The following is a 272,948-nucleotide window of genomic DNA, read 5'->3' as shown; positions in this document are numbered from 1 at the left end:
AACATTTTGAGTGTTCCGAAATACTTGTTCGCAAATCTGGATTATCTCCAATTATAGGAAAATAATATGAAAAATAACTTTTTTCCATATTATTTTCTGACATATATCGCTCACTCCTTTCAAGAACGTCATAAATCAAAAAACTTGATTTTTCAGGAAAACGTTTTTAACGTTTAAAAATATAACACAATGTTTTAAAAATAAATATCAAGCCACTTATTGAACTTTTTACTGTGCAACAGATCTTTTTAGGTAAAACCTGAAGGTTTTTTCTCCATTTTAAAAATAGTTAATACATAAAAATAAAAATAAATTAACAATACCTTTCTGTCCTGTGGCTGGTAAATATTAAGTTAAAAATATGCCTCTTTTGCTGGGACATTTTCTGGGCATTCCGAAAACATGCACAACTGAAAATTGTCGATTTTTGATTTATGATGTTCTTGAAAGGAGTGAGCGATATATGAACCAATTTCGAAACGTTGTTCTTGAATCATTCGAATTTCACTAGAGACATCTATTGGTGAGATGAAAAGAAGCTTTTTATTGAGCAGAAACTCTTTTATTAGTACGTGAGGTCCGAATCCTGGATTATAATCACGCACATGAGAAACGCCAGAAAGAATGTTAATTTCATAATCCTTGTAGATATACAATATTTTAGCAGTTGTTAAGAAGTACGCTGTCGTCCATGAGAGATTTAAAGTATTGTGTGTCTTCCTGTTACGTTAAATAGATGGCGCTGCCATTATGGTAAAAAACTGTTCAGAAAAAAAGCTAATTTTTACTCCTAAGCGCGTATTTTCTGCACAACGTTCTGTCAAAGTTTCAAAGCAATCGGCGAATTACTTTAGGAGATTTACGATTAAGAACAAACTTACTTTTTTTTATATAAAGATATCATCGACTTCCTCGAAGTGAGTACTTCAAATATCAATTAGAGCCGTGATTAATGTTTGTAATAATTCGTGATTGTAGTATGAAATACCAAAATAATAAATTAATATAATTTCATTGTCCATCGTGTCACGACTTTGCTACAGGATAAGTTTATAGCCGCACAAACTGATTAATAAAAATGAAATAATGACTTCATTAGCTCGATTCTAAATGATGGTATTGTCGTGTCGCTAGACGGATTGTCTAACGACTCGAAGGTACCGGGTTCAATGTCAGTAATGCCTGGTAGCGAGTGACGTGACTCAAAGTTGGTCTGATTATGATCACGAATCGATGATATTTTCATTACGATGTTATATGAAACTTTGTATTTTATATTACTATTAGTAATTGAGGTTTATTATTATAATTAGATCAAGATCAGATTAGACAATTGGGCATCATTAGAACGTACTCTCAAATTTTCAACAAACAACCAAAAAAACTAATTTGATATTTAGAATGGAGTACACAATGGCACCCAATTGTCCATCCTCGTGGTGTAATGGTTAGCATGTTTAGCTACCAGGGAGGGGGGCGGGGCAATAAATATAAGTGATTTTTTCACTCTGATATTTATTCAATACTACCCTGGACTGATACTTGAAGCTGAGAGCTGAAAAAAAATCACTTGTATTTATTTGAACCCCCCTCGGGGAATCGAGCCCGGGACCTCCAGCACGGTAGCCGAGCTTGCTGACCATTACACTACGAAAGCGGACATAATGCGGTCATACAATAAAGGATGATGTGGTCAAATGACTCGATCTTTTTCTATCTCTTATAATTTTTTTAACAGTTTTTTTTTTTATGATTTATAAATGGTTTATTTATTTAATTATTGTATGGATAATAATAGTAGGTTATAGAGCTTTATTGCGAAATATTCAAAGTTCTTTTAACAAAATGTGGTATACCTTAGTCATAATTCAATTCATTCCGCGTGAATTGGCATTTAAAATACTAAAATTTCCTAATCGAAATCAAAGGATTTGTGTGATGTATTTCTGACAGTTAATTATTATTATCGAAATGCTTTCCGTAATTTGGAAGCAAAACTGGTTATGTGCCCATATTTATACATTTATATATGTAACATATATGTACCTTCACAGTTGGCGCCACTTCCATATTACTATTATAATATAATACCCCTAATAGTCTGCCACAGAGCTGTAGCGAGGTATTTCGACGCCCCTAGCCCCTAGAATGAGACAAAACTCATTTTGTGAATGTGATGAGACGTCATTACAAGATGTCCATCATTTAGTGTGGATGTGTCCAATTTTGAAAAGGAAAGATTTAAATTAGAAACAGAATGTGGAAAAGAAGGTTTCAGTTGATAAAAATTGATGAGGCAATAGGACATAAAGATCCATTAGATTTAGTGGTGACTTATTTAGAAAATATGGCAAGACGAATCAGACAAATAAATGAGCTATGTGACAGATCTTGATTGAGTGATATAATATATTGATTCCATTGTGTCTATTGTACTGTTTTTAGAGATCAATCTTAATTATTTATTATTTAATATACACATTCATTATCATTTTTAAGATATATAAACTAAATATGCTATAAATCCTTGTGCATACATACAAAATTCTTGGCAATCGAATTCCCTTAGACATCTAATAATAATAAATTAAAAGCTCCTAGAATACATTCCAAGGAACCATCCCTTCATGGTCATGAAAAAGCATTGGCTACTGTAATCTGTATTTAAGTTTTGTACTGACATTTCTTGGTGAAACTACATTTTCTATGTACTATACCATCAATTATGGAGCCTTTGGCAGCGCATCCGAAACTCAACAAACGAGACCATTGGAGTCACAGCAGGATAGATGCAGTCCCCGATCTACACCTAGTGGACGGGATCATTAAGACCCCTTGACTTGATATTATTGTTCATATTTATTATTATTACTTACATTTTTTTAATTATAATTTATAAAATGTAGTGTATAAACCATTTAAACTTTAGAGACTTGTAACAATAATAGATTTCTATTAAAAAACGAAAAGTCAATAAGTTTCGGTCAGTTTTTCAAAGTTGCCGTAAAAAACCGGAAGTAAACTGGATAAAACTTCAAACATAATGTTTTCGTCTCAGAAGAGGACATTGTGTTTGAAGTTTTTCTGAATGTTTTTGTTTTTCTTTATTTCTTGAGAAGTGACTGCGTTTGCCCCCTCCTCGTGCCGACCCTGGTCTGGCAGAGGTAGGTACTCGGCACTAGGTAGACAGTTTCCTGCTAACAGAATATTTATTGGCCGGCTTATTTAATAAATCATCCCTCCTTTGTGAGTAATATCGTGTAATACAAGTCGGTTCGGAGCGGGTCTCGGGTCCTATTCGCCGAGTCATCTCGGTGTAATCAGCGCTGCCAAAACTCCATTAGCCAAAGTTCCGACACAAGCCGAATTATTTTCACCGACTGACAAAATGGCCGCGGAATAATTGTGTAATATCGGCGAATCGCCACTTTTCCCACTCAACCATAAATCAAACTTCGACACTGACGCCACGACGCCTACGAGATATTAAAAAGCAAACATAATTAACTTGATAATGAGACGGGTGACGTGTGCAATACTCGGAAACCTATCATCTCTCGTGTGATGAAGAAACGGAAAACAATTAGCTTTTTTTCTAGTTACAATCCCATATTAGCTATTCGGGTTAATAGCTATTCTCCAGTTTCCATTGTGTTGCCCACAAACGCAGTCTGCGCGCAATAAAGTAGATTCAATCAACGCGGTAATTTTAGATGAATGTCCTACGTCTTACTCGCTCGCTAAATAAATCGATGTTTCCAGTTAGGAATACTTGTTAAATTTTATATTCATTAAAAAACTAGATCATTAAACAAATGTAATGGCTTTTAACTAGCCTAATATATTTCATTTACACGTCAGTAAATAATCCCGAGTATATTTCAAACTCGAATCACGAACTCGGGACCGGCGTACGATGCAAACGTAGTCCGTGTAGTGTTCTCTAACTCTGTTATTATTTATATACATTTTTACTTTACTTAAATCGAGTAATTGGTGGTCATAATTCAGCGAATAAATTTTATTAATTGAATCACAGAGCGGCCATTCAAAGGAGCCGCCATATTTCCTCGGGGAAAATTTATTCGTTTAAATTTTCGAACGATTAATCAATACAGCCAATTAGAAGCCGGCTGGCGGTGTTGTCATGCGCGCCGCTGGGAAATGCCGGCAAAATAAACAACGCTCGGACTAAGAACTCCATCGGAAAACGAAATGAGAGCGAGCCGTTTTAACGTCGGTTTTGCATGCTACGAGTATTTGGGAATTATGCCGCCGACACGGCATCATTTACCGATATTACATCCTGACAGGTCGAGTGTAGGATCTGTTCTTAATTCGTTTTTAGATTGCACTCTCCTCTAGTTGTCTTGTCGCGTTACAAACCGCGATATGAAAAATAAAGATACGTTACATGACGTGACGATAATTTATACATTGTTTACGAAAATATACATGCATTTGAATTTGCGGAAACGTTTTAAATATGTATCTCATAAATTAAAAACAAAGGCATGACACGGTAGGTACTAACGAAATTACATATTTATTTTAATGAACAAATTAAATATTATTGAACATATTTATGCCTAAAATAATAAGTATTGGTAAACAGTCTTTACCGCACGCTCAAAGCAGTGCTTAGCTCAGTCGGTAGAGCAGGGACTAGCCCAACTAAATATCACAGGATCACGTTCGGAAATAAGAAACCTATTTTTTCCTGCAATACAATGACATTAGAATCCCTCTAATCCGTCAAATTTATAATTACCAGTATATTTTCGTATTTATCAAAACGTTTTGTTTTTTTTTTGTTATTTGAGTAATTGTTTCATTCAATTTCAACTTATTTTCGTATCAAATACCCCCTTGTATGATCCCAACCACTAAAAACATGATAAAATCGCGTCAATTTACAAGCGTAAGCAGGAAAATAATCATCGTTATAAACATTTAGATTTTTGTTAATTTTTTAAGGAAGTTTTTAAAAATACCTTCGAAAAACATTGGTCTGCTATTTATGTAATATTTAGTCAAAAATACAATTTTCTTAAGACGAAAATGTTACTGAAATAATCAATTTAATAAATAATTGTGGAATGTTTATCTAATTATCAAGAATGTATTGTTTTATTATAATTATCAAGCTTCGTTGTTGGAAATTTAATGTTGACGGTTATCTATCGAATACTTTTACGAGGCGCCTAGCCATTACATAAAGAGCGGGAATGCAATTAACTACAAGTTCTTCATTTAAAAAAAATAAACATCATTTACATTGTCTCGTGTTGCCACTACTAAAAATATAAACAAATAAGGTAAATCATTCGCCAGACATTTAAATATGGCTACACAACTAATTACATAACTAACCCATTCAGAGAACAAACGAGAATTAAGTAACCCAATTGATCCCGAGAATACGTAAGTAGGTTTTAAAATTTACATAAGAAATTAAAACCCACCTACTCTTAAACCTTTTCTTTCTTCAGAGCCATCCCGAACTATTTGGTTACACTCATTATCCTAATTTTAGAAACACAAAAGCAATAAACATAGAACTTCGGTGTTTAACATAAATTCCAAATATTTCAATCGAACCGATTCATTAAGATAAAGGACGAATCAATTAGTCCGAAAACATTCCGAAATTAAAATTTCCCGCGTGCCAGAGAATGCAAATGAGATGGCAACCCTCGGCCGGCTCAAAACAAAATGGCGGACGTTCTTTGATTAGAATTTATGGCTTTCGTCGTTAGTTTATACGAAATAATTATGTGATGCTTATAATTTGATTGGAGGATACAAAAATACACCTTTTCATATATCGCATGGCCACGAAAAAGCATTAATTTCATTATCCACCACCCTCAAAGTACGTATAATAAATACAAACCTAAATGGGGCAATTCTAAAACACTGAACATTATTTTTTCCATAAATTATAAAAAAAGGTTTATCAGGTTTAACACATTTTGAATGTGTCCAAATACTTCTAAAAATTAAATCTCCAATTATAGGAGTTATTTTTCATATTATTTTTTGACATCTCATCAAAGATGAAGAAGAATATGGAAGTCGGCCTATGACGGTCGTCAGCCCCGTAAATGCCTAGACTTCCATATTCTTCTTCATCTTTGATGAGATGTCAAAAAATAATACATCAGGTTTGTTTGTTTTATCACAATAGTTTTTTTTACCAATTTTCGTATTGCATTAACCCTTACACTCTTCTTCTGACCATCATCCGCACCTAATGGTGCATAGAGTACCTTCTCTGCATTTTCTGCGCTTCAGGTGCCAGCCCTGGGTAGTATTGAATAAATAATGGAGTACTTAAATAAACCTAATAGTAAAAGCTAAATTGGCAGTACACAAAAGAGCCCTGATACCAACCCTAATGTATGAAAGTGAAGCATGAGTTGGTGAAAGGATGAAAGTAGACTGAATGCAGTCGAAATGCGATCTCTCAGACGAATATGTAGCAAAATGATGTATGATAGATGTCCGAATGGTGAAATAAGGAAATAATGCAAGACTGAGATAAACATAATCGAAAAAATTAAAAAAAGGTGCGTTGAAATGGTTTGAGAATGTGGAACGAATGAGTGAAGAAAGAACAGTCAAACAAATTTATGAGACGAATGTAGTATACTTGGGTGTAGTTGGGTCAGGATTCGGAATAATCGGTAACTACGTATGATAAGATGCATGAATGTGGAAGAGGCGAAGAACTTTTGCAAACATATTGACGTTCTATTCTCTGCCTACCGCTGAGGGGAAGCGGCGTGACGGTTAGTAACTAAATATATTTTAAATTTATACAGATTCATACCAGCTTGTTAGTCAAATAAACAAGGGATAAATTATTTAAAATATTGTAGATGAATAAAGAAGTTTGGGCATTTACAGGGCTTACGACCGTCATAGTCTGGTTTAAGTGTTCACTAAAATAATGTAAAAAATAACTCCTAATTGGAGATAATCCAAATTATATATATATATACATATATATATATATATATATATATATATATATATATATATATATATATATATATATATATATATATATATAATATATATATATATATATATATATATATATATATATATATATATATATATATATATATATATATATATATATATATATATATAATATATATATATATATATATATATATATATATATATATATATATATATATATATATATATATATATATATATATATATATAAATATATATAAATATATATATATATATATATATATATATATATATATATATATATATATATATATATATATATATATATATATATATATAAATATATATATATATATATATATATATATATATATATATATATATATATATATATATATATATATATATATATATATATATATATATATATATATATATATATATATATATATATTTGGACACACTAAAAATGTTTTATCAAAAATGGTGTTAAAATCACTTTTTAAACACTATAATATTTAAACTTCCGACATATTGATCAATTGATAAATACTGGAAAAACTTAATGTAACATTTTATTTTTTCATGTATATATTATGACTCAGAAATTCATTCTTCAAAAATGAACCAAGATTTAATTCAAGGGTGGCCAACCCGCGGCCCGCGGGCCGCACGCGGCTCGCCGTGTGGCTACTTGCGGCCCGCGGAGCGTTTCACATATTTTTTCTTTAAGTGTACATAAAACCACCAAAATAACATTTCAACGTGCGTAGTTCGTATCATATCCCATATATGGAAGTATTTCACCATCGTGACAATTTCAAGACCCATATAATGGCGTCAAGTAGTAAAGACGTTGGACCAAAGAAGAGAAGAGTAACAGAAGAACTGAGAAGTTTTCTGATTATTTTTTGTATTGCCTAACTCTAATTTAATAAATTTGTTTGATTCTTATTTTCATTGTATCTTAAAAAAAAAAATAATAATATATATATATATATATATATATACACCGCAGGACAAAAAAAATTACGAGTTTACTTGCTACCGCACGCCTTGACTTTACTGAACTCTTTTTCTAAGAAATCCTTTATCGATACCTCTTTCTTTTGTTCAATAAATTAAAGACACTTTGCGTCACCTTTCTACAATATTTACATTTTAAAATGTCTCAACAATTTTGTTTAACCCGCGTTTGAGGGAACATAACACAACAATCATGGAAAGTGCAAAGCAAATGTCGATAGCGATAAAATCCAAAATAATCACACTGTCGCAACAAAACATATCTAATTGTAAAATATCTCGTCGAGTTGGGTATTCAGAAGGTGCAGTGAGGTTTTTATTTAAAAAATTCCAACAAACTGAATCCATAGAACGGAAAAAAGGAAGCGGATGGGGGCGCGCGACATCTGCCCGAGATGATCGCTTGATAAAAAAAATTGTTATGCGCGATCGATTTTTAACGGCACTTAAAATACACGCAGAGATGCAGTCTACTAGCTAATCAACATTTTCAGTAAAAACAGTGTTCAGGCGGCAGTTGGAGCATGGTTTCCAAGCACGAAGTCCCGCAAAGAAACCATTACTGACGAACAAAATGCAGAAGGCTAGACTGGATTGGGCGAAGGAGCACCAGAATTGGACCTTGGAGGATTGGCAAAATGTAATTTTCTCCGATGAATTAAAATTCAACCTTTTTGGTCCAGACGGCATAAAGATAGTTCGACGAAAACTTGGGGAAAAATACCATCCGTCGTGCGTCCCTCGAACCGTTAAACATTCACCCTACGTCATGATTTGGAGGTGCATGACAGCGTACGGTTTGGGACCTCTAAATTTTATACAGGGTACGATGAATGCCATCCAGTACAAAAAAGTGCTGAAAAACCATCTTATTCCAACAATCGAGGACATTACGCAGTATACCGCGGACCCGATTTTTCAGGACGATTTGGTGCCGTGCCATAGAGCCCGCACTGTGAGTACAAATATTTATTTTTTAATGCACTTTGTAGACCACTTGATAAATAATTTATTGTTTTTCTTACAGATCATTGAATACAAGGATAAAATTGGCTTAAAATCGTTGACGTGGCCCGGGAATAGTCCTGATTTGAACCCGATAGAAAATTTATGGGCGATTATGAAAAAAAAAGTTGGGAAAAAAAATAAAAAAACATTGAGGAATTAAAAAAAAACTTGATTCAAGTTTAAGAAGAAGAAATAACATCAGAAATTTAAGATTCGCTTTACGCTTCGTAAAATAATAGAATTTTACATGTTATAAAAAATAAAGGTGAATTCACTAAGTATTAAATATTTTTAAATGTTATAAATATGTTTAAATGTAAAATACCTTAATTTAAAATAAAGCGATTAGAACCTTCTTCTTAAATATGAATAAAAAAATTACATGTCTTTTATTACTCCATCACAAACACTTGACCATAAATGAACCGTTATGGGTCTCTAAGGTTCGGATAATCTGATACCTGGTATATAATGGCAATTTCTAAGTACAATTCATGAGTAAGATCTTTCATTTTAACCTTGAAGTAACGAGTAGTCATCACATATGTTAAACAATACAAAAAAAACTAATTAAATATCAAGAATAATTCATTATGTGTCAATTTTAGTTTTTTTGAGGACTCGTAAATTTTTTTGTCCAGGGGTGTATATATATATATATATATATATATATATATATATGTATATATGTATGTTTGCTTTGAATAATAGACGAAATTTTGTTTTACGGCCCGGTGTAAAATGTCATTTCTAAAATCTGGCCCGGCTGCTGAAAAGGTTGGCCATTCATGTTTAAATAATAATAAAGAGAAATATTTATGTTTTTATTATTTACACAAATATTTCAATTTCATACTATTTCTGTGAGCCTAAGCGGCTCATTATTAGAAATAGGTATCTAATTGTGGTACAATCGATTCGAACCGAGAAACTTAAGAGTCCACGACACTAACCACGGGACCACAACCCGACAATTATCTAACTAACTAACTAACTAACCATCACGCCGCTTCTCCGCAGGGATAGGCAGAGAGAATAGAACGCCACACCACTCTGTCTTTGCAAACATTCTTCGCCTCCTCCACGTTCATGCATCTCCTCATACATACCCGCCGATTGTTTCGACTCTTAACCTGACTGCTTTCAAGTATTTGGCATACCTGATCGTGCCAAGTTTTTCTCGGTCTTCCTCTGCTCCTTTTTCCAATTACATTCGCCTCATTAATTTGTTTTTGTAACCGGCAATTTTGTTCTGCCGACAATAATCTATATTATAAATAAATAAAACTCCAATAAAAATATTGTTTGTATCTAGATTTAATTCACAAAATAAGAGGCATTTACAGAAATAGACACCCAAATAAGTGATATAATATTCCATCTCAACTTAAAAATAATAATTATAACATACTGGATATACAGACTAGTTTAATTCATTTCCATAATGTCCTTAATTATAGTTCTACTCTCTGTAAGTCATGTCATACATAGTATTTATATAGAAAAGGGTGGGAGTGTTAACTTATCATATAAGAGTCATGTTATAAAAAGTGGGAAATAAACATTGAATACCTTTTCAAATAAAAAGGGTTAAAACAAATAAAAATTAAATTTGATTAATATTATCTACAACGTCTAAAAGCCAGATGAATATTTGGCTGGAAGATGAAATGTAAGTTAATTAAGTACATAATATGTGATTACAAATTGAAACGAGAGTGAAATTTACAAATTCAAAATAATTTCAACAATAATACATATTTTGGTTATTTTTTTTCGATGTTTCGAAAATCATTAAAATTTTAATATTTGTATAACTACAAAATGCGACCCAGATATGCACATATCGCTCACTTCTTTCAAGAACGTCATAAATCAAAATACTAGATTTTTCAGGAGAACGTTTTTAAAGTTTAAAAATAGAATACAATTTATTAAAAATAAATATCAAGCCACTTGTTAAACTTTTACTGTGCAACAGATCTTTTTAGGTAAAACCTGAAGGTTTTTTCTCCATTTAAAAATATTTGGTATATTTAAAAAAATAATTAAACAATACCTTTTCTTCAAAATGTAAAAACAACACTTTCTGCCCTGTAGCGGGTAATTATTAAGTTTAAAATGTGCCTCTTTTGCTGGGATATAGTACATTTTCTGGGCATTCCGAAAATATGCACAACTGAAAATTGACGAATTTTGATTTATGACGTTCTTGAAGGAGTGAGCGATATGTAAATAACATAGTTTCACAAGTCAGAATATGCATATTTAGAAGAGTTACTAATGGGTAACTGTTACTTTTTCAGTTACCTGTTTGGGATGGTATTCGTTACTTTTTCTTTTACCTGATTGGGTGGTATTTATTACTTTCTCGGTTACCTAATTGGGAGGTATTCATTACTTTTTCAGTTACCCGATAAGGTGGTATTCCTCATATTAAGGTTTACCTGATTGGTTGGTATTCTTTACTTTTTTGGTTACCCGATTGGGAAGGTATTTGGTACTTTTCCTCGCTTTATATATCTTTCCAGCTGAAGTTTTTGACAGCAAATTGTCAGATATATTAGGAGCTAGAAATACACAACACCCAACCAAATTTGTGCATTGATTGCCATGATTACATTTAAATGATGGACTCCTAAAACCAAGTTAAGTACACAAGTTTTTTTTTGTATATGGGATTAAAGCTATTTTACACTTAGAAATTAAGGATGATATATATTTCATGAATTTTTTCTTTAAAGTGATTTTAACTCCCATCCTTATTTCTAGTGCGAATATTTTCAATTTGCATAAATGGTTTGTTCAAAAGTTGGGTGCCATATTTTCGACTTGTGACATTTTTTAATAAATCAAATTTCATCTGTTTATAAAGAAAATATTGCTTATGTACAAAAGAATTAGAAATAATATATTACCTATTTCATTAATGTAGTTGTAAATATTATTTACATAAAGGATAAATACAATACATTTCTGTATTTTTTTACATGAAGAAAGGCATAGTTCGTTACTGTTTTATATTATTTTTAAGGAGTACCTACTTACCTAAAATGCCTTTTTATACATGTGACTAGAGTACCTTTATTCTATACCTGAGTGTAAAATGTGTTATGTCCATTTTTCTCTGTATATTTTTTTCGTTGTATAAAAATATTTTAACTTTAATTACAACCTTTATGCTTCTAACAATTAACCTGTGTATGGTCTATATTTTCGCCATATAACCCATGTACTAAAAAAAAAATTTATGTAAAAACAAATATTTTCATGAAACGTAAAAAATACAAATGTAAATACATATAATTTAATTGAGGGCTTCAAATCCGAAGCACTGCACTCTGTGAAGGTCATTTATTTATGATTTAACTGATTATAAATAAATGACACATTATTTTGTATTTTATCAATGTAATAAATAAAAGTGCAATTTTTGGACATAACACGATTTACCTCTGAGGTGCAGATATTTCACTAAATGCGCTATGAGGTACCTTAAACAAATTTATCTCGATAATGTTTTTTTACAAATCATCTAGTCAGATAGAAATATGTATAAAAATTCTAATACTAGGTATTATAAATACATACAAAGTTATACTTAAATTTAGGTGATATTCACATACATCACTACAGATGTACATACACATAATAAACTCTAAATCAAGCTATTCTTGACCCTTCTTTAAGATTATAACATCTGTTAAAAATAACAGTTGTCAAAAGTTTTTAAACAATATGTAACTGAAAGCATAGCGTGATAATGACTACTACTACTACTACTACTACCATCACGCCGTTTCCCCGCAGGGGTAGGCAGAGAGGATGGAACGCCACACTCTTCTGTCCTGACATACACTCCTAGCCTCCTTCACATCCATACATCTAGTCATACATGGATGTGAAGGAGGCTAGGAGTGTATGTCAGGACAGAAGAGTGTGGCGTTCCATCCTCTCTGCCTACCCCTGCGGGGAAACGGCGTGATGGTAGTAGTAGTAGTAGTAGTCATTATCACGCTATGCTTGATAGCTTGATAGCGTGATAATGACAATTGAAACAAATCTAAGCTACAGTAAAATTATTACATTTTGAAATTAAAAAATCAAGTGTATATCATCACCTCAATAAAAAATATTTTTCATTTATATTTTACTTCGATCACTTATTGTTTATTTTTTTATATTGAAAATGTCATAGTTAGCAATTTGTACTAAAATAATGAGCAATATTTTTAGGTTGTCTGAAATTCATTTTTAGGCTTTGTGTATTTTCATCAGTGGTCGGCAAACACATAACAATGATAAAAAAATTATTGAAAGCCGAATCGGTATGTAATTCTTAAACACTTATTGTAATTTTAGCCTTATAGCACATTAAAAAAACATATTTGATATTAGCCATTTAACCAAAATATTTTCAAATTTAAATTTAACTTTTTTGAAGTTGACTCGGTAAATATCATTAATTGATTCGGCAGTCACATTGTGGTGAAATCTATCCGTTTTTAATTTAAGTTTTACCTACTAAATACCACTATTTATTCAAATATATTGTGACACGTGTTTCAATGCATTTTGCATCATTTTCATAAGCCGTATTTGAAAACGATGTATTTCATAAGTATACGGTGTTTGAAAATTATGCGGAATGCATCGAAACATGTGTCACAATAGATTTCAAGAAATAGTGGTACTTACTTAGTAAAACTTAAATTAAAAATTAGTAAACGTTATTAATAATCAATGATATTTAGCAAGTTAAGTTTGAAATTAAAAATGAGTACACAAAGTCACAATTGATGACCAAATTTTCTGACAACCTAATAGCATTTGAAATGCATACTACGTACATACTAGCATTTATATGTAAAAGTTAAATGTATCGCATTATAACCCGTAAAAAATACAATAAGGGTAATTTAATATGTCATTCAGAAAATAAAGTTTATTTTAACATCAACAAAGAAAAAAATCGATGTCTTTTTTAAAATTCAAATGCACAAATCCATCGCATGATTGAAAAGAAATAATAAAAATGGCACTATCGGAGATTAAAATTACTAAAAGGTAATATTGGAAGGTATAGGAAGCAAATGTTGCAGTCTTCAAAATGAATTGTAAAAAAAACTAAATATGAAAACTAAATTGAGCTTTACAAACAAAGTTCTTCTGTGTAGTGATGATTTACTAAGAGAAAGTTAGTATTCTCACACTTATTCCTTTTACCATCCACTCTTTTGCTGAATCATGAATGATATATTTATAAAAATCTTTTTTATGTACCTATTTTGTAAAATGTACCTATTTTTGACATGTAACTTAGTTATTGGTATTTTTACATCATATTGTTAATTAGTATGTAAATGAAATTTAATTCATTGCAATTATATGATTCATAAAGATAAAAAATTATAAATACATCATTATAAAGTAAAGAGTTTATGGTAAAATAAATATGTATTTATAATTTCTTTGGAGGTCCCTGTTTAGTATTTTGTTGATACAAAATGTTCACATATCATATATCGGTAGTTTAAAGGCAAAGGGGTATATCTGTCTCGGACCAAATTTTACAGGAGAGCAAAAACAAAGTTGTGAAATTAAATAACTCATTTGTTTTATGTATTTTTATATGTGCATATCTTAAAAAAATAAATAAGTATTTCTGCTACAGCTATATCCTTTTGCCAGATTATGAAATACACTATTTTATGAAATACACTATTTTATACACTATTTTATTATGAAATACACATTTTGTGGAACAAACTTAGAAAATGGAAAATTTGACAGATATAGCCCTTTGCCTTTACACTACCGATATATTGATGTTAAAATAATAATTTACACATGTCGTTTTAAATGTTGATATCACTGTAAATCGAAATAGCGCCCTGATGTGATTTTTCAAAAAAAATTCACTATACAAATTATTGATATCACTATTAAAGAAACCATTTATATTATAATAACGGTTTAAATTGACGATACAAAAACATAATAAGATTTTTTTCTACCAGTGATTTCATAAGTACAAAGCAAAATAGCTTTCACTAAATTCATACCACACTTATATCTTCGACATATTATTTCAAATTTGGTGGTTTTCAACTAAAGATACCATCAACCCTGATACAATGAGTAACCAGGAGTTCAGACAGCATGTAAGAATAAAAAATATATATCGTAAAGGATTTTCTAATATGTGTAAAGTATTATAAAATCACAATTATGTTGTAATCTATTTTCTTAGGGTATATGGATTTTTTACTATTTTGGCACATTGAAACAAATACTGGAGTTATTTAGACATTCTAAAAATGATCTGGGTTTTTTAGTTATCTGCTTGATATATAACTAAAAAAGATTTACGAGAAAGATATAATTAAAAGAAATACAGGGACTGAAATAATACATATCGCCCACTCCTTTCAAGAACGTCATAAATCAAAAAACTTGATTTTTCAGGAGGACGTTTTTAAAGTTTAAAAATATAATACAATGTATTAAAAATAAATATCAAGCTACTTATTGATCTTTTTACTGTGCATCAGATCTTTTTAGGTAAAACCTAAAGGTTTTTTCTCCATTTGAAAAATATTTAGTATTTTTAAAAAAATAATTAAACAATACATTTTCTTCAAAATTCAAAAACAACACTTTATGCCCTGTAGCAGGTAAAAGTTAAGTAAAAAATATGCCACTTTTGCTGGGATATAGTACATTTTCTGGGCATTTCGAAAACATGCACAGCTGAAAATTGACGATTTTTTATTTATGACGTTCTTGAAAGGAGTGAGCGATATGTGTAAAATATAATAGCAATATAAAACATCACAATATTGCACCAAAAGATTTATTTATACATTATAAGTACCAATATTTTCATAAACTACTGTGCCATTTCAATTTTGGATTAAATATTCTTGGATGCATAAAATTAATGTGTGTTTATTAGATACAGTAAACTCCCCATTCTGGTTACTTCAAAGTCTAATAATACAAGGCAAAGTCGATAGTAATCCTAGTGTAGGAAGAGGGTGGTTCCACTATAGAATCCAGTCGCTGTTAAGACCGGCTTTAGACAAAGTAAAAATTGTCACAATGACTGCCATCCTTCAGCGTGGAGTGGCACAATTACGAAAAATGGAGACTACAGATTTTTTTAAATTTTCAAATTGTATTTTGACATGATTTTGCAATTTATATTAGAATAGTTTAAGAAGTTACTGGATTACTGATAATACTGGACGCGATTGAAATGAGAAATTTTCTATGGGCATACTTGTTTCGCGTATTTGCTCCATTTGTTCAAAAGCAAACATCGAAATATGTCAAGTTGTTTCATTTATCTGTAGTACAAATACACAACTATAATATAAATTTTATTGAGAAAAAAAATTTAATATGATTATAAAATATTGTCTCCGTACTCATTTAAACACTCTCTTTCGATCTATGTAGTATTGCTTAAGATTAATGTTGAATTTCAAAAAATTCAGAAAGAATAGTCACTAAAAGAACCCCACAATCACAATATTATATTTTCTATTACAAATAGACAATGAAAGTGAATTAGGCTTAGTATATATGTTAGTAGAGACTTTGGTCCATTCTGCAAATGGCACGTGTCAATAAGATAACGTAATTATTTTACTAAAAACTAAGATATCGTTCGCACACTATCACATTTTTATTATACTTTGGCTATGTACGGGAATTATACAATAGAATACATACAAAAGACTAACTTCTGTTAAACTAAACCTAACTTAAGGTTACTTCAATACCATTAGTTCAATATTAGAAGTAGATTGCGGACAGCATGTAAAATATTTTTACTTTACATAATTAGCGAAAGGCCCGTTTAAATTCTTGTCAATACATATCGCTCACTCCTTTCAAGAACGTCATAAATAAAAAAAATAGATTTTTCAGGAGAACGTTTTTAAAGTTTAAAAATATAATACAATGTATTAAAAATTACTATGCAACAGATCTTTTTAGGTAAAACCTGAAGGTTTTTTCTCCATTTGAAAAATATTTAGTGCATTTAAAAATTTTATTAAACAATACCTTTTCTTCAAAATGCAAAAACAACACTTTCTGCCCTTTAGCGGGTAAATATTAAGTTAAAAATATGCATCTTTTGCTGGGAACATAAAAGTACATGTTCATATGGCATTCCAAAAACATGCGCAACTGAAAAATGACGATTTTTGATTTGACGTTCTTGAAAGGAGTGTTTGATAATGTTTATAAAAACACGATTATTATAACATATTTTATAGGAAGGCATTAATTTTACACAATATTTACTATTATGTTCTAATAATTATAAAAGAAAGAATATTTTTGGGCAGTGGAAATTTCATTTCTATAACTTATTAATTAACCTAAAAAAAGTAAGGCTAAAACATCATAATATAATGAAAAATTTAACAAAACATTATGAAGTTTGGAGATTTATTCAAAATATAAAAAGGTGAAAATTAATAATTACGAAAACTTATTTACGAAGTTATGGCCGTTGCCAATCTCAAATGATGTGCAAACTTTGATACTGGCAATATTTTATGCAACTATAAATTTGGTACAATTTTGGTAAATTATTACTACATATTTATTATATACACACCTAAATTAAAATAATTATATGCCATACTTAAAAAAAGTAAAATAATATATTTGAATATAATTTCCCAGCTTAAAACTGAAATTACGTCAGCATACTGTTTGCAAAAAGTCATAAGTAAAATTATACGAGAAGCAAACATATCTGACGGCCTATTAAACACGTTCAATTTGTATAAAATAATCTTAAAATTCAAGAATTTTTGAAAACCTATAACTTTGTTCAAATTCTACTTTCTATTTAAACGTCAAAAAAATATACCATTGTGTTTTTAAAACACATAAAACCGGCTACGAATCCTTATCTTTATTCAACACGACTTCTGTCAACGTGTTGCTGCAACATTTGTATGGACGCAGGAGCCGTGTTCAACGCAAGAATGAGTTAAAGAAGTCACGTTATTTCGGAAGATGTTTTATAATGTTGTTAAAAGTAATGAAAATTGTAAGTATGTATTCAGTTAGAAAAAATGTCTCTGCATCTATATACATTCAATTAATTCAATTCATAATTCATACACAGAATAATAATCAATTAGAAACAGAATTCCAATATTTTTTATTCCTTTGAAGTTTAATTATGTTTTGGTTTATCTTGTCATTAGATGACATTTTTTTGTCCGCCTCCGTAGTGTAATGGTCAGCACGCTCGGCTACCATTCTGGAGGTCCCGGGTTCGATTCCCAAGGGGGGTAAAATAAATATAAGTGATTTATTCACTGTAATATTCATTCAATACTACCGTGGACTGGTACCTGAAGCGGAGGCCTGATCACCTTTCCTTCATGTGTAAACGATCAAGATAACACTGCGTTTATGACACAGTGCCCTATGCATCATTGGGGTGCAGATAAGGGTTTTATATGTCATTAGATGAAGTACAAAGTACTTATTTCTGGTGAACTGTTTTTTCTTTTATTATAGTCTTTTGAATGATAAACAATGTATACAGCAATATAATTTACGTTCAATGCACTTTTCTACTAGTTTTGACATATCTCTTGGGTTCGATATGGCACTTTAAATTATCACTACAAAATATACTACTCATATGAGTTTATAAACAATATTTTATGTCAAAGTAAAAAAGTTTTGAAAATGGTTTTCATATTTCCAATCCTAAAACAAATATGAATATCTGGTCAAACAATAATACAATGCACAATATTTTGATTGCGTACAAATGTTTGTTCCCAAATCTGGGTTTATCCACTTTAGAGATAATTTATATATGACATCTCAACATAGATGAAGAAGAATACGGAAGTCTGGAATATGTAAAATAATTCGGGAAGAATCCTACATACATATCATGAAAGTCTCTGATAAATAAATAAAAATCTCAACTCAACTACAGATGGTGCTGAGAACTCATATGTGAAACAAGGTGTCAATTAAAGGATATATATACAGCTCCCGAAATTTGAATAGCGTGGTTGTTAATCATGTGTATAATGGTCATTATTACACGTGGATATAGTGATCATTTAAACCAGCCTAAAACGGGTTGTAAGCCATATTTCAACCCAGACTTCCATTTTCTTCTTCATCTATGTTGACATGTCAAAATAAAGCAATATTTTCCAGTCTGTTCTGTTAGGGGGTACATTTGATTTTTTTCATCAAAAAACTGCTTTAAAAAGAGGTAGGTGTTATATTTAATGCCATTCTTTTTCCACTAAAAATATAACAAACCCCTTTTCAACATTTCTAGGAAAGTTGAAATATTTAAAAAAAAAACATTATATTATGATGATGGAAACCATATTTCAACCATTGATTGTAAATAATAAGACAGTCTGTATAGGCGGGAACAGCCCATGAGTTTTGGCAAACAGGATATTCACGGGGATTCTTGGGAGTGACTTAAATGTAATATAGCTTCAATTACGTTGTAGATATCGCTAGACAGTATAATATTTGGCCAAAGGCACAAGTTATTAGTGTTTATTATATTGTGTAATTAATTGTCAAGTTTCATTAAATTAAATACATATTTATTACAATTAATTGACACTAATCTTCACTACAATTGATGTAAGTATTGAATGAATAACCTATTTTAATACTTTAAAGAATGGTTCAACGACTTTGTGGTTTCATTTGCCTTTTAACGATTTACTCAAACTATGGAATATTCATCTAGAACACCTTATAACAATATGGCCTATCAGAGCAATTGCCAAACGAGCAATGAAATGCACATTGGTTCATAGTGAAATCTCTTCAAAATTATTAGAAAGAGACTTAAAACTGAAAAATATATGACTTTCACCGCCCTATGAGCATTACAATAAAGATGATTTTTTTTAACTTAATTAATTTTCGTCCGCCTCCGTATTGTAATGGTCAGCACGCTCGGCTACCGTTCTGGAGGTCCCGGGTTCGATTCCCAAACGGGGTAAAATAAATATAAGTGATTTTTTCACTGTCATATTTATTCAATATTACCCTGGACTGGTACCTGAAGCGGAGGGCTGATCACCTTTCCTTCATGTGTAAACAATCAAGATAACACTGCGTTTATATGACGCAGTGCCCTATGCACCACTGGGGTGCGGACAAGGGTTTTATTATATTATTATTATTAGTTCTCAGTTCTAAAGCCATTTCTGTTGAAATAACAAACCATATTTTTACATTAGCACACAGGTTTCTTAGAACATATAGACTTTTCCGGGCAGAACATGGGGAGAGTATATTAAATAAAGAAGTATTATTTTATATGGCATATCAAGTTGTGGGAGATATATTTAATTCAAATAAAAAACGTACTTAGTTCTATTGTCTACATTACGAAGAATGTTTGAAAAAAATTGCCCCTTATGACTCTCTCTTGAAATTGGGAGTTATGATATTCTGTCAGGAAGGCTTCTATACATTCCGCTTAGCCGCTAACTCAAATATTTGACTAGATAATATAATTTATCATAAGTGGATAATCCCGATATTGATGTGTTGACTGAAATATGTAAAATTACATAAAAAAAAATTTATGCATGAAAATTTGATCATTTCATGATGGGGATCCGAGAAATAATGTTTGTTACCTGAAATAGGATAATGTCAGACTATTTCGATGGCATACATTGTATGACATTAATGTTTGTCGTCAAAATAGTCTGAAATAATTTCATACTATTTTTACGGCAAACATTGTATGAAATTAATGTTCGCCGTCAAAATAGTATGACTGTTTTGACGGCAAACATTGTAATTGTGATATCACAGGGCCATGTCGCAGTCTCCCTTGATGGCCATCGCAGCGGGCTAGGGGAGGCCCGGGGGCTGGGCCCTGCGGTGGGCGGGGCTGGTCCCGACGGCTTGCCTGCTGTGCAGTTCCGTGACCGTGATCGCCACCTGGACTGTGCCCTTACCCTCCAACACGTCCGCGGCGCAGCACATCAGTTTCTGAAAAGGTACAGATATTTATTTCAACACATCTGTGTCTGGATACACAACACATTTTTCAGCCAAATCTAGAAAAAACACAAATTTAGATTCTTTCAAAATCAGGTTTGGTGTAAAATAGCTGTATCTTTTGAACTAAAGGTTATATTCAAATGATAATGGTGTTAGCAAAATTAATTTATCATGTAATAATTATTTTGTTGCTTTTTAGCTTACAAAATTTACATATGTGGGTAAAATACAGAAAATTATTGAGAAAATCTCATGTAAAAAATGCATTTTTATAAAGTTTATCGCAATTCAGGCAAATATATTTTACTAAATCATAAAGGAAATCAATATTTAGTTACAAATCCATAGTTGACTCGAATAGTTAATAGAAATTCGACCAATGAATAGAAATGTGTTGTTGATAATATTTTTATCAACAACACATTTGCTGTAATGGTAGATATGACATTCTCTCGGTTAGAACCGAGAGAATGTAATAGATTTCTTACTTATTCTTTGGAAATATTTGACACGGTATAAATATGAACAATTGACAGTGATCTTACAATCGTCTATTGACTGACGATATTGTTAGCCATATACTCTCGGGTCCATAGTAGAATCGTTCTCTCCCCTCGTATGGTGACTGGGACTGACCGGAGCATTTCGTCGTAACATTGCTCGCGGTGACCATCAGCAAGCAACTGAAACTATGGATGGAGCGCTCAGCTCGCTGTACTGACTATACGAATGCTCGCATCGTAACGTGTTACATCACGACGAAATGGCTCCGGTCAGTCCCCACTATTACACTAATAATACACACACATATCCATCTCATGTCACTCTGCTCAAGTAAATAAAAGAAGATTGTATATTCATAAATAGTCCTTTATTTGCTATGAATATAAATAACTTAGCAGCAAGTACACAATGTATGTTATAAAGGAGACATCCTCAAGCAATACAAACTGCAAAACAATAATGGCTCCTAAATCAATCTGCAATAAATGTGTCCTATATTATATATTTTCATTTTGGCAACAAAAGTTCATAAGGCAGTTTATGAATAACAAAACACTTCGTAATAATTAGAATGTATTATTTATAATGGATATAATTTGGGTCTTTGGCGTGTGAAAAAGTGAAATCAAACATCGTAAATCATTCTCAGTATCGTGTCTAAACAATTTATATTATCCACTGACACTTCGTGATGGAATTGCATTTTTAATTTATTATTTGATTAAAACCAATATTTTTAGCTTTTCCACTTTTTTATTTGACCAGCGACCGGGTTTCGTCGTTACCGACATCATCAGACTGGACATCATCCAGTCTGATGATGTCGGTAACGACGAAACCCGGTCGCTGGTCAAATAAAAAAGTGGAAAAGCTAAAAATATTGGTTTTAATCAAATAATAAAAAAATAAAAAAAAGTGTCTAAACAAGTCTATAAATGTTGTGAATGATAAATACATGTCTTTTTTTATTTATCATATATCAAAAAACAAAAGCGAACGGCATATACACTTTTAAAAGTATGGTACGAATTTTATTTTTACAAAAATGGCACACCAATGTATTTTTTAATCCGGATTATACATTTAACTTAATATGCGTAATATTTAATATGTAATAATTTTAATGTAAATATTATAAATGTCAATAATTTCCAAAAATACTGGTCAGGCATTATTATAAAAATCTAACGTAATCCCAATTATTTTTTATATAAGTACATTAACCCAGGCACCGAAATTTAAGTTTTTTTTTCTTTTTTTGTAGGAATATTCTTTTTTAGTATTAAAGTACAAAATTCACATATGTAATTGGTCCATGAATAAACATAATAAAACATCACGTTAATTTTTGTGAAAGGTTAGAAAACATTATATGTATTATGTGTTCAGAAAAGGATGAGAAAAATAATCATTAAAGAGACCACTACAAGCGTGGAGTTATGTCTACCGTTTACTAATTATTGACGTAAGAAATAATACAAAAAACAACCATATTTTAATCTCAACTTAGGAAATATAAATTGAAAAAGTAAAAACTAAATTAATACTGAAGGTAATAAAATAAAATTTGTACTATGTAACCACAACAAAGAAAATAAATGAAAATAAAATTGATTTGATCAACCATAAATTCATTTCATAAAATAGTTGTTTTTGAATAGTGTAAAAATGAATTAAAATTGTAGTACAAAATCATCAAGTTTACAAAAAAAATATATATATATTTTTGTATACTATTGCACTCATGGCATAATAAATTTTAATGTTTTAATCAATATTTAATGATCGAATAAAAAAAAAATACTATGTGTAATATAAAATATATTGTTTTTGTAAATTTCATATGAATTAAACACAACACTAACTTTTTCTTGTTATTTTGAAATGTAATAAACTGTCATAAAAACAGTCATTTATATGATTTCAGTCTAAATGACTCATTTCAAACTAAATTTGTAATTACGCTGGTAAATAAGCCACGGAATATTCAGTAAATTTAATCAAATGTAAACTTACCCCAGTCTTGATTGCACAGAATAAATTACCCAACATTAAACTAATTTTGCTGCTTTAAACAGGGAATCAATAACACCGGACAATACAAAAAAGATTTTTGAATGAAACTAGCTTATCTTCACCAAATTCGAGATGCTCATACGATAATGTCAATAACACTATTTAAAGGAGACAAACAGATACGGCATATCAAAACAGTGTTGCAAACAATTATAAATGCACTGTTAACACTTTCGTGTCAGGTACAAATTGTATTAAAATTACTACTGTGATGGGACAATTTTACACATTTGCCAAAAAATATATTGTTTTTGAAAAATGGGTATAAATTTAACTGGAAGGAATTTTAAAACAAAAATTTCAGAGATATTTCTTTACAACAAGAAGTTTTCATATAATATTTTTTGGAGGTTCTCGATCTGTGTTCCGTATATTCAGGGCCAAATGTTATTTTTTTCTGGTTAATAATATACTTCTGATAGCATCTGTGGGCAAAATCTAAAAGTAATATTGCTCTGACCAATCTTTTGTACGTTCAAAATATGACGTACGCAAAGACAAGTCATCCGTAGCGAATTTGTTAATTAGCAATTATTAACAATATTTTAGCAATTTTTTAAACAAAAAAGTAAATCTATTATATGACCTCCCATGCTTTTCATACAGTGTATCATATGATAAACTATTGCAAATGTATTAGAAAATGTAGTCAATCTTTCATTTTCATTCATATTCAAATTTAAATACTATAGAAATAGTTATGCACGCAAATCATAAAAATGTGGTGTCCAGTGTAATCGATAAGATAACATAGAAAAATATAGGTTAAAAGTAGTACATAAATAATATAATATGTAAAAGTATTTGTGCACATGAAAAAAAAACAGGTATCGGAGATGGAAAATTTAACTGTCGGAGCAAAATTTTACAAATTGCAGCAGTCTATAATGTACCTAGATATACCAAGATACATTATAGACTATGTCTATAGACCACTCCGGTTCCGCCTTTCTCGCAAATCGGATATTTATTTGCAAGGATTTTAGTAAATGAAGCAGTAGTTGGATTTGCTCCATCCATTCCGATGCCTGAAGGTCTTATATCAATATATTGACTAGTAAGGTTTAGAAATGAATAAACTTACTTTTTAAATTATTTAAACTTAAGACTAAACAAGAATATCTAACTTTCTGGTTCAAGATTCTAAAAGCAGATGGCTGAAAGTTTACTACTGCTTAGTAGCAGCAATGACAAACGATGGACTCTCACATTTGCGAATGAATTATGCGATTTCTATACCAACGAGAAATTCCTTGCAGAACTGACCCGACAGACAAGTAGACCCATACTATGAACCAATGATACTATAAATCAGGCATGACAAACTCGCGGCCCGGCAGAGTATTTTTTTGCAGCCAGTGGTATAATTTATTTTGATTCTTCATTGAAATCATTTCTCTGTACGGGAACATATGATATTCTTATACAAAACCATTAAGTTGGATCTACTGTACCTCGTGTGACTGTCTTTGATAATAAATTATTCACTTAAAATTAGATAAAAATGAAAATGCGATTTTTGAGGTTTTTTGATGTGGCTCGCTGGCGTACCCAAAATACCTTATGCAGCCCTTGGTGCCTTTTGAGTTTGACACCTCTGCTATAAACCATGGATTACTACTTTTTATAATAAAAGGGCCAAATATTTGATGTGGGGATTAGTGCGGGCCGCACTAAGACCACATGTTATTACGGTATACCTACAATATGTACATATTTAGCTATTTTAATATCTAGCTGCCAAATTAATATTCAATTCGCCACTGTGAGACCCGATAAGCCAATTTTTAATGAACCAAAAGGAGATAATTCTGCGTATATAAAGGAATAATAAAGTTGCAGATCAAAGATTTTAATAAAAGCTGTTAATATTAATACACATCCTAAAACTACTACAAAAATCTTACTACTCGTTATTATAATACACAGGATAATAGTTGAATACGATAAAAGTTGTATATAAATATATATATTTTGTAAGTATACAATGTATAAAAATCCATAGGCACATGTCAAAAGCAACACTACTGATACTAGAAATCTAGATAATTTTACCTTATACGTACGTATAAATGCGATAGGAATAATACTTTAAAATTCATTTGCAAATAAAATCAATTGATCTCTTAACCTGTCCGGGAGTGAGTTTATGCGGACAAAACTGTATCTGAAAATCCATAATTTATTTCATTATTTCAAACCCTTATCCGCACCCTAATGGTGCATAGGGCACTGCATTATAAAAACGCAGTGTAATCTTGATCGATGACACACGAAGGAGAGGTGATCAGCCCTCCGCTTCAGGTACTAGTCCAGGTTAAAATTGAATAAATATTAGAGTGAAAAATTCACTTATATTTATTTGACACCCCCTGGGAATCGAACCCGGGACTTTCGGGACGGTAGCTGAGCGTGCTGACCATTACACTCCGGAGGCGGACATATACCTGTATGTATATAATATTCTGTATACAAAAAATATTATTTTTTTTAGGTTTTATTTTTGATTAAAAAATCACGGCCTGCTGGGTACGGCCATATTAATACCTTCCGGATTGAAAGGGTTAAGGAAAGTTTTGTTTGGACGACCATGTACAACCATACTCCCGGACATGTTAACATATTATCATATGCAGCTACCACCTATATATTTTTTTTTTTCCTTTTTATCATACTTCATATTTTGTTTCCACCGCTAAAAGTAATAAATCTTTGAAAATTTTAGAAATTTGGATTGAAGATGTTAGTCCAAAAAAGCTACGTTACTATTTTCCGTGCAAAACGCAAAACGAAAATCACCGCTTATCTAAAATCTGGCTAAATCAATCTAATCCTCCCATTATTAATCTCAAAACCTAGTGTGTACTAGTAACCATGTGGCAGTCGACACCTTAATGGGAACAAAAATGTAGATGTAAAAATCTTATTCGAATGTTCAGTTTTAAGTCCATAAAATTTTGTACTCCGTAAAAACTCGAGAGCAATTTAATACTTTAAATTTGGAATAGTTCATATAAAAGTCTTCAAAATAGGAATGCATAAATTGCAAGATTTAAAAAAAAATATGATGAGTATTTTTAATCTTTGTTTTTATGAAAGGATAGTTGTATGAAATTTTTCTAAACCTAGGCCATTTCTTCAGGCGTAAATTAGGATCTACTGTTAACTAATATAATTGTCGAGTCAATTATTAGTTCAGGGAATAGGAAACCAAAGAACAAGATATATATTCTAATTGTGCATTAAATGTGTACAAATAAAACAGCGTTCAACATCAGAAATCAATCAACAAATTATTTTTTGTTGTTATTGCACCACTCTGCCATACTAAACCAAAATACGGTAAATGTGAATTTTTATAGAAATAATTTTGTCACCATTTCCAATATGGATTAATGTAGGGTAAACGAGGTAGATACCTTTTTTTTATTTAAGTTCTACTTGGTAAATACTACTATTTCTTAAAATCCATTGTGACATGTGTTTTGATGCATTCTGGGTCATTTTCAAACACTTACAGTGTTTAAAAATGATGCAGAATGCATTGAAACACATGTCATAATGGATTATAAAAAATAGTGGTTTTTAACAAGTAAAATTGAAATTAAAATTGAATAGATATTACCAAAAAGTGACTGCCGAATCAATCAATGAAAATATATATATTATAATTAAATTTTCGAGAAAATACAGCATAGGATACAGTAACCCATGGTCACGGCTGTAAAAGACAATAAAGTCGGCTAGGCCATGAACTTGGAATGCCTCCCGAGAGCTGCCATCAAGCTGCCTCTTTTATGAGGCATCAGATTCCTGCCGCTCAGTACGTCCACTGCTGACAATCCATCAGCAGTTGTTTTCGGGACTTCAGGATGTCAATCTGACTTGGGAGCTGGCAGCCGACAGAAAAGCCTGGAGGCAGTTTGAGGACTTCGTAAGCTCCACATAGGAAGCGGATATAGATGAATGAAATTTAGATTAATCAAATAATATACTTTGAGGTGATCCGAGAATTTAATATTTATTTTGAATAGATTTACCGAAATAAAATGATATACATCAAACTAATGAAATATGAGGATATTATTTGATCCAAGTTTGCCAAATTTATACCACAATTTGAAATTTGGCTTAGTAGGGGCAGTGGTTTTCTTGACAGAGTTGCTAATACATATCCCTCACTCCTTTCAACAATGACATATATCAAAAATTGACAATTTTCAGTTGTGCATGTTTTCGGAATGCCCAGAAAATGTACTATATCCCGGCAAAAGTGGCATATTTTTAACTTAATATTTACCCCCTGTAGGGTAGAAAGTGTTGTTTTTGCATTTTGAAGAAAAGGTATTGTTCAATTATTTTTTTTAATATACTAAATATTTTTTAAATAGAGAAAAAACATTCAGGTTTTACCTAAAAAGATCTGTTGCACAGTAAAAAGTTCAATAAGTGGCTTGATTTATTTTTAAAACATTTCATTATATTCTTAAACTTTAAAAACGATCTCCTGAAAAATTTTGTTTTTTTTATATATCGTGTTGTTGAAAGCAGTGAGCGATATATTATCTGTGCTCAATCTTACGCAATAGTTACAAATCTATTTCCATATATGTAGCAATACCCCACTCATCCGTCAGCCGCACCAAAACTTCACATTATATTCCATTTCAACTATTCCACATACCTAACACATCTCGCACCTTCAGCGATCACCACTCAATCTAAAACAGTCTGATTTTGTATCAATTTTTATGTTTATATACCTACAAGGCAACATCATTCATAGCACGTTATTTTCATATGTAAAATAGTAAATTATCTTCCAAAATTCTAGCAAATCTAAGAGTGCTGTCTATTTTCGAATACACAACGATTTTGAGATCTTAACAGACAACGATATCTTGTACCAAATATATTTTTGATTTCTAAGAATACGACTCTTGCGCCAAACACACACCTTCCACATTGACCATCCTTTTTCCTAATGAAATTTCCAGGAAATGGTCAGCAAAATTACGAATGACTCATCGATTATTACAGAAGCGACTGAACCGTTCTACATTTGCAATTTCTCATTGACGGAATATGATGCAAATTTTCATTGAAGCGCAATCTTTCTCATATTTTGTCTATCGTGGCAAAGTACTACTCCAAGTGCAGAAAAAATAGTAGTTTTATTTTTATAATACCACTCTATGCGCCATATAATAATCTCTTTATAATTACAAATGGTGTAATTTGAACAAATAATGCCAAGCTAAAAGCGGTTCACCGATAGTCTGAATTTCGCATCGAAAGTTAACCTAAAAAGGCCATCACGGATTCAAACCGCTAAGTCAATCACTCACTTTACAAACATTCAATAATTTAGAGAGAATAGAACGCCAGATTCGCCTCTTTCACATTCATGCATACCCGCCGATTATTCTGACGGCGCCCAAACATTTGAAATACTTGATCGTATCGAGTTTTCCTCGGTCTAATTTATAAAATACATACAAATGCGAATGTAGAGAGCAAAATACAGAAATATTAGTTTTTAAGTACGTAATATTATAAATAAATATTAAAATTAATAACGTGAATAAAATTAACTTAAATCTACCTAAGTAGGAATTAAAAAATATTAAATGCCTCATGTGCTTAAATAAATAGTCATTTCAAATGTTTTTTAAAATACATTTTTTTACTGTGAAAACACAAGTAAATCAAACATTCACACTTCTCCTTCTTAACCTTATATGTACGCACCCAATCATATTGATGACACTGCATCATATTGATGCAGTGTCATCTTGATCATTACTCCCATGTTAATATTGAATAAATATTAGAGTGAAAAGCCACTAACATTTATTTGTACCCTCCAGGAAACCAAACCCGGAACCTCCAGCACGGTAGCTAAACGGGCTAACCATTACACTATAGAGGGATATAATTGATCACCCTACATATTAAAAAAAAAACACAGAATTCAAAATGAATGGTCCATTTAAAATAATAGGAATAAATATTATGTAAGCAATATTTTTGAAAAGCAGAAGCATATAAATAAGTACATAGAGTATAATGTACTTAGTCATCTTTGGAATAAAATTCATTTGTAATGCTAGCCATATGATATAGATATAATCGTGATATGTAAGAAAATAACCATTAACATGTATTTAATGGAATTATGTAAATAAAAATCAATCTTATTCAATATTTTATGCAAATATTCTTAGTACGGACTTCATAGAAATAATATTTTAAAATCTGTTAAAGTAAATTGTACTTTAAATAAAAAAATATATTAAGGTCGTAAACGAGAGATAAAATTTTAATTTGGCAAAGGAAAAATATAAAGTAAAACAAGCGTCGAGAAGAATATACCGATACAGAAGAAAGAAATGATCTTATCGCGCTCAGAAACTGCTACGCTTTCCGTCTGCATAGTGTTCAGATTGTTTTTTATATCCAAGTTCAAGCTAGTACGTTTATCATTGAAAAATCTGACTCGTTTAGTGATTATCGAAGAATGAGAATCATTATCATCAAATGTTTTAGACAAATCATCAGGAGATGTGTTCATCTTCTTGGGTGATGATGGTTTGCTGTTTCCGTTCATCAACGGAACCACAAAATTGATTTTGTTTTTCTCAATATTACTGTACGAAAAGGGCATCCTTTTGACTGAATTGACGCTACCTTCGGAAATATTATTAGCATCTGCGTTTAAATTGGTGTTGTTGTTTTGGAAGTGAATATTTTCGACTCTGTTGACTACAAAGTTGCAATCGCCTTGCGCGAAATCGTTAGAATTATTTTCATCGACAATGGCGTTGAAATTACTGATACAACGATCTTCGGCGTAGCGATTACGATACACGGGCTTACTTTGAAAGAAATTAAGATTATTCTGAAATTTTGTAGGAACGTTATTGTAAGAATCGTCGGTTTCTTCAGAAATATCTCCGGGTTGGGTGTCATGGATGTTTGAATCCGGTTTGAGGTTCGGTTGTCGTTCCTCGTGTTGGTGAGTGTGGTCGTGTGAGTTGGGGTGATTGTCGGTGGCGTGTGAGGGGTTGCGGAGACTCAGCAGGCTGGAAACGGTGGCGAGGATGGCTCGCAGCCGCGGGAGCGAGGGTTGGGCTTCCGGCTCCTGCGGCAGGATGTCTTGTGCCTGACACACTGCGCCCTGCAACCACAACACACGCCACCGTCAGTCACTGACTCCATTTTGTTATATCTACATACACCTAATAGCCAAAACCTCTGAAACAACATAAAAGCCAAATCCAGTTGCTCTACTATCCGCCGTACACATATTGATATACGTATCACCCAAAATAGTCAACATAAAATATCTTAAAATTATCTTATATTAAACATACATATCTCAAGATAGTTAGAAATAGCCATAAATCCAAAACATCAAATATTCTCGAGACAAATAAATGATTCCTTTATTTTCGTGTTTTAGAAAGTAAACATAAAATTAAGAAATTTATTAATATTAGTTGTAATTACATATACAAGCTTTATGATAATCATAAGAATGAATGTTTTATTCATAAAATTGATGTTGTAAAAAAAAGACACTAGACAGATATTGTATGTATGTATATAACATACACATGACCGTTGTATTAGATGCCAATTTTTTTTCAAAGCTACAGATCATTGCCAACATTTCAAATGTACAGTCATTTATCAAGCTATTTCTAATTTTAAACTTTGTTTGAATAAACAACTGTTATACCAGTTATTATTTATAGGTGGTAAATACTACATAATTTACAAAAATATAAAATATATATATATAAAAACAGAGAAATCTACAACTAATGATTTTCACTTGAAAATCTGATGCCTAAAAGTCAAATACGATAACAAAATGTCTTGTACAGAATTCCTACATTTATTTTTATTTTAAAAATACAAATACACTTTTACTTAAACTCAAAGCAGGCATAAAGCAAGTAATATTATAGGTGAGACCGCATGCAAACAGATGCAAAAAGGTCTGGAAGTCTACATCACCGTCTCTTGCAATTCTATCAAAACGATCAGAAACTATCAAAATCTGAAAAATTTCAAATATTAATTGATCTGAACGGTTCTTGTGGATTCGAAGACAGAATCTTATTAATTTATGTGCGAGAAATACTTTTACCGATAAAAAAAAGAGTAAATACGGAAATTAAAAAAAAAAAACAGCAGACACCACATTCAATAGAAAAATATTAAAGAAATAAAAACTTATAAGAGAATTTTAATGGAAAATAATACAGGGTCATTAATTTTGCGGTTTCAAGTTGAATGCGCTGGCATTTGACGCCTGTCAAACTCAGCTGTCATCTGAAGTGTCATAATATTAGTTAAATGTTTGCCATTTACGATAATGCATCGAAAAATGAATGAGTTGAAATTTTTAAAATTCACTACAAAAGTGGTGATTCAAACGTAGCGCGGTCTTTCGCACATTACACGCATTATATGGTCATTTTAATCGACCAACTACGCAAACAATCAGTAAAGTTGTGAAGATATTTGAAGTGAAGTGGAATTGTTAGTGATGTCATAAGGTTTTCGTAATGTTGTTACTAATGTTTGGTATGCTCTATGGTCAAAAGGTGTCACTGGCCCAAATTTCTTCGAAGATGCCAATGGGCAGACGGTTATAGTAAATTCGGAGCAATATGGTTGAATGATAACCGATTTTTTTGGCCAGTGATTGAAGATCATGACATGGACGATATGTGGTTCCAACAAAACGGGGCAACAAGCCACACAACACGACCAATTATGGCTTTATTGCGTGAAAAGTTTCCTGGTCGCGTAATTTCACGTTTTGGCGACATCAATTAGCTACCGAGATCATGTGATTTGACACCGTTTTAATTTTTTCTGTGAGACTACGCAAAATACCGTGTTTATGCGAATAATCTCCGAGCTCTAGACGCATTCAAAACCAATATTACTCAAGTTATGGCCGAGAAACCGCCCAAAATGTGCCAAAAAGTGGTTAAAAATTGCCTCAAAAGAATCGCATGCATCGAATCTTCCCAAGGTGCCATTTGAATGATATTGTTTTTCACACTTTAAGGTAAAGTCCAAACTTTATAATGAAATAAAATTTTCATAAAAAATGTATCGCTGTGTGTGTTTTATTTAGCTTTTCTTTCGAAACTAAAAAATGAATGACCCTGTACTATTCATTTCATAAAATGAATGAAAAACCCTATTTTGTGTCTGGTGATGCTCAGTCACCATTCTGATTGCAAATTACTTGAAAACATCACTATCGATCATACACGGAGATGCTCACACGGGTAATAATATATTTAATTAATAATAATATATTTAAGACATAGGCAGTGGCATAGTTACGAAGACACTCGACTGTGAAACTGGCGTCGCGGGTACGATTCCCGCCAATGATGCAATGTGAATCCAAGAAATATTAATACTCAATGGGTCTGGGTGTTTGTGATGTATTTTTCACATTTTCCTTCTCTTTCCTTACTATCCTACCTGCAGACAAGCCTAAAATAGAGGCTTTGCAGGTTATTTGTTAATAAAAATTTAAAAAAATTATAATAATATAAATATTATAATATAAATATTGTGCAATAGTATTTTTCCACTGATAAGCAATAAATTTATTTTTAATAACATATAAAATGACGGCTTTTTAAAGAAGTCGTTACTTAATTATGTATTTGGATTCAATGACGATAACCACGCCAATCAGAACAGAAATTTTATTGCGCGTTGCATTTTTGTAACCTATGATATATTTGACAATTTGACATAAAAAACTCAAGCCGGAAAGAAATATAAACCGAGAAAAAGTGACAAATACTATCTAAATCCGGTAACCGAAAAAGTAACAGTCATCCATGAGTCAAATCTCTATCATCTTTCCTTATCTATACCCGACAGTGCATAGAGGACTCTTGATGAATTGATTGTAGTGTTATCTTGATCATTACTTACATAAACGCAAAGAGGATGCTCCAGATCCATGGTAACATATTAAATTATAACTGAAAATGCGATAGACATGATTTTGATTTTATTGGAAATTAAACTTGGAACGTCATGCATGGCAGCTGCAACTATTCTACAGTATCTACTGTTGATTGAGTTTGTTCACAGTGATAAACTGTCATGCGGCAATGTTTCGCTTTAAGCCCTGACATTGCGTCTTGTTTCTATCTAAAAGTAATAATTTATGAAGTTTTTATTTACCTCCTCGACTCCGATTTTCCGGCATGCTTCCAGGAAGTTGTCGACGTTTCTTCGGCAGCGAGCCATCGTGAGTTTCGGCTGAAATATCCAAAATGAAATGTTATATTGCTACATCAATCCTACATATATAAAACACCAACTAATTATTTGATAGAAGTCATCAATGGCATCTATTGAATATAATAGCAACAATTGCAAAAACTTAACATCGCTCATGGCGAACAGCATGTTTCTTAACACTTGCTAAAATATTGTATACCCACAAGCATTGTGAAATTAAACACATCAGAAATGTGTGCCATCTCTTTTTTATCATTCAACTTAACCAGACTTAGTCACAACAAAGCGTGGCTAGGTATGATTGTAAATAAAAAGCAGATTACAAAGTTTTCTTAATTTTGGAATAAAAAATCAACAAGCACATTCCGTTTAATAAAGTCAAAAGAAATGAATTTACCTGGGTAGCCGAAGGAACATGAACAGAAGCCACTGCTCGCGGTCGCACATGGTTAGCAAGATGACACAGCACCACACCGTCTGACAGCACCGGGGCCAGATCCCGAGGGAGGGACATCTTCAGACGATTCTCAATTATCTGCAAATGATTAAGATGTGAGTTTCCACAGCCCGCCTCAAAGTCAATAGGAAATATGCGCTTACAAAGTGGTGACAAATTCACTCTTGTCTAAAAAAATCAAAAATTTTTTCATAAATTTTTTTCATGTATTTTTTTAAAATGGGTTGCTTCATATACTATAGATAACCAACACTTATGTGTATTCAACGGCGATACTTAGTATAAAGATGCAATTTTTGACACCTATTCTGCTGTACAGTGCGTAAAGTACAGTAAAGCATATACTAAATAGTAATGCCATAATGGCAGGATACAAAAACCCAAGAATTAATGTCCATATCATTGCTATACAATACTTTTTGTAAACCACTTTACAATCTTCTCCCAAACAAATAGTATATTCTCTTACTGTACTTTAAGCTGTGTAACCAGTGCAGTAATGAAATGAGCACGCTGTTAACATAGTGAGAATAAAACCATGGACTTCAAAATCGGTACTCTGCGACGTTACCCGGAGACTCAGATATTTAACTCTTGAAATTCATATTTTCAAATGATTGATTTTACCACAAAGTGACTGCCGAATCAATTAATGAAATTCTATGAGATGATGTATTTATTATTCACTCACTCATAACCCTTATCCGCACCCAAATAGTGCATAGGGCACTGCATCGAATTGACGCAGTGTTATCTTGATCATTACTTACATGAAGGCAAGGTGATCACTCTTGCGCTTCAGGAACCAGTCCAGGGTAATATTATATAAATATTACAGCGTAAAATCACTAATATTTGTTTTCACCCCCCCTGGGAATCGAACCCGGGACCTCCAGCATAGTAGCTACACGCTGATCATTACACCACGGAGGCGGGCGGATTTATTATTACATATTTTAAACTAAAATGTGTTTTAAAATTAATGAAAAGGTTGTACGAAAACACAATCAAAATTATGTCGAAATTTTAATTATCATTATTTTTTTAAAAATCCTGTATCCATACATTTCCTAAAATATATCGCGATACTTACACTTCTCAATTGCTGGATGAGTTCCGATTCTTCTTTCGCCCTATCGAACTCTCTCTTCATTGTAAAGCTGAGCTTATCTGGCGGCAGATCTTTATTCCAATTAATCCTCAGCGGATTCCCGGCTCCCGGCAGGGTGTTGGACACATAGCTCAGGGAGGTCGTCAACGTCTTTCCGTTTGTATCTGTTCCATTCGTGTGTCCCGGAGATTCCAGGCTCGTTCTACCGAGAGAGTTGGATTTGTTCATCGGGACATTGTTGTGGGACATGTACGTGCTGGCGCCTTTGATCGGAGATACGGGTTTGATATACCCGCCTTCCGGAGGGGATCTATCCGGATTCAAGCGGGACATGGTGTAATCCGCATTCCCGTTTACGGGTGAAATGGAACTGTTGCTATTAGAGATGGGAATGCCGGTTGGCGAGTATGACTTAGTGGCGCTTCGCGAAGGCACAACCTTTTGCACGGGGCGTTTGTTGGTCGCCAGCTCATCGGGGTTTGTGGCCAGCCTCGTTTCGATGTGGTTAGGAAGGCCGTTGGTTTGTGAGAGTACACCGATAGGAGTGGAGGCATGGAACCTCTTCTGGGTGTTTATGGGCGAGGAAGGGTTGTTGTTTGCCGACAGATTGGGGGAAATGAGGGAAGGACTGGACGAGCCGATGGGGCGATGGTGGTACCCGTTGGCGACGGGAGAGTGGGGGGTTGAATGGGACTGCGACGAGGGAGACGGGGTGGCGGAAGAAGGCGATATTTGCTCCCCGCGAGGTCTGTATACATCCTGTTGTCTCTGCTGACGTAGAGCTTCTTTGTACTGTCTGAAATGAGAAAATCGTACAGTGAATTTCGTCTTACATTCAAATAATTTAAGTTAAATTCACAATATAAATAAAACATTTCTTATAAGTAATTTTTTATCACAAGTAAATAAATTAAAATTTAATCAATTGACATAAATAATTTGAATTCAAGTATGGTGAGTAATTTTTTCAGGCTTAAATTAATGAAAATGGAATCCATTTTAATGTAGAAAACATATAAATCGATAATATCTGTGAGTGAATTAAATATTTAATAATTTAATACAAATGTAAAACCGTTAAGTATTCATACCTGTAAGTTTGTTGTTGGTTAATCAATTTAGACTTGTCATCTCCATTGGTAAAGTTACTGCCGTCTGGTGACACACGACAACTGGAAGAAAATATAACGGATTACCAAATGCCACATTTCACTTTTCACCTCAAAAGAATCTTGCTAGATGTCTCTTCAAACTTTTACGCAAATATGCATTGAAATTGAATATTCGCAACTTCAAAAAAAGAACGAGAGGTGTGGATGTTCAAAAACATTTAGAGAATTGAGAACATGACTCTTGTATGGAAAGTGATCACTTAACCACTCCGTGCGTACCGCCCCAACCATAAGGTCATAAAATACCAGGTCAGATAGAGTGTGGCCCCACATTTGTGGGGTGTAGTGATTATTTCTCAAATATTTCCAAATTATATCGGGATTTGGACTACCAACAACTAAATCATTCACACAAATAAATAAATCATTTATTGGCTAGTTACATGTTTTACCAACTGTATCGGACGTCTTTTGGAAGTGTTAGTGTTAAAAATAGATTTAATTAACCTTATCGAACTAGCTAGTCGGACCAGGATCGCTAGAAAGTCTTTTTCAAGACTGTTAAGGTGAACGATAATTTCGAACCGAAATTTGGCTCGAGCTGATTTCGTCTCCTCTTGTTGCATCAGCGAGTCGGACCAGGACTGCTGAAAGGCCCCTTTCAGGGCTAGCAAGGGAGCGAACGAAGCACGAGCGGGCTGTCCCTCCCTCTTACAAAGGGTAGGAGACTGGGGCTGAGAGTGGGTGACGACCGGCAGTTATTTAATTATATATTTAAATTGTGCGCAACACCAACTGTTTTAAAATGGTATTAATATCTCATTGCTCGAGAGGTTAAATACATCTTTTAATTTCTTATTTTACTCTTATTGTATTCTGCTATTTCTTTTAGTAATTTTTTCATTGTACAGTAGACGCTCTCTTAACTGGCGCCGCTTTAACCAGCCTCTTCTAGGAATGCCTAGCGCCCAAAATATATCGCAGACAAGTAGCAACTTGAATTTTGTACAGTTTTTGAAATGTTATTTTTTTTAATGTGTGAGTATCTAATACAGAATAAAAGTTCTGTTTTCTTAATGTTTTGAATAATTGTGTTTTTTTTTCTTCCTCGCAAGTGTTTTTTTAAATGTGTTTTTCACTATCTTCTCTTTAACCTTTTAACCGCGTTCACTTTGTTCCTGAGAGACGCCCGTGCGCGGCGGTATTTAGCCGTTTTTTAAATGATTACTTTTATCATGTATTTAGTTAAGAAACTATTTATTTTCCTAAGCAAAAACGTTCAATGGGATTCATTGTGACTTTTTGGTACTCTATAATACACTCTGTCACATTATTCTTGAAATATATCGTAATATAAACAAATAAGATCGTAACATAAATAAATCAAAGCACCCATCCTGTGTCACTCTTACCCACTGGCGATGCGTAGCGTCGAGAGTGAGACAGATATAGGGCATGATTATGGCGCAAGAAAAATGAGGGATCTGTTCTTTTATTTATCCTTGTGATGTTACAAATTATTAGTCAGATATTTCAACAGATGTCATAAGGCCAAGGATTGACGTATTATTTTATCCAAAGTTCCACACCATGAAAATATCCCTCCAAGTCGAACTGAGGTTCGAAACTTGGAGTAAAGTAAAAACACAAACGGTTATGTCAGCCGCGTACGGGGAATGTTTTGTGAAAACACATACGGTTATGCGAGCCGCGTGGATCCGGTTAACCGGCTTTTTTTTTATTCGGCCCTGGCTTAGTCCCGTCAAGGCCGGTTAAGAGAGTGTATTTTATATGATGTATGTCATATGAACCTTAGAGACAAATAAATGATTTTTCAATAAATGATAAGACAAACAAATCAGCCAGCGACAGGTAGTAATTGCCTTAAAGCTTCCATATACCCTTTCTATGATTTTTTTGTCTCTTTAAAACAAAACATTTTGTAACATTTAAGTTGGCATCTAGAGTTGGTGCCCTTACCCGAGGTTAGGTGTCACTGGCGGCGTCTCTCCAGAGAGGCTGGGTCCCCGAGAGCTGTGATTGGATGGCGGTGCGGGGGAGGGGGACAGGGTGGAGGGGGTGGAGGGTGTAGAGCGCCCACTGCCCACGCCGCCACCCTCATCCACACCAACTGAAACGCAAGACAATCACGTTAGCATGATGAAGAGAAAAATAACTAAGCATTTTTTATAAATACAGCTACAAAAAATATTACAATTTAACCGATTTACTAGACATTTCTACTTATAAAATATATTATAGAAGTTATGCTGTGCCTTTACAAAAAAGAGTCTAAGCTCTTGTGCTTGGAGAGTGACTTACACTCAATGTTTACGTCTATATTTAGTTAACGATATAATAGTATTTTTTCATTGTATTTTTTTGTGTGTTTTATAATCATGTAATTTATTTTGAAGGATTTTTATAACTTATATGTGTAATATAATCACACTAAAAGTGTTTTTCTTCGTGATAGAGAATAAGACATTAACCGGATCCACGCGGCTCGCATAACCGTTTGTGTTTTTACAAGACATGCCCCATACGCGGCTGACATAAGCGTTTGTGTTTTCACTTTGCTCCAAGTTTCGAACCTCAGTTCAACTTGGAGGGATTTTTTCATGGTGTGGAACTTTGGATAAAATAATACGTCAATCCTCGGCCTTATGACATCTGTTGAAATATCTGAGTAATAATTTGTAATATCACAAGGATAAATAAAACAACAGATCCCTGATTTTTCTTGCGGTCGGTAATTAGTCCGCGCCATAATCATGCCCTATATCTGTCTCACTCTCGACGCTACGCATCGCCAGTGGGTAAGAGTGACACACGATGCGTGCTTTGATTTATTTATGTTACGATCTAATTTGTTTATATTACGATATATTTCAAGAATAATGTGACACACGTGTATTATAGAGTACCAAAAAGGCACAAAGAATCCCATTGAACGTTTTTGTTTAGGAAAATAAATCATTTCACAACTAAATACATGATAAAAGTAATAATTTAAAAAACGGCGAAATACAGCCGCGCACGAGCGTCTCTTAGGAACAAAGTTAACGCGTTTAAAAGGTTAATATTTATCATTACAATCCTAACTGTCCATCAAACCTCCTACCTTAGTTTTTCCTTCTAACCTCCTCCCTTAGTTTTTCCCTCTACCTCCTTCCCTAAACTCCCTTTTTCCTTTGCCTTCCTTATTATCATCAATTGGTTAATTATGTTTTTTTTAAATGTTATCTACCCTCTGATTAGTACTATCTACCCTCTGATTGCAAACAGCTATATATGGTATCAAACGTTTTGATTAATATCACTAGTCTGTTTTTTAATGGTAAGAAGATATTGCTTTTTAGCAACAAGCCCACCAATGTACTTGTTTATTTTTCATACATGAAGTTTAAATAAATAAATAAATAAATAGGGGAAAGTTTCAGAAAGTAGGCACTCACCAATCCCGTCTGAGGACCACCTCTTTTCGCCCCCGTCGCTGGTGCTGTAGCCGCTGTCCACGTTGTAGCGCGCCTTGTGGCGCAGGCCCTCCACGGCAGAGGGGACTGGGGGGACGGGGGCGCACGGCCCCACGCCCGGCGGGGGCCGCAGCCCCCGGCGCTGGGACTCCTCGGGCACGCCCGCCACCCGCCGCTGAAGAGTGTCCTTCATGGCCTGGTTCTCCAGGTACTTGAATATGTGGATACGCCCGCGTACACATATCTGCCAAGGACAAAACATATGTTTAATTGATATTTAATTTGACCGTTATACTAGTTCATTAAGTGTAGCAGTTATGCTAGTTTCATAAAATGAAGAGTAGCACCTGCAAACTAGGTTATTCTGAGATAACTGACAAAACGTTCATGATTAATATTTCAATGCTTCGAGTTACGAGATACCCTATCCACTATTTCAAAACTAACAACAACAAAAAATAGTCATCAATACAATGTAATAGTAATGTAAATGTAAGTTTGTTCAAAATCTTGAATGTGCGTAAGTTGTTCACCGATTATTTGCTATTACAGTGTCCCTTTTAAAACATTTTAAGGTCAAAAATGAGTATGAGAGTCAAAAAAGCAAAATATTAAAACAAAAAAAATGTTGAGGATTGTGTCCATATTGGCAAAAACTAATAATCTTATGATATTTTAAAATAAAAATACGAAAATAATAAAATTTTCAATATTAAAACTGAGACAAATAAAAAAAAAGTTTGAATACTTACAGTGGCAGGAGGTGATACTAAAGGATTGTGTTCCAGATTTAATACAACCAGGCTGGTCATGTGGCGTAGTTCCAGAGGAAGGGAGGATATGCAGTTGCAGCTAACGTCCAGCATCTCTAACTGCAGGTATGTTATCTCTGGAAAATAAAACAACAACAAAACTGTCAACTTTTCATATACAGATGTCGTGAAATCTAGCTATACGGCTTATGTTTATCACGTTCCTACTTACGCTCCGACTAAATAAATTTTAAAGCCTATATCTACTTGAAAGTGGGTTTACTCATTATGATTCAAGTTACTGTAATTTCATGTAATTCTTTTACTTCATGTAATAATGAACAAAAAATTCAAAAACACTCGCAATGACGGGATCTCAGGAAAATATGGCAATCCTATACAAAGATTCAAATGTTGAATCCCATGAACCACTATGATGTTCTGCTGTCCCATATAAGCATTTGGAAACTATTGCAAATATACTTTAACAAACCGTGTTGATGTCTGTAAATTTTTGTCCACCTCTGTAGTGTGATGATTAGCACATTTGGCTACCATACTGGAGATCCCGAGTTCGATTCCCGGGGGAGGTCAAAATAAAAAAGAGTTTTTTTACTACAACATTAATTTAATATTAGACTGGTACCTGAAGCACAGGAAAGATCATCTTGCCTTCATTGTAATAAACAATTGAATAAACAACGCATCAATTTGATGCAGTGCCCTATGCACCATTGGGTGCAGGATAAGGATCAGTTCGCAACTGCTAATATAATCAACAGTCGATTTCTTCCTATATTTTAATGATGATTTTAAAAAGAGGTCTCGTATACTTAAATTATGATTCTAAAAAGAGGTCATATCTGGTGATGAGGTAAATGGTGAGTGACATTCCACGTTAGCTACCGCGCTGGAGGTCCCGGGTTCAATTCCCAGGGGGGTGAAAATAAATATTAGTGATTTTACACTGTGATATTTACTTAATATTACCCTGGACTCGTTCCTGAAGCGCAAGAGTGATCACCTTGCCTTCATGTAAGTAATGATCGAGATAACACTGCGTCAATTCGATGCAGTGCCCTATGCACCATTGAATGCGGATAAGGGTTATAAGTAAGTAAGACGTTCCACGTCATCAAAATAATAAAAAGTCAAAGGATCCAGACTTATTAATACAATACTAATGCTAGCTGAAAGAAATTCTTTCATATTTACAAGGATTTTGTAGACCATTTTTCTTTATAAAAATCATCTATATTCATTAACATTTTTATTCATTGCAATATGAATAGTATTTTATGATCCGAACAAAAGTCTATCAAAAGTGTTCAGGCTCCCCTAACCTAAATTCAGAGGGGAGTCTGTTTAATCAATATCGCACATGTGTTCAGTTTAAGGGGGGAAATATTGATCTGGCAAAATTACTTCCTCTCCCTATTCATCCATCTGACCTTGAGAGTTACTATTCAAAACTAAAATAGGGAATGATGAGTCACCTACCATTAGAGAAAGAGCCAAAAATTATCTAACCTCAAGAGATATCGCTCACGCCTTTCACCAACGTCATATATCAAAAAACTTGATTTTTCAGGATTTTCAAGTTTAAAAATATAATAAATAATAATAAAACCCTTTTCCGCACCCCAATGGTGCATAGGGCAGTGTGTCATATAAATGCAGTGTTATCTTGATTGTTTACACATGAAGGAAGGGTGATCAGCCCGCCGCTTCAGGTACCAGTCCATGGTAATATTGAATAAATATTACAGTGAAAAAATCACTTATATTTATTTTACCCCCCTTGGGGATCGAGCCCGGGACCTCCAGAAAGGTAGCCGAGCGTGCTGACCATTACACTACGGAGGTGGACAAATATAATGAAATATAATATAATAAATATAATAAAAATATAATGAAATGTATTAAAATGATTAAAGAAAACACTTGTTTTTTACCACTTGAGTTTTATTATAGACTACATGTTTCAGAAGTTAAACTTCCATCATACTTTCCCCTCTCCTTATTTATAGAACTATTTTATATTTTAGTTATTATACAGAGCTGAATGATGGAAGTTTAACTTCTGAAACATGTAGTCCATAATAAAACTCGTAAAAGTGGTAAAAAACAAGTATTTTCTTTAATCATTGTAACATGTCTTATCACAAAGTCAATGCCGAAACAATAAATAAAATAAATGTATTAAAAATAAATATCAAGCCACTTATTGAACTTTTCACTGTGTAACGGATCTTTTTAGGTAAAACCTGAATGTTTTTTTTCCATTTGAAAAATATTTAGTACACTTAAAAAAATAATTAAACTATACCTTTTCTTCAAATTGAAAATCAACACTTTCTGCCCTGTAGCGGGTAAATATTAAGTTAAAAATATGCCGCTTTTGCTGGGATATAGAACATTTTTTGGTCATTCCGGAAACATGCACAACTGAAAATTGACTATTTTTTATATATGACGTTGTTGAAAGGAGTGAGTGATATTAACGTACCTTTAAAAAACGATATTTAAGTATTTTTAATGACTGTTTTTCTTAGTAAATACCACTATTTCTTAAAATCTACTGTGACATGTGTTTCGATGCATTCATGTTTGAAAATAATGCGGAACGCATCGAAGCACGTGTCACAGTAGATTTTAAGAAATAGTGGTATTTACTATGTAAAACATTAATTAAAAATGGATAGATTTTACCTCAAAGTGACTTCCGAATCAATTAATGAGATATTTAAGTACTTAAAAAATGTAAAATGATTTGAAAGTAAAATGGGGAGACTGCAAATTGTCAGCCAATGGGTCACACTTCTACAAGCATAAATTATAAGCTAAAAAAAATGAAAATGACGTTTTCCAGCGTTTTTCAAGTATGTGAATATAATCCAGGATTCTGACCTCACATACAAAATGAAAGAGTCTCTGCTTTAAAAAAAGCTTTCCTCATCCCACCATAGATGCCTCTAGTGAACTCTCGCATACTGTGTCACAAGTTTGATCAATATATCTACAAGTTTCAAGAATTTGAGTAGTGCGGTTGTTAATCATGGGTAGAATTAGTGAATGTTACACGTGTGTAAAACTTTCCTTATCCCACCATAGATGCCTCAAGTGAACTCCCGCATACTGTGTTATGAGTTTAATCAATATATCTAGAAGTTTCAAGTATTTGAGTAGTGTGGTTGTCAATCATGGGTAGAACTGGTGAATGTTACACGTGTGTAAAGTGATCACTTAAACCAGCCTATGACGGTCGTAAGCCCTGTAAATGCCCAGACTGTCATATTCTTCTTCATCTACGTTGAGATGTCAAAAAATAAATTTAAATAATGTATGTATGTTGGAAATATTTTAATAGATTGTGGTAGGTACTTGACCACATCCTGGCAGCACCAGTGCAAAGTGCAATAAATCGCCAGCAGATGTCTCACGCTCGAGTTTATTATTATACCTCTAACCACCTATTTCCTTCCCCTTCCTTTCCTTCCATTCTTCACGAGGACTGATCGTTAAAAAGTGTGATTTGCTCCGCGGGCCGCGGGTTGGCCACCCTTGATCTAATCCATAACATGGAATTTTGCATTATTTCGTCAAGATATTGGAAGATATTGACAAGTGTGGATGGTGTGATGGCAAGTTATACTGACGCAGCGGCAGCAGGCCGAGGCGGTTGGAGCGCAGGTTGAGCGCGCGCAGGCCGCGCAGGTCGCCGACGCCGATGGGCAGCTGCGCGATGAGGTTGCCGGCCGCGTCCAGCTCGGCCAGCGCGCTCATGCGGCCCACCTCCTTGGGCAGGCTCGTCAGCCGGTTGTGCGACAGCAGCAGCACCTGCAGCGGCAGCAGGCAGATCTCGCGCGGCACCTCCGACAGCTGGTTGCGACTGCAACCCCAAAACAAGATATTCAACAAATTATCATCAAACCATATTCGCTGTCCAACAATACCCCACCTTCCCCTATATATATTTATGTGTATGCATATCGCTCACTCCTTTCAACAACGTCATGTATCTAAAATCGTCAATTTTCACTTGTGCATGTTTTTCGGAATGCCTAGAAAATGTACTATATCCCAGCAAAAGCGGCATATTTTTAACTTAATATTTACCCGCTACAGGGCAGAAAGTATTGTTTTTGCATTTTGAAGAAAAGGTATTTTTTAATTGTTTTTTTAAACATACTAAATATTTTTCAAATGGAGAAAAACTCTTCAGGTTTTATCTAAAAAGTTCTGTTGCACAGTAAAAAAGTTTAGTAAGTGGCTTGATACTTATTTTTAAAACATTTTATTATATTCTTAAACTTTAAAAACGATCTCCTGAAAAATCTAGTTTTTTTTATTTATTTTATTTTGATTTATGACGTTGTTGAAAGGAGTGAGCGATATGATCCTAATTTCATAGTTACATTTCACGTAACAATAATTTTTACCGTCCACATTTAAATAATAATTTTAGACCTAATACTTTATTTAAAATTTTTATTTTATTTTATTTTATTTTTTATTTTTATTTATTCGGGAATTGTACAGCTTACAATAGCATTAGCAATAGTTAAATTAACAATAATAGACATTACATTACATTGAGAAAAAATAGTTACGTTAAAAAAAAGCCAATTAAACAATTCCACATTTATCTTATAAAACTATTAAAAAACAATCAGATATTAAAAAAAGGGTATTATATAAAATAATAGATTTAGCAGGAAGGAGAAGGAAATGAGAGGAATTGATGAGGGTGGTTAAAGGATTTTTTTTTCTAGGTAAGAAGTTTAAAAAAAATATTTATAAATATACATACATACATATACATACGCATACATACACATATACATACATATATATTTGTACATACATATACACATATACATACATATACATATACATTACATATACAGAGAGAAATTAAAATAAGATTTTCCTATAAGGCTGAGATCTCGAGCTTCTCGAGACATTGCCCACAAATTCTCCCTCAGCCAGTATTGCCCACCAAGATTCCTTCATCGCCCACAAGTAGGCGATATGGCCCAGTTTGGGAACCTATGTTATAATAAGCAAAAATAAGTTTTATCCACTCCACCCCAAACGACGCAAAATTGTTTTTCGATGATTGGTCTTGAAATCGAACTTAAAACAACAGCGAAAAATTGTGAGGGTGAGAATTTTAGGGGACTACCCTACTGAGAGAACGAGTGACCAACATGGCGTGATGTAGAACACTTTCGGGGGTATGTTTTAGATTTTGGGGTGATCTTTAGGTGGTGGTTTATTTTCGGAGGGTGGGCTAGAATCGATAAACAAAAATAAACCTAGCAATTTCAGCTGCCGCTTTCATTTAAAAATTATTTCTTCTTCTTCTTCAAACCTTTATCCGCACCCTAATGGTGCATAAGACATTGCATCATATAAACACAGTGTGATCTTGATCGTTAACACATGATGGAAAGGTGATCAGCCCTCCGCTTCAGGTACCAGTCCAGGGGAATATTGAATAAATATTAGAGTGAAAAAATCACTTTTTATTTCAACCCCCCCCCCCCTGGGAATCGAACCCGGGACCTCCAGAACGGTAGCAGAGCGTGCTGACCATTACACTACGGAGGCGGACATTATTATTTATCCTATAATAAAAAATAAAAAAACTTGTCACCAAATTTCAAGAAGCCAGCCGCTTTGATTGCGCGGTGTACTTGATAATTACCTATCGTAAAATATATTTTATAATTAGTATAATAACTGATAAAGACGGTCATTTCCTGTGCTGGTATAGCATTGAACCTGATGACGCATAAGTCAGTTTTTCACATGTCGAATGGAATAAAGATATCTGGTGTAGAACGAGTGCCTACCTACAAACTCCCTCCATTCATAATATGCGTAATATACCATCCGGTTACAATGAGGAACCATTTATTTTAAACACACGAGTACATAAAAACATTAACATGTATAAAAAGGAATAATAAAATCAATAAATCAGACTAAAATTGACTCAAATGATACACAACGCGATAATATTGGTTTTTAACATAGAGAATGCAAGGCTGAGATAAGCATTATCATAGGTCCCCGGATCGTTTCCTAGGCGGGTCACACATATTATAAACATACGACCTGACATATTATTTATTCTATCAGACACTAGATTATTTCCCAACAGGTACTGATGGCGCCACATCAGCAAAACTTTAAAATCTGAGGAAAATCCTACCCACATGTGAAAGGGATCCAAGACCGTTTCATGTACATACATATGCAAATTCCAAAAATTAATGCAATATGGATGCTCAATAATGGGCAGAATGGTGTACGTTACACAAGTGTGTAAAGTGATCGCGTAAGCCAGCCAAATGCCGGGTCTAAGCCCGGGGATACTCAGACTTCCATCTTCTTTCATGTAAAAACGATAGATGTTTTATCTCAAGTTGAGAGACCTATAATATCGACATATCCGTAGGGTAATTAATCCAGTGTCTTATTTCTTCACATCTCATCAAAGATGAAGAAGAATATGGAAGTCTGGGCATTTACGGGACGGACGACCGTCATAGGTTGGTTTAAGTGATCGCTTTACACACGTGTAACATTCACCAATTCTACCCATTATTGACAACCACACTACTCAAATTGTTGGAAGTTCTATATATATATGAACCAATTTTGAAACATTGTTCTTGAATCACTAGAACTTCACTAGAGACATCTATTGGTGAGATGAAAAGAAGCATTTTATTGAGCAGAAACTCTTTTATTAGTATGTGAGGTCCGAATCCTGGATTATAATCACACACATGAGAAACGCCAGAAAATATCATTTTCATTTTTATCATTTTAAGCTTACAATTTGACCAGATAATAAATTATACTCTTCTTCATCTTTGATGAGATGTCAAAAAATAATATGAAAAAAACTCCTATAATTGGAGATAATCCAGATTTGAGAAACAAGTATTTGAACACACTCAAAATGTTGTAAATCCAGTGTCTGATAGAATAAATAATATATTTTAAATTATAAATAAAGCGATTTAACAACTTCATATTAACGTTGACAGGCGCCGTGGTGTAGTTGGGTAGACGCTCGACTGCGACACTGGTGTCGCGGGTTCGATTCCCGCCAAGTGCAAATAAATTCAAGAAAGATTTATTTTCAATTGGTGAGTATTTGTAATGTATTTTTCACATAAGCTGTCCTTATCCTTACCATCCTACCTTTGGCTTTGTAATGTATTTGTAATGTATTTTTCACATAAGCTGTCCTTATCCTTACCATCCTACCTTTGGCTTTGTAATGTATTTGTAATGTATTTTTCACATAAGCTGTCCTTATCCTTACCATCCTACCTTTGGCTTTGTAATGTATTTGTAATGTATTTTTCACATAAGCTGTCCTTATCCTTACCATCCTACCTTTGGCTTTGCGGGTTATTCCTTTAAAATAAAATAAAAACGTATATACGTCATCCGTCCTGCACGGTATGACGCGACTACACGTTTTTTTTTTTTTTTAGATGGGAATTGCATTTATTATTTACCTTGCTTATTATGTACAAGGTTTATAGATCATTTAGTGGATTTTTGTTTCTTCTAGCTAATTAAATATGTTTTTATTTGAATCTGTGTTGGGAACAGGAGGGATCATCTAGTGTGGGTCAAATAGGAACTTCTCTGCATTTGCTCATTGCTGGGAGGAAACCACGTAAAACTCCTCAGGAGAAGGCGGACTGTTGACTGTCATCAGCAGACCTTCCGTTCCACTAGAAGAGGGTTCGGCATTTTGTGTCCTACTTTGGTTTATGTTACCAATGTCCTTCACTATTTTTATCATGTATGATACTACCTCTCGTGACAATTCCTTATGAACTATCACGGATTCGATGTTGGATAGATCCTCACCCAGGCTCCTGCAACGCGCCTCCAGCTGTTGTCTTTCAAAGCTGAAAAGGGGGCAAAGCATCAACAGGTGAGGGACATCTTGAGGTGTCTCACGCGACTACACGTTGGCAATCTGTCGTAGGAGCGGCGATGCATGACACAAGACCTAAGGGGGTAACTAACTATACACAGCTTATAACTTGTATGTAGTAGACTACAAATAACGTTAAAAACAAACACAGACACCTGTCAGCATTGTAGTGGCCGAAGAAAGCACGGAGGTACGTTAGCGAAGCGTTGCTGCTCGCGACAGGAAAGGGCGTGGACTCGGTGACGCCGGAAGGGTCTTTCTAGGTTTCTTGCAACGAGACACAGAGGGGAAATGAGATAAAATCGTGTAAGAATACACACAATAACGACAGTGAACAGTCAAGACTTCCTTCCATATTACCTTTCCATATATTGCTTCGTTTTTATGACACATTTATATTATAAATATCTTGAAAAAATGTGCTTGAAGGTTTTAATGCTGAGATTTTTTCTTATGTGTGATAAAATTTTTGAAGACTTGTGCGAAAATAGTCGTTTTTGTTAGGTGTATACAAAATCAACAATATGTTTAATTTATGTATTAATTTTAAATCAAACACAGATTTTTTGAGTCTACTAAGTTGTATTTTATTAACAAAAAACACATTCGTTTATATTTCGAACGACATTCGTTTGATAATGCCCTAACAAGGCGAAACAATTGTCACAATATAATTTTTTATGTGTTTTTTGTTAATAAAATACAACTTAGTAGACTCAAAAAATCTGTGTTTGATTTAAAATTAATACATAAATTAAAATGGAGTTCTACAAATTAAACGCCAAGTCAATAAATCAACAATATGTTTTTCAATTACTGACTGATTTTAATATTTCTTTGTGGTGCGGGTGAAGAACATGTCAAATTACTCAAATAAAACAGTATTTTGTAATAAACGTATCTATTTATGAATTAAAAAATAAATGCAATTTGAGAAGATTTTTTTTTTCATTCCCAAGAATGTGTCAAGATTGAGTGAAATTGGCTCGTCCTCGGAGTTTTCAACATAGATGAACATCTTTCAATTGGTAAACATTTCCAATTTCATCGTTACTATCACTACTTTGAGTATAACAAACAGTTTCGTGCGTTTTCAACATCACTATTGGACGAATCCGACATTGTGATGGCGAAAACAATAGGTTTTTAGAAGAAAAAAAATGTATTTCTACTCGTATTCTTCACTCAAAATCAGTTTGACCGCCAAAATACACTGGCGTCATCGTCCGTATATTGAGGGGCTGTACTTTTGGCCAATTCAGCCCTCTAACGGTTAAATTACATAATTCCTGTTTAGTTCAAACTATGGATTTCCATCATAAAGTTTTTGTGTGAAACAGTAGCCAACTTTTTTGAAAAAAGGGCCGAATTCATTTATTTTTAACCTGGGGTGACGATGAATAAAATAATCTTAATCCCGAATACCGACTTTTTTTACATCGAGTCCAATATCTACTACCTAATCAAATTCAAAACAAAATTATATAAAATTAAAATATCCTATACGAAGTATTTATAGTATAAATTACCTATGATAAATAGCCTTTCTATCTTCGTATTTAGTAGAGAAGGGTTTTAGTGCAGTAATGCATATATTTAAAAAAAAATCGCGAAATCGATTACAAATAACCCAGAGGAGATTTAAGAATGTTTTTAACTAAACTTGAACCAAATTTAACGAAATCGGCGCAATCTCATGAGGCTCAAGGATCTCATTCACTTTTTTTAATAAAAAAAATTAACTGAGTATATTACATTTTTTTAAAGTTAATAAGGTGTTTTATTTTTTAGTTCGCAATATTTTTTATTTGGAGTAGGAAATCCATTACATAAAATACATATAGGTAGGTAGTGGGTATGTAATATAAATACATACATAGAGAAAAGCGTACATTTTAAATTTCGTTTGTTGTTGGGGGGGGGGGGGGGCGTTTGATAATTTTACTGTGGAAAAGGGGGCGATTCTTTCAATAGGGTTAAGAAACACTGATTTATACGCAGAAATCGGGAATTTTTTAAAGGTTTAAAATTAAAAACTACTGTCGTGTCGGATGTTACCGTGACCACTGATATAAAAAGCAATTTACTGGGAATCCGAGAGATGTATTAATCCATTTTATATGATTCGGATTGCGAACAATCTGCGTTACAGTTTTACCGAGCAAATTAAGTTCGTAAACCGAGGTTCCACCGAAATATTTGTAGTTGTTTTTTTCCAAGACGTTTGATATGATCAAACAAAGATAACTAAATAGGACAAGTTAGGTAAGTATTGCATATTCCTCGAATTTGTGTATTTACGAGTGGATAACACTGTTTGTATTGTGATTCCACGCCCGGCGGCCGATAACATGTTGCTATCAATTCCCTGATAAAAATATAAACAAATAGTGTAATGTAAACATCTTTTATACGTTATTTTGCTCATTTCCAATAAAATGCGTGGGGATGGACCACCGCCTACAAAACTTTGGGCAAAACAGAGCTTTACTGCTTTAGTGAGTATTTTATTTATTGACTTGGCATTAACTTCGGTAAATACCACGGTGATTTATATACAAAATAAAACACTACAGTTTATATTTTCAATGAGAACATCTGTAGTTCTCGAAACTAGTCGTGTTTACATTAATAAACTCAAAAGTGATCTTATACAAGTGTTGTATTTTTGAAAATATTTAAGCCAGTAATTTTTTTTACAACATTTTGAGTGTATCCAAATACTTGTTCACAAATCTGGATTATCTCCAATTAGTAATTCTTCTCCAGTAATTTTAAGTTAAAATTTAAACGTAGGTATTCGAAATAACGTAGTGAACGAGAATATATATATATATATATATATATATATATATATATATATATATATATATATATATATATATATATATATATATATATATATATATATATATATATATATATATATATGCGTGTGTGTGCGTATATATATAATTATGTACGATCAGATCAATCAGAACCTAAAATCTGGTGGTGTCAAAAGTTTGCGTAATCGGAGAGCATGTATGACTAGATGTATGGATGTGAAGGAGGCGAGAGTGTATGTCAGGACAGAAGAGTGTGGCGTTCCATCCTTTCTGCCTACCCCTGCGGGGAAACGGCGTGATGGTAGTAGTAGTAGTAGTATTAGTTTTTAAGTCTAATTAATATGAAGTAAAAAATATTATATTCCTCGAAGTGTTACGTCGACCCTTATGGAAAATGAACCCAGGACATCATACACGGTACCTAACGCGAAAATATGCCATGGCATTGCGTAATCAATTCAACGGTCCAGAGTTTTGGAGTGACAGGTGTAAATATTGAAATATCATAAAAAGATCATCAACCACATTGCGCAAGTAAGTTGCGTACCGCAAACAGGAAACCACTACTAGTATTGTAAAATACATATAATATGTGTACCCACTGAGGATAGAGTGATAACATCACACGCAGGAGAGCTCAACTCCTTCGTTTTATACGTCCGTATAAGTTGCACACTGCTATATATGAATATTTTATCAATATACAAATAAAATATCCAGAAAATAACCAAACATCACGCCGCTTATCCACAAGAGCATGCAGAGAGAATAGAACGTCACACCACTATGTCTTCGCAAACATTATTCGCCTGATCCACGTTCACGCATCTCCTCATATTTCGATTATTCAGCCTCCTAACCTAACTTAACTTATAATTAAAATAAAACTTTATTTTAAAATCACTATAAATATTTTATAATAACTTAATTATAATGTCTACCGGTTTCGAAGCTAACCGCTTCTTTATCGAGACTGATTAATACTAAAACACTATCTACTAAACAAAATTCAAAATATTTTGACGGTTATGCAAAGGAGTTTGTAGTATTAATCAGTCTTGATAAAGAAGCGGTTAGCTTCGAAACCGGTAGACATTATAATTAAATTATAATAGAATATTAATAGTGATTTAAAACAATGTTTAAAATGGAAAATCACAAAGTTAGTGCTTCAAATATAAATTATACTAACTTAACTTAATTTAAAATTATAGAAATTGCCGTTTACATAAATTCTTTAAATTATGAAAATTACGAAATTCACAGATTTTTCTATACAAAGCAGAGTGTGAAAATTAAAGTAATTTTTATGATTCGTAATGTTTATTGCTATCGAACGATGGTGTTTTAGTCCTGTACATTATTTTGATTCGTGTAACACCATATCTTGCTTTCTGGCCATTTACTGTCATCGAGGCTTCTGTCACCATCTTTTTTTTGGAGTTGGAATTTGGAGGTGTTTGTTTTACAGTTCAACCTGTTGGCCATACCTGCATCCCAGCACTGCGACCCACACACGCCTCGAGTCGCAGTGCCCGCAGACGGCAGGCATTCCGCGGCGGTATCTCGCCCGACCACGGTGCAAACACGACCTTATCATAAATGCATGGACGCATTCTGAGAATATACAGTGTGGAGTACCAATATATTGATATTGCATACAATTCCCTTTTATAAAAAAAAAATCCTTCAAAACATAAAAACACAAAATTGATTACTGTGGACTGAATGTAAAGTTGCGGTAACAGCAAATTCCAATTTTCAACAGTTTTTTTATAGAACTTGGCATTTATTGAAATAAATATCTTAGTGATATTCTATATTTTAGTCAAGATAACCGAATAATTGATATTAATATTAATAATTTAATCGTACAGTGAAATATTTCCGAGATATTTTTAATTATTGTCAAAAAACCCAATAATTTATATAAATATTATTAGTAATATTAAAAGCATTTACTCGTACTTTGTAGTTAGTCTTTTTTTTTACAAAAAAGTTAATTTATAACCACTCATCGAGATTTTTGTCTACCGGTTTCGAGACGTACCTACTCATCTCTTCGTCAGGGCAATCACTACATTAGCATACAAACAATACTACCCGTCACTACCGAGTGGTTATATACTAAGATATATATATATATATATATATATATATATATATATATATATATATATATATATATATATATATATATATATATATATATATATATATAAATTAATTTTATTGTGAAATTTCAGTGATATTCTATATTTTTGTCAACATATTTGAATTTAATTGTGCATTAGTTCTCTCCATAAAGAAAAATAGATTTTTAAATCCGACCCATTTTCCCCCTAACAACTTTCTGTATTCTGGGACCAGGAACTAAACGAAGGTTGTAAAAGTCATCGCTTAACGACGCAATGAAAAAATACCCATACAACATTATTGATTCCGACTATCTTGTCTACGTCACAGCAGAACTACTCGGCTAAATTGGACTGATTACGAGTTGATACGCATTTATATCTATTTGTGAAATCTGCGATACGCGGTATCTATTTTGGAGCTAAAAAGCGACGAGACTGAAGCAATATGAGTAAAATATTTATAAGGTTTTGGTCGGATGATTTTTCTGCATCGAATGCACTAGGTTTTCGGTGATTCTAGTGGCTGTTTCAAGTTTGGAATGACTGAAGGGTCATATCATATCATATCATATCATGAAACTGTTTAGATATCGGAAAAGGGTACCAAAGTGACATATTGAACTTTCATTATTTCCTACCATGAAACTGTTTGGATATCGGTACAGGGTAAATGACACATTTGAATTTTGATTATTTCCTAGCTTGAAACTGTTAAGATATCATAAACTGACACATTTGCATTGTATTATTTCCTTACTTGAAACTATTTGGATATCGGAATACGGTAGATGACACGTTTGAATTTTGATTATTTCCTAGCTTGAAACTGTTTAGATATCATAAACTGACACATTTGAATTGTATTATTTCCTTACTTGAAACTGTTTGGATATCGGAATAGGGTAGATGACACATTTGCTTTGGCATTATTTCCTAATTTGAAACTTTTTGGATGTCATAAACTGACACATTTGAATTGTATTTCCTTACTTGAAACTGTTGGGATATTAAACGTAAACTAACATATTTGAATTTCCTTACTTGAAACTGTTAAGGTATCGGAATCGAGTGAATTTTCATTACATTATTTCCACCCAACATGACGCCGCTTCCGCGCAGGTATACGGAGAGAATAGAACGCCACACCAATCTGTCTTTGCAAACAATTTTCGGCTCTTTCACGCTCACGCATCTCCTCATGTAACACATACCCGCCGATTATTTCGACTCCTGACCTGTCCACTAGAGCTAGTAAATAATATAATTATTTGCCGTTTTGTAAACAATCAATATATGGTATTCCGCCCCGGGAATCAGTATATACAAAGTCCGGATCGATCCGACAACATCCGCCGTGTCCCGCTACGTAATGAGTTATGAATGTGCACGTACTTCGCATAAATAATAGTATTAGATATATATGTACATATATTAGATCAGTGCACGTAGCCGAGTAATTGTGTAGCGCCGGAAGGTGTCCATACTCCAAGCAGCCCATACGGGGAGAGTCGCCCTCCGCTCTATCGTAACAAGGCGATAGCTGGATATGAACAGGGACAGTTATGAAATAAAAAAAATTCAATTCATCGACAACAAAAAATCTAGACCACGTTTCCCCCGGCATGCTTTTATTTTAGCATCAGCGAGTAAAATTTCTGTGTTCCTACATTATATATGTAGAAAGTAGTAATAAAAAAATTGGCTTTTTTCGCGCATAGTTTAAAAAGCAGGCTTATTGAAGTAATTTTTCTTCTTCTTATTTTCCAAAATATTCTGCTCAAATTACTTGGTAGCAAAAATGGACGAATTTGAAACAAACGACATTTTGAGTAAGTCCAAAATACTTGTTCACGAATCTGTGTTTTCTCCAGTTAAATTTGGTTTAAGTGACCAGTTAAACCAGTCTATGACAGGCCATAAGCCATGTAAATACACAGACTCCGATATACTTTTTCATCTATGTTGAGATGTCAAAATATAAAAAATTGAAATTGATTTTTTTTTCTCATACAATATTATAATGTATGCATTACACATGATGATCGGTGCTCAACGGAAAAATTAGAAAGTATGTCCTTTATAGGTACCTACCTATTTACTTTACAATATTTTGAGTGTGTCCAAATACTTGTTCTCAAATCTGGATCATCTCCAATTATGGGAGTTATTTTTCATATTATTTTTTGACATCTCATCAAAGATGAAGATCTCTTCATCTTTGATGAGATGTCAAAAAATAGTACCTACTTACTGTTTCTTGCCTTGATTGAAATACGTAAGGCAGTAAAAAAAAAATATAACTTTAAAAAATATCTACGTTATTATTTTGTCTTACCTTTTTATGAACGCTGGTACTCAACGAAAAACCTTTTAAAAAATGTTGTTTTATTTTAACATAATTTATACACGAGGGTAAATGGCAGATAACGCAATTTTGAATGCATTTATCATATTTTTGCATCTCTAATTAAGTATATATGTTAATTCTTAACGGACAGTTAAAATTAATATCAGCAACACTGGCTATAAAGTATAAATTCCATACCAAAACTGTATATTTTTTTTTTACAAAACGATTTTTAAATGTAAGAATTTTTCGTAGCATATGGCACACTTAATCTTTAGAAGAAAAAAAACTAAATACGCATTTCGCTCACTCCTTTCAACAACGTCATATATCAAAAAACATGATTTTCCAGGAGATCGTTTTTAATATTTAAAAATATAATAAAATGTATTAAAAATAAATTTCAAACCACTTTTTGATCTTCCTACTGTGCATCAGATCTTTTTAGGTAAAACCTGAATATTTTTTTTCCATTTGAAAAATATTAAGTATATTAAAAAAATAATTAAACAATACCTTTTCTTCAAAATGCAAAAACAACACTTTCTGCCCTGTAGCGGGTAAATATTAAGTTTAAAATATGCCGCTTTTGCTGGGATATAGTACATTTTCTGGGCATTCCGAAAACATACAAACAACTGAAAATTGACGTTTTTTGATATAATATATGACGTTGTTGAAAGGAGTGAGCGATTTGTTTGCTAAATCATTTCCACCATCTTCCTTTCCTCAATTAAATCACGGTGAAGCGCCCTTGAGGTAGTATTTTACGAAAACGTCGCTATATAAATTATCCTAAATTATTATTACACTTGATTATGGATATACCATATCGCTCACTCCTTTCAAGAACGTTATAAATCAAAAAACTTGATTTTTCAGGAGAACGTTTTTAAAGTTCAAACATAAAATACAATGTATTAAAAATAAATATCAAGCCACTTATTTAACTTTTTACTGTGTAATAGATCTTTTTAGGTAAAACCTGAATATTTTTTCTCCATTTGAAAAATATTTAGTATATTTAAAAAAATAATTGAACAATACCTTTTCTTCAAAATGCAAAAATAACACTTTCTGCCCTGTAGCAGGTAAATATTAAGTTAAAAATATGCCGCTTTTGCTGGGATATAGTACATTTTCTGGGCATTATGAAAACATGCACAACTCAAAATTGACGATTTTTGATTTATGACGTTCTTGAAAGGAGTGAGCGATATGTCGTCTGTAGACATAAGCGGAACGCTAAAAAATATATGAAATTTTTACGGCGTATATTACATGAAGTAAATATTGCATATCAAGTTATTGCTTAGATGCAATACAGCGAAAAAAATATTCTCCATTTAGAACTATGCACGTGATTGTGAAATAGATTAAGGAAATATTCCCCTAACATTCTTAGCACCCTCCGACACGAATTACGACGAAATTGTTCATTATTCTTACAAGTTCCGTGGGCGGAGGCGCCGTAAGAACTGGCATGGCCATGAAATATTAGGAGAACAACCTTTACGGGCGAGAGGGTGAGAAAACGAACGCGCCAAGAGTAATTAATAAATGGGGTGTAGCTGATGAAAGTATCAAATATTCAGTACAATACCTGGAACGGAGCCGGCTCAACGATTCCCTGGGGCGAGATTCGGTACATTCCTGACCTATCGGATATTAATTAGTCCTACACGGTTCATTAGCAGCGGACTGATTGACCAGTGGACGGGAATATTAATTATAATATAAATAGCACAGTTACGTTGCCCCATATTCGAAAAAATTGACGACCGAGGTGTTGGGCAGATGGACGGTCTATAGGTGGAATTCTCACGAAGCGGCTGACATACGATGCTCCAAGTGCCTTTAACAATGAGTTTCTACTGGCCTTACGGTCGCCGCAGATAACTAAACGAGCTGTGGAAATGGTTTATATGAGTCGTCCACTTGCAATACAGTTTTTTTTTTAATTAGTTGAGAAAACTGATAAAAATATTCATCCTTATAGTTAAGATATAAAGGCGCATTCATTTGCGTATTACATAAGACTGGAATCATATCAAATTCATTTATGTTAAGAAATGAAATCACTGTTTTTCAATAACCATTTCATTTGCATTTTAAAATTAAACACTTTTGCAGAAGTACTTTAAACATAGATTATAATAATAATAAATTTGGATAACTTATATAGCGCCATTTTCGTAAAAAAATACCTCAAGGGCGCTTCACTGTGAATGAATTGGGGAAAATATTATGGTGGAAATGATTTAGCAAACAAATGTGTTTTTAGTCTTTTTCTAAAGATCATCTCACTCTCACTATTTCTAACCATTGGTGGAAGAGCATTCCACGCCGTCGGTCCTGCAACAGCAAAGGCACGCTCGCCAAATTTAGTGCGTTGGTTGCGAGCTGGTAAGATCACTTTGCCCATTGCAGATGTTGTAGCCGAATGAAGCGTGAGACGTCTATCAACCAATTCATCTGGAATACACAGCTCCTTAAGATACTCTGGAGCCATATTGTGTATTGATTTATACATGAGTAGGCAGAGTTTATACTCAACCCTTTCGGGAAAGCGTAACCAGTGGAGTTTGTGAAGTAGTGGGGTGATGTGACTGAATTTAGAAATTCCAAAAATTAGTCTCGCTGCTGCGTTTAACACTGATTGCAGTCGAGTCATTTTATCGTTTGGTAGACCCGTGTATATACCATTACAATTTAGATTGTTTTGCAATTGCAATGCAATATAACTGTATTCAATCAACATAGGCAGTTTTGAAACGGCATATTTAAACTTTCATCCTATCTACTCTTAAGAAATTACAATTTTGATCTGTTACTACACTCTTATGTACATTTCTTCATTAAAGTTCCTTTACTATCAATTTCTTCTACAGCATTTTCATTTTGTTCTTCTTAAAAAAAAAAACTTTTAGAGGCATTAAATTTAGAGTGCCAATATCCAGGTGAGTTTAGTATTGACGCTCGATTTGCACGAGTTTGCTTGAGTCACTACGCAACTTAGCAAGTTTGCAGTAACTTAGAGATTTTTGAAAGTGAACTGTCGATCGGCATAGCGAATTTTGCAACAGTATTGATTTTTCCATTCCATTTTATTCCCAATTTGATGAATTTTGGCAGATTGTGTTAAACATAGACGTTAATATTTTAAATCTACCGATTGCCGCCATTAGCTAAAACTTCTTTTTTTTTAACATAACGCAGTTTGCAAGTGGACTACTCATATTCCAAAGTTTTGAGGAAGCCCAAATACTTGTTCACAAATCTGGATTATCTACAATTATAGGAGTTTTTTTCATATTAATTTTTGATATCTCATCAAAGATGAAGAAGAATATGGAAGTCTGGGCATTTCAATAATGGGTAGAATTGGTGAATGTTACACGTGTGTAAAGTGATCACTTAAACCAGCCTATGACGGTCGTCAGCCCCGTAAATGCCCAGACTTCCATATTCTTCTTCATCTTTGATGAGATGTCAAAAAATAATATACTCATATTCCATTTTGCAGCGGCAGCAAACGACGCTTCTTGCAAATCCTGTCTTCCCGACTCAGATTCAGTTACGGTTCGCGGAATAGCCACCATTACACTAAAAGCATTATAATTAAGAGTGAAAGGTACAAAACAAAACGTATCTTTACGAAGCGTCAGCTAATTTTGCATACGCTGTACGATTACCGTGCGAAATATATGATTGATGTCACGTTGTCTGTTGGCTCTACATTCTGTACCCCTCTGCTCCATATTGCGGGGCCGCTAATAAAATTAATTACGCTCTCCCACTCTGCGTGTTGGGATACGAAATATTTTCGCGAATAACAACTTTATTAATGACTTTGAACTAGACCAGTGGTCGGAAAACTGCGGCTCGCGAGCCTCATGCCGTCTTTGGCCCCTTGAATTCGGCAGTCACAAATGTACGCGACCGACATCCTGACGGTCGGTCGTTCCAGTTAGATAAATTATACATAACAAAGATTATTAAAGAAATAGTGTAACTACTTGTACAGTTTAAAATTTAAGAAATGTGAGATTATATGAGTGGTCCACTTGCAAACCACGTTATGTTAAAAAATCAGTTTTTTTAGAAAATGACTGAAATCGGTAGAAAATTAAAAATATTTACGTCCATATTTATCATAATCTGCCAAAACTTGTAAAGTTAGGAATAAAATGAAATAGAAAAATAAATAATATGCCGATCCACAGTTCTCTTTCTAAAATCTCTCAACAAAGCTCAAATCGGTAGATGATCTGATATTCTACCTAAACTTAAGTTAGTTTGGGCTGCAATCGGTAGAAAATTAAAAATATTAACGTCCATATATATCATAATCTGCCAAAACTCGTTAAGTTAGAGGAATAAAATGGAATGAAAAAATCCATACTCTACAAAAAGCAGAATCCTGAGTTCTCTTTCTAAAATCTCTCGAAAAAGCTCAAATCGGCAGAAGATTTGATATTCTACCGGCAGCCGTCACTGGCAAAAAACTTAGTTTTTTAACGTAACGTGGTTTGCAAGTGGACTACTCATTTATTTGGCTCTGTTGACTAATAGGTTTGCCGACCACTGAACTAGCCAAATGTGACTGACGTTTAGCGTGAATTTAAGTACATATCTCCATTAGGAGAACTAGGAACAGAAACCAAGTCAATAAAATTTTATGACATTTTTTTCCTACCTACTTGTTTTACTTAAATTCGTATGAATGTCGATTTATGTCGATGAAGAAGTAGAGGAGAAACATCATAATTTAAATATAAATATTAAAATTATTATTTCCTAAAGATGACATCTCATATTTATTAATGTGTTCATTTACACTTTTCACATTCCAATAGCGTAATGTCGACTGCAATTATGACACATTGTGTGTAGATTTTGGAGAGCGATGTAAAATGTTATTTACATCACATTTATTAATAAAAATTTAGTGACTATTAATATCGCTTGTTAAATGCCAAAGGGCCACAACGCAAAAAACACCCTTTATTCCAAAAACGGTATCTAAATCGTCAACATTTTTATATTGTCCTTTGCTATGTCCATTTCTAACGCTAGAACCATGGATGACTTTTTCGAATGTGCAAATGTCGAATGTCCATTTCTAACGCTAGAACCATGGATGACTTTTTCGAATGTGCAAATGTCGAATGTCCATTTCTAACGCTAGAACCATGGATGACTTTTTCGAATGTGCAAATGTCGAATGTCCATTTCTAACGCTAGAACCATGGATGACTTTTTCGAATGTGCAAATGTCGAATGTCCATTTCTAACGCTAGAACCATGGATGACTTTTTCGAATGTGCAAATGTCGAATGTCCATTTCTAACGCTAGAACCATGGATGACTTTTTCGAATGTGCAAATGTCGACCATTTAGATACCATTTTTGATATAAAGATTTTTTGCATTGTGGACCTTTGGCATTTGACCAGCGATATGTAAAGATCAGAGTTGACGTGGACATATCGCTCACTCCTTTCAAGAACGTCATAAATCAAAAAACTTGATTTTTCAGGAGAACGTTTTCAAAGTTTAAAAATATAATACAATATATGAAAAATAAATATCAAGCCGCTTATTAAACTTTTTACTTTGCAACAGATCATTTTAGGTAAAACCTGAAGGTTTTTTCTCCATTTGAAAAATATTTAGTATATTTAAAAAAATAATGAAACAATACCTTTTCTTCAAAATGCAAAAACAACACTTTCTGCCCTGTAGCGGGTAAATATTAAGTTTAAAATATGCCTCTTTTGCTGGGATATAGTACATTTTCTGGGCATTCCGAAAACATACACAACTGAAAATTTACGATTTTTGATTTATGACGTTCTTGAAAGGAGTGAGCGATATTATTAATACAAACGCTATGCCTATTTACGGATTGTAAAACTTGCGACATGTTTAATGTCACCCTTTAGGCTTCAATCATGGAAATATATATATAAAATATAACACTGGACCTGAGTATGTGTTTGTTAGATCACTCTGACGGAAACGACTGTACATGTTTGAAATAAGCACTATTACTACTATTTTACGAGTCGTTAATCTTTAATAGATTGAAAAAACGTTAGTTTTTGGGTCACGAACCTTAATAAGTTGGTCTTGAAAGAATTTGTCACATTAAATTTTTGTTTTATTGGTTTCCTTCTTCATCAGTTGATAGTAATAATCATATTTATCTAATCATCTGGATCATTGCAAGTTTTGTGGCGATCTGACATTATTCGTTAGACGTGTCGATCTGTTTAAATGGTCTAATATTCATAGACATGATAAAAATAATAAATCACACAAATCGGCTGCCTGAAAAGAACCCGTAAGCAAAACGCAAATGCAATAAATTCAATCATCAAAGAGATATTAAAAATGGATATAATTTTGGCACAGATTTAGTTTTGACATTCCAAAACTATTTAGTTAAGTATTAAAATAATTTCTGAAACGAATATTGATATTGTATTAAACCTTGTATAACCTAAACGAATTGATTTTAACATACCCAAATTTATAGAATTAATAAATATTAGACGCAAAACACATCAAATCCAGGAAAAAATATTGAATATGAAAACTAACTATCACGCCGCTTCCACCGGTTTAGGCAGAGATAATAGAAAGCCACATCACTCTGTCTTTGCAAACTATTTTCGCCTCCTCCGCATTTATGAATCTCCTCATACTCTTACATACCCGCCAATTATTCTGACTCCTAACCAGACCACTTTCAAGTATTTGACATACCAAGTTTTCCTCGATCCTCCTATTTTCAACAACATTCGCTTCATATTAAATATAAAACTGTTGAAATATTTAATATTAATGGTATCCTCGCATCAGAGAATCCAATCCTGGACTTCGTAGCATGGTAGTCAAACATTCTAACCACTACACTAAGGAGGAGACGACCTTTCCACGCAGATACAGACAAAACAAACACGAGGATTTCTGCAGACAGCCCACTAGAAATTCTGGCTCGAAATAGAAGTCTCCCCTTCGGGCGTGTGCAGGGGTGCGTACAGAAACACGACTGGGGGTAATAAAACGTCCAATAAATTAGCTTTTCCCGGGTGAAAAGGCCCGTACAAATATATATCTGTCTGACAATGGGTCCCTGATTGAGCCTTCCCCTTTTGGCGCGGGGGCGGGAGAGAGAAGAAATTTCTCGCAGCTGAAAGGCCATAAAAACACGTCTGTACATAAAAATAGCGAGGCTCCAACTGATGTTGCCGGATCTTTGAATATTTTAGTAAAAAAACTGAATTATACGTACATTATCATTACTAAAATTTTTGTCTCTGCTGTGTAGTGGTTAGCTCGATTGGCTAGCATGCATAAGGATTTGGTACTATTTCCGATTGCGTTATATTATTTTCGCTATAACTGTATATTACTCTGAATTTGATTGATATCTCAGCACAAGGACGTACGTGTAACTAACAATATAACACTGCATCGATTAAATATAGTGTCCTATACATCATTGAGTACGGATCTAAAAGAAAAACGGGAAGAAAGGAGGAAAAAAAAACATAACCAAAGATTTCTCAATTTAGCGTTTTAATACCTATTTATATTTCAGCTTTCTTTTGTTACCCTATACACACCCCAATGATGCACAGGGAACTTCGACACTATATTAAACAATTTTACGAATCAGATGCTATTTAAAGATAACTTTTATACACGTAAAAAACTAAGCGTAGGCAATATTTCGCAATACTTTATTATATTTTGCTCTATCGACGGTTAAAAAAAATCATTGATTTTTACATGAAAAGAGGAGGTATGTCCCCACTTTTCTTCGAGATTACATGCATGCTTTCAAAAGCTCCCTTATGTACTCGTATACCACTGAATAACTATGTGCGTCTCGGTTCACCCCATCCCCCGCAGTCTGGGTGTAAAACATAGATTGGTTAAGTCGGGAAAGCTATAATACGGAATTGATTGCATTGCGCTATTGTGCCTATTTTCGGGGGTGTAGCAATTATATTAGACCAATTTATGGAAGAGGGGATGAAATATTCGAATAAAATTGATGAACAGGGTGAAAAAAGTGACCGCGATAAAAGGGGGCTAAAATAAGCGAAGGGTCATGTGTCAACCAATAAAACATTTAATAACAGCTGTAAAAATGAAATACTGGAAGTACAAACTATCAACAATCTTTTAACGTGAATTTTATATCGAAAGTATAATCAATAAATGGGCGATATTTATACATGTTACATATAAATATTATATATCGCTCACTCCTTTCAAGAACGTCATAAATCAAAACTTGACTTTTCAGGAGAACGTTTTTAAAGTTTAAAAATATAATACAATGTATTAAAAATAAATATCAAGCCTCTTATTGAACTTTTCACCGTGCAACAGATCTTTTTAGGTAAAACCTGAAGGTTTTTTCTCCATTTGAAAAATATTTAGTATGTTTAAAAAATAATTAAACAATACCTTTTTTTCAAAATGCAAAAATAACACTTTCTGCCCTGTAGCGGGTAAATATTAAGTTAAAAATATGCCTATTTTGCTGGGATATAGTATATTTTCTGGGCACTCCGAAAACATGCACAACTCAAAATTGACGATTTTTTATTTATGACGTTCTTGAAAGGAGTGAGCGATATGTACAGTTGAAACTCGAGTAACCATGAATTCGTACTACGAATAAAAAATAGAATAGGAATCACCTTCTTCGGGGACTGAAATCCTGGAGAGATTACCGCGGAAAAACTGGAAAAGCTTCAAAATTGAGTACTAACAACTTTGATAGATAAAATAAGACACTCTTACATACATATATAGATAAAGAAATGGAGAATACTTCTAGTTACTATTTATCTGCCCATAATCATTAAAAAATCCCGAAATATGCATAATCTTATAAAATCCTGAAATATGATCAGTTTTAAGCATCTGATGTTTATATGGAAGAGGAGACCTCTTTCAAACAATAATAATTTTGCCTTTTTATATTGAAATATTATGTTTTCTGCGTGTTCATATATAAAATATTTTCCGTTTTACTTATACTAAAAAAAACACTGTTTTATTTATGATTTCCGTCACCAAATATTGTAATGAAGAGTAATTTTCTTGGACCCGAAATGGATTGATCCATTGATTCTTATGGATGTGTTTCGAACTACGAATAGTTTCACAATACGAATCAAGTTCGTAACCCAAGTTTGTATAGTAAAATTTAAATATGCCAAACTATGCTTAAGGGAAACGTAAATATTATGAATTCAAATGGAAAACTTCCTTTATATATCAACCTATGACGCAGTCTCATTATAAAGAACTTAAAATAAAATGAAAACCGCATATCAATCTAGCAATTGGGTATTTAGATATATGCTCGTATAAATAAATAAATACTGGATTATATGTGTTTGTATAAGGCATATTTCTTACGTTACCGATGACATTATACCACAAATAAAACAAACAGGTAATACTCGTAAGTATGAGAAATACGATAACTCAATAGTATAACATTACATAGAACTCCAGTCAGAACGATATTTTCTCATTGTGCAAGAATTATAATCGCATTAACGCATGGCAAGATATAAAATTATATCACATTACAAATCGATTCGCCATTATTTGCCGTAAAAGGTGACTCATGCGTGACATTTTTTATTAATTTATTTTTGTATAGACACGTTCACGTGTAATGCTCGTTTCCAGACTCATTAAAATGGCATTTGGAAATGGTAGGGGTGGCGATATTCTTACACAGAAATTAACCGAGTGACAACTTTTGGGGGTTAAATATCGAATCCCTTTTGAAAGGACGGAAATATTTTTCCACCGAAATTCGTCACTTGGTACACTCCTGTGCCTGGATGAATATAGCCCAACTCCACTTTGCTCTAGGACAGTGGTTGGCAAACCGTGGTTCGCGGGCCGCATGCCTCTTTTTGGCCCCTCGAGTGCGGCTCAGCCACAAATGTGCGCGACTGACAACAACAAAAATGGTATCTAAATCGTCAAAATTTTTATATTCGTAAGACACCCATGATTCTCTAGCGTTAGAAATGGATATTTCTAACGCTAGAATGGATAAATACATGGGATAGATACCATTTTTGGAATAAAGAGTTTTTTGCGTTGTGGCCCTTTGGCTTTTAACCAGCGATATGATAAAAAGGCTTTAGTCACGATGTTGGATTTTTGGCTAGTAAATTAATATAAAAAATCACAAGACTATCGACAACAATCTTATTAAAATCTGTAGAGAAATAAGGGATCTATTAAATTTTAAACTTTAGATATTTGAATAAAACGAAAAACGTGTGTTCGCATACGTCATCAAATTTCCTTCATCGAACGTTATATGACGTCATATGGTTTATTGTATATGGTTTATAGAGGGTGGTAGGGTGGACCAACATTAAAATAACTCCATCGTTTCTGTGACGTCATTCATTGCCAACTTACAAAAATTACGTTTTTTCGAAGGCGAATTTTGCAAAAGAAAATTATGAATGAAAATATTAATTACATCGGCTGTAATAAACACAAAACGAGTATAATACAATCATTTATTGAGTATGTTAAACAGATATTCCTCCCGCCTGACAAAGATCCATTGAAAAAGACTAGCGCTTGCTGTTCTTTCCCTTTTCCGTTCTACACATTCAGCGAACAATCTTTATCGAGCATGAACATGATTGATATAAAATACTCAATCCATTGTATCAATTTTACTGTAGCAATTGTGTTGTATCTGTTGTAAGAATCAATCCTCATTAATTTATTATTTACTGGGAACAGAGGGAACAGAGTGAATGGTGCACTAAAATCAGTTTTAGCAAATAAAAATCTATCAGCGGAAGCTAAACTGGCAGTACACAATGGAGTTCTGGTTCCAACCCTTATGTATGGAAGTGAAGCATGGAGTTGGCAAAAGAAGGATGAAAGCAGACTGAATGCAGTCGAAATGCGATCCCTCAGACGAATGTGTGGCAAAACGATGTTTGATAGATGTTCGAATGATGAAATAAGGAAAGAATGTAAGGCTGAGATAAGCATTATCGATAAAATTAAGAAAGGTGTGTTGAGATGGTTTGGACATGTGGAGCGTATTAGTGAAGAAAGAACAGTTAAACAAATTTATGGGGCGAATGTAGTTGGAAAAAGAAGCAGAGGACGACCGAGGAAAACTTGGCACAAGCAGGTATGTCAAATACTTGAAAGCGGCTGGGTCAGGAGTCGTAATAATCGTCGGGTATGTATGAGGAGATGCATGAATGTAGAAGAGGCAAAGAATGTTTGCAAAGACAGAGTGGTGTGGCGTTCGATTCTCTCTGCCTACCCCTGCGGGGAAGCGGCGTGATGGTTAGTTAGTTACTATACAGATTCACAATTATGTTTAAGATATATAAACAGAATATGCTATAAATCTTTGTACACAACAGGCAGGGATAATTTTTTGACTAATAATTTACTTATTTTTAAATCGAATTGACCCACAACTGATTTTTGTAAACCTCAAGTAGATAAGTCGGGGAGTAGGAGAAGAATCTCACGTATGTTAGTCGCACGAACGGATAATTACAACACACATCTTTGGAGAAGACCATCAACAGATTGACGTTCATTTATATGACACACATGTAAATTTTTGCATAACATGCCTCGTTCATGCCAACAGAGGTACGACTATAATATGTTGCATTCACAACCGAGCAAGCCGGGAATCGAATCCGGGATAATTTAACGATAATGATAGTCAAACATCCTAACCTGCAAACTGCGAAGGAAGGCCAACAATATTACTGGTGGCTTACGATACTAGCGAATAGCCAAATTATTACTTAGTATTTATAGTGACTAATATTCTCAGCGCTTTTTCTCGGAATTTTTTCAAGATGTGTCTTAGAACACATTCCTGAGCTAAGTTTCTCTAGGAATGCGATGACAAATAAAATATATACTTCCAAAATTTTGGTATTAATTATTTATATATAATAATATATATGTAAATTCCGAAATTTAAGTACCTATTGTGTTGTCAATTTGGACATGTAGAACGAATGAGAGAAAGAATGATAAAACAAATTTATGAGGCGAATGTAATTGGAAAAAGGAGCAGAGGAAGACCGAGAAAAACTTGGCATGATCAGGTATGCCAAATACTTGAAAGCGGTCAGGTTAGGAGTCGAAACATTCGGCGGGTATGTATGAGGAGATGCATGAACGTGGAAGAGGCGAAGAATGTTTGCAAAGACAGAGTGGTGTGGCGTTTTATTCTCTCTGCCTACCCCTGCGGAGAAGCGGCGTGATGTTTAGTTAGTTAGTTAGTTTTGGTTGTCAATCATGGGTAAAATGATAAATGTTACGTGTATAAAGATGACTTAAACCAGCATATGACAGATCGTAATTACGTCAGCGTACGACTTTCTCACTCTTCTTCATCTACGTTGATATATAAATATAAATAACGCTCCAGTTGCGACAAACCCAGACCTTGCGAACAAAGATTTAGACACACTCCGAACATTGTATATAAGTACTTAAAAATTATATTTATGAATTTATTAATAAAAATATAATTAAACAAAGTTTCATCAGTATTTAAGTATTCAAATTTATATATATATATATATATATATATATATATATATATATATATATATATATATATATATATATATATATATATATATATATATATATATGTATATGTATATATATGTATATATATATATATATATATATATATATATATATATATATATATATATATATATATATATATATATATATATATATATATATATATATATATACATATATATATTTATAAAACAAGACAAATCAAGGTCCGTCAGTCCATTTAATCTTCACATTCGTTTGTAAATGCCATAACAAAGCGAAATAATTGTCACAATATTAATTTTTAAGTGTTTTCTTTTAATAAAATACTAGTAAGTAGACTCAAAAAATGTGATTTAACAATTAATACATAAACAAGACAAATCATATGAAATTTAAATTTAAATTCAACAGAACTATCGCAATAATTGACGAAACGGTTTTATGTCTCACATGGAATGCAGGATCAGTGACCCTAACAGCCTACACCTGTATCACATACCATTAATAAAACCTATTATGAAGTGTCATCACATCACAGGCCGAAAAGGGTATGGATAAAAATATAATCAATCGTACTGCACACCTAATTCAATCATTTACACGCGATATTTACGAACAAAAATCTGTTTCAAAACGAATGAAATTTAACGAAAATCAATGTAGTGCGTCTAAACTAACTCCGAAGGGGTAGGCAGAAGAAATAGATCGCCTCACCAATCTGTCTTTGCACCCAATCTTCGACTGTTCCACATTCAATTTCAACAAAATTTCAATTATTTAGGAATTAAATACTTCAATAAACTCCCTAAAAAAATAGAAGATATCAAAATTCACAAGAATTTTTTTATGCCTATAACATGTAAATCTTAAAAAATATATATACTTATAAAAGAAAAGAAAAATACTATTATACCATTTATCAAATAAAACAATAAACCTTGAGTGTAAGTCCCTCTCCAAGCACAAGAGCTCAGTCTCTTTTTTGGAGAGCACAGCGAAAGTAAAATTATAAGATTGTATCAAATTATATTTAAAAAAATGTAACTACATAAGTATATTAAATTTAAAAATAATAATAAAACATCTTCTCATACATACACGCGATTATTCCGACTCCTGACCCGACCACTTTCAAGAATTTGGCATACTTTATCATGCCAAGTTTCCTCGGTCTTCTCCTGCTTCGAATACCAACCACATTCGCCTCATAAATTTGTTTAACTATCCTTTCTTCACTCATCCGATTCACATGCACAAACCATATCAACACACCTTTCTTAATTTTCTTTCAAATGTGTCTAAAACAATTATAAAAAGTATTTACACACGTGGTGTTCATGCATATGGTCTACAGCAGTGGCGTGCACAGAGTTTTTATCAGGGTAAGCAGTAAGATTGGGTAAGGATATTGAAAGCTGTACCACCGCATTCCCAGATCTGATACAGAAGCATCTAGGCTTCCTGACAGACCTACTCTTGCAAAGCAATTTTTTATTTCAAGTTAAGCTTAGACTATGATGTTCTCTACGTTAATCTAACCATGATGTTTGTGTGAAAGCGCTAAGATAAAGCATTGGGTAAGGATATGGAATAGTAGGCACTGGTCGTGTTTCTATATGAAAAGCGAGTAATCCGGGGTAGGCACTGCTTTTATGCCTATAAAGAATGCACGCCTCTGGTCTACAGTGAACATGTGCGTCACTGAATGCATTACCAACACATAAAGCCATTGCACAATCACATTCCCTTAACATTCCTTTGAAACAAAAGCAAAACTTCTTGTCGCGTGTCGCCTGACGGATATAATGATAATAAATAATAAAGTTGTGTATGCATTCTCATTAGCGTGTGCAGTAATTAATCTACGCGTCAGAACAACGAGGCAAATGGTAATGAAGGAAGTAGGTACCATTTGCTGCATATGGAGAGACATTACGACGAAAAGTTATGCATTTGGAATATATAATAAAATAAATCAAAAATACTTTGATTGTGTCCAAATCCTTGTTCACAAATCTGGGTTTGTCCATTTATTATTATTAGTATTATTATTACAATAAAAATAACTCCTAAAATATTATTTTTTGACATCTCATCAAAGATGAAGAAGAATATAATATATTATCTGGTCAAATTGTAAGCTTTAAATGATAAAAATGAAAATGATATTTTCTGGCGTTTCTCATGTGTGTGATTATAATCCAGGATTCGGACCTCACATACTAATATAAGAGTTTCTGCTCAGTAAAAAAGCTTCTTTTCATCTCGCCACTAGATGTATAAGTGAAGTTCTAGTGATTCAAGAACAATGCTTCGAAATTGGTTCATATATACATATGAACTTCCAAGAATTTGAGTAGTGTGGTTGTCAATCATGGGTAAAATTGGTGAATGTTACACGTGTGTAAAGTGATCACTCAAACCAGCCTATGACGGTCGTCAACCCCGTAAATGCCCAGACTTCCATATTCTTCTTCATCTTTGATGAGGTGTCATAAAACAATATGAAAATAACTCCTGTAATTGGAGATAATCTAGATTTTGTGAACAAGTATTTGGACACACTCAAAATGTTGTTAAGTTTTTTTTTTTATTTATACGACGACTTTAAGTCTCCACTTTATTTATACTATTTACTGATATAAAAATTATAAAAAATAATTAAATGCTCCAACCCATTCCTCATTCTTCATGGTCCCAAGACCGCAACTCTTTCAATAAATCTGAGCTTAATATACGGTGTTTGATAATAAAGATAAATACATCGAGGTACGTGTAACAATAGATTTTAAGAAGTAGTGCCATTTACCAAGTAAAATTTGAATTAAAAATAATGAAGCTGGTTCAACAGGGGACTCACCTGAGGTCGAGGTAACTGAGACTCTGCAGCATCCCGATGTTATCGGGAACACTTCTGATGGCATTGTGGAACAGGAGTAGCCTCTCTAGGAATAAAAAAGCGGTCACTTCATCAGGAACATCGCCGAACCTGTTCTTCGATAAATCTGGAAAGAAAAAAATAATTGTTACGATAAAGATTTATTTATTTATGGTTCACAAACACTGAAAACACATTACTTACATGAAATTAAATGCAGTGCAATACAAATCGTTTAAATGTTCTTCATCAATTATATGATAACACAACAAACTTACAGAAGCAAATAAAAGTACAGGTTAAATAGATATATAGATAAATACATATATTAGAAAAGAAATTTGGTCGTAAATAAAGAGTAATAAAAACAAAAATTAATGAGATAAAAAATAATTAAGAAGTAAAAATTAAAATTAAAAGCGAGAATAAACTAAGCTACATAAAAAGGAGAAAAATAACCAAACTATACTAAATAAACTAATCCAGAGCACTCTTTCTCAAAGTGGGCGCATTAGAAGTGTTTTTTAAAGGGCATAATATACCCAATATATAATAAGGATTGAGAAACAGTATTTTGTTTTGCATATTAAAAGCGAAGCAGGATGGGGGGTCAAATAAAAACGTGATAATAAGTGATTTTTTCAGTGTAATATTTATTCAATTTTACCCTGGACTGGTACCTTAAGCGGAGGGCTAATCACCTTCCCTTCATGCGTTAAGGATCGATATTAAAAAAAATCCAAACCCTTATCCGCACACCAATGGTGCATATGGCACTGCATCATATAAACGCAGTGTTATCTTGATCGTTAATACGTGAAGGAAAGGTGATCAGCCCTCCGCTTCAGGTACCAGTCCAGAGGGTAATGTTGAATAAATATTAGAGTGAAAAAAGCACTTATGTTATTTGACTTCCTCCTAGGAATCGAACCCGTGACCTCCAGAACGGTAGCCGAGCGTCCTGACCATTACACTACGGAGGCGGACAATAGGATCAAGATAACACTGCGTTTATATGACGCAGTGCCCTCTGCACCATTGGGGTACGGATAAGGGTTTGAAGATATGTGTTTGATATAATGATCATACTTATATATTTATGACGCTGAATAATCAAAATTAAAAACGAAAGAATGCATATTATTTGCAGCTATTATTGCATATTTTAATAGAACCCAAACAATAAAAAAATATTTTTTATCGACACTCCCACATAACCGCCAGCCTTTCCACGGTCGATAAGTGGGCGAAGTATTTTCAATTACTTAACTAAAAATACATTTATCTTCGACAGAGGAGGAAACTAAAAAAACAGGTAATTCCATTATGTTACACTATGCGTTAAAAACGCAAAATAATGGATATCAAAGGAGATCCGCGAATTACTCAAGTAAAATAAATTGTGTGTGTAGTACTGTACTGTAGTCCGCCTCCGTAGTGTAATGCTCAGCACGCTCGGCTACCGTTCTGGAGGTCCCGGGTTCGATTTCCAAGGGGGGTAAAATAAATACAAGAGATTTTTTTCACTGTAATATTTATTCAATATTACCCTGGACTGGTACCTGAAGCGGAGGGCTGATCACCTTTCTTTCATGTGTAAACGATCAAGATAACACTGCGTTTATATGATGCAGTGCCCTATGTACCATTGGGTGCGGATAAGGGTTTATTATTATTATTAGTACTGTACACGTGATAAAAATAATAATTTCTTAAAAAAATAAAGAATAAGAGAGATTAAGTGAGAAAGACAGATCTCCCTCTGTCTGTAAATGATCTGATCTCTGTAAATCTCTTTTAAAGCATCTCAAAAGATATACAACAATACGAAATTTGCATAAAAATAATATGTTTATTAGATATTTACACTGTCAATGATTAGTGCTTCAATTGGTAATATTGATATCAATGGATTGTGATAGATATAATATAATATATGGTATGTATATGTCCGTAATTCGATACTTTCCAGATAACAAGAAAAAATTGTATTCATTATTGATTTAGTTGATTCGTTCAGGCCAACGCATCAACTTACACAACGAGCGATACCTAACTGTTTATATATAGCGTCTGACATGTACATTTTATTCCATAGCTTTGTATCGTTGAGCATGCATCGTTGTCTTTTACTCCACTCCCGTGGCGTCGGAATGTATAGCTCTCTTTCTCCTCTCTGCGTTTATATCTTACTTCTTTCTCATGTAACAAAATGTGCCTAGTAAATATGACGCTTCGTTGAAATTTCACTCTCAATTCTTGCCCAATTATCGATTATCGATAAAATCATCAAAAATTAATAAACTGATACATTACAATGACATCAATCTGAATGATTTTCGATATTAATATTATTTATTATACCAGACACTGGATTGTTTACCCTACGGATGAGATGTCTATGTTATAGGTATCTCAACTTGATATGAAACATCTATTGTTCTTCTTTATATGAAAGAAGCTGGAACTGATGACGCTAAAATCAGCCAAATTTCCAAATGTATCGAAAATCGTACCGACATGTGAAAGGTCCTGAGTCCATTATATAACATATATATGGATGCTCAATAATGGGCAGAATGGTGAACGTTACACAAGTGTATAAAGCGATCGCTGACGCCAGCCAAATGCCAGGTCGTAAGCCCTGGGATGCTCAGACTTCCTTCTTCATTCATATAAAGAGGAATGATAGATATTTCACATCAAATTGAGATACCTACATTATGAATATTTTTCGTTGGATATAATTCTTATTCTTCTAACCCTTTTCCGCACCAAATGGTGCAAAGGACACTGCATCATATCGACGCAGTGATATCTTGATCATTATTTACATGAAGGCAAGGTGATCACTCCTGCGCTTCAGGGAGCAGTCAAGGATAATATTAAATACATATTATAGAGAATTATTAATATTTATAAGATATAATTAGTATGATTTCGTGTATTTGGGTAGTATGTTTTCTAGGGATGGAAAGATTGATAAAGACTTAGAAAGGAGAGTGAATGCTGGGAACAAAGTTAATGGTGCACTGAAATCAGTTATAGCAAATAAAAACCTATCAGCGGAAGCTAAACTGGCAGTGCACAACGGAGTCCTGGTTCCAACTCTAATGTATGGAAGTGAAACATGGAGTTGGCAAAAGAAGGATGAAAGTAGACTGAATGCAGTCGAAATGCGATCTCTCAGAAGAATGTGCGACAAAACGATGTATGATAGATGTACGAATAGTGAAATAAGGAAGGAATGCAAAGCTGAGATAAGCATTATCGATAAAATTAAGAAAGGTGTGTTGAGATGGTTTGGACATGTAGAACGAATGAATGAGGAAAGAACGGTAAAACAAATTTATGAGGCGAATGTTAGCGGGAAAAGAAGCAGAGGAGGACCGAGAAAAACATGGCACGATCAGGTATGCCAAATACTTGAAAGTGGTCAGGTTAGGAGTCGTAACAATCGGCGGGTATGTATGAGGAGATGCATGAACGTGGAAGAGGCGAAGAATGTTTGCAAGGACAGAGTGGTGTGGCGCTCTATTCTCTCTGCCTACCCCTGCGGGGAAGCGGCGTAATGGTTAGTTAGTTAGTTAGTATAATTAGCACTATGTAGCTTTTAGATTAAGTATTCCAGGAATACGGCGCTGATAAATCAACATGTCAATCACGATTAATATCGCCGTCTCAGGCGGCCTAACCTAACCTTTACATAATGGTTACACAAAAACGTTGAAACCATAAAGTGTTCCGGCTCCTTGCGCGTTTTGTGTCATAAAACGGTTCGTGATGGACAACAAAACGCCACAAATTAGGAAGGCCAAACGCACCAGCGATTGTGACTAAAAACTGACAGGTTCGCGTACGTGATCCGAATCAAAAGGTGAGTCTATTGGCCACGGCCAATAGGCAGGTAAACGCAAGGCTATATAAGCCGAAGCGAAGACCAAATCTAACACTAACCAACGTGTGACAAAAGAATCCCTACATCCCTGGTAGCAAAAATAAGACAAATCGATAATGAATAAAAATGTAACAACATTTTGAGTGTGTCCAAATACTTGTTCACAAATCTAGATTATCTCCAATTATAGGAGCTATTTTTCAAATTATTTTTTGACATCTAAACATAGATGAAGAAGGATATAGTATTTTCCTAGAACTTGAGTAGTGTGGTTGTCAATCATGGGTAGAATTGGTTAAAGTTCTTTAGTTCGTCATAGGCTTGTTTTAGTGATTTCATCACTAAACCAAGCCTATGACGGTCGTAAGCCCCGTAAATGCCTAGACTTAAATATTCGTCTTCATCTATGTTGAGATGTAAAAAAATAATATAACAAAAATGTAAATTTAATAAACTAATAAGTTCAACTTACCATCACGTGCATATAATGCCACTCCAATCCGTCTTTGCAAACAATCTTCGCCTCTTCCACATTCATGCATCCCTTCATACATACCCGCCGAAATGTATATGCTCGTTTGTTCTAAATCTTAAATATCTTAAACTGAAAATAACGCGTTTCGTAAGAGAGAGAGAGATAGAGAACAGGCGCCTAAATCCGTTTTTGGGCATGTACGAGTGCTTTTGGCTCGAATTCACTACGAGGATTTATATTGTCGGTATTAGGAAACTGGTATCGCTTATTTATATAGAGTATTTGCGAGTTACTCAAACAGGTAAATTGACTGCTCCCAATCAAGCAGATCGGGCGAAGAAGATGTGGGCGAAGGACAGGTGGGCGAAGTGAATGGAATGAGAAATGGCGGTTGACAGAGAGATATTGGATTACGACATTTTGGAAATTACGACCTAGTATAGTATCCAAACTCGAGGTTTTAAAAATAAAGCGAAGAATGATACCAAAAACCAAGATATACCATATAACTGCCTTACTTGCAATAATAGATTTCATTAAGCGTCCGGCTTTGCTGAACGCAGCACGTCATTTTTTTTAAAACAATTTTTTGTTTTGTTTTTTAGAATACATGTACCGTAGAACGGGGCTACTTGAACTTTGATGTGTTACTTGAGCCCAATACAAAAAAAATAGATCGTGGTATCCATCGAAGTGTCGTGACAATAAGTATCACCTGTCAGGGAAACAATGAATAATGTTGATAAGTTCATTATTGTAGACCAAATACAGATTTAATTTTTTTTTGTACTGGACTCAAGTAACGCATCAAAGTTCAAGTAGCCCCTTTCTACGGTATGTTGAAAAAATATATTTATATTTTTTTTAACTCTTTACCTTTCAATGACTCTTTTGTATTCAAAACCATATATTTATTTCGAAGAAAAACTTATTTTTTCAATACTAAAACGGCGTTTTAGAAGAAAAAAATTACGTCAATGTAATCTGTGTTTTAAGAATATTAAATTGCTATTTAACGTGTATAGAAAGGTATAAAAAGGTACAATTTTCACAACAACTAAAAAACGTCTCTGTGTGTCTATAGATTTATATTTCCTGTCGATGTGATTTTTTGTATATTTCCTTAGATAATAAACTGGAGGTATTTAAAATACTGTTTTCTAAAATTTTGTAGAAACATCAACGTTATGCGCAAGGTTTATAAAACTAATATGTTTATAAACTAATTGTAATTGAAACTCGCTTCAACTAAATGAATTCCGTTTGAAAGTATTTTGATGTATTATAACGCTTTCAATTAAAATATTTGTGCCAATGGAATGGCTAAAATTGAAGTGAACTTAATCACTTAATTGTTTTATGAATATATAATTAAAAACACAATACATACCTCCAAAGGTAAATCGGCTGCCCAAACTTAAAACACAATAAGGGACATTTTTTGCAGTACGTTTTATTTTGCATTTTTGGACTAAGTAGAATCTACTTAGTCCAAAAATGCAAAAAAAAACGTACTAAAAAAATGTCCCTGACTGTGTTTTGAGTTTGGACAGCCGAAATATTATTGTGTTTGTCCAGTAATTCCTGTAATTTAATCCAATAATTTCTATATTCCTACTAAATTCTGGAAATATCCAATCTGAAAATTTATTATAATATAAATATGTTTAAAATCGTAACATTAAAAAAATAATTACTATGTCTACGACCTAAGATTTTAAATTTCTATGTTCAATTTCTCTATTAATTTAGTAAAAAAAAGCGCGTGCCGTGGTCCGAAATATTTCACAGTTCGTAATAATGCCATTTCCAGTTATTGGATTAATTGAACGATAGCAGTAGCGACTGGCGACTGGCACAGCACGGTGTCCGATGTACGTACGACATCTCGGTAGTGAACAGTGGGAACACACATTTAGATAACGGGCAAGATAATTCATCTCAATGACAGGCCGTCATCTGTCAGCCGAGTAGAGAAATGCGCGGGTAATTGATTACCCAACCAAGTAAACAACTTAACGGAATTAATTTCCTAGCGGACAAAACGGGTGCGTAGCGTAATCGGCGCGACAATGGATACGGATTATGACAATGACCGCGATTCGATGTCGTTGCAAACTGCACACAGAGAGCGTCACTCGCGTTGGAATAAATAATGTTTAATGTTCTCCGAAGTCGCAGCAGACTGATGGAATACCCCGGACTTACATTTGAGATTACAAATGACTGCCGTAACTCGAATATCATCGCATGAAAAATCATTACCTATGGAAAAAAACTGCGTATATTAGCAATGATGATTTTGCCTACATGTTTCAACTGATTGAATTAAAATACACACCGTTTTTGGGACTGATTTTCTATTTGCTTTTGTGTTATTTTTCTGACTGGTAATATATGTTTTTAGCTTCGTACCTATATCTAGCCTAGAAAACTTTAAATATCATTAAGTCAATTTTAGTACTACAAAATGTAGTAGAGAAATAGGTGAAATAACTGTCATAAATAGTATTTTTTACGATTCATATTTTACCTTAAAGAGTTAGGAAACCCTTTGAAAATAGGAAAGAGGTAAAAATAATTTATTCAACAATAAAAAAATGTTATATTAGATATGGAGAGTATTTTAATTGAAAACCAATCTAAAAGTGAAAGTAAACGGGGTGTTTATCCTAAGTAAATATTAATGCCAAAAATGACATTTAAACTTAAAGCTTCTAGATCTTTGTTATATAAAAATTAATATAACAATAAAGAAATATAGCAATAAAAAAGATCGTTTGAAAGGGTACTGAAAAAAATGACAAATTCAACTGAACGTTCCGTTTCGTAAACTGAAAATGTAGCAAGTCGAAATATCGCTAAACGGGGTACGACTGTATTCAATGTTGGAGTTTTTATTATGTCTTGGGTCACCGTCGCCAAAATCAATTTCCAGGCAGCGAAAATGGGCGCAGAAGGCAATCGCCGCGACGACGCGACAATGGGCCGTGGTAAATTGGTGACAATGCCAATGTCTCAAGTTTCCAATACACGAATCCATATTGAGCGACACAAACCAAAGAATACTCGTATTAGTAACATAAAAAGTGATTTTATTCCGTCATTTTGAAACTAATTTCCAGCCGTAAGATTCCAATAATACTGATCATTATCAATTTTACCAACTATTCTGTACGTACCACATATCGCTCACTCCTTTCAAGAACGTCATAAATAAAAAACTTGATTTTTCAGGAGAACGATTTTAAAGTTAAAAAAATATAATACAATGTATTAAAAATAAATATCAAGCCGCTTACTGAACTTTTTACTGTGAAACAGATCTTTTTAGGTAAAACCTGAAGGTTATTTCTCCATTTGAAAAATATTAACTATATATTTTTAAAAATTATTAAATAATACCTTTTCTTCAAAATGCATAAACAATTCTTTCTGCCCTGTAGCGGGTAAACACGTTAAAAATATGCCGCTTTTGCTGGGATATATAGAACATTTTCTGGGCATTTCGGAAATATGCACAACTGAATATTGATGATTTTTGATTTATGACGTTCTTGAAAGGAGTGAGCGATATGAATGATATGCGTTATACGTAAAAAAAACGATAAAAATCCTAGAGAAATCTTGGATAATTTTTAAATAAATAGACCTATTCACACCCCATGATGCAAAGAGCATTGAATTTAATTTAATCAGTCCTTGACTATGTGAAAAATATTATCTTTTGGGGTGAAACAGCTTACGTATTTTTTTGTACAATATAAGTATGTGTATCATACTCCGCTTTATATCGAACAAATTATGATTGATACTGTATTCAAGATATCTTCACAACCAATATAATAACTGTTTTTGCACTCAATTTTGGAAAGTTTAAAAACGGACGAAATCGACAGAAAATCTCGCGAAGTAAAATTAACAGTGTTTGATATTTTCCTACTCATAAATTACAAGATGTTACAATAGCAAAATACTGTATAACAAAATACCCACTGAAAATGATAATTTTTATTACTAATATTATTTATTTTTAAATTGAGTTTTACATAGTAAATATTACTATTTCTTAAAATCTATTGTGACATGTGTTTTGATGCATTCCGCATCATTTTCAAATACAAGGTAAAAGTTTTTTTTAAATTGATAGATTTTAGTACAAAGTGACTGCTGAATCAATAAATGATTTATTTTATTATTTTTTACATCTCAAGATGATGAAGAAGAATATTAAAGTCTGGGCATTTACGGGGCTGACGACCATCATAGGCTGGTTTAAGTGATCAATTTACACACGTGTAACATTTACCAATCCTACCCATGATTAACAACCACACTACTCTTTTCTTTTTTTAATTACCTAACGTCCAAGTGACTCTGAAATCTAGCTACGTCTTATGCAACACCGTTTATCACGTCCCTACTCAAGCTTCAACTTTATAAGTTTCATAGCCTATGCCTACTTGTGAGTGGATTTTACTCTTTATGTTTAAAGTTACTATTATTTCATGTAATTCATGAGTGAAAATTCTAGGCAAAAACACTCGCTACCACAGTACTCAAATTCTTGTAACGTCTATATACATATATGGTTCAATTACGAAGCATAGTGTTTTGAATCAGTAGAATATTATTGGAGGCATCTATTGGTGAGATGAAAGAAATATTTTTACATTAATGGAAAATGAATCAGAAGTGTTATGAGGACGACGAACACCAATTACGCCACACCCGAAGTACAAAAAATCATTACATCATCCAGAATTATTTTTTTAATCTATTAATACAATGAAAACAATTAAAATCCTAAAGATACCGAAGCTCACCCAGAGCGCCTATGTTTTTTTAAGTAAATAATATACGGATCACGGCGAAGAGCTGGGATATCATCTATCAGTACGGATTAAATGGAACCATTTGCCTTCCACGCCACACGCCGTCGGCTCCAGAGTAGATTGGTCGGAGTCTATTTATATCCGTCACGTTTACATTACCGAAATATACTCCCGCGTTTCTTATATTCCTAATGCGGAAGGGCTACACTAAAAACAAAAAAAAAGTTAAATAACATTTTGCTGAAATTCGGTTAACATGCGTTCTCAGGCGTGAACTTTCAAAACTTAACTTAAAACATGATCTGAAATATTAAAACAAGTACTGATTATCTACCATATGGTATATGTATATCGCTCCTCCAACAACGTCATATATCAAAAATCGTCAAGAAAATGTATTGTTTAATTTTTTTTATTGACACTTATTACAAAAATGTCCGCCTCCGTAGTGTAATGGTCAGCACGCTCGGCTACCGTTCTGGAGGTCTCGGGTTCGACTCCCAAGGGGGGTAAAAATAAATATAAGTGATTTTTTCACTGTAATATTTATTCAATATTACCATGGACTGGTACCTGAAGCGGAGGGCTGATCACCTTTCCTTCATGTATAAAAACGATCAAGATAACACTGCGTTTATATGACACAGTGCCCTATGCACCATTGGGGTGCGGATAAGGGTTTTCTTTATTACAAAATATTTAATTTTTATAAAATTACTACTACTGCGCCTGTTCAGTTATTTTACCTTTAGTTTTTTTTTTTGTTTTTTGTTTTTAATTATTGATACTGCCAAATAAATAGTTTTAAAAAAATAGAGGTTAATTAACTGTGAACAGACTGTAGTCAAGAGTAATTTGACATTATTTATATTATTTTTGATATTTTTTTTTATATTTATATGTATATGTCATTAATAATAGAAAATATAATATTTATTGATTTGGCAATCAAGATGATTTAAATATAAAAATAAAATACCACGATTGTACCAGTTTTTGAGTTTATTAATGTAAACACGACTAGTTTTTAAAATATCTTAGTTCTCGAAACTAGACGTGTTAACATTAATTATAATACACGAAATAAAAGTGGCCTCATACAAGGATTTATTTTTATATTGAAATAAAATAAACAGTTTTTTTTTAGTATTTCTCAGTATTTAAGCTTTACGACCTTTCTGAAACTCTGCTATTAATTGAAATTCACTACAGCACTCAGCTGAATCCGCTTTTAAATATTTACGTTGGTTTTTTTTCAAAGACATCAACAATAGAGAGATCGTTGGAGATGCGTTCAAAGAAAATCACTAAAATTAAATGAGAACGGGAAATATTTCATTAAAATACGCAATAGTATATAATGTATATCCTAGTCGGATTAGAAATATATATCCTATATAAAATATTTTTTTAAATGTCTTATTTTGTAAAAATGTTATTTTAAACAATCTACAGAGGAAAAAAAGACAGGAAAACTTAGCATGATCAAGTGTTTCAAATACTTGAAAGTGGTCGGTCAGGAGTCGGAATAATCGGCAGGTATGTTTGATAAAATGCACGAATGTGGAAGAGGCGATGATTGTTTGCAAAGAAAGATTGGCGAGGGTTCTATTCTCTCAGCTCCCCCCCCTTCCCCGCGGGTAAGCGACGTAATGGTAAGATAGTTTAGTTATATTTTAAACTAATATAAATATGTGTGTTCTTATGATAACCATAAGAAAATAAGTCAAGAAAAGTTGATTTTGTTGGTTAGACCAGTGTTCCGCAAAGTGTGTGCCGCGGCACACGCGGAACCGTGGAGATTAGTTGGTGTGCCGCGGAAAAAGTCTAGTTTTGTGAAGATAACACAGCTTTATCAACAACTGCTACAAATTTTGATCGCCTGTGTTCAGTTAAGCAGAATCACATTTCGCATTAAACATAATATGTTATACATATGTGTATGTTTTCGCATTATATTACTTTTAAGAATAAATTAATATTAAATAAAGTTTTTTTCTTTGGTGTACCTTTGAAATTTGGCAGGTGTACCTTGAACAGAAAAAGTTTGCGGAACTCTGGGTTAGAGACTATGTACTTGGCATGCTTCTCGAGAGCTTTATCAAGCTTGTCTCACAAGGCGTCAGGTTTCAGCCATCCAAGATAAAATTCATGATTTCCATAATTAATTCGGCAGTCACTTTGTGGTATCGATTTTTAATTAAAGTTTCACTGACTAAATACCACTATTTCTTAGAATCTATTGTGACACGTGTTTCCATGCATTCCGCATTATTTTCAAACACCGTACATGAAGCAACAAAAAAACACCGTACAAAAGCATTTTCAGAAATAGTGGTATTTACTAAGTAGAACATGAATTCAAAACAAAATTCATACCCTGGGAATTCTATACTATAAACACATTAACATAAAATAAACTAGCAATTAACTATTCAAATTGTCAAGCGTACTTGAAACACAAAAAAACTATTATGAATGACACATCAGAATTCGGACCATATTGCGCGTGGCGTCCCGACGGTGATCCCAGACAACAAAAGGCGTCGCGATGCTTAATATAGCAGAGTACTATGCATTTGAATATTTTATTTATTCAGGAATCAAACAGTATAAGATACAAGAATGGTAAATACATAAAAATATACAAATTCTTATAGCATGACTCCTCCTATAAAAGTTTGTATAAATTATTAGTAATTTATAAATTATTAAAAATTATAGTTTTATTTATTTCATTTTTTTGTTACGTTGCTTTTTACTTACATAGTTACACTGTATTACTTACAAAGTAACATAATAAGTTACTTAGTTACATTTAAATTAATTTTATATATCGCTCACTCCTTTAATCAACGTCATATAACAAAAATCGTAAATTTTCAGCTGTGTATGTTTTCGGATTGCCCAGAAAATGTACTATATATATATATATATATATATATATATATATATATATATATATATATATATATATATATATATATATATATATATATATATATATAATGTACTGTATTTATATACCAGCAAAAGCGGCATATTTTTAACTTAATATTTACCCGCTACAGGGCAGAAAGTGTTGTTTTTGCATTTTGAAGAAAAAGTATTGTTTAATTATTTTTTTAAATGTGCTAAATATTTTTCAAATGGAGAAAAAACCTTCAGGTTATACATAAAAAAAAATCTGTTGCAATGTAAAAAGTTCAATAAATGGCTTGATATTTATTTTTAATACATTTAATTATATTTTTAAACTGTAAAAACGATCTCCTGAAAAATCAAGTTTTTTGATATATGACGTTGTCGAAAGGAGTGATCGATATGTTAGATTGAGTTTGATGTGTTTCTGTTTATACATAAATAAAATACATTTACAAATCAGACTTACGTAAAAATTTCAAGGCGGGTATAAAAAACGTTAAAAAAAAACGTTTTATCGGTTTGTATCTGAATAAAGAAGACATTGATTCTCTCACTAAAATGAATTACGTTCTGGAGAACTCAAGACGGAGAACATTTTATCGATTGAAGTGGAATTAGCACTCAACGAAGAAGTGAAGATATTGAGTGATGGATTCCCATCGCTTGATAATAAAATACATGAAACATCCCGTGGATAAGTGGACCAAAGTATTTCGTGGTATTTCTAGGTGCATTTCCTTTGTGCGAGAGTAACTACTGGCAAGATGACCGTTCTCGTATCAATACTCATATACGAGAGATAAGAAATTTAAAAAAAAACGCATGTTTGAATATCTAACACATAGTTAAGGGGGATAATTTCAAAAGCAGCTATAATATTTTTTTTATCAGGGACCAGAAATGACGAAAAACGCTTATAAATATAGTGTATAAGTATATATTTTTTTAATTATTTACATATTACATACTTATATCATACATTAGAGGTACATATTCGATAAAGTTTGCATCAAAGCTCCAGAAAAAAAGAAAAAGGAACGCTACTTCTTCTTCTAACCCTCAACCGCACCCAATGGTGCATAGGGCACTGCATAGCATCGACACATCATTATCTTGACATTTGATGCAATAATCACTCCCGTGCTTCAGGTACCAGTGATATTTAAATAAAAAACAATTGAATTCATTACTTTCGTGCCGCTATAGCGGCGGCACTCGAGTAATACGGCAGACCGCGTATGCCGCCTCTATGGCGGCATTCGAGGGCTAAGGGTTAAAAATCATGTACATATATATATTTATATTGATAAGTTCAATGGAATGTTTTTTTTATTATTGTTTGTTGAAACTTAGCTGAACGTTGCGTTAGCAAATGTATTTAACATGCATAATTGCAAAACAACTAACCGGTGCGTCATTTGATTAAAACCTTGACGCGAAGGATGTGGTTGTGAATTCTCGATATCGTGTTTTCATAACAGAGAGTGTTAATGTTTTATCGAAGCGTCCATTGTTATAGGGATCATCGTCACTATACAGCTTACCAATTGAATTGTTCAGTGGATAACGCAAAATACAACAAATTAACTAACTAACTAACCATTACGCCGCTTCCCCGCAGGGGTAGGCAGAGAGAATCTAATGCCACACCACTTTGTCTTTGCAAACATTTTTCGCCTCTTCTACATTCATTCATCTCCTCATACATACCCGGCGATTATTACGACTCCTGACCCAGCCGCTTTCAAGTATTTGACATACCTTATTGTGCCAAGTTTTCCTCGGTCTTCCTCTGCTTCTTTTTCCAACTACATTCGCCTCATAAATTTGTTTAACCATTCTTTCCTCACTCATACGTTCCACATGTCCAAACCATCTCAACACACCTTTCTTAATTTTATCGATAATGCTTATCTCAGACTTGCATTCTTTCATACAACAAATTATACTGGGGAAATCTATTTTCTGACATAAATTGCATTTTTTTTAAATATACGTATCCGTACATTTAGCATATCAATATAGAAATTTAAAAATATAGAATTTTAAATTTATGTTTTACTTGGTAAATACCACTATCTCTTAAAATCTACTGTTACACGTTTCGATGCATACCGCATTTAAAAACACCGTATGTGAAGCTAATACGCGTCACAGTACATTTTAAGCGAGTGGTATTTACTAAGTAAAACTTAAATTAAAAATGTATACATTTTATCACAAAGTGACAGCCGAATCAATTAATAAAAAAATATGGAAGTCTGGGGGTATGCACAGGTATTATGGTACTTGTCAAAGGTTTGCATATTTACATTTACTATTCAAAAATTTATGTTTTAGAGTTACAGGTGACAGTTTTTTTTTATAATTTTATTTACATACGTTGTATACACTTAATTAAAAAATAATTTATATGTTTATAGTATTTAAAATATTTTATATAGTAATTAAAATATTTTTTCCAGACACCCACCAAGCCACCTTGTGTGTCGCGTCGGTGGAGTGGTTGGCAGGCGTTTTACCTATGTCTTGAAAAACACGTTTTTTGTACATTTTTTTTATCGCAACAGCAGCGCCATCTGTTGAACTTAACAACAATACACGCAATACTAATCATCACTCATACAAAATAGGTAGTTTCTTGCCAACTGCTAAAATATTATACACCCACAAATATTGTGAAATTGAACATTAGAAATGTGTGTTTTCTCTTTTCTTTATTTTCCATTTAACCATCTAATTTGTTACAGCTAGTTTATAATAAAAATCCAGGTAAGATTTATAAAAGAATTAACTTTAAATAAGAAAAATAACAACAGGACAAAAAAGTCAACCTGTTCCTTTGCAAACACAAAGATTTTATTCAATCCAAGATGTGGTATACCATATGACTACGCTTAACTCTACAAACAACGCCCTATTGCAGGGATGGAGAACCTATGGCACGCGTGCCATAGGTGGCACGCGAGACAATTTTGCATGGCGCGCGAAGAGATAAAATAAAAGTGATTATGCAAAAAATTCTCAAAAGTTTTTGACATAGTATAAAAAAATTCTAAACACATTTAAATAGCAATGTGTTTTTTCTTCGTTCATCAATAGTTACGCAAACAACGGTAACGAAGGATATGACGACATGCATAAATAGATCGCATTGTTTAATACTTCTCGCATGGTGCTAGTCCCCCGAGATGATTTTTTTGTAATAAAATCTCACTACTAATGAAGTTTAAAGGGTTCTACATTTTTTTTTGTTTTTTTTTTACATCTCATCAAAGATGAAGACGAATATGGAAGTCTGGGCATTTACGGGGCTGACGACCGTCATAGGCTGGTTTAAGTGATCACTTTACACACGTGTAACATGATCACTTAAACCAGCCTATGACGGTCGTCAGCCCCGTAAATGCCCAGACTTCCATATTCTTCTTCATCTTTGATGAGATGTCAAAAAATAATATGAAAATAACTCCTGTAATTGGAGATAATCCAGATTTTGTGAACAAGTATTTGGACACACTCAGAATGTTGTAAAGTTTTTTTTATTTATTTTTATTCTTATTTTGTATTAATAAGTACTTTTTTGTTGTTGTTTTTATGAAATATCTGAGGTTACACAAACGTTTGATGCATTTTTATTTCCATGGCATATGGCTCGGCAACATTTTATTGAAAAAAAAATTGTTTTAGAACTCAGGCTCAAACAGGTTTGTCATCCCTGCCCTATTGTATTCATTTTTGGTAAGAATTCAGATTATATCTCCCCTTGAAGTGTTACGGTCGCCTGGGTCCATAAAAACTATGTTATGTATGAAAAAAGTTTAGAACCAAACGATAAAATCTCGCAACGTATTTTGAACCTCGCTGCTGTCCTCCTGAAGAAAGTCGCGTGTCTATTATTCATACAATAATCTACCTGGATATTATACATCCCAAATTTGACAAAACTTATAACACATTGTAGTCGGGCTCTTCGAACAATAGACTCTAGCCTATAGCGGGTGTTTTTCGCGATTAGCGCAAAAATATATCTCTTTCTTAAAATTGACACAATTTCTAAACCAAATAATATTTTCGATTGAAAATTTCAAAGAAATCATATATGACATTTGATCATCAAAAATAAATTATAATCATAATTTTTAATTAAGTATTCCGTATTTCACAATTTTAGAAGCATTGTAAACTATAAAAAAATAGTCTTCCCCTCCGAGGTATCATTCCCTATACAATGCTAATATTTTCAAATAATAACATACCAAACAGTAAACAAAACAGTGCGAGCGGTATGAAAATTAGTCCAATACGTGAAATGGCTCAAACTTAACTTGAGATTGAGATCGCATAAAAACTCTAGATTTCTGGGGATGCCTTTACAAGCGACACACTAGCCAATCTGGACAAGACATCTCAAATAACGTCAACAGACTATCGCCTAGCACCCAGGTAGCAGATTACCCTTCATCGCGTTTTATTTCACGCTGATAACAAACCCGTATATTGCCGTTTCCCGCCGATAACCGACAGTCGACAAAAACGGCATTTGCCGTGTCCCGCAGTTGACCGACAGTCCGCGAAAAACGGCAAATGCCGTGTCCCGCCGACAACGTGTTAACAGTGGTATACCATATTGGGCATGTTTTAAAGAAACACCATATGCCATCCTTAATGCATCATCAACCAGACACTAAATTATTCATCATTAGATGATATGTCAATATATGTAGTAATATTAAAGATATATATACCAACTTGAGACGATCCATCCATATGTTCAATTGAAGAAAGCTATTAAAATTCTTCGAGTGTGTCCAAATAATGAAAGAGTTTCTGCTCAATATGAAGCTTCTTTCATCTCACCAATAGATGTCTGTAGTGAAATTCTAGTGATTCAAGCACTATGTTTCGAAATTGAACCATATATGTTATGAACATAGAAGTTTCAGGAATTTGAGCAGTGTGGTTGTCAATCATGGGTAGAATTGGTGAATGTTACACGTGTGTAAAGTGATCACTTAAACCAGTCGTAAGCCGCCCGCTAAATGCCCAGACTTCCATATTCTTTTTCATCTATGTTGAGATGTCAAAAAATAATATTGAAATTCTCAACTAAGGACACCACCGTCAGACTAAATTCAAGATTATACATATACAGTATAACTAATATATGAAAGGAATCCAGTGCATATCTATTTACATCTTATAAAAATATATACAATATGGATAATTTTAATAACGGCCCGAATTGTGAATGTTACACAAGTGTATAAAGTGATCGCTTAATTCAGCCAAATGCCAGGCAGAAACCCCTGGGATGCTCAGAATCCATCGTCTTTCGTATAAAAATGACGGATATCTCAAGTTGAGACACCTTTTATAATTGATTATTTTCTCATCTTTAATCCATAGTATTTTTTTTATTAATTTTAGCTTTTTATATGTAGCCTCTCTCACTTATGCGATAATATTATATCGTTATTTCCATGTTTTTTTTTATTAAATCAGGAATAAAGAGTCTCTTTTTTATTAAAAATTCAGTGACTCATTTTAGATGCCCAGAATCCAATATGCATTTATAAACCTAAAAGGAATGTAGGACTGTTACTTAATACTTAGATCTAGGCTTAGCATTTCAAAGTATTGAGAAGAAATATTAGAATAAGCTTGAATGACATGCGGCGAGCGGTAACGAAAAAGGTCCCAGAAAATACCCAATAACAATAAAACGTTTTTAGAGTGGTGTTTGAAATTATAGTATGACTCATAAACCTTGTATTTTTGTATTCGGAACTTGTACATATTGTACAAACATCTTTACGAGGCGGAAGTTTACAACTGATGAATGTAGCTACATTCAATCTTCAGTTTATTTTTACATGCTTCAGGCAAGTAGGTACATAGGACACCGCAACGAAACTATAAAATGTTTTTTTTAGATTAATACAAATTCAAATTTCCCGCAAGAAATTAAATGGTGGCACCCGCTGTGTGGCATGTTCAGCCATCTTGTAGAAAACTACAGCTCTGACACATATAATCTCTCATTCTTTGAGAGAACGCATTAAACGTAGTAGATATTTAACATAAATCATGCCGCTATATTTAGAAGTCGGCCCGCAGATCATACAATGTGGCAAGAGTCATATTCCGATAAGGTATCAGAAATGTCGTTAGATACGGAAGACAACGAAGGAGACAATGGTATGAGTATGTGAGGAGAATGGATCCATCCAGACTCCCGCACATTGCACTGCATGGCCAACCCCAAGGTAGACGATTCCCGGACAGACCACCGAAGAGATGGATTGACAGCTGGGAATCGACATCGCAGGAGGCTAATCCCTCTTAAAAACAGGCCACAAGGCCAACACCAAGCAGAGGAAGAAGAAGAGTATCAGAGATACATACGTCGTCCATCATGGCTCGGATTGGAGAAATGTCCAAAGCAAAAGTGACGCAATCGCAAAACGACCAGACCGGCAGCATGTGTGCGAAATTTGAAAGTGCTAAAATAGACTTACACCCCACACCTACGCCGAGTCCACATGGGAGCAACGCGCACAAACCAAATACTTCTCCATCTATGTTTTTTTTAAAGATGGGAATTGCATTTATAATTTATAATTTATCTCGCTCATTATGTACAAAGTTTATTATAGATCATTAAGTGGATTTTTGTTTCTTCTAACTAAATAAACATGTTTTTATTTGAATCTGTGTTGGGAACAGGAGGGATAATCTAGTGTGTGTCAATCGGGAACTTCTCAGCATTTGCTCATTGCTGGGAGGAAACCACGTAAAACTCCTCAGGAGAAGCCGGACTGTTGACTGTAACAGTCTTCATCTTCATGTTGAGATGTCAAAAAATAATGTAAAAAATTACTCCTAATTGGAGATAATCCAGTTTTTTAAACAAGTATTTGTCGTGTGTTGGGCCTTAAATATTGCAAAACTTAGACACGCATATTGTATGTAAAGACTCCATGACCTAGTCATGAAACTAGAGAAGCGAAATTCAAAGCTGGCTATGAACATTGACAAATTATCCCTGTTATACATTTGACATTTAAAATTATTCAGAGTAACGGATTCACAAAAAGAAGACGATGTTATAAATCTCAGGCTTACATTGCGGCAGCGTTATTACATTTAATTACAAATTTTCGAGCGATAACATTATACTAAAAGCATTTGGTACAAATCAGTCAATCTAAATTATAACATCCTCCGATGGGTCGATACCGCCCCCCGGTGGGCGCTGGAGAGATATTCTATAGGATGCTAGAAGCCCTAGGACAACGCATGGAAGCCCGAGAAGTGGGCAATATATTTGTGTTTCTCTTCTCTCTCTATAAGGAGACACTCGAACTATTAAAAAAATAAAGTTACATTTTTTAAATACGATTTAATACAATTTCTATACATTTCGACTATACAATATTATAATTTTAGTTGCGCTGAGCCTCTCTAAAAAAGAGACTGAGCTCTTGTGCTCGTAAAATGTCTTTTTTCTTCATTTTTTTAGTGACAGGTTACACATTTAAAAAATATATATTATTGGAGAACACATATTTTTATGCAGTGCGAGGGAGTTTTTTAGTTTAATTTTTTTATTGTAAAGTCTGTATATAGTAGTCATACAGGAGAAAGTGACCAAGTGCATTTTTTACAAAAACTTGATCATTGACTATTTGATATCTTACTAGCTTAATATTGCCCGGAAAAAATTCCAAAGCGATATTAAACCTGGAAGAATAATATATTGACTTACTAAAAATGACTAACTGCAATGATGTTTATTTTCTTGCCAAGCAAAAGTGACTTAAATGGCCCTCCTGAACATTTTACGTTTTGCGAGTTGGTCACTTTTCCCTGTACGACTACGATATGTTTATAGTGTTCGTTAAGATTATTTTTTAGAATGTTTGTGTCTTTTATATTTTTTATTTCTAAGAGGCCATTGGAGCGATTTAATCTTGTGGATTTCTTGGTGAATGGTGACAATTCGAAAACATCCAACACCTCCGAGGCATTCCGCGCTTCTCTTGCATCTCGTACGGCCCCGATTGAAGGCTGGCGAACTGCAGCGCCCAGCGCTGACCGGTCGGCATTCGGTATAAATACCCGGCCTGCACCCGATGGGCGGAGGAGGACCAGGTCGGCGGGGTCGGAATGCCAACGCGGGTCTATTTACAGACACAAAGCTTGTTACGTCACTTTCTACAACTGCCAACATTTTACTCGCTCTGTGAAGTCATTCAAGAGTGAAAGTGACTTTAAAATGGGACCGTTGATAACAATTGTATAATACTCACTCCGTTTTTAGGCTAGGCTACTATCGTGCTAGTACGCAAAAACTACAATATTGAAAAACATTTACAACATTTTGAGTGAGTCCAAATACTTGTTCACAAATCTGAATTTTCTCCAATTATGAGTAATTCTTTATATTATTTTTTGACATATCGCTCACTCCTTTCAAGAACGTCATTAATCAAAAAACTTGATTTTTCAGGAGAACGTTTTTAAAGTTTAAAAATATACTACGATGTATTAAAAATAAATATCAAGCCACTTATTGAACTTTTTACTGTGCAACAGATCTTTTTAGATGAAACCTGAAGGTTTTTTCTCCATTTGAAAAATATTTAGTATATTTTTAAAAAAATATTAAACAATACCTTTTTTTCAAAATGCTAAAACAACACTTTCTGCCCTGTAGCGGGTAAATATTAAGTTAAAAATATGCCTCTTTTGCTGGGATATAGTACATTTTCTGGGCATTCCGAAAACAGGCACAACTGAAAATTGACGATTTTTGATTTATGACGTTCTTGAAAGGAGTGAGCGATATCAACATAGATTTACAACATTTCGAGTGTGTCCAAATCATTTTCATACATCTGAGTTATCTCCAATTATACGAGTTGGTCTTATATATTTTTTATTATATATTATTTTATTTATATTTTAGAGTATTTTATTTTTTGACATCATTTTCGAACCCTTATCCGCACCCCAATGGTGCATAGAGCACCGCATCATATAAACGCAGGGTTATCTTGATCGTTAACACACGAAGGAAAGGTGATCAGCCCTCCGCTTCAGGTACCAGTCCAAGGTAATATTGAATAAATATTAGAGTGAAAAAATCACTTATATTTGTTAGACCCTGCTCTGGGAATCGAACCCGGGACCTCCACAACGGTAGCCGAGCGTACTGACCATTACACTACGGGGGCGGACATCATGTTATGCACTATGTTTCGAATATGACCAATATACTCTATATACAACAGAAGTTCCAAGAATCTGAGTAGTTTGGTTGTCAATCATGGGTTAATGCACAGACTTCCATTTTCTTCTTCTTCTATGTTGAGATGTCAATTAATAATATTTAAAAACATTGCAAATCTATTTATTGTTTGTTTTAGGAATAAAATCTACAATTTTTAGAATTAAGGAGGAAAACAGGCGCCGTGGCAGTTGGGTAGACTGCGAAATTAGCGTCGCGGGTTCGATTCCCGCCAATTACAAAGAAAATTCGACCATTTCAAATATGGATTACCGAAACGACGGAACGCGTCACGTACTGAATGAGTTTATTTTATATTTATTACTCGCTTTCAAGAATGTCTCGGCATTGACTCTAAGAACGGAAATTATAATATGGAGTAATATTAATACAAAAACCAGACTTGCCTCAAATGATATTAACTGTATTCTTTGTAACTAGATACGTACTGTGTATAATATTGTATACCCCAGTGACCTTTTCGCTGCGTTCACGATATCAAATAATGACTTCACTGTGACGTCAGGAAATGTTTAGTAAACCTACGATCATTTCCTGTCGAGGTTGTTCAAACGGCAAATAAAAATATTAAATGAACTAACTAACTAACTAACCACCAAACCGCTTTCCCGAAGGGGTAGGCAGAGAGAATCGAACGCCACACCACTCTGTCTTTGCAAACATTCTTCGCCTCTTCCACATTCATGCATCTCCTCATACATACCCGACGATTATTACAACTCCTGACCCGGCCGCTTTAAAGTTTTTGGCATACTTTATTGTGCCAAGTTTTCCTCGGTCTTCATCTGCTTTTTTTTCCAACTACATTCGCCTCATAAATTTGTTCAACTTAAATTGACTCTATTTTGAATAGTAAATCAATTATTAATTATTACTATTTTCCATTTTTTTATAAATATACCAGCAAAAAGATAACGCGTCAATAATTTCGCTCCTGGATTTTATTTCTAAAGACTTTAGTATTTTAAAACCAATTGTCGATCAGAGAATAAGAGGATTTTTTTCTGTATAGGTAACATCAAAAAGATAATGCGATAAATTTATAATATTTTACACTGTACATACACATAAGTATGTGTATTTTAAATAGTTGAACAACCTCAAAAAGTATTTCAATCGTTTCCAGTATGACAGTAGCGTGAATCACTGCATGTCTCTAAGTTAACAACAAAACTATTAACCCATACAACATATCGCTCACTCCTTTCAAGAACGTCATAAATCAAAATACTTGATTTTTCAGGAGAACGATTTCAAAGTTTAAAAATATAACACAATGTTTTAAAAATAAATATCAAGCCACTTATTGAAGTTTTTACTGTGCAACAGGTCTTTTTAGGTAAAACCTGAAGGTTTTTTCTAAATTTGAAAAATATTTCATTTATTTATAAAAATAATTAAACAATACATTTTCTTCAAAATGCAAAAACAACATTTTCTACCCTGTAGCGGGTAAATATTAAGTTAAAAATATGCCTCTTTAGCTGGGATATAGTACATTTTCTGGGCATTCTGAAAACATGCACAACTGAAAATTGACGATTTTTGATTTATGACGTTCTTGAAAGGAGTGAGCGATATGTATAAGGAGTAAACAAACATTAAAATAATAATGTCAGGGAAATAAAGGAAAAAAAAAGTAAATTTACGGGGCTATTTTGCAATTCAAGCTCGAAGTTCAAAGAACTCAATTATTGCCATTACACAAGATGTGATAATTTCAGTAATCACAACAGAACAAAGAAGGTTATAACGTATTACCACAGGCGTAATCAGTTTAAAATAAAACACAGTGTTCAAAAAACATAAATATATAATTTCATTACTACCGCGATGATACATTTTTTTCGAAATCTAACCATTAAAACCGTATTATTATTACGCCATCTTTACGATAAGGTACCCCGCAGGGGTAGGCAGAGAGAATAGAACGCCACACTCAAGTACACTAAAACCTCACTTTGCGTCGTAGATACGTTCCAAAAGATTCCCCGAAATTTAAACAAAATTTAAATTTACAAAACGAGAAATAACCTTTTAGAAAATTTCAAAATAATTCTCTGAATTAATAATTTGAAAAACAACGACGCACAGCGAGGTCTGAGTGTAATTAAATTCAAACATATTCCTATTTGTACAATGCTGGATGGGAAAGTTGTCAAGATTTTGACAAATACCTCAAGTTCGCAAGCGTCCAATGTATGTAAAGCTACTTTTAATGATTTAAACAATCTTAAAAAACTTAACTTTGGCCGCCTCCGTAGTGCAATGGTCAGCACGCTCGGCTACCGTTCTGGAGGTCCCGGGTTCGATTCCCAGGGGGGGGGTCAAATAAATATAAGTGATTTTTTCACTGTAATATTTATTCAATATTACCCTGGACTGATACCTGAAGCGGAAGGCTGATCACCTTTCCTTCATGTGTAAACGATCAAGATAACACTGCGTTTATATGAAGCAGTGCCCTATGCACCATTGGGGTGCGGATAAGGGTTTTATTATTATTATTAAAAAACTTAAAAAAACAGAGTCTGTAATGAAGAAACCTTTAAATATGGTATTTCTGTGTTACGACGAAGGCATCGGTATCAAATGTCTAATGATGACGATGATGATTATGATGATGTAGATAATGAGGAGGTAGAATTTTTATCAAAATTGTATAATATGTACATATACATTAAAATACAGAATCAAATTTATATAAAATTGATTCTCTATTCGTGTATAATAATAAGTTTTTTTCTTCATAAGTATTTATGAGAACCCAACCCCCAAATAACCCTAATTGGGCATTTTTTGCAAGATAATTATTAAAAAGGCATATTATATCCTTTTCCTATCAGAATATTAAATACAACCCAATATTTGCCCAATATTTGCGCCCTGGACTGGTCATTCGTTCCTTATGTGCGACGCGTCGCGACGGCTTGAAAAATGGATTCAGCAAAGCCGGGTTTCGTCATAACCGACATCATCAGACCAGTCTGATGCATAAAATGCATGTGGAAAAGATTACATACGTAGTTGTTATTTTATTCTATAGCTTTGAGAATGCTACCATTCAAAAGGATTTCAAAAACTATTAAAGATGGAAGTATAAAGACCAGTGTTGTGTATACCAGTTTGATTCAAGCTAGCAGTCACTCTTCCCCCTAGCAACTTCACGCTTGACAGCTCTTGAAATATCAGCGAAGATACAAAATAGCTAAAAGTGTCAATTATTATTTAAGGCAGATGACGGAACAGGTTCTGTCACCCGGCTCGCAGGAAGAACCGGCTGGCCGACGTACCACTTCCGAGAATCAACGAGATATTACTGTAATACCACACGCCTAGATAAACGCCAATTCACAGTGGACCTGTTTTTGAACCGGTGAGCATGCAGCGAGCGAATAACGTCGATTATTACACAAAAAATGTTAGAATATAACTAACATAAATAAATAATATAAATAATAATAAAAAAAATGTTAGAATCACTGGTCGAATGCTTATATATAATTGAAGTGAAGTAAAAACGTGTATTGCAAACTGCAGTGGGAATGAAAAGTCTTCTTCTTCCTCAAACCCTCATCCGCACCTCAATGGTGCATAGGGCACTGCATCATATAAACGCTGTGTTATCTTGATCGTTATTACATGAAGGTGAGGTGATCAGCCCTCCGCTTATTAGAGTGAAAAAATCATCTTTTTGGCGCAACCCTGGGAATCGAACCCGGGACCTCCTGAATGGTAGCCGAGCGTGCCGTACGTGAGGCGGAATGTAAAGTAGATGATTGAAACTACATCTAAAAGAACGGTGATATATTTATGTATAAAGATACAGATACACACGGCAATGATTAAGCATGCTTAAGACGAGCATGCTCTCTAGCTGTATACATTTGTTTGAAAGAAACATTGTTAACATATATCGATAGCGTGCTTATAAACAAACCTGTTCATACGCGCTTAGAGTAGCTGCAGGTAGCATGCTCGAAAATCGAACTAAGTAACAATTGCTCAATAATAACACGCTTTTGTGCTGACAATCAGCATGTGTGTCTAGATTTTAACTAAACAATTATTGTATTACATATTTAAAAATCAATTTTACATAAGTTCTAAAGTAGATTTATATTATCCACTGACACTTCGTGATGGAATTGCATTTTTAATTTATTATTAGATTAAAACCAATATTTTTAGTTTTTCCACTTTTTTTATTTGACCAGCGACCAGACTGGTCTGATGATGTCGGTAACGACGAAACCCGATCGCTGGTCAAATAAAAAGAAGTGGAAAAGCTAAAAATATTGGTTTCAATCTAATAATAAATTAAGTTCTAAAGTATTAATTATGCAGTTTTTACGCATTCCAAAAGTATCGGTGAATGATTAAAAAATTGGTTAAAGTCTCAAAAGATTCGTATGAAATTTCAAATACCTTTCAATTTTCATTGTGAAAGGTTACATTTGCTGCAGCAGAATTAGCATAAGGTGCAATTTGCGAACACTGCTGCACCGCGGGAATAAATTTGCACGAAAGCAAAAACAAAATCATTGTTCGAGCTTAAAACAAAGCGTTCATCCTTTCGCACGGCGCTTTCCGGCCATTGTATGATGATGGCTCTGCGCAGACATGTGCAAACTACTAATCGTATCCAGCAGAGTTCCGGTCAAAACCGAGAGTACAGCACAAATGATCGATTGTGACGAACCGTTCTCAATGTGCGCCGACGTCACTAGTCTCGGATCCGACTGACGCATCTCCAAGGCGAACTAGTCGTTCATGCCCCGTATTTATAGTCCCCGGGGGACAATTCATTTATTTATTATTTATTTAAATATATCACTGTCGTACAGGAGAAAGTGAACAACTAACAAAACGTAAAATGTTCAGGAGGGTCATCCAAGTCACTCTTGCTTGGCAAGAAAATAAACATCAATGCAGTTAGTCATTTTTAACAAGTCAATATATTATACTCACAAGTTTAAAATCGCTTTGTGATTTTTTCAGGGCAATATTAAGCTAGTAAGATATCAAATACTTAATAATTACGTTTTTGTTAAAAAAATGCACTTGGTCACTTTCTCCTGTATGACTACGATATTACATACGGGATTAAGATTAACAAGACTGAAAAACAGATAAGAAAGTAAAAAATAAGAAAACACAGGGCAAAACGGAAAATGTAAAACAATAAAAGGTACAGTAAATAGGCATATAAAAAAAACAAGGTAAGAAGCATGTTTAAAGGAAAGAAGAGAAAATATAAGTAATCACTAACAGAAATACCATAAAGTATTTTTTCAGTTCATTCATTTTGGATCCCTGACTGGATTCAATTTTATATATGTCAGGCAGCTTCTTATTTTGGATATAGACAATGTATTGTAAGGACCTTACTCCAAACTTAGTTGAGTTTATTGGCCCCACATGTGTTTGATTATGTCCTCGTGTATTGTAAAGATGAATTTCTCTGTTAAAACTTCGTTTGGTGTTGCTGTGAGTCGTTTAAAAAAATATTTGAAGCATTGCATTTGTAATTTCATATGTCGGGAGAATGCCTAAAGATATGTATAATATTAGTGTTCAAATAAATAGCAGTATATTTTGAATATTGAAAGCATTAACTTTTTCAATTCAATTCAATTCAATTCAATTCAATTTATTCAATAATTAATATATACATTACAAACAAACATTTAAGGCATTAAAAAAACAAATTAAAAATTACACAAGAAGACTCTTGTTAAATGTGTAGAAGAATCTCGCTTCGGAAAACTCCTTCGGACACATGGAACAGATCAATATCCAATGTGATATTGTTCAACATAGCGGTAGCTCTTCCTACAGGCATAACCATCGGCAGGTTGGTCCTGTGTATAGGAATGTGAAACAATCTATGCCGACGCTGTCTTAGGTAACTATCGGGAACATACAGACCAATGCTCTGGATAATTTCAGGATTATCGATCATACCGCGCAACAATCGATAAAAATGCGTAATCAAATACGCATTCCTTTGTGGATCATAGTGATATATTATTTTAAGAAATAAAAAGACATTGTTTTTTGATCCACTCACATTTTTTATAAAAAACCAACTAGTTTCGGCAACAATCTGTTGCCCTCTTCAGGGTTTAGTCATAAAATAAACCCTGAAAGAGGAAAACTAGTTGGTTTTTAATAAAAATGTGAATGGATCAAAAAACAAAGTTTTTTTATTTCTCAAAATAATATAAATAGCAGTAGTTCACGATTGCTGGTGTTCAACGATAGTTTGACTGCACATATAAGCGTAGTCTCCGAAAAGACTTCACTTCACTAATGCAGTTATTGAATCCGTATACGGGTTTGTAGGAGAAAAAACGGTCGAATTGATCCGATTTAAAAGCTACTTTATAGCGCAAAGTTGATTCGCAATATGGAGCGGACGAAATACTGGTAAAGCGCTGACGAACAAACCAAAAGTGTGTCACGTAATCAAACGGACTTAATTGGGATTTTCCATCTAATTCTGTATACATCTCGAGCAGAGGGAGCATGAGTCATCAACTTTGCGAGATGTAACCTACTCAACTCGTAAGTCCATTTGGTTTTTTTTTTATTTATTTTTTAATTACCTAACGTCCAAGTGACTCTGAAATCTATCCACGGCTTATGCAACATCGCTTATCATGACCCTACTCAGGCTTCAACTTTTTAAGTTTCATAGCCTATGCCTACTCGTGGGTGGATTTATTCTTTATGTTTAGTTACTATAATTTCATGTAGGTAATTCATGAGTAAGGCCCAGCATTTGTTAAGTCGCAACTCAATTTTCTCTAAATCCAGGTAACATTTTACGTAATTGATTTGTTTCTTAAAACACCGTTTTTGTATTGAAAAAATAAGTTTTTCTTCGAAAGAATTATATGGTTTTGAATAGAAAAGAGTTATTGAAATGTAAGGAGTTAAAAAATTATAAAAATATTTTTTCTATACATCGTGTACCCTGGCGAAAAACGTTAACTCTAAAATATGCAATTTTGACTTAATGATGCAGTATTATAAGTTTTCAACGTTCTATAAACTGGCAAAATATACTAAGTACTTTGAAATGTCATATACTTATATGTGGTTTTAAAAGTAAATTCAACTTTTAGTTTTCAGCGGGTATTTTATTCAGGCTAAAAGCTTTCAATAACAGGGATAATTCAAACAGGGATTTTAGAGTTAACGTTTTTTTCCAGTATACCCACAATATATTCTGGCCTCTCAGGTGGTCTCCGGTGGAATGAATTCTGTGCTTGCGAATATCCCCTTAGGGTGAAGACTGACCGGAGCATTTCGTCGTAACGTAACATGTTACGATACGAGCATTCAGGCAGCCAGTACAGCGAGCCGAGCGCTCCATCCATCAGATGCTCGCTGATGCTCGCCGCGAGCGATGTTACGACGTTATGTTACGACGAAATGCTCCGATCGGTCTCCACCTTTAAGCGTGAAAAATAGCTTTATGCTATTATGCATTTACAAACATTTTGACTGTCTTGGATTGGCGTTTAGAAACGCCAAACGTTAATGCGTTGGTGCACTAAAAAGGCGACATGGAGCAGAGAGATGCATCTCATTCACAGCTAAACTAAATGTATACCTACATAACGTGCCAGGTAGCTGTTGGCATTCTGGACATTAATCTATCGTAGCCGATAAACAGCACGCTCCAGAACGTGATCGCAGATGAAGAGGGGCGAGATGAAGAGATACTGAGGAAATCGGCTGAACGGGAACACAAATATGCAAGCTGTCTAAATTTAAATCCGTGAAATGAACTTCGCGTTCATTATAAAATGCCGTAAGGTGTAAAGTTTCTGGTCATAAGTAAAAACTTCATTTTATGTTTTAATTTTCAAATCAAACAGATTTTTTGAGTCAACTAGGTTGTATTTTATTAACAAAAATACATAAAAATTTATTATTGTGACGATTGTTTCGCCTAGTTATGGCATATTCAAACGAATATTTCGTTCGACATTCGTTTGAAAATGCCATAACAAGGCGAAACAATTGTCACAATAATATTTTTTATGTGTTTTTGTTCAAACTTCAATATTCTTCTTCATCTATGTTGAGAGTCAAAAATAATGTAAAAAATAGCTGCAGATTGGAGATAATCCAGATTTGTAAACAAGTATTTAGATATGTTATTTATTGTTTCGGTATTCACTTTGTGGTGAGAAATGATGAAATTGTAAAAGGAAAACACTTGTTTTTTTACCACATGAGTTTATTTTATTATGACAAGTTTAAGAAGCTATGCTTCCATCTTCAGGTCTAAATATAAACTTAAAACAGTTTATATTTAGACCTGAAGACGGAAGCAAAGCTTCCGAAACTAGTCGTCATAATAAAATAAACTGTATTTATTGTTTCGGCATTTACTTTGTGGTAAGACAAACACTGTAAAAGAAAAACACTTGTTTTTTACCACATCAGTTTATTTTATAAAATGATTAAGGAAATACTTTTTTTTTACCACTTGAGTTTAGTAATGACTACTAGTTTCGGAAGTTAATTTCCATCGTCAGGTCTAAATAATATCAGTTATTATTCAGACCTGACGATGGAAGTTTAGCTACCGAAACGAGTAGTCATTAATAAACTCAAGTGGTATAAAAACAAGAGATTCCTTAATCATTTTATAAAATAAACTCATGTGGTACAAAACAAGTGTTTTTCTTTTACAATTTCCAGTATTTGGACACACTTAAAATGCTGTTCTAAAATCGGCAGATACGACGTTCTGCCGAAAAGGGTCCCCGTTTTGTCGTCAGTCGAATCCCGAGTAACGATCACGGATGAGGAAAGCACGTGCACCTTTGTCGACAAGTGAAGGTGTTCCATCTGATTCCGCTTTCGCTCGGCTCTCGGTGCAAACGTTTGCCCGGTTCAGCGACCGGAGGCGGAGAACGCACTACACTACACTACATGCACCGCCAAATTACAGTAAGCCCCCCTATAACGTCGAGACAAGTACCGCGTTATCGGAGAGAATGTTGTATATTGAAAGCTGTCCCACCGCATTCCCAGGTCTGATACAGAACCATCTAGGCTTCCTGACAGACTCACTCTTGCAAAGTAATTTTTTGTTACGTTAAACTAAGTTGCGACATTTATTGAAAATGTGAAACGAAACAAAATTGAATCCCGATTTTACTGTAAATGTTAAGAATAATAAAATGTAGGGTAATTTTTTAAAAATTGTATTTTAACAAAAACTAACTTACCATCACGCCGCTTCCGCACGAGAGAAATAGAACGCTATATCACCCTCTCTTTGCAAACATTCTTCACCTCTTCCACATTCATGCATCTCCTCATACATACCCGCCGACTATTTCGACTCCGGCCCCTTTCAAGTATTTGACATACCTGATTGTGCCAAGTTTTCCCCGGTCTTCCTCTGCTTCTTTTTCCAACTACATTTGCCTCATAAATTTGTTTAATCGTTCTTTCCTCACTCCTTTCTTAATTTTGTCGATAATACTTATCTCAGCCTTGCATTATTTCCTTATCACACATCGTATTGCTGCACATTCGTCTGAGGGATCGCGTAAATTGTTTTTTTTTTATATATATTTAATAATGACTCGCTTGTCAACTCCGCTTGTTAAAATGTAAAAATACCGCCCTACACATACGAACGTACGTGATACGCGTGATTTTTCTTCACCATTCCGCGCTAACCCATATGACCTACGCGCACGAGAAAAGATATGTTCCCAAAATATTTAATGCGTACCGGATACACTGACAAATTTTTGTCAGGTTACATACCTGACAATATTTTGTGACACACGTTGTGATTTTTTTGCCAATTTATAAAAAAATATGCCTGAAAATAAGCCGAAGGTAGGGTGGCTAAAACATAAACCCTTATAACATTCCCTCCGTTAAAGCGGTACCTGTCTCAACGTTATAGGGGGGTTAACTGTATACAACATTATTATTGTACACTAGGTATATGTACAACTGCTCACAGAAATGTTAGAGTTGGGCCGGCCAACGGTATTGGCCCATAGCTACACGGCCCGGTGATGTGATAACGGACCGAAATGTTTGTCTCCGAACGCGGCAACATATTGTGGACAGCGATGGTTCTTAACCGTGTCGGAGGTACCGGAGCCCACCAGTTTCATATGCGCGCTCACCGAACCCTTAATTGGCAAAATAAAATATGATTTCTTCAAATTCAAAACATATGTTTATTTCATTTATTTAAACTTTATGTACAGAAACGAAATAAGTACATTGGCGGTCTATTGCTAAAATGCAATATCTTCCAACTAACCAAAAATTTTGTCCGCCTCCATAGTGTAATGGTCAGCATGCTCGGCTACCGTTCTGGAGGTCCCGGGTTCGATTCCCAAAGGGGGTAAAATAAATATGAGTGATTTTTTTCACTGTCATATTTATTCAATATTACCCTGGACTGGTACCTGAAGCGGAGGGCTGATCACCTTTCCTTTATGTGTAAACGATCAAGATAACACTGCGTTTATATGACGCAGTGCCCTATGCACCATTGGGGTGCGGATAAGGGTGTTATTAACCAAAAATAGAGTAGTGATATTGATCAAAACGTTTGATACCATATATAGCCAGCGGTGGGCTGCAGGGGGCTCAGAGAGGCTCGTGCGAGCCCCGTGTTAAATTTGAATTGGGCCGGCGAGCCCTTGTTGGATTGTAAAACAAAATGAAGCACCTCCCCCACCCCCTTCTCCCACTACCCACGAGCCCCTTGTTAAAAAATTGGCAGCCCACCCCTGTATATAGCTGCTTGCAATCGGAAGGTAGATAGTACTTGAACATTTAAAGAAATGGTTGGCCGTGCAGTGCAATGTTAGGGAGTCTGGATGGTTCTATTCTCCTCACATGCGAATGCCATTTTCATCTGCGCTGTCATCCCCACCTAACGACGTCTTGTCTCTCACATATTTCTCATATCCTTGTGTTCCTTATTCTATCTCGTAGACTCTTGCCAGACATGCTCCTTAGAGCCTTCATTTCTCACACACTCTTAGCGTGTTTTTTGACGGTTTTTAAAGTATTCTTCTTCTTCTTTCTCCATGTTCGCTCCCTAGGTGGAGCACACGGCCAACACAAGTATTCATAATATTGGTGATGATTCCTTTAACACGAGTTGTTGAAATATGTGCGTTATTATTGTTTGAAGTTGTAATTTAGATAATGCAAATGCTGTTTCATTTGTAAAAAGGGGATAGGTAGATACCTGCGTGAATACTTAGCAGGATTAGTTATACGAAGACGGAGCTGAGAATAATGAGGAAAAAGAGGTAAACTTTCACCTTCACTGGATCTGCAGTGCGGAGGTATCCGGATTTCGCCAGCGGGGGTGACATTTGAAGGTGAGGGGTGGCCGAGGGAACCGCATTTGGCGTGTACTTGGCATACAAAAATACGTCATCACACTCGTACCAACAACACCTGAAGACGACACCGTAAATAAACCATCCCCCGTGGAACTAGGTAACCTTTCACGAGCGTCGAAATGTGCCAGCATTAGGTAATATAACATGTTTCAAAATAAAAAGTTACTATTATCTAACTAATTAACTTACTAACCATCACGCCATACCACGCTGTCTTTACAAACATTCTTCGCCTCTTCCACATTCGTGCACTTCCTCATACATACCCGCCGTCATACATTTGACGTATGTCAAATACTTTAAAGCGGTCAGGTTAGGAAATAATCGGAGAGTATGTATGGAGAGATGCAGAAAGGGGCGAAGAATGTTTGCAAAGACAGAGAGGGTGTGGCGTTCTATTCTCTCCGCCTACCCCTGAGGGGAAGCGGCGTGATGGTTAGTTAGTATAAATTAAATATTGGACGGAAAGAGTTCCAGTAGTAGGGAAGAACGAGATTATATCCCATCTTTCGCACTTCGACTTTCGCACAATTCGCTATTTCGCACATTAAAAAAAAATGGGAATAATGCAAAAATATTTTGTTACGAACCGAAGTAAACCTAGATGTTAACAGTGAATATGTTAATGAATTTCTAATGGACCGATAAGAGAATAAAAATGATATACAAATTGAAAGTGAGGAAAAAAAACCTGAATAAAGCATCAAGACCTTAACAATAAAAAATATGAACGAAGCTTTTACGCATCGTAAGACATTTAAAAAAATTATGAACGAATGTGATCCGAATGGAGAACACATATTGCTCACTCCTTTCAAGAACATCATAAATCAAAAAACTTGATTTTTCAGGAGAACGTTTTTAATGTTTAAAAATATAACACAATGTATTAAAAATAAACATCAAGCCACTTATTGAACTTTTTACTGTGCAACAGATCTTTTTAGGTAAAACCTGAAGGTTTTTTCTCCATTTGAAAAATATTCAATTTATTCAACAAAATAATTAAACAATACCTTTTCTTCAAAATGCAAAAACAACATTTTCTGCCCTGTAGCTGGTAAATATTAAATAAAAAATATGCCTCTTTTGCTGGGATAAAGTACATTTTCTGAGCATTTCGAAAACATGCACAACTGAAAATTGACGATTTTTGATTTATGACGTTCTTGAAAGGAGTGAGCGATATGTCAAGTGCGTAGGGAGATCCATAATAGTACTTCAAGTGTCAGAACTCTCTATAAAGAAAAAAAATATTGAAAAATACAACTAACTCTCGACAAGTTTATTAAGAAAATATTTTTTTTTATTTAACGTGTACTTAGTTAGTCATTTTTAAATATTCAAATTTTAAAGTAATTTTTTGGAGTTTTTTTTAATTTATTTTTAACATCCCTCTACTTTCGAACATTTAACATTAAACACTTTTTCAGGAACCAATCATGTGCGAAAGTTGAGGTTCGCCTGTATTGTTTAAGAAAAAATATTTATCGTCTACCCGCGCGAAAGTATTGGGGCTGTGAGAGTATTTCTCCAAAGGGTCAAAAACCCTCATAGGCTACGGAAGGGTAGTCTAGACTCGAGACAGTGAATGACCAGAAACTAAAATATAATAATATCGTACAGAAACTATCCCTTGTTTAGTGCTCTGCCAGCTTAGCGATATCCACGACTCCAATTTTAAAAATAAAAATAAATGTTTTTTTTTACAAAATACATATTTAAATAATACGAAATAGTTGGTAAATATACAAAACATTTCAAATATAACGTTTTATATATATATAACGTAGAGAGGGAGTTCGTTTTACATTTTTTTAAAAAGTAAATTAAAAATAAAAGAAATATTCCTTGGTATGGAGGGGTGAGTCTTATGTTTTTTAAGTTTAGTTTTAAAGGTTTGATAATTTTTATAAACATGGTCATGATGTTGGTTTATTGGCTAATAAATTAATATGAAAAATCACAAGACTATCGGTAACATTCTAATGGAAATCTGTAGAGAAGTAAGGTTTAAACTTTAGATATTTTAATAAAACGAAAAACGGACACCGCAACACGTCATAAAATTTTACGTCATCGGGTGTGTTATGGGGCGTATCCTTTTATGTATCTGCTTTATAGAGCTGTAATAGTAGTAGTGTGGATTCGTTTCTGTGACGTCATTCGATACCAACTTAAGAAAACCACGTTTTTACGAGGGCGAATTTTGCAAAAGAAAATAATGAATGAAAATATTTATTTAATCGGCTGCTATAAACACAAAACGAGTCTTACACAATCTTTTATAGGTTGAGTATGTAAAATTAGATATTCCTCCCGAGTGATATTACCCCATTGAGTTGCGTTTCTCTCACAAACTCGACATTTTCTCGAAATTAAAAATCTGTCCCAATTATCTGTTCAGGGGATATTCGCAAAGACAGAACTCACTCCATGGCCAACCGCCGAAGAGGTAACACGTCTTTCTACGCCCGATTTTTTTAAAGAATATATCTTGGGTATCCTGGCAAAAAACGTAAACTATAGTATCCCTGTTTGAATAATCGCTGTTATTTAAAGCTTTTAGCCTGAATAAAATACTCGCTATTAAACATAAAGTTGAATTTACTTTTAAACCCACATATATGACATTTCAAAACTACTTAGTTTATTTTGGCAGTTTAAAGAACGTTGAAAACATTATAGTATGCATCATTGAGTCAAAATTACATACTTTCGAGTTAATGTTTTTTGCCAGTATACCCACGATATATTTTTAAATTATTACTCTAATCAAGACCCCCCCCCCCGTATGTCTCAATCCGTTTAGTAATTTCTTATCAATAACAAAGAACTAAAAAAAACCTCAGCTAGGAAAAGCCTACCAAACAATTCGGCTGTCCAAACTTAAAACACAGTAAGGGACATTTTTTTGTAGTACGTTTTTTTCGCATTTTTGGACTAAGTAGAATCTACTTAGTCCAAAAATGCAAAAAAAAAGAACTACAAAAAAATGTCCCTTACTGTGTTTTGAGTTTGGACAGCCGAATTGTCAGACTCGCACTCATTTATGGCTTCGAATGCTGGACGATATATAAATCTAAACAAATAGAAACTGCTGAAATTCAAATGCCTTGATGGTCAGCTGCAGTCTCTTGGAGACAAAATATAGAGTTCACGCATTCGTGGCCTGGGTGTAACTGACATCAATAGTAAGGTATAGGAAAGGCGATTGAGATGGTATGGGCACAAAGGACGCAGAGAACCCGAACATATTGTAAACCAGGCGATCGCCATGGATCTTCCTCGAACGACATCTAGAGGAAGACCAACAATTCATGGATGCTACATAATGATAACATGATTCGAAGGCATGACCTAGGTGACCTGAGAACGAGGAAAGCTGACCCCAACAGTCTACGAAGACGAGAAGTTGGGATAGAGCCTGGAAGAACTAAGGAATTGTAAAAGATACATGATAATACAGACTCCTAGTTACCAACAGGGAAGACTCCGCAGGAACAGAGAACGGGGAACTTATTTATTTTTACGAACACTTAAAAGGATATTCTAACTAACTAACTAACTAATCATCACGCCGCTTCCCCGCAGGGGTAGGCAGAGAGAATAGAACGCCACACCACTCTGTCTTTGCAAACATTCTTCGCCTCTTCCACGTTCATGCGTCTCCTCATACATATCCGCCGATTGTTACGACTCCTAACCTGACCACTTTCAATACAATTAAAAGGATATTCTCAATACAATTATTATATTTAAAGAATTTACTTTGTGGTTGGTCATTTTTACTTTTATATTTTTTTAGTGCATGTCAGACGTCGGCTCTAAATGCATGTTAGTTCTGCAACCCCTAGTGCATGTTGGTCCCAGGGTCGACCAAAATTGTATGTGATCAACATTTTGTATTGTTGTAAGTGTGTGAATAGTGCTATGGGGGTGACGGGTAGTATTGTTTGCATGCTGTTGTAGTGATTGTCCTGACGAAGAGACGGGTACGTCTCGAAACCGCTAGGCTAAAATCTCGGTGAGTGGTTATATACTAATATTACTAACATTTTTGGAAAAAAAATATTAAAGTAAAAACATAAAGGAAATTTCAGTGAAAAAATAGGAAAATGTAAGGTATGGTTTTATGTTAGAATATTATGAATGTCTTAATTTTTTATTTATTATTATTTACGGGATATCCGGATTACCCCACCATTAATGCGTCTTCCATTGACATGCTTGACCCTAAATTAGTCCTGAGGAACCTTAGTGCAACACCACTAAACCTATAACAACCCTTAGAACAAACTTAATGATCTCCCAACTTAAAACGCCCCATAAATCAATCGACGCGGTATTATTTTCTGCAAATCCGAATTAATCCTTTAGATGAAAAATTTGAGTCGATTAAAAAATAAAAATAAGGAGGCGGGGCATTTTATTTATTATGAAATAATCTTTCACCGTTCACCAAGCCACGTTAGTGTAACCAACAGACAAAAATGTATGACACAAAACAAATGTCAATTTTTCAACTAATAATGCAAATTGTACAAATGGATACAAGAACGATAAAAAAAATTAACAAATCCGTAGTGCGAAACCTTTGGATACGACTTTAAATCACTAACCAAAATTCTATGTATATCCTAAATAAACATTTTTTAATGGGATTTTTTTATTGACGTTTATTTTCAAATTTCAAATTGTACACGGTTATAGCGGTTCACATAAAAACATAAACAATCATAATTTAAAACATATAGCCAAACTAATACATATTTTCGTCGAGTTGAATTATTCACAGATAATGCAAAAACCGTTAAAATTGTTACCAAAACATTAATGACTTAAAATAATAAAATGCGACGATTCTTGATAATATTAATTTGTTTCATTGGTACCATACGACGCGAAAGCCTTGTGAAAAACACAATTTTCATTAAATAAAAAGACCTGCATGAATTAAAATACTATCACAATAGTCAAATTAATTTAAGGTAAATTATTTATTGATACTTAATTTAATAGGGTGCATAGACGTTTATTAAATTATCCATTAGAAAACTTACCAGCTATAACGGTATCACTTAGATTGTATTTCCCTGTTTTAGGAAAATCTTTTAGTTTTCTTCCACTTAACTTTAATTCACCACTTAAATTAGCGTCTTCTAATATTCGTTCTAAAGATCTAGTCAATTGATTTTGTATATGTCCACTCATATTGACGTTAACACCCGGCGCGACCGCGGCCATGTTGCATTTCGAACTGAAGTAAACCGAAGATTTCGAAACAAAACAGTAATACCAACATTACAGCTTTTAATTTACATTGAGCCAACATTTGGATATTTATTTGGTATTGCCATCAATATAAACCTATTTAAAACCTACCTACGATATAATCGAAATAAAAATGTTTTTCTTTGTAATATAAAAAAAATTAAACCTATTTCAAAATAAAGGATTACCAGACTATTCAAACGCACCTATTGTTGAGACGCTCTAAATGAATGGGTGTAAGCTTAATTTTTTTTTTTAAATATAGACGATTGCAAAATTATGGATTTTGACCCATTTAAAGTGCCCCTTATTTTTGAATACCAATTGCTGGTAATATTTTGTCAAAGGTTTCAGTAATTAAGGATTTGGATGTTATTTGGCCAAAAACTGTCTTTTACCTATCATATTGATGAAATTACTAGCAAGGCTCTTAAAATGTTAGGATTTGTTTCGTAAACAACTAAAATTTTCATGTCAATCAATTCTATTAACCCTTCCCTTCCGACGACACAGACATCCGGCATTGAAAGGAATACAGAAAGGGGTGTGAGTCATTAACAATTTTTTATTATCTTTTTAGATGTGCAGTGTATGTAGTATATTTTTATATAATTATTGTATATTGTTTATTAACCTTGACAAGTAAAAATCTTTTTGAATAGTATCACAGCTTTTCACAATTTACGTTACGCGGAAACAAAATTCGTTAAATGTGATTTTTTTGTAATATTATGTACAACTATGTGATTGTAAGATGTAAATCATAAATTATTCTTAATTTTGATGAATAACTTATTGAAGAAGAAAAAACAATGTAAATCGCAATTTTCGCAAAACCCTGAAGGAATCCATGACATACTATCCAAAATGAAACTGATAAGTGATCACTTAAACCAGCCTATGACGCTCGTAAGCACTGTAATCGTCCAGACTTCCATAATCTTCTTCATCTTTGTTGAGATTTCAAAATAAATATAAAAATTATAATAAATTTGGATAATTTATATAGCGCCATTTTTGTAAAATACTACCTCAAGGGCGCTTATAATATAAGTGTTTACTCATATCTCATGAAAAAATATTTTTAATTTTAATTTTCTGATACTTTTATAAAGTATGATCAGAGGATCCGGTATTTCTTGCTCGAGTACCATAAGCTGATATATCGGATTTCGGTAACCAAAGGAAATGAATAATATTGATAAAAGTTTAATGTTAGTTCAGGCCACCTTAATGCCATAAGCATAAAAAAAAACAAATGAAAAACAGTCAAACATAAAACTTATCAACTTTGCATACATGTGATTTTAAATTGAGATATTTTTTTGATATTTTAATACACACCATCGAGTGCAAACAAAAATACAGGAATAAATAGAACTACAATAAAATATGTATTAAAGAAAAGAGCATAGTTAATGTAGGCACACTATAGATTTTGATATCATTGTGCACAAATTTGCTTGCAATTATTAGTGTGGAAAAGGAATGTTGTGTTTTTATAATAATGGTCTAGTCGAGGCCGAGGTTGAGGTTATTACAAATATTCAATTTTGTTCTTCTTCTTCTAACCCTTATTTGCACCTTATGGTACATAGGGCACCGCATCATGTTAACACAGTTATCTTGATTGTTAACACATAAAGGAAAGGTGATTAGCACTCCGCTTCAGGTACCAGTCCAGAGTAATATTGAATAAATATTAGATTGAAAAAATCACTTATATTTATTTGACCCTCCCCTGGGAATCGAACCTCAAAAGGGGAAGGGGGCCTCCCAAAACGGTAGCCAAGCGTGCTGACCATTACACTACGGAGGCGGATTTTATTACATAAGGTATAATATTTTAAGAAAGTAATAAGCCTGAAATGTATTCATCATTCTAAAGTGTATTCATCATTCATCATTGTGATACATCATGTGATTCATCATTCATCATTGTGAACATCATTCATCATTCATCATACTAGTGGCCTTTAGAATGATGTATTCATCATTCTAAAGGCCACTAGTATTTATAATGGGGTTATTTAAAATATATTTCAATTATAATACCAGCGGATGAGTAAGTAAAATATGATCGAATAAAAAAAGTATACGCATGTACGTACATAAATATTAATTATAATTCCATCTATTCAATCTTAACTTCAGTTGGTAAAAAATAAAAACAAATAACTTTATTAAAACCCTTTAATATTATGAAAAATTAAGTAAAAAAATATTGTAAAACATTTTAGATTACATATTACAAATGTTCATAATGTAGTGAATATATATTTTTGATTTTTAAATATAAAAAAAGTGCATATAATCTTATTCTGACCCCCATCTACACCCAATGGTGCACATGACTCTGCATCAGATTAATACAGTGAACAACTTGATTGCTAATTATTTGAAGGTAAGCTGATCATCTTATCACCTATGATTCTAAAACTGTTAAAGGCAGTAACTGTTAACATTATATGTATTGATAGAACCCACTCTATATAAAACTCTTTAAAAACACAATGGACAGCTATGCAATAAAAATTATTTGGCAGAAAAATCCTATAATTTTCATATGAATGATGTTAAAAACTTAAAATAATAATCAAACTTAAAATAATAAGGTCACACCTTTATATATTATTTTGTGAAATTTCAAAAATAATAGATAAATAATACTAATTGTACGTGATATTTTTGTTTAATTTATTAAGGTGGAGACTGGCCGGAGCATTTCGTCGTAACATCGCTCACGGCGAGCATCACCGAACATTCGAAACTATGAATGGAGCGCTCGGTTCGGTGTACTGACTGCCTGAATGCTCGCATCGTAACATGTTACGTTACGACGAAATGCTCCGGTCAGGCTTCACCCTTAGCTTACAGAATAAAAGATGATATTATTATATTTAGACAAAGCTTGTAGGTATTAGAATTCATAGTTATTCATATTAGCTGCATCAGACCATGCGCCATGTTGAGCTCCATCCATAAAAGTGGCCACTCGGTTGCCAGAAATTAGTGTATGATTTGTTCCACCGATATCCACACCACACTCTGGGCATTTGCTGACTACCATCGCCCCCCCGCAGTCGGCGATACAGTATGGGTGGCCATTAGGGCATGAGTACCAATGTCCCTGCTTGAATCCCATAGCCTTTACAACCATCAATTTCTCTTCTTGTGTTATAGGCAATAACTGTAGTTTCAGTCTAATTTCATTAATTTTCTTAAGTAGCGCTTTATTCAACTCCGAGTCCAATGGTTTTATTGAGTAAATAATATTGTCTTTCAAATATTGGAAGCCATTAGCAAATGTGATGCTAGAAGACTTGAATGATGGCGAGTTGATAATATTTAAATAATCGATCATTCTCGCAAACCTCGATATTTCATTATTCATATCGTTCAATTGCTGTTGTGAGACATTTGTTCCTTTTTGGCTGAGAGCGTGTAATATATTTTTTAGTTGTATGTCGAGTATATTTGATTTCACAGGGTTTGAGTCTGTTAATGCTTCCATAACGTTTTTTGCAACATCATACATGAATGAAAGCTTATTTAAATCGAGTATGCTCAATCGGAATACCTGATTTTTCTCGTACAGAGCCATATTAGAGTCAATTGTATCCTTTAACTGTTGAATCACTTCAAGTACTGAAACAAGAGCAAAAGAATGTTAAAATGTGCATCACAAATACAAAATCATCACAGGACCAAGAAAATATTTATGTCGCTAATGGATGTTGTGATAATAACAATAGCATTTATTTGTGTCGGGTTGTGGTTAATGTCTCGGACGCTGAAGTCAGAGTTTCTCGGTTCGAACCCACTCTACCACAATTTGATACCTATTTCTAATATTGAGCCGCTTAGGCTCACAGAAATAGCATGAAACAGAAATATTTGTGTAAATAAAAAAAAACACAAATATTTCTCTTTTAAAAAAAAAATATCCATATATTTTTTTAATTACTAGTGTTTGTTCATAATACTTCATAATTTTTCAAATTTGAGCGTTCACATTCAGCAACAACACAATGGAAAGACTCATATAACAATAAATCAATAGAACACTTTAACTGTTAGAGTGCTGAGAATCATTATATCAACTTTGGTATACTATGCCAAAAATGCGGCTGTCGATATAGCACCTGAGCGATATACCACGATATACAGCTGAGTGGTGTGGTGTCGCAACAAAAAGTTCCTATGGTATATTTTTTTGAAAACAATATTTTTTTTACAACATTTTGAGTGTGTCCAAATACTTGTTCACAAAATCTGGAATATCTCCAATTACAAGAGTTATTTTCATATTATTTTTTGACATCTCATCAAAGATGAAGAAGAATATGGAAGTCTGGGCATTTACGGGGCTTACGACCGTCATAGGCTGGTTTAAGTGATCACTTTACACACGTGTAACATTCACCAATTCTACCCATTATTGACAACCACACTACTCAAATTCTTGGAAGTTCTATATATATGAACTAATTTAGAAACCTTGTTCATGAATCACTAAAACTTCACTAGAGACATCTATTGGTGAGATGTAAAGAAGCTTTTTATTAAGCAGAAACTCTTATATTAGTATGTATAGATGTCTCTAGTGAAGTTTTAGTGATTCATGAACAAGGTTTCTAAATTAGTTCATATATATAGAACTTCCAAGAATTCGAGTAGTGTGGTTGTCAATAATGGGTAGAATTGGTGAATGTTACACGTGTGTAAAGTGATCACTTAAACCAGCCTATGACGGTCGTAAGCCCCGTAAATGCCCAGACTTCCATATTCTTCTTCATCTTTGATGAAATGTCAAAAAATAATATTTTTTTTTGTAAAAACCCATTTTTTTCTTAAATGTTTTCCGCAGATACTTTGTGGCACATTTTATAACTTTCTAAAATTAAAGAACTTTGTTTTAACCACTTTTTGTTATAACAATTTAACCTACCGGTTTCGACAAGAACCTTGTCAAAACTGGTAGGTTGGAGTGTGTGGAAGTTTTTGGTGTGAGTATTTTAATGTTTTTAATGTTTTAGAATTTAATAAACCCTGATGATGACAAGGTTCTTGTCGAGACCGGTAGGTTAAATTGTATTAATAAAAAAGTGGTAAAAACCTATTGTTTTCGAGGTTACACTCGATTCTAGATGTACCTTTTATGAAAAAAGTCTTCAATAATTTTAGCACATACATAAGAAAAAGTCTCAACACTAAAATAATTAATTATTGACATTTGATATTATCCTTCTTTTTTAAACTAAGTGGGGATTTCATATAATTATCGATAATATTATTTTTTTCTTAGAACCCTTATCCGCGCTCCAATGGTGCATAGGGCACTGCATCACATAAACGCAGTATTATCTTGATCGTTAACACATGAAGGAAAGGTGATCAGCCCTCCGATTCAGGTACCAGTCCAGGATAATATTAAATAAATATTACAGTGAAAAAATCACTTATATGTATTTATTTAACCCTTCCTTGGGAATCAAACCCAGGACGTCCAGGGTGGTAGCCGAGCGTGCTGATTATTACACTACGGAGGCGGATTAATCACTTATTGTTACATATCAAAATCGGTCTGTCTTAAAAAAAATTTTATAGATCTATTGTAATCAAACTTTCATATTATTTTTGACATCTCATTAAAGATGAAGAAGAATATGGAAGTCTGGGCATTTACGGGGCTGACGACCAAAAACTTCCACACACTCCATAAAAATCCTACATTTAGGATTTTTATGGAGTGTGTGGAAGTTTTTGGTGAGAGTATTTTAATGTTTTTTATTTAAAATAAACCCTGATGATGACAAGGTATTGTCGAAACCGGTAGGTTAAATTGTATTAATAAAAAAAGTTGTGAAAACAAAGTTAATTAATTTTATAATAATAATAATAATAAAACCCTTATCCGCACCCCAATGGTGCATAGGGCACTGCGTCATATAAACGCAGTGTTATCTTGATGGTTTACACATGAAGGAAAGGTGATCAGCCCTCCGCTTCAGGTACCAGTCCAGGGTAATATTGAATAAATATGACAGTGAAAAAATCACTTATATTTATTTTACCCCCCTTGGGAATCGAACCCGGGACCTCCAGAACGGTAGCCGAGCGTGCTGACCATTACACTACGGAGGCGGAGAAATCCCCCCAATTTTATAAAGATGTATAAAAAGATTTTAGCTAAAAATAAAAAGTTTAGAAAAAAATTACCTTGGATTCGGACACTCCCCAGTAGACGATGTTTGTTAATGAGGATAGATACATCTTCTTTCAATTGAACAAGTTTCATTTGGTTCTCATTGCCATTACCAAATAACTTTTGCTTGGTACCTTCCACTCTCTGCCTGGTTTTTTTCACAATTGTAGAGTAGCGCGGAGTGTTGACAATGGGAGATTTGCAATGCGGACACGAGGGTACTTTTATTTCGCTACCTTCCAAGTATTGTTCCATCCACGTGTCCAAGCTCTCCACTTCCAGTACGTGGTTGCAGTCTATCAGCTTAATGAACCTGAAATCAGACTTGTTATCTGTGTACAGTAAAACCTCCTAAATTCTAAATTGAAGATAACAAATTTTAAGAAAAAAAATATTTGAAATTTGCATATTTTAAAACAGTATTGTTTTTCATGCTTTCATGTACAAACTGATGGTCATTTTGGCTTATTTTCTTTATAATTCTTTCAAAACAAACTATCTAAGGAGTGATAGTAAAAAGAGATTATTTTATTTTGCTGTACAATTTTGTAACATTTAAAAAGCACATTGTAAATGACAGGCTGATTTAGGATAAAACATAATTAAAATGTAACTTTGTTTTAAAATCACTATAAATATTTTATTATAACTTAATTATAATGTCTACCGGTTTCAAAGCTAACCGCTTCTTTATCAAGACAGATAAATATTAATTGAGTATTAATCAGTCTTGATAAAGAAGTGGTTAACTTCGAAACCGGTGGACATTATAATTACGTTAAAATAAAATATTTATAGTGATTTTAAAACAAAGTTACATTTTAATTATAAAATGGAAAATCAAAAAGTTAGTGCTTCAAATATAAATTATATGGGATAAAATAGTTTATTCTTTCATGTGAATATTATTTTAAAATACCGTGGATTAAACAAGGTCAAGCTCTAAAAAAGCCACATTTGCATTTTTTAAATTACCTTAGATCTAACTCTGAAATCTAGCTACAACTTTGGAAACACCTATAAGCTCCAACTTAATAAGTTTTATGGCCTATTCCTACTTGTTAGTGAGTTTACCAGTTAATGTCAGTTGGCAAAAACGGATGGGAAAACAGAATGAGGACGGCCAAAATAGACTCGGCTTGGTCAGATCGATCGGAACCTAAGATCTGGTGGTGTCAAAGGTCTACACATATCGGAGGGCACGTATGGCTAGATGTGTATGGATGTGAAGGAAGCTAGGAGTGTATGTCAGGACAGAAGAGTGGCGTTTCATCCCCTCTGTGTACTCCTGCAGGGAAACAGTGCGATAATAATAGTAGTAGTTTAAAAATTCAATGATTCTAAGTTAACAATAGAGTTACTTAGGTGAATGACTTTACTTGTGAGCTTACATAGGAAATGAGTATTATTATTTTTTATTTCTTTATTATTGTAATTTTGATTTCATTTTATAAAAAAATGTTGTAAAACATTTATGGCTGACTAAGTATTGCACCCACCACTTAGTCAAGCTGGAATAAAGAGTTATTATTATAATTATGTTTTAGGAATAAACTATGTTACCTAATAGGCTTATATACTTTAGCCGCATTCCCAAAAAAAGTAAAAAGCAATTTTTAGTAAAAACCCAATTTTTTTTTTGAAAAATGGATAAAAGTTATTTTACCCTGTGTGAGTGTAGTACGCAATATTTACCTGGCATCTTCATCATGTTCAGTACCAAAGAATATTTCAGGGAACTGGTCCGGTTTGCAGGAATTACATATTTGTGGGCACACTTCTCCGCACAAACCCCGGCAAGGGTGTTTACATTTCATTACCTTCGTACAAGGCTCAGAACACTGCGGGATATTGCATTCAACTCCGCAGTAACCAGTACACTTTCCATGGATGCATTTTCGGTTACACAATTCCTTTAACAAAAGATCAATAATTAGCAAGAATTATAAAGTAACGCCTCCTACTTTCCAGGTTTAGTCGGTGTGTCTAAATATCTGATACAGGTCTGGTATCACCACAGTATGGCTATTGTTGTCTTTAAACAGAATATTGCCTTATCGAATAAAAAAATACCTTCGCATAAAAAAAAGCATAATTCCATCTTGGATCCATTTATTTTTAATTTTATTTAAACTTCATATACAGAAAAGAAATGCGTACATTGGCGGGCTTATTGCTAAAAAGCAATATACTTCAACCAACCAAAAACAGACTAGTGATATTGGTCAAAACGTTCGATACCATATACATATAGCTGTTTGCAATCAGAGATAGTACTTGAACATTAAAAAAAACATAAATTACAAATTGATGATAAGGAAGGCAAACAAAAAAAGAGAGTTTAGGGAAGGAGGCAAAGGGAAAAACTAAGGGAGGAGGTTTGATGACAGTTAGGATTCAATGATAGATTGTAATGTCTCAGACGTTGCTTAAAAGTTATTAGAGAAGGTGCATTATTGACAAGGAGAGGTAATTCATTCCATATTACTAATCAAATTTTACATAATTTTTTTTTTTTAAATAATGCTTATTTGCGGCTATTACATGGATGTACTTTCCTGCGTAGTTGGTGAAATAAAAGCCATTGGACAGGATTCACTCAGCTAAACATGAACGTAGCTATACACAGGTTTCCATTTGGACCCATCCATTAAAAAAATATATATTTTATCGGTATTGCAAACCAATCATGCAAAGTTTTTGAGCGATCAAAGATAAAAATGATTGCTAATGGTTTCAAATTCCCTATCCCAGGGCATGTAAGTATATGAAGACTGTAAGCGATATACGTACAGCTTTAAAAAAAGTACTACATGTGTTACCACAAGCAAAAACAATTACCAGACTCTACCCCACATACTTTATAAAAAAACCCTTATCCGCACCCAAATGGTGCATAGGGCACTGCATCATATAAACGCAGTGTTATCTTGATCGTTAAAACATGAAGGAAATGTGATCAGCCCTCCGTTTCCGGTACCAGTCCAAGGTAATATTGAATAAATATAAGAGTGACAAAATCACTTATATTTATTTGACCCCCCCTGGGAATTCAGCCTGGGACCTCCAGTACGGTAGCCGAGCGTGCTGACCATTATTACACTATGGAGGCGGACAAAAAAAAGGGACTTAAATTGTAAATCTGAGGGTCATCTCAGTTATATATTGCAGACAATAGCTACGGGATAAGAGCTGGGGTTGATATAATGGACAATTGGTCTCACGCAAGTTACTGCAAGTTCTCACCTTGCATGGCGGACATGGAACTCCGCAGTCTAGGGGGCAACGGGAATGAGCGCAGCGAACTTCACACTTCTTCTTGCACGGGGGACACGCCTCACGACACGGAGATGCACAACTGCAATAAACATTTCTATGCACATCACTCCCGCAGTAACAAAATATGAAATAAGCTTACTTGAAGAATTTATTCTACCGCTAGATATATCATCACCTGTCTAGTTGACCATTTAAAATCATATAAGAGTTTCTGCTCAACAAAAAAGCTTCTTCATCTCACCATTAGATGTCTCTAGTGAAAATTCTAGTGATTCAAGCACAATGTTTCGAAATTGGATCATATACATAGAACTTCCAAGAATTTGAGTAGTGTGATTGTCAAACATGGGTAGAGTTAGTGTAAAGTGATCACTTAAACCAGCCTATGATGGTCGTAAGCCCCGTAAATGCCTAGACTTCCATATTCTTCTTCATCTATGTTGGGATGTCAAAAATATAATATAACTCATAATATCTCGATGAAACAATATCTTTAATTTTAATTTTATATACATAGTTAACCTTTCCCTTAGGGTGCTAAAAACATATGCAATGGTTATATGTATTTTGTACACCTTATGAAAATATGATTTAAACCAGAAAAATGCGAAAAATGTGAAAAATGTGAATGTGAAGAATCCACTCGGAATACAACACTAGATGCTCATAAAGTCACCCACTCGCCGCGAGTGGCGTACAATCACCTGTGTCCGCAGACAAGTGAGTTTCCACAGGGCTCCGCGCAGGGCTGGTGCAGACGCCCCCCGACGCACTCCCCGCAGTTCCCCCGGCACGCGTGCTCGCAGCCCTGCAGCGAAACCCCACAAGGCTCCTTGCAGTGTTTCATGGCAATCAGGGGTCCAATCTCAGCATCTGTAATGGGCACACATATGTCTTTAGTAAATCTATGATTTAAGCGGAGGGCTGATCACCTTTCCTTCGTGTGTTAACGATCAAGATAACACTGTGTTTATATAATGCAGTGCCCTATGCACCATTGGGGTGGGGATAAGGGTTTGAATTGAATTAAAAATCTATGCACTCAACATACTCAAAATATTGGTAGTAAAAGTAAACTGGTTAAAATGAAACGAATAAAAAGTTTATATTCTCATATAAATTTTTTTTTTAGTCATAGTGTTTTTAAAAACTGTATGATTTTTTTGGCAAGTAACGTAAAAAATATTATTAAAATGAAAAACACTATTAATCATAGTAATGAAACTATAACTGTTTGAATTTTGGTCAACGGCGTTCAAATTCAACCGAGTTATAAAAATAAACTATCTCATAAAATTAAAATTTTTACTGTTTTACCAATAAATATGGTACAAATAACTATTATGCGCGTATTTTATCGTGTGTTTACATCAGAAATGTGATAAATCAACATGAAAACTTGAAAAAATAACTCAAACATTACTCCTGGGATGTAAAGTTTTGATTTCTCACTGATTTTAGTTGATATTTCAATCAAAAGGATAATTCTATCCTTACAGGGACATCTTTGGTCAAGTGTCGTCAGTAAATTTGCACTAAAATTATGAGAAATGCATTATAAAATGCTTTCTTCATTGATTTGTAGATATCACACGAAAGTCTCTTTATAATATGAACTACCACGAATGGGGGCGTGGCTTAAACGGTGGCTGATTTGCAAATGTAAAAAGATACCTACCGCCAACGGTTGGCAGGTGATAGGCCGATGGGTTAATTAGATTATCTGAGAAATTTATTAACCATCCATTCTAGTGAATCGAGTCTACTGTACAATCATATAAAAGAGTAAAATTTACCAGAGGTTGTTTCATAGCACGGAATCTTGAAGGTGTGCCCGCATAGCGCAGGGAATGGATTATCCACAAGAGATCGACACTTGGACCCACTGCACACTTTGTAGCATAAATCTGGGCAGCGATGTCCACAAGGTAACATCTTTGAACATCTTTCATTACAATTCACTCCATTTGGGTTGACCCAACATTCTACTTTTATGTTGTGCCCACAGGTTCTCGTTTTGACAACCTATTTATTAAAAAAAAAACATTTCTTTTAAATAAACCTCAAAAAAATAGAATAATGCACTATGAAAATTCGTTAATTGGAAATTGAAAGGACAAAATCTTGAAATATTTTTAAAGTCAAACTCACACCAGCTTCCAAATAAATGTTTACATATTTCCAAAGTAATCCGTAATTCTGATAAAATAAATTACTAATAAAACGATCAATGAAATTGGTGAATTTTTCCCTGCTAGTTGTACATTATAGTGAAAGATAAAACTCTTTATTAAAAACAAAGAGACGAATGCCGGTGACGCCATGTCGGTGTCATGCACAATAGTATCAGTCAAATGCTGGTGACACCACGTCGGCGTCGTACACAATACTATCGGACAAATGCTGGTGACACCACGTTGGCGTCGTGCACAACACTATCGGACAAATGCTGGTGATACTATGTCGGCGTCGTGCACAATACTATCGGACAAATGCTGGTGACACCAGTCGGCGTCGTGCACAATACTATTGGACAAAAGCCAGTGACACCATGTTGGTGCCGTGTACAATACTATCGGATAAATGCCGGTGACACCATGTCGGCGTCGTACACAATACTATCGGACAAATGCTGGTGACACCACGTCGGTGTCATGCACTATAATTTTGGACAAATTTAGATTTGAGGATTACATTAGAGAAGACATCACATCCTCAGAAAAACAGAGTGAAGCTGAGCCGCATCACCCCTCGCAGATTATTTTGCTTCTTATTATGAAAAGAAATGCTAAGCGATCAAGAAAATATAAATAAAAGAAAGTATAATAAAAAAAATTATATTATATTTATTTAAAAATTATATTTATTTACATACATTCAAATTTTGTAAACATAAAGGGACACAATGAGAATTTACGAAAACTTGATGATTTATGATCTGAAAACTTGAAAAAATCGCTGGCAACTAGCGAAACGATCTCAACCAGTCTTACCGGCATCCGGCAGACTACCGGCAGAATCCTGACTAGAAATGCAGAGGGCACAGTGTTACTTGAAACTTGTTCAAGTGAAATGATCATATAAATAGTGATAGATCTGTGCCAAACTCCTGAATCAAGTTCTATAACACAAACAATACAATACATTCACATTTAATACTTACGCTGACTTTACAGCCAAACTTGTCGCATGGATCTTTACACATTTGACCACAAAAGTGTCCACATTTAAGGACGCGTTTGCACTTCCCACTACAGGGAACAGTATTAACATCCTTATAACACTCCACATGCTGTACATGGGTACAGCTTCGTGTTTTAGGTACCTATAACAAATTATATTAGATGAAATTATGTTTGAAGGATCAAAGAGGAAAACAACACAATATCCAGACCAAAAGAAATGAAATCTTTCTTGAATTTATATTGCAATTGGTGGCTAGTTTTGCAGTCGAATATCTATCAGACTACGCCGCAGTCGGTGTCTCCTTAAAGATATTTTATTCATAAAGCTAAATACTCGAACCTTTATTGTGCACTCAACGCAATCAACGTAACAATCCAGTTTGCAAGCGTGGTTTTGTGTGCATCCTTTATTTTTGCGGGCGCATTGCATTGTGCAGGTATACTGAAAAATATAATTCCATTAGCACGATTGGTACTCGTATTGTTACATAATAAACCAGTAGTGGGTAAATAATCGATTGCAGGTGGTAGGTGGTGTACTACAATTCAAAATGCCAACGAAAACTGAAATGATACATGACAAAATAACTAATTACAGTACGTGGTTGATATAACTTTGTAGGCGGGTAGCTACTACTACTACCAAGTTGGCAACACTGAACTACTGCTGCTACCAAGTTGGCAACCCGAGCGGATTCAACAAAAGCGGCCAACCGAGGCGCGGCGACCGAGATTCGCTGTATCGCTTGATTGCTGAAGGACGTATATTTTAGCTTCATATTTAATTCAAAGTTCCATAATCAATCAGATAAATTATAATAGTTAATATCAATAGTAATTAAAGTGTAAGAACATATATCAATGAACAAACTGTAAGTAAGCATTTCTTTAAATATCCTATTCTGGCTTCCCGCACAATACCACACACACACACCGGGCCTTCCAAAACTTACTTGTAGATGATCGGGGTCCTTCCTCTTGTGACAAATCAGACGACACGCGTGACCACACGCCAATCTGTCCTCGCAGGGTACTTTACACACTACATCTTGTAGTTTTTGATAGCATATTCTTTTTCCCTACGAATAAAAGTAAAATAAAAAGTTTAATTAAATTTGACATGACCAAATCTATTTGAAACATTCAAAATCCATAAAAATAAGAATAATAATATCTTTATTCAAAAGATATTATATTTCTTATTTTTAGCTAAGATTAAAGCCATATTGTCCATGTTCCCACTGATAAAAAAATGGAAACAACTCCTACCTATTTCTTACCTCTAAACTCTCAAATTTAAACTTCATATTTGGTATTTAATTATGATTTTTAATGCATCAAAACACATGGCACAATAGATTTTTAAAAAATCGTTATATTTACCAAGTAAAATATAATTAAAAAATGGAGAGATACTACCACAGAGTGCCGAATTATTCAATAAAATTATTTAAAACAGCAAAATAAGGTTGTATTATTTTTTGACATCTCATCAAAGATGAAGAAGAATATGGAAGTCTGGGCATTTACGGCCTATGACGACCGTCATAGGCTGGTTTAAGTGATCACTTTACACACGTGTAACATTCCTATAATTGGAGATAATCCAGATTTGTGAACAAGTATTTGGACACACTCAAAATATTGTAAACATGGTTGTGTTTGTATATAATTGAACTGAAAATCTTTAACTTATTTGCTTGTATTTGTATGGCTCTGTTTAGTCAAATTTAAACATGTTGAGACAAATCTAAAACATTTTCAAAAAAAAAAAAATCCCAATACAATCTGTCCTAAAATAACCTCTCGGTTCAGGAACCAACAGATGAGATCATTATATGGATACATTGAAATGATTAAATGATTGGTTCATTCGAGATATTATGGAGGCAAGCAACTTTGTATGGGAAGCGCTAGAAAACGTCAAGTAATATAGGTACAACTAATCAAAAAGTGTCCTGCAAATTTACACCTACACACTAATGACGCGCAATTGGATGTGTTTTTTTTAAACGTGAAGACTCCCAAACATCTTCCTAACGATAACATCACTCATCTTTATTGCCAAATCACTTTAAAAAAAATTAAATATAAATCACTTTCATATTATTTTTTGACATCTCATCAAAGATGAAGAAGAATATGGAAGTCTGGGCATTTACGGGGCTGACGACCGTCATAGGCTGGTTTAAGTGATCACTTTACACACGTGTAACATTCACCAATTCTACCCATTATTGACAACCACAAGCTTCTTTACATCTCACCAATAGATGTCTCTAGTGAAGTTCTAGTGATTCAAGAACAAGGTTTCTAAATTGGTTCATATATATAGAACTTCCAAGAATTTGAGTAGTGTGGTTGTCAATAATGGGTAGAATTGGTGAATGTTACACGTGTGTAAAGTGATCACTTAAACCAGCCTATGACGGTCGTCAGCCCCGTAAATGCCCAGACTTCCATATTCTTCTTCATCTTTGATGAGATGTCAAAAAATAATATGAAAATAACTCCTGTAATTGGAGATAATCCAGATTTTGTGAACAAGTATTTGGACACACTCAAAATGTTGTAAATCACTTTCATTAAAATCAGATATCTTTTGTATTTTCCATAAAGGTGGAGGCTACTTACCAGATGTCCGCAGTCTGGCAGCAAAACATCAAATAAAATTTTACAATTGTAGTCTTCATAGTTCTGGAAACACTTCAGAAAAGCCTCGTGATTACATTTTAGTATCCTCTTAACTATTATCTCACAAGGGAGACACTTGTTATAACACTTCAATGGACATTCATGACCAAGATCACAGATGATTCTGAAATAATTATTTTGATTCGATTGAAATGTGCATAAAAAGTTTGTTGTGCATAAAGAGTTTGTTGTGCATAAAGATACTAAAATTTTCATAAATGTGGAGAACAATGATAAGGGTGGTGGACACTCTGAAAGCTCCCGTCACATTCTCAGGTCAATAGAATCTCTTGGTTTCCATTCGGACACATCCATTAAAAAAAAACCTTTATTAAGTTTTTTGCGGTAAAGATTAAAAAAAATAATAATGCTTTCGAAGTCCCTATCACTATCAGCGGGACATGTAAGTTAATACTATGTAGTGTGTACAATCCACCACCATGTTCTAATACCCAGACTCCCGGGCAGTCCACCAAAGAGATAAATTGACAGCTGGGAATCAACATAGCAATCAACATCCTCTGAAATACAGGCCACAAGGCAAGAAGAAGGTATTTGTTAGTTATAGTTTGTCATGAGCCATGCAACCATGGATGTTATGGCTGAATGACAATAAAAATCATATCTACCACATCCATTATTTAAATATTAATAGCTACCGTAAAGTGGGTTTACATTGCACCAAAATACTGCATTTTTTCAAAAAATTGTCTATTCAGATCAGGTTTTTTACTTTTTCTGAGGTTTCAACTATTGCAATGTAATAACACATATACCTGTAACATGTCTGATACGTTTTTAAATTTTTATCTATTTTGCCTGTATTTTTTTTTATATTTATATTTTGGTGCAAAGTATCCCGGGGTAAAGTACAACTTTGCACCATGATATTTTCTCTACACTTTTCGTACTAGAATCCAAATTTATGCAAAGTAAAGGCTATCCTACAAGTTTTGTTGCACCTTATGAAGGGTTTTGGCTCACAGTTCACTAAATGCAGATTATAATATTGTATAATTATGGAAAAATAAGACACTTGATAGAATTTTTTTTTTTTAAATATTGAAAAATCTAACAAAAATGTTTTTTTTTTCAATACTGAAGGTTTAAAGTTATATAAAATAAAAGGTGGATATTAAAACATATCGTACTATATAGGTAATAAGAATCAAAATTAAATTAGGTCTAAATATGGTCAAGTTCCGGGACGGTAAAGAAACCTCTTTTGGATTGCATTTTCGGTTCTTTTATGGAACCCGCTACATCCTTCCAAGAATATTGAAGAAAGTCATCCTTCATCGGCCACTTCCACGTTTTGAGACTCTCCTGCATGGATTTAACAGCTCTGTCTTTCTTTATTTCCAAAATCTGTCCCGGAAAATTTTCTCCTTCATAATGAAATACGACATATTTTCCCACCTTCTTTTTTACTGGTCCTAATGAAACGGAAGAACAAATACGATAACTGGTTTCAGTCATCGTTTTTGTTCTTCTCCCTCTTCCTCAAAGCTTCCGTGTCAACTATAATCAGTTAATGCTAGATATGCTGGAAGTTTCGATGTGGAAGGTGGGATCATTGATGTAGTTGGTTCAGGTAGCATTTGTGTCTCGTCAACGTTCATTTCGACATTTGGATTGTGAGCAATGCTCTAACCTGGTTCTATCGGTATTGTTTTCCTGCGTTTTAAGACTGAATTCTTTGGGTTGAATCTGTTTTCTTCCAAAAACTGTTGAAAACTCTGGCGCACGTCATCGTCATACGCTTTTAATGGCAACCGATTAAGCAACTGACTAGTTTTAGCAACAGTCAAGGTTTTATGTCTTTGCAAAAATGATCTTATCCATTTAGAGCCTGGTACGTTGTTCTTTAATATTCGTACTCTTCTGCCAAATCTATCCAAATAGGCTATTAGAATGTAGCGAATGTTAAAAACACTCACTGGGAAACCGTACTCACTCATGTCTACTATGCAGTTTACGAAGGATTGCTCTTCGCACTTGTCACATATCGGAGGTTTTCCCACAGGTTTTGTGTGCTGACCTTTGAGCTTATAGTTAATCGTCCTTCTGGGGATTTTGAAAATTTCTTCAGCCTTTCTTTGACTGATTGTACCATTTCGAATGACCTCCACACACTGCTCCACTCTCTTCGGTGTAAAATTGCAGTATCGTCCGGCATAAGGCCGCTGTTTGTGTGTTCTTGACATTTTTGAAAAAAATATACCATCAGGAATTAAGTAAGTACACAAAACCAATAGATATTTAGCAAACATGTCAAGTTGTATTATCCGTTTTAAGACTTTTCATCAAATTAATTAACTATGGCCTTTTGTGGATACTTTGCACTTGGTGCAATGTTACCCCAAATGTGGCCAATACAAGTCAGTTCTTAAAAAAATATTATTTTTACATAAACTTGACAACGTAACTAAAAAATACAGTATTTGAGAAAAGCAGGGCCTATCTACCTATGATTTAGAGACCACTCACTTGTTGTAACTAGTTTCAGTATACTGATTCCACTGGATTTTTTCGGACACAATTTTCAGACAGAAAACTTTCTTTACGTTCGGACAGGAAAAACGCATTGAAGCAATAGCGACCGACTGTTACTTCTGTAAACTAAAAAGTAGATTGAAGTGCCATCTATCAGAAACAATAGAAAGTAGAATGAAAAATGACATGTATCAGAGATGACCAGCTCTACAATTTCTTTACAGAAGGTGGTGCAAAGTATCACCCATGGTGCAAAGTATACCCACTTTACGGTATTTTATAAATAGTTCCATGAATAAATTTCAAGCAGATTCACCAAAAAATAAGATTTTTTGTTGTTTGTGTTTTGTGTTATTGGCTGTTAAAAGTCACTACAGCGTGCATTATCGATTTGTTTGATAGTGATATTTGTCTGAACGGTAATGCATCATTGTACACTTACTTAGAGCATTTTTCTTTGCACTTAATAGTTTCGTGCAATCGGTCATATGGGTGACATACGCTCTTACACTGGTGTCCACACTTCATCAGAGTGCCACAAGGCTTGATGCAGCCTCCCTCCGGCACTTGAGCAGTCTTCCATTGTTTGGACCTAAACAAATGCAAGATACATACCACAATTCCAATTGGTTTTCATTCTCAATGAATGTTGGGATTATTCTTATTAATCCAAAACCATTTGTCAAAAACATACAAAATTGTTGTCGAATCGTATGAAAGGTCGTCCGCCAAATGCCTATCTAAAGCTTTTCAATAGGAGCGACTCGTGACATCCGTTACTATCGATAGTACATTCTAGACGTTAGTATTTAAAATAGATGTTGATATTTCGGTGGCAGTGTCCAATATGAAATCTTGATTTGTAGTTACCAATCTGATATAAGGGAACATTTTACAAAGTTAGAGAATCCACAATACGAAAGCTGTTTACTTTATTAAATAATCTATGTAAACACCTCAATGACCGCATGTAAATGTATGAGATATACACCTACAGTATCGAACAGATCAACTGAAAAAAAACTTTTTTTTGTATTTTCAACACCCTCTAAAAAAATGTTTTTGGGGTGCTCCTCATATTATGGACTAGGGCTGTTTCTTTCAGTGACTGAGATGATGAATAGCGAGAAGTATCACCCAATTCTACTGGAAAAGATACTATGTACTAGATATACAAAAACGAAGGTCAAATGGTAATGGTCACCCCTGCCACAAATCCAAAAAAATTATGAAATTTTTCATACAAAAACAATGAACTGTGTTGGACTGGTCAAGAATTTAGCCAGACATAAACCTAATTGAAAATCTATCGGCAATCTGTAAGAATCGGTTCTGCAAAATCGATTGCACTACGGTGAAAAAGCTCATTTTGTCCATAATTCAGGTATGGTTTCGAGACGAAAAATTGGCATCCACGTGCCAAAACCTTATATAATAGATGCCAATAAGAGTAAAATCTTTGACTGACCCCAAATGAGATTATATCAAATATTAATTTGTGATACAACTAATAAACAAAAGATTGTACTAAACTATTTACGAAAATACAACAACAAAAAAATTCATTTAAATTAATTATGTTCGATACTGTTGATACGAAATTTTGTCCAAAAATTCATCTGTGATAAACATGGAGGCAAAGCCATCTACATTTTCTGGAATTTTATTAACTCCTGGAGTTCCACAAAAGCTCTGATTGATTCGTAGAGTGTCGGTGTCTGACCAGTCCATATCATCAACATCCCCGCCAGAATCATCATCAGAATCACTAAAAAACCATTCACATAACCCGAGGACCACTTATAGCTTCTCAAGTTATTTCAGAACCACTATCGACATCACTGTCACTTCTCTCAATATCACTAGGATCTTCTGAAAAAATATCCAAACAAATTCAGTCGGACCATAAAAAAAATAGACACTCAAGGGCCAAATCCAGGTAAAATTTCATAGTCATAAAATTTTAGATATGAGATACAAATATTCATGAAATCAACTCGTGGCTAAGACTTGAACCTTTTTAAGTAGCGTGAATTTATTTTCGAATGAACAAGTGTCTTGATTTGCTGAATAGATGTCATTGAGTTCGACTACTTATAAACCCGTGATAATGCGGGACCAATCCTAAGGGCGTTTGCACACTACGCGGAATTACACGGAATTTTATCGTCCGGCACGTCAATTAGCATACAAAATGGATGATTAGCTTGGATTGGGTTGTGTTTTTGTTCATCTTTCTTCGGATCGGTGCGTGAACACATTGCGCGTAAATTCGATCACGCTAAACTGTCGTAGTCGCTTTCATTTTTCAAAACCGGACTGCCGGACGGTAAAATTCCGTGTAGTACACAAGCGGCTTAACGGTCAGTTTGAATTTCCGCGAAAACGCAGGACCGGTCATTAAGGTGTTAACGAGTATTATTAAGTGATTCTATAAAATGGTACAACAATCCAAATCACAGATGTAGCTGAGTAAAAATACTAGCATAGTATAAAAAGTACTTACCGGTGTATACATATTTTTGTGAACTTGGCATTTCAGAATCAATTTTTCTCCAATAGAATTTTGTTCAGTCAGAGTATTATTTATGGAATTCCACAAAGGACTTTTTTTCATTAGTATACTCATATTGCCAAGTATATAAAATCCTAAAAATAACACATTACAGATTTATACCGACAATTAGTTGCATCATTAGAAAATCATCGGACTTCGGGTGGAGCACTCGGAATGCTGTACTGACTATGCTCGCATCGTAACGTGTGACGTAATGACTGCGGTCAGTCCCCACCTTTGTCCTAAGTCTGGATCGTCAAGATCACTCATTATAAAAGGGTATAAAATCTATAAAAGATTACCAATAAAATCAATCGAATTTGAATCACTTAATTCAAACAAAAAACACACTACTTTACCACTCAAAACACTGCGCAGTACTAAGTAGAATAACATCGCATACCATAAAGTAAAGCTTGCCCGAGTTGACTCGGGTGTGCGTATTTTTGAACATAATAGCCGCCCGAACATATTTGGGCGCGCTCCTTAAACGGTTAAAGTAAAAATTTAAAGCGAAAACCTCATTACTGAATTTTATGAGCAAATACTGACCTTCCCTGGCCCTGGAAAGAGCCACACAGACTCGATTGTCCGTGGAAAGAAAACCAATGTTCTCTTCCGGGTTGCTTCGGACCAGGGAGAGCAGAATGATCCTATTTTCCTCGCCTTGAAAGTTATCCAAAATCTGGATCTGCACATTCTCCAGCGCCGATATACCCTGCCGCAACTGTAAAATAGACTATTCAATAAAAATATATCTACAAGGGACATCCGCCATGGAGAACGTTGACAAGTACACTACAAAATTGGCATCTTGTAAAATAAATTCTATACATTAGAGATTTTTAAAATTCTTATTCTTTTTCTTGCACCTGTTGATTCGTAGGGAACTGTAATGGCGCAGTGTTGACTTGATGTGTAATTAAATTAAGCCAAAGTTTCATACACTATATAGCGTAGAACGGGGCTACTTGAACTTTAATTTATTACTTGAACCCAGTACAAAAAAATAAAATCTGTATTGGGTCTACAATAATGAACGTATCGACATGATTCATTGTTTCCCTGACAGGTGATACTTATGGTCACGATACTTCGATCGATACCACAATCTAAATATTTTTTTGTACTGGGCTCAACACATCAAAGTAGCCCCGTTCTATGGTATCAGTTTTGTTTTTATTCCATATTTTTTTGTGCATATTTTTTTTTAAATTAAATTTTTCAGAACATTTCCATATTAAAATCATATCTAGACATTACTTTGATCAAATACGTTGTATTAAAAAAAAAGTTAATGCTGCATAGGTCAGAACAGATATTTACTATATGTACCTAGAGAGGATGGACAGTTCTAATGCTATCCAAATTTAATTGTAACAAGCGCCGACCTGCGTGACTTGAAACAGGATTCATGAATCTACTTCATTAATTATTTTATGATGACAATTTTATTGCTTTGCGATGGCATTTTCAAACAGATAAATTTTTATCAAATGGAAATTTCACACTTAGCGGAACATTTTACAAACTTTTTACAAAAATTTATAAAACACAAACATTGCTTTCAGTCAGCACGCTCGGCTACCATACTGGAGGTCCCGGGTTCGATTCCCAGGGAGGGTCAAATAAATAACAGTGATTTTTTCACTCTAATATTTATTCAATATTACACTGGACAGGTACCTGAAGCGGAGGGCTGATCACCTTTCCTTCATGTGTTAATGATCAAGATAACACTGCGTTTATATGATGCAGTGCCCTATGCACTATAGGGGTGGGGATAAGGATTTGAAATTGAAAATTTTTTTTACTACATATTTTTCCAACCGGTTTCTACAAATGCATTCTCTATTTCTGGGATGGATGGGTATCAAATTGGACCCAAAGAAATTTTCAAAGCGTATAGAAACAGAGTGTGTTTTAATATCAGATTTAAGTTATGTAACTGATATTTTTTGGTGGAACTGCATTGTATTAATATAATGATAAATTTTCATTCAAAGATAAAATAATTATTTTGATATGTGGATTTTTTAAAATTAAATAGTAGTATGAAAAGAATTACCTTTCTTAAATGAAACATTTGTCCGGAATATGCAGCCAGAATGGTGATTTCATCCGGGCTATATCCCTGCTGGATAAGGTACTTAGCTAAATGGATAATGAATTTCGCTTCGTGGTCGTTAAGTCGGCTGGAATTTTCTTCAACCTGCAAGTACGATGGGTACATCATATAAATATGTAATATTATTGGCAATCTTCATTTATTCAAACACTCGGTGGTGCCATCTGTTGAGAACTTTGTCAAGTAAATATTTATCATATTATTTTTCGACATCTCATCAAAAATGAAGAAGAATACGGAATTGGAAGAATCTGGGCATTTACGAGGCTGACGACTGTCACAGACTGGTTTAAGTGATCACTTTACACATAAGTAACATTCACCAATTCTACCCATTATTGACAACCACACTACTCAAATTCTTGGATGTTCTATATATATATATATATATATATATATATATATATATATATATATATATATATATATATATATATATATATATATATATATATATATATATATATATATATATATATATATATATATATATATATATATATATATATATATATATATATATATATATATATATATATATATATATATATATATATATATATATATATATATATATATATATATATATATATATATATATATATATATATATATATATATATATATATATATATATATATATATATATATATATATATATATATATATATATATATATATATATATATATATATATATATATATATATATATATATATATATATATATATATATATATATATATATATATATATATATATATATATATATATATATATATATATATATATATATATATATATATATATATATATATATATTTATACATATTTATATATATATATTTATACATATATATATATATATATATATATATATATAGAACCTCCAAGAATTTGAGTAGTGTGGTTGTCAATAATGGGTAGAATTGGTGAATATTACCTGTGTGTAAAGTGATCACTTAAACCAGCATGAACCAATTTTGAAACATTATTCTTGAATCACTAGAACTTCACTAGAGACATCTATTTGTGAGATGGATAGAAGCTTTTTATTGAGCAGAAAGTCTTTTATTAGTACATGAGGTCCGAATCCTGGATTATAATCACACACATGAGAAATGCTAGAAAATATTATTTTGATTTTGTGAAAAAGTATTTGGACACACTCAAAATGTTGTAAATATTTATCAGTTACAACTATGTTGCAAATGTTATTATAACAACATTGCATATATAAAACTTTCAAAAATTAATGCAATATGGATACTCAATAATGTGAAGAATGTTAAACATTGCTCAGTGACAGGTCGTAATCCCAGGGATACTGAGACTTCTCATATTCTCTTTGTTTGGAAAATAGATGGTTCGTGTCTGTTGAGACACATGTAAAGGTGGAGACTGACCGGAGCATTTCGTCATAACATAACGTTGTAACATCGCTCGCGGCGAGCATCACCGAACATCCGAAACTATGAATGAAGCGCTCGGCTCGCTGTACTGAATGCCTGAATGCTTGCATCAAATTAAATACATATAAATAATGCTATAACAGCTATATTATTTATTGATTTGGCATTAACTTTGTGGAATGGCATGATTATTTTATTAAAATTAAACACTTGAATTACCACTTTATCGAGTTTTATTTTTATTTACGACTAGTTTCGAAAAAAGATAAAGTGCTATAACAGCTAATAACAACTAATAATAGCTCCAAACAGGACCATACGTGCTGGAGCCGAGGTCTGGGAGCTCGCTTCAACATATAGATTATTTATTAGTTGCATAAAACAACAAATTTGGAAGATAGTTAAATGTAGTGTCCCCAAATTTGCAGATTGATAATGCAAACTGATAGGTTGACTTGAGGATTTTGAGAAGATTTAGGTCTAAAAGACAATGTATTTGATATCATTGCCAATATTCAATAACATAATCCTTCGAAGACCCAACATGAGATACCTTGGCTTCTGGGACAGTGTGGCTGATAAAGAATAGGCTCTTGGAAACACCCTCAATGTGCGGATACTCCAGCACACTGCTGTGGTTCAGCAGGTCCTTGTATATGGCGGGAGTGATGAGGCTTGCTATTTCAGGGCGCATGCGGTGCTGGACCTCCAGCTGGTAGCAATGAGAACTGTTCTTCACCATCCTCTCAAATAACGAAATGTCCAAGTTGAATTTCTTTGCCAATTGATAGGTAGCCGTTTTCGGACGCAACTGCTGATGATCACCTGAAATAAAGCTGTCATTATTACCTTTTCGGGAGTATGGAGGTAAATGAACGTCGGTGTGAATTTTTCTCAAAGAAGTATCAAAGATGTAACTTGTATAGAAAAAACATCTGTGGATATTTGTATGTAATTTTGTCATAAAATAAAACCTAGAGATGGTGAGCATAATTTTTAATTTTTTTAACATTAATTGTATGAAAATTGTAAAATAGTTTACGGTTTTTTGTGTGTATATTAGGTTAAAATGGTTAAAAACAATAAAAAATGTACATAGATATTATTTAAAAAAATCAAAAAATCATATTAAAAGAGCCCCCAGAGAAAGTCGGACATCGATCATTATACTCCCAGAAAAGTTATACGGGGGGGGGGACCCAAAAGTAACGGGAATTGTGATGGGGAGGGAGAGTGGAGAGACCCATTGTTTGATCCGGTGTCCGTTAGTCTCCTGAGTTAGTGTGCAAAGTTCTGTCACTGTGAGTGTATCAGTTCATTTGTGGGATTTTTTTAATGAAACAGCTTTTTCCATTCCGCTGAAAACGTGATAGTTAATTGTGGAGAGCAACACGCGGCTGTGAAATTTTGTTTTGTTATGAGGAAATTGGCCGCGGAAACTATTGTAATGCTTAAGACTGCTTATGTGGATGCTGCCCTAAATAAAACCAGAGTCTACGGGTGGTTTTCACATTTTAAAAATGGAGAAATGTCAAATGAAGACCAACCCCGGACGCCCAACAGGACGCCCCTCAAGACTGACGAAAACATCAACGAAATCAATTATCTCGTTCGTGAAGACTGTCGCTGAACCATTGATCAACTCTGTGAGATATCTGGAATATCATGAAGTTCAATTTAGAGGATTTTATCCAAAAACTTGTCCCTCGCCTTCTAACAGGCAAGCAAAAGGAGCATCCACTTCAGGCATGTTTTGAGCTTCAGAATCAGCTCAAAGAGGACCCTGAATATTTTTCCAAGGTGATTACTGGTGATGGATTGTGGTGTTATGGATACGACCCCGAAACAAAGCAGCAGTCAAGCCAGTGGAAGACACCGGCTCTCCTCATCCCAAAAAAGCTCGCTAAGTGAAGTCAATCATGAAAACAATGCTAATTTGTTTCTTCGATTGCAGGGGTTTTGTACACACGGAATTCGTTCCCCCGGGTCAAACTATTCATCAGAAGTTTTACTCGGAGGTTTCGAAAAGATTAAGGGAGAGTTTCTGGAAGAAAAGGGCAAATCTTTAGCGCACAACAACTGGTTCTTCCACTCTTTCCATAAAGCTGTTTTTGACCAAAAACGGCATGACACCAATTGTTCACCCCGCCGGATCTAACCCCTTGTGATGTATTTTTGTTCCTCAGATTCAAAAGGGACATGAGAGGAAAGCGTTTTGCCACTGTGGAGGAGGTAAAGCCAGAATATTTCGGTCAATGGAGAGCGCTACAGAACCATAATTACTGACTTCTTTGTATCTCAGTTGAATGGCATTGATGTGACAGAGCTGTGGTTTCAACAAGATGGCGCAACATGCCACACGGCAGGTGCCACCATCAATTTACTGCGGGAAACATTTGGTGAGCGCATAATTTCACGTAATGGACCTGTGAACTGGCCTGGATCGTGTGATCTCACTTCATTAGATTACTTTCTTTGGGGGTATGTGAAGTCACTAGTCTATGCTGATAAACCAGATACGTTGGACCATTTAGAAGTCAACATTCGCCGTGTTTTTGCCGATATACGGCCCCTAGTTGCACGATAAAGTTGTCAAAAATTGGATTGCGCTTCATTGGAGCTAGCTGTGGCGCTCATATGCCCGAAATCATATTTAACAATAAAGGCATAATATTTACTCGAAATCTAGTAATATCAAAGCGTTACCAGGATAAGCTAGTATAAATAAAATGATTACCTATCATAATAAGATGCTGGCAGTCTTGGGTGAGTGACACTACAACATGAGACTCCATAACTTCCGCAGCTTCCTCCACAATGACTGAAAACAGAACATCTTTTTATTAGAATGTGATTAATATGTAATTGGATTGTGTCTGTCCACCAGTTCCTTTAGGATCGTATGGACTGTCGTATACTCTTTGTGTAATAAAAAGTTGCGTTAAATTACCAATTGGCGAGCGGAGTGATTTGAGAAGGGACTGAAGTCTGGCCGCACCAGAAGTGGTTACTCCGACTACATGTGATTTCCTCAAAGTATCCAAATCCAATGCCTGTGTCAATTCCTCATAAGTACTTTTTTCCTCTGAGTATTTTGCCTAAAATTACAAAAAAAATATTATGGAATTCTCGTAAAATTTATCCCAAAAATGGAATGATTGATTTTAACCCCTAGACTTGATCTCTCAGAATGGTCCATATTATAAACATCAAAATGCACTTATTAATAAAAAGAAATTAGCAATTGCCCACAAATTATATTAAGGAAACTAAACTTATAGTAAAACTTTTATAATATGTAATATAGAATCAATAATTATCATCACTTGCTGGATTGTTTGTTTGGAGGTCTATTATAAATATTATCTATTTTAAATATCTTTATCTACTTGCTTTTACTTTTCATATGGCTATCCTTCTAAAGTGTACTAACACGCAATAAGAATATCATGGCACAGACACATATACAGCACTTTGCCAAAATATTAAAATTCCACTTGATATCCCTTAAAACAGCGTTGCGCAAACTTTTTCTATTCAAGGTACACCTACCAAATTAAGACATTTCAGAGGCGCATATTTACCATATTATGGTAACATATTTAACATATGTATTATGTTTAATGCGAAATGCGAGCCTACGTAACTGAGCACAGGCAATCAAAATTTGGAGCAATTGTGTTATTTTCACAAAACTAGACTTTTTCCGCGGCACACCAACTATTCACCATGGTACACCAGTGTGCCGCGACACACACTTTGCGGAACAATGCCTTACATTCAGTAGGATAGAAGGCTATGTATCCTCCCAAGCTGAATGTATTTTCTCGAACTCGGTCCTAATGATGAAATGAAAAGGTTAAAAAATAAAAACTTACAATGGATTTACTGCATTGTTGGACCAGATTTTCCTTAGCTAGTTCTACCCAATTCCAGTACAAGGCCCATCTTTCTTCAGGTTGAAACGAGCGGGCATTGTTATGATGAGGAAAATGACGTAGCTCTCTATAGTTGTTGTTGCCCCTATTTAACCGATACTTGAAAATAAAAATATATTATAAGTATGAGGGAAAATAAAATATCTCATATTACAAGTATAAGGGAAAATAAAACAAATTATATTACAAGTATAATGGATATAAGGAATAATACTTATAAAGTAAAAATAAGAAAACTATACATTTATTGTTAAATATTCACAAATTACCTTATCATCTTAACATCTTATAAGTCGATAACTGTAAGTATTTATAAGTAATAGAGTTTTTTCTTAATACACTATACAAGTATGTACAATAAAGACAAACAGTCGATATTTAAACGCCATGAGCAACGGACAATTTGTGACATCATCAAGTTATAACCCTTATTTTAAAGAATCTTTAAGGTTATAAGAACCTTATTTTACGAATGACCCTCATACTTTTCTCTTTTCACTGTTGCAAACAGAATTTATCATATTTCTTACTGTAGTACACTGTAAGTACTTTTAAAAAATCTGTATTAGTATAGGTAAAAATACAAAATTAAGCACCAACCTTTAGATGTTCCAGCTCATTATGAAAATCATCCAATTTTTGCCAATTTTCTGGATTTGCCTCCAAATTTGAAATGCTACTTTCTATGTCTTCACAGGAATACTCATATATTTTTGTATTGATTTCTATATTATTAATATTGTCTATGAAGGCTATGACAGGTCGATGTACATCATCATCATCGCCGTCCAACTCGTAGAACTCATCTTCCCCACTCGATGCGTCCTCATCATTGGATTCATCCCCGTTACTTCCTGTCGCCTTTGCTTCTGATGGATTACATTTAAAATCATGCCCTTTGTCATTGCGCAAGTCGGTAAGCAAAAGCCAGTTAACTAGCGCCGACCTTTTTCCGTCTTTGAATTCACTTAAAAAATTGTGCATACTATCGGGCAGTCCTAAGTGTAGAGTAACTTTCAATCCGTATTGGCAATGAAAACATATAACTTGCCTTAGATCAAATATGTGCTTATTGGACTGTAGAGACTTTTGAATGAGCTGGTTGACTTCGATACCATACAAACAATCCCGCACAGCATTTTTAAGATGCATATTTTTATTGGTAAATTTCCGTAACATATTCAAATTATACTTTTTAAGATTTTCATTTTTAGATTGCCCTCCGATACGGACTAACTTTTTTGTTACGTCCAGTAATCCTTCCAGGAATTGGTCCAATGCGTGATTAGTATAGCATACTACAAGAATGGGAGAAAATAATGGAGAAAATGGTTCTAGAAAAGGGTTTAAATCCAAGTATAAATTTCTCAATAGAGTTTTTGCAATCATGAGGCCAATGTAAGTTTTTCCAGTTCCGGGTGGTCCTTGGATGGTAACAAATTCTCTAAATAGTGCCATTAAGTATGCTCTGTGCTGCGATCTATCCAAACCGCACTTACTAGACCAACTTAGATTTAATTTCTCATCCAAATTCACATTTTGTCCATTAAAAATTGAATATTTCTCTTTTTCTTGTAAATATTTCGGAGAGTGCTCAGTAGACTAAAAATAAAATGCATAAAGATAATACTTAATATTAAAGAAAATACTTGTTTTTTTATACCACATGAGTTTATTTTTGTGACAACTAGTTTCAGAAGCTGAGCTTCCATCTTTAGGTCTAAATGTAAGCTTAGCTTCCGAAACTAGTAACAAATATGCTTTTATAAAATTTTATATTTAATAATTTATAGTAACAAATATGCTTCTTTTAACGAAAAAAAAAGCATATTTGCTACACATGATAAGGCTCGCCCGCATACAGCAAAATAAAAATGTAATATTTTTGGAATTCATCATACCCTCTGGACCTTGTTCCTTCGGACTACCAGTATTTTGTTCAATGTAACATTTCTTAGAAGGAAAAAAATACATTAGCAATGATGATGTGAAAAGGGATATAACTGAACAATTCTAATGAAAGCCCAAGATTTTTTTGACAATTGCTTTGAAATGTTATCAGTAAGATGGAAAAAGGTCACAGAGAGTAAAGAAAAATATATATTGTAACTTGTAAAATAAAGATAGTAAGAATATTTGATTTTTCACATTAAAAACAATATAAAAAGAAGTTACAACTAATGCAACATAAAATAAATTTATAATAACAAGACGAACTATATGAATTAGCAGAGAGAAATTTTTCTTTATTTTAGTGGGGTGACCAATTTTAACCGCCCTACCTCATTGAACGTATATAATACGCACGCAGAGCACCTGCTGGATAATGCTAACCTATATTCCGTACGCGTCCTCATAAAACAAAAGCAATTCCTTACCTTATTGCGTACGCTTCAGGCACCCTATAAGGTATTTTTTAATATATGTTACATAGATTAGCAAGATTATGTTTACTCTGTTTCGACTTTACTGGAATTTTTGTAATTATTATTTGTTTTGTCTTTACATAAAAAAACCTGTTTCTTTTTTACAACTGCTGCTTTTTTCAGTATTGAGAGAAAAAAATTAAAGATTGATATGGTTAAATACAAATAAAGGATCATACAATAATGATCTGGGACCTCCAGCACCCCCCGCCTCTACAGGGCAGTGGTATTTCCTACTGGACATAGGTAAATCCAGATAGAGTGGAAATAAACTTATAAGAATGGACCACAGTTGTCATACTTGCACTTTGATGATGTAATCTTCAAACGGAAAGTGGGTAGCTAGAGATGGGTTCTGTAGCGCCTTTAGGACATGCAAGTATGGCGGGAAGTATGTCTCACTCTCTACCAGTAAAAAGGTTTGTCCAAACATGTTCTCACCGATCGGTCCACCGGCCATTTCCACAGAAATCTATAACATTTAAATAAAATCTACATACACACCAGGTAAGAAAACACAGTAAAGAAATTAACACACTAAGGACGGGAAAGGTATTTCTACCCATTCGGTCGATTGTTACTTAAGGACGGGAAGGGTATTTTAACTTCCTGCATCGACCTTATTTCAAAGTCAAAAGAAAAAAAAATGTTTTTAAATTAATATTACGCGCTAATCTCTTTGTTAACCTCTAAGCTGCTCAATTACAAGTGTCATCTTTTCCGTCCCGGGCTGGATTATTTTACATTACAATGTTTTTGACAAAAAAAAACATATTTTTGCCTATTTTTGTAGTGAAACTTTCGACAAATTCACTTATTATGTTTTTATAGTGTATTTACACAAAAATATTAACATTGACGGACTCCCTGCAGAAAATTTGGCGGTCATTTCGTTGCGTGTGTGCAGTTTTTTTTTAAAATAAGGCGTGTGTGGTGGCGCATTATCTTGCTGCAGTAAAAATCGAATGTGTGGAACTTTCCAGAACGCTATGCTATTAATATAGTGGACCTAACAACAGTGAAGTATAGTATACTGAGTTAAGTGAATCCCTTTTGTAGGAAATCACAGAAGATGGCCCTTGAATAGACCTTGCCTACATGCCCATAAACTTGCTCTTGGCCATTTTTTTGTTGTTTTAGATTTAAATGACTGAATCCACATTATCAATGTAAAAATTGGTCACCATGACTCAGAAAGCCTTGATGTTCTCAACAAGTTTCCATTCTGACATGGGATCACTAGATTAATATGTCAGAATGCGCCTAGTACCAAACATATTTTACAAGAAATGCTTATTTTGGAAAAGCCTCTCATATATGCACTTATAAGTTTAGAATAGCTGTTTCTAGCACTTATAGCTCCCTGCTGAGGCCCAAGCCACATGGCAAGACCCTATTTAAACTATGACTTGATATAAAAAGTCGAAGAAGTATTTTTTGTAAATAAATATTTTTTAGTAAAAAAATTATGTTCCTTAGTAGTTTTACTTTATTCTCAATTCCATGAAGCGCCCAATCCTCACAATTCTACAGGGTTTACCGTAAACTAGTTGCGACACCAATGTGGTTTACTTTACAACATTTTGAGTGTGTCCAAATACTTGTTCACAAAATCTGGATTATCTCCAATTACAGGAGTTATTTTCATATTATTTTTTTGACATCTCATCAAAGATGAAGAAGAATATGGAAGTCTGGGCATTTACGGGGCTGACGACCGTCATAGGCTGGTTTAAGTGATCACTTTACACACGTGTAACATTCACCAATTCTACCCATTATTGACAACCACACTACTCAAATTCTTGGAAGTTCTATATATATGAACCAATTTAGAAACCTTGTTCTTGAATCACTAGAACTTCACTAGAGACATTTATTGGTGAGATGTTTTGAGTAGTGTGGTTGTCAATAATGGGTAGAATTGGTGAATGTTACACGTGTGTAAAGTGATCACTTAAACCAGCCTATGATGGTCGTCAGCCCCGTAAATGCCCAGACTTCCATATTCTTCTTCATCTTTGATGAGATGTCAAAAAAATAAGTGGTTTGCTTTATTATGGGCTTTGCATTTAGGTGTTGCATGCGGTCCGTCGTAAACTTTTATCTACATTCACAACGTGACAATAGTGAGGTTTGCAGCTTTTTAAATATATTTCAGTTGCCATGTCTCTTACCTTTCCATGCTCAATATCCTTTCTGTCAATCACAGTGCAGAACATTATTGTGCTGAAATTATCACATGTCAGGCAGAGAAGTGACCCGTACATGAAACGTTTTGTATATATCACTTTCTTCCCTTTTCTCTTTGCGCCTCTATTATCGAAACATATCTCTACAGCTAGATAGCCGTTGTTCAATTTATAGTTTAAGAGCTTGGCATTATTATAGAACCTGTAAAATGCAGCACAGTTGTAGACATAGTAAATGAATTGTAAAATGTCCATGGCAATCTCAGATTTAAAATGTGTCGGGTTGTGGTCCCGTGGTTAGTGTCGCGGACTCTCGAGTCAGAATTTCTCGGTTCGAACCCACTTTACCACAATTTGATACCTATTTCTAATAATGAGCCGCTTAGGCTCACAGAAATAGCATGGAATTGAAGTATTTTTGTAAATAATAAAAACACAAATGTCACTTTTAAAAAAAAAATAATAACTAAAATCAAATGTACAAAAACACCCCAATTATAAGTAGGTATGTATTTCTCTATTTGTGAAAAAATATTATGAAATCAAAGATTATAAAAATTAAAGTAAAGGGACCAATGGAGGAGAGTTACGAGAAATAGAATGCATCTCACGTACGCCGGTCACCTGAAATTCCTCTAACACCAACTATTACAAAATTTGACATTTGCAAATTTGAAAGAAAATAAGAGCATAAAAGATACATCAATTAGGTGAATTAAATTTGTGTATTTTGCTTAACACAAAAAACCCTAGATCCTATTTTTTATCATAATTATGTAAATTGAAAGAGGATATTGACTTTAAAGGAAGTAGAGAACATTTGTCACTTTGCATATTGTATTTACTTGGATTTGAGTTCTAGAAATTGGCTATAAATTGCATTATTTTATGAAAAGATACTGATGGTCATGAATAAAACTAGAGAATAATTGTCTCCTCAAAGGTTTAAGCCAACTGTTTAGACTATTCAAAATGCACACTACTTGTCTCCGGAGGGTCCGGAGAGTTTTTGTACAGTTGTTTATCTTTCATCTACGCCCAGTGATGGGATTCAAAATTTTCAAGAACCGGTTCGCCCTTAAGGTCTACCCCTACCCCCCCTCTTTAGATTTTTTTTTTACATTTATTCATTTATTTGTTTTTTTATTCTGCACATAAACAGATCATTCACTCTGATTGAGAAGATTGCTCTGATACATTATCTCAATCGAAATATTATGTGACAACAAAGAGTTAAGGACTGTTCTAGCGAACCGGTGCGAACCTGCTGAATCCCACCACTGTCTACACCAGGCATGGGGAACCTGCGGCCGCATGCGGCCTTTTGGCTATTCTAGTGCGGCCTTTCGACTGATGCCAATTTTTGTAAATAGGCATTGCTTCCATATTTTTTTTAATTGAATTTTTAACAATTTATAATGTGATATACTTAAAATATTTAGTTTATAGTGGGGGTGTCAAAGTTTTCTTTACTGCGGCCTCATGTTGAATGAGATAAGTGAATGTGGCCTTTTGAAATAGAAAGGTTCCCCATGCCTGGTCTGTCTTAAAAACTTCTCAGTTCTTCTGTTACTCTTCTCTTCTTTAGTCCAAGGTCTTAACTACTTAACGCCATTATGGGTCTCGAAATTGTCAGGATAGTGAAATACTCCCATATATGGGATATGATACGAACTACGCACGATAGAATGTTCATTTGGTGGTTTTGTGTACACTAAAGGAAAAAATGTGTGACTTGCTTCGCGGGCCGCAAGTAGACACCGTTGGCCACGGGTTGGCCACCCTTGGTCTACGCCATACTATAGCCCACTTCTCCACTGTCTGAGATTGAATCACATCCCGTAAATGTGCGATCACACCTGAACAGTCTTTAGGATGTTATTCATCTAAGTCAGGGCTGTCCAAACCAGATACAATCCTGGGCCAATCCAAAGAACTAAATAGATCGAAGGGCCGCAGAAACAAATACTTTGACTTTTTTTAAATACGGAGATATCATTGTAATAATAAAATTCATTTAATCGGTTTATCTTTTACAATTCTGTCAACATTAATTTTTACCAAATATGTTTTGTAAATGTGAGATTGTCATATTTGCGGTGGAAAAAACATCAACATTAGTTTTTACGAAATATTTTTTGTAAAAGGAAAATCGTCATGTTTGCGGTAGAATAAACACATCGCGGGCTCCAAAAATATAAGCCGCGGGTCGCAAGCAGCCGTGCTTCAAACAGCCCTGATCTAAGTGAAGATTTGATATAAAAAATCAGATGAATAATTCAGATTTACAAAAATATTACTTAGCTCCGCTGACTTTAACTTTTTGCGAAGATGAGAGGTACGTATTCAAGGCGTCTCGTAAAGGGGCTATGAAGTCCTCTCTCATAAGGCGAAACTGTATATCCAAGTATTGGTCCACACTACTGTATGCTCCAGCCACAATGTTGGGGCGAAGGAAGTTTGGTTTGTGGAACAATTCATCCTTATTTGGGAAAATTTCTATGTCACGAAAGTTGTTTGGGGGTTCTTCATTAGCATTATTATCATTATTACTATTGGTAATCCCACCTCGTACTGGAACCGCCTGAAAAATTAAAGGCATATTATGAACTGAAATTGTCAAAAATAAATTGATTAACTAATTCAATGATTAGATGGTACACGTCCTAAGGATGTGAAAAAGGTTGAGACAGATTAAGAGTCTGAATAATCGGCAGCTACGTATGTGGAGACTCATGAATGTCGAAGAGGCAAAGAATGCTTGAAAAGATAGTGTTTTTGCCTACCCCTGCAATGAAGCAGAATATAGGATAGTTAATAGTGTCGGGTTGTGGTCCCATGGTTAGTGTCGCGGACTCTTAAGTCAGAGTTTCTCGGTTCGAACCCACTCTACCACAATTTGATACCTATTTTATAATAATTAGTTATTAAAAAGGTTGTGGCTTCTTCACATCCCACACAAATTAACTGAGTAAAACATTAATTAAAAAGAGATTAAAAGAATTAAGAAAATAAGAAATGCTACTATTACTAAAATGTACTACTACTGTAAATGTATTACTACTAATGTACTAAAAATACTTCTATATTAAGAAAAGTAAATTGACAATTATCAAATATAGAAAAAGAACCACAGATACTATGTTATTACCAATTTCTTTTCCTCTTCTTCACTGCAAATTGCTAACTTGGTTTGTACTTCAAGAAATATAGTTTGGAGTTCATCGGAGAACCTCTCTTTTTGTTGAATCCGGAGGCCTTCCAAAGACGACTTAATACTGTCAAGTAGTATTCTGAGCACATCAACAGCCGTGCTAGGTGATAAGTCAATAAAAACATCGAAAAACTTGAATAGGTTCATAAAAAAAGGCTCAATGTCATTCCAGAAGAGCATATTATCTTTTTTTTTTACAATCCTGACATATGGTAATCCCATAATGTACTTTTGCAAAACATCCATAAAGCTAGATTTACAAATAGTGACCAGTAATTTAGTCTTTGATAAATCTAACTGCGCTGTACTTAATTTAAATAAGCATGAAACGAACAACACTATCAAATCTGGATTAGTGTTCTTATCTTCCAGAAAAGCATTCAAATTGTTACTTTCGCATGATAATCTAGTAATTAGTTCTTCAGGATATAACTGGGTGAGTTCTGTCAGCTTCTTGTATCGCAATCCGGGAGGAAATTTCTTAAAGTTTGCCGGTTGTAATTGATTACCATCTCCTTTAACATCTTTACTGCTGTATTGAGAAATAGGAGGGTTTCCAAATCTCCGATTGTCTCTTTTTTGTTGAGTTTTATGGTCCATGTCAGACATTTGAGGATTTAGTGTTTTATTTACATAAACCCTGTCGAACAAATGTGTATTCGAATGTGACAAGGATTTCACGCGCTGTAAAGTAGTATTTTGTGTCCTAAAATGATTGCCAAAAGGACGATTCATATTTGAGTGTTGGCGAGCTGGTTGTTGTTGAGTTGTTGGCTTTCGATTTCTGTGGTTTGAATATTTTTTTCGACCAGCACCTGCAAAATTTTTGGTAAATAAGTGTATTTCATAATATTAAAACTAACTTTTAAAGTAAATCTCTAGGATTTATATGTTTGATTTTCTATGGTACACATTTTAGAAATTTTATCAATGTGCATTCCACCAGATTTCAAATGTAACTAAATTATGATTGTATAGTAAATTTATGTGTAAGACGGAATTTATAAATGAAAATAGCCTTTAACCGGTTTTCTGCCACGAGCGTGTTCACGCGCTCTCCAATTTCGCGCTCATCAGGCCGGCCATACAATATGAGCGAGTAAACGCGCTCTCGTTTGAGCTTGTCACTAGCCAATATCAAATCCAATTGCATTCTTTTTAATTAGAATATATAGAGACATCAATTAGGAAAATCAAGAAACACTAAAATATTACAATTTACCAATATTATCAAAGTTATAGTCATCTTCTTAAAAGCTTTCACATATTGTTGAAAAAATCGCAGCCTGCTGGGTACGGTCATATTAATACCTTCCGGCATTGAAAGGGTTACAATGGCGCTGTTCATAAAATAATCACTCGCAGAATTTTTATTCATTGTCCTATTGTAAAAAAAAATATCGCACGTCAAGAATATATAGCTCATGCCTTGTGGTAATCATGTTAACACTCTAATTATATGAATTTTGTAATAGCACTCGAATATTCAGGCACACATACACTCACACTATGCTTATATAGTACATTATTAATGTTGATTAACACTTTATTAACCAACTAATTTTTGAAAGATCAAGCAAATTTGTACTGATAGCAAAAAATACAACTAATTAACAAATTCATTCATAATTTCTGTATCCATTGTTTGATTATTATGATTTTTACTATATTAGAGAGGCGAAGCGGTCCAGGCTGGTGCTGCGGCGAGGTCTCGAAGGTCGGGAGCGGAGAAGTGAAAGACAAGTTTCAGTAGTCGAAGAGAACTAATTTTATTCATCAATGTACATCATTCTTATATTCTTAACAAGCGCGGTCCGTCGAAGTCGGCCAGGCCGGCTGCCCGTGACGTAAATAAGGTCATGCGCTCTACGTATAAGACGCCGCGCCTAGCTCAGTCAGGATTCCATGCCCGTGGCGAGAGGTTCTTAGTGCGCGTGGCCAATTTCCCCATGACATGTTTACAAATATTTTTTACGTATTTATCTTATTTCAACATTACATTAAGGCGGCCACCCCCGAAAGCGAAACATTTCTTTATTGGAGTGGCAGCTTTACCTTGACAAATACAAATTATTATTCAAATGCCCTTTGCAGGGCAACATTCATTTATACCTATATAATTTACAATGACGTAGCTAACACCAACCTATCAATGAAGAAACTTTTAACCTTCCAGCGGGCGCGTTGAGAAATTTCCCTTGAGCGGGCGCGTGTCATTAATTTTATATCATCAAGTTTTCTGTATGTAAATTGGGTTTTCTGTATATAAATGTTATGAAATAGCTATAATGTATTTGACTTTCTCAAATAAAAACCGAAACAACACTCTTATTATGTTAATATTTAAAAACAAAATATTTTATTGACCTATTTGTCAGAATGAATATTGTCATCTCATTTAGTGAGTTTATTATTAGTGACTTTTTATCTTCCATTGTTTTCTCCTCTCTTCAGTTGGTATGACATGTTTTCCTGTTAAAACACGTCTAAAATAAATAACATTTAAATGAAAAATAAATAGGAAAATTTGTTTATTTCCATATACTTTTACACTTTAAGGAGCGATTTTTTAAATTTACGCTCAAATGAAATTTCCAAATTTCAATGAAAAACAAAAACTTGTTAGCACACTAGGTACGTCTGTAGTTTAGAGAGACACTGACCCTCGAACAGCTCGGAGCTCGATGCTTGCAATTAAGTGGTAAGGGTGGAGGAAGCGATAAGGTGCATTTGTCATAAATTTTATGATAACGCGCCTACTGGAAGGTTAAAGGATTCACTTCACATTGCATCAACAACATCTCTTACTCGTATGTCGGGTCATTTGGTTTTTGTTATACATTGTCCAAAAAAGTACTCTACTGACTGACAGTACGTGCCCTATGGCAAGGTGTAGAATCGTCTTGGAATATAGGATCGGTAGTATGTCGACTGATGTTCTCAATTTCTGGAATGACGTGGTTTTCCAAGTCTGATTTGTATTGGATGGCTTTCATCGTACCCTCTACAAAGTGCAGCGGACCCAAACGAGGGCCAACATGATACCCACACCACATTTATAGTGGATCGTACAGTAAGAGAATTTTTCTTCCACTACTATTGTAGTGGCTCGTGTTTTAAAACTCACAAATAAAATTGTAATCTCACATACCACTTGACCCGGGAAGGTCTCGCTGTATGGTGTCATCATCATCATCGGCCATTTTATCTGTAAAAAATAATAAATAGTCAGACTTCAGAAATTAAAAAAGTAACTCTCGCTTGAGTATTTTTTGAAAAGGCAGCTACAAATTTTGAAGCAACATTTCAAATTTCCTAAAGATAAGAAAAAACCAAGGGTGTTCTCAGTAAAATTTATTTTACTTAACAATATATAATTCTATTTTACAATTTTACAAAGAGAGAAAACTCTAAGTGACTTTTTAACTTTAGGGCGAAGACTGACCGGAGCATTTCGTCGTAACGTAACATGTTACGATGCGAGCATTCAGGCAGTCAGTACACCGATAGTTTCGGATGCTCCATCCATAGTTTAGGATGCTCGCCACGAGCGATGTCACGACGTTATGTTACGACAAAATGCTCCGGTCAGTCTCCACCTTTAGGATTCAAATGTGGATCCTCTGACGTCTGGTCAGGTGTTTTATCCGTGATCACATTGAAACTTTTGAATTGCAAATAAGGATCTATTATTTATCAAAGGAGCGTAGGACTATACTAATAACTGCGAAGTGCACTTTAGGAAAATAGCTCTAAATAAATTATCTAAAATTATTATAAACATATTTAGCGCGGGCTTTGCGGTATACTGACTGGTGTGCGATCGCTATATCTGATTTCCTCGATACCAATCTCCGAGACAGGTCGTAATATATTACATATACACTGGATAACAACCTTTTTTCTCATTCTTTCATGCAAAGATTGCGAGAAGAAGGTAGGTATTATGTTTATACCATTATTGCATCCGCATTAGAAGTACAACAAACTAAGTATAAAAATGCGTTCCAAAAATGTTGCCTTTCTGCTCACCTACCCAAATATAATTTGAGAATCATTATTGTCAATGGGAATTTTTTTCAGTGATTCATTGAGTCTCATTACTAATCACTCTGTTGTGGAGGGAGCTGTGCAGGTGTATGTGTGTATGTAAAATAAATGATAACCTATCTTGTTTTTTGTAGATATGTATATTTTTATAAAAAAATAGGTTTTGTAAAATAATAACAACATTTTGAGTGTGTCCAAATACTTGTTCACAAAATCTGGATTATCTCCAATTACAGGAGTTATTTTTATATTATTTTTTGACATCTCATCAAAGATGAAGAATATGGAAGTCTGGGCATTTACGGGGCTGACGACCGTCATAGGCTGGTTTCAGTGATCACTTTACACACGTGTAACATTCACCAATTCTACCCATTATTGACAACCACACTACTCAAACTCTAGGAAGATCTTTAAGATAAATTAATCTTTTCATCTCACCAACAGATGTGTCCATTGAAGTTCTAGTGATTCAAGAACAATGTTTCAAAATTGGTTCATATATATAAAACTATATAGAACTTCTGAGAATGAAAGTAGTGTGGTTGTCAATAATGGGTAGAATTGGTGAATGTTACACGTGTGTAAAGTGATCACTTAAACCAGCCTATGACGGACTTCAGCCCCGTAAATGACCAGACTTATTCTTCTTCATCTTTGATAAGATGTCAAAAAAAATATAATATGTAAATGGGGTTATCAAAATTATCAAATCCAATTATAGTAAAATATTGACGAACTTCCATTTCAACTTCCACTGTCGCAAACCCAATGGAAGATAAACTTTTTTTTGTTAAAGAGAAATATTTGTGTTTTTTATTATTTACACAAATATTTCAATTTTATACTATTTCTGTGAGCCTAAGCGGCTCATTATTGGAAATAGGTATAAAATTGTGGTAGTGGGTTCAAACCGAGAAACTCTGACTTAAGAGTCCGCGACACTAACCACGGGACCACAACCCGACACATAAAATATTTAAAAAAGACACTTAATTATTATAAAATATATTACATTACAATATATTGTGATACACAATTTAAAAATGAAAATAAATCAATAGGTACTTACACTTTGGTCAACTATAGAGCAACTAAAATGTGAAACAATTTGAGCAAGGAAACGAATTAATACTCGATTATTACAAAAAAACTCACTAATTACACTAAAGACTGTATCTAATTTGATCCGACCCGGTGAAAGACTAAATTCGCATTGGTATCAGGTTATCAGGTACCAGCTCTTTGCAAGTAATAGTAATACCATAGTTCAAAAATCCTTTTTACCGATAAATGTATTTATTTATATTGGAAAACGGAAAAAGTATATCTCTGTAATATGTATTTTATATTACTAATATTAACCCCGAAATCGAGTCACGATTAAAATTAAATTTATGTAGAGGTATTTTAAAATAACGAGCGTTAACATTTACTAATATATAATACTTCTTACGATTTTTTAAACAATTAAATTAATGAACTATTGCAGTTTAAATGATTGTTGACATTGTTTGATTGTTGTGTCGGCTGCAACTGTTTTATTTATTGTTTTTGTGTTGTCACAATTTAAAATATTTCCCATTTTTTGGGAAAGTTTGTAAACTGACAACCCAAATAAATTTTTAAAGTTTTGTCCAGAGGTCCGGTATTCCCCAAATAATGGTTGCGTTTGCATCTTATAGGGTAGTATTAGCCTTATCGCATACGTTCCATACGATAAAGCTAAAATACCGTGCCATATTATACGATAAGGATATCTATCTATTAAATTGTTCTTATTTGGGTGTTATCCCATGGAAGGAGATACTCTTTGTTCATTTAAAATGTTTTTGAAATAAAACTTCTTAGGTAGCGATTCGACAATCGATATTTGGACAAAAATTGAGAGTGAAATTTCGAGGACGCGTCACATTTATTAGGCAGATTTCATTACATGGGAGAGAAGAAACTATTATCGTGAAGCCTCAATATCATTATTACCAATGAATGATGATGTAAATTTTAAATAAATAGAAGAAAAAAATCAATATTTGTACTGTGTTTCTTTTGAGATATCTAACTCTCTGTCACACTAAATATTGCTTAATTTAATTTGGAATCCCGAATGCATGATTCGAAACAAAAACTACGCATGGATGTCTTTAATACATGTAATGACGGTCCCTTCGCGTTCGGAAATATAGTTGGGCCATAGTTGGCACAGACTGGCGGTGCAGGAAACTAGCGTTCCTTGATAGCAGATGATGATGAAGACGGCACCTTAGTGGCCTTAAATACGTAGCACTGGCTATCTCGTGTTTCGGTACACTATTACTTGCACTTCACTCCCGGTTTTTCGACTTAAGCTGACGATGAACTACTCCAGACTCCGGACGAGTCCTTGAGTCTCCCACTGATTTAGTCGGTACTGACTCCGAACTCTCCTGACCGAGGCTGAGGTGCTGCTTGGCAAACTACGTTTTCAATGGATTTACCTAAAACAATTTAGTCGTAATGGGCTCTAACAGTAGTCAGAAAAAAATAGTTACTATTTTGGGCACATAGTATGTAATTATAGAAATGCCTACCATTATTTACTGCTATTATTTCGGGTACCTGGTATTATTGAAAAGAAATGCATTTATTTCCACTACTACTACTACTACTACTACTACCATCACGCCGTTTCTCCGCAGGGGTAGGCAGAGAGGATGGAACGCCACACTCTTCTGTCCTGACATACACTCCTCGCCTCCTTCACATCCAAACATCTGACTAGACTATGACTATACATGCCCTCCGATTACGCAGACTTTTGACACCGCCATATTTATTTATTCCAAGGCCGAAATTATGTGATCTGCGGGTGTCTCTCGTAATAAACACCAAAATGATTTTAATGGAGGTAACTCTGGAGGCTATTATTGGCGAAAGCAATTTTTATGACCAATATGAATGACCTTGGAGTTACATTATTTCGTATTGGATTACTTTTTAAAATCGCGGCGTTATTTTCCGATGCAAATAACGGCTAAGTGCATAGGGAAAGGTGAAATACCTTTATTTCATGGGGAATACGTTAAAAAAAATTATGTGTATATGTATACCGACACGGTTTCTTTTTTTATTCTTGCCAAAAACATCCTCGTATATAATCTTTGGACACATTTTGTAGCTGTACGCGTTAGTCTATGGAATATAATTAGATATCTGTGATATAATCTGAATCTGTGGTCCGCTTGTCAAATACTACATATTCCGTAATTTTGTTAACCTATAAAGTCCATTCTTAAGTTTCATAAATTATTATTACATAAATATGACTATCTCATGCATGTTACGTAAACAAAATATCATCAAAACACTATTTTCAGAGAACTCTCAAAGACAGGTGAGTGCAATTTTTGCCGGTAAATTATTTGAAACCTCGTAAAATCTCTCATGCTGAAAAGTTTGAATGGAAAGTGATATAAACTCTTCTGATTGACAATATATTTTCTATCTGTGATTATTTTGAAATGTTTTTTTTATTATAGATCTTGCAGAGATGTATGTCATCGTATTCGAAGTTTGCGGAACACAAACCTCTAGAAAAAATTAGAAATATCGGAATATCAGCCCATATAGACTCGGGAAAGACAACACTTACAGAAAGGATACTGTTTTATACTGGTCGTATTGCATCTATGCATGAGGTATATTTTCTCTCTTTTTTTTTCAATTTCAATTTCAATTTTCAATTTATTCAATAAAAAAATAATATATACATAACAAACAATATTCAAGGCGTATATATTAAAAGTAAAAGTAAGCAAGAAGACTTAAAGGTGTAGAAGAATCCCGCTTCGGAAAACTCCTTCGGACACATGGAACAGATCAATATCCAATGTGATATTGTTCAACATAGCGGTAGCTCTTCCTACAGGCATAACCATCGGCAGGTTGGTCCTGTGTATAGGAATGTGAAACAATCTATGCCGACGTTGTCTCAGGTAACTATCGGGAACATACAGACCAATGCTCCGGATAATTTCAGGATTATCGATCATACCGCGCAACAATCGATAAAAATGCGTAATTAAATACACATTCCTTCTAGTCTCTAAACTATTGTAGCCAAGCATACCCTGGAGAAACTGGGTCGGGTAGAGCCAAGGATAATAGCCGTACTCTCTCATGTAGAGATACCTCAAAAACTTCTTTTGGACTTTCTCTACCATAAGAGAGTACTTAAGCTCGTGCGGCCCCCAGATCATCGAGCCACTCTCGAGTCTACTTCGCACCAAGGAGTTATAAAGAGTTCTCAGCACGCGGGTATTTTCGAAAACCCTGGCAGTACGCAGAACAAATCCTAGCATTTTCAATGCATTACCACTGACTGCCTCTATGTGATCGTGAAATGTCAGGGTGCTCACAAATCTAACGCCCAGATCCCTAACATCCGATGCTCGCATCAGATTTTGGTCGTTCATTTTGTAGCGATAAAATAAAGTGTTTTGGGCCCTAGTGAAAGACGTGACTGAACACTTAGAAACATTAAACATTAGTTTGTTTTGTCTTCCCCATTCACATATATTTGATATATCTGCTTGGAGAAGACTTATACTTACGTATATCTTTTACATATTATGACCAGAGCTAAGCAATGACAATAATTTATGTACTTTCTTAAAAGGGTTAATTACATTAATGATAAGATAAAAATTAAAGTAATTTAAAAAAACACGGAAGCAGTTTATCTTTTGCTCATTGACTGTATCCGCTCAATATGTATTTATTTTAAAACATATTACATACATAATATTCCCTGTGAGAAATTTCCAAGACTTATTTTGGGACATAGGTTAACAAGACTGAAACACAATTAGCCCTACACATTCGTATCGAATGTACGTGATTCGTGCGGTTTTTTTTCACCATTCCGCGCTAACCCGTATGACCTACGCGCACGAGAAAAGATATCTATTCCAAAAATATTTAATGCGTACCGGATACACTGACAAATTTTTGTCAGGTTGCATACCTGACAATATTTGGTGAAAACAAACAATTTTTTGGTTACAATGATTTAAGAAAACACTTCGTTTTTTACCACTTGAGTTTTATTATAGACTACATGTTTCAGAAGTTAAACTTCCATCATTCAGGTCTGTATAATAACTCAATTACAGTTATTATAAATATTTATAATAATAGTTATTTATTCAATAAGTTATTATACAGACCTGAATGATGGAAGTTTAACTTCTGAAACATGTAGTCTATAATAAAACTCAAGTGGTAAAAAACGAAGTGTTTTCTTTAATCATTGTAACATGTCTTACCACAAAGTTAATGCCGAAACAATAAATAAAATTTTTTGGTTGTTTTTAAAAAAAATATGTCAAGAAAGTAAAAAAAATAATATATAAAAATTGAACAAAACTAACACAGGCCAAAATGTAAAATATAAAACAATAAATGGGTTTAGTAAATAAGTATACCTATATACGAGATCGAAGATGTCGTTAAGTGGGGAAGGCAACGAAGGAGACAATGGTATGCGCATGTGAGGAGAATGGAACCATCCAGACTCCCCCACATCGCACTATATGGCCAATTCCATGGTAGACCACCAAAGAGATGGGTCGATAGCTGGGAATCGACATCGCAAGAGGCTAATCCCTCTTAAAAACAGGCCACAAGGCCTACAACAAGATGAAGAAGAAGAAGAAGTATACCTTTATATAAAAAAAACATAAGGTATGGCAAATGTTTAAAAGAAACAAATGAGAAAATATAACTTATCACTAACACAAATATCTTTCCATGAAGCATTTTTTCAGTTCATTCATTTTGGATCCCTGACTGGGTTCTATTTTATATATGTCAGGCAGCTTGTTAATTTGGGTATAGGGAATATATTGCTAGGACCTTACTCCAAACAGTTGTATTTATCGGCTTCACATTTATTTTATCATGTCCTCGATTATTATATGTAATGATGAATTTCTCTGTTAAAAATCGGTTTGGTGTTGCTGTGAGTCGTTTTAAACATTATTTGAAGCATTTTGTTTGTAATCTCATACGTTAGAATGTCGGAAGGTATTATATTAGTCCTCAAATAAATATCTTTTACATGAGTGCCGAGACGAAATATATTTCTTATAGCTCTATTCTGTATTATTTGTGTTTTGGAAATTTTCTTCTTTGTTGTGGAACCCCAGATACAGCAAAGGTGGGAATGTATCATAGCAAAATATATTGATAGAACCATCAACGAAGAGAGAATACCTTGCAATCAATGTAATATTCTGTTAATGTGTTCAGACCATGTGAGTTGGGAGTCTGCTACTAAACCCAAATATTTCGTCACATTTTTTTCCTCCAGGTGAAAATATATAAAACAGGTATGTTGCGCTGATATCAGCGATAAGACCATACAGTGTCTTTTTCTTCTTCTCCTTTATTTAGGACTATGTCCTGTCATTCTCCAGTCTGCTCCTGGGAGGTGGAAGACCAACTATCTCTCCACCGTTTAGGTGGCCTTCTTGGGGGTCTGCTACATCTTACCACACAGTGTGTAGCACTATCATACAGCGCTATGTTCTGAATGAGACTACGCTCATTGATATACGCCTACAAATATATATCTGCTAAGTGATATTTATCTCAAACTAGCACATCAGTAGGTACGCTTCAAGTATTTTCTTCCAAAAGTACTAGAGTACAAAATTTTACATTCGCTCATTAGTCGCGGTTTAAACCACGCCTCCGTCCGTGGTGGTTCATATTATAAAGATACTAAGTGTGATATCTACAAATCAGTAAAGAAAACTTTTCATAATGCATTATTTCTTATAATTTTTTTACATATTTATTTACGACACTTGACCAAAGATGCCCCTTTTGATTGAAAAATCAACTATAATCAGTTAGAAATCAAAACTTTACATCCCAGGTATAATGTTTTATTGAGTTGTTTTTTCAAGTTTTCTTGTTAATTTATCACATTTCTGATCTAGACACACAATAAAATACGTGCATAGTACAAAGTTCTATGTACCATATTTATTGGTAAAACGGTGAAAGTAATAATTTTATGAGATATTTTATTTTTATAACTCGGTTGAATTTGAACGCCTTTGACGCTTCAAAGTATGAGTCCCACGCAAGCGTTATGTTGATCAGACTGATTTGTACCACAAAAATCAAACTGTTTAGCGCGTGCTACCTTTTTCTGCATTTAAAGATTATTTCTATGTTTGTTCTCGTTTTATCAGGTGCAAAATATTAGCGCCTCATTGTTTGACAATTAGTAAAAAAGTTGCCCCGCTTGGGGAGCGGGGCAACTTTTTTACTTGCGGGAACTGATATGCGGATGGGTTAGTGTAATATTTTTTTACAAGCAATTCATTTGTGCTTATTACGATTAACTATGGGAATTTGCAAAATAGCTTAAATGTATTGACATTTACAAAATTCAAGTGTACGGTTTTTGCGGATCAAGTTTTCAAAATTTCATGTTGGCAGCACTAACAGAAACTTACTTTCATCATGTGTGTATGTACAATATGCATACCCTGCAGCTAACCTCGCAAGAGTAGCGCTCAATTATGTTAAAAGTACGCGTAATTTAACACCACAAATAAAAAAAGTGTTACCATTTTTTACTTTTGTAAAATTAGCTATTCTTGAGATAGCTCGATTGCAATATTACAAATATTATACAACTCTTTCCATACTTAAATTTTTCTCCTTAAAAGGTTAAAATAGTGTGTAATACATTTTTTCTAAATGGTTTACGGGCCAAATAAGCTCTAGGGCAGGGATGTCGAATCTATGGCCAGCGTGCCATAGGTGCCACCCGATACGATTTTGCATGGCACGCGAATGAAGTTATTTCGTTGTATTGTAACACGTTACGATGTGAGCATTCGTATAGTCAGTACAGCGTTCCGAGTGCTCTATCCGAAGACGAATGCTCGCCGCGAATGATGTTACGACGAAATGCTCCGGTCAGTCCCCACTTTTATATTTGCGTTCGATTGTTTAGGTTAAAGGCAAGGACAATGTGGGAGCGACGATGGATTCCATGGAACTGGAGCGGCAGAGAGGTATCACGATCCAGTCGGCCGCCACGTACAGCGTCTGGAAGGACCACAACATAAACATCATCGACACCCCGGGGCACGTGGACTTCACGGTGGAGGTGGAGCGGGCGCTGCGCGTCCTGGACGGGGCCGTGCTGGTGCTGTGCGCGGTGGGCGGCGTGCAGAGCCAGACGCTCACCGTCAACCGCCAGATGAAGCGGTACAATGTGCCCTGCGTGGCCTTCATCAACAAGCTGGACAGACTCGGCGCCGATCCCAAAAGGTACTCACTCACTCGGGAGGAATATCTCATATCTATCATACTCAACCTATAAAGGATTGTATAAGACTCGATTGTGTTTATAACACCCGATATAATCAATATTTTCATTATTAAATGTTGTCATTTTCTTTTGCAAAATTTGCCTTCGTAAAAATGTTGTTTTCTTCGGTAACGAATGACGTCACAGAAACGAATCCACACTACTACTAGTACAGCTCTTTTAAGGAGAAAAATTTATATACATAAAAGGAACATAGCACACCCGATGACGTATAGCGGTGTCGGTTTTTCATTCAAACCTTCATATCTCGCTCTACAGATTTCAATAAAAATGTTACCGATAGTCTTGTGATTTTTCATATGAATTTATTAGCCAATAATAACACATCATGAGAATGATCCATTACAGCGGGACCTCTATAATCCAAACCCACAATCATCCCTCCCCCGCTTCTTGAGACGATGATATAATAAGGCAAGTAACACAAGAATGTGACACCGAAAGTGAAGAAATGTTTGACGCTGAAGCAGTAGCAAGTTTCCCCATTCAAGCGCTCGGCTGTCCAAACTCAAAACACAGTAAGGGACATTTTTTTTATTGTACGTTTTTTTTGTACTTAGTCCAAAAATGCAAAAAAAACCTACTACAAAAAAAAGTCCCTTACTGTGTTTTAAGTTTGGACAGCCGCGCTGTTTATGTCTTACAGATTCTCTGTACTGTAATCTGAACGTTCCACTAGTCCGAACAGAGAGTAAATTCGCATTTAGAGGTCCTACTTTATTTCATAATGATAATTATTATTTTGGATTATTTTATTTAGCGCCATTTTTCTAAATAGCACTTAACTGTAATAAAATTGAGGAAAAGAAAATTATGCAAATGGGTTAATTTTTTTCTTAAGATCATCTCGATATATAGCTATATCTTTGGTTTGCACAATATTGTAGATTCATAAACTATGTGGTACATTTGTACTTGTGTTCTGAACCTGCTATCTTAGAAAAACTCGCTCACTAGAAAATAGAAGAATCCATTGAATTTTTTTTACATTTTACTATTTAATTGCAGACCAGTAAACATGATTTATATCAACATTATCCATGTTTTGTTTCGTGGGATTTCTTTGAAAGCATCATTACAATGACATCACACAAACTTTGTTTTAAGTAAAATGTTAAATGCAATATAATCTGAAGTATGGTTTTAGTGTTTAACCGGATCCACGCGGCTCGCATAACCGTATGTGTTTTAATAAAACATGCCCCATACGCGGCTGACATAACCGTATGTGTTATTACTTTGCTCCAAGTTTCGAACCTCAGTTCAACTTGGAGGGATTTTTTCATGGTGTGGAACTAAATAATACGTCAATCCTCGGCCTTATGACATCTGTTGAAATATCTGACTAATAATTTGTAACATCACAAGGATAAATAAAACAACAGATCCCTGATTTTTCTAGCGGTCGGTAATTAGTCCGCGCCATAATCATGCCCTATATCTGTCTCAATCTCGACGCTACGCATCGCCAGTGGGTAAGAGTGACACACGATGCGTGCTTTGATTTATTTATGTTACGATCTAATTTGTTTATATTACGATATATTTCAAGAATAATGTGACACACGTGTATTATAGAGTACCAAAAAGGCACAATGAATCCCATCAAACGTTTTTGTTTAGGAAAATAAATCGTTTCATAACTAAATACATGATAAAAGTAATAATTTAAAAAACGGCGAAATACAGCCGCGCACGAGCGTCTCTTAGGAACAAAGTTAACGCGTTTAAAAGGTTAACTGTGATAAAATTGGGGAAAAGAAAATTATGCAAATGGGTTAATTTTTTTCTTAAGATCATCTCGATATATAGCTATATCTTTTGTTTGCACAATATTGTAGATTCATAAACTATGTGGTACATTTGTACTTGTGTTCTGAACCTGCTATCTTAGAAAAACTCGCTCACTAGAAAATAGAAGAATCCATTGAAATTTTTATATTTTACTATTTAATTTTAGACCAGTAAACATGATTTATATCAACATTATTACATGGATGGAAAAGTGGATAAGGATATTGAGAGAAGAGTGAATGCAGGGAATAGAATAAATGGTGCTTTTAACAGAGCGATTGGGAATAAGAATATGTCCATGGAAGCCAAGCTAGCGGTTCACAACGGTGTGCTAGTACCGACACTAATGTATGGAAGCGAAACATGGAACTGGCAAAGGAAGGATGAAAGCAGAGTGAACGCTGTTGAAATACGCTCACTCAGACGAATGTGTGGAAAATCATTGTATGACAGAATTAAAAACGACGATATAAGAAAGGAATGTAAGGCTGAACGAGGAATAATTGAAAAGATTAGGAAGAGTTCTTTGCGGTGGTATGGACATGTGGAGCGAATGGATAGCGAGAGAATGACTAAGAAAATACATGTGGCGAATGTGAGAGGGAAAACAGAACGTGGACGACCGAAAAAGACTTGGCACGATCAGATCAATCAGAACCTAAAATCTGGCGGTGTCAAAAGTCTGCGTAATCGGAGGGCATGTATGACTAGATGTATGGATGTGAAGGAGGCGAGGAGTGTATGTCAGGGCAGAAGAGTGTGGCGTTCCATCCACTCTGCCTACCCCTGCGGGGAAACGGTGTGATGGTAGTAGTAGTAGTTATACATGTTTTGTTTCGTGGGATTTCTTTGAAAGCATCATTACGATGACATCACACAAACTTTCTTTTAAGTAAAATGCTATTTGCAATACAATCTGAAGTATGGTTTTAGTGTTGAAGTATGTACAACCACAGTACAAGTGCCATTTTATAAATAAACGTCACCGGGCTTTAGTTATAAGTGCGGCTGATCGTGCACGCCTCTGTATTTGAGGAAACTCTCACAAATCTGTATTTGAGGAAAGTTTTATTTGGACGACCATACTCCTGGACAGAATAATAATATTTTTTTAAATATATATAATTGTATTTGAGGGCGCTCCCTCAGACGAATGTGTAGAAAATCATTGTATGTATTAAAAACGGAGATATAAGAAAGGAATGTAAGGCTAAACAAGGAATAATTGAAAAGATTTGGTAGAGTTCTTTACGGTGGTATGGACATGTGGAGCGAATGGATAACGAGAGAATGACTAAGAAAATATATGTGGCGAATGTGAGAGAGAAAACAGAATTAGGACGACCGAAAAAGACTTGGCATAATCAGATCAATCAGAACCTAAAATCTGGCGGTGTCAAAAGTCTGCGTAATCAGAGGGCATGTTTGGATGTGAAGGAGGCGAGGAGTGCATGTCAGGACAGAAGAGTGTGGTGTTCCATCCTTTCTGCCTACCCCTGCGGGGAAACGGTGTGATGGTAGTAGTAGTAGTAATAATAATAATAGTAATAATAATAATAAAAACCCTTATACACAACCCAATGGTGCATAGGGCACTGCATCATATAAACGCAGTGTTATCTTGATTGTTAACACATGAAGGAAAGGTGATCAGCCCTCCGCTTCAGGTTACCAGTCCAGGGTAATATTGAATAAATATTACAGTGAAAAAAATCACTTATATTTATTTTGCCTCCCTTGAGAATCGAACCCGGGACCTCCAGAACGGTAGCCGAGCATGCTGACCATTACACTACGGAGGCGGAGGCACTGCGGAGTAGTAGTAGTAGTAGTAGTATAATTGTATTTTCCCCATAAATATGAATCTACAAGTAAAAAACCTGAAATTTTCTTCTTCTTCTTTTTCCATGTTCGCTCCCTAGGTGGAGCATATGGCCAACACGAGTCGTCTCCAAGTCACTCTGTCACGCGCCATCTCCTTGGCTTCCTCCCAGGTCAGTCCGGCGTCTCGAAGTTCCGCTGAGTATAGTCGGTGAATGGTCGTCAGCGGCCTTCCGGGGCGCCGGAATCCTCGGGGTTGGAAGAAGAGACATGAGGGGTTGATGCCCTCAGGTGGCATTCTAAGGACATGTCCCAACCATGTCCACCTTCTTCTCTTCAGGACTTCCAGTATGAGGGGCTGTTGAGTTCTTCTCCTCACATCGTCATTCCTGACGAAGTCATACCACTTTATACCCAGTATTCGCCTCAGGCATCTATTTTCAAAACTTGCTAGTTTCTTGCTTTGAGCTTTGGTGAGGTGCCACGACTCACATCCGTACAGCAACACTGTGAGGATGCAGGCGTTAAAGAGACGACACTTGGTTTTTGTCGAGTAAAGCAGTGAGTCCCAGACATTGCGCATTTTATTGAATATAGCTCCTGCCATTCCGAGCCGTACATTCAGTTCCTTCTGGACACTACCATCCTCCACCATGAGTGTTCCAAGGTATCTGAAGGTGTCGACTCGAACGAGCGCTCGTCCCTCACAAGTAAGATGTTGATCTCGGTCCGGACAGGCTGAGTTGCACATGACATTGGTCTTTTTGGCGTTCACTCTTAGGCCTAACCGAGCGGAGTTTATTTGGAGGGAGTCAATTATATCTTGCAGGGCTCCGATCGATGTATCTATTAGAACTGCATCGTCCGCATATTCTAAATCGCATAATTTCTGAGCAGGACTCACTGCAATTCCTCGATCCGGTGGAATTGACATTCGTAGGATGAAGTCAAACATGATGATGAAGAGAAATGGGGCTAGTACACAGCCTTGCTTCACCCCAGTAGAGACCTCAAATGGTTCACTGCACACATCATCTATTCTAACGCAGCATTCGCTGTTAGTGTGAAGCGCCCTGATAATGGCCACAATTTTGACAGGAACTCCATATGCTTCTATGATATTCCAAAGAGAAGACCTATGCGGGCTGTCGAAAGCTTTTTCGTAGTCTACAAAACAGCAGGCAAGGGCGCAGTTCCATTCGTTACTTTGCTGTAACAGGCATCGTAAGTTATGTATATGGTCAGCGCACGCCCTGCCTGGTAGAAAGCCCGCTTGGTTCTCTCTGAGGACTTGCATTATTGGTTTTTGGATTCTTGCCAAAATTATTTGTGCCAGAATTTTTCCAGGAACGCTTAAAAGAGTAATGCCACGGTAGTTATCACACAACAGCGGATCACCCTTTTTGTGGAGGGCTATAACTTCCCCGTTTACCCAATCCTTCGGGCACCTTTCCTCTTCCCATACCTTTGAAAGTAGGTGATACAGGGGGTCGAGGAGAGCGTCCATGCCACTCTTGACGTATTCCGGATGTTTTACAATGATTACAATGATTAAAACATTTTGTTGCAGAGTTATATCCCAGATGAGGTCTAAACTGAAGCATAATGCAGTTTTTGTCCAGCTGCCAATCGGGCTGGAGAAAGAATGCGAAGGGATTATAGATCTCGTGAGTAACGAAGCCCTCTACTTCCAAGGGAGCTTCGGAGAAATCATCAAGCGAGAAGAAATTCCCCGAGAAATGAAAGCGGAATGTGAGAACTACAGACAAGAGCTCATAGAACACCTCTCTAATGTCGATGACAAATTTGGTGAGCTGCCATATACATTTCATCTCTTGTGCGTGCAAAATACCTATTGCCTATTCATGATCTTCCAACCCTTATCTGCGCCCAATTAATTCATTATAATTTTTATTTACTCTATTATACACAAGTTGGCCCCCTAAAATTTTAACCTGTCTGGGAGTGAGTTCTTGCGGATAAAACTGTATCTGGGGATTGAGTTTTTTTTTTACTTTTCACAATTTTATATCATAGCCAATGCTATAAGCAATATATTTTCTTGAATATTTTTTTCGTTTTATACCAATTAACATAATTTATGGAAACATAAAATTTGTTGTAAATTTTGTATCGGCCGTACATGTACGGCGGTACTCCTTTGAGGAAAATTTGGTATGACCGTACATGCACGGCCATACTACCGGACAGGTTAAAATGGAGACATTGGAAGAATAAATGAGGCGTCAGAAGACCTAAAAAATACGGTCCGACGACATAACCGTAATGGGGGGTAAAAACTGGCTGAAAAAAATGGAATGATACTAAAGAGGCCCATATCCAAGAGTGAAGGACAGAGGGCTAAAGAAGAGAAAAGAAGAAGACACATATAATCGAACTATAGCTGTGCTTGTAAAGCCGCCTAGGCATGAATAAACAAGTAAATTACATTTTTGTTTATAGGTGAACTCTTCCTAGAAGATAAACCGGTAACGGTGGATGATTTAAAGGGTGCGATACGACGATCTTGCTTGAAGAGGACGTTGACTCCCGTTTTGGTCGGCACCGCTCTCAAGAACAAGGGAGTCCAGCCGCTGCTGGATTCGGTGCTGGACTATCTACCCCACCCCGGAGAGGTGACCAACGAGGCCATCCAGGGAGAGAAGAAGGGAGAAGCCAGGACGGTGGTCCTCAGCTCCCAGAGATCTGATGAGCACCCTTTCGTCAGCCTAGCGTTCAAGCTGGAGTTGGGCAACTACGGCCAACTCACCTACATGAGATGTTACCAGGGGATGCTCAAGAAAGGGGAATACATTTATAATGTCAGAACGGGAAAAAAGGTGATACATTTATCCATTCCTAAATCCGACTACCAGGAGCGCAGGACTGATAGCCGTACTTTTGCGTAATTACCCAATAAGTCAATGTTGAAAGATTTATGTACTATGTGTCACTTAAAAACTTTTATTAATTTTACCAATGATTTCCAACGATTTATTTAATTCTGTTATATCGAGTGTGCCTCAAATCGAGATTATATATTATCGAGATTATATAATCGAGGTTATATTTTTCTAAATCCTAAAATAAGCTCACTTTATCACTGCAACTATTTAATCTACCAACTACCCATACTTTGTTGTTAGACTTTAAATTAAAAAAAAAAATAAAAAAGAGAAATATTTGTGTTTTTATTATTTACAGAAATATTTCAATTTCACACTATTTCTTTGAGCCTAAGCGGCTCATTATTAGAAATAGGTATCAAATTGTGGTAGAGTGGGATCGAACTGAGAAACTCTGACTGTCCGAGACACTAACCATGGGACCACAACCCTCGCAGTTATTAAAAATATTAGGTTGACATTTTCTCAGTGTTCGTTTATTTATTCTGCTCTTTCGCTTTGAATATTTTCAGGTAAAAATCTCAAGGCTAGTCCGACTGCATTCGAATAACATGGAAGAGGTGTCTGAAGTGATGGCAGGGGATATCTTTGCCCTGTTTGGAGTGGATTGCGCCAGCGGAGATACATTTGTGATGAATCCCAAGTTGCAACTGTCCATGGAGTCTATCTTCGTGCCGGACCCTGTGGTTTCCATGTCCATCAAGCCGGCCAATACCAAGCACAGGGATAACATGTCCAAAGCTATCTCTAGGTATTGTTATTACTTTTTGTCTCACCTAATGACCATGTTCCGAGCAAATCAATCGGTAAGCGGGGACTGCTGTCGTCTCTGATGTAATGACCATGTTCCGAGCAAATCAATCGGTAAGCGGGGACTGCTGTCGTCTCTGATGTAATGACCATGTTCCGAGCAAATCAATCGGTAAGCGGGGACTGCTGTCGTCTCTGATGTAATGACCATGTTCCGAGCAAATCAATCGGTAAGCGGGGACTGCTGTCGTCTCTGATGTAATGACCATGTTCCGAGCAAATCAATCGGTAAGCGGGGACTGCTGTCGTCTCTGATGTAATGACCATGTTCCGAGCAAATCAATCGGTAAGCGGGGACTGCTGTCGTCTCTGATGTAATGACCATGTTCCGAGCAAATCAATCGGTAAGCGGGGACTGCTGTCGTCTCTGATGTCATCAACATAGTTCAACGGCCGCTCACTCGGAGCTAAAGGCCTAAAAGTTGACAACATGACGTAATATTATGTGTTGTTTTCCTACAGTTAACCTTTTAACTGCCGGTAGGTACATGTATGGCGGTACCCAGCACGCCGCGAATTTTACGACAAAAATAAAACCTAAACATATTGTTATTGAAAGTGTAATAACGTTTATTTATAAAACTTACCAAATAAATGAAGAACGCGCCAGTCGTGCAGTCATTTATCCATAATCATAAAATTAATCGTTTTTGGTGCAGGGTTGTCACAAAATTTGTCGTAGAAAATATGAAAACTAAATAATATGTCAAAAGTAATTGTTTATGTTAGTTTAATATTAAAAGTATACACACACACACACACTATGATTTAAAAATTAAAAATCATCAATCAGAATGGACACTAAAATCACTGTCATCAGATTCGGCAGTGACGGCAATGCGGGGATTATTGGACAACCCTGAGCGCCATTAATTGTTCCGACGACAAAGCTCTCTTTAATTTACGTTTTAAGTGGTAAAAACAAATTCTGTCTTAATTCTAAGTATGCGAAGATATTCTCAATAGATGTCACTGTGCGTTCAATTATTTGTAAATTGATTTTCTTTAGTAAAAGCCCATTTAAAACAGCGCGTCTTAAGACGTAATTTTTGTATGAGCGGCGCTCCGTTCACAGAAAATTATGCGTCTTAAGACGCTTTTGGCAGTTAACCGGTTAACTATAGAATGTAGAAATAATCGGTTCTTATACAGAGGGGATTGTGTCGGTAAGCCTGTATGAATGCCCATGTGACTAGTAGCCAGAATGAATGGTCATTAAGTAATGAATACTTATTATTTTCCTCGGTTAAAAGCAGGGATGGGCTGGCAAGGGTATCACGGAGGAGGTGAGAGACATACAAAGTGGCAATTGTAAATACAACTATAACTTCTGATAACCGAAGCAATATTGATGTTCATTTACTGGCAGAATGTATTTCTCTCTCTCTGGTCTCAATACTGCGGATTGGTCTGCAGCAACAGATATCATGTCCTCCATTCTAGTCTATTTTCCGAAACCCTCTTTAGCTCCTCATACGTCGAGCAGCCCATGTTCTCGTATAAGGTGCTTAGGTATTCGCGGCGTAGGCGTCTTCTGGCGTTTATTCCCTCGATCCTCGAAACCCTCTTGTCTTAACACGTGACTGATCCATTCGGCGCGTCTCTTGGAGATAGTCGCAAGTAGGTGCTTTCTTTCTTCGATTAATCATAGTACCTCGTCATTCGAGATGTGGTCTCTCCAGGATATCCCGAGCATTCTTCTATGTTTATCAAATCTGAATTTCTCCATATGTGGTGCAACTTACCGCACCACTGTGTATCCAGCACAGTGATGTGGTACATTGTATGAATATGTTGCCATCTATCTGCTGCAAAATATTGCTCTGTCAATAGAGTATGAAATGAAAAGTATCTTAATTAATTTTAGGTTTACCAAAGAAGACCCTACATTTAGGTTCCAATACGATACTGACAATAAAGAGACCTTGGTTTCCGGAATGGGAGAACTGCACCTGGAGATATATGCCCAGCGGATGGAGAGGGAATACGGCTGCCCCGTGGTATTGGGGAAACCCAAGGTGGCCTACAGGTAATTTTTTATATTTGCTTTATGACCCCAATAAACCCAAATATAAACCAGAATTAAAAAAGGCAGCGGCTCTTGTCATTTTAGAGCGGTTACTATTATTTACCAGCGTGGTTATTATTTATTATAATTTAAACAAAGTAATCCAATACTTATTCATATCCGCTCATATGGAGTCCACAAACCGCCTCTAGGCTCTTCTGTCGGCCGCCAGCTTCCTTGCATCTTCCCAAGTTGGGTCTGCGTCCCGAAGTTCAGATGAGAACTGCAGATGGATTGTCAGTGGTGGACTTCCTGTGCAGCGGGAGCCTAGTTTGAGGCTCACGGAAGGCGTGCCAAATACATAGCCTAGCCAACTGAATCGCCTTTTCTTGGCGACAGTTGTGACCATGGGTTGCTGCGTCCTACATTGTATTTCCTCGTCCCCCACGAAGTCAAACCACCGCACGCCTAAAATTCTTCGCAGGCATCTACATATTCTCAAAGCTGATATGGCTGCTGTATATGAGCTGTATATGGCTGCTTTGGGCCCTTGTAAGGTGCCATGTTTCACAGCCGTACAAGAGAATGGGAGCTATGCAGACATTTGGTCTGCAGGCAATTATGATGCGTATGCGTACGTATGCATAAATGATACCTATATGATAATTAGAGTTTCTGCGTTTCAGAGAAACATTGTTAAAAGAATGCGCTTTTGACTATCTCCACAAGAAACAATCGGGAGGTGCCGGACAGTTTGGTCGCGTCACGGGAGTCATTGAACCACTTCCTGTACAGAGGAACACAGGTTGGCTTGTCACCTCATCTCAATTAATAATATTAACCCTTCCCTTACTGTGCTAAAACCTCAGCGTGCTATGTATTTTGTACGCCATATGAAAATCTCCTAAAAACCTCCGCGTGATATGTATTTTGTACACCATATGAAAATGTGGTTTAAAAATGGGAATATTCCTAAATGTTGCTTTTATTGACCATAGTTGAAGTTGAAATGTAACAATTTTGTTAGCTCTGGTAATTATCTGAAAAATATTTTAAAAAAATACATTGCACTTGCAGATATTTATCCGCAATAGCTAGCGTAGCGACACGACCGCTGCATAAGACGATCTGCTCACTACTGGCGGAGTAAACACATTCCGACATTCGCGTATACTTATAAAGCACGCCACATGCGCCGTGTATTATTTGGCGTTTAATTTGTGTATTAAATGTTAATTTGTGTATTAAATGTTAATTTGTGTATTAAATGTTAATTTGTGTATTATATGTTAATTTGTGTATTAAATGTTAATTTGTGTATTAAATGTTAATTTGTGTATTAAATGTTAATTTGTGTATTAAATTTTAATTTATGTATGAAATTTTGAATCAAACACAGATTTTTTGAGTCTACTAAGTTGTGTTTTTAATAGTAAAATACACCTTAGTACACTAAAAAAATCAGTGTTTGATTTTACATTAAATACTTTAAGTCATACATTTTATTTATTGTTTCGGCATTCACTCGTAAAAGAAAAACACTTGTTTTTTACCAATGAGTGTGTTTATATTTAGACCTGAAGTAATACATTATTGTAAAGGGTATTATTTTTTGACATCTCATCAAAGATGAAGAAGAATATGGAAGTCTGGGCATTTACGGGGCTGACGACCGTCATAGGCTGGTTTAAGTGATCACTTTACACACGTGTAACATTCACCAATTCTACCCATTATTGACAACCACACTACTCAAATTCTTGGAAGTTCTATATATATGAACCAATTTAGAAACCTTGTTCTTGAATCACTAGAACTTCACTAGAGACATCTATTGGTGAGATGTAAAGAAGCTTTTTGTTAAGCAGAAACTCTTATATTAGTATGTGAGGTCCGAATCCTGGATTATAATCACACACATCGCTTACTCCTTTCAAGAACGTCATAAATCAAAGATTGTCAATTTTCAGTTGTGCATGTTTTCGGAATGCCCAGAAAATGTACTACATCCCAGCAAAAACGGCATAATTTTAACTTAATATTTACCCGCTACAGGGCAAAAAGTGTTGTTTTTGCATTTTGAAGAAAAGGTATTGTTTAATTATTTTTTTTTAAATAAACTTAATATTTTTCAAATGGAGAAAAAACCTTCGGGTTTTACCTAAAAAGATCTGTTGCACACTAAAAAGTTCAATAAGTTGCTTGATATTTATTTTTAATACATTCTATTTTTAAACTTTAAAAACGTTCTCCTGAAAAATTAAGTTTTTTGATTTATGACGTTCTTGAAAGGAGTGAGCGACATGAGAAACGCCAGAAAATAACATGTTTTGTTACAACAAGTAACATGTCTTGGGTGCTAATGGTAAAGTAAAACATTTCAGAGTTGGAGTTCAAGGATGAGACGGTGGGGACTAACATTCCGAAGCCGTTTGTGCCCGGAGTGGAGAAAGGCTTCCTGTCCATGTGCGAGAAGGGGCTGCTCTCGGGACACAAGCTGTCGGGGATACTCTTCCGCCTCGTGGACGGCGCCCACCACATCGTGGACTCCAGCGAGTGGGCTTTCTTCCAGGCCGCCCAGGGGGCTGTCAAGGACGGTAACCACCACAACTCTCATCCTCACTGTGCCAAAATATTCTCAACAGAATCCCGCTACCGATAATTGGAACAGATATTGCCAATATCTCAGAGAGACCATTTCTTTAATCGGGACAGAGCTTACAACCTACCAGCTAGTTTAAAAATAATAAATTTGGATATTTTATGAAGTGTGTAACAATCATTATTCCATCTATGATTGAACTGACCATGATTTTAAAAACTTCTATAAATATGCAATGAATAGCTATAAATAGCTATCATTCACATACAAGTCGGAGCACCATCTCTGGAGATTCTTGTGAAGTGAATGACCAAGCCAATCCAAATAATTTTGATATTAGTTAATTTAAATGGCTAAATATCTTACTTATTATGTAAATATAGCGTGTGAATGTAAATGGTGTTCTTTTTTCAGTGTTTGCCAACGGCGTCTGGCAGATACTGGAGCCCATAATGTCGGTGGAGGTGACGGTGCCCGAGGAGTTCCAGGGCTCCGTGATGGGGCTGCTCAACAAGCGGCGCGGCATCATCACCGGCTCCGAGACCTACGAGGGCTGGACCACCATGTACGGGGAGGTGCCGCTCAGCGACATGTTCGGATTCGCCGGACACCTTAGGTATTGTACATGAGATATTTCTTATAGCGCTTCTATATGGCTCCGAATGCTGGACGATGCATAGCACCTTCTCTAGGCAACTAGAATTTGCTGAAATTCGAATGCTTAGATGGTGAGCAGGAGTGTCCCTTAGAGACAAAATAAAGAGTTTGCAATGTATTTTTCACTTTTATCTTCCCTATCCTTACTATCCTACCTGCAGATAAGCCTCTAATAGAGGCTTTGTGGGTTATTTTTATACTTTAAAAAAAATATTTACTACACACTAATGTAATTTAAAATGAAATTAAGATCAGTACAACCAAAGTGTCCGCCTCCGTAGTGTAATGGTCAGCACGCTCGTTTACTGTTCTGGAGGTCCCAGGTTCGATTCCCAGGGGGGCTCAAAATAAATTTAAGTGATTTTTTCACTCTTATATTTATTTAATATTACCCTGGACTGGTACCTGAAGCGGAGGGCTGATCACCTTTCCTTTATGTGTTAATGATCAAGATAACACTCCGTTTATATGATATGACGCAGTGCCCTATGCACCATTGGGGTGTGGATAAGGGTTTGAATGAATAAAAAATTGAATCCTTACTATCCTACCTGCAGACAAGCCTCAAATAGAGGCTTTGCGGGTTATTACTTTTCAAAAGAAAAACTTATCACATACTAATGTAATTTAAAATAAAATTAAGATCAGTATAACCAAAGTGTGTTAGCATTACTGACGCATTCTTGCTAGCCTTCATGTTATTTGCAATCCAGATAACACTGCACGACGTAGAAGTATCACTGAAAAGAAGGAAATTGTAACATACGGTGTTGTGTGTCGACAGGTCTACCACACAAGGAAAGGGAGAATTCAGTATGGAGTACAGCCGGTATACTCCGTGTACGGCAGAAATACAAGAGAGATTGATCCGACAATATCAAGAAGAAAATGGATTGATTGACCCCGTGGAAAAGAAGAAGAAGAAAAATTAACTTCTCTGTGCTTAGTGAAATTTGATTGTTATTTAACCTTCATTTAGTAGCGTGATGTCGGATTGAATCCAAAAACTGTGTGCCGACACACATCCAAAGGTGGGAACTGACCGGAGTCATTTCGTTGTAACGTAACACGTTACTATGCGAGCATTTGTATAGTCAGTACAGCATTCCGAGTGCTCCATCCGAAGTCGGATGCTCGCTGCGAACGATGTTACGACGTTACGTTACGACGAAATGCTCCGGTCAGTCCCCACCTTTGAACATGCTAACATGGTGTAGTCATATTTATTGATTTGGCATTTAATTTGTAGAACTCCATTTTAATTTATGTATTAATTTTAAATCAAACACAGATTTTTTGAGTCTACTAAGTTGTATTTTATTAACAAAAACACATTAAAAATTATATTGTGACAATTGTTTCACCTTGTTAGGGCATTATCAAACGAATGTCCCAATTGTTAGGGCATTATCAAACGAATGAAACAATTGTCACAATATAATTTTTTATGTGTTTTTGTTAATAAAATACAACTTAGTAGACTCAAAAAATCTGTGTTTGATTTAAAATTAATACATAAATGGTGTAGTCACTTGATGTATAGGTATGAGTCGGTGGTGTTCATAATTTTTAATGCTGGATATAAAGTTGATCCAAAATGGTGATTTTTTTTTATCATTTAGCAGCTAAATGGAGGTTAAAATTTAAACATGCTTAGATCATTTTCAAAACATATCCACGCTGAATAATTTGTCGCTACCTGTGAAAGGGTATCATTTAAAAAAAAAAAATAGTAAATAAATTAAAGCAACAAAAATTACAAGCCGCCCATATTATTCTTTTATATATTTGAGAATAGAAAATGGATCAGTATTACTGGTTCGAATATAAGTATATCATTATATTACGCAACACTCTTCTGTCTTTAGGGATATTTTAGACTGCTAGTTTCAATGTTGTTATTTGAAGAAGAAAAAATCTGGATATATTTATACCGTTATAATAACACTTTATATATAAACACTTTAACCCCTTCTCCGAGGCTCGCATAACTACATTTTTCACAAAACAAGCCCCATACGTGGCTCGCATAAACATATGTGTTTTTAGTTTGCTCCAAATTTCAAACCTCAATTCAACTCGGAAGTAATTGTTTATGGTGTGGAACTTTGGATAAAATAATACGTCAAAGCTTGGTCTTATGACGTCTGTTGAAATATCTGACTTATAATTTGTAACTTTACAATAAATAAAAGAACAGATAATTGATTTTTCTTTAGGTTGATAATTCGTCCGTGCGATTCTCGTGCTCTATATCTGTCTCTCTCAAACATAACAACACGCCTTTACCTTTTCGATCTCTTATTTCGTGATGATATTGTCAACCAAGCGAATAATGGATCTTCCATTGCCTGCATGGTAAACTATGTGTCTCAAATGCCTAGGCTTTCAGCAGAGGCCATCTATAATAAAGTTCAGGTGTTTGCTGCTGGTCTGAAGAGAAGATGGAGTGCAGCTCGTAAGAAAGATCCATTCGTTGTAAAGTACAAGGACTGGCTGGAAGAAGAGCTCTGGCCAGCGCAAAAACAGGGTGATGATAAGGTTACACCTCTACAACCTGGTGGTACACTTCCTCGACCTGTAGCACGTCGAAAAAAGCATTTCGTGGAGCTAAGTTCATCGGCAAAGAAGAAGCGGACAAAGACATTGGTGATAACACATTCTCCGGCAGAGCTTGTCTAACTATATTGGTAGACAAATCTCGGCTCTAACTCCAACGCGAATCAACATTGAAGATAAAATTATCAATGTTGAGCACATACTGATGGAGACAATGTTAGATGGTAAAGCAGCTATGCACTCTCTGACAGTAAATCATCCCAGACATGCAACATTTGCAAAGCAAATCCAAAGGACATGAATCATATCGATGCGGTTATCTAGAGGAAACGCAACACAGATCTGCATGCACATGGTCTCTCGACATTACATGCTCATATTCCACTGTTTGATTGAAATATGGCGCTTAACAAAGAACTTCAAAGAAGAAGTGAAGGTAAAATATGCTACATTGACGAATATCGTCATCGAACTGGACTCCTCATCGACACAGTAAAACAAGGTAACCAAGAGCTAGCCGACCAAGTGATTATCCGTTGAGACTGTGGTTTCTAGTTGAATACCACTTTAATTTATCAGAAGGGAAGCAAGATGAAAGCGGATTACGTTTAACACAAATTTATTCAGTTCTATCGAATTACAATCAAGAAAATACTTAAGAATAATCGCGTGATTCTAATATGAGAACAGTTGAAATACGTGTCGATCTGAGGAGGAGCGGCGACAAAGTGTCACGGGCTCGCTTCCGTTCGTTGCGGGCTTCGTGTAGGGTGCTCGCTATTTCACTCGATTTGAGTTGCCATAGTCGATGTGTGGGTTGCCACAAGACTAACCGCACAACATTTCTTGGCTGATATTCCCTTGATTCCCAATTCAAAAAGAAAATCGGTATTCCGGGAATGTTATGTATGTAACAATACATCACAACGACAAATGTGAGGCACCAATGTGCCCAACACTGTGTTTTAAAATATATCACACAATGCAAAAGTTTTAAATTTGTACAATCCCAATGTGTAGTCACTTTATTGTATGTTGACACAGGGCTCTATGATTGTGTGTGTAAGTGGCAAAAATTTGTAGTGTTTATTTTAAATTGACAAAATTTATTACTAAAACAATCATTTGATATTTTGAGGATCTTTGTGATAAGTGTATTCTCGGACAATGTGAAAGAATTTTTATGATAATTCATTTCCTTCGATATAATAATTGGATATGAGTACTTCTTTTGGTGGATGCCACATAATAAAGTAGTTTTTGTTGTATTAATGCTTTAAAAAAACATTTTATAATATTAAATATATATGTTTTATAATTTACAAAGATTATGTTTTAATATTTCATTGGATATTTAAAAAAAAATTGTTTAGTATCTTATTTTATCCATAATCAATTATTTTACTAAAGCATTCCGAATGTCAATATTTATGCAGTTCTAGGAGAACAGCTATCGAAATTTCACCAAGTGCTCTAAAGGTTGAGAAGTAAATTCCATCTAAACGGCACGGTTTTGGGGTAAAAACGATTATGTTACGTGATGTACTTACAGGATACATTTAAATTTCTTAATCTATACAGGAAAAGGAACAGAAATTATGCGCAATAATGAACTAAGAAGAATCTGATTCAGTGGTGACCACCTCATTGAATGATTACTTTGGTAAAAGACCCAGTTTGTTTTGCAATAACTGGTACTCTAGTCTTGGACTATTTAGACATCTTTTTAAAAGATAAACTAATAGTTGCGAGACGGTCCGCAAAAAGTGAAAAAGGCTGCTACAATTTAATAAATCTTTTTGCTCCATCAGTTATTTAATTTCTGTCATATATTTGCATCCTAGGTCCGTAAATTTTGCATATGTATAAGTGTTGTGTCTGGTGCTAATATGAAGTAGTAAAAAGTGTAAAGATTCCTTATCGTAGTGGTGAAAAGGGAAGGATTATATGTTCCATATTATATGTTCCATAATTCTGAACCAATAAGTTGAGCCTTACGTGTGTTCCCGGAATTCCTTCCGAATCCGAACATCAGGGATACCGCCAGCGAAAGCGGAGATATCACCATATTTGGAAAGGGATGCAAAGTGTAAACCGTGTCAATCTACAATCCGTCGCTACAGCCGAAGCTACAGGGTGCAAGAAATGGAACGCCGAGAGGAATGGAGACGATACACGTGTGCCCAGTATAGACCCCCCCCCACACCCCCGCCCTTACTCCGCTGATGACCGTGACAAGGACCAAACGTCATAAATTAAAATAAATAAACAAAAAATGAATAAACAAACAATTTTATAGTTTCCTGTGAAGTTTTAGTTTAGATCATAAACTTAAACAGTATATTCAAAGTGTTAAATGATAAGTGGATAATTTGAATTTTTAATTTTTTTGTGTAATTTTTTATATAATTTTAAGCATATATTAGTACATGTAGTTTGTATTTTAGTGTATTTATAATGAGAATGAATTTATAAGTTCAAGTATGTGTAAATAGTTGATAAAAGTTGTGCGAGAGAATGCCGTTACGTAGCAGTGAGGCTCACCACCCACTATGCAGCGTCTCTCGCGGGGGTGCAAAGAGGAAGATGGAATGCCGCATAGGCGCGTGGAATATCCGAGAAGGAATGGATAAGAAGATGAATGAGTTGTGCGAAAGTATGAAGAGCAAAGCTCTAGACATTGTGTGTGTAAGCAAATGCATGAAAAGGAGGAATGCATGGAGGGCATGTATGACTAGATGTATGGATGTGAAGGAGGCGAGGAGTGTATGTCAGGACAGAAGAGTGTGGCGTTCCATCCTCTCTGCCTACCCCTGCGGAGAAATGGCGTGATGGTAGTAGTAGTAGTAGCAGTAGTAAAAAAAGGTGAGATAAAATCATTCAGCAGTGGTTTCTTAATGGCTCTCAAGTGGTGTGACCGAAGATATGTTCCCGTACTGATCACTCTTCACAATGAATCACAAGGCTGCACAGGGAAAAATCAACAGGTCAACAGGTGAACCTATAAAAAAGCCTAATTGTGTGATCGATTACAATAAAAGAATGGGACTTGTTGATAAGGCTGATATGATGTTAAGTGGATTGAGCTGTATGAGGAAATCAATGAAGTGGTACAAAAAAGTTTCGTTTAATTTCATAAACTTATATTGACTAAATGCGCATATTTTGTATATGTTTATAATGCAAAAAAAGATAAGTCTTTCTGAACTTCATTTGGCTGTACATAATTAGACAGTTAATTGTAAGACCACGAAAGTGTAAATTAAAAAAAGTCTAATCCTCCATCTGCTGATAAATCCTTAAGATCCCAAAAGAGTTTTTGAAACAACAAAAAGTGTACATTTCGAAAACTGCTATGTGTAAAAATCCACATTGAATGTGGCACGCGTATGTGTCCGTACAAAATTAAAAGCAAAAGACGTAAGGTGACCAAATTGATGTGTTCTGAGTGCAATGTTTCGCTATGTTTCAAACCGTGCTTTCAAATGTAATCACGAAAAACCACTTTTGAGAGCTTATAATAAATTTAAATCCCTTATAGAGTGATTATTCGGCTAGAGTCTGTGTATATGTCTGTATATTTAAAGTGTGTTCGGCTATATTATAAAAACAATATTTTAAGTGTAAACCCTTGAAGTGGGTGCGATGAAGTGCGACTCTAACATACCTGTACGGGCCAAATACACACATTCATGCTTACAGACAAAAATAATTGTGTACGGTGGTTCAGCCGACCAGGAGTTGAGTGGAAAGGATCACACCAGTAAAGTTGTCCATAAGCTCATGGAAGGGAGCACCCAAGTCGGTCACTCCCTGTTTACGGATAACTATTACAATAGTGTCCCTCTGGTAGAAACCTTATTGAGCCAAAAAACATAAGTTACGGGTACTTTGCGAGCTAACAGGAAATTTAATCCAGATGAAGTATTAAAAAAAAAAACTTTAAACTGGGGAGTCTGTGAGTCAATATACTGATAAAGGTATCTGCACAACCAAGTGGAAAGATCGCCGAGAAGTGTTGGCCATATCTTCCGAATTCGATGGAGAACTAACGAAAACAACAAATCGTATGTAAAGAAAGCCTAAAATGATTATAAAGTACAATAAATTCATGAGTGGTGTTGAATTCCACGACCAAATGTTAGCGTACTACCCAATAAGAGGGAAAACTTTGCGGTGGTACAAGAAACTAGGCATACATTTATTTCAGACGATGTTGTTAAATTATTTTTACTTATATAATATGAATAACGAGAAGAAAATGAGTCTATACGATTTCAGACTTCAAGTTATTGAAAAACTCCTCGGCCCTCCTCCTCCGATGCAAATACCGAGACAGGAAATTATTTCACACCTCCTAAGTTTTTGCCCGAAAGACGATCGCGGCACAACGAAAACAAGACGGTGCAAATATTGCTGGAGTGAAAAAAAGACAAGAAAATACTCCATATTTTACTGTCTTCAATGTCCAGACGGACCAGGATTGTGTCTGGAACCATGTTTTCGTATTTACCACGAAAAACAATTCTGAATCACTTTAGTTTTATTTACTTGTTTGAAAATTTAAGAAAAAAAATACCAATTGTTCTTGTTTTTATTTGGAAAAAACAATCTTCCTTGTACATATTTATTTGACACAACATCTACATAAAAAAAACATAGTTGCGAATAAGTTCTCTGTGGAAATGTCATTCAATTCCACATGAAGTTCAAATATCACTGGACACTACTTGTAGTAGCGCTTCGGCCGGAAATGATGCGTGCGGGGAGGGGTGAGGAGAGAGAAAGAAGCGTACTACACAGCGTGTTTATAATTTGTCGTTATATTATGGGAAAAAAAACAAAGAATGTTTAAAAAAAATCCAGACAGTGAAAAACAATATAAAAAATCACATAACGTTGTGTGAACAGTTTGGACAGTAAAACTTTTTTACCTCATGTTTATGTCTCAAACATATAAATTCGTCGCAAACCACACACGTTATTTTGTTTTTGTGTTGTCAGATTTGCAGGGACCTGGTTGTGTAGGTGGATTGAATGCTGCAGTATGTACATGGTTTATCTTAGGGGAATCTCATTGAACGTTTTTGCTCAGTAAAATAAATTGTTTCCTAACTAAATACACGACACAAGTAATAATTAAAAAAATGACACATTACCACCGTGCACGGGTTCTCTCGGAAATAAATTCTACGCGGTTAAAAGGTCAACACAGTACACGTGGTGCATGGGTGTAGAGTATCCATGACGTATGCGACGGTGATAGTATAAATGATTCTTCCACTCTTTCTTCTCAACTGCCACTTGAATTCAGAGAAGGGAAAGAATCTCACTTTTTCATCTGACCCAGGCCAATTCGCTCTACCGCGCCATAAAAAGTTTCACTTTAAACCAATAAAATAATAATAGTAAAATAATATTTTTTCAGGTTACAAAGTAAAATTTTAACAGGATTTGTGCATGCAGATAAATGTATTTTAAAGTTTATTTACTTTTAAAAATGAAACTATTCCCATAAGACCATAGTCAATATGTTTTGAAAATGATTTGGGTAATCTGATAACATTATCTCTCACTGTAGTGGGACCTGGTGAAATCAAATTAATATGTGATATTACATTAATCGTGTTAATTGTAAGACATCTTAAAATCACATGATATAATATCGTAGTCATACAGGAGAGAGTGACCAAGTGCATTTGTTAACAAAAACGTGATCATTGACTATTTGATATCTTACTAGCTTAATATTGCCCTGAAAAAATCCCAAAGGATTTTAAACTTGGAAGTATAATATATTGACTTGTTAAAAATGACTAACTGCATTGAAGTTTATTTTCATGCCAAGCAAAAGTGACTTAAATGGCCCTCCTGAACATTTTACGTTTTGTCAGTTGGTCACTTTCTCCTGTACGACTACGATATGTAAATGTATTTAATTATTTATATTTATGTACATAAAAAAATAAAAAATGTAATGCCTTTTATTATTAATTTGTGACTAATATGTGCATCATTTCCAAAGAGAACACGCTTAAAACATTTGAGAGGTTTTATAAAAATATAAAAAATCAGGAATGTTTACAAAAATTAGATAAAATTATTTTGCTAAATTTTGATGAAAATTAGATTTGATAACCGTTTAAACCAGTGGTTCTTAACCGTGTTAGAGGTACCGAACCCCATCAGTTTCATATGCGGGTTCACCGAACCCTTATTGGAAAAATAAAATTAATTTTTTCAAATTCAAAACATATTTATACATAGGTGCACAAAATGAACAAAACCATTAAAAACAAAAAAAACAAAACCATTACAGCATAATTTTCACATAAAAACAAAAATAAAAGAATGAATATTTACTGCAAATCAGTGTGACTTCTGCTGTTGCCTTTCGGAGACCAGTTCAGAAATGCGCGGCAAGTGCCACTCTCATGTCATTTTCGCAACGAAGTCTGTTCCCTTTCTTCGTTTTTATATCCAGCATCATCGAAAAGCATTGCTCACAGAGATTGCGTAAAATGTTAAAACCTTCGTCAAACCCGGGGGACTTACTCACCGAACCCCTGGGGTTCGATCGGACGCAGGTTAAAAACCACTGGTTTAAACTCTTCTTTCTTATAAAACTTGTCTTTTTAGTCTATATCCACTCTATTTGTAGCATATAGAATCCGCAAACTGCCTCCAGCTCCGTCCCCGTAGTTAAGATGAGGGATGTGGTCATCTCGGGCGGTGGGATTCTGATGTCTTTGTGCCCATTTCATTTTTAAAAAAAAATAGAATTCTCTAAAACTGAAAAGTAGCAATTCGCTATCACGGTGCTAGCTCACTATGTAATCCAAACACTCCAAAATCCAAAACGTGCTCCGCTCCGAATAACACGGCTCTGATGGAAGCGAGTAGCTAATGCTAAATTCCAACTTTTGAAGCCGTGAAAGCTTTCAGCATAGCCATGAACTGGGCTGAAGAAGTTATCCAGACCACTGAAGAATTGATTTTTTTTTAGACAAATGATTTAACCTTTGAACACCAGTTACGTTTGTTAAGAAATATAGAATGAAAAGCTTCTTTCAGAAACTGAAATTTCCATTTTTTTCTCCCATTTTTCTCAAAACACTCAATAATCCGAACGATTCCCTAATCTGAACTATCCGCTGCATGATTTACGTTGGGATTAGCGAACTGGCACTGTACTTTTAAAAGACAAGTATTTTATCTCCGCGACAAGGACACGGAGTGCGCAGTGTGTGCTCCAATTATTAGGTCCTAAATTAACATGTTCAGCTACATGCACACTCATAGATATAGCCCTGCATGCTGAAGACAATATACTCGAGCGTAAATTGGGAGCTATTATTTTATCTCCAATATGAAGGTTTTGAAAAAAGTAAGTAAAAATAATATTTTTTTATTAATAATTTATTTATTAATTTTAACCTTATTGTCCAATGTGCACAGTCTTTTGGTATACAAATTTGAACAGTCACACATACTAACTTCATACAACAAAGTGAGATGTTATTATTCTCCTATAATGTAAGTTGTTACAAAACTGTTATCTTAAATACTCTTATAATTAAATGTTAGACTAATTTGTTATGTTATAAAAAGCTATTCGTACTTAGTCCATGGTTTACACAGTCAATCTTCCATAGCACAAAATCGGCAAATCAATGCGATAATGTTCAGTAGAAAGTTAATTTGTTTCAGAATATATTATATAATTTTGTTTTTAAATGGAATGCCATAAATATATATATATATATATATATATATATATATATATATATATATATATATATATATATATATATATATATATATATATATATATATATATATATATAAATTACACTATTGTAACAAATTTTTTCACCATTATTAATTTGATTAGTTTTCATTTTATTTCTATTAATTTTTATTTACATTAATATTAAAATTTGAATTATACACATTATGATTAATATTCTTATTCAAAACAGTATTTCTTACAATTAACGTTTATTAAATATGGCAATTTGACAATATATTCTTATATAATATATAACTCCTTTGTTTTGAATCACTTTTATTTTTGGTACTTTTATCCCAACCGATTTCAATTGACATTAAACTAGCTTTCTATGCTTTAAAATTTAGGCCATATAAAAAAACTTGTCATTCAAGAATGTATAAACCTTCTTGAGATGGTTGTTCCGCTTTTTATATAGGTCAGACAATGCATAATGCGTTTCAACATTAGAGTAAAAGAACATGTGAGAAGTTTAAATAATAATGATTTTGTATAATAATATTTTATTCTAAAAAAAGTTAACTCATTTCATAATTTAAAGATTTCAGAAATTAAAAAAGCATCAAAAACAAATTTTCACATTATTCATAACCGAACAAATGTAAGTAATGCCCTGTTTTAAAATTATTTTTCTATTCCTAGAAATAATAATAAAAACTCCAAGCCTCCATCGCCCCTCACTTCAAACCTCACTTAATTACCCACTCCTCTATCCCACCCACTTACCTTACTTTCAATATTTCTCTGTGTTAAGTTTAGTACACATCTGTTCCCAAATATTAACAAGGTGCTTGTCGAAACCGGTTTGAAAAAGTAGCAAAAATAAAAGTGGCTGAAAACAAAGTTCTAGTATTATTTTATAAAAGTTTATAAAATGTGCAACAAAGTATCAGCAAAAAATATATATAATATCGACGTGCCCTGCGTAAAGTGCTCTAACTTCATTTTTGTCAATTTTGAGATATTTGGTGTATGTTATCAACTGACCGATATCTACGAATATAAACAAACAGAAATAATATATAAAATAAATTACGCCTAGTTTTCAGGCGTATAAGACGCTATCTACATCGAATTTTCGAAATGAACTGAACTCCTAAAATGCTAACTACTTAATTTTGACAAAGCATAAAGTTTTAAAACGATTTAATACATTATTTTATCGTGTATTTGAATGTATAATACTAGTTTAGAATTTCAGATAAAACCGTTAATTAATTTTAAAAAATACGTTTAAAAAATCTTCTAAGCTCTCTCCTGTAAAGTAACAGATTTGAGTACTTTACGTAGGGGCCGTCGATATAATATTACTAAAATATCACAATGTATCAAACCTTCCAATATGAACATAGTAGATTTTTACAAAATATAGACATAGATTTCAACGGTCAATTATCTTTCAATACTGTTTCAAGGATACAATATTTCTGATTACAACTTATATGATAAAACAAAGGCCATTTTAAATTCAACTACTTATTATAAAATTCAGGCATTTTTGTTCTCATAGAAACATAACTCATTGGCGGGAATGTAACTCCGCAAATACCTCGGTATAACTGTACTTTACTCCCTTAAATCATGTTTACACTTCATTTTAAGTGGAACACTACTAAATCACAGGCTTGATTGGAGATAAAATACAACTGACTTAGAGCTATATATAAGTATTATGTAGTTACATTTTAAAATATGTGAACTTTTTTATATTTTAAATGCTGACTTTTTAAATAGTTTTTCTTCTTACCATGCGTAAGCTCTATAGAGAAAAAAACATAATTGAATTGTGTGAAATATGCCTAGAAGAAATCAAAACAATCTCTGACATTTCTGAGATAATGTTTTATGAATACTGGTCTAAATGTAGAGCCAAGGCTTTTTTTTTATCATGTAACGGCGGTGGAACGATGTTCCGACACCTTTTTTCATGGATGATTTTTATTTTATTTTTAAATTTAGCACTTTAAAAGAGAAAAAAAAAATATTTGTGACATACATATTTCTTTTGCAAATACAATTGTTATCGAAGTATGTCGGTCCATTATGAAGTCAAAAAGGCCCTTGCATTCTACTTGCTGCTTAGAGTCAATACACATAGTTTTACGAGTAAGTGGAATTCAACATTTAGTTAGTAAATTTGTACATTTTTAATACAATTTTCCAATTTTCTTTCGTAAGACAACATGTGAAGGAATTCAATGAAGGTATTGAGAAATTAGCAGCACGGCGAGTCCTACGCAAGAGGCAGCAATCGGTTTACCGGTGACGGGCGTGGTGGACCCTGCGGACGTGGAGGACTCCTCCTGGCTGTCCTCGTCAGGGAAGAAGCTGGTGGCTACCTGGCCGTGGGGCTGCACGGGAGGGGGGCGGGCCGCGGGGTCTGCGCAGGAGCCCTGGCAGCGCTCCGCCCAGCACACGTCGCACAGGCTCGAGCCCCCGCCGCCCGAGAAGAACACTCGGGCCCGTCGGGCTAGGAACACGCAAACAAATGAATTATTTTGCCAAAAAACATTAAATCTATGATTTTGGAAACGTACCTAAAAAAAATTACAATTCTAAATGTTCCCATTTTTTTTTTTATTTGCTTTAATTTTTAATTTAGATATATATTTTTTGTTTTTATTTTTTAAATTACAAGTACGAGCATGTAACCTTGAGTTACCCTATTGTTGTTATTGTCTAATTTTTTTTCATGAATGTATAATCTACACTTACGTCATCTGTATTCCACCAAATATATCCAAGAATCTTAGAGTGTAGAACGCCTTTTTTTCTCATAATTAACGATCAAGTTAACACCGTGTTAATCTGAATGTGGCACACAATGCATTATTTAGTGTGGGTAGATAATATTTTAATAAAAAAAATCATTGTTAGTTTTTATTTGAACATATAATACTTATTGGAGGGAGAGATACGTGAAATAATACCAATCATAATGTTAAAGGTTGTTCCTACTGCAGCACCAAGTCATTGTTCAGGGCAGGTTATCCGCTCCCCAATGGTGCATAGGGCACTGCATTATATAAACGCAGTGTTATCTTGATCGTTAACACACGAAGGAAAGGTGATCAGCCTCCGCTTCAGGTACCAGTCCAGGGTGATATTGAATAAATATTTGAGTGAAAAAATCACTTATATTTATTTGACCCCCCCTGGGAAACGGTAGCCAAGCGTGCTGACTATTACACTACGGAGGCAGACGACGGATTTTACTAGACCTAATATATGTATATTTAAATAAAAGTAGAATTCAATCCAATAACCTTGTTTAATTTTGGATATATTACCCAAAAAAAATTAAAGTTAGCCAACCTCAAGAAGACAGCGAGAATGAATTAGAAGTCTCCTTCTGAATGATTACTCACTGTCATCGTCCAAGTCTCTGACGTTGATGACTCCAGGGTGTTCGGCAGCCACGGCGTGACGTCGCGGGGCTCCCAGGGTCAGGCAAGTCTCCCGGGGGCCCAAGGGAGCCAGCACTAAGTGCAAGGTCTCGCCTACATTGCCCGACCGAACTTTTCCACTGGCCTGGTAAGAGAAACAAACATTCAATAGGATTGAAATCATAAACAAATTGGAGGCGTACAAAAATAATACTTGATGTATGCAAAAATAAAATAAAAAATGACTAAAACAAATGATATTACGTTAAATAAATTTTTGAAAAATTACTTTATCTAAGGTGGAGGAAGCTGGTGTGTGTAGTCATTTTTATTAAAATTTTACTTGGTAAATACTACTATTTCTATTGAGACACGTGTTTCGATACTTTCCGCATCATTTTCAAACACTGTATGTAAGCTTAGCCCAAATTTTAAAGTTTTGTCCTTAGGACGTTGAAGGTTCATCCTTCAATGGAGGTAGGAGCTGTTTCTTATAGTAAAAAAAATATCAGTAGAAACATGAACAATAAGCGGGAGGCTTTAGTCATTATCATATTGTAAATTATGGGTCCCTGAAGATGACAAATTTCTTGTCCAAAAAGGTTGGAGTAATATCCAAATTGGACCAGTTTTACACATCGCCTATTTAATTGCCAACAAGATTTTTGTACGCTTACATTGTTCAGGATACTACGTTGCGACATTAAAATGATGGTAAAACATTAAGAGTTGTATTTCAATTAGACCCGGTCAGGAATCTAACCCTTCGTAAATGGTAGCGCTACGCGCCAATTACTAAATTACCAAAAAAACTAAAAAAAAACACTTAAAAGTTGTAAATAATACTAATAAAAAAAACTAATTGATTCCTTACTAGTAATGCAGGCAGGTCAATATCAATATCAAATCCTGATGGTAATCTCATTTCCAATAATACTGGTCCACTCATCTCTTCTTCCCCCTCAGGTACAAATCTGGAATATAATTTACTACTTTTAGTACAATAGATAGGGAAGTCTATTCAGATGGAAATATGGAAGTCTGGGTATTTACGTGATGTCATTCGCTGGTTCATGTGATACACTGTATAACATTCACCATTCTACCCATGATTGACAACCAATCTTTGTCAAGTCAAGTCAAACTTTGTCTACAACATTTACGGTTGTATTTAGTAAGTTAGCAGAAACGATGGGAGTTCAAATGATGGGAATTTCCTGAAAGTTGGACAGGAGGATGACAATGTATGGAGGATGCTGAGAAGGTATTGCCATATTAGAAAACAATCAATGTCTCATTTTGGCCAAAACATTGTACATAGTAGACAGAGCCTATTGCAGATTTTGAATGCCTGGATATCCCTTTTGATAAATACCCGACCCGATGATGTGCAGACTTACCCCACGCAGATTGTGAGCTGGAGATAGTGCGTGGTAGAGGTACTATCCACTCGCGGGTCCAGAGTGAACCGCGGCCACGGCGCTGTCACGTTAGTCCGTCGTGTGGAGCGCAGTGACGCCACTACCACGCCCGATCCGTGTGCAAATACCGAACACTGCCTGTCACGTACCTGACACAAATATTAATAACATAATTTTTTTAACTCATGAAACTTATGAAGTATATGATATGTCAAAGTTTTCTTCTCAGTTTTGACCATTGGATATCTAATTGTTGGGTAATTTATCCAAAATAAAACAAGGTTTGTTGGATTGAATTCTACATTTATTTATGTATATGTTAATACTTAACGCGTTTCGTCTTCTTAGAACATTATCAAATTAGTTACATAAATAAATGTAGAATTCAATCCAACAAACCTTGTTTTATTTTGGATATATTACCCAACAGTTCAATATGGAATTCTACCTACTGTCTGCAGTCACAATAAACATTTGATATCTGTTGCGTCTTCAGATGGTGGCATCTCCTAGCTTTTTTTCAATCTCTTACTTTCTTTGACACTTATCTGCAATTTTATATGCTCCTTAATTATATGTAGTTAGCTTTATTATACAGTCAAATAACCCAAAACATAATGGAAAAACAAACGCTAAGATGCACTGCCCTGTCTGGCAGAGAGGGTGATGTTTTTCTCGATGATCCAGAGACTGACAGTATGTCAGGGCCAGCATGCGGGATTCTAAGGGCAAGCAAAGTAAAGCGGAGGAAACAAGTTCGTCCAAGGAAAAGGTCCGAAATTAGCATGGCCTAGGTGACGTCTATGATAAAAGGACCTATAACCTGAGGACGAGGAGAGCTGATCCCGATAGTCTACAAAGACGATAGGCTGGGATGGAGCCAGGAAGAATAAGATGTTAATTATATGTGGATAGAAGAAGGAACCCATGTTGAGATAGGAGGGTTTCGTGCACCTAATAATAGAGGGAACAAACGCCAGAGGACGCCCACACCACAAATATCTTTGCGACTTATATGAGGACATGGGCTATTCGACGTATGAGGAGCTGAAGAGGTTTTCGAAGGGGGCGTCATTTGTTGCTGCAGACCAATCTACAGGATTGAGACAAAAGAAAAGTGAGAGTAGCCCATATTGGTGCAAGTATGGTAACAGTACCTGCTGTTCCTGCACCAGGAGGTAGTTGCCCTTGTTGACGCTGAGCATGGTGGTGTCGTTGCCGGCGGGGCAGCGGAACTCCACGGTGGCGGCGGCCGCCGGCGGGTTGGAGGCGGCGTAGCTGGCCAGCGCGGGCAGCAGCGCGGCGCCGCGCACGCGCGCGCGCAGGCCGCCTAGCAGCGGGCGCGCCAGCTGCGCGGCCTCCGCGCGCAGCCCTTGCCGCAGCAGCGCCTGCACGGCCCACGCCGCCGTGCCCGCGCCGCGCCCGCCACGGCCCCTCTCGCGCAGCGGGTTGGGCGCCTCCACCTCCCACCACCGGACACCATCTGGGGAAACAACAAAATCATCATTTGCACATTACCTTTTTATTATTTAAACAAACATTTGAAAAACTGATTTACTATATTTTATTTTTATATTTTTCTCCTTGTTGCTGACTTTTTGGAGTATTCATTATTAAATCTTATGTAGTATATTTTTTTAATAATTTATTTTCAAACCCTGAACCAGATCATTCCATGTAGAGAGAGATCATTCGCCATGCCCATGAAATAAACCATCATCCGCAGTCACGAGGGCAAGGATTTAAAAAAAGATAAATAAAATGTACATATCCATCCCTGAAGATGACAAGGTGCCTGTCGAAACCGGTTAGAAAAATGTACCTAAATAAAAGTAGTTTAAAACAATGTTGGAGTTTTATTTTAACAAAAGTTTATAAAATGTTCCACAAAGTATCAGCAAAAAACATTTAAAAAAATTATGTTCGTGGAGATGAGAAGAAATCTTGAAATTCCCAGGGATTATCTGCTTCTAATTTTGAGAATTTCGGAACCCGAATATGTACTGCCTACCGAAACCAACTTCCGAGTGATCGAGACTGATTAAAGTTATCAGGTCATCTAGGCAGTAGTTACCTGTCGTGTTGGCCATGCTGTTGAGGATGTTGGTGGCCTGGAAGGCCGCGGGGTGGCGTGCGGCCGCTAGAGCCGCGGCGATGGGCGCTAGCGTGGCCGCGCCCTGCGTGCTCGCCTCCGAGACGTGCCGCGCCAGCCAATCCTGCGCCTTGTCCATCACATTGCCGTACTCTTCCAACGTCAGGTGCTGTAATATATTCTACAATTATTAGCTCAATAACACATAAATAGCTATCACATTTCGACATTGTCAAGAAGGGTATTTTTATTACAGTCGGCTTAAGATGATCCGGAATATTCCTTATTCTTAATATTTACACGGAAAAGCAGGATGAACACATCTAGAATGAGCTTTTCATGAACAAAAAATTATTGGATTGAAAATTTTGAGCTAAATGGTCTATAGCATGGGTCGGCAACCATTTTTTGTAGAAGGGCCAAATATTTAACGTGGGGATTAGTGCGGGCCACACTTAGACCACACGTTATACAGTTAGTATACCTACTATATTTACGTAAAAATATTTTAGTTTAAAAAAACGTTTATTGCATATTTTTACGACATTTATTGTAATCAATAGAATCAATGAGATTATTGCAGTTGCCTTTGACTTGCAAGTATTTTTATATAAGCTTGCATTTTTGAAGTAGATACGCATAGTATTGCATCTATATGTGGATCCAATAACCGTGAACAGTGTTTGTTTTTCGATAATTCATAATATTTAAAAGTATTTCGATAATTCATAATATTTATATGTATACTTATGTACTTTTCAAAAATATCCATCTTTGTATCCATATCCAACTATGTGAGTATTGGGAGTAATGAAGAGGTATCGGCTATGACAGCAATACTTTTATTACAGACTGCCGAAACTTACTATCGTACTTCTATGAGGAATGGCTCGCACCTCTAACACACTATATCGTGCATTCACAGTAACGTTCCATCATTCTTTCATTCTCTTCTAAAACATCCATCTTATACACATATCTTTGATCTTGGAACACCACTTCCACTTCAAACTTTCTCGAGCATGATGCTGACAGTTGTCATCAGATCACCTTGCCTTGCTTCAATTTGTAATCAATATTTACATTATTCAATAATTGACAATGGAAGGTCAGATATATGACCTGACCATTCTAATACTATATATCTTGTCTTTGGGTCTGGTACGTCTAATAAATGCCTTCTTAAAGGTGCCTCACACATGGCTTTGTGTCAGATGCCTCTAGGTACTAGACCATGAGGGAGACTTAGAAGGGACTTAGAGAATTAGATAATAGGGTGAAAATATCCAAAAATATGCAGCCATTGTAAGTATTCAAATTATAAATCTGCCTGCAAGGACAGATGGCAATGAAAGAGATTGCAACTAGAAAAGGTTCCTGCCTCGTCCGCCTCTGTAATGTAATGGTCAGCACGCTCGGCTACTGTTTTGGAGGTCCAGGGTTCGATTCCCAGAGGGGGGTAAAAATACATATTAGTGATTTTACTTTATAATATTTATTTAATATGGACTGGCCCCTGAAGGGCAGGAGTTGTAAGTAATAATCAAGATGACACAGTGTCTACGTTACAGTGCCCTATGCATCATTGGGTGCGGATAAGGGTTAGAAAAAGAATATATAATATAAATTTATTGTTACGATAGCTTGATGTTAATACTTGGATAATGGATTTACCTTTGTGTCAAGGAAAGTAAAGAGTGTGAGTGCGGTGAGCACCAGTGCGTTCTGCTGCAGCGAGTCTTCCTTTGTGGTTGTGTCCGTCTCCTTCCAGTGCCCATCCAGCTGTTGGCGCGCCGCCAGCCACCGTAGGGAGTCACGCACCGCGCTCACCGGGATACCGACGTCGCGACGTGGCGTGCCCATGCCAGCTCCCAGCCACCGCGCCGTGAATCCTGTCACCCTTCAATTAAAAACATTTCTTAATCAACTTAAATTGTTGTTTGTTAAATTATATTTTGTTTAAAAATAATATTATATTCATGTAGAAAATTACATTGTTTTAATGGTGAGAACATCACATCACCCATTGCCACCCATTTTTTTGCGAGCGGTTATTTAATTAAGTGGATCAAACTTCAACCTATTTTAGAATTTACTACCTGCGTGTAGGAAACTAAGGACAGGAAAGTTTTGGTTGGTTGGAAGATATTGCTTTTTAGCTTTAAGCCCGTACATGAAGTTAAATAAATAAATAGATTTGAGAAATACTCCACAAACACTTAAACTAATAAAAAATAAATCTTTCATGAATTTATTTTGCAACTAGCGGGAATCGAACCCGGGAGGCCAATTGGGCAGTCGAGTATTTAATAGATAACAAGTTAACTAATAAACTTTGAATTAAAAAGGATATTGTTATTTGAAATTTCTTACCAAACGCTTCCTTCCTGGAGAGTGTTTCTTTGGAGACTAAAGGAACCATCGGGTTGAAGATAAGCCAGTTGCTGCTGATAGATCTTGCGCATCAGTTCCATACAAGAAACTCTCACCGACTCTGAGAGCTGTGCTGAACTCTAGAAACAGGAATCGTTTATTTATACCAAGTACTGGAAAGTACCAACCATCAAGCAGAGAAAGCTGATGTACTTCGGACACGTCATGAGAAATGAAAAATATCGTCTTCTCCACCTAATCATACAAGGAAAGATTGAGGGCCGAAGAACTCAAGGACGCCGAAGGACATCATGGCTAAAAAACCTACGACAATGGTTTGGCAGAAGCACCAAATCTCTGTTCCGAGCTGGAGCATCAAAATTGAAGATGGCCATGATGGATATAGGTTTGAATGCATTCGAGACCTTTAGAAGAATGCTAGGGATATCCTGGAGAGACTACAACTCCAACGACAAGGTACTACGAATAACGGAAGAGAGAAGACTATCACGAAGAGACGCGTCAATTAGATCGGTCACATGTTGAGACAGGTTTCCTGTGCCTAATAATATAGGGAACGATTGAGGGAACAAACGCCAGATGAAAGCCCATGCTGCAAATATCTTTGTGACTTATACGAGAACATGGGCTGTTCAACGTATGAGGAGCTGAAGATGGTTTCGCAAAATAGACTGGAGTGGCGAAGGAGGAGGTGTCATTTGTTGCTGCAGACCATTCCACAGGATAAAACAGCAAAATAATCTGAAGGATGGTTTTAGTGTTTAAATACAACCACAGATAGCAGCACAAGTGCCATTATATTATAGATATAAATGTCACCGGGCTTTAGTTATAAGCGCTGCTGTTCATGTACGGTCTCAACTATATGCACATAATTATCAAATCCTGTCACCAGTCAGCAGGGGTAAAAAACATGCGTCCGAAATGTGTTATGATTCAATTCAATTCACCTTTTGACCAATTTTTATAGGTGGTTCCATATTTTAAAGCAAGCAAATATATATATATATATATTTATTTATATATTTTTTTAAAATGGTTGTTATTTGTCCGCCTCCGTAGTGTAATGGTCAGGAGTAAAGGATATGCAATGTACTGGAGGTCCCAAGTTCGATTCCCAGGGGGGGTCAAATAAGCGTAAGTGATTTTTTCACTCTAGTATTTATTCAATACTACTCTAGACTGGTACCCGAAGCGGAGGTCTGATCACCTTTCCTTCATGTATTAACAATCAAGATAACACTGCGTTTATATGATGCAGTGCCCTATGCACCATCGGGTGCGGATGATGGGGGTTTGAAGAAGATATTTTAAAGTCTTACATCGAGTGATTGCAATATGACAGCCGCCTCCAAGTAAGGGATCATGTTGTGGTAGCCGCTGGGCGGGGGCAGCTCCGCCCGCTGCGCGAGCTGCGCCAGCGCGGGGGCCAGGGGCCAGCCCCACACGGAGGCCCGGTAGGCATCGCCCCCGGCGCCCTGCGCGGGCCGGCGGGCGCGGCCCCGCGGCCGGTACATGGTCGCCACCGACAGGTTGCCCGAAGCCGAGCCGCTGGACAGGTCCAGCATGTCGGAGTCGTCTGACCTCTCCTCTTCGCCAGCTGGCTAAAGAAAACATTGAAAAAATCATCAGTATATATTTATAGACTTGACATTTAATTTGTACAACTCCATTTTAATTTATATTTTATATATTAAAATCAAGTACTGATTTTTAAAGTCTACTAAATTGTATATGTATTACTAAAAACACAAAAATAAAATTTGTGACAATTGTTTTTTGTCTTTTTCTGGCATTCTGTCTAATAATGCGGTAAAATTTAATTTTGCGGAAAGGTACGGAAAATTCACATATTGCTCACTCCTTTCAACAATGTCATATATAAAAATGACAATTTTCAGTTGTGCATTCAGATATTTTCGGAATGCCCAGAAAATGTACTATATCCCAGCAAAAGCAGCATATTTTTAACTTAATTTTTACCCGCTACAGGGCAGAAAGTGTTGTTTTTGCATTTTGAAGAAAAGGTATTGTTTAATTATTTTTTTTAATAAAGTAAATATTTTTCAAATGGAGAAAAAACATTCAGGTTTTACCTAAAAAGATTTGTTGCATAGTAAAAAGTTCAATAAGTGGCTTGATATAATACATTGTATTATATTTTTAAACTTTAAAAACAATCTCCTGAAACTATGTCGTAGAAAGGAGTGAGCGAAATATGCATGAAATAAAAAAAATTAACTTACTTTTATTCATTTTAATATAAGAATATCTTAAAAATAATTTGAAAGTTACCAAAATTTTCATTTCTTGTTCATAGGAGTCTGCTAGCCCCATTCCCGTTGCAGTAAGCTGGAGGGTGGTCATACGTGGGCCGTCTTGAGAAGTGGGAATCAATATGAAGAACACAACTGTTCCCGAATGTCCGGGTGGCACTGATACTGACTGCCTTTGGTACAGTTCCAAGCCTGTGGAGAAGGGTATAAGAAAATAATATTCATTTACTAATTCAACTCTACATTTTCGCCTAGCAGTATGAGCAGTATATGTACAATATTTTGTTATCACATTGCACTGATGACTTTATAGCCATGTCTCTTGTTTAAACCCCGTTTTATCCTTTTTCAAATAAATAAATTGGGTGAATGTGAAAACTGTTAAAAAGTTTGTAAAAACAATAAAATAAATATTTGCTTCAAATGTTCACACGTTTGAACTTAATCTACGTTTTGTTAAACTTCTTCTCCATCTTTGTCCTCATTGCTGAGGGTTGTGACCCTTGTCGAAGCAATGACTCTTCTCCAGTTATATCTTGACTGCGCTGCACGTAGCGCTCCAACCACCGCTGCTGCTGCTGCCTTTACTTGATTGGTCCATTGTGTGGGGGATCTTCCTCTCCCTCTCTTCCCCTCCAGGCTACCAATCACAACCAATCGTTCCAGGCTATCTTCATTGCCACGCGCAACGTGTCATTTGTGCAACGCGCAATTTGTGAAACTACCGTATTACATATGTTCACCTTTGGGTGTGTCCAGTTCGTTGCCGCTGTGGAACCTGAACTCCTGTCTCAGGTTGTGCAGCGTGATCTCGGCCTGCACCTCCCGCGCCGTGGGGTTGGAGAGCGAGGCGGGCAGGGCCAGCAGCTCGCCCTCGCGCAGGCAGCGCGGTGCGGCGGCACGCAGTGCGGGGCGCAGCGCGGCGCGTGGGGCGCGCGGTGCTGCCATGCCCAGCCCCTTGGTGGGGTGCACGGCCCACGCGCCCACTCCCCACCCGGCCCCTGGGTTGGCCGGCAGGCGACGCCCTAGCAAGCCCTTTCCCTCAGACCTGGAATTTGTGTAAATATTAATGTACAATAGGCTCTCGGCCTGCCCGGATCACTTTGATGGAGATCGAAATCCCCCATTAATACTGAAGTTTCAAATTAAAATTTGAATTTTGATTTGATAACTTCAGTATTATGAGAGCTACTTACTCCATATTGATTTTTAAATATAGTTTTTGATAAAAATCATAATCACTCAGTGCCGCGCGATCTACATACTTATATATCAGCATGTTAATTCTTTGTCTGCTAGCGACATGTTATTTCTTTCACTCTAATAAATGTGGTACTACGAGAGAGCGAGACAATTAAACTAGTCGACTTTTGTTTGATCCGATTTCCAGCCTCTCATTCAGTCGCTGAGTGACAGCGTGTTGGAGTGGACGTACTGTCTATGACTCGGTCGGTACTTGCTAATATAAAAGGAGTCTTTGGTACCCTGCTTCGGATCATGTATAATTCTAATGACACATGTAAAAAATATGTGTAAGTGAATGATGAAGTTAGCTTACCCTACAGTGATGTTAGAGAATAGCCACGTGTCGGAAGGCAGGGCTCCGAGGAAGACTCGGGGAGCAGGGGGGACGGGCAGTCTGCTGAAGGCGTAGGGCCCCGCCAGGGGGGGGCGGGTGCTGCTCTCTGTACTGCTGTCATCACGTCTCATCTGGAGATCTACAAAGATTTCAAAGACATATATGTTACAATGTGCATTGTATTTAAGTTGTTTAATTTATGTTAGTTTAAGAAGACAAAATAAATACTGACATATCGCTCACTCCTTTCAACAACGTTATATATCAAAAATGGTCAATTTTCAATTGTGCATGTTTTCGGAATGCCCAGAAAACGTACTATATCCCAGCAAAAGCGGAATATTTTTAACTTAATATTTACCCGCTACAGGGCAGAAAGTGTTGTTTTTGCATTTTGAAGAAAAGGTATTGTGTAATTATTTTTTTAAATATACTAAATATTTTTCAAATGGAGAAAAAACATTTGGGTTTTAACTAAAAAGATCGGTTGCACAGTAAAAGTTCAATAAGTGGCTTGATATTTATTTTTAATACATTTCGTTATATTTTTAAACATTAAAAACGATCTCCTGCAAAATCAAGTTTTTTGATTTATGACGTTGTTGAAAGGAGTGAGCGATATGAATATCATACTATATATCATGGGTATACTGGCAAAAAACCTTAACTCTAAAATCCCTGTTTGAATAATCCCTGTTATTTAAAGCTGAATAAAATTTTAAGCCTGAATAAAATACCCGCTATTAAACTTGAAATTGAATTTACTTTTAAAACCACATAAATATGACTTTTCAAACTACTTAGTATATTTTGCCAGTTTATATAACGTTAAAAACTGTATAATTTGCGTCATAAAGTAAAAATTGCATATTTTCGAGTTAAGGTTTTTTGCCAGTCCACCCATGATATATATATCTATATTAAAATAAACAAACTTACTTTCCGGATTTCCTTGGTCATAATTATAGTCAGTCAAAAAAACGATTCCCAATTCCTGAAAAAAAAGATGATATAATTAACTAATTATAATAAAATTAATTAACAAATTTAAAATTTAAAAGTTTAGCGGAAGCTAAACTGGCAGTGCACAACGGAGTCCTGGTTCCAACTCTAATGTATGGAAGTGAAACATGGAGCTGGCAAAAGAATGATGAAAGTAGACTGAATGCAGTCGAAATGCGATCTCTCAGAAGAATGTGTGACAAAACGATGTATGATAGATGTGCGAATAGTGAAATAAGGAAGGAATGCAAAGCTGAAATAAGCATTATCGATAAAATTAAGAAAGGTGTGTTGAGATGGTTTGGACATGTAGAACGAATGAGTAAGGAATGAATGGTAAAACAAATTTATGAGGCGAATGTTAGCGGGAAAAGAAGCAGAGGAAGACCGAGAAAAACATGGCACGATCAGGTATGCCAAATACTTGAAAGTGGTCAGGTTAGGAGTCGTAACAATCGGCGGGTATGTATGAGGAGATGCATGAACGTGGAAGAGGCGAAGAATGTTTGCAAGGACAGAGTGGTGTGGCGCTCTATTCTCTCTGCCTACCCCTGCGGAGAAGCGGCGTGATGGTTCGTTAGTTAGTTAGTTAACAAATATTGTATTTCAAAATTTGGGACACTTACATTTATTGTTTCCCCGGGAGCGCTATTTCCAATTTCTCTGAACCGGTCATGCAGCTCAGGTGAGAATGGAGAAAATGATCGTATTTCACGCAAAACCTATAAAAATATTTTTATAAAATCAAACACACTTCAGAATATTAAAAATATTAACAATTATACATTAAATGTCTTTTTTTAACAGAGGATTTTAGTTATCCGTTAGCTTACAGTTTCCATGGAGAGTCCATCTCCCTGGCCTGCTTGGTAGTGGTGATCGGATGCAGCAGAGAACATGGGTGAACCTGCAGCAGCCATGAGAGCCACATATGAGTCCGGTTCAGCTGTCACTCGCAGGTCCACATTGCCCAGCGGCTCGGGCTCTTCCGGAGACAGAAACAGCTCCACCTGATAATAGCATTATATTGGAGTAAACACAATACATCAAATACTGCGCATTCCAAACATTACCCAAAAAGATTCAGTAAAAGTCTGGTGTATGAATAAAATCCATAGATATCACCACAATGTAGATGATGATTAGCTATTGTCAATCATAGATAATTGTAGACAATTGTTTTCATTGGATTTCTTCATTATCTACATATTTATTTATCTATTAACACGTTGACTGCCAAGGCAATTTTCCAATTCTGTAAAAATGTTCTTTTACTTCTTGATTTTTAATAAATTCTTATAATTATATTTTCTGTTCATTTTTTAATAAATTTTCTGTTCATTGATTTTTTGTTTTCTTTCCAGAAGCCATCTATCCATTTTAGCACTGATATACTATGAATTTCATTGTAGCTTTACGAATATGGCAAGTAAACACAGTACGAGATAACTCGTAGTCGGCGTCCTAGCAAAGAACGCAATCTGCGAGTTATCTCATAGTTGGCAGTCAAGGTACAACTATAACCAGTATAAATTGCAGTAGCAAGCTTATTGCTTTAAAGCAATTATCTTCAACAACAAACTAATGATATCGGTCAAAGTTTTATACAGCTATTTGAAATTAGGTGGGCTAATAGTCTTTGTCGACAAAAGAAAAATGAATTTTCTTTATATTTAATTATTATTATGTTGTGTGTATTGTAACTCTTATTGTATCAAAGGTTAAAGAATTTTATTAAAAGTTAATATCTCTAACGTTTTGCCCGATTGCCCGTACCGCATACAAAAAAAGATTATTCCCGTATTATTTTATGAGGTAGTTGGATGCACTCTCGCAGGGTGGTTCTATTTGTATGTCTGTCACTTAATGTCGGTATTATTTTGTATGTTTTGAACATATCTTAATATTTGAAATAAAACCTGCTCTTTTTCCATATGAAATCTTCATTAAAACTCATCAGTCAAAGGGTTAAAAATTATCTTAAATTAAATCTTAATACTTTGTATTATATTAGTCAATTACCATTATGCATTAAAATTAAACACTTGAATATACCACTTAAATGAGTTTTATTTTTATTTACGACAAGTTTCGAAAACGACAGATGTTTTCATCTTCTGGTACAAATCAAATTAAATTATTGTTTTCAAGTGTTTAATTTTAATAAAATAATCATGTCATCCACAAAGTTAATGCCGAATCAATAAATAATATATCATTATGTAGATTCATGTTTTTTGCATGTACTATAAAGTCACCCAAAAGATTACTATAAACTAAGCATACATTGGTGCGTAGAGAATGCCTAATTTTGAGGTGAGACAAAAAGTATATATTTTGACTAACGTTATTTTGAAGCAGGCCTTTGACTTGGAATTGCAGTGAGGCGATTTCCATCTCAGAGGATTCTGATACGTGGCACACTATCAGTACAGCTTCGGGAGCCATGGCGTGTGTCGCCTGGAACTTCAGTTCATCCATCCTACGAGCCGGAATAATCTGGAATATAATCAAATATTTATGTTTATTCATTCATTTCATTTCCACAGTATCACCATCTTTTTTACCGTTAAACTGCGGAGAGTCAATAAATTGACACCTGTTACAGGGCGTCAATAAATTGTCGCGTGACTCGCCATTCCTGTCTGAAGCTGCCAGAGAGCATCTGACCTTCAGCGAAGGTCAGATGCTCTCTGTCGTCAAATGGTTACCCATACACGGTCTCTTTTTCGATTTTATAATAAAATTTATATGAAAAATTTCTGATCCTTATGGCAATATGATGGAGAGTGACATTTCAAGTGACTATTTAAGTAACATTGATACTATTAGTGACTCCAGCAGTGCGAGTGTTGAAAGCGTCATACTCTTATTCGTAACAAAAGAGTTTTAACTTCTTCATCCGATGACAGTTTACCAGTTCTGCCCAATGACATTTTTACGGATATTCCTCAAAACAAAGAAAACAAAAACAAAGTTTACGAAAGGAAATAGTTTTGTTCATTGTATTTAATATTCTACATTTATGGTAAATAAAAAATACAAATTTTATTTATTTTACTTGATTAATGTTGATATTTAAATTTTGATTCTTTCTCTAAAATACACAAAAAGAATTATTGAAATCCAAAAATATATCATGAAGTTATGGCATTTTAGATTTATTTTAATTTTTTTATCAACACAAATAAAAAATGTATCACAATTCTGACATAGATTCACATAATGACCTCAGCGGCATAATGGTAAAAATTATTATTATAACAGTGGATTATTTTATGCAATTATTTTTAAGCTACAAAATAGAAATATGTTTCCTTACTTGGAAAGTCTTGGCATATATGACCTCGCCTCTGCCCAGGACGTAGTAGGTCAGGGTCCTCATGGGGGCGGTGGAGTTCACTCGCACATGCACCTCGCCATTCACCGTCGGAGTGCTGGTCAGAAGAGTCACTTGAATCAAGTTATCTCTCTCTTCTGAAGGTGGGAGAATATTACTTATAACTTCCTTCAGATCATTGTAAATCAGCTAAAAAAAAATTTAAAAAACATATTAACAATTTTTTAAATTATTTTACTAAACAACTTGTACATTGGCAGGCTAAGGGCGCTTGTCCACTACCCGGAATTTTACCATCCGGTTTTGAAAAATGAAAGCGACTACGACAGTTTAGCGTGATCGAATTTACCACGCACCGATCAAGAGCACCGATCCAAAAAAAAGTGGACAAAAGCACAAGCCAATTCAAGCCAACGTTTCAAAACGCTAACTGACGTGCCAGACGGTGAAATTCCGTGTAGTGGACAAACGCCCTTATTATTATGAAGATTTGTGTCGGGTTGTGGTCCCGTGTTCGTCAGAGTTCCTCGGTTCGAACCTACTCCACCACAATTTGACACCAATTTCTAACAATAAGCCGCTTAGGCTCACAGAAATAGTATGAAATTGAAATATTTGTGTAAATAATAAAAACACAAATATTTCTCTTTATTTAAAAAAAGATATAACTAGTGATATTGGTCAAGGCTTGTACCTTATATGTATAGCTGGTTTGATTAAATGTACTGATTGGCTTGTACATTTTATTTTATTTTAAAGAATAACCCTTAAAGCCCATAATTTAGAAGCTTATCCGCAGGTAGGATACTAAGGATAGGGAAGGTATTTATACATAGATGTCTTCAATTAAAGCGTAAATATAGCTTTGAAATTTCTATGTACACTATTCAAATTCCAAAATTTGAGTAGTGTGGTTGTCAATCATGGGTAGAATGATGAATGTTACATGTGTATTAAGTGTTTAAACTAGCCCATGATATCCCTGTAAAATGCTCATACTTTAATATTTTTCTTTATATTTGAGATATCAACTAGGGAAGATAGATGCGATACAAACATCCGGACTAATTGAACATAAATATTCTTGACTTCGTATTGCCGTTGGCGGGAATCGAACCCGGGGCGCATTAAATGTGATCTATGATGAAAGAAAGATAGTATTATTTTTTTTTAGATATGTATTTACAATCAAAATGACAATGGCAACCTAGAATTCAAAATTAGTCAATAATTTTGGTGATGGGTTCAATCCTTTAAATCGGCAACACAATTATTTTCTAGACATTCAAATTATATTTTACTAATATGGTGTTTAATGAAAGAGTTTACACACCTCGATGGTCATAGGTTTAGGCGTGGTGCCACTATCGGGGTAGATGGTGAATGTGACCCTCCCATCAGCACCCAGCGGCTGGCTGACTTCCGTCACCTCGGAGCTCTGGGCTGCATCACCGGGGAAACTGTACTTCAGCGTGAGCTGCCCTCCCTCCAGAGAACTGAGGTTCTCCCAGTCGGATACTTGTGCCTGATAAATAAAATAGTATTCAATATCATATGTTTATGGTATTCAGCCGTTAGGACTATGCACAAGCACATCTCACATCAAATGGAGCCAGTATAGAAAGATGAATGAAATTTAAGTATTTGGGAAGTGCTCTTGTTGAAAACGTCAACCTAGAAACTGAAGTAAAGTGCTCGTACAGTTTTTAACAAGATGACAAATATATTCTGTAACAACAGCCTCAATCTGAAGCTTCGGCAGACAATGGTTAAGTGTTATGTCTGGTTAGTATTTCTATACGGAGTGAAACGTGGACCCTCAAAGTCAGCACTATGAATCGACTAGAGGGATTCGAAATATGGCTTCATCGTAGAATGCTACGCATTCCATGGACCGATATGGTCAGCAATGCAAATGTGCTCCAAAGAGCAAGAGCAGGGAGACAGTTGCTGACTGATATCAAGGTCCGGAAGGTGCCTATCTAGGGCATGCGCTGAGAGGTGAGAAGTACAAGCAATAAGTGCAATAGCACCTAATCATAAAAGGCAAAATAGAGGCTCGACGAGGCGTGGGCAGAAGACAAATCTCCTGGCTCCAGAATATAGGAGATTGGACGGGGATCAGTACTGTCGGGGTGCTGTTTAGAGCTGCCCAAGACAAGGAAAATTACTCTCAAGTGACAGTCGACGTCAAGGAGACCTGACATAACACAAACAGAGAGAGAGAGAGAGAGAGAGAGAGAGATTCAACATCACCCATGAAATTGTTTTTGCGGAAGTGTCCACCAAATGTTGACAAGTTTTTTTAAAACAAGATTAATTTAACGACGGGTTTGATATTTTCATACACTTGCTTGGTTGCTCACTTAGGTTTTACTGTATTGTTAAGGTGGAAGGAGATTTTGCTGTATTTGTGGGATTTCGTGGGAGACGTCACGCAAATTTCCGTTATACTTAATTAACTTATTAATTAGTGCGCCGTTTTACCCAATGTTTTCCACTTTCCTCCTTCCAACCCTCCCCTATTCAGTAATGTAGCGAGGGGGTGTTCAGAATGTGTATATTACCAACCCTCCTGTATAAGAACACAGAGGCGTGTTACCGTAATGAAGGAATGGATAGAAGGTTCCACCTTCTTGGCATCTCACCTGCACTATGTAGGGCAGGCCCGGCTTGTAGAAGCGCGGCGCCTGGTGGGAGATGTAGTGTCGCGTGCGGTGCAGCCACACGAGCGCGGACACGTTGTGGCGCCGGCCCGTGAGCGCCTCCTGAAGCGCGGCTTCCAGCACGAGGCGCCGGCCGGCCGCCGCGTCACCCCCGCGCAGCTGCAGCTCCGCGCCCAGCGACAGCTGCAGGGACAGGCGCCCCTTCATGTGCTCTACGCGCCGCAACGGGGTCTGGAACACGGGCTGGATCACGCCCGAGAAGAACATCGGGTACGCCGTCAGAGTCACCTCCCCCTCCACCTCTTCGCCGCTGAATTGCCTTGAAAAATGATTCCTCACCTATCAAGTATGCAATTACATAAACCAAAGCCAAATCCACATTCTGCAAGATACTAATAAAAAATACTACATTCTGCAAATCATAATGGTGGGGAAAAAAGATGGATGCCGAGGACCTGGCAACCTTCGCAACATTCCCGACTGGACCGGGATGAAAGGAGTGGAGGAGTGTTGCGGACAGCACAGGATCGCAAAGCCTTTGCCATAGTGATCGCCAACGTTGGGGGACCTAACACGGCACACGGAGGGGGAAAGCCAAATCATAAGGAGCATAAAAATGTACGTTGATGACAGCGCGTCTAATTACAAAATACTTTTCATAATATTGTATATTTTTGAAAATGTAATTAAGAATAACTATTATAACTAAATCATTTTTCAATGGTTTATATATATATATAAGCTTTTGATGTGCTGCAGAATTCTAAATAGAATTTTGGTGTGTCATGGGTGAGAAAATTTATTTTATTTTTGAAATTTAAGACATTTGAATATTTATTGATACAATGTCAAATCATGCCTAAAACCTTTACCATAACTTAACTCATTCAATTAAATTCAAATTAAATAAAATCATGGTTTTCAACTCCTGCCTTGTTGTGTATATAACAGAATTTTATACAGAATTTTTCTAGCCTCACACCAGTCTGATTATGTCGGTTACAACGAAACATAGTTGCTGGTCAGATAATATTAATGTGGAAAAAATTACATTGTTTTTATTTTATTCTATATATATATATATATATATTAATGGACTTACTGGGCAGTCACGGTGACAGAAATAGATCCATCCGGATAATATATGTGCTCGGGAGTGTCAATTTTCAAATTGAACTTTGGCATCACATAGTCTGCGACGAGGATGGTCTTCACATACATCTGTCCGTTGACTTCGACCTCGAAGGACCACTCTCCGAGAACTGGGAAGTCCGATATTTGAACTTCTTCACTGAAGACTCCTTTAGTTAGAGGCAACTTGCCCCACTGCTTCAGTACATGTTTGTTTCCATCCTAAAAAAGAAAAAAATATGAAATTGTCAACTTACGCAGGTACTCTGGGGTACAGTCGAGTAGATTATATAGAAAAGAGATAAATAATTTGATATTATTTATATTCAAAGCATTTACTTTGTGGTCAAACATTTGAATTGATATTAGTAATGTTAGTAAATAACCACTCACCGACTACTTCTGTCTACCGGTTTCGAGACGTACCCGTCTCTTCGTCAGGACATACACTACAATTTAATAATCATCCGAACAACACTACACCACACCCACTTAGTACTATTCACATACACTATCACTACACATGCAAAACATGCAGAGCGAGTTGTTAGTCCCACCATGCTTTTGGGAAACTAAATAATAAAGTAAAAAATGTAATATAAATATACGCAGGTTGTATTATAAATAAATAATTTGACTTATTTTTTTTTTTTTACAAAAATGTTAATAAAATTAGTATATAACCACTCACCGAGATTTTTACGTCTACCGGTTTCGAGACGTACCCGTCTCTTCGTCAGGACAATCACTGACGAACAGACGGGTACAATCACTGACGAATCCTGACGAAGAGACGGGTACGTCTCGAAACCGGTAAACGTAAAAATCTCGGTGAGTGGTTATATACTGTTTTTATTAACATTTTTGTAAAAAAAAAATAAATAAGTAAAAATGACTAACCACAAAGTAAATGCTTTAAATATTAATAATATTGAGAATAAAATAATTTGAAATATAACATTCAGTTAGGGAGAATATCAGATTCTTATTTATTTATTTTTTTAATGAGAATAATTTATGTTTTTATTATTTACAAAAATACTTCAATTTCACACTATTTCTGTGAGCCTAAGCGGCTCATTATTATAAATAGGTATTAAATTGTGGTAGGGTTCGAAACGAGAAACTTTGACCCAAGAGTCTGCGACACTAACCACGGGACCACAACCCGACATGATATTGTTTGTATAATGTCCAGTATATTTATTCTTCTTCTTCAAACCTTCATCCGCACCCGATGGTGCATAGGGCACTACGTGATGTAAAAACGTTGTGTTATCTTGATTGTTAACACATGAAAGAAAGCTCTCTGCTTCAGGTGCCAGTCCAGGGTAAATTGAATAAATATTAGAGTGAACAAATCACTTTTATTTATTTGACTTCCCCTCTGGGAATCGAACCCGGGACCTCCAGTACGGTAGCCGAGCATGCTTACTATAACACTACGGAGGCGGATGACTGTATTGACATATGTATCTTGTTTTTAAAGAATGCAGTTTTACACTCGAAATATTATCCAGAATTTAAAAAGTGACAATATTTGATTACGACTGTATTGACATATGTATGTATATTTATCTTGTTTTTAAAGAATGCAGAACAAACTCGTCAGTATACACTCGAAATATTATCCTGAATTTAAAAAGTGACAATATTTGATATTTCACAAACAACTTTTTTTCACTTACCTTTAAAACCATTCCGGGTTTCATGTTGACAAACGGTTTAAGATGCTTATTGAGAACTAGCAGTCGGAACATGATGGTATCCCCCGCTTCATAGACTTTCTTGTCAGTATGGAGGAAGACGCAGTATGTTTTGTTCTGTGCCGTTAAGGTTGCGGTTTTGAGGAAGTTTTCCCCAAACACAGAGCGCGCCGTCAGCGTGTATTCCCCCTGGGTCAAGGCTCCAGTCTGCAAACATAACAATCAGAAACTTCTATTATCAAGTTGGCGCCATTTCAGGACTTATTAATTTATTTATATTTTTTTACAACATTTTAAGTGTCTAAATACTTCACAAATCAGGATTATCTCCAATTATAGGAGTTATTTCATATTTTTTGACCTCTCGTCAAAGATGAAGAGGAATATGGAAGTGATCACTTTACACACGTGTAACATTCACCAATACTACCCATTATTGACAACCACACAACTCAAATTCTTGGAAGTTCTATATATATGAACCAATTTTGAAACATTGTTCTTGTATCACTAGAACTTCACTAGAGACATCTATTGGTGAGATGAAAAGAAGCTTTTTACTGAGCAGAAACTCTTTTATTAGTATGAAGTCCGAATCCTGGATTATAAACACATACATGAGAAACGCCAGAAAACATCATTTTCATTTTTATTATTATAGCTTATAATTTGACCAGTTAATTTATTTACAACATTTTGAGTGTGTCCAAATACTTGTTCACAAATCTGGATTATCTCCAATTATAGGAGTTATTTAATATTTTTTAATGTCTCATCAAAGATGAAGAAGATTATGGAAGTCAGGGCATTTACAAAAAAAAAAATTACTATTTATTTATTTGCAAATTTTACACCTTGTAATATAAAAAATATTTAGTTATATTTAGTTGAATTTATGTATTAAATGTTAAATCAAACACTGATTTTTTTGAGTCTACTAAGTTGTATTTTACTATACCTGGAAGGAGACAATGGCGGTAGAGAAGGGCTCCAGAGTGGCGAGCTGAGCCTCCTTGTACCCCCTTCCTTCCAGCTCCAAGTTCAGGGCCCCCATCGTGTCGGCCGTCCTGCTGACGGCCACCCGGTACTCGGACAGCGGCCGCAACTCCTTGCCGGCCAGGATCGTGAAGGCTCTGCAAACAACACCCACCATGGACATATCACTCAGGAGGAATATCAAGATTAACATACTATTTGTTCTGACTGACCATTTTCTGTAAATGTCTTTTCACTGTTCCGTGTCTGTCTGCTGTGCTGGTCGGGGGTGTGGGCGTCTGTGTACCGGCCAACGTCGAGTCGGAATCGGATCTAGTTGACTACCTGAACTAACTACTAATCCCTTTCACTGCCTACACTGGGGTGATTTTAGAAAATTTGGTGGTGGATTTAATAACTTGTATTTATTTTGATTGGCAGTGACAGGGATATTAAAAGCTTTTAAATGTAAATTCACAGTAAAATCGGGGTACAATTTTGTTTTGTTTCACATATTCAATCAATTTCAGACTTAGTTCAACAACTATAATTGCTTTGCAAGAGAAGGTCTGTCAGAAGCCTAGATGCTTCTGTATCAGATCTGGGAATGCAGTGGGACAGCTTTCAAATACTACAATATATGTTCTAGCACAGCCTACTAGAGGGAAACCTCTTAATTATAATTTTAAAAAATTAAAGAAATATTTGTGTTTTTATTATTCACAAAAATACTTCAATTTCATATTATTTCTGTCAGCCTAAGCGGCTCATTATTAAAAATAGGTGTCAAATTGTAGTAGACTGGTTTTTGAACCCAGAAACTCTGACTCGAGAGTCTGCGACATTAACCATGGAACTACAACCCCATACTTTTGACTTTTTTCACAATTTTATTTTAAAAAATACAATTTTTTAAGTCATCTTTTGAAACATCCAATAGATTGCAAGTTTACGCAATGTGATAACTTTTAACCACTGCAAATTGTAATCTCTAAAATGGCTTTTTAAAATCTACGATGACGTCACACGTGATGTCATTATGTCATACCGTTGTCCTATGTGAAGGATTGAAAAAACGGATACATTAATTCTTTCTTCTTCATCGGTCTCAATCCTGCTCTACCCTCTTCTTCCCTCTAATTTGTAAAATTTGTCAACTCCAGGTTAGAAATGTAAAAAGTCGACCTACTTAATAATTATATACTTATTTATTTATTTATTTATTGAACGGCTAAAGCCTTTTAGATAATACATATATACAGTATCTAATATAAAAATACACTAATGAATACACTAATAGAGAAACAAAAAGTCTTATAAAATCATAATAAAATAACAAATAGTAAGAGCTGGTAAATACACGTCTCCTTCAAACACTATCAGCGAGCAGCAAGAGAGAGTGAAACACAACGTTTAAATTTATCCATTATAACATGGAGAAGAAATGCTGAGAAAGTACAGATTTCAAAGAGGATAACAACAATATATTAAATAAATCCATACTTTAAAAAGCATTGGCTAACATGTGAAGCCGCGGAATCGGAGAGAACATGGCATAGTTTGCATTATGTACAAATACTGCGAATACAGATTTTTGCCTAGTACCTCTTTGACGCACGCTAAGCTTTATTTGATTAAGGAGATCAGGGCTGTCCAAAAAATTGTTAAGAATTTTATATAACAGGACCAAATCAGTAATTACCCTTCTATCACTAAGATTTATTAATTTAAGCCGCTTCATTATGCAATTATAATCTAACTCAACAATGGGTATATTTAGTTTAAAATTACTGTATCTAAGGAACTTGTGTTGTACTCTCTCTACACTGTCAGCTGTCAGCGTGTATAGCATAATGAGGAGACCAGACTGTGGAGCCGTATTCCAACTGACTTCTAATTAAGGCAACATACAGGGACTTCAATGCATCAATAGATTTAAAATCCCTTGTTACCCTAATCACAAAACCAAGAGTATTAGATGCTTTGTTTACCATCTCACTGATATGCGCTGCAAATGACAATTTATCATCAAAGATGAACTACTACTTATGTACTATTCTTTGTCGAAAATACTCTTTCTCAACTCCTGGTTAGGGATGCAAAATGTCAGCCTACTTAAAAACAATATACAGTGAAACCTCTATCTATCGTTTTTAAAGGGACCTATTAAAATAAACTATGAATGCGGAAAAACAATGAATGCGGGATTAAGAGGTCAATACGCAAATAGATACGACCGAGTAAAGATACCTTCCTCCCAATCTGCATAACCATTTGTAGCTAAAATTCTAAGAAGAAAACATGTTTCAGATGCAAATGTATTTATTAATAGAATTTTAAAAAATACTTTTGTTTTTGAACTTTTTTATTTTCGAAAGTCAATAGTATATTTTCAGCTTTGCAAATAGTATTTTTTTTCAGCATTGGTTATTGAATGTGCGTTGTAGAAAGTTTTCTTTCAAAGAGTGTGCACGCTTCTGGAAATGCAGGTACAGGCAGCGGCTCCTTTTCATCAATATCGACCTCTCCTGTTATCCGTTACACAAGCTTTCGATAGTTTCTATTCCATTGAATGTAAGAAACGTTGCCATTGAATGTAAGAAAATTGGAAATAATGTAAAAAAACAGACAAAATGTTTCAAATGTGCAGCTTAATTCGAACGATAAATGCGGTAAATGGTAATAGAGAAACGATTGATGCGATTTAGTTTAGTATGAAATCAAGTCGGGATAGAAGAAATAAACGACACATCCGGGAAAACGATTATTCGAGAAACGATAAATACAGGTTTCACTGTACATAAAAAATACTATTTGTCAACTCCTGGTTAGAAATGTGAAATATCAAACTGCTTAGTAATAGTATACATTTAAAAAAATACTCACCCCCCATCACACTGGTGAATGAAAAATCCGAGCACTAAACTGCAAATCAACAGCTTCTGCAATAATACATAAACAATAGTTAATTTCGTACAATAATAAAATAAAATGAGTGACTTTGTGTAGCATTTAAAATAATCCTGTTTTGTTGAATCAAATTATTTATAGGACCAATAAAAGCATTCCGCCTCCATAGTGTAGTGGTAGGTGCGTTTGACTGCCGTGCTGGAGGTCTCGGGTTCAATTCCCAGGAGGTAAAAACCAATAATTGTGATTTTGCTCTTATATTTATTTAAGGCCCAGCATTCGTTAATTCGCATTCATTCCAGCGGAGACCACCGGAGAGGTCACATCGCTGACTCCTTTCAAGAACGTCATAAATTAAAAAACTTGATTTTTCAGGAGAATTTTTTAAAGTTTAAAAATATAACACAATGTATTAAAAATAAATATCAAGCCACTTTTATTGAACTTTTTACTGTTTAACAGATCTTTTTAAGTTAACCCAGAAGGTTTTTTCTCCATTTGAAAAATATTTAATATATTTAAAAAAATTATTAAACAATACCTTTTCTTCAAAATGCAAAAACAACATTTTCTGCCCTGTAGCGGGTAAATAGTAAGTTAAAAATATGCCTCTTTTGCTGGGATATAGTACATTTTCTGGACATTCCGAAAACATGCACAACTGAAAATTGTCGATTTTCGATTTATGAGGTTCTTGAAAGGAGTGAGCGACATGTCTATTCACACCCGATTTTTTTTATTGAATGTATATTGGTTATTTTTGTTTGTTTTTTAGAATATATAAAGAAAAAATATTCTTAATTTTTTTACTCCTTACCTTTCAATAATTGAAAACCATATAATTATTTCGATGAAGAACTTACTTTTTCAATTCAAAAACGGTGTTTAAAGAAAAAAATCAATTACGGAAAATGTTACCTGGATTAGAAGAAAATTAAGGTTGCGACTTAACGAATGCTGGGTCTTAATATAACCCGGAATTGGTACAAGAAACGCAGAATTGATCGCCTCGCCTTCATGCAATTAACGATCAAGATAACACTGTGTCGATATGATGGAGTGCCCTGTGCACCATTGCGTGCGTATAAGGGTGAGAAGAAAAATAAAAACATCATTAACTTTACTTTAAACATGACAAAACTTATTGGACGAAGTGGATTTCTATTTTGAAGTTAAATAGAAAACTAAAAACCGACGTGAAAAAAAACTAAATTACGTTTCATACAAAAACCGTTCCTGCTTTTATCACAAGTCATATCTAGTATACATAAAATATTTATAATTATTCGTAAAAAAACTAAGTCAACGCGGCAGTTTGAAAATTTCGCCTTGTATATTTTTTTACATCCTACGACAGAGCGAATGACGACAAGTCGTCGGCGTGAAGGCGAAATGGACCAAGTCAAGATTTTCCATTTTTAAAGACGACGTTTTTTCTTGTTCATTTTAGACATAATATATTTTCATTCATTGATTCAGTCACTGTGTTTTTAATATCTCCTTTTAAAAATTTAACGTTTACTGAGTATTATCACAAATAATACCGTATCAGGTGGTGTTTGACAATGATATTGAGTGCATCGAAACACGTATCTTTTTTAATTTTTTTAAATTTTGTTTTACTAAGCTTCCGATTTTAAGCCTAAGATTTTAGCTCTAACAAACAAAATACATTGTTATAACAATAAATGAAGGATATACATACTTAAGAGGAGAAAGAAGCAACAAAAAAAACAATAATAGTAATAATTAACAGACATTAAGTAAAATATAAAATAAAATATTCGGTCTACATGAATTAAATCATATTAATTTTACATTTGTGGAAAGTAAAATTATTTAAAAATAATCACTAAACACGTGTCTTTGTGTAGTATAATAATTATGTATTATTATTTTATTTACCAGGTAACAAATATACTTCACTTCACTACACTTTCATACTATTTCTGTGAGCCTAAGCGGGTCATTATTAGAAATATGTAGGTATCAAATTGTGGTAGAGTGGTTTCGAACCGAGAAACCCTGACTCAAGAGTCCGCGACACTAACCACGGGACCACAACCAAATATACTTTATTTATTTATATTTCATCATACATACATTAAAAATTTGTAAGTACCAATTGAAATCATGTGTGCTCACTGAGATTTTTTAAACGATACTTATTTATAAAACTATATGGTAGAAAATTGTTTTTAACACGCAATCAAATACGACATGGCCGAATAATGCGATCTATTTCAGATCTACCTACACCCATTTAGGTCGTTAGCCCTTGGATGTTCAGACTTCCATCTTCTTTCATACAAAAACGATATATCGTAGTCGTACAGGAGAAAGTGACCAACTAACAAACTAACAAAACGTAAAATATTCAGGAGGGCCATTTAAGTCACTTTTGCTTGGCAAGAAAATAAACATCAATGCGGTTAGTAATTTTTAACAAGTCAATATATTAATACTTCCAAGTTTAAAATCTTTTGGGATTTTTTTCAGGTCAATATTAAGCTAGTAAGAAATCAAATAGTCAATGATCACGTTTTTGTAAAAAATGCACTAGGTCACTTTCTCCTGTATTACTACGATATGTTTTATGTCAAGTTGAAACACCTGTAATGTTGATATATATCATCCGAAGAGTGAATAATCCATGTCTGATATAAAATTGTAAATTAATCTATGAAAAATAATAATTGACTTAGGTTCTTTGTCTTTGAGCGCGCGATATGTTAGACATTTTTATAACTGTTAGCCAAATTCACAATGATTACATCCGTATGATAATTTATTATATTTAATAAGGGGTTAGTTTTTTTTATTTCGCATAGCTAGGAGTATTCTCAAATTAAGGTCTAGTATTCGTTAAATAGCAACTTAATGTTCTTTAAATCCAGGTAAAATTTTACGTTTTTTTCTTTTAAAAACACCGTTTTTGTGTTGGAAAAATAAGTTTTTCTTCGAAATAAATATATAGTTTAGAAAATAAAAGAGTTATTGGAAGGTTATATTTTATGTTAAATATATTTTTTTTTTCATATTTTAAGAAAAAAAATCCAATAATAATAATAAAATAATAATAAAACCCTTATCCGCACCCCAATGGTGCATAGGGCACTGCGTAATACAAACGCAGTTTTATTTTGATCGTTTACACATGAAGGAAAGGTGATCAGCCCTCCGGTTCAGGTACCAGTCCAGGGTAATATTGAATAAATAGTACAGTGAAAAAATCACTTATATTTATTTTACCCCCCCTGGGAATCGAACCCGGGACCTCCAGAACGGTAGCCGAGCGTGCTGACCATTACACTACGGAGGCGAACGTATACATTACATACATTGTTTATTAATTTTAGCAAGCTTACTGTATACATTATTTGTTATAAATATTTTTTTTCATTAGCCACACATACTCGTATTGTTCTGATTTTATATATTTATCGAACACAAACTTTGTATATATTTATAACAAGTATTCATATGACACGAATGAATACCTCTTACTAATAATGTTTTGTATCAAACAGTGACCCGAGAAAATTTTATAATATTTTTTATAGGTATAAAAATACGTGTAATTAGGCAGATATACACATACTTGTTGTATTTATATATATATATATATATATATATATATATATATATATATATATATATATATATATATATATATATATATATATATATATATATATATATATATATATATATATATATATATGTGAATGTGAGAGGGAAAACAGAACGTGGACGACCGAAAAAGACTTGGCACGATCAGATCAATCAGAACCTAAAATCTGGCGGTGTCAAAAGTCTGCGTAATCGGAGGGCATGTATGACTAGATGTATGGATGTGAAGGAGGCTAGGAGTGTATGTCAGGACAGAAGAGTGTGGCGTTCCATCCTCTCTGCCTACCCCTGCGGGGAAACGGCGTGATGGTAGTAGTAGTAGTAGTAGTAGTATATATATATATACATATACTTGTATAAATTAATGAAAATTCATTAAAATTTTTATACAATGGATCATTGTCAGACGAGAGGAATATCTAGTTTAACATACTCAACCTATAAAGGATTGTATTAGACTAGTTTTGTGTTTATAACAGTCGACATAATCAATATTTTCATTCATCTTTTTCTTGTGGAAAATTCGCCTTTGTAAATACGTTGTTTTCGTAAGTTGGTAATGAATGACGTCACAGAAACGATGGACTTATTTTAATATTGGTAACACTGCTAAATTATTGGCGGCTCTATTTGTTGATGTCTATGGTCTTCATTGTCATCCCCACGATATCTCCCGTACATAAGACAATCGGTGGAATAATATTAAGGGGATATTCGCAAAGACAGAACTCATTCGCCGGCCAACCACCGAAGACCTCTTGTTACCTAACACGTCTTTCGACGCCCGATTTTTTTAAAGAATGTATATTGGTTATTTTTGTTTTTAAAATACACAAAAAGTATGGAAAAATATTTTTTTAACTCCTTCAAAATAATTCATATAATTATTTTGAAGAAAAATTTATTTTTTCAACACAAAAACGGTATTTTAAGAAAAAACTTCATACCTAAAATGTTACCTGGGTTTAGAGAAAAATAAGTTGCGACTCATCAAATACTGGGCTTTAAATACGTCATAATGTTTTATTTGGAACCCATCACTGTGATTTGTTTTGATGCATTGAATTATTAATCATATGATACATTGTGTGGGTACCTACCTACCTACTCATTCAATAAGGAGTGTGAAATATTATTATGATGATCATTAAACAAACTTTGATCAAATATAAGTACCTACGTGTGTGCTGATGTATTTAGTGCAAACATCAGGTTAAAAAAACTGCCCTAATCAATTAAAAATCATAATTTTCCCGGTAAATTGCCGTCGCTTTGTAACCCATGTGATAACGCAGAGATAACAGTGCTTTAAGAAAAAAATTAAATTACGTCAAATGTTACCTGAGTTTAGAGAAAATTATGATTAATACATAATTGGTTAATGTAGGTATAACACCTACTCTAGGCAACTAGAAACTGTTGAATTACGAATGCTTAGATGGTCAGCTGGAGTCCCTTAGAGAGAAAATAAAGAGTTCACGAATTCGTGGGAGCCTGGTGTAACATACATCAATAGTAAGGTAGAGGAAAGGTTATTGAGATGATATGGGCACATAGGATGCAGAGAACCCGATCAAATTGTGAACCAGGCAATTGCCATGGATCTTCCTCGAAAGATATCTAGAAAAAGACCAAAGAATTCATGGATGCTGTAGAAAGAAAACATGATTCGAAGGCATGGCCTAGGCGACGTTGCCCATGACAGAAGGACCTACAATCTGAGGACGAGGGAACTGACTCCAACAGTCTGCAAAGACGATAGTTGGGATGGAGCCAGGAATGAGAAGAACACAAATGATACCCATAAGATAATTTGTTTCCCAAAATTTCTATAAAGCGTTTTTATTAATATTTTCAATAATGCTGTAATGATTTACGAGCCAATGCAATATTTACAGGTCGTAAGCCCCGTTAACTTTTAAAAATTTTAACTTAGTGATTGTGTACAAAGATTCGATTGATCTCAAATACGAAGTTCTAAGTTGACTTCAGGTCTTTTTTCAAATCGTGAAGGACATTGGTAACCCAAACCAAGCTAGGGCACAAAATGCCGAACCCTCTTCTAGTGGAACGGAAGGTTTGCTGATGACAGTCAACAGTCCGCCTTCTCCTGAGGAGTGCAACGTGGTTTCCTCCCAGCAATGAGCAAATGCTGAGAAGTTCCTTATTGGCCCACACTAGATTATCCCTCCTGTTCCCAACATAGATTCAAATAAAAACAGATTCAAATAAAATCCACTGAATGATCTATAATCCTTGTACATAATAAGCAAGGTAAATAATAAAAGCAATTCCCATCTAAAAAAGGATTTTTAAAAGAAACAACGGAACAACGAAGACGTGCTACGAACCTGGAAGTTCAGCGAGTGTCAAAAAGGTACGCACATAATATCAATATAGTACTCGTATTATCTTCATGTAATATTACGTTTAATTATGCATGTTTCTCCACAAAGCCTCGGCCATGACTATTCCTCTCCCACGCGCTATACTTTACTTGAAACAAATCATTAATAATGCAAACGAATTACGATCACACAAAGAAACACACACCAACACCTACGCGTTCGTAAAGTGTGAGAGGTCCTCAATGTACGGTCCGCGAATTCTTTGTAAGAATGTAAAAAATCAAATGTTCCCGTACATTACCTGAAAATAAAACTAGCAAGCTCTCCGCTTCACGCAGGAGTCGGCAGAGGTGATAGAACGTAGTACCATTCCATCTTTGCAAACATTATTCGCATATTGCACATTTATGCACCTCCTCAATACATGACTTATGACCTGTCCACTTTCAAGTGTTTGAAGTACTCGATAGTGCCCAGTCTTCCTCTGTTACTTCCTCGCTCATTCGTTCCACATGACCAAACCATCTGATCACAAATTTATACTATAGTTTTTATCGATAATGCTTATCTCAGCCTTGCATTCTTTCCTTTTTTTACTATTCAGACAGCTATCATATGCTGCACAAAAAAATGGTAGGTAAACATATAATTTATAAGATATTGTAAAAAATATCAAATGGAAATATCTGAATATCACAGTAGGGTAGCGAAATCCATATACCTAAGTGACTCTTTAATATATGTATTCCTTTTTTAGTAATTTTATTATTAATTTATACACTTTTTATAATTTTATTATAAAAGCCAATGTATCTAAGAAGACGAAAAATGCCATCCAGATAAAGTATTTTATTTTTGTAAATGTAAAAACATCTGACTTTTCAAAGTGAAAAATATCTAAGCAAACTGTTAAAAAAACACACTTTCATATTAATGATATGGAAAATAATAATAATAGGTTGCGTCAATGTTTGGGATGCGTTTATTAGCCTCCAATCACCTGGAAAACTAAAGTTATAGGAAATAGGTAGGTACCTACCTACTAAATGTTTACCTACTATTTGAAGATACGATACATTTTTTACTTCAATTTTAAGTAAATAAGAGTTATACTTACAAACATTTTAAAAGTACAGTAACTATCACAAGTTTTCAATTCCGAGCACTTATAACGCGACACACACTCTCACGCACTGAAATTTCATCATGAATTACGCAAATATAGCGATATTTCCTTATTTAGCGACACTTCGGTGTAAATTTCGAGTTCCCGCGGCACGGAGCGCAGAACGGCGAGGAGTGTCGCTAGCGGCGCAGCGCGAACTGTCAGTGGGCGGCGGGCGATATAACTCACCTCGAAGGCAATAAAAGAGAGATCTGCACCCGCGACCGGTATGGTATGATATCACTACCAAAACGGCTCGGATGGCGGACGAAACACTGAACGATCGAAAGTTCACCGCTGAGACGATTATTATATTATCTGACGTAGCATGCAGCCCGGCACCGACACGCGAATGCGGATTTTTTTTATTATTTATAAAGTATAGTCCGCCGGAGAATAGTTCTGGAGGTGGTATCGCGGTATGCGGGGCGGTGTGGGAGGACGCCCCCCCAGCAGCCTGGCTCGCCATTTTGCCTCGAGTTTTCGCTTTACCATTTCGCTCAAGTGACATTCGGACCACTTCCTTTTGTTTTGGTTTAATGGCGGGACTGGGCGGAATAGGCAAAAAACTGGTCGAGCAACTGCGAGCGGTTCGCGGGTTCAAAATTCAGCTTTTTGTACTATTTCTGAGGACGCTTCCGCTGCTGTTCGTGATGATAGCTTTTTTTCTTGTCATTTTTTTAGACTGATCTTGAGACCATTTAAATACATGACCTCGCTACATTGTAGAACATAATATCTCATGCACTTTTGGATTCAACCTAAAGTTTTTCAATTACATTTTTTTATTTAGCGTACCTTTTTGAAAGATATACATACACACCGATTGACATATAAAAATAAAATACTCAAAATTACATATATAAATAATAAGACCACTTTTAAGTTAATTAACACGACTAGTTTACAGAACTACAGATGTTCTCAGCAACACGGGTGTCCAAAATTAAAAAAAAAACAGTAAGGGACATTTTTTTGTACTATTTTTTTTTGCATTTTTGGACTAAGTAGATTCTACTTAGTCCGAAAATGCAAAAAAGGACTACAAAAAAAATATCGCGTGTTTTAAGTATGGACAGCCGAACAGATGAGAATACAGTTTCTATTTTCACCTATTATCGTCAATGTTCTCATGAACATCTTTAGTTCTCAAAAGTGTAAGTAAACTCAAATTTGGCATAGTACAAGTGTGTATTTATTTTTTATTTCAACGAAGTTAATTCCAAATCAATTACTTATATTTTCATGTAGGCATTGTACATGTAAATATGCGCACAAATATGTTAATGACCCTTACCCGCACTCAAAGGTGCATAGGGCATTACGTCATTACATCATTGATCACATGGAGGCAAGACGATCAGTCCTGCGCTTTATTTACCGGATAATATTTTTAAAAATCTTAGTTTAAAAAATCACACATTTTGAACATGCTGTAAATTGGATTGCGCGGAATTCGAGCACGCTAACCACCACACTACGGAGGCGATAAAATAAGAATAAATCAACGCATTTCGATTGCGAAATATAAAATAAAATCCAATTCGTCGCTTCGGTTAAAAATTTATTTCTTTTCCAATACACTACCTGAATATTGACAACGTGTAATTAACGTTCAAGGTAGCACTCCACTAATCCGATCCAGTGTACCTACTTAGAAATATATGATGCGGATAATATATTACAATAAAATAATAATAATATAATAATAAAACCCTTATCCGCACCCCAATGGTGCATAGGGCACTGCTGCATATGAACACAGTGTTATCATGATCGTTTACACTCGAAGGAAAGGTGATCAGTCCTCCGTTTCAGGTACCAGTCCAGGGTAATATTGAATAAATATTACATTGAAAAAATCACTTATATTTATTTGACCCCCCTGGGAATCGAACCCGGGACCTCCAGAACGGTAGCCGAGCGTGCTGACCATTACACTACAGAGGCGGACAAATAAAAACCATTTAAAAATAAAATAAATATAAAAATAAATTTGCTTGCTTTAAGAAATGGAACCACCTATAAAAATTGGTTAAAAGGTAAAATAAAGGAAAATATTATTTAATTTTCCATAATGTAAGTCTAATATAAGATCAAGTAACAGTGATTGGTTATACTCGTACAACAAGTTTGTATTTTATTCATAATTGGTGATAAATGCATTTAAGAAAAAACGTTCTTAGATGGATACAAGGTGTGGTGTGGTTATGTCAACTACATCATTTTCCAAGAACTCATGTGTCATGTTTTGTTTATTTAACAGGTAAAATAATGATTCAAGGCTATTCGTCATACAGTGATTTAGGATCGGGCATTTGAATACTTTTGAAGTTCATCTTATGCATTGGTCCATTGGACGAATAAAACTAAATTAAAATTAAATTTCTTGGATTTATACGGCCGCTCATATTCCTCTTGATTCTAACTAACTAACTAATTAACCATCACGCCGCTTCCCGCAGGAGTAGGCAGAGGGAATGGAACTCCTCCATGCATCTCCTCATACATACCCGCCGATTATTTCGACTCCTAATCTGACCGCTTTCAAATATTTGACAAACCTGATTGTGCCAAGTTTTTCTCGGTCTTCCTCTGCTCCTTTTTCAAAATACATTCGCCTCATTAATTTGTTTTACCGTTCTTTCCTCTGTCATTCGATATTATGTTTTTTTTTTTTTTTTTTAGATGGGAATTGCATTTATTATTTACCTTGCTTATTATGTACAAGGTTTATAGATCATTTAGTGGATTTTTGTTTCTTCTAGCTAATTAAATATGTTTTTATTTGAATCTGTGTTGGGAACAGGAGGGATCATCTAGTGTGGGTCAAATAGGAACTTCTCTGCATTTGCTCATTGCTGGGAGGAAACCACGTAAAACTCCTCAGGAGAAGGCGGACTGTTGACTGTCATCAGCAGACCTTCCATTCCACTAGAAGAGGGTTCGGCATTTTGTGTCCTACTTTGGTTTATGTTACCAATGTCCTTCACTATTTTTATCATGTATGATACTACCTCTTGTGACAATTCCTTATGAACTATCACGGATTCGATGTTGGATAGATCCTCACCCAGGCTCCTGCAACGCGCCTCCAGCTGTTGTCTTTCAAAGCTGAAAAGGGGGCAAAGCATCAACAGGTGAGGGACATCTTGAGGTGTCTCATCATTACACGTACAGCTGTCGATCTCGGAGATCTTGAAACGATGTAGGTAGCTCATGAACCCACCGTGACCCGTAAGGATTTGAGTGAGCTCAAAGCCAGGTTTCTGCAGTCTCCTGAAATCAAAGGCATGGAAAATGGTTGGTAAGAACATTTTGGTTACCTTTCCGGTGGTTTCGTTCAAATAACGATCGTTCCAGAGTTGGAGGGTCCTGCTTCTAATTTTCCTTTTGGCAAAACTTAGCGGGAAGTTGGCATAGTCAGGGGCAGTCTTCTTGAGTGTTGCCTCCCGGGCCTTTTCATCCGCCTTTTCGTTCCCTAGGATACCGCAGTGACCCCTTATCCAGCCGATATACACATTCTGGTGTCTGCATCTTAACTTTTGAATATCTGTTCTGATGTCCATGACAATAGGGTTGATCGAATTTCGGTCCGCTATTGCGTGGACGCCAGATTTACAGTCTGTCAGGATCGTTATCTGCTTCCATCTGTTGGGGGGTTTTTTCAAAACATAAAACAAGGCTTCTTTGATCGCATAAAGTTCCGCCTGGAACACAGAACAGAAGTCGTCGAGTTTCAACTTCCTCGAAGGCAGCTCTCTCACGCCATCGAAGGGTACAAAAGCTGCACCTACTTTGCCGTTCAAGAGACTACCATCGGTGAAGATCCTCAACTCTTCCTGCAATGTCCCAGGTAGAGTCTGGTCATCGTACCCGTGATCTATGGAAAGTCGTTCAGCTGGATGAGGGAGGGAGAAGTAGTCTCCGACTCCCTGGTAGAATCTGTCTTCCGGCAGGTCCTGCAAGATAAGGCTTTTCTTGACTACGTATGCCTCAGCAAGCTCCCTAATCCCTGAGGATTAGGGCAGATCGAGTGGCATAAATCCACTTAAAACCTGAGCTGAAACAAGGGAGATTGTCCTGTATCCTTTGCATGACCTGATAGCAATATGTCTTTGCATGGAGTCCAGTTTCTTTCTGATGACTTTCTTGCGAACCGCTTCCACCCACACGCTTGAGACATATGTTATCAGAGGTTCTACAGCGCCTATATATATTTGCTGCATAACTTCCGGTGACGCTCCCCATGTCGGTTTGGCGGCTCTCAAGAGTTTGTTCGTGATGCCAGCTGCTTTTTTGCAAACGTTGTCAACGTGTTTAGACCAATTTAGGTTGCGGTCTATGGTGAGGCCCAAAACCTTGATACGATATTATGTTGTTGTAATACGAATCTTTTATGTGGTAGCGTTGATTTTTTTTATTTGTATTTTTGGATATTTTCACGCAAATGCCCCAGGGCAAATACCATTGTGTGTAAAAAAATCCAGAAAAATTAAAATATCTGTTTTTTTTTAAAATAAATGCGACGTTATTTTATGCACGTTTTATTGTGTTTTTGGATCCTTTTTTTATTGTAGACAATAGTAAATTGTCTACAGTTCAGATAATTTTAAAAATACAATACAAAAAATAGTGAAAATCTTCCCATAATTTTATCTGAACATATAGAATATGTATTATGATTTTATTAATTTGGGTATTGTTCGTAAAATAAAACTCCCACGATTAATATATCATTACGGCAATTGTTTTCTTTATAAATATTAAAATTATGCTTCTGTTATTCTTCTTAAATATATTTTTTCAAATGGTCAATAAAATTGACAGTTTATTCATAGATTTGGCGTTTAATATGTAGAACTCCATTTGAATTTATATATTAAATGTTAAAATCAAACACTGATTTTTTGAGTCTACTAAACTGTATTTTATTGTTAAAAATCATATGAAAATAAATTAGTGACAGTGTTTTAAGAATAAAATACAGTGTAGTAGACTCAAAAATGGCGTTTGATTAAAATCAATGTTAAAACATTTAACATGAAAATTTACAATATTTACGTCACTCATAATTTGCATCATTCGCCCTCAATTTGACTGATTTTCCCGTAACTCCGGGTTGTGCATTGATCATTAATTATTTATTGATATATTTAATCGTACACATAATTTCAAATGACAATAATGCGCTCTCACTGAATTTTCGCGTTCCGAAGGCACATTTTGTCATATATTTATTAAACAATTACAATTTTTGTAATACATGTTTATCAACAACAAAAAAAAGATGCGATGTATTTTAGATCGACACACCTCCATTATCCATTTATGAATAGCTCTTTCATACTTAACTAACTAACTAACTAACCATCACGCCGCTTCCCCGCAGGGGTAGGCAGAGAGAATAGAGCGCCACACCACTCTGTCCTTGCAAACATTCTTCGCCTCTTCCACGTTCATGCATCTCCTCATACATACCCGCCGATTGTTACGACTCCTAACCTGACCACTTTCAAGTATTTGGCATACCTGATCGTGCCATGTTTTTCTCGGTCTTCCTCTGCTTCTTTTCCCGCTAACATTCGCCTCATAAATTTGTTTTACCGTTCTTTCCTCACTCATTCGTTCTACATGTCCAAACCATCTCAACACACCTTTCTTAATTTTATCGATAATGCTTATCTCAGCTTTGCATTCCTTCCTTATTTCACTATTCGCACATCTATCATACATCGTTTTGTTACACATTCTTCTCTGAGAGATCGCATTTCGACTGCATTCAGTCTACTTTCATCCTTCTTTTGCCAACTCCATGTTTCACTTCCATACATTAGAGTTGGAACCAGGACTCCGTTGTGCACTGCCAGTTTAGCTTCCGCTGATAGGTTTTTATTTGCTATAACTGATTTCAGTGCACCACTCTTTCATACTTGGTTTCTTTTTTAGGACTTTATGGAAAATGGAAGCAGGTTGTACAACTTGCATAATATTGCATAATAACCAAAGTTTTTTTGATCAAAATACATAGGTATGTGTTAGGTTTTGTTTGATGTTTTTCTGTGTTTTGGTCCTTGTGGCGCAAAATTAATCACCCTATCGATGCTATAATTTTTGTAAACGAAGTCGTACGTCAATCATATTTGACGTTTATGAACTATACAACTGTAGTGTACAATAAAATTCAAGGTAGCGCAAAATTAATCAACCAATTTCGTTTTTGAAGTTTTTAAATAATCAAAAAAAATATATTTAGAGCGATGAAAATCTTTATTTGGATTTTTACTTTTTTTATGAAAAGATGATATCCGTCAAGTGACTGCCGCTAGAATCGGTATACATTTGTGCCCTTTTTATAAATTTGTTTGTATACTGCAGCTGTCTAGTTTACAAATATCAAATGTGATTGACGTACGATGCTATTTGCAAAAATTATAACATTTTCCAATAGGGTGATCAATTTTGCGCCACCCGTATGTATGTAAGTTTATCTATGTAAGTTTCTGTAAGTGTTAATTGTGATTTGCTGGGAGGTGCTTTATTGCGTTTTGTGAGAGTAATTCCAAATAATTTGGTGTATTAAAGAGGAATAATAATAAGAAATAATAATAATAATCTTATCAGACTAATGAGATGAGAAATGAGAAAAGGAAAACACGAACAATTAGCTCGGAGAAGCAAAAAATTACAATGAAATAAAAAAAGAAAGTTTGCATTGTTTTTCGAAGGTCCAAGAATGGTGCAGTGCCGTGAGATCTACAATTTGAGGCAGGCAGTTCGTACATATCGCTCACTTCTTTCAACAACGTCATAAATAAAAAATCGTCAATTTTCAGTTGTGCATGTTTTCGGAATGCCCAGAAAATGTACTATATCCCAGCATAAGCGGCATATTTTAAACTTAATATTTACCCGCTACAGGGCAGAAAGTGTTGTTTTTGCATTTTAAGAAAAGGTATTGTTTAATTTTTCTTTTTAAATATACTTACTAAATATTTTTCAAATGGAGAAAAAACCTTGAGGTTTAACCTAAAAAGAACTGTTGCACAGTAAAAAGTTCAATAAGTGCCTCGATATTTATTTTTAATACATTGTATTATATTTTTAAACTTTAAAAACGTTCTCCTGAAAAATCTTTTTTTTTTTATTTATGACGTTCTTGAAAGGAGTGAGCGATATCTTTATATCTTTTCATTCGCAGACTCTGCGATATCGGTTGATTGACCATGCGAAACAATTAAATTCACTTTTAGTATCGCCATGAATGCTTATTGAAATCATAAATTGGATACTATCTACAAAATATTTAACTAGGCACTTCCTGTTTTTTTCCGGGTTTAAAACAAAAACATAAAAATCTACTTAAAATAAAATTAAACTGGTTTAAAAAAATTAACACTTTATTTTTGGTCCGCCTCCGTAGTGATTACACGACTATTAAGTCGTGCTCGCTACCGTACTGGAGGTAACGGGTTCGATTCCCAGGGGGTCAAATAAATATTTGTAATTTTTGTTCTTTATAATTGATTTTTTCATTATAATATTTATTCAATATTTCCCTGGACCTTTCCTTCATGAGTTAACAACGATCAAGATAACACTGCCTTTATATGATGCAGTGCCCTATGCACCATCGAGTGCGGATGAGGGTTTGAATGAATTTCTTTTTGGTGTTATTGTCAAACCGGTTTCGACGAATGCGTTGTCTTTTTCAGGGATGGATAGGTACTCAAACCGTGACACGGAGAAATATGCATAGTTAGGTGAGTAGGCGGATAAAAGAGAATCATTAAAAAAAAAATTAAAATCAGGTTAAAGAGATTATTTTTTTGTCATTTGCGACATTTTCAACAATAAAATAACGTTAAAGAAATATATTTTAAAAATTATGTATTACATATAAGTACCTACCTAACTTTTAAAAATAAAAAGTATTTTCGAATTACTGTTTTAGCTTATAATTAGTCGTTTCTAAATTTCGGTACAGTGATACCTCGACTTACGAAGTTAATTCGTTCATGACCGTGGTTCGTACCTTGAAACCCATCGTGCTCCACGTGCAAGCAAATATTTGCGTACAGTTTGGGTCACAGGTACAAGTATCGGGTTGTGATCCCGTGGGTCAGTGTCGCAATTTTCGAGTCAGGTTTTCTAGGTTCGAACCCACCCTACCACAATTTAATACCTATTTTTGATGATGAGTCGCTTAGGCTAACGAAAATAGTATGAAATTTAAATAAAAGTTAGTGTATATGACATACTACTGCTACTACTAAGCTTTATTTGCAACCGATGGTGCATACGGCACTGCATAAAATCGATTCAATGTTAATTTGGTCGTTAATTATATTAAGGCAAGGTGACCAGTCCTAGACATCAGGTATCAGTCCAGGGTAATGTTAAATAAATATTTCATCTTCAAACCCTTATTCGCACCCCAATGGTGCATAGGGTACTGCATCATATAAACGCAGCTTTATCTTGATCGTCAATACATGAAGGAAAGCTGACCAGCCCTCCGCTTCAGGTACCAGTCCAGGGTAGTATTGAATAAATAATAGAGTGAAAAAATGCTAATATTTATTTAAATATAAATCAAACCCGGGACCTCCAGCATAGTAGTCAAATATGCTTACCACTACACAATGGAGAAGGACAAATAATTTTCTTAAATACAATCCATAGGTACGGCAGATATTGTGTTTCACAACTCGAATATCGTAGTCATACAGGAGAAAGTGACCAAGTGATAATTTTTTACAAAAACGTGATCATTGGATATTTTATATCTTACTAGCTTAATATTTCCCTGAAAAAATCCCAAAGGATTTTATATTAAGTACAATATATTGACTTGTTAAAAATGACAAACTGCATTGATGTTTATTTTCTTGCCAAGCAAAACTGACTTAAATGATTTTACGTCATGAAACATTTTACGTTTTATTAGTTGGTCACTTTCTACTGTACGACTACGATATGTTAGTAAAAGGAGCTCAAAATTGTGTGTCAAAAAGTACGTATGTCCAGAAGTCCTTATGTAGAGTGTTTCGTAAGTCGAGGCACAACTGTATAATACATTGTCACGATTATTACGTGTTTGAACAGCTTGATACAAAAATATTTGCCCTAACAAGGCCGATATTTTGTATTTATAATTTTAAACTAAGCGTGTTATCAAAATAAAGTTGTTACGTTGTTTTGAGAAAGATTTGCTAGAATGTTTCAAGAATTTGTTTGTTATATCGAAGAATTTGTATTTAGTATTCTTTAGAAGAATTTGTTTTGAATATTCTTAAGAAAAGTTTATTTTGAATTCACTCGGAAGAATTTGTTTGCTTTTTAATTTAATGAATTTGTTAGTATTATGTAAAAACTCCATCCAGCTCATTCCAATGATTTCAATAACCTGTAAAAAATGTCGATTAATTATAACTGCAGACAGTTGGTAGAATTCCATATTGAATTGTTGGGTAATATATCCTAAATTAAACACGGTTATTGGATTGAATTATTTTTTTATTTACATATACAGTATATGATAATATGTGACGCGTTTCGTCTTATTAACACTCAGTGTTTGATAATGTCTTAATAAGACGAAACGCGTCACGTATCACGCGTCAGAATTCAATCGAATAACCGTGTTTAATTTTGGATATATTACTCAACAATTAAAAAAGTCACATTTTTATCACCGATATAATATTATGATTTTCCTTTATTGTTTTGACAGACACAAACTACGATAGCTTTTTGAAACAACTTATGTCGATTTTCTTCAAACCCATAAGGGTTATTCTCACCTCAATGGTGCATAGGGCACTGCACCATATTAAGGCAATGTTATCTTGATCGTTAACACATAAAGGAAAGGTGTTCAGCCCTCCGCTGACTGTTAATAGTGCAATGGGGTTTTATCACTCGGGAGGAATATCTAATTTAACATATTCAACCTACAAAGGAAGTGATAATAAATATTTTGATTCATTATTTTCTTTTGCAAAATTCGCCTTCGTAAAAACCTTGTTTTCGTAAGGTGGTAACGAATGACGTCACAGAAACGAATCCACACTACTACTATTGCAACTCTTTATTGGAGATGCATAAAGGAATACGCCCCATAACTGACCGGATGACAAATATAAAATATCTCAAGTTTAAACCTTAATAATCTCCCTTACTTCTCTACAGATTGCAATTAGAATGTAACCAAAAGTCTTGTGATTTTTCATATTAATTTATTAGTCAACAGTAACACATCATGAGAATGATCCCATTATATATGTAAATGAATTTACATGAATAGTTTTTTTTTTAATTATTTATACTGCCAAATAAATATTTAAAAAAAACTAGAGGTAAAATAACTGTGAACAGACTGTAACATGTAAAATGATTGCTTTTATTGGTCCATGATAGGTCGTAAGCCCTGTAAATGACTATGATATCATGTGAGTAGGGTAGGTGGTGAAGAACAGTGATCGAGTGTTTAGCCAAAAACTCACGAGTTCTGGAACCTCAATGGGCTAAAGCTGACTAAGCAATGAGGCTCACGACAACGTTTTATGACGTCAGTCTACGTATTAATTGAACAGCCCACGTTTTATAGCAAATCTATAGATTCTCCTTCGCCACGCATAATTTGTAGAAATAACTTTAAATAACAAGAACATCTGATCCATTCAAATTTGCAAATTTTCTAGAATAACATTATGTATAAAGGTGTTCTCTATGGCGTCACAGAGGTACACAATGTTAGACCATCTACCCACGCTCTTGAACTGAACATTGGGCCTATCCTCAAACCCATTCGTTAATGTAAAAATTTCAAAACCATAATTTTTAAAAATAATCTGTAAATGTGTTAGGTAGGTATGCCATAATATTTATTCTTCTTCTTTTATCCGCTCCCTTTGTGAAGCATTTGGAGTCCACAAACTGTCCCCAGGCTTTTCTGTCAGCATTTAGCTCCCTTGCATCCTCCCAAGTCGGATCCGCGTCCTGAAGTTTAGACGAGAACTGACGACAATTGTCAGCAGTGGTCGTCCTGGGTGGCGCGAACCTGATGCATTTTAAAAGAAGCAAGCTTGATTAAGGCCCTCGGGAGTACATGGCAAAGCCAACTGAATCCCCTTTTCTTGACGACAGTTGTGACCAAGATTTGCTGCGTCCTACGCCTTATCTCTTCATTCCTCGCAAAGTCAAACCACCACACGCCTAAAATCCCTCGCACACACCTATTCTCAAAGCGCAGTACACGGCTGCTCTGGCCCCTTGTAAGGTGCCATGTTTCACAGCCGTATAAGAGAATGGGAGAAATGCAGGCATTGTATAGGCGGCATTTTTAGTACATTATTATTATTGTAACACACTTTTAGCATATTTTCAACAGCGTTAACACTTAAAATACTCAAATAACACGTTTTTTCTATGCTCCCTTGTATTTTTAACCCAGGATCAACGCTAACATGTTAACTATACTATATCGACGTAAGTTCTTGCCCATTCTTACATTTCTGTTGACTTAGTTTAATTGTACTGTGAACCGAAATCGAAACATTGAGGTAGAAATTCCATCTGGTTGAAGGTACATATCTACTCGTATAATTTCCATTGTCAACTGAACATATTAAAGATTATTTAGTTTTGTAATGTTTTTTTATGGGTTAACAGCCGTTGCAAAACTTCTCATTATACTGTACTGCCTATATAGTCGGTTCCTTTTCTTTTCTTTTTATTTTATAAATTTTGTTGGTATAATGTAATATAAATCATTCATAAATTGTTATTGATAAGTTTAAAATGATATTTTTTTTACCTAAAACAAGTTTTAAACGAGGCAATCGAAATCGAATAAAAACATTGACATTAACAAGCCGTGAAAAATAAATGTAATTTATTTTTAATATTTTGAGTGTGTCAAAATCTTTGTTCACCAATGCAGGATTGTACCACACTTGAGAGCTATGTTTGTGTGTGTGACTCATCTCTTTTACCCTGACCCGTAAACGGCGCCATATTGTTATTATTTATTTTAGAAGTTCAGAATCAAAATATATTTTAACATTAACGGAAGGGTTTGAGAATACGTACTCATGACTATAAGCTGTTCACCAACGAACAAACGTAGGTACCTTACCTACACCAAATTAACTATAATCTTCGAATTGTGGCTTCAAACACGATCTTCTTAAACTCTAGTTTAATGTAAACCTAGATCTGATGGACGCATTGGAAGTGCCATCTTGTACGTCACTAAGTCAACGCCATGTTTTCATAATTTCGCTTTCAAAACGCCTAACTGTCAAACCTTCACACGTGATTAGCATAATTTTATCAGTGGTGCAGTTTTTCAGCGATAGTTTCCTCTTTGTTTAATCGCGGATGACGAGTATTCGGGAATACTGTATGTTTTATTGTATTGTACTATTTATAATAGTTCGACTAAAACACAATCACAACACGGAATTAATAATATCTCTCAAATTGTCATGCTTATGCTTATTTGTTACTGCTGTGCTTGCGCACAGTACTAAAAAGTGAATTTCGTTTTTATATATTTTCTTTTTCTTTTTGTATATGTTACGGTAAAATAATTTTAAATGTCAAAAAACAACTTTTTAAATATACGTTCAATTTTTGTGCTCCCTCGTAAAATACAATTTTTTGCGCTTGCGCCCAGTTTTAAAAACGAGGGATAATCTCGCGCTATTTTTTAAGTTTTTTCAAATGTTAAATATGCGTCATTTTTTGTCTGTACACATTAGGTACTTACTCTGTAACAAAATATGTGAATATTTAAAACTTTATTACCAGTACCTAACCAAACAATTTAAATTAATGAAAGACAAGCAAGCTGCTTTACACTGTTTCAAAGGATGTGTATACACTTGAAAATGTTTGGAAACGAAAGAGATTTTTTGAAGATATGCCGACAAGTGACACAATATTCTCATTTTTTTGTTTAAAAAAAACTTAAAGGGATATTCGCTAACACAGAATTCATTTTACCGGAGACTACCGGAAAGGTCACAATATCTGTTAACGCCTGATTTTTCAAAATAATGTTTGTTAAATATATTTTTTAGAACATACTTATATAGAAAAAAAATAAACTCCTTACCCTTCAATAAATCTTTTCTTTTCAAAACTATATAACTATTTCGAAGAAAAACTTTTTTATGCAAAAACAGTGTTTTAATAAAAAAAAATCTATTACGTAAAATGTTACCTGGATTTAGAGAAAATTGAGTTGCGACTTAACGAATCCTAGGCCTTAAGTATATAGCCAGTCAATTCCTTTTTCACCCATTTTTCAATTAGACTTTGAAACTATATTTTTTTATTCAATTTTTTCATACAGAGGGGCATGTGACTAATAATAAGAGTATGAAGAATTTTTAATTAAAATGACGGATTGACAATTATCAACTAGTAAATTTAATTTCGTAAATATATCATTGGTAAATCAGTGAATAGATGAATCTGAGAAAACGAGGATCACTTTAAATTGGGATCCGGTCATTTGATTAATGTGTATGAACGGATCATTGAGATCCGGTTATTCACGAACGACTCACGTCTCCTTGCAAGGCCGGGTGGCCTGAAAAGGTGCTAAAAATGTACAGAATTCTTATATCCAACACCCACTTATTGTGACTGAAATTATATTACGAGTATTATTGAAACGACGATTCACGCCTAGTTAGTTTATTATTATTGCCTTATATATCATATAATTGACGCCATTTCATGTGTTGTAAGTTTTTGATTTTAGCAGAAACCCTTATTGTTTTTTTAATGTATGCATTAATATTCTTAGGACGTTTGTGCACTACACGGAATTTACCGTCCGGCACTTCAGTTAGCATAATAAAACGGATAATTGGCTTGGATTGGCTTGTGCTTTTGTCTTCCTTTCATCACTTGATCGGTGCGTGATCACGGTGCGCGTAAATTCGGTCACGCTAATTTTTCGTAGTCTCTTTTATTTAAAAAAAAAAACCGGACTGCCGGACGGTAAAATTTCGTATAGTGCACAAGCGCTCTTACCGAACTATTTCACATACTAGGAAACGCCTGAAAACATGATTAGAAAATTTTATAAAGCTTATAATTTGATCGGTTATTTTATTCACAACTTTTTGTATCCAAATACTTGTTCACAAATCTAGGTTTTTAGCTTAGGAGTTATATTTATTAAAAATAACTCCTGGTTAAGTGGAGAAACCCAGATTAGTGAACATGAATTTGGATATACCCAAAATGTTATGAATTTTAATATATAATCATATTTTAATAACATTTTTTTCGTTTTTTTTTAATGTAAGCAAAGTGATCCAAATATGTAATAATAGTTTGATGTTAACTGAATATAAATTCATACACCAAAAAATAAATAAATTGATATTGAACACAGTTTCGTTGGAAATCATTATTGTCTGAACGAATTTGTTTGATGGTCCAATAAATGTCACTTAACCCTATGTAGGAAAATCAATATTTTTTGTGCACATCTTTTTTTTAGTCGAGCGTAAACCAAAATATTATTCAAAGAATGTATTTATAGAAAAATATTGTTCGATTGATTTATCAAAACAAAAAACACGACTGCGCGTATGTATATTATGAAAACTTTATTATTAACGTAAATATTATGGTTCATTCTGTTTAAAAAAATAACTATGGCTCCAACATTTAGTCAGTTCTAAAGTTTGCCTAAAACCATAGTGTCGTGGTTAGTACGTTTGACTTCCAGTAGGTATGCAGGAGATCGGTTTCCAGATCAGCTTAATGAGACCATTCGAGTCACATCAGGATGGTTACAGTTCTCGATATAAACTCGATTGAAGACGTCACTTGGCCACCTAGAATTATTGCCTACTTATTTCTACTTTTCATGAACTTTTATTTTATTCTTTAATTTAATTTTATCATCATTTTGTTTAAATTGTTTTATAATTAATTTTTTAAATGCGATTTTTCACTCACGGAAAATTATGTGAATATCGATCGAAGGTAATCCTTGTCTCTGGTTTTTCTATTACTTTGTCTATGGCGGCAGAACACGGTTAAATTTTTTAAGTCGGTTGTCACATTTTTCGACACTTGTATTATTTTTAAATGTTGTCCTGCAGATATCACCCAAAATTGGGTGCTTTGCCAGTAAATAAAAAAAAATGTCCTGATGTAAAATATAAATGAAACATAACTGATGACTATTAACTTCAAACTTTCACTATCGTATTTGTGAATATTGCTCGCGAAATAAAATATTATCTTATTTGTAATTGGATAATATAGCAATGGAGTTATGGAAAGTAGTATCAAGAGATTATTTAAACACTTTATGATTATGCGTCAGTCAATCGAAAAGAAAAACACACGAAAATATATTGTCTTTATTGATAATATCGAGAGACCAAAAACACTGATTATGACGAGACTGTATAATAGAATAAATACAGTGCCTTATATATTATAGTTAGGTATAATATACATAGATAATATATTTTTTTTAAATAATTATACAATGAAAATTATAGTCGGTAAATAAATATATTTTTTTATGATATCTTTATAAATATTTCGAGCCAATTCAAAAATTTTTTTCTTCTTTTTTTTTATATATTTTATTTTATTTTTTTTTTACAAAAATACATTTTTGAAATACAAAATAGGTAAATATACAGAACATCTTATATATAACGTTTCTACCTCTCTAATAAAGTAGATACTTGTGTTTAGAGAGGGAGTTCGTTTCACATTTATTTTTATTTTTTTTATAAACTAAGTAAATTAAAACAAAGTAAATTAAATTAAAAACTAACAAGGTAAATTAAAAATTAAAAATAAACATTCTTTGGTATGGAGTCTAGGAAGGTGTGAGTCTTAAATATTTTTTAATTTTAGTTTTAAAAGTTTGATAATTTTTTATAGATTTTAAGTTTTCCGGAAGTTTATTAAAGTTTTTTTTATCTATGTACGTATAATGGTTTAACGCTGCTGTTGTTTTACATCTGTGCAAAATTAAATTATTAGAATATCTAGAGTTACTTGAATTTTGCACTTCAATTGTTTTTTCTTTAAAAGTTTGTAAGATAGCGGCTTTATTAAAAATTTCTTCAATAGTTGGTATATTAAGTTCTTCGAATACTAGTTTTGATGGATAAGTTCTGGGCTTTTTAAGAATTATTTTTGCAATCTTTTTTTTTCAATCTGCAATCTTAATATGGGATTTCTCCTTTCTCTTTCGAGCATCAAAAATAATATTTTCTAAACTTTGGTTCCTTGTATGAACGGGTATTTACAAAAAAATAAACAACTCTGATTTTTTAAATTTCTCAATTCTCAAATTGTTTTATAATTTTTTTAGTAACAACTTTATGAAGGAAAAGTAGATAGAACATATTTTACACATAATTTACATAGTGAGAAAATGCTTCTTCTCCGTCTTATCCCTCATTGCTGAGGGTTGTGACCTTTGCAGAAGCAATGACTCTTCTCCAGTTATCCCTTGACTGCGCTGCACGTAGCGCTCCAACCACTGAGGTGCCTGCTGCTGCCTTAATTTGATCGGTCCATCGTGCGGGGATCTCCCTATCCCTCTCTTTCCCTCCAGGCTACCAATCACAACTAGTTCCAGGCTATCCTCGTTGCCACGCGCAACGTGTCCAAAGAACTGGAGAATCCGTCGGGTACAGATATTGGCCAGTCAAGCCATCCAAGCGTAGTTCCTGGCGAATGGACTCATTGGTGCGTCTAGCTGTCCATGGAATTCGGAGCATGCGCCTCCAACACCACATTTCACACAGAAAATACAATGTTTCAAAAATACATATAAGTAGTTATATTATCCATAGTTACAGAAATACATAGTTGGGTAGTTATCCGAGTATTAAACAATATATTACAAAAATCGTATTTAAATCATATTAATATTAATTAATTATTATTTTACTGAATTACATATTAGTTATTACTAACAAATACGGCTTATTATTTAAAATAATAAGCTTTTAATTACTTCATTGCATCATAGCAATATTTGCTTTTAATAAAATTGATAATAAGTACTTTTGTAACATGAACACATCATGTAGGTACTTAATTGTTTTTTCATTTTTAATTAAAAAAATTACTTAGTAATTACCACTATTTCTTAAAATCTACTGTGACAAAAATTATTTTTCTTCTATTGCGTCTTCCTAATTCAAATTATTTTTTCTTCTATTTCATCTTCTCAATATTATTTCTTGCTAAAAGTACGCCAATGGTAGCTAAAAAAACAACAGATGATAAATTATTGGGGGACTCAAAAAATTTGTTCAATGACTAATTTTAACATAACAAAAAACCTACACCTACACCTTGACACATGAAGGAACGTACCAATTAATATTCCGTTGTATCATTGTTTTTATCTAATATTGTAAGAGAAATAGTACTTGTATGTAAATAGATAATCATACTATCATAAAAAAATAAACAATGTTTAAATGTATTTCCAACAATATAAACAAAATATTATTTTTGACAGATGCGTAACATGTGAGTCAATAGGCCAAAAACAATATTCTAGAGGTAGCTGTTTAGTTGTCTTTAAAAAAATCGTTAAACATAACGTATAAGGTTGCGTTCATTTTGGGTTTTTGGGCACAGGTATCCTGAGCACGGGTAATTTACTAGAGAATACGATGATTTTGACTAGATGAGGGTGATGGTGATACAGGGGATAAAGATCAGGCTAATCTCTTTTTTTTAGAAAATCTATCAATTTATTTTTCAGACATAGGTTTAAAACAACTCTTTCGAAGTAGGTTATAGGCGGCTACCGACTGCTGCTAATTTCGTGAACAACATCATGAATAACAATTATTTATTTTATTCCAAACCTTGAGGCGAAGTGTGCAGGCCTGTATGGGTCATATAGTAGTCGTACGGGAGAAAGTGACCAACTAACAAAACGTAAAATGTTCAGGAGGGCCATTTAAGTCACTTTTGCTTGGCAAGAAAATAAACATCAATGCAGCTAGTCATTTTAATCAAGTTAATATATTATACTTCCAAGTTTATAATTCCTGAGGATTTTTCAGGGCAATATTACGCTAGTAAGATATCAAATAGTCAATAATCACGTTTTTGTAAAAAAAAATGCACTTGGTCACTTTCTCCTGTATGACTACGATATGACATATACATTATATAACATACAATAATTTTGTCAAAAGAGAAATATGAATATACTAATACCTTAGTCGCAGCATTGGCTCTATACAGATGTGTTAACTCACCCGACATGTCGGCCGCCTGGTGCGCCGCCGCAGCCAGCTGCGCGCGCAGTTCTGCCTCCAGCGCATCCCACCGCGCGCGCTCCTCCACTCGCTGGTCCTTGGCGAGCCGCTCTGCGCCCAGCTCCGTCTCGAGCCGCGCCACTGTCGCCTCGGCGCGCTTCTGGCGTCTGCACAAGGCAACACTGGTCATTTAGAAAGCTCAGTGTAAGGATATGCGAGTTGGCAGATCTGTGCTCACGGCAGGAAATGCAGTCGGCACGACTGTGCTGGTCGGGGTTGTGGAGGCGCCTGTGTACCGGCCAACGTCGGGTTGGAATCGGATCTAGCTGACTAACTGAACTAACTAAATACTAATCCCTTTTACTACCTACACTGGGGTACTTCTAGAAAATTTGGTGGTGAATTACAAAATTATATTTATTTAGATTGGTAGAGATAGGGATATTGAAAGCTTTTAAATATTAATTCACAGTAAAAACGGAATACAATAAATTTCGTAACTTAGTTTTAAAAAATTACTTTGGAAGAGAAAGTCTGTCAGGAAGACTAGATGCTTCTGTATCAGATCTGGGAATGCGGTGGAACAGCTTACAATAGTCGGCATGACTGCCTTGTCAGCAACGAGCCAACCATGTCAGCAATGTTCATATTTAAGTGGCATTTCATACGTTCATAGTATAATCTGTTTCACTAACTCCAGGGTATCCACCATGGCTTTATTAAAGTCCTCTAGCTTGGCTGATATCGTCCTCTTCCAAGCATCGTGCGTGGCTCGGTCAGCCTGTGCTTGTTTCTCTTTCTTCTCGCTTTCACTCAGCTGCATCATCAGGTCACGTACGCGGGTTTTCAGCAACTGGTTCTCTTCCAGCTACAAAGTCACGAGATATTTACACAAACCCACAAATTTAGATCTTTGAGTTATAACACCTTGATGTGATATTATATTTCCAAATTATGTATACGAGGAAGTTGAGATATGGTTTTAATTCCCACGAATCGTAAAATTGTGAAAATATGATTTATTTATGATTGAAGATGTAAATTTATGTATCCATCATATCTCGTTTCCCTATTCTATCTTCTACCTGGAGATATGACTAAAAAATACAGGCTTGGCGGGTTATTCCTTAAAATAAAAATTAACCCTAAAAACCTCCCAGGTGATACAACAATCATCAGAATAATTCATGAAAATAAAATGAAGGCTAAAAAATCTGTTTAAAAGTATTTTTTCTTTGTTAAAATCGTAATTTAATATAGCATTGTAGAGGTATAAAAAGTAAGGACGGAAAAATTGGTTAAAATAGTTGTTTGAAATCCTTAATAAAAAAATAATACTGAAGGTCCAAGAGACGAACCCTGAGGGACACATTTCAAGTATTGAAATTACCGCAACTTGCAGACGCAGTGCCCCCTCGGCTGCTCTCTGGGCCTCGCGTTCCCCCTCGGTGGCCAGTGTGCGGGCGGCTGCCGCGGCGCAGCGGGCTCCCTCCTCGGCCAGCGTGGCGCGCCGCCCCGACTGCCGGATGGCCCCCGCCCACCCGCTCTCCAGGGCCTCGACTGAAGAGCGGAGGGCTTTTTCTTTCTAAATTAATCAGATGTATACATATTTAATCGCTAAGGAATTTCAAAGTTTACTAGGTAAGTCACAAATATTGAAGTAGTAGGTATGTTAAAATAACAATGAGTGCTTTGTGAATATGGAAGCTGCAGCATCTTGTCAAAAATGTACAATAACATGGAAAAGTTGGTACAGGAAGGTAGTAGGAAGACGTCTAATGGTTATCCAACTTGATATACTAGTATGAGTGTAGTGAGGCAAAACTGTTTTACGCAGATCGCCAGAAGATGAAACTGCCATAATAAAAGCGAACCTCGGATAGGAGATGGTAGAAGAAGATGAAATGACTTTTTCATAACAATATGTTACTACAATCCTCCAGTAGGTAATATTTAAAAGCGCGCCCAAACAAAATAGTATTAATGAAATAGAATAACAAACCATAATTCCACCGTCTGTCTAGCTTTCAAAAATATATTTTTACAATTCCCAAAATATTACGGCAAGCAAGATTTGTTTTTAAATTTCTCGATGTTGTAAAGTTTCCACCTCTTGTTGGTATGAACATCAGTATGCAAAAGCGCTCAATGTTAATAAATTTGCCGTTGTTTAATTGTTTTACAAACATAAGATTTCTTTTGTTGACACAGTTTTCCGAAATTCTAAACATTTCGTAAATCAATATTGAAGAGACGAAACCATACGTCCCAGAATCTTTCTCTGTTTATAAACTTACTCAAACATTCAAAACTTAAAACGCGTATGGAAGTATTAAAAAAAGGTACTTCAAATATAAAAGCAACGAGACTGTAGTCAACTGATTTTTCTTAATTTATTTCTACTTCTGACTCTTCACTTCAAACTTCAAACCCTCATACGTACCCGATGGTGCATAGGGCACTGCATCATATAAATGCAGTGCTATCTTGATCGTTAACACTCATGTGTCAAGGAAAGGTGTTCAGTCCACCGATTCAGGTACCAGTCCAGGGTAATGTTGAATAAATATTAGAGTGAAAAAATCACTTATATTTATTTGACCCCCCCTGGGAATCGAGCCCGGGACCACCAGTAGGGTAGTCGAGCGTGCAGACCATTACACTACGGAGGCGGACTCTTATCTTACTCTGACTCTTATCCCTACATAATTATGCATAGGGCACAACCGTGTTAACTCGATCGCCACTGTCATTAAGATCAACGGATCTAAGGATCTAGTCGTGGAATATATAAGTATAATATAATACAGATGTCGCAAGTGAAGAAACTTTACGTAAATTTAAAGAGAAGAGGCCTCGATTAGACTAGACCCCAGTGGAACCTCTTATCCGGACTAATTGGGCATGAAGTTAGGCCTTCCTTACTCTGTTTGCCTGCAGCTCTGCGAGCAGTTGCCTGTTGTGCTCCACGGTGGCGGTGATCAGGTGGCCGACGCTGGCGAGGGTGCAGTCGGGTGCTGATGCCGCCAGCGGGCACGGTGGCGCTTCACATTCTACGGAGGGGTCACCCAGTTCAGCCATTGTAATGTCTTCAAAGCAAATAGGGCTTGACATTGCAAACGTCACCTAAATGGTAAACAATATTTTTAAATGAAAGTACAATATTTATTGATACCATATTTTTAATATTTTGTGATGGGAATACGGGAGTTTGGGTACAGGTCTTCCGATCTGTCGTTTACAGGTAAGCGAGATTATTTTATACACCACATATTATGTCCATCTCAAAAGATTACAAATATAGTGTCAATAAATATACAATATTGCTATACATAGCATTCACCATTTTACCTATGATTGACAGCCACATTACTCGAATCTGGGAAAAATTATACATCACATACGTCGCAAATATTTTTATATATTTGTGGTTAACAGAGGCTTTTATGAATGCATGTTTCTTTATTATTAAATTTTATTACTAGGATTTCCTGAAAACATCAATTCCGATGGTATTAAAGTTATTATTTATACCATTTTCTCACAATGTTATCTCAACATATTTAGATGAAGAAGTTTAGAAACATACGTCTGCATTACAAAGTCGGCAAAAATCTTTCCCTTTATGACTTTCACAATGTTTCATAACGATTTTTCTCTTTTAAAAAAACCGTAATTCTTGACCTATTTCCCAACATATTTAATTTCAATTTTTTTAAATTTTTACTAGCATATTACATTTTTTTGGAATATTGTATGATAAGGGAAAATATTTGTTTAAATAAAAGAAATATACATCTTTGTTTATTAATAACTACAGGAAAAATGTATTAATGAATTTTCATTTTTACATTTGTAATAATGTAAACGAAAAAGATATTTGCATTAATATCATTCTTTGAAATGAAAACAATTTGAGAGAACTCATAAATATATAATCAAAGAAGAATATCGAGAATGTAAAAATAACACAATACAATGCCCCCTAAATAATGAATACCTGAAATGCCGTGCTGCGAGGTGGTCTGTTATTTAAACAATATCATTCATTGCTAGAATACCGGAATTTTATTCATTATACAATGAACGAAAAGTATTTTTTCGATATTGAATTGAATCTTTGAGACAAACTAATTTAGAGCATTGGTGTATTCGCTTGGCCAGATCAATTTGACAACAGAGCCGATGTTTCGAAAATTAGTGGATGAATCTAAGGGACCTGGAACCGTGATTCTAGCTATATCCAAGTAGTTAAGTCGTAAAATAAACACGTCACGCGTTAACCACATCAGTATGACCAACTTTGCCTATATCAAACAATACGGATGCGCAATATCAAACAAAAAAACACCTCCATTTTTTTACACTATATAGTATGTTGTAAAAGTACGTGTATTTATGGTCATAAATTATATTTTTTACTCTTAGAGCGTTAAAGGCACGCACATGTTCGGTAGCACATATCAAGGTAGGTATTTACAGCAATTAGAAGTTCGGTTTACCCATACCAGCTAATGCGACGTTACGTAACTCGGAATAGACTATTTAATACAGAAAGCACTGAAAAATAAGATTCTACCCACTCCATAATCATTATTCCAGAAACTCCAACTTTGCTCCTCCCCGTCCGTAATTTAATTTTCTCGATGAAACGGACTTTTTTAAAAAACTCGTGTGAATTATTTCCGTTGCATCTCAAACTGTAATTATGTATGTATGTAATAGTTTTTATTTAATAATAAATAATCTGTAAAAGTTCTTCAGTAAAAATACAACATATCACAAAAAAAAGTTTCTCGTCAGATTCTGATTAAAATAATGTAAGAAAATTTGTAAATAATTTCAAAAATATATTTTCTACTTGCGTCTTTCTTAGGTACTTGTGATGACACTCGAATAAAATTCTTGTTCGTTTCACACAATTTTCTTATGATAATAAATAATAAGTGTTCTTTGATTTCACGAATACCAAATTTAAAATTATGGAACTAAACATTACGTTTTAAAGATTAGTTAAATGAACCAAATATTATTTATATAAATAATTTGTGGTACTGTTTTTACTTATACATATATATGCCTTGAAACAAGAACCCAATACCTCGTTTAAATTGTAATAAAAAGCAATGTGGATATGTAAAGTGACAAATCGGTAAAATGTATTAATTGTAACAACAAAAAAGTTTTAAATATACCCAGAAAAAGACAATCACTAGATTAAATATCCGGTAAGTATGAAAAAATAATGAAAACAAAAGCTGTCTACAATTACATTTTGAAAATAGAATTCAAATTACTCTTTTGCGTATCGAACGGAGCGTAGGTTCCTACTTAGTGATTAAATTATTATCTTTATGTAAAATGTTTATGAACGTTTGCTTTTATTTTCTTTGTGTAAAATTAGTTTTATAAATAATCTGACTGTAAACGCCGTTACGAAAATATTTTTCTCAAAAGAGGAACCATTATTCCTCGTGCATTAATGATGACGGTTATAATTTGAAATCTGTCATGTCTCATTTGGGAGCAAAAATACTCATCTAGAATATTAAGTCCTAAGGGATTTAGTATTCCCTTAGGCGTCTACATATAAAAGGGGGATCTTCAAGAAGGAACTCACTCGGAAGAGCAACTCTCTAGCGTCAACCAGTTTGAAACGTCAATTGTTTGAGCCGTAACAATACTATCAGTCGCGAAATTTAAAATCGAGACAGCATAAGTCAAAACATTTCAAAGTGAAATAAATCGACAGTTGTCAAGTGTTGCTGTAAAAAACATTACTTAAAAAAATCTTGATTACATAAAAAGTTCTTACTTACCCGGGCAAACATTTTTAACAATCAAATAAAATGAATAGTCAAGGGTATTTGAATATGTTTATACTATTAGTTTTGTATTTTTCTGCTGAAGTGCAAGCCAGGGATACTCAACCATCTGGAAATGGAGGAAATGGGATGACGAGTAATATAGAAACTCGGGGAGGTGGGTTGGTATTGGCTCCAAGGGTACGGTACAGAGCGAGACTATCTCCAGGACCTCCGGAACGATTCGTTATTGAAGATGATGACATTATAGAACTCAGCAAGAAGCAAATGGATGACTATGGACATTTGAGATTTGGAAAAAGAGAAGACCAATTTGACGACTATGGCCACCTGAGGTTTGGACGAGGTGATACAGACTAACGATTCTACTGTGATTTTTTAAGGACCTTGATGGACTATGGCTATGTTTTGGAAAAAAATATAAAATATATAACCTTAAAATAAGTTTATATAATCTAAACTCTAAACAATGTAAACCTGCACATTTTTGTCATGAGAATATATTTATTAACGTTTCTCGCTTGTGAATATTGCTTTATTATTCTCACTATTTTCTTGTTTTGTTCTAATTATATAATATTCCACAAACATTTTGTTTTGGTAGGTTTTCACAAATAATTATTTTATTATAAGTTCAATGGCTGGAACTTTTAATATAATAATATTTAAACAAATATTCAATATCTTGTAAAAGCGAGATATTTAAAAAAATCAAATACAGTTATTAAAAATATATATATAAGATATTAGATATAATGTGATAACATGTACACAAAATAATGGAAATAAAAATTAAAGTGATATCTACAATATCATTAATTACATACAGTGGAAATTTTATTGTCATTACCTATTTCCCTTAAAATGATATATTAATAAATCTAATCCCTTATCTGCACCCAATGATGCATAGGGCACTGAAGTGTATAGTAGCAGTGTTATGTTGATTGTTAAATACACATAGGAAAGGTGGTCAGCGTTGTGCTTCAGGTACCAGTCCAGGGTGATATTAAATAAATAGTGGACTGAAAAATCACTATTATTTATTTCGACCCTCTTGGGAATAAACCCAGGAACCTCCAGCATGGTAGTCTAGTGCGCTAACTACTACACTATGGAGGCGGACATATAAATATGACTATATATGTCAAGGGGGGTAAAATAAATATAAGTGATTTTTTCACTGTTATATTTATTCAATATTACCCTGGACTGGTACCTGAAGCGGAGGGCTGATCACCTTTCCTTCATGCGTAAACGATCAAGATAACACTGCGTTTATATGACGCAGTGCCCTATGCACCATTGGGGTGCAGATAAGGGTTTTATTTATTATTATTTATATAAGATATGCGATATGTACAATGTAATACTTAATGAAATAGACATCAATAATGTTTCTTTTAATACATTTAAAAGAAATATTGTTGATGTCTATTTGATAAAGAAAATTTCTATTATTTGATAAAAACATTTAATGTACATTTTTTATATGGTTATACTTTGATGTATATGACAGTTTATTTTTTATTTTTAGATTACCGTAGAAGGGGGCTACTTGACGTGCTTGGTGTGTTACTTGACCCCAGTCCAAAAAAAATATTTAGATCTGTATTTGGTCTGCAATAATGAACGTATCGAAATGATTCATTGTTTCCCTGACAGGTGACACTTATTGTCACGATACGTTCATTATTGTAGACCAAAAGACAGGTTTAATTTTTTTTTGTACTGGGCTCAAGTAGCACATCAAAGTTCAAGTAGCCCCGTTCTAGGGTACTTAAGTGAAAACCTGTTAATGGAATTTCATTTTTTAAATTTTATTACGTTACGTTTTTTTGTAAATATTCTGTTGGTTTTCTAATAAATAAATAAATATAAAAAAAAAGTTATATCAATACAACTAGGGTGTAAGATAAAATATAGTTCAGAGAAACAAGATACCAATGGCAAGTTTTATTAGGTAATTTAATTAGGTAATTAGGTAATTTTGTTTTATAACCAGGTGGTTGCCAGAGACCAGATATTTCGGTAAATGGCGGAGTGTCCGTATTGCCATAGAGGAGATATCTCGGAATCACTTTTGGTGGCTTTTTATTTACTCATATTGACAATCTGGGGAAAATGATACATACATTGACATCTGTTGAAGTTCTCCAAAGTATTTTATAAAGTTCCCAAATACTTTTAAGTGATTTATTGGTAAATTTAGAAAACTGTTTCAGCTGACAGTATACAGATGTCATATTATAGGTCTACCATTTTTTAATACAAATATTCCATATTTTGATTGGCTATTTTGATCCCCACTGTGTTCTATCTTTCTCAATTTTTATGTGTTTTTTGTATAATTTTCCATTATTATTACGATATCCTATAAAAATTGTTTAGAGTTATTTCTTATTTAGTTATAATATTAAATTTATAAAAAAAAGATGCGTGTGTGACTCCCCTGTCTGACAATGAAAATTTAAAACTGGTTTCACCTCAAGAATGAAACTCTAACGATCGATGCGGGATATAATACATATTTGGTAAGTAAATTATAATTTAATAAATGTAATAAAAAACACTTTTTGGAAAACTTTTATTTTTACAATTTTCTTTTGACCTGATGAGCACTGCGGCATAATTTATTTGCGGCTATGAAAGGTTGAATAGCTGTAGAGACTCATCAATCAAGCTATATTTTTATATGGTGAATTGTATCAGTATTCTTGGTATGGTCGAAAAGAAGCCAGTGTTGGTTATAAAGTGTCTGACTACAAAGTATTGTATAATGTGGTGGGGAACATTAATGCATGATTGTTGTATTTGTAATGATAATATAATAGAAAGAAATGTATTGTCAACCCGGGTATTATAGGAATAATTTTAACATATTTTTTGTGGTTACTAAAGTATTATATTATGTACTAAACTAAAAATACTTAAGCATTATAACCACGCGTATCTCTATTTAAGTGCAAAATTTTTTTAAAATCTTGCTTTCAATGCACCGTAGACTTGTTCCAGGCCGGCCATTCATTGTGTAAGGGAAAGGTATTTGAAATAAAACATGGGTGGTTTAATATTTGTTAAATAATATACTGTAGAATTTATTGCGAATCAATAAATACACTAACAATAAATGTATATGGTAAGTAGAATACATACATCTTAAACATTTATTTTGTTAAGCACTAATTATTACAAAAGATGTGCTGGTTAGGCCTAGTTGTGTGAGTTAATATTAAGGGCACTTTTATTTAGGCAAACCAAAATAGTACACATTAAAGTACGAAGGTATACTCCACATTCATTTTCTTATCTCTAGTTTCATTTCTCCAATATTTTAGATTACATTTTTCAAACATTTTTTTCTTCTTAAAACTACATTTTAAATTGGCAAATTTAATGATACCAATGTGCCATCAATTATTGTGTGAAAATGTGTTCTTTTAATGCAAAAGTTGGCTCGTGTGTGTATGAGGTATCTATGGTCTATTTATGTTATTTTGCGGTACTATCCGATGAATGTTTAAATGAAGTTGCTAGAACAACCAAATGAAGTTGCTAGAGCAACCAAATAAAGTTGCTAGAACATTTAATTACCACGCACAAAGTCATAGGGATCGCCAGCATATTGTTTATATTTTTACTATTATTATAACGCACCAAAAAGTGATTACCTTGCATTTGTGTGATTCATAATTAAGATAAACTTCTTTTAAATTTTCAATAGATGGACAGAACGGTGATTTCCATGTGAAATATGGATCGTTCTGTCAAATGGAATATTTACAAAACATGATTACTTCATCTCAATAAAAATCAAGATTAGAAAGTGTAAAATTTATCATTTCAATATATCTTACACAATTGTTTACTCATACAAATACTGTTTGTTAACCGGTATCAGAAGTATATAATTTTCCTCGAATCCTATGCACAGAAATACAATTTAATTGACTTAAGACAATTTACACATAAGTTAATTCATCTAGGCACAAAAGTTAGTTTCCAATTGAATTTATGACAATATGACTGCACACAGAAACACCACTCATTTCATACTCTAAAGAGGAGACTAGTGTTCATTCAATACAAATAATTTATATAGATACACATAAAAATTGTTATTTTCTTTTTTACAAGACTAGTTATTTCATACATTCAAGTAAACATCTAATGTAATTTTTATGAAATAGAAAAAAATCAATTTGAACCACAATACATGAGCTGATGTTATTTTGAAATTTTTTTTTTATTATTTTTAAAGAATATTTTACTTTATTCACACTACACTCATCAAGAGAAAATATCTAATTTTTTATGAAAAATAATCTTTCTCCGCACTTAATAAAATTTCACATCTTGTAATCTTTAGACCTCCTTAATGAAAAAGCGGCAAAGATATTTTCATACTACTTTTTTTAGAAACAAGAATAAAGAAAAGAAAAAAAATACACATTGTATTGTGGTAAAAATTAATGATATTCATTATATATGTATTACACTTAATTTAAACAAAAATTATGCACAGTGAAAACTCAAAATGTTGTTTGGTTTTAATATAAAAATACTAGTAAAGTTTCTCTCAACTTTACTAAAAGTACCAAAACAATATGATTTACCTTTTTCCAAAGCGCTATGTTCACATTGAGTTTTCACTTGCAGAATTAGTTGAAAATATAATATTAAAACATGTATTGTTATGCTTAAAACATTTCAACATTTATAAATTCTATTACACAACACATAAATTAATAAAACGAATTGTAAATGAAGTAGTACATTAAGGGCGCTGTCCTGAACCACGCACCATTGTTTTATCACTAGCACCAATATTGTACAAACAACGAGAAGAATCAATGTGTGAAATGTCTGCTGCGATTACAGTAAATAAGTGCACAAGAGGGAATCAGCTTTCAAGAATTTAACAATCGTTTAAAGGCATCAGAAGATAACATAGTAATCTTCTAACCAATCATAACCTAACCTTATCGTAAAATACAAAAGCTAATAATATTAAGAAAGCATCACAATATAAAATAAATATTTTGATCCAACTGTTTTATGATGATTAAACTTCATACATAAATAATATTCTTCTTTCTATGTTCAATCTCGTAATACCAAAACACGATTTCTATTTTTAAACACGACCCACTTAGGCTAACTTGAAAATATTATTGTAATAAAATATGTGTGTACAAGATCACTAAGATAAAGGCAAATGTCACTTGTAAAGATACAATCTCAACAGAATCCATATGTGACGTGAATTTACTTACACATCCCCATAAAACAGATTGGTTTTCGTTATCCAGATTAAACTAGGTTGACTATTTATCCACCTCCATAGTGATGTGGTTGGTGAATTTGGTTATTGTGTGGGAGGTCCCAGGTTCGATTCCCAGGCGAACAAAATAAATATTAGGGATTTTTCACACTAATATTTATGTGGCACACCATAGACTGGTATATGAAGCGCAGGACGTATCACATATAATTGCATACACCCTTTGCACCATTCGGTGCGGATAAAGGCTACAAAAAGACTAGGTTATGGTTGGTTATAGGATCGCGATATTCTCTCCCGATACCCTCGTATATGTATGGTACAAAAGCAATTTTAAAACGACTAATTAAGCTTAATGGTTGGTATTTTTCTCGAGTGTTTGGGTGGTTTTGGCAGTGCCAGCTATGACGTCTTCTTGTGTCAGATGATGTGGTTGGCGGACGACTGTCCCAGCATAACCTTGGACACGAAGTTGACAATGGCGGTGGCGGGCTGCTCAGGCTCCAGCTCGGCAAATATGTGGCATTCGTTGTCAGTTGTGCTTCCAGCTTTTCGAGCTATAAAGCCGAATATTCTACTGCAAAGGAAAAAAAACAGATAAAATAATAGGAATTTAAAATTAAATGCGTATCTTTCCTTTCCATCGAAATTCATTAACAAAGTATAAGCATTTTTAAAATTCATGTTTTTAAATCTAATTTGGTTTTCTGAATGGTCTATGAAAAAAAGAACCTCTCAGGGATGACTCATCAGTTATTCAGTTTTTATAGTTTGCTGATGATAATAAAAAGTCAATCTACATGTATGAGTTTTAAATGATTAAAATATTTAATTTAACTTAATGTACTTAGTGAAGGGAAAGAGGAAACACTGCATTATTTTTTGTCCCTTAAAAATAGTGAATACCTCCTTACTAAAGTAAAGAACATCTTACAAACATGACTTTACATAAAACTTGATGGAAGATGTTGCGTAGACCAGAGTTTATATCTTTAATTAAATGTTTATACTTACTTAGAGCTAGGGATCCCATTAGCGTCAGTGGTGTGACTCCATCGCTTGTCTCCCGGGTCCAGACCACAATATGAAACAGAAGATGTCGGATAATGCCTTCTGAAGAACAATCTTCTCGCTGAATCTGTCAGAGTTATTCCCTGAGCCGAGACTTTGAAATGGACCACGGCCGGTTTGAGTTCCGGCCTTTGAGGGAATAATTTCATGACCGTTCTAGAAATGGCTTCCGGCCCGGTCAGGGCTTCGCACCCTGTTCCTCCGATGTACAGCACGGAACAGGCGGCTCCGGCTGCGAGGAGTTCGCGGGCCGCTCCGCCGGGAACAGGAGGCGCCGGGTCAGATCCCGGCAGTTTCAGCTTAGCCGGGAGGGCGAGAGGAGTCACCGAATGTTGGTAGACCAGTGCGGATAGGGATGAGAAGACTGGCTCGTCAGCGCAGCCCTTTAGGCGGACTCCTTTGGAAGTCGGCTCGATGAGGAAGTGCCGAACTAGATCCGATGGCTGTGCAGCGCCTCCCGGAGGGGCAGTTACTTTCAAAGCGAGGCCGAAGGCATTTGGGAAAGAGTTTGAATCACGAATAATGAAGGATCCAATTTCTTGTCTTTGCAGTAATGTGATAGCTAAAAAGAAAAAATAATCATAATTAGATGAAATTTTTACATATATTTTTGGTTGTTGAGAAGTAGCAACCGAAAAATCTTCATAAATAGATTTTTGGGGCCTTTAAGATGCTGATAGCATATTTGCAAAATACGGGTATGAATAATGATTAAAATTTTATATGTCAGCATTTATAAGTCATTGTTTTATATCACATAATTTCAATGTCAAAGCAACTTGAACATGACCCCTGTAATGGTGACAAAAACGTCGGCAAAAAGTACGATCGACACATGGCATACCTAGAAACATGCAATGAGAACGTTGGATAGTTTACTTATCCCCTGGTAAATAATTTTCCGCCACCTGAATGACTTTATATGTATGTATACAAATATAGAAAATAAAAATTTGTCTATGATAAGAAATCACAATAACAAACATGTTGATGCATTCACATATATTTTTTTATCTTCTAAAGTTTCACATGTGTGTGTTTCAAAGTAAACTGATAAATCGGTTCAGTTCAGTGCCTAAAATCGGTGTTTAGTATAGTAAACAATAAGTTCTTTAAATGAAAATAATTATCAAAAATATTACACACTGTCAATCATCACTAAGTATAGTAAATAAATGAATTACCTTCATCCCTGGAGATGTGTGGTTTGTACCAGAACTTGGAAGTATCCCGCACAAACTTGACATGATCCGGAGAGACATCCTGTAGTTCCGGAGACACTGGGGTGGTCGGCGAGGGATGCGGTAAGGGCGAAGAGGGGCTTCTAGCCACAAGTGTCGAAAAGTCCTTTCTGTAATGCATTAGATGAAAATAACGCATGAATTTATATCTCAAATTGGAATTCATGGATGAAACAATTGAAGTGATTTTAGTTTAATAAATATTAATTTGTATGATATTTAATTTGCTCGTTTTATTTGACAAAATATCACAAATAAGATGGTAAAAAATAACTCTAAAATAATAGTAAAATCAATAAGTTTTTTTAATGATTATTATTAAAATAAACTGACAAATCCATTATTTTAAAATATCAACAACAAAAAAATGTCTTTTTTAAAAATATTTTAAAATGTTTGATTGAGTTAACAAATTAAAATGGTAAGTGACTGTTGTGGAACATGGAGATGTGAATGTTTGGGACACGGGACAATCATGCATCTTAAAATGCATTAATTGCTATTATGTAGATGTTCTTATAAAACTCGCAACTGTTGCCCAAGAGCCGTTGTCATGTTTTGTGGGGTTATGTATTTTTATCATTTGTGTATGGTAAAATTCATAGATAACCTTTGATGAATTTTATGGATTTAACTGTAGGACCTCATACATATGACAAAAGACTATCATAACGGTTTCACATCTAGCTGACATAAGTTTACAACTACTAGACCTATCTGTATAGGTTATATGGAGACGCGTAATCACCATTACATATTCGGATGAAATGCACATTAGTGATTTTTCATGTATACTGGGGGGGTAGGTCTCATAAAATTTGAGGTTAGGGTAAGTTCTCTTAACCCATTGCACCAATAATAAAGATGATATGATTTATAATATAATTTATATTTAACGCACTAACATTGTGATTTTCCATTAAATAATTTAAATATAACTTAGTTTTAAAATCAATAAAGAAACAGTTAGCTTCGAAACCGGTAGACATTATAATTAAGTTACAATTAAAAATTTGTAGTGATTTAAAAACAAATTTACATTTTAATTATATGAAATAATTCGTTTATATAACACACGATTTAATTTTGACACATTTTTTTAATACAATAACATTAAGACTAAATTACACACAAAATAAAAATGGTATCACATAAAAGCATAACTTTTTTTTAAAATTGTGATTATTACATTTTATTATGAAATCAGTAACCGAAATATACTTATTTACGTCATTTTTATAAACAAAGTTATTGTCATTCAGTTTAAATGTAAAAAAAATCACTTAAAAGACAAACTGACAAATCAAATTGTGAGTCGGTGACAAATTGACATCGGCTCGCGATTCCCCCACTTTGTGTTGCAATGGGTTAAACTTTGATGTTTGAAGATTCCTGTACATTTAACGATAAACCTATATCGTGTGACAAAACAGCTCACCGCATAGTTAAAGGACTGCGCGGTGGGAGTCGCGAGTGTGACGGCGGGGGCGGGGTGGCCGATGGCGGGTAGGGGGTGCGGGGGGTGGTGGGGAAGGCCGGGGTGGCCCCCCTGGAGTCCTCCCCCTCCCCGTTGCCCTCCCATTCGCTCACAGACACACTGCGCCACGATGACAGAGACTCTTCTCGGGTCTGGAAATTATAAAATATTATGAATATTATATGTCCGCCTCCGTAGTGTAATGGTCAGCACGCTCGGCTACCGCTCTGGAGGTCTCGGGTTCGATTCCCAGGGGGGGTCAAATAAATATAAGTGTTTTATTCACTGTAATATTTAATCAATATTACCCCAGACTGGTACCTTAAGCGGAGGGCTGATCACCTTTCCTTCATGTGTTAAGATCAAGATAACTCTGCGTTTATATGATGCAGTGTCCTATGCACCATTGGGGTGCGGATGAGGGTTGAAGAAGATGAATATTATGAATTATTTTCGAAAAATTGTGGGACCTCCAACACGGTAGCTAAACAAGACAATCATTACATTACGAGGCAGATTTTACACTGTCATATTTATTTGATATACCCCGGACTGGTCCCTGAAGCCCAGGAGTGATCACCTTGCCTTCATGTAGGTATGATTAAGATAACACTGCATCAATATGACGCGGTGCCCTCTGCACTATAGGGTGTGGATAAGAGTTAGAAAGAATCTGTGAAACATTTATTTCCTTTACCATATATCCATGACACATTATTTATAAGTAACTTCAACTAAAAAAAAAGTTCTACTGCCTACCCTAATTAAAAACTATGTCCCTGCTTTTGATCACATTACAAAATAACTCAAATAAATAATTTCTTGACAAATGAAATAAAAAGTTTTCTTTGCATTGTCTGCTTTATAACTTACATAATATCTCTATTAAGTTTACGAGTATGCCTACACAATGTAAACAAAAATGGCATAGAATAATTTTTCAAGGTTGAAAATAATTATTGTAATAATCACCCATACAACGCCCACAAAAAATATGCAGTCTGCTACTAAATAAACACAGTATGTATACAGTCACGTTTGAACCAAATCGAACAAACGTGCTATTTTATTTCACTATATATAATTATAAATTTATTTATTTATGAGCATACTATTTGGGTAATTTTTAAATGATAAATTACCCAAATATTTTAAGGCATACTATTTGGGTAATTTTTTAACAATAAATTACCCAAATATTTTAAGGATAAAAAATTTTAAACAAAAATTTTCATGAACAGTACTAGAAATGAGGATAAAATAAGATTGAAAAATAAACAGAGTCGCAAAATTGTATAATGTAAAATTGGTTTGAAAATATATGACGAGATGCCTGAATGTATGAAGAATGAAAAGAGTCCGAAAGAATTTTGTTTAGTGTAAGATGCAAATATATATATGATGTAAATTAAGTGTAAAATAGTTTGTATTAAGTGTAATATAAGCTAACTAAAGAAATAGTAAAAAATAAATAAAAAAATACTATGTTGTAAAATTACTATAGCACAATTGTAAAATAAACATTTACCATGGTTCCGTTTTGTGATAACAATGCGATATCTCTAGGAGAGTCCAGCATGTCATGTCCGCCTGGAGAAACACTTCGTTCTCGCATCACTCTCCTTTCCATGCTCATGAATTTTCGTGATGACGTCCTGAAAATACAATATTTTTTACATGGTAATACTTATAAATACTAGAGGAATAAATATATCTCGGACAGAAGATAAAACTGGCCAAGGAGAACCAAACGGCGGAGCTGCCAAGAAGTATAGGACTGAGTTGGGTGAGTAAGGAGATTCCGACCTGTCTAAAAAGAAAAGTGTATGGATCCTGCATACTGCCAGTGAACACATATGCACTAGAGACTATGGTTCTGACAAAGAGAAATGCAGAGAAGCTCAAGTACACACAGCGGTCCATGGAAGGATTCATGCTTGGTTTAAGTCTGATGGATAAAATAAAAAATGAAGATACCAGGAAAAGAACCAAAATAGAGGATTTCACGGATCGCGTGGCAAAACTCAAATGGCAATGGGCAGGACATATTGCAAGATCCACAAGATGGACCCGAAAATTTTCACAATGGAGTTCTTGAGAGAACAAAAGAGGTGTTGGAAGACCCCAAAACATATGGTGCGACGATATAGTCGCTGTGGGGGTAGAAACTGGCTGCAAGCAGCAACCGACCAGAAGAAATGGAAAGAAGGGGAAGAGGCCTATATTCAGCAGTAGAGGACAGAGGGCCCATGAAGAAGAAGAAGTAATACTTCAGATGTCTTAGCTGAGAAAGAAATAAATGAACTGAGAACATGATGGCTAATATTTCATCTTTCATAATGTACAATTATATTTCTTTATTTGATTTATTTAAATTTACTGTATGTATGTCCTCACTGGATGTGCTGAAGACACATTTTACTATTTATTAGTTACTTGTCTATTTTAAGTCATGTAATCATTAATCATGGATAACGTAGCCGAATGACGCAACCTATTTATTGTAATTTCTACACACAAAACAAGTGAATTTCATATGAGACAGGGAATGTCGTAGTTATCTAACAAAATTACTTTAGTAATACCCAAAAAGAAAGTAACGAGATGAACTACTGTATTACTTTTATTATATTATATTATTTTATATATTTTATATTATTATTATATTAACCTGATGGCTAGTACAAACACACTAACGCATATGGCTGACCAGTCGGTATTTTCAGAATTTCAACCTAGCAACCATGGATACAGTCAGAATTCCCGTCCTGGCGACATTAGAGAAAGGTCACTTTACCTTGAGTCGCCATGATAAATTGTAAAGAAAGATAATAATAGCATAACATATGACATAAATAGACTGATTTCTGTTACTTTGATGTACACGTACATATGACTAAAAACCAACAATGAACAGATCACCCCAAAATGCATGGCTGACAAGATAGAGCAAAACGGATATGCACCATATCCATTTTGTGAAAACATTCACCCATCTATACAACCGATAAGAATCATTATTGAGAAAAAAATCCTTACCAATGCTATGGTGACATTACATATTTCATTAATTAAATGTTATTGCTCAAAATATGAATATTTTTCATAACTCTCATTAACTGATAACTCTACATGTTTTTTCTTTCTTTTAGTGTTAAGTATCATGTTCAAAGATGATACAAGAGGTCGTTTATATACCTGTTAGGCAGAAGTGGTTCGATAGGACTGATTCGAGAGCGATTGTTGATAGTTTGTATATGCAAGGGAACGCTGAAGTCATCATCATCATCGGCAAATGCCGTTGTGTCACTGGTGTAACCATCAAATCTGGAAGAAAATAAGAAATAAATTATTAGAATAGTGACGATAGATTCCTGTTTTTTTACAGTAAAAATATGGATACATTCAAGACAATTTTAATTTGTATTTGGCAAACCAGCTTTAAATTCTGTCATGAAAATAAGATAAGTGGTGATTATCAAATAAAACAAGGTTAGGTTATGTAAGGATAGTAACATATACTATAGAGTTCTGCCAGATCTAATCAAATAAATTCCATATTTATATGGAGCATACCAATTTAATAATATAATAGTGAAACCATAGAAAATGTGTATAGATGATAGCTGTTTGAAATAATGAGGTTATTTCTGTTTCTTTCTAGCATATCTACTAAATTTCGGTTGGCAGCACTGAACACCCACCCTTGAATAAATTTTCACTATTTTTTTCCGCCAAGTTCTCCAGGTAAGTAAGCACTGGAGCTCTATAGGATATTTTTAGAATCGATTTTGTCACAACATCAAAGCTAGATAAGATTTTCTTTTATGTTATTTATTATAAATCACACTAGGACATATCCAATAATTATCTTAGCTAACTATAGTTAGCTATGATAATTTAATTAGACTTTTAAAAAAGTTAGGTTAGGTTATATTACCTCTAATCAAACATAAGGCATGGTTTGGTCAGTTCGACTATAGATTTTCACCTAGGAAAGATCAGATTGGGTAGACATTATACCTGTGGCTGGCAGAGGTCCTGACTGGAAGCGGCCTCTCCAACTGCAGTCTGGCAGCGCGCATTCTGACGTCTTTATGCGCACGTAACCTCATCTGCTGGCGCTGCAGCCATGTTAGACCGTCTCCATCTCCGTTGGTGAGCACCTCCACTCGGCTGCGTGGGGTGGTGCCGTAAGCCCTTCCATTGGGGATGTCAACTCTGTGAAGAAAGATAACGTCATTATAAATCACCCGTTGCTTTTAACTTTATTTGAAATTTGAAACAAGATAAAACCATAGATAATAATCAGATGGTTCGTTAGACAAAAGTAGGTATACAGAGAAAAATAATGTTGATATGGTCTTTCGAAACGTCACTTCCATATTGAGTAAAACTCTTATTATCAATTTATAACTAAATGACTCATCATAAAAATGCTATTTATTGGCTGCCTAGTGCATTTTTAATAATTTTAAAAGGTTTTTTTATAAAAATAATTGTAGTAAACAGTAATTATGTCAGTTTTTAACCTACACATTTTGGAATACCTATTATAATAATTGACAGTCTAAAGTTTGAGTACGCCTCCGTAGTGTAGCGATTAGCGCATTTGGCTACCGCGTATGAGGTCTTGGGTTCGGTTCCCAGAAGGGTTAAAACAAATATCAGTGATTTTTCACTAAAATATATTTTTACTATTTATTTAATTACATGTGTATGTATGCTGTATATTCTAGTTCTAAGGCTTGTCCGAACCCAATGGTACATAGGGCACAGTATCGTATATAAGCATTGTTATCTTTATTGTTAAATATAATACAAGAAGGAAAGATGGTCAGCATTGCTTTTCAGGTACCAGTCCAGGTTGATAATATATAAATATTAGAGTAAAAATCACTTATATTATTTTGACCTACCTGGGAATCGAAACCGGGACCTTCAGCACAGAAGCTAAATGAGCTGACCACTGCGGAGGCGGATATTAAAAAATGATACTTTTTGGAAAGACTAAACCTATTTAGAAAGATGTAGAAATTTATACTAGGTTATAAATTGTTTAATAAAAGTATTACAATTTTTACTGTTGTAAATGATTGGTATATTTATTCTAATTTTGGTAATATATATTCAAAGTTTTTGAAAATGTCACTTCCAACACTTTTAAAGATAATAAAGGGTGGGAGAAGATCCTGACATTTACACGGCGACATAAATTTATTATCGTGGGGCATATTTTAATACCTTCGGTTTTCCTGTCAGTATGTTGTCAGTCTGCCACCAAGCAGCCATGTGACCATAAATATCGTATAGTCGCCAAGAGCCATGACACGACACCATAATGTTTGTTTTGCTGTTCGAGGTCAGCCAGGGTACCAACGTTAATGTAGGTACCTACCGCTAACGATGTACAGATTACAGATACATTATTTATCTCGTAATATCCCACGCAGCCCTTTAATATAGTAGGTTTTAAGATTTTAAAACAAAAGAACGTGATATATAATATACTTTTCAAAATATTGAAGACGTACGGGCTGCCTTGGACCGAGGAGACAAATGGATTAGATCTGTGACAATTTCGTTTTATTTTATATTTCATAGTAAAATACTGAATAAATAATGTTATAAATATTGCCTCAAGGGACACAAATGTGAGATAACACTGCGTCCATTCGATGCAGTACCCCATGCTAAAGTGTTTTTAATTAAAAAAAAAACATATTTTCATTGGAGATTGCTTGAAATATAACGAATCGAGATTCATTTATATCGAGTTCAAGCACATGGAGTACTCAGCGACTGTAATTTACTAGAAAGCAAGTAATTTTAAATTTATGAGGTTAGAATGCAGTGGGTAAGAATCTGATAAATCTCTTTTTATGAGGAAATTTTGCAGTAAGGTAAAAATCTTAATGGATCGCTGAAGGCCGAACTAATATAAAATAATAAGTAAATAATAATATAAATATAGACCTAATTTAATAAAAATAATGATAAATAATTCAGGAAAACGTTTGCAGTTTTCAGCAAGACGAATTTTTCGAACCTCGTAGAATCCATCGGGAACATTCGATCGATCTAAATTTCCCTACAAAATATAATTTTACTTACAAGTAATTAAAACGCATGGAGTTCGAAACATATTATACGTAGCATCGATCACGCGCTAAGTTTACAATTTTACCTGATTGAAAATCAACATATGTACATAATAAAGGTTGTACTGCATGAATCCCTTTATGGCTATGTTCTCTCTGGACAACTTCGTAAAGTTAAGCCTAGATTAGCTGAGCTATTATTGTGCCGCGTATTTGTTCCACACACATTCACGTTCAAACACTAATTCAGTGTGTATGTACATGTACATATATAACAATAAATGCGGTAAACCATAAAATAAGTATTATTTTATCCCACAGACACAATGATATTTAACAAAGTTGCTTTACTTCGTATTGTATTGAGGATATCAGCACAAAGTCTACTTATATGGTTTCCTAGCTCAGGCCATAGGTTTTACTAAAAAATATTACATTAATCCTCTGTATTTATTTTTCATGATATAAGAAATGAAAATATTTAGTTGCAACATTCTCCACATAAAAAAGTCACAATAAACTTACATGCTCAATTAATTGATCATTCAATATTGTAGTAAATATAATGCGGATGAGTCCACCAATTATTTAATAATACTTTTTTTACATCATTTTGAGTGTGTCCAAATACTTGTTCACAAAATCTGGATTATCTCCAATTACAGGAGTTATTTTCATATTTTTTGACATCTCATCAAAGAACAAATAACTATGAGTATTTCAATGTTTTAGAATTTAGTACATAAACCATGATGATGACAAAGTTCTTGTCGAAACCGGTTGGATAAAGTGTACCGATAAAAAGTGGTTAAAACAAAGTTGTTTTATTTTATAAACTTAGTATTTTCGATATAATGCCTAAATATTTTAACAAAAACTACAATTAAAACATTATGTCCCCCAGATAAACAAAAAATATTTAACAAAATAAAAAAAAGAAACTGCTTAAAATAAAGAAATAATCCTCTCCATCCTTCAACGTCCCAAGGACTCTAAAGCTTAGACTTAGCTTCACATACGGTGTTTGAAAATGACGCGAATGCATCGAAACGTATGTCACAATAGATTATAAGAAATAATACCATTATATCTTAAGTAAAATTTAATGAAAATTTCCTGTTAATTAATTAATTGCATTGAAACAATATAACATGAGGTTTATTTTCCAAAATGAATTGCAAATTATACTCTCATACTGTGTTGTATCATTTTAAAATGTTGATGACATTCTTACATGCCATTTGTGCATTTCAATGTATTACTTAATTGTAATCGCATCAACACCATATTATAACATATTTCTGCTTATCAAAAGTAAGTCAAGGGAACTAAGTCTTCCTATGTATTTAATAGTGCAATCATGACAAATCTGTAGTAAACACCGACAACTTGACGTAACTAAGTGACCTTAGACAACGAGAAAAGGTTAGGTCCACCTGGCAGAGATCTTGAAAAGTCATAAATGGCCGACACGTGGGACACGACTAACAACCTTAAAGGTGGAATACATTAGATCTGTTTTTATTTACAATATGTACACCCACGTAGCCCGATCGGCTGACCCCAGGTATCCCGACTACGCCATCTCAATTCTGCCTACTCTCAATTGTGCAAAAAAAAGAAGTTTAAAAAAAACCTTGTTCTGACGTTATTGTTACATTAATTATCATTTAAACACTTTTGTATAATTTTTTATAATTTTTGTATCATTAAAAAAGGGGGAAAAAATACCGGCATGGGTTTAAAAAATAAAATAAAAAAATAATGTAGACTTTAATTCGTATGTAAGTATATTTATGTTAATATTTGATATGCAAATTATTGTACGCGTGAGTACATAAAATTTTATAAATTCCTATTATTTTTTGACATCTCAACATAGACGAAGAAGAACATGGAAGTTGGACATTTACGGGGCTTACGACCGTCATAGGCTGGTTCAAGTGATCACTTTACAAGCGTGTAACATTTACCAATGCATTTATTTTATTTTAATAAAATAAAGCATTTCAAAAATAAACAAAATATTTATTTATTGTTAGAAGGAAAAGTGTATTTTTAACAATATCAATTATTAAGAAAAGGTCACACGGGTAAGTTAGGATAGGCACTGCTTTTCTGCATATATGGAATGCACGCCTCTGGCAGGGTGATATTATATAAAAAGTATAGCAAAAAATCTTTATTTATTTTAACTACCCTGGTTATTGAATCTGGGACTCTCAGCACGGTACCCAAACGCGCAAACTACTATACCAAGGAGGCGGTACCAATGTCCAACTAAGTAATAATACACTATTTTTAATTAACGTTTTACTTAGTAAATACAACTCTTTAGTGGTACTTACCAAGTGAAACACTGAAATAGTGTTATTTACTAAGTAAAACATCAATTAAAAATGGATAGATTTTACCACAACGTGACTGCCGAATCAATTAATGAAATAATATACAAGTCTGCGAGATTTTGTTTCATCTTTGTGCCTTATTTCAATTCAAATTTGTAACAGCTGTCAAAAATGTCACGATTTTGGACATTCCAGTTACGAAACAAAATATTTTTGGGGAATTAATTTCTACGAAATAAAAGGATTTGTACAATTCCCGGTGTTTGAGTCAAAATGTTCGTCGTCTCGAGCCGGAAGTCTGCGTGAAGTAATGTGGGTGTGCAGGAACGCCGCTCGCGAAACGGTTTTGGGTCAGAGACTCGATCTCCTAACTCCTCATATGGGAATAGCAGCTTCAAGACAGGCCCCAGGTATGCTGAGACCGTTACCGGCCCGATGGCTGCCGGTTACATTCTTTACTTTACCTACATACATCGAGTATTCGGACAAAATACCCGGTACGTAATACAAAAATGACACTGCTTTGTGTTATCGAATTAGTTAAAATTTTGTAGTTGCGAAAGCGGCGTGGACATGAACGCTGAAGCAAACACAAGAAAAATTGAAGCAAATATTTAATGGGAACTCGCAATCTGGATGATTCAGTATGCGATCGGCTGTGCTGGAAACCGGACGTATATCTGCGCACGATTTAAAAATATATACATTGGAATTTGTTTTTTTTTTAGAATATACCTACATTGAAAAAATAATTTTTATATATTTTTTAAAACAACGCTGAGTAACATGCAATGTTTAAATGAGCCTTTAAGGCTAAGATCTCTAGCAAAATTCAGAACGCATACGGCCGCGCTAGGTGGCGGATGTGCTTCCGCACGCAATTATTTTAGAATATATATTAAAACTTAATTTTTTTAAAGAATACATATTGAAAAAAAAGTGAACTCATTACCTTTCAAAAACTTTTTTCTTTTCAAAACCGTAAATTTACTCCGATGAAAAACTTATTTTTTCAATACAAATACGGTATTTTAAGCAAAAAGTTAAATTACTTACGTCAAATGCAACCTTGGTTTAAAGAAAATTAAGTTGCGATTTATCGTATATTGGGCCTTAACTAGAAGTTTACCAATATCTTTTGAAATATCTAATGTGATTTTCCAGATGAAAGATAAAAGGCGCATAATTTGGCTTACAGTTATTATTAACTTAATAGAGGATAATAATTATAGTCTTTCGCTTGCGAAAATCATCTCATATCTCTGATCCATATCGAGGATCTGATAAAGACGACGATAGGTAAATAAGTAAAAAATTGCCAATAATTAACTCTATGGAACGATAATGAATGTATTATAAAAGCGGAACAGCTGTATATTAAACCAGTTGAAATAAAGATGGTTATCATTCCGCCTATCGGAGCGGAAAATTGCTGCCAATATAGGCTAGGAATAGTTGGTCACAGTTGTTAGAAGGAGAGGTGCAGTCGCCCACACAGCCTCCCACCGTATGCTCGCTATAGGAGTGTGAGACAGCCTTGTATAGGAGTCACTTCTGGAGTACATCTCAGTGTTTGCGTTGCAACAGGAATAAGAGAAATAATGAGATAGGCTTAATGTCGACTGGTGAATATGACGCGTAGGAGCATTCCTTTCGATACGTCCAGTCCTTAATGTAAAATTACTTTCATTCAGGCGATTTCAACGTAATTAAATAATACGTTCGAAGCAGAAATTTTCATCTATACATTAACATATAAATACGTGTACATATAAAGTAGGATCTTAAATAACTATATCAAATGGATAATGGTGATACAATCAGGTTTAAATACAAATTTCATTGATTGATTCGGCAGTCACATTGTGCTAAGACCATTTTTAATTACTTAATACCACTATTGCTTAAAATTTATTGTGTCACGTGTTTCTATGCATTCCGCATCATTATCGCGTGTTTGAAAATGACGCGGAATGCATCGAAACACATGTCATAATCGATTTTAAGAAATAGTAGTATTTACTAAGTCTTACATTAAAAATCCCATAAAAATGGCACTCGATATAATTTCGTTTATTTTAGTTTTAAAACTTTTAACTAATAATTTATAATCTATTATTATTAGGTTAATCTTTTTTTTCAAATATAGATTAATATTTGTTTTGTATTTATATTCCATCATGTAAAACTGATCCATTTCCTTCAATAAAATCTGTGTTGAAAATATTAATATGAAATTACTAGGTAAATCAAGGGAAATGATTCCTTAAACAATGATGATACGTCAGTGTCAGTTTTTGAGGACATGGGGATTGTATAAACGGTGATTTGCTAGTAAAATTATGATTTTATACGGATGTGGGTAAGGTACAGACGGTAAGAATCTGCTTAATATCTTTTTTATAGCATGGACTTTTCATTAAACTACCTAAAATGTTCAGGAAATATGTACTGTTTAGGTTGAGTTAAAAAAAAAATCAGATGTCATTTTATCGGCTTTTCAAATACATACATGTATTTGACGCGCCTTTGAAAATGTCAGCGATACAAGTAGCACCAGAAGAAAATGCGATTTGTCACCGGACAATTGTGCTGCGCGATTATTCATCGTGTTAACGATCCAGAGATGGTATCACTACTATCATGTCTCCACGTATCTATCTAACATATCACTCACTCCTTTCAAGAACGTCATAAATAAAAAAAACTTGATTTTTCAGAATAACGTTTTTAATGTTTAAAAATATAACAATATATTAAAAATAAATATCAAGCCACTTATTGAACTTTTTACTGTGCAACAGATCTTTTTAGGTAAAACCTGAAGGTTTTTTCTCCATTTGAAAAATATTTAACATATTAAAAAATAATAATTAAACAATACCTTTTCTTCAAAATGCAAAAACAACATTTTCTGCCTTGTAGCGGGTAAATATTAAGTTAAAAATATGCCTCTTTTGCTGGGATATAGTACATTTTCTGGGGATTCCGAAAACATGCACAACTGAAAATGTATGATTTTTTATTTATGACGTTCTTGAAAGGAGTGAGCGATATGTCAGAGTACGTCTCGCCTTGATCTCATTTCAAACTGTCTCCAATTTAGCTGGGACCAGAATCGGTCCCATAAACCACGCGCTCTTTGTTTTGCTTTTACGATGAGAAGCAAATCCTTGAAAATGGGAAACTGCAATTTATGTATTTCCAGTCCGACGAATTACAAAATCATTTGACTTTCGGGAACCGAAAAGATTTTTGGCCTCCAAATCTAAAAGATGTTTTGTTTTCGTAATTTGTTTGATTTTCAAGTACGAAAAAATTAGAATGTTTTAAGAAATAAAAACAAACTTTATATTTAAGTTTGGGGTGGGAGACTGTGTGAGACTATCATTCATTAAGATCTTACGAAAACAGCATTTTTATGAAGGCGAATTTTCTAAAAGAAAATATTGATTATATTGGCTGTTATAAAAACAAACCGGTCTAACAAAATCCTTTATAGGTTGAGTATGTTAAATTAGATATTCCTCCCGATTGATAATAGTCCATTTCTGATCAAGTTAAGACATGCATGGATCTAATGTGGTGGGTACCACACATGTATCGGATTATACACCATGTGATCTGGGTGAGGATATGTGTCAAAGAAGAATTTAATGTTTTCTGGTTATTTATTATAATCTATGATATCAAAGTGATATCATAGATGTTTTTTTTATTATATTAATATTTGTATTTTTATTATTCACACAAATATTTCAATATCATACTATTTTTCGAGCCTTAGCGGCTTATTATTAGAAATAGGTATCAAATTGTAGTAGAGTGGGTCCGAACCGAGAAACTCTAACTTAAGAGTCCGCGACACTAACCACGGGACCACAACCCAACATGTAGGTTTTGGTAAGGATAAGCAGTTTTTACAAACATCATTAATCAGATTTTAAAAAAAAAAAATAGTGCTTAAATGTCAAATGAATAATAAAGACGTTTAAAATGGAATTTGATTTTAACTTTGGTCCATAACACAATGCAAAACTAAGTTTTACACTTTGCACTGGGTAATTTGTATCAGGAACGCAGAAACGCAAGGATAAGGCGCATATTTATCCTAGTGAATTTATGATTGGAGCTTGTTACTTGGTAATGTTGCATTGAGAGTGCAATCAAACCATTAAGTGAATTCCTCGGCGTAAATTCCTCAATAAATCACCAGAGTGCTAAATGCATATACAGCAACAAGTGCGAACTTTTATTATTATTGTTATATTCATATAACGGCCCAACGCCTGCGAGACACAACTTCATTTAAAATAAATATCAGGTCATAGTACCGTTGGCCAACTTATCAATAATAAATGTAATTTATTGTCCAAATACTAGTTTAAAAATCTGAATTATCTCCAATTAGGAGATTTAAATTATAAATAAATATATATATATATATATATATATATATATATATATATATATATATATATATATATATATATATATATATATATATATATATATATATATATATATATATATATATATATATATATATATATATATATATATATATATATATATAAATAAATTAAGTAAATAATTCCGCCTCCGTAGTGTAATGGTCAGCATGCTCGGCTACTGTTCTGGAGGTCCCGGGTTCGATTCTCAAGGGGGTTTAATAAATATAAGTGATTTTTTCACTCTAATATTTATTCAATATTACACTGGACTGGTACCTGAAGTGGAGGGCTGATCACCTTTCCTTCATGTGTAAACGATCGAGATAACACTGCGTTTATATGAAGCAGTGCCCTATGCACCATTGGGGTGCGGTAAGGGTTTTATTATAATTATTAAATATTTTAATAAAATTGGGTTTTCTGTTTTTTTTTGTTGGATTAACATGAACGTAATTCATTTAATTTATTTTTTAGCATTTAATTTAATGTTAAATTTAATGTTTTCAATGTTTTTATATCCGTAGGAAGGTTATTTAAGTACTTGGTTCCCAAATATTTTAAGTTCTGTTGTTCTGTTGAAATTGATTGGTATACATTTGCATTTTGATACACATATATAAGTATTATTTACAACATTTTGTAACAACTCCTATTGGAGATAATCAAGATTTGTGAACAAGTATTTGGACACACTCAAAACGTTGTAAAAAAATTAACTGGTCAAATTATAAGCTAAAATAATAAAAATGAAAGTGATATTTTCCGGCGTTTCTCATATATGTGATTATAATCCAAAATTCGGACCTCACATACTAATAAAAGAATTTCTGTTCAATAATAAAGATTATTTTTATCTCACCAATAGATGCCTCTAGTGAAGCTGTAGGGATTCAAGACAAAAATTGGTTCATATATAGAACTTCCAAGAATTTGAGTAGTGTGGTTGTCTATAATGGGTAGAATTGGTGAATGTAACACGTGTGTAAAGAGATCACTTAAACCAGACTCTGACGGTCGTCAGACCCGTAAATGCCCAGACTTCCATATTCTTCTTCATCTTTGATGAGATATCAAAAAATAAATAAAATATCAATTATGTACGTAAAAAAATCATTTTCTCGAAATGTATTTCACAATAAATGGTAACTTCATTCCTATTTTATGTAAAGATAAATTTAAATATTATATATTCTACAATATTTTGATTGCAACAGCACTGGAAATAACTTAGATTTTTAATTAATATCTGAACAGAAACGAAGAAATTATTGTGAAAGAAATATGAAAATCTATTATTTATGATGAACATGTTCAGTCGATCAATATGATCAGTAAATCAGTTTTTCAATATGAATCTATAACACGATGAAACAGGTAGATCATTCCTCACCGCAAACTTGTTCCGATAGCAAATTGTCATTATTATAATTCAATGATAATACGACGCCAACGCAACGTATTGAATGTATGCATTCAATTATTATTATTATGAGACAGGTGTTTTGCAATTATAATTAACAGATTTGAAAATATTTTTATGTTTAGATATGACTTATTTCGTATCAGCTATCGTATGCAGATATAATATTATGGTTTCTAGTTGAATACCACTTTAATTTATCAGAAGGGAAGCAAGATGAAAGCGGATTACTTTTAACACAAATTTATTTAGTTCTATCAAATTACAATCAAGAAAATACTTAAGGATAATCGCGTGACTCTAATATGAGAACAGTTGAAGTACGTGTCGATCTGAGGACGGGTGGCGACGAAGTGTGGCGGGCTCGCTCGTTCCGTTCTTTTCTGGTCTCGTGAAGGTAGCTCGCTACGTTGAGCTTGAGTTGCCATATTCGATGTACATTATATGTGTGGGTTGCCACAATATTACTCTCTCAAATTATTGTGTGGTCCATGAGCATATTATTTTTTTAAACAAATTGGCGTTCTACCCTCTCTGCCTACCTCTGCGGGGAATCGGCGTGATGGTTAGTTATTTTATTTTACTTTTTAAAAGAGAAAAGTTGGTGTTTTTATTATTTACAAAAATACTTCAATTTCATACTAAAATATTTATGTGACCCCAAGCGGCTCATTGTTAGAAATAGGTATCATATTGCGGTAGAGTGGGTTCGAACCGAGAAACTTTGACTCAAGAGTCTGCCACACTAACCACGGGACCACAGCCCGACACAGTTAGTTAGTTAGAGTTGATAATAATGTTTTGATTTGAAAACAGATTTCCTTAAAACCGAGATTATGATTAAGAGAAAGCTTTTTGACCAATCGATATTTTCGACCTATTTAAAGCGTCTATAGGTGAATTTAAATATTACACGAGTCTTAAGTAGGTACTTTTATAATTTTTATAACAATTTTATAACAATGATGACTTATTTAAATGCAGATAAGCTTGTTTTTAATTCCTTACCAACAATTTATAATCTAATTTTTCTCAAATTGGCAGGTATGATGTTTTAAAGGGAAGGGCTAGTTGAGTTTGAGAACACCATTGATTAGTTTACGTGTTTTATGTCCTACAAAATAACCTTTCAGCAAAATCGGTAAGGACATAAATTGGGTTTTCGTAACCACGATTCCCCATGTTTACCACAAAGGGTTGAAGCCAAATGATCTGTGACGTTTAATGTCCAATAAAGCTGGGTTCACAACATAATTGGAATTCTTGCGAACGACAAAAGAAATATTACATAGAGGCAATAGCCTTTGGTAATATAAATCCACGAAAAATTTTTAATGTTGCCCTGGTATGCTGAACAGCACATCGGAACTGATATCCCTTTTCGACAAAATATTTTTAAAAATATGACATAACGTTTTCAACAAATCGATAAATCAGGATTTAACTTAAGGCAAAATAAAGTAATAGGTAAATGATCAAGAGTTAATTTTATGAAAATTGTAAAATGTATATATTCTTAATTTTTCTCTCTTTTTGTGTGTGTATTAGGTTAAAATGGTTAAAAACAACCAAAAATGTATTAAAAAAGAACTCCACCGACAAGACACACAAGGTAGCTTGGTGGGTCTTTGCAATATAATTTTTTAAATATGTTTAAAATTGTGATTTAAATAAATGTCCACAATTGATGTTAGTAAAAAAAACTTAATGATTAGATATGATATGACATCTTACGCTTTTGATAATTTAGAAAACAGGAAGTTTTTTTTCAATACTTACTAATATATTAATAAAATTACATACAAAGTTAGGTGTTTTTAGATGGTCCTGGAAAATACGGTATTATTGTATCTAAATACGTAGTATTTTTGTATCTAATTATGTCTTTTTATTTTCAACATTTATTTTATTTTATTATTTTACCCCGTTTATCGAGTTTTTAATAATTTCTTCCAGTTCTAGTTTATTTTCAACAGCTAATGTAACATCGTTTATTTTTAAAGATCTATGAATGAGCTTTTAGTTAAAAATTTAATAAATATTTTGAGAAAATCGTTTGGCACTCAAATATTGATAATAAATTAATGAAAATATTTATTATTTATATGTATTTTTGGATTAATTTCCAAGAAAATACCAGATTTCTAATAGCTGTTGAGATAAAAACAAGATGGTGGAATCAACATTGAAATAAAACGTTGGAATTATAATTCGTTGCTGAGTAAACTTGTACCACCATTCATATGCATATTTTATAATAAAAGTTTAGAATAAAATGTCCAAATATTTCCTCTATTGGCATTAGAATAACTCAAAAATATTTTATTATTACAAATTTAGTAAGTTATGACACGGTAATTTGTTTCATATTCATATTCATTTTATGGCGAGTTTTATATATATTTTTTCTATAAATCCTACAAGCATCATGTAACGACTGCTTACTTAAAATTTATTCGGTTATCGTGCCCAAAATTTGGATTTTTATATTTATTTAAATATTATGTATGAAATGTCATTATGTTCATAAATATGTAAATTTAGCGTTACGACTAAATATTTTTATGAGGAATTTTTCACAACATGACATTATAAAACGTAGATGGAATATTAAAAACAAACAAAAAATTTGTTACCCAATATACAATATGACCTTCGTTGTTTATTTTGTTTTAAACTTTATAGCTTGTAACAAAGGATTTTCTATTGATGATTTAGTTTTTAATAAATATTTAATTTTACATATATGACATGCTTTTGTACACTTTTGAGTGGAAAAACCAAAATATTATATGTATGCTTATGATATATTACATACATACGTGAAGAATATACTTATATTTAAATTTATATTTAAATTATTTCTTGATTTAGCATTAAAATTGTGGAATAACAACATGATTTGAATGTATATATTTTTTTAATTACACCTGTATAAAACCACTTTTGTATTTATTAATGTAAACACGACTAATTTCGAGAACTATAGATGTTCTCATCAACATGTGAAAACCAAAAAAAAATAGTTTGACTTCGTTTGCATTTTTATCCAGTTGATGAAAATATTTATATATATGAAATGTAAATGAAATGTTTAGAACTACAGATGTTCTCGAAACTAGTCGTTTTTAAATAAATTGTAACGTTTATATCCGGATCGAGAAAAAATAATATTTTCGCTCTTTTTCGTATAATTTTTATTATTTAGAATTTTTATTGCATTTTTAAATTAAGGACTATTAAAAATGTATCCTCCAAACACACTCGTCATTGTTAAATTTGAATTTAAATTTGTCACGAATATTTTCCAATTTAAAAAAGGTTAATACTTATGGTGTAATCTTTAATTGACTGATGTAAAAACACCAAGGAGGACCATATTTATACATAAATAAATTATATTTCATAATCTCGTTAAATATTGAAGAGAGACTTTGGACCCGATTTTTGAACACACAAATGGGTAAAAAGCGACGGTAATTTAAGCGACTGTAATTTACTTGAAAAAAGGTTTTAAATAGGTGTATTTTCTTTTTTGTATAGACTTATCTTTAAACGGTCAAACTTTAGACAGAATGACAGAATCCTTCTAATAATCCTCGTTTATCAATTAATCCTTGCGTTAATTAGACTGAAAATAATTCAACAGAATTAGTAACTAATTTAATATCTCTATTAAGTGATACAATAATTTATCTCAATGTTCTTGTAATTGATCTGATGACCGTGAAACTATTGGTGTTGGCGTCATCTCTCTCCCACACATTGCACGATACGGCATCCACGTGTTGAGAAAAACACCTGTGATGTACCTATAGTCGCACTCTTCTATCGTCATTATAAGTGTTCGTGATCGAAGGAGAACCATCACATTATGATGTATCTCACATTTTATCATACGTTAACAATTTAAAGGTGTCTCCATTTACACTTGAAGTGAAATACCATATGTATCGTTCTTCCCTATTTTATAAAAGAAGATGGAAGTCTGAGCATCCTAGGGCTTTAGCATTTGGCTGGCTTAAGTGATCACTTTATTGACACACCTTTAACCCTTAATAACTAAACATTCGTCTGGGGGACTACGTAATTAAAAACGTGAAGCTTATCAAAAGTATTTATTAAAAATAGGAACCGGTTACGTGACACTTAAGTTTGGTTTATTAGGAATGAATGTAAGAGACATTTAACAATAAATCACTATTCCGCACAGCTACTACATACATATCGCTCACTCCTTTCAAGAACGTCATAAATCAAAAAACTTGATTTTTCAGTAAGAACGTTTTTAAAGTTTAAAAATAATACACAATATATTAAAAATAAATATCAAGCCACTCATTGAACTTTTTACTGTGCAACAGATCTTTTTAGGTAAAACCTCAAGTTTTTTCTCCATTTCAAAAATATTAAGTATATTCAAAAAAATAATTACACAATACCTTTTCTTCAAAATGCAAAAACAATACTTTTTGCCCTGTAGCAGGTAAATATTAAGTTAAAAATATGCCGCTTTTGCTGGGATATAGTACATATTCTTGGCATTCCGAAAACATGCATAACTGAAAATCGACGATTTTTGATTTATGACGTTCTTGAAAGGAGTGAGCGATATGTCAATATTGTGTGATCCACAAATGGCGTTGTATCTTCAAATATAGTTTAGTCATCTATAGGTTTAAATTGACATCTCATCCGTTGGGTGAATAATCCAATGTCTGATTTAATAAATAATAATATTTTGTTAACACTACCCTACTGGAATATAATTATATTTGTGAAGATAGCTTTGATAGATAGAATCCACGGTTAATATAAATATATCCAAAAATTACTCATTTTTATTTTTGAAATTGAATTTTTCACACAGGATATAAGAAAAATACATATTTGTCTTAAAAATAAAAGTCATTATTTGGTAACGAGCAAGCATGTTATTGTATAATATTTACATTGACTTTAAACAGTATTATTATTATTGTTATACAATATTTAACGAACATAAGAACATTTAACGAACGAACGTGTTTTGAAGAAATGGTATTTTTGACAATTTTGGCATGTTTGTATTATACATATTTGAAGTAAAAACGTTTCTATGCTATTTGCAAATTATACAGATTGTGATAAGTACATTATTCATAAATAATAATAATAATTTTTTATTTGTATCACAGACATGTATTGTACTCGTATATCTTGATAAAAATACCCCAATAATTAAATCCAGTATTTGTGTAAATACATTTTTAAATATAATTAAAATGTAACTTTGTTTTAAAATCAGTATATTTTTTTTATTAAAAATTAAATTATTAAAATCAGTATATTACGACTGTACGTTAACTATGAAAAAAAATGCATCAACATTCCCATATATTTCGTTGATTTTTTGTCGTTTTGTTTATGTTGCAGATTATCTAATATGCAATAATTAAAAAATAATATTTAATAAAATTTAATCATTATTTGAATATTTGAATATTTATAATTTATATTTGAAGCACTAACTTTGTGATTTTTCATTTTATACTTAAAATGGAACTTTGTTTTAAAATCACTACAAATATTTTATTATAACTTAATTATAATGTCTACCGGTTTCGAAGCTAACCGCTTCTTTATCAAGACTGATTAATACTTATTAGTACTAATCAGTCTAGATAAAGAAGCGGTTAGCTTCGAATCCGGTAGACATTATAATTAAGTTATAATAAAATATTTATAGTGATTTTAAAACGAAGTTACATTTTAATTATAAAATGAAAAATCACAAAGTTAGTGCTTCAAATGTGAATTATAAATATTCAAATATTCAAATATTCAAATAATGATTAAATATTATTTTTAATTATTGCGTATTAGATAATCTGCACCATAAACAAAACGACAAAAAATCAACGAAATCTATGGGAATGTTGATGCATTTTTTTTTCATAGTTAACGTACAGCCGTGGTCGGTCGATTTGAAATCCGCGCGCGGCCGCGTTCCGAAATAAGTGATAAAAAAGTGTTCTATGGGATAAAAACCTGATTAATATCATAAAACAAATTTAAATCATTACTACGTATCGCGTATATTTAATAGATATTCTTTATAATTTTATAATCTTGTAAAACATTAAAAAAAAACTCAAATTAAAAACCCGTGGACAAAGAAGTGTATTCGGGGATAAAAATTAGATTAATAGTATTTAAAAAAGTTTGAATTATTACAACATACCTTGGGTATTCAAAAATTATATGATAGATATTTCGGATAATTCTAAAATATTGTGAAATGATTTTGAAAAAAAAAATTGACAAAAAATTGTTATATTTTAGATAATAAAAAACAACCTGCGTACTGAATAAGGGACACACAAGTGTTTTTGGGGGTAGAAAGATAAATAATATTTTTTTAAAGTTTAAATTATTAATACGTTTCTTAAGTATTCAAAAATAATATGAAAGATATTTCGCATAATTTTATAATCTTGTGAAATGATCCTGAAAAAAATACCATTTTTTATACTTTCGATTGAAAAACCCGTTTATTGTGATAACGGACAAAAAATGTAATTGGGGATAAAAATTAAATAAACAATATTTTAAAAGTTTGAATTATTACAACGTATCTTGCATATTAATAAATAATATGATAGATATTTCGCATAATTTCATAATGCAAAAAATTACTTATGTTTTCGATTTAAAAAATCGTGTGATAAGAGACAAACAAGTGTATTTGGGGATAAAAATTAGATAAATCCATTTTATATAGATATTTCACATAATTTTTTAATCTTGTGAAACGATCTAAAAAAACGGTAAAAAATTACTTACTCGTATGTTTTCGATTTAAAAACCCGTGGAATGTAATAAGAGACACACAAGTGTATTCGGGGTAAAAATTTGATAAATCCAATTTAATAAGTTTTAATTATTACTTCGTAGATTACGTATTAAAATATAATATGATAGATATTCCGCATAATTTTATAACCTTGTGAAACGATCCAGAAAAAAAATTGCCATTTTTTTCTATTTTTGATTAGAAAACCCGCGTATTGAAATAAAGGACAGACAAGTCAGTTGTCCAAACTCAAAACACAGTAAATGACATTTTTTTGTAGTACGTTTTTTTTGCATTTTTGGACTAAGTAGATTTTACTTAGTCCAAAAATACAAAAAAAAAGTACTACAAAAAAATGTCCCTTACTGTGTTTTAAGTTTGGACAGCCGAAGTGTTCTAGGGGATAAAATTAGGCAAACAATAAAAGAAACAAAGATCGAATCATAACAACGTGTTGCGGGTTAAAAAATGACATGGTAGATATTTCGCATAATTTTATAATCTTGTGAAATTATCCTGAAAAATAATGGCCAAAAATTTAAATATTTTCGATTCAAAAACGTGCGGACTGTGATAAAGAACAAAAAACGTATTTTCGGGGATAAAAGTAAGATAAATATATTTTTTTTAAATTTAAATTATTAATACGTTTCTTGCGTATTCAAAAATAAAAATGATAGATATTTCGCATAATTTTATAATCTTGTGAAATGATCCTGAAAAAAAAATTTTGGCCTATTTGATTAAAAAACTCACGTACTGAAATAAGGGACAGACAAGTGTTTTATAGGATAGAAATTGGATAAAAAATAAAGAGTTTAAATTGTTACTGCGTGTTGCGCGTATTTTTTTTTTAGATATTTCGCATAATTTTATAATCTTGTGAAACGATCCTATTTTTTTTCTTCATTTTTTAAAAATATTTTCAGTGTTATACTTTGCTGTAATATAATAAATAAATAGTTAATACACTACCCTTGTAAATAGTGCACATGTAACTCCAGTAAATGTTTTTTGTTATTGATTGATGCTTAAAATGTGCCCGCATCAGAGCATCATTGTTTAAATTCGCGTAGTTTTGAGGGAAAAATAACCGGGAATCTATAGTGTTAAAAATAGTGTTTTTTAAACTGTTTATAAGTGAAAAGTGTATAAAAAGTGTTTTGTTTTATAAAAGGAGCAGCATTATTCATTCCGGGTGAAATAAGTTCGAGTTTCAACAACAGTTCAGTAAGTGAATATTAATTTATTTTGGGTTTTAATTTAATTATCGTATCATTGAACTACATTTATTTTTCAAATTTGTATTAGGATATTGATAACAACAAATGAACCATACACCCTTTACATTTTTATATGAACAAAGAACTTAAAATACAAAAAAAAAACAAATGAAAAATAAAAAAATGCCACTTTAAGATGAAAATATGTCCCCTACACATACAACATGATTCCTGAACTTTATATGATATATCGCTCACTCCTTTCAAGAATGTTATAAATCAAAAATCGTCAATTTTGAGTTGTGCATGTTTTCGTAATGCCCAGAAAATGTACTATATCCCAGCAAAAGCGGCATATTTTAACTTAATATTTACCCGCTACAGGGCAGAAAGTGTTATTTTTGCATTTTGAAGAAAAGGTATTGTTTAATTATTTTTTTAAATATGATAAATATTTTTCAAATGGAGAAAAAATATTCAGGTTTTACCTAAAAAGATCTGTTGCACAGTAAAAAGTTAAATAAGTGGCTTGATATTTATTTTTAATACATTGTATTTTATGTTTGAACTTTAAAAACGTTCTCCTGAAAAATCAAGTTTTTTGATTTATGACATTCTTGAAAGGAGTGAGCGATATGTATAATGTTTATTTATTTATTTAAAAATCAGTATGGAAAAAATACAATATCCCAACAGACGCAAGGAAGTTGAGATGAGTATATAGTTGTTTGAGCATTTAAGGGGTAGTCATTGGATGGTTAAGGTAATCACCATACACTGCGTATAAAAGTGAGTATATCTGAATATATTCCATTCAATTGGAACGTTTCATATTTCATATGCAAGTTTCAGTTAATATCTAATTTTAAATATCATGCAAAGTCAATTGATGAATGTCCCACAGTGTAATAAAGTGATCTCTAAAACCAGTCAACGATGGGTCGTAAGCTGTAAAAGCGTAGATTTTCATATTTCTTTCACAATAATTTCTTCGTTTCTATTCAGATATTAATTAAAAATCTTGAAATAAATAATTCTTGTAAAGTTATTTCCAGTACTGTTGCAATCAAAATACATAATGTAGAATAATATTTAAATTTATCTTGACATAATATAGGAATAATGTTACCATTTATTGTGAAATACATTTCGAGAAAATGATTTTTTTACGTACATAATTGATATTTTATTTATCGTTTACATTCAGACCCGTAGATGGAAACATCTGCAGCTTCTGAAACTAGTCGTTAAAATAAAATAAACATAACTCAAGTGGTGAAAAACAAGTGGGTCTTCATTTAGAATTTGTATAATTTATCATGTTTTTATATATTTATTACGAATTGTTTTTTCATTCTGCGTTAAAAATTGAGTTAAAATGATTAAAGAAACACTTGTTTTTTTACCACTTGAGTTTATTAATGACTACTAGTTTCGGAAGACAAACTTCCATCGTCAGGTCTGAATAATAATAACTAGTAGTCATTAATGTGAAACTCGAGTGGTATGAAAACAAGTGTTTCCTTGATCATTTTAACATGTCTTACGACATAGTAAATGCCGAAACAATAAATAAAATAATTGAGTAAATAAACATTAGATATTTTGTGGGTTTATAGACGAATGTAAACAACATATGAAATGAAGCAATCTTCAATCGTAAGCAGACGACATTGGAAAACCTTTCTTTGACTTTCAAAATCCTGTTCTCGTTATAAAATAAAACCAGTTTCATGCGCTCTACGAGTTAGTTACCAAAAAAAGGATTCAATATGCTAATACCAAGATAGGTCTGTGAAAACTAACATACCTGTATAAGCCAAAAACCCGAATGTCCCATTCCAAGGATGGAAAACTATCAATAAAGATATATTCCTTTATAAGATACATACGTTCATATTCACACAAAAGACTAATTGTGTTATTATTGAAAACTATTAATAATTATGCATTTAAAAAAAAGCTAAGTCTTTTGATAATGTACAATATATAATGTAATAAGCAAAAAGCTATATAAGGTATCGAACGTATTGACCAATATCGTTTTTGGTCGGATGGAAGATATTGCTTTTTACCAATAAGCCCGATAATATACATATTTCTTTTAAATAAATAAATATATATTATGAGTTCCAAAATTTGTGTAGTTCTCGTTGTCAATCATGGATACAATGGTAAAAGTTACATGTGTATAAAGTGTTCGCTTAAACCAGCCTGTGACAAGTCGTAATCCCTGTAAATACCCAGACTTCCACGCTCTTTATCTTTGTTAGATGTTTATACAAATAGTATTATTTTGTTGTTTTTTGTTTGGTGGAATGAGCAAAAGTAGAATTTTCGATAGAAGGATTAAGTTATTGGAGTATAGATCGTGGTACTCGGATAATGGAA

General features: G+C 34.2%; 6 protein-coding genes across 18 annotated transcripts in view; 1 reads left to right on the top strand and 5 right to left on the bottom strand.

Moving 5' to 3' along the window:
- Nucleotides 1-29,855: 29,855 nt before the first annotated feature.
- Nucleotides 29,856-109,815, bottom strand: Lrch (Leucine-rich-repeats and calponin homology domain protein). Its single transcript, XM_088258505.1, has 11 exons — nt 109,623-109,815; nt 71,670-71,814; nt 44,531-44,763; nt 40,872-41,008; nt 40,102-40,363; nt 38,624-38,774; nt 36,623-36,703; nt 35,514-36,327; nt 34,361-34,498; nt 33,904-33,981; nt 29,856-30,844 (listed from the first exon to the last, which is right to left on the bottom strand). The coding sequence occupies exons 1-11, from the start codon at nt 109,804-109,806 to the stop codon at nt 29,987-29,989; spliced, it is 3,081 nt and encodes a 1,026-aa protein (XP_088114631.1). The 5' UTR covers nt 109,807-109,815; the 3' UTR covers nt 29,856-29,986.
- A 2,803-nt stretch (nt 109,816-112,618) lies between these two features.
- Nucleotides 112,619-150,829, bottom strand: LOC148310383 (NFX1-type zinc finger-containing protein 1-like). The gene is made up of 26 exons (XM_088258525.1): nt 150,684-150,829; nt 148,713-148,769; nt 145,499-146,376; nt 144,648-144,931; nt 142,333-142,549; nt 140,457-140,627; nt 138,330-139,331; nt 137,670-137,828; nt 136,742-136,889; nt 136,529-136,612; nt 134,345-134,616; nt 132,321-132,464; nt 130,805-130,979; nt 130,202-130,344; nt 129,533-129,567; nt 128,138-128,287; nt 125,140-125,323; nt 123,459-123,584; nt 122,846-122,947; nt 122,484-122,645; nt 121,117-121,345; nt 120,025-120,193; nt 119,288-119,399; nt 117,737-117,954; nt 116,056-116,354; nt 112,619-113,481 (listed from the first exon to the last, which is right to left on the bottom strand). Exons 2-26 carry the CDS (start codon nt 148,762-148,764, stop codon nt 112,754-112,756), a joined length of 6,243 nt encoding a protein of 2,080 aa, XP_088114651.1. The 5' UTR covers nt 148,765-148,769; nt 150,684-150,829; the 3' UTR covers nt 112,619-112,753.
- A 2,017-nt stretch (nt 150,830-152,846) lies between these two features.
- mEFG1 (mitochondrial translation elongation factor G 1) lies at nt 152,847-171,823 on the top strand. The gene is made up of 11 exons (XM_088258546.1): nt 152,847-152,984; nt 153,130-153,288; nt 157,629-157,948; nt 163,195-163,433; nt 164,088-164,464; nt 165,043-165,281; nt 167,208-167,369; nt 168,035-168,153; nt 169,733-169,945; nt 170,365-170,566; nt 171,392-171,823. Exons 1-11 carry the CDS (start codon nt 152,913-152,915, stop codon nt 171,537-171,539), a joined length of 2,250 nt encoding a protein of 749 aa, XP_088114672.1. The 5' UTR covers nt 152,847-152,912; the 3' UTR covers nt 171,540-171,823.
- Nucleotides 171,824-182,893: 11,070 nt separating this feature from the next.
- LOC148310381 (CD109 antigen-like) lies at nt 182,894-215,145 on the bottom strand. Its single transcript, XM_088258545.1, has 24 exons — nt 214,935-215,145; nt 207,813-207,868; nt 204,910-205,084; nt 203,934-204,158; nt 202,217-202,467; nt 201,097-201,433; nt 199,782-199,973; nt 198,431-198,637; nt 197,455-197,607; nt 195,942-196,118; nt 195,735-195,830; nt 195,046-195,100; nt 194,086-194,245; nt 193,271-193,575; nt 192,547-192,719; nt 191,574-191,855; nt 190,231-190,370; nt 189,532-189,757; nt 187,840-188,026; nt 186,923-187,248; nt 185,745-185,914; nt 185,219-185,318; nt 184,327-184,489; nt 182,894-183,428 (listed from the first exon to the last, which is right to left on the bottom strand). Exons 1-24 carry the CDS (start codon nt 214,938-214,940, stop codon nt 183,154-183,156), a joined length of 4,437 nt encoding a protein of 1,478 aa, XP_088114671.1. The 5' UTR covers nt 214,941-215,145; the 3' UTR covers nt 182,894-183,153.
- A 15,268-nt stretch (nt 215,146-230,413) lies between these two features.
- LOC148310380 (uncharacterized) lies at nt 230,414-236,392 on the bottom strand. Of its 2 annotated transcripts, none has more exons than XM_088258512.1 (5): nt 236,204-236,392; nt 234,669-234,863; nt 233,974-234,146; nt 233,279-233,460; nt 230,414-232,264 (listed from the first exon to the last, which is right to left on the bottom strand). In XM_088258512.1, exons 1-5 carry the CDS (start codon nt 236,390-236,392, stop codon nt 232,215-232,217), a joined length of 789 nt encoding a protein of 262 aa, XP_088114638.1. In that variant the 3' UTR covers nt 230,414-232,214. The 2 variants fall into 2 exon arrangements, with proteins under 2 accessions (XP_088114638.1, XP_088114639.1); XM_088258513.1 differs by having other exon boundaries at nt 233,279-233,445.
- An 8,259-nt stretch (nt 236,393-244,651) lies between these two features.
- The window catches only part of by (focal adhesion protein tensin), a 352,917-nt gene continuing 324,620 nt past the window's right edge, over nt 244,652-272,948 (bottom strand). For all 12 annotated transcript variants that reach the window (XM_088258488.1, XM_088258483.1, XM_088258484.1 and 9 more), the window contains 7 exons: nt 252,200-252,397; nt 251,375-251,503; nt 249,705-249,831; nt 248,138-248,328; nt 246,643-246,809; nt 245,402-246,020; nt 244,652-244,964 (listed from right to left, as the gene is read on the bottom strand). In XM_088258488.1, the coding sequence (XP_088114614.1) occupies nt 244,808-244,964; nt 245,402-246,020; nt 246,643-246,809; nt 248,138-248,328; nt 249,705-249,831; nt 251,375-251,503; nt 252,200-252,397 (1,588 nt within the window). In that variant the 3' untranslated portion in view covers nt 244,652-244,807. The remainder of the gene's footprint in view (nt 244,965-245,401; nt 246,021-246,642; nt 246,810-248,137; nt 248,329-249,704; nt 249,832-251,374; nt 251,504-252,199; nt 252,398-272,948) is intronic.

The sequence above is a fragment of the Brachycentrus maculatus genome, unplaced genomic scaffold (assembly GCF_059751285.1).
Source record: "Brachycentrus maculatus isolate JH-2025_06_01 unplaced genomic scaffold, ASM5975128v1 h1tg000097l, whole genome shotgun sequence".
NCBI lineage: Eukaryota > Metazoa > Arthropoda > Insecta > Trichoptera > Brachycentridae > Brachycentrus > Brachycentrus maculatus.
The sequence above is the reverse complement of the archived record's forward strand: the minus strand, read 5'-3'. Positions and strand labels throughout refer to the sequence as shown.

Excerpts from the sequence above, each read along its gene's own strand:
- Lrch (XM_088258505.1), bottom strand. The coding sequence starts at position 109,806 with ATGGCCGCGGTCGCGCCGGGTGTTAACGTCAATATGAGTGGACATATA. Across the intron at positions 44,764-71,669 it reads CTCAGTTACCTCGACCTCAG|TCGCAACCAGCTGTCGGAGG; the intron begins GTGAGTCCCCTG and ends TTGGGGTTGCAG. Across the intron at positions 30,845-33,903 it reads GGAAAATCGGAGTCGAGGAG|GGCGCAGTGTGTCAGGCACA; the intron begins GTAAATAAAAAC and ends TTGTGGTTGCAG.
- LOC148310381 (XM_088258545.1), bottom strand. Across the intron at positions 204,159-204,909 it reads CCGCCATTGTCTCCTTCCAG|ACTGGAGCCTTGACCCAGGG; the intron begins GTATAGTAAAAT and ends TTATGTTTGCAG. Across the intron at positions 197,608-198,430 it reads TATATGCCAAGACTTTCCAA|ATTATTCCGGCTCGTAGGAT; the intron begins GTAAGGAAACAT and ends ATTATATTCCAG.
- LOC148310383 (XM_088258525.1), bottom strand. The coding sequence starts at position 148,764 with ATGGCCGATGATGATGATGACACCATACAGCGAGACCTTCCCGGGTCA. Across the intron at positions 136,890-137,669 it reads AACAATGCAGTAAATCCATT|GCAAAATACTCAGAGGAAAA; the intron begins GTAAGTTTTTAT and ends TTGTAATTTTAG. Across the intron at positions 113,482-116,055 it reads GGGGAGTGTCCGAATCCAAG|TACTTGAAGTGATTCAACAG; the intron begins GTAATTTTTTTC and ends CTCTTGTTTCAG.
- LOC148310380 (XM_088258512.1), bottom strand. The coding sequence starts at position 236,392 with ATGTCAAGCCCTATTTGCTTTGAAGACATTACAATGGCTGAACTGGGT. Across the intron at positions 234,864-236,203 it reads CAGAGCTGCAGGCAAACAGA|AAAGAAAAAGCCCTCCGCTC; the intron begins GTAAGGAAGGCC and ends TGATTAATTTAG. Across the intron at positions 232,265-233,278 it reads CCAGGCGGCCGACATGTCGG|CTACCATTGGCGTACTTTTA; the intron begins GTGAGTTAACAC and ends TTGTTTTTTTAG.
- mEFG1 (XM_088258546.1), top strand. The coding sequence starts at position 152,913 with ATGACTATCTCATGCATGTTACGTAAACAAAATATCATCAAAACACTA. Across the intron at positions 153,289-157,628 it reads GTATTGCATCTATGCATGAG|GTTAAAGGCAAGGACAATGT; the intron begins GTATATTTTCTC and ends TCGATTGTTTAG. Across the intron at positions 164,465-165,042 it reads ATGTCAGAACGGGAAAAAAG|GTAAAAATCTCAAGGCTAGT; the intron begins GTGATACATTTA and ends GAATATTTTCAG.